This window comes from Odocoileus virginianus, chromosome 3 (assembly GCF_023699985.2).
Source record: "Odocoileus virginianus isolate 20LAN1187 ecotype Illinois chromosome 3, Ovbor_1.2, whole genome shotgun sequence".
NCBI lineage: Eukaryota > Metazoa > Chordata > Mammalia > Artiodactyla > Cervidae > Odocoileus > Odocoileus virginianus.
The window spans coordinates 37,264,489-37,552,846 of record NC_069676.1 but is presented as its reverse complement, the minus strand read 5'-3'; the positions used below and the strand labels follow the sequence as shown (position 1 = coordinate 37,552,846).

The 288,358-nt window shown below is 40.5% G+C and overlaps 7 protein-coding genes, 1 long non-coding RNA gene and 1 pseudogene across 11 annotated transcripts; 5 read left to right on the top strand and 4 right to left on the bottom strand.

Moving 5' to 3' along the window:
- Positions 1–8,250: 8,250 nt before the first annotated feature.
- LOC110143975 (putative olfactory receptor 2W6) lies at positions 8,251–9,204 on the bottom strand. The gene has a single exon (XM_020903751.2). It carries the CDS (start codon positions 9,202–9,204, stop codon positions 8,251–8,253), a length of 954 nt encoding a protein of 317 aa, XP_020759410.2.
- A 15,915-nt stretch (positions 9,205–25,119) lies between these two features.
- LOC110143968 (putative olfactory receptor 2W6) lies at positions 25,120–26,064 on the bottom strand. The gene has a single exon (XM_020903742.2). It carries the CDS (start codon positions 26,062–26,064, stop codon positions 25,120–25,122), a length of 945 nt encoding a protein of 314 aa, XP_020759401.2.
- Positions 26,065–52,262: 26,198 nt separating this feature from the next.
- LOC110143969 (olfactory receptor 2B11) lies at positions 52,263–53,219 on the top strand. The gene has a single exon (XM_020903743.2). The coding sequence runs from the start codon at positions 52,263–52,265 to the stop codon at positions 53,217–53,219; it is 957 nt and encodes a 318-aa protein (XP_020759402.2).
- Positions 53,220–89,679: 36,460 nt separating this feature from the next.
- On the top strand, positions 89,680–90,609 carry LOC110143976 (olfactory receptor 2H2-like). Its single transcript, XM_020903752.2, has one exon. It carries the CDS (start codon positions 89,737–89,739, stop codon positions 90,607–90,609), a length of 873 nt encoding a protein of 290 aa, XP_020759411.2. The 5' UTR covers positions 89,680–89,736.
- Positions 90,610–95,867: 5,258 nt separating this feature from the next.
- On the bottom strand, positions 95,868–143,153 carry NLRP3 (NLR family pyrin domain containing 3). Of its 3 annotated transcripts, none has more exons than XM_070465210.1 (10): positions 143,118–143,153; positions 140,583–141,136; positions 136,335–136,439; positions 134,083–135,838; positions 128,350–128,517; positions 122,178–122,348; positions 120,974–121,144; positions 100,115–100,285; positions 99,473–99,643; positions 95,868–96,553 (listed from the first exon to the last, which is right to left on the bottom strand). In XM_070465210.1, the coding sequence occupies exons 2-10, from the start codon at positions 140,857–140,859 to the stop codon at positions 96,454–96,456; spliced, it is 3,090 nt and encodes a 1,029-aa protein (XP_070321311.1). In that variant the 5' UTR covers positions 140,860–141,136; positions 143,118–143,153; the 3' UTR covers positions 95,868–96,453. The 3 variants fall into 3 exon arrangements, with proteins under 3 accessions (XP_070321311.1, XP_070321312.1, XP_070321313.1); XM_070465211.1 differs by lacking the exon at positions 143,118–143,153 and having other exon boundaries at positions 140,583–140,885; positions 141,075–141,136; XM_070465212.1 differs by lacking the exon at positions 120,974–121,144.
- A 29,194-nt stretch (positions 143,154–172,347) lies between these two features.
- LOC139034370 (uncharacterized) lies at positions 172,348–185,483 on the bottom strand. The gene is made up of 3 exons (XR_011486824.1): positions 183,781–185,483; positions 176,714–176,887; positions 172,348–174,246 (listed from the first exon to the last, which is right to left on the bottom strand). It is a non-coding gene; the product is annotated as an uncharacterized lncRNA (long non-coding RNA).
- LOC139032578 (nuclear transport factor 2 pseudogene) lies at positions 174,510–175,037 on the top strand (annotated as a pseudogene).
- Positions 185,484–186,189: 706 nt separating the features above from the next.
- On the top strand, positions 186,190–231,567 carry ZNF496 (zinc finger protein 496). 2 transcript variants are annotated; one of them, XM_020903750.2, is made up of 9 exons: positions 186,190–186,279; positions 187,911–188,027; positions 188,376–188,802; positions 189,218–189,401; positions 195,729–195,805; positions 220,235–220,346; positions 220,859–220,966; positions 222,047–222,160; positions 228,144–231,567. In XM_020903750.2, exons 3-9 carry the CDS (start codon positions 188,413–188,415, stop codon positions 228,899–228,901), a joined length of 1,743 nt encoding a protein of 580 aa, XP_020759409.2. In that variant the 5' UTR covers positions 186,190–186,279; positions 187,911–188,027; positions 188,376–188,412; the 3' UTR covers positions 228,902–231,567. The 2 variants fall into 2 exon arrangements, with proteins under 2 accessions (XP_020759409.2, XP_020759408.2); XM_020903749.2 differs by having other exon boundaries at positions 220,214–220,346.
- A 29,663-nt stretch (positions 231,568–261,230) lies between these two features.
- LOC139034368 (olfactory receptor 2L2-like) lies at positions 261,231–262,242 on the top strand. The gene has a single exon (XM_070465207.1). It carries the CDS (start codon positions 261,295–261,297, stop codon positions 262,240–262,242), a length of 948 nt encoding a protein of 315 aa, XP_070321308.1. The 5' UTR covers positions 261,231–261,294.
- The last annotated feature ends 26,116 nt before the right edge of the window (positions 262,243–288,358 follow it).

Genomic DNA, 288,358 nt, shown 5'->3' with positions numbered 1-288,358 from the left:
TTGAACCCTGGCTTGGAGAATTTTGAGCATTACTTTGCTAGAGTGTGAGATGCGTGCAATTGTGGGATAGTTTGAACATTCTTTGGCATTGTCTTTCTCTGGGATTGGAATGAAAACTGACCTTTTCCAGTCCTGTGGCCACTGCTGAGATTTCCAAATTTGCTGGCATATTGTGTGCAGCACTTTCATAGCAGCATCTTTCAGGATTCCTGGATTGGAATCATCAATATTTTGAAAATGACTATAGTACTCAAAACCATCTACAGATTCACTGCAATCCCAAGCAACTGCCAATGGCATTTTTCACAGAACTAGAAAAAAATTTCACAATTTGTGTGGAAACACAAAGGACCCTGAATAGCTAAAGCAATCTTGAAAAGAAAAGCAGAGCTGGAGGAATCAGGCTCCCTGACTTCAGATTATACAAAAAAGCTACAGCTTTTTAATCAAAGCTGTTTATTACAAAACAGTAGGGTACTGGTCCAAAAATAGAAACATAGATTTTTTTGAACAGCATAGAAAGCCCTACACACCTATGGGCATCTTATCTTTGACAAATTAGGCAAAAATATACATTGGAGGAAAAACAAACTCTTCAATAAGTGGCACTGGGAAAACTGGACAAATATGTATAAAAGAATGAAATCAGAACACCTCCTAACACAACACGTAAAAATAACCTCAAAATAGATTAAAATACCTAAATGTGAGGCTAGAATCTATAAATCTCTTAGAAAAAAAGCAGGCAGAACACTCTTTGATGTATGACAGCAAGATGCTATTTGATCTGCATCCTAGAGTAAGGGAAATAAAAACAAAAATAAACAAATGGGACCTAACTAAACTTAAAAGTTTTGCACAGCAAAGGAAACCATAAACAAGTTGAAAATACAACCCTCAGAATGGGAGAAAATATTTTCAAATGAAGTAACTGAAAAGAATTAATCTCCAAAATATACAAGTAGCTCATGCAGCTCAAAGTAAAAAAACAAGCAACCCATTAAAAAACTAGGCCAAAGACCTAAAGAGACATCTCTCCAAAGAAGACATACAGATGACTAACAAACACATGGAAAGATTTCAACATTGTTCATTATTAGAGAAATGCAAATCAAAGCTAAAATGAGTTATCAACTCACACCAGTCAGAATGGTAATCATCAAAAAATCTACAAACAGTAAATGCTGGAGAGGATGTAGACAAAAGGAAATCCTCTTGCACTCCTGGTGGAAAGGTAAATGGACACAAACACTATGGAGAATAGTATCAGTCAGTTCAGTCGCTCAGTTGTGCCCGACTCTTTGCGACCCCATGAATCGCAGCATGCCAGGCCTCCCTGTCCATCACCAACTGCCGGAGTTTACTCAAACTCATGTCCATCGAGTCAGCAATGCCATCCACCCATCTCATCCTCGGTCATCCCCTTCTCCTCCTGCCCCCAATCCCTCCCAGCATCAGGGTCTTTTCCAATGAGTCAACTCTTTGCATGAGATGACCAAAGTATTGGAGTTTCAGCTTCAGCATCAGTCCTTCCAATGAACACCCGAGACTGATCTCCTTTAGGATGGACTGGTTGGATCTCCTTGCAGTCCAAGGGACTCTCAAGAGGAGAATAGTATGGAGAGTTCTTAAAAAATTAAAAATAGAATTACCATACAACAGTAATCCCATTACTGGGCATATACCCTGAGAAAACCATAATTCAAAAAGACACATGCTTGTTTAAAGCAATTATCCTTTGCCCCCTTTTGCAGCAAACAGTTGCACACAGGTTTTGATGCTCTCTCACCCAAGCAAACAGACCCTGAGTCAACCTAAGCTCCCTTTGTGAACTCCCCAGTTTTCCCTCAGGGTCTCCTCACATACTTAATTCAAGCACGCGCAGTCTGGAAATGAAGGCACACCTCCCACAGGGATGGAAGCCAGTGGAGATGCTTCCCTTCCATCCATCAGGAAACCAATCGGAGATGAATTTCTGTGCAGGTGTTTTTTTCACATCAACCAGTTCTCTGACACAGGTTGAATATCCTTACAATTTAATTAATTGACACTATTTACCTGGAGATAGTGTCAGATTTCACAGGTTAAAGAATGGGTCCCACAAGATTGCACCCTACTTCAGACAAGTCCGGCTTGTCTAATTATCCCAGCTATAAATAAGACGTTACCATGACTTCCTTCTCAGCTTTGATTAATTTGTTAGAATGGCTCACAGAACTCAGGAGAACACTTTAATCACTGAATTATTCATTCATCACAGAGGATATTAAAGTTATAAATAAATACTCAGATAAAGAGATATACAGGGTGGAGCCAGATGAGTCTCAAACATAGGAACTTCATCCTAATGGAGTTTGGGGTGTTCCACTCTCATAACACATGGATTTATCCTTGTTCACCAACCTGGAAACTCCCCAAAGCCTATACTTCTGAGTTTTTATTGAGGCTTCACAGCATAGGCATTGTTGATTAAATCTATGACCTTTAGTGGTTGATTCAACCTTCAACCCCTCCCTTCTCCCCTGAGTTCAGGGGATTGGGTGGAGGATGGAAGGGGCAGAACTAAATAATCACTTGGTCATTTCCTCTGGGAATGAGCCCCAATCTAGTGGTTATCTAGGGACTTTCCAAAAGCCATCCCATTAACATAAACTCAGGTGTGACTGAAAGGGATTATTTCTTATTATTATTAATAGTAAATGACATCCATTTTATCTTTATTGCTCTAAAATCATTTCCTAAACTGAATTCTTTACCAGCTGAACTACCAGAGAAATCCAGAAATAGCTAAATATTATAACAGAAGATGTTCCTATAGGTCTGATAATTTAGGAAATTATAGGAGTTTTGGAAGTTATGTGCCAGTACCTATGGAATGGGAGTGAAGACTTACACATATATCTCACTTTATATCACAATTTCATACAGCTACCAGTTCCCTGCTAGATGGAACACTAATACCCCTGGTCATGGCCAAACTCACCTCTGCCTTTGCCCTGCTCTCCCATTAATTGATATCATAAGCCAGATATACTGGGCAGCCTCTGTATTGCAGACACAGAGACTAAAGTGATTTCCCCAGCCTCAGAAGACTCCACTTTGTCTTCCACTTGGGTTGGGACAATGGGTAAACTGTTAGGAGCTAGATAGTATCCAAAATATGAAGGTTAAAACCTGTAAATACACTCAGCATGGCAGCTGCTTAGTCCAAGACAGTAATAAAAGATTTGAGAAATCAACCCAGAATAGTGCAGACTCAGAACTTCCTGGCAAGTTCTTTCACTTAGTATTTTATGGACATGTTTTCTTGTCAACATGTACTATGTACATGTATATACTGCAACCTAAATACCACAGGCATTTTCCCATTTTCACTGTTACAAACAAAGCTACAGTAAATCCATATATAATGAAATCATTGCAAACTTTACTGTTAGTTCTAGAGGATGGATCTTAAAATTTTGGAGAAAGTTATGTTTCACATGTTTGTATTTTAAAGACATTTTGAAATTTCCTTAAACTATAAATTTATGCTCTTACAACACATGTAGAAATGCATACGGTCTCACTATTTGATGAATTATACTAACATTGGATTCTGTAGATCATTTCAGTCTTTGCTTGTCAATCTTACCTGTTTATTTTGCAATATTTGATCGTTAGTGAGTTTTAACACTTTTGAAATGTTTTGGGGGCTATTTGTTCTTCTGCACTAAGTTTGCTTCCCTTATTTTCATTGTTGTTCTTGTTGTTGTTTTACTTTGCTTATTGATTTAAATGAACATTTTATATATGAATGCATTCCCTTTGTAATTATAAGTGGTGAATAATTTTTCCAGTTAGATGTTTACTCCTTTGGTATTTTTTTGTTTCCTTTATGGAATGAAAGTTTTAAATTTCATGTATTAAGTTCCATCAATCATGTATTTATGCCTTCTTAAGTTCATTATTTCATTTAACAAAATGAATTATAATTTTAACATGCTTTACATGTGCAATCTGTTTTGGGGGGCTGGGGATGAAAAACAAGGAAATGATGTCATCAATTTCATGAGGTGTTCAAGTTTATCAAATAAGCAAGCCCATAGTGAATATAGGTAAGGACAAGACAGGACTAATAATCAAGCAGGATGTGTCTGGAAGACATGACAGAAGGTCATGGTTGCCATAATAGTAGAGTTTATACCTCTCTTTTTTGCACTTAATTCTTTTATTCCTTTGGAAAATATTTCTTTATCTCACTGTTTACTAGTATTCACAGTAAGATGCATTGTTGTAATAAAAACCATCAATATAGTGACTCAAAGGAAATAAAGTTTATACAGATGTAAGGTGCATCTCTTCTGTAGAAGGTTGGCAACCATCAGTTGAAGAGCAAAGACTACTGACAAACAGTAGATTTATTTGTTAACTGGCAATTAACCCTGTATATGAAATATAATCTTAGATGTAATCACCATCAGTTTGCTCTTAGACTCAGAAAGATCACTTGATGCTTGCTTAAATCATATACCCCTACAGCTCATCTAATCTGGAGCTCATGCTCCCACTGGCCAGAGGCTTTCTAAATGCAGAACCCAAAATATGAGATTTGTGCTGTCAAGAAAGAAAAAGAAAAAAAATGTGTAGTCTGCATAATTAGAAGGACTGTTAATCAGTGTTAAAATATGATCATCATCATCTTACTCTTCTTCAGCATCTTTGTCATACTCATCATTATCACTAAATTAGAATTTATTTAAGTAAGGTTTCTGAATGGGTAGCCGTTCCCTTCTCCAGGGGAAGATCTCCAGGGGATCTTCCCAACCCAGGGATTGAACCTAGGTCTCCCTCATTGCAGGCGGGAAGCCCTTCTGATATTAATAAAAGGGAAACAAAGACAAAAAATGATGGAATTGTATGTAATGAAGTTATTATATGCTTTAGTTAGAATTCTATTTTGAACCACATCTACAAACTGGAATTGTATTTAATGGTGAAACTTGTTGACATGAAAGCCTTCATTATGGCAAAACAGCTTAGAGATATCTTTCTCTTTATAAAGGAAAGGGATGCATTTAGGGAATTCAACTATTCAAATTCTGTGTCATCATAATAAGGAACAATTTCTGTCTACATATAATTACTTAAGAACCTTTAAGTACATTTTGGTAAAATGCAGAAGTTTTAATATTTATCTCCTATAGGTAGACTCTGTTTGCTAGCTTTGCGAAGCTGCATTTGCTAGAATATGTATTAGAGAAAGCTGTGTTCACTAAAACTCAAATTATGGTTTTCATAAATCATTGAAAATGCTTACAACCTTATCCTAATTGACTTTTATCGATCTTGATATACTTAACACTTCAGTTTTATTTTTTAAAAATGGGTACATTAGAAGTGCTTATCAGGCTGTTTTCTTTCAGGGAAAAAATAAACAAATATAATTTTGAATGATTAATTACTATTCTATATGACTTATTTCAATATCACATAAAATCTTGTTCTAAGACTGCTGTTTTTATAGAGTGAAGTGAGTGAGTGAAAGTCACTCAGTGGTGTTCAACTCTTGGCGACCCCATGGACTATACAATGCATGGAATTCTCCAGGCCAGAATACTGGAGTGGGTAGCCTTTCCCTTCTCCAGAGGACCTTCCCAACCCCGGGATCTACCCAGGTCTCCTGCATTGCAGGTGGATTCTTTACCAGCTGAGCCACTAAGGAAGCCCAAGAATACTGGAGTGAGTAACCTATCACTTCTCCAGTGGATCTTCCCAACCCAGAAATTGAACCAGGGTCTCCTGAAATGCAGGTGGATTCTTTACCAATTGAGGTATCAGGGAAGCCCTGTTGTTTATACAGGCCCACACTAAATGCATTTGATGTACCAAAGCTACCAAGATATGGTAGACAAAGCCTGGGAGATACAAGTATAAATGTGTCAAAACTATCAATAGACAAAACAGTGAAAAAAATTAAGAGACTTTGTAAGAGACATGAAGAAAGAAAAATTGAAACAAACTTCTTTTTATTTGGAGAAATCAAAAAATAAAAATAGTACTGTAGACGTAGCCTCACTTGTCCTCTTTATTTTCTGCAATACCCACAATTTTTTAACTTCTGATAATTCAAAGAGAAAATCTGAGCAAAAAAAAAAAAAAGCAAAATTTATCTTGTCTGAGGAAACAGCTATTTGAATATGCGGGAAAAACATGAAATTGAGTATAAACCTGAAGAATTTAGGGTTTAAAAATTAGGTAAAGCTTAAGCAAAGGTTAATTGAGACATACTTAATTTTATATAAGATTTTTGGGAAGGTACTGATAGAGACTGTATTAGTCAGGGTTCTCAGAGAAAGAGAACCAATAGGATATGCAGAGGTAGGGAGACTTGTAGATCTTTAGATAGATATTTAGAGAGGGGATGAGAGAGAAAGAGAGATTATATATCTACATAAGAGAATTTTAGGAATTGGTTCATGTGGTATAGCAGCTGGCAAGTTTGAAATCTACAGAGCTAGCTGAAAACCCAGGAAAGAGGTGATGTTGTAACTAGAGTCCAAAGGCAGTTTGGGAGCAGAATTCCCTCTTCCTCTTCCTCTGGTGACCTTTTTCTAAGACCTTCAACTGATCAGATAAGACCCATTCTATTTTAGGTACTATGACCTAGCCAAGTTGACCCTTAAAGTTAACCATCATAAAGACTAACTAGTTCCTGGAAATAGTTGACATTTTATTATTTTAAGACTTAACGTTTCTTATTTTCACTTTCCACTGTCAAGTCTAAGGAAAAAAATAATGTGAAGCTAACTATGACTTGCCACTAAATCTTGAATCATTTTTACTTCAGAAACGTCAAAAGTGAAAATGCATGAGTTGACGAAACACAGCTCTATTTTCACAATAATTAGTTTCATTGTCAGCATTGTCATTATCATCATCATCATCATTTGTCCTGGAAAACTCATTTATATCAAGCAGTTGTGGTTCCCTTGTTTCCCAGACTCTTCCTGTCCATGTGCTACCACACCACTATTCTCCTTCAATGACCCTCTGTTCTTGAATTATTGAAACTTGTATCCCTAATGCTTTATCCAGTAGAGACATATGGCTTGTTTAGGAGCTTTTTCCGATAGAGACTCTTTAAGGAGGTGACTTTCAAACTTTTGTGTCTGTGGTTCACAGTAAGACACATATTTAACAGACATACACACTGACACAATTGATTCGCCTTACTCTGTATGATCCTCTGAAATTTTCTAATCCATTTTATGTTAACTCACTTTTAAATGCTTATTAAAATTCATTGAATTTTCATGATCAGTAAGGAACATATGACCTAAAATTAAAAAGAAACATTGCTCTAACTGAAGCAGCTAAAAATTGCTTACACAGGACAGAAGAAGGCAAGCAATGGCCTGAAGAATCAACAGTATCATATCCATGGGGGTCTGAAAAATTCAGAACTAAAGGGTATATGAAATAGAACAAGTGTACCCCTAAATAGAACAAGTGTACCCCTAAAAAAAGGAAGAGAAAGCGATGACAGGGAATGAGATGGTTGGATGACATCACCAACTCAATGGACATGAGTTTGAGCAAACTCCAAGAGATGGTGAAGGACAGGGAAGCCTGGTGTGCTATAATCCATGGGGTCTCAAAGACACACATGACTTGGTGACTGAACAACAAACCCAAAATAATGGTCATTCTCTCTCTCTCTCTCTCTCTCTCTCTCTCTCACACACACACACACACACACACACACAAACATACATGTCCACACTCGTATTGTTCTGGCACAATGCCTCCTTTCCTGTGTATCTGACCTGAAATTGACATTACAAATCTCTGGAATCAGAGTCACAAGTTAACTGCAAAGTGCCATTTCCTTCTCCAGGGGATCTTCCCAACCCAGGGGTCGAATCTGGGTCTCCCGCACTGCAGGCAGATGCTATACCACCTGAGCCACCAGGGAAGCCCCCAAAGAACCAATCATCTCCCTGTAAAACTCCACTGAGTAGTACATTATCCTTTGTGATTAGCTGACACATTATCTTTTATAATTATAACCGCTCTGTCATTTTGCAGAAAATAGAGGGTCTGTCCATCTGCAAACAAGGAAACAAGTTATTGAGTAAAGGGCCCCCGAAAGAGAGAAGACCCTGCTTTATAACATGTCAGCATTATACAAGGAATTGTGCCTTGTTATTGTCCTGGAACAGAGCAGTTTTCATGGACGAAAGAACCTCAGGATGAGTACTGCCTACATCAGTGCCCTCCTGCATCCAATAGGCTGCGGTCTTTCCCAAGAACCTTCCGCATGGCGCACTTCACATCTTTGTTTCTCAGCGTGTAGATGAAGGGATTCAGAGTGGGGGTCACTAGGCAGTAGAAGAGGGTGAGAAACTTGCCCTGATCTTGGCTCGCTATATTCCCAGGCTGCATATACATGTAGATGATGCTGCTGTAGAAAAGAGATACCACGACCATGTGAGAGGAGCAGGTGTTAAAGGCCTTTTGCCTCCCGGCTGCAGACTGCATCCGCAGCACCGCGCTTGCGATATAACCATAGGAGACGAGTATCATGGTGAGAGGCACAAGAACGATGGGAATGGCCAGGAAGAAAGCCAGGCCTTCAACCCGACTGGTGTCCACGCAAGAGATTCGAATGATAGCCGGCATCTCGCACACAAAGTGGTTGATGCGGCGGTGACCACACCGCCCCAGGGACATCGTCAGTGGGGACATCAAGACGGAGTTGGCAATCCCACTAAGCCATGCAAAGGCTGCCAGCTGCAGGCACAGTTGCGGGTGCATGATGGTCATGTACTGAAGCGGCTTGCACACAGCCGCAAAGCGGTCATAGGCCATGACAGAGAGTAGAATGCATTCAATGCCCCCCACAGAGAGGAAGGCAAAGAGCTGGATGACACAACCCACATAGGTGATGGTTTTGTATGGGCCCCAGAGGTTGACCAACATCTGGGGAATGCTGCTGGTTGTGTAGCAGAGATCCAGGAGAGACAGGTTGCTGAGGAAGAAGTACATAGGGGTATGCAGCCGAGGGTCCACGAGGGAGAGGAAGATGATCGTGGAGTTGCCAGCAACAGACAGAAAGTAAAAGATCATGTTGACAAAAAACAGGACAATCTCTAGCTTCGGCCGGTCAGAAAACCCAAGCAAAATGAAATCTCCTCCAGAGCTCTCATTGTTTCTCTCCATCACCTTTGGCTCGATAAACCTATTTTAATATGTGTTCTATTATCCATACAGAAAAGGTGCATCTTATTTTATCCCCACAGTAAGAATACTTTTTACCACCCACACTATTTAAATGGACTGTGTTGCCAGCTGATTACTCGGAATTGCAGGGCAAGGCATTAAGTAATGATGCATGCATGCATGCTAAGTCGCTTCAGTCGTGTCTGACTCTCTGTGACCCTATGAACTGTAGCCGGCCACGCTTCCTTGTCCATGGGATTCTCCAGGCAAGAATACTGGAGTGGGTTGCCGTGCCCTCCTCCAGGGAATCTTCCCGACCCAGGGATCGAACCCACATCTCCTGTGGCTCCTGCATTGCTGGCAGATTCTTTACTGCTGAGCTACCAGGGAAGCCCGTAAACAAAGACATTTGGCTGTAAAGGAATGGAAGTTATAACTTTTGCTTCAGTAACCTCTAATATGGTCAAGTGAGTTAAGTGAATATATCTTTTAAATATATATACTGATATAATCAGAAATAAAGTAATTCGAGGGGAGGCGATCATACTTTTGTAAGACTCGGCTAACATTGAGCCCATTTCCTCTTTACTAACAGATAAATTCCTCTTTAAATGTACAGAATGATAGCTTCAATTAATATTATCAGTGCTCATATTTTCATAACTATATTTAAAATCAAATAAAAAAATGTATTTGTGACTGACCATGGGCCAGATGCTGCACTCTAAGCTTCAAGTATAGATGAGAATAAGACACAGTATCTATTTACAAGATACTCACAATACCAATATATTGTTAGGGAAGTAACAACACAGGGCTGGGGTCGATAGAGACTTGAAATAGGAGAGCCCCAAATTTACTTGCTTCTGAATTGTTCATGATTTGGTCCAATCTCTTGAACCAATGATTACAGTGACATCATCCATGAGAACAAAAGCAGCTTTGTTTGTGAAAAGGTAAGGGGTTTTGTTTGTTTTTTTGTTTTTCCCTGCCAGGTGTGTTCACAAAATGGGCAGAAAAATGAGACGTATTCTTGTTTAGAGATGCATGTTAAAGTATGAAACAGAAATGATCTGACGTCTAAGAGTATGTTTCCAAATACTCCAGCAGATGAATAAAAGAAATGGATAAAGAAAAACAAGTGAGAGATGTTCTTCTGTGCATTCTAGCTCAATATAATACTATGCACAGAGATCAATTAAAAGGAAAAATTAAGGATCATTGTACAAGGTTACTTTTTCAGTAGGTTTGTTTTCTGACCTGCATTGGTACAATGAGTTAACTGGATGTTTACATTATCAAATAGACACCAATCAAATGTTTGACCTGGAAATATGGAACTCCCCTAGGATTTAAAAATTAATAGGAAAAAATGTCTCCATGTCAACCATTAATTGTTAGCTGTATGGATATAATTTTCTACATCAGCACATTTGCAGTTGACAAGGACTCAGCTGCTAGAGAAACTAGGATACAGTTTAAATGGAAAGTAAATTCATCACTGTGGTCTTCCACAGCTCTGCTGTCCACATGTGGAGAGTGTTCACTTGTAGTTCAATCAGAAAGGGCTGTAGACTCAGAAAAGAATTATTGTCTGAAATGACTCCACTTGCAAAGAGGAATTAGAGTCAGAGTTTTTTAAAAAATCAACTTGAAAATTGTAGCAAACCAACCTAAGGGACGGTCTACTATAAGGGCATCATATCTACAGATCTCCTAGTGAGTATACATACTGAGAGTGAAACTATGTCAGCACAAATTGCAAGCTTGGAAATTGTAACATGAACACAACAAAATTTTTTTCTAGTAGAAGAATCATTAACTTAACTGCATTTCAAAAAAAAAAAAAAAAACACTTTGGAATGTAGTAGGAGACAAAATTGGAGGAAGGTGGTCTAAACATACAAACTTCCAGTTACAAAATAGATAATAAGTACTAGGGATATAAGTTTCAACGTGAAGACTATAGCTAACGCTGCTGTATGATATATAGGTAAGTTGTTAAGAGAATAAATCCTGAGTGTTCTCATCACAAGGAGATTATTTTTTTCTTCCTTTTTTAATTTTAATTGTACCTATATGAGAAAATAGATGTTTGCTGATCCTATCTTGATAATCAATTCACAACGTATGTAAATCAAACCTGTATGCCTTAAAAATGCTGTATGCCTTAAAGTTACTCTGTGATATATGTCAATTATTTCTCAGCAAAACTGGAAGAAGATGCAAATAAAACAGGGTGGGAGAAGTAAATGTGGGAAAAGCACCATTGTGAACTCAGGAGAAATATGATATCTGGAAGGGAGATAATCTACACATTTCCCAGACGACAGCATGCTTCCTAAGAAGGAGCCCCTAGAATTGTCAGATATTTGTTATGATGCTTTAGGCACTGGAAATGGAACTGAGCATCTAAGGTACCTGGGACAATTTACCATATCTTAGAGATCACGGCTGTTTAAAGAAGGTTCTTTGAGTGAATTTTAATTCTTTGTAGTTACATTTACTTCACCAAGGAACAGAATTAATAATACCAGATTTGCATTTTGTCAGGACTATCTGATTACTATGTTAGTTTGTACTGTTGTTCTAATCATTGAGAAAAGTATGTAGAAAGCTAGAAAGCTTATTCTGAAAAAATATTCTTTTCTAACCATAGACCTCCCACCTCCCTCATTATCCATTATAATGATGACTTACTAGTCAGATCTATGAGACTGCAATAAGGCTTGAAGCCGCTTATCCTAGGATCTGAAATGTACATCCATACACCCCAAGACCTGAGTATAACCATGAGAATTAATTTCATCATACAAGGAAATATTAATGATTATATCACAGTGTTTTTCAGAGCAGTCTCTGAAATACTGCTATTTAAAAACACTCAAATGTTTTCATGAAACTAGATGTCCATCAACAGATGAATAAAGACGTTGTGTTACATATATACAATGATATATTACTCAGCCATAAACAGGAACAAATCTGAGTTAGTTCTACTGAGGTGGATGAACCTAGAGGCTGTTATACAGTATGAAGTCAGTCAGAAAGAGAAAAGCAAATATTGTATATTAATGCATATACATGGAATCTAGAAAAACGGTAGTGATGAATCTATTCAGAGGACAGCTGTAAAGAGTACAGACTTGTGGACAAAGTGGGGAAGGAAAGGGTGGGACGAATTGAGAGAGTAGCAATGGAAGCATTTATATTACCATATGTAAATAGACAGCCAGTGGGAATTTGCTGTATGATGCAGGCACTCAGCCCAGTGCTCTGTGACACTGGGATGTGGGCTAGGATGGGAGGAAGGAGGGGGGTTTAAGGTGGAAGGGATATATGTACACCTATGGCTGATTCATGTTGATGGATAGCAGAAACCAATACAACATTGTAAAGCTGATACTAACAAAAGGGAAACAAAGACAAAAAATAATGGAGTTGTATGAAATAAAGTTATTATATGCTTTAGTTAGAATTCTATTTGGAACCACATCTACAAACTGAAATCATATTTAATGATGAAACTTGTTGACACGAAGGCCTTTGTTATGGAAAAATGGCTTTGAGATCTCTTTCTCTTTATAAAGGAAAGGGGTACATTTAGGGAATTCAACTATTCAGCTATTCTGATTCTATATCCTATCATAATGAACTTCTGTCAAAATTCTGACAAATTTATAATTTCTGACTATTTGTAATTACTGAAAAATCTTTAAGTACTTTTTGGTAAAATACAGAGGTTTTAATATTTATCTCCTAAAGGTAGACTCTGCATGTTAGCTATGGGAAGCATTTGTTAGAATATTTATTAGAGAAAGTTGTATCCACTAAAAATCAAATTATGGTTTTCATAAGTCACTGAAAATAGTAGGAGGGTTATCCTCCAATTAAAAATAAATACAACTTTGTAAATGTTTTGATGAAAATCAGAACATATGTTAGGAAAAATAGCAAAATAATTTTCAAAATTTGTTTAAAAGATTTGAAACTTGCAACAGCATCAGCATTCTGGGACCTTGTTCTGGGACCCTATGATCTCACATGGCATACATCTGTCAGCTAATGTTTTTGGGAAATATTCTGTCATCACTGCAGCAAAATCATACATTTATGCTGACCTGCATTAAGTTCTCAGAAAAAAAAAAATAATACGTAGGTATGGGTTCAGAGATGGTCCCTGGATTGGTGAAGTCTTTTCCCAGAGTCGTCCTCCTGTATTAAGGGGCAGGTGGTAGACCTATGGAGCCAAGGCATTACTTCAAGAATTTTCAAGGTACAGCGCATGCTCAGAGCCCTCAGCTCTTGATTGCTCTTATCCTCACCAAGATCTTGTAAAAGAGTTTCAACTATTAATAAGTTCATGTGTTACAAAAGCCAACTGCTGATTTCTTGCTCATCCTGTTATGTTGGCAGACCAAGAACAGCTTGCTATTTGCTAGCAGACATCAAAACAAAGCAAAAAGCAAAAAAGAGGCATTTTGGTTAAGGTAGATTTTTAAGTCCTCTAACTAGAGATGGTCAAAAGAAACACAAGACATAGGTCTGATGAAGGTAATGCTTTGATCAATCTTTGTCTTAGGAAAAACAAACTGCAAAGTCATTTAAGATAAGATTTTTGTAATACTTTGTACATTGTACAAAGCACAGCTCTTTGAAAAATTGCTACATAAATAAAATTAAAGGATTCAATGTGTTGCTAGTGGTATAAACACATTTATGGGTCATTTTTATAGCAGCATTTAGTGTAACCTGAGAGAATGTACTCAGCAGCTCACGCTGAAGTTAATGAGTTTGGGGAAGCATGGGTGGGTAAATCTGGGAAACGAGGAAATAGGGATAAGAAGGTTTTCTGAAAAAATGATTGCATATTAACAGGGAAGCCTAATTTTAGAGTTAAAATAGCAAATGTCTAGGGAATGAAAATGCAAATGGTCAAACTGTTTGCATGATCAAATTGTGTAAGCAATTCAGTACTGGCATAGGCTTTAATACTACCCTCCAAATACAGCCTAAAAACTAGGAGAGAAAATAAAATTAACTTTCTCTGAAACATTGACCCAGAGGAAGAAGTAAGTATGTAGGTGTTCAACAAGCTCAGTTACAAGGGGATTATGAGCTCATAATACTTACTGAAATGGGGTGATGAAATTCTATCACTCTGGAAAGCATCATCTCTCCACTTGCTCCCTAGACTGGGGATTCATTGACAGTAAGCCCCCACTCCCATCCCAGAGTTCCTTTCACATATTACACTGGAAGGCATTTTAAAACTTCTCGAGTTGTCAGGAAACTATCATTAAACCCCTGTAGATTTATTAGTAAGGACTTAATTTGCTTATGCTCTTAAATTGCCTGAGTTCTTAGGTCTCCTCCTATTCCCTAGAGATGCAAGAAATATCTCTCTAGAGATTCAAGGGAAATAGATCTAGTGAGTTTTTTTGGTGGGTACAGAAAAAGGCAAATAGCATAAGCAATAATTTTATTTCAAATCAATCACTAAAATGATTCAAATTTAAAGATGAGAGAGAAATAATTTCTCCTAAGTGCTGGTTAATTACAAAAGACTGGTTGAACAGTTGTTCACCTAGAGTTACAAAATAATTTGGCTGACATTGTCATTGCATTTGTATTTGAATTCTGTTGTATTTGAATTCTGATGTATTTGAAAATGACACATTGTATTTACAGGGAGAATAAAAAAGTACTGAATCTTTACATTAACAGCCTTAATCCTGACCCAATACTCAACACTTAGGAAAGGAGCAGTGACCTCACAAGAGACTGATCCAGACTTGCCCGTGAGTGTCCAGGAGTCTCTGGCAGAGGTGAGGTTCAGCGCTGGCCTGCAGGGTCAGAGGCACTAAGTGCAGCATCAGACCTTTTGAAGGAGATCATCATTATCTTCATTACCTCCACCATAGTTTGGCCTCAGGTCAAACAACAGGGAGGGAACACAGCCCTGCCCATCAACAGAAAATGAGGTTAAAGATTTACTGAGCACAGCCCCACCCATCAGATCAAGACCCAGTTTCCCCCTCAGTCAGTCTCTCCTATCAGAAAGCTTCATAAACCTCTTATCCTTACCCATCAGAAGGGAGACAGAATGAAAAACACAATCACAGAAAACTAACCAATCTGATCACATGGACCACAGCCTTGTCTAGCTCAATGAAACCATGAGCCATGCACCCAAGACAGGTGGGTCATGGTGGAGGGTTCTGACAAAACGTGGTCCACTGGAGGAAGGAATGCAAACCACTCCAGCATTCTTGCATTGAGAACCCCATGAACAGTATGAAACGGCAAAAAGATAGGACACTGAAAGATGAACTCCCCAGGTCGGTAAGTGCCCAATACGCTACTGTAGATCAGTGGAGAAATAACTCCAGAAAGAATGAAGAGATGGAGCCAAAGCAAAAGCAACACTCAGTTGTGGATGTGACTGGTGATGGAAGTAAAGTCCGATGTAGTAAAGAGCAATATTGCATATGAACCTTGAATGGTAGGTCTATGAATCAAGGCAAATTAGAACTTGTCAAATAGGAGATGGCAAATGTGAACATCGACATTTCAGGAATCAGTGAACTAAAATGGACTGGATGGGTGAATTTAACTCAGATAACCAATATATCTACTACTGTTGGCAAGAATCCCTTAGAAGAAATGGAATAACCATCATAGTCAACAAAAGAGTCTGAAATGCAGTACTTGGATGCAATCTTAAAAACTACAGAATGATCTCTGTTTGTTTCCAAGGCAAACCATTCAATATCACAGTAATCCAAGTCTATGCCCTGACCAAAAATGCTGAAGAAGCTGAAGTTGAACGGTTCTATGAAGACCTACAAGACCTTCTAGAACTAACACCCCCAAAAGATGCCCTTTTCACTATAGGGGACTGGAATGCAAAATAGGAAGTCAAGAGATACCTGGAATAACTGGAAAATTTGGCTTTAGAGTACAAAATGAAGCAGGGCAAAGGCTAACAGAGTTTTGCCAAGAGAACACTGGTCATAGCGAACACCCTCTTCCAACAAAAGAGACGACTCTACACCTGGACATCACCAGATATTCAACACTGAAATCAGATTGATTATACTCTTTGCAGCCAAAGATAGAGAGTCAGCAAAAACAAGACCTGGAGCTGACTGTGGCTCAGATCATGAACTCTTTATCGCCAAACTCAGACTTAAATTGAGAAAGTAGGGAAAACCACTAGACATTCAGGTATGACCTAAATCAAATCCCTTACAATTATACAGTGGAAGTGACAAATAGATTCAAGGGATTAGATCTGATAGAGTGCCTGAAGAACTATGGACGGAGATTAGTGACATTGTAAAGGAGGCAATGATCAAGAGCATCCCCAAGAAAAAGAAATGCAAAAAGGCAAAACCGTTGTCCAAGGAGGCCTTACAATAGCTGAGAAAAGAAGAGAAGCAAAAGGCAAAGGAGAAAAGAAAAGATACACCTATTTGAATGCAGAGTTCCAAAGAATAGCATGGAGAGATAAGAAAGCCTTCCTCAGTAATCAATGCAAAGAAATAGAGGGAAAAAAAATAGACTGGGAAAGTCTAGAGATCTCTTCAAGAAAATTAAAGATGACAAGGGAATATTTCATGCAAAGATGGGCTCAATAAAGGACAGAAATAGTATGGACCTAACAGAAGCAGAAGATATTAAGAAGAAGTGACAAGAATACACAGAAAACCTATACGAAAAAGATCTTAATGATGCAGATAACCATGAGGGTGTGATCATTCACCTTGAGCCAGACATCCTGGAATGCAAAGTCAAATGGGCCTTAAGAAGCATCACTACAAACAAAGCCAGTAGAGGTGATGGAATTGCAGTTGAGCTATTGCTGTGAAAGTGCTGCACTCATTATGCCAGCAAATTTGGAAAACTCAGCAGTGGCCACAGGATTGGAAAAGGTCATTTTTCATCCCAATCCCAAAGAAAGACAATGCCAAAGAATGCTCAAACTACTGCACAATTGCACTCATCTCACACACTAGCAAAGTAATGCTCAAAATTCTCCAAGCCAGACTTCAGCAATATGTGAACCGTGAACTTCCAGATGTTCAAGCTGGATTTTGAAAAGGCAGAGGAATCAGAGATCAAATTACCAATACCCACTGGATCATCAAAAAAGCAAGAGAGTTCCAGAAAAACATCTACTTCTGCTTTATTGACTGTGCCAAAAGCCTTTGACTATGTGGATCACAACAAACTGTGGAAAATTCTGAAAGAAATGGGAATACCAGACCACCTGACATGCCTTCTGAGAAATCTGTATGCAGGTCAAGAAACAACAGTCAGAACTGAACACCGAACAGCAGACTCCTTTCCAAATCGGGAAAGGAGTATGTCAAGGCTGTATATTGTCACCCTGCTTATTCAACTTATACACAGAGTACATCATGCTAAATGCTGGGCTGGATGAAGCACAAGCTGGGATCAAGATAGCTGGGAGAATATTAGTAACTTCAGATATGCAGATGACACCATCCTTATGGCAGAAAGTGAAGAACTAAAGAGTCTCTTGATGAAAGTGAAAGAGGAGAGTGAAAATGTTGGCTTAAAACTCAACATTCAGAAAACTAAGATCATGGCATCCGATCCCATCACTTCATTGCAAATAGATGGGGAAACAATGGAAACAGTGAGTGACTTTATTGTTTTGGACTCCAAAATCACTGCAGCTGGTGACTGTGGCCATGAAATTAAAAATGCTTGCTCCTTGGAAGAAGAGCTATGACCAACCTAGACAGCATAAAAAGCAGAGACATTACTTTGCCAACAGAGGTCCATCTAGTCAAATCCATGGTTTTTCCAGTAGTCATGTATGGGTGCGAGAGTTGGACTATAAAGGAAGCTAAATGCTGAAGAATTGATGTTTTTGAACTGTGGTGTTGGAGGAGACTCTTCAGAATCCCTTGGACAGCAAGGAGATCCAACCAGTCCATCCCAAAGGAAATCAATCCTGAATATTCATTGGAAGGATTGATGCTGAATCTGAAACTCCAGTACTTTGGCTACCTGATGCAAAGAACTGACTCATTTGAAAAGACCCTGATTCTGGGAAAGATTGAAGGCAGGAGGAGAAGGGGACAACGGAGGATGAGATGGTTGGATGGCATCACCAACTCAATGGCCATAGTTTGAATAGCTCAGGTAGTTGGTGATGGACAGGGAAGCCTGGCATGCTGCAGTCCATGGAGTCACAAAGAGTTGGACACGACTGAGTGACTGAATTCAACTGAATCCTGACCCATTACTCAACACTTTGTTCAATATTTGACATACAAAAAAATTCATAAGGCATACAGAGTTGCTATCTTGAACATTTGTACACATAATTACCTAATCTTTCATATCATTTACAATGAAAAATGCCCAAATAAACAAATTATGTTTTATAAACATGATGCATATTATTAAAATAATACAGTATAGTCATAGTCTGAATAGATCAATATTGAGAGGAGATAGATTTTTATTTGGATCTTAAAGAAAATAATAGGAATTGGCAAGAAAGGGTGAAACATGTGCTTGTAGTAAGAAAAAATACTAATAACTAGGAAATATAAACAAACTTTATTTGTTCCTTTCACAAGAAAACACTGCAGTATTTTTTTATATATTTAACTAAGAGTTATGTGGCACTATTTTTTCACTGTTTAATTAGCATAATTCATTATATCCTTATCCAGTGGTACAAACAAAATGAGCCAGACATTAGATCTCTGTAGATTTGGATTCAATTCCACACTCTACAATTCATAAGCTCTTTGACTATGGACAAACTAAATTTCCTCTGATAGTCAGTTCCCACCCTTCAGTCTCTGCTCCCACTTTCTTTTGGGATTCAAACTGTTTTATACCTCACCATCAGGGCCTGTATTTCCAGTCTTTATCATTCACAAATTTTTTTATTTAAACCAAGTCTCAATCCTACTTGATGAAAACAAATTAATAAAATTCTTAAGTTACCAAGTAAGAGGAAATTCCAAAAACTTCAAAAGAAATATTTCTATCAGAGAAACTACAATATGGTAAAAATCACTTCTATGAACTATGTTAACAATAGAAAGGAAAATCTTGATCAGAGTGTTACAGTCACCTTTTAAAAAATTATATGAATAGTCTATGTTCAAAAAGTCAGTATTTTGCAAATGAAAGAAAATTTCAGCGGGTAAAGTTTTTTTTCACCCAGAAGAATGAAACAATGAGACTTGGTTTTAAAAAGCTAGGAGAAAGTCCACACAAAGTACACACTCTCTCAATGGCAGGACTCACATGAGATGTTCTGTCGTTGACCCCGAGTCTAACCCACTGAACCAGCAGCTTCATGGGGCAGAGTCAACAATGTCTTGACTAATGAGAAATGTGGCAAGACCAGGCATCTAGAAGTCTTGTTTCTAATCCTCATTCTAACAAGAAGAAGATGTGTGAATTTGGCATTTCTTTCCTGGTGGCTCAAACGGTGAAGAATCTGCCTGCAATGCAGGAGACCTGGGTTTTATCCCTGGGTTGGGAAGATCCCCTGGAGAAGAAAATGGCAACCTGCTCCAATATTCTTGCCTGGAGAATCCCATGGGCAGAGGAGCCTGGCAGGCTACAGTCCATAGGGTGGCAAAGAGTCAGACACGGCTCAAGTGATATAGCACAGCACAATCCCTGTTCTCTCAGACTTCATTCACTTGCATCTGATTCTGTGTGATTTCACAGGAATTCAGGGCAGGAACCAGAGCACAAACAGTCCTTTTCATGAGAAAAGGAACTTGTAAAAACACAAGATACTTCTCACAAAAGATGTTTTCCTATTAATGTTTCTCCTTCCCTACTGGCTGGTTTCCTTTACTTATTATTCCTCTGGCTCACTTACCCAAGTACCATCCTACCTAACACATATCCCATGTTGCTAATCTCACTCTGATCTCTGATTGACCTTTTTCTGCATCATAGTGTGTCTGCTTCAGCACTTATTCACTGCTATATTAGTTCCTCAAATTCTTAATTCTAAATGTGCATGAAAATAGTAAGACTGTTTAAGCTCAGATCATTTTTCAGGCCACATCATAACTCCAAGAGGCTGCTAGCTAGGAGTTCATCATACCAAACCTGGGTCCATATTCATTCTTTGTTCAGAGCTGTGAGTAAAGCCCTGTGGTGCTAGGATAAAGAACCCAGCTGCCAATGCAGGAGACATAAGATATGTGTATTTGATCCCTAGGCCAGGAAGATCCCCTAGAGAGGGCATGACAACCCAGTATTTACGCCTGGAGAATCCCATGGACGGAGGAGCCTAGCAGGCCACGGTATATAGGGTCGCAAAGAGTCGGACATGACTAAAGCAACTTAGCATGCACACGTGTGAGTAAAGCATGAATGTACCTCAGGGTCAAGAGCATGAACTCTGGAGTTAGATACTCTGGAACATGGCCCTGGCTCCAGATTTTACAAGCTGTGTGACCTATGCTGAGTCACAGTATAGATCTCCTTCTCTTCTCCATCTCTTCTCAAGGTAGTTTTAAGGATTGAAGTGAGCAATAGAAGGCAAAATGTTTGAGTACTGGCACATAGTAAACACTAGTCAGGTGTTAGATATTGTTCTAACAATATTGTCAGAGCTTGATCATTTTAAATCAAATTTCTGTTTTTCGCTTTTCATGTTGACCAAGCCACTCTCTGATAATTTTGCTTCTTCATTTAGCTTCCCCAAAGGAATAAAATCTACATTGGAAAAGACCCTGATGCTGGGAAAGATTGAGGGCAGGAGAACAAGGGGGAGACAGAGGATAAGATGGTTGCAAGTCATTACTGACTCAGTGGACACGAACTTGAGCAAACTCTATGACATAGTGGAAGACAGGGAAGTCTGGCATGCTGCAGTCCATGAGGATGGAAAGAGTCGGATATGACTTAGCAACTGATAACAACAATAAAGTGGCAGGAAAGACTGGTAAAATTGAAAGAGAGGCTTCTGTCATCATTAAGTAGCACACTGCTATTCTGGTATGATATACTAGGGCTTTTATTAAGTTGATTAAAGTGAATCTGCATCTCTGAGCCTGCTCAAGTACAGGTCACTATGGAGGTCCAAAGGGTATTCTGTAAGGTGGAATCTCAGTCATCAAATCACAGCACGCTCCAATGCAAACCCAAACATGTGGTGTATTAGCTGCTCCCAAGAGAGTATTCCTCCAGCAAAAGTTTACCTTACTAATATCTTTTTTTTTTAACCTGAAAACTTTGTATCCATGGTTTAGGACTATTTACAGTCAATCTTACTTTACCTGTACTGCCATAAACAAACTCTCTCTCAGGGGGAAATGTCTATTTCCCATATGCTACTACTTTTTTCCTGCTCTTTTCAAATATTTTTTACAGATTTTCAGAATCCCACAATTTCTAGCTATTCTAATTCAACTCTCTGGTCAAACATTTTATCACTATTTAATTTCTTCCCTTCTTCATTTTATTTTTTGTTATATTTTCTTATATTAGTAGTTTATTCCAATTTATTTCCAAATGATGACATTTTGACTGAACATCTCTGTGACGACCTAGAGGAGTGGAATGGGAGGGTGAGAGGAAGGTTCAGGGGGGAAGGGATATAGGTATACATATGGCTGATTCATGATGTAGTACAGCAGAAATGAATGCAACGTTACAAAGCAATCACATCCCAATTAAAAAAAAAAAAAGGAATCCATTTCCTAAGTCCCTGAAGAGACAGTACAGAAATCACAGGCCAGTTTATGGATGGACTAATTGGTTATTTCCCACTCCATCTCCTGAAACTTCCTTTTACCATTAACTATATACAAGAATGAGGTTTTGTTGAAACAGAATTTTTCCACTGCTGCAGTGTCAATGCCAGGACAAATGTCACATTTCTGAGTGATGGTATACCCAAAGAGGTGTGAATGAATGAGCATCCTACAACTATATCAGTTTCTTTGATTTCCTTAAAATTCCTGGTGTGTATATGTGTGTGTGTATTTATTAAGTACTTGTTGACCCACTGAAATTTATCACAGTAATACTATGACTACAGGAGGCTCTAGGCAAAAGAATAACACCTTTTGGGAAATGATGTTCACAGCTGTTGCAAGAGCCCTAGTTGAGGTGAGCAGGAAATACACTCATTATATCTGTGTGTGTTAGGGGAAGCACACTGACTGGAACCACCCACCCTGACCAGGCACCACAGTCACCATTTACATGAGTTATTTTATGACAGGAAGTCCCGGTAAGGAATATGGAACTAATAAGCCACCACCAACAGGAAGAGGTCAGGACAGGTCAAAAGGAGACACCACATGTCCGACCACCTCCCAGAATCCTTCGCACTGGCATCCATCTTGGCTGAATAAGGCTGCACCACCAGGAAGGACTCTGAGTCAGCATAATTGGCTAAAGACAACCTGGAAACTAATCCCATCACTGTAAAACCCGAGACTGTGAGGCACAGCAGTTCTCCTGGTTTCCCTTACCCTCCTGCTCTCCACCCAGGCTCCAATAAACTCTCTTGCTTTGTCAACACATGTGTCTCCTCAGACAATTCATTTCAGAGTGTTAGACAAGAGCCCAGTTTTGGGCCCTGGAAGGGGTCCCCCTTCCTGCAACATGTGGATAATTGGTCTGTGGTTGTAATATCACAGAGATACAAAAAGGAGAAGAAAAAGAAGGAAAAGGACTGGCATTGGAGGAAATAAACTAAATTTCTTCAATGCTTTATTTCCAAGACGATGCCCTGTGGGTGATTTCTTAATCTTAAAATGAAAACCTAAATAGTCTGTTTTAGCAAATAGGCCACATTTGGCTACTAGATAGTCGAAATTTTAACTGCGTAGAACCTAAATTCACAGGAGGGAAATGATGACGTGGAAAAACTCAATGGGAAGTGGAAAATGCTTTAAAGATATTAAGTACTATTTGGGGTACTCTTTTGCCTTGTAATTCTAAGCAAATCACTTAGCTTCTCTGTATTTTGTCATATAATTTGCTTCCATTTGTCTGTGATCATTTACATAATACAGGAAGATCACAGAAGCAAATAAGTTTTACTTTGTTCCTAATATCTCCTAGATATATATTTGAATGACTTTGAAATAATTTTTCCATTTCCATCTGGATATTTTGTTATCAGAGATTTGACTTCTTTCCTAGTCTATGAATCCACTCTACCCATAATCCCAACAGCCTGAATTTGTATTATCCATTAAAAATATAGAATCATCACACTTATCCTGAGTCTTCACCCTGACACCTCACATTTATACTAGGGTGCTAACTTATACAACAAAGTTCTCTGAGAGTTTATAAAGGACCCTATTTACCTAACATAAAAGAGAGCAAAGGGTGTTTCCTATAATTAAGAGAAAGCATTTTTTACCTTGCAGATATTCACTGGGAAAATACTAAAGTCAATTTTTACTAAAAAAGAAAAAAAATTCTAAATAACAAAATTGAATCTATTCCAAGAGGAATAGATTACCAATGACTGTAAATATTGTTGAGAGGCAATTTACCTCACATTTGTCACCTCTAACCTTAATTAATCTCTATTGTTCTTAGTCATTCAGTCTTGTCCAACTCTTTGTGGCCCCATGGACAGTAGCCCACCAGTCTCCTGCTCCTCTGTCCATAGAATTTTTCAGGCAGGAATACTGTAGTGAGTTGACATTTTCCTCTGCATTAACCTCTGCTACAACCTTGTAAAATTAGGATTGTTTATACTTATATGATACAGATGAAAAACCCTAGATTCCAAGATATAACTGGTAAGAGGATAAACTGGTTCCAAGCACAGATATGGGTGATATCATCTCCTATATCTGCTTTGTAGCATCATTCATACTCAGTGAAGGTGGCCAAACATTTGAAATGCTCTAGGAGGAGTTCTGGTTGATGTAAGAAGTTGGATTTACAGCATTTCTAAATAACAATGATTTCCAAATTTAGCTGTCATCAGTAACATTTAGAGAACTTTTTAATAACAGAAATGCCTAGACCCTGTACTTGGAGTTTCAACACAAAATATCTAATGAGTTCTTGGAAATCTGTATCTTAGAATTCTGATACAAAACCAAGTTGTTGTAATACTGCTCTTAGTAACTTCCAGCCCCAATAACTTTGGCCGCCAAAACAATTTTTTAAGGTGGTAATAATCTGAATATAAAACAGCTTTTTAAAAATTTATTTATTTTAATTGGAGGCTAATTACTTTACAATATTGTAGTGGGTTTTGCCATACAAAAGAGAAATATTTACAACTGTTTAAAGTAGCCTGCTAAAGATACCAAAGTGTTTCATTCTCATGTTTTCCACTTGCTCTATTCTCTACAAAGTCTTGAATGCCTAAATCTACTCAACTATCTTGTAAATGCTTTGACCATGAGATAAGGTCAAGGAAAAGGTACAAATGACAAAAAAACTCTTCCTTCCTTTTCAAAAAGCAAATCAAAAAACACTCCTTAGTCATAGAGAACTAACATATATCTAGGACAGCATACTATGATTTTACTGATGCTGACTCAACCCTCTCTGAAAAAACACTGTCGTCATAAATAAAGGAGCTTCAAAAGAAAGCCATTCATGTTGTCTCATTTTTATTTGGCATCTCATGATGTCGTCTGCAGACTGTGTTATCTGAATTCATTCTACATATCCCCTGCAGTTATAAATAAAAATGGATAAAATGCAAATGCACTAAAGATCTTCTAAAGTAGACACCTTTAAACAGAACAAAGGCACTTCACATCCAGAGAGTAGGGCATGGGGTCAAACTCAAAAGCCCATTGTGCCTATCCATGTTCCCTTCACTCTTTAAATAGTTTTCCACACAGTTAAGATATATGTAAGCAGCAGAACACCAACTGTATTATTCCAACATTTCTCTTAGGTTTCCTTATTCTCTTTCTCCCACCCCAAGAGTTTCCTCATTGCCCCTTTCACATCTTTGTTCCTTAAAGTATAGATGAGGGGGTTGACACTGGGAGTGACAATGGTATAGAAGAGAGTGAGGAACTTGCCCTGATCTTGGGAGTAGCTGTTGGCTGGCTGCAGGTACATGTAAATGATGGTTCCATAGAAGAGAATGACCACTGTTAGGTGAGATGAGCAGGTGTTGAAAGCCTTCTTGCGCCCTGCTGCTGACTTGGTCCTCAGCACAGCAACAGTGATCATGCCATAGGAGATGAGGATCAGAGAAAGGGGCACCAGGAGAAGAGCAACCCCCAGGACAAAGGCAAATGCTTCCACCAGCATTGTGTCTTCACAGGACATGGCAATAAGAGCAGGCATCTCACACAGAAAGTGGTCCACCTTGTGACGCCCACATCGGGACAGGTGCATCGTCTGGGGACACATAACAAAGGAGTTTAGAAAGCCACAGCACCAGGCCACAGTCACCAGTTGCAGGCAGAGATGTGGGTGCATGACCACAGTATAGTGCAGTGGCCGGCAGACAGCCACGTAGCGGTCATAGGACATGACAGCTAGGAGAACACACTCAGTTGAGCCCAGCACCATATAGATATAGAGTTGGGCCACACAGCCATGGTAGGTGATGGTCTTCTCTGGACCCCAAAGGTTCCACAGCAACTGGGGAACAATACTCGTTGTAAAGCAGAGATCCAAGAAAGATAGGTTCCCAAGAAAGAAGTACATGGGTGTGTGGAGCCTGGAGTCCACGATAGACAAGAGAATGATGGCTGTGTTGCCCACTAGTGTCAGGATGTAGAAGATCAAGATAAAAGCAAAGAGAATTATTTCCAGTTGAGGTCGGTCAGAAAAGCCCACCAAGATGAATGCCTGATGGTAGCTGTCATTGTCCCTTTCCATAATCTTCACCAGTTGTTATGGAGACACAGAGAAAAGAATTAGATAAGATAACAGGTGAAGACTACCCAACACTCTCCAATTTCCACTTACGGGTCTGTGAATTTTGGAAGGTCATTTGCCCTTCCATTACGTTTTTAGCATACATTTATGGATATCTTTCTTATGCAAGGCAGTGTGCCTAATACTGCTGAAGATTAAAGGGTGAATTGACTGGGGAGTTGTTCTCCCTGGTGAATAATATATGCAAACAATGACAAAGAAAGGAGAAAAGTGGAAGTTCTCTAAAAGAAAACTTGTTTAAAAGCTGAGTGTTTTGCAAGTTATTTCCAATTGATCAGGAAAGAACTTATAGAAGCGTGTATATTACAAGAAGGGCTTCCCAGGTGGCGCAATGGTAAAGAATTGGCCTGCCAATGCAGGAGATGCAAGAGACACAGGGTTGATCCCTGGGTCAGGAACAACCCTTGGAATAGGAAGTGAAAACCACTCCAGTATTCTTACCTGGAAAATTCCATGTACAGAGGAACCTGGCAGGCTGCTGTCCATAGAGTCACAAAGAGTCAAGCAAGACTGAGCACACATACACATTGCAAGAAACTGTTATACCTGAGAGGTCCTTACTTTTGGCTGTTTTTCAAATAACAAGTAAAAATTTTACATGTGGCAGATTAAGCAATATGGTTCAATGAGAGAAAGTAGCATATAGAAAGGCCCAAAGGGCTAAAGTCATGGATGATGTTCAGGACATCCATGAATGTACATGTCAGGTAACTTCTTAATGATATGGAATTTTATTGAGATTAAACACAATACCTTTGACTCTAAAAGGAGGATTTGAGATAGACTGGATTCTGCCTCTATATAAGGCAAGTCTGCAAATGTGTGGCCTAATATCTGGTTTCTTTCTCTGCATCTTGGCTTTTCTTTGTGCAAGAGGGAGGCTAGATCCTTTCTACACATCCCTCCAGACCTCACATGTGTTCATAATTCATGACATCGGGTATATGCCATAAACATTTTTAACTTCTCATGGTTTCTACAGTCAATACCAAGGGATTTGTTGGGGCTCTGCCTTATAGGAGAGCATCAGTGTTCACCCAAGCTTGTATCAACTGTGGTAATAGAAAATGGCATCATTGCAACACACAAGAAGGAAGCAGTAAGAACTAGAATACAAAACCTTTTTGAAAGGTGAGTGGCTCCATGAGGTCGCTGTCATCACTGTCGAGCCTGATAGTGAAAAAGTTATGAACTCTTTCCAGTTGAAGCTGCAGGTGGAAATTCTGTAAGTTCTCATTGAGTACAGGAATAGGACTGAATGTAAGTTCCCATTCCCATAAAGGCACAAGAACCTCAGCAAAACCCCATGAAGAGATTAAAAGGTGCAGGGAATGATCAGAAATAACCAGCCAAGTACCAAAGACTTTACTAAGTCAACTGAGTATTCGAAAAGGAGACTTTCCTTCACACACTCTGCTGGTATTGGTTGTGAATAACAACTTGCACTGTTTTTCCCACAGGCCTGTCACAGCTCTCACTCAAGTTTAAGAGAGTCAATAAATAGATCCTGTGAGTGGCAATCACAATGTACACAAATTGCTTAGCTATATACATCATTTAGGACATGACTCCTCAGCCAAATTGCAAACATCAAATTTATTTATAATTTACCTATTCTAAAGGACAGTATAATGTGTTTTTCTTTCATTCCAAGATGACTTAATGCTCAGGCCTCTGTCCAGTACCCAGAGACTCACCCTGTTTCACCTAACAAGCATTTCAAGTATAATGTACTTGATTTTTCATGCTTTTTTTTAAACTCATCTTTAGTTCAGAATCATGAAATTGCAAGGAATAAAGCTGTTGCAAGTGGAAATTGAAAAGAATTAAGCTGTTCACACACCAATAATAGTTTAACTAGTATTGTTGTTTAGTAGATCACTTTTGTCCCACTCTTTGCAATACCATGGACTGCAGCATGCCAGGCTCCACTGTCCCTCACTATCTCCCAGAGTTTGCTCAAACTCATGTCCATTGAATTGATGATGCCAACCAACCATCTCATCTTCTGTTGCCCTCTTCTCCTCCTTCCCTCAATCTTTCCTAGCATCAGGGTCTTAAAACTATAAACTTGTTCTAATTTTGAAAACTTTGGCCTAAAAATCTGGACAGATGCACTGGACTTGATTCTCTGACTAAGAGAATACCCAAACCTGTACCACCAACTCACAAAGGAAGACTACCTGAATGGGATTTAACAATACCAAGTAGTGAAGCTATTTTTGTCTGCTTCAGGTGTAAACATATCCTAAACAATCATAACTCTTTTCACAACTACAATACATTACATGTTTTGAAGAGCTTTTATACCTACACTTGCACACCATCCTCACAACAGCCCTGTAATGTGGAAAGGCCAAGCGTTAGGATCTCCATTTCAGAGATGAACAATCTCCATGACAGAAGGGTCAATAGCCAACACTTGCAATTTCGTATCATAGCAGGAACCATAAAGCCGCATGTGTGTGAAGTTGCTTCAGTAGTGCTGACTCTTTGCAGTCCTATGGATTGAAGCCCACCAGGCTCCTCTGTCCATGGGATTCTTCAGGCAAGAATACTGGAGTGGGTTGCCATGCCTTCCTCCAGGATCTTCCTGACCCAGGGATCAAACCCATCTCTTATGTTTCCTGCCTTGGCAAGTCCATTCTTTACCATTAGCTCCACCTGGTAAGTCCATAATCCTACTTATTAGCACAAAGTTTCATTTGCTCTTCTTCCTCCCCTATTCCTATCTAGTTAAACTTGTTTAAAGATGATCTTTTATTACTACTCCCCCATGAATCCGCACATACAGACCTAACTATGACATTCTGAATACTTGCTGGGGTGAAATTTGTGATCATTCTCAACATTACCAGAGAAGGTTTGCAATGCTTGATTTGCCACTGTGACAAAACAGAACAGCAGCAGAGGTTTTCTGCCCAAACTGGCTATTATTTCAAGAGGAGATTAAAAAGGATAATTTGATATGTGTAAATCTAAGGTGACAGGATGCCCTTGGATTGGCCCAGCGATGAATAAGAAAGCAAGTAGAATGTAATTTATCCTAATCTACCTGTCTTAGATCTACTTTGTTAAAATGTGATGCATTCTGTTGTTTTTTAATTGGATGCAGTTGCTGTGTTCCAAGATGAAATTAAAGTGTGAGTTGGCTTTGAGAACTTTCTTACTCTGTCACCCTAACAGATAAAAACCCTACTAGAACCATCACAAAGATAATCGTAAATCTCTCAAATGATCAAAGGTACAGAAATAAGATTCACTGCTACAGCAAAGCACATATCAAAATCTTCACTGTTGTTCTTCCCAGAAAGTAGAAGAACTAATAGTCTATCAGCCCTCCTTACTTTGATTCCAGAGAGTTTTCTCAGGGATAAGGCAGCTAATTCTGGTCCCTTTTAGTTTCTGGATCTTCTGAAGGAAGGAAACTCCAACAAAACCTGATGGGGGATTGAGCACAAAAATAATTTATGCACCATTAATGCCTTAAAATGAAGTATCGCAGCTTGAAAAAAAAAGTTAACTGTGGGCAAAAGTTATCAGAACTGGCCACAGATGGCATCTCTTCTTAGCTAAATGGATGAGGTGGCATAGTGCCACATTTCAAATCTATATGTTTTATCTTACTCCTATATAAACAGGCACCCTAGGATTAAGGAGATGGCAGATGTTACCCAGGGATAAAGGGAAGCACACATCACTAAGAGCTTTAATACATACGATGTTATTTCATTTGTGCATAATAAGGGGATGGGAGGACAACTTCAATATCATGTCACCTTGGGAATTTGAAATAACCTGGGATCCTGAAGATAGATATCAGTTTGTTTATAGAGTTAAGACCTTAGGGACTGATGCTCTCATCTAGAGATCAGCTCAGGTCCCCACATGTGAAGGCAGAACTCACAAGGGAGGTATCAAGGGCAATTCCCAAGTATGGAAGTCAGATTTTCTTGAAGAGAGAATGATTACTGACTTTTACATAAAAATTAAGTCAGATCAATTTATTTTGATCCTGGACTCACAAAATTAAAACCATGTAATTGTGAGGAGCCAAGCAATGCCAAAGAGCTGAATCCACATCTTCTAACATGGGGGAAAATGGGGTAAGGGAGACCAGATAATATAGAGTGCTTTGGTCTCCTGACATATTGAGAAGTCAAGAGAAAAGTCATTTCTTCCACCCAATGTGTCACTTCTCCACCCAATGTGTCTTCACCTTATATGGATAGTGCCAGAATTTGAGGCTGGTGTTCAGCCAGTCTAATCTAATTCAAGTGACTAGATAGTGTCTCTGCCCATCTGCTTTACACATTTACTGTTCATATGACTTTCCAGGGGCCAAGATCGCCCTGTCTTGCCTCTTGCAGACCCACCAAACACAAACATGGGATGGGAATATCAATATTACACATAACTAGTAAAAATAATTTGATTGCAATGCTTTTTTATTTTTTCTTAGGCTTCAGAATCCTTGCAGATGGACTGAAGCTGTGAAATTAAAAGACACTTGATCCTTGGAAGTAAAGCTATGACAAACCTAGACAGCATATTAAAAACAGAGACATTACTTTGCCAACAAAGGTCTATATAGTCAAAGCTATGGCTTTCCATTATTCATGTATGGATGTGAGAGCTGGACCATAAAGAAGGCTGAGCACTAAAAAATTGATGTTTTTGAACTGTGGTGTTGGAGAAGACTCTTGAGGGTCCCTTGGACTGCAAGGAGATCCATCCAGTTCATCCTAAAGGAAATCAGTCCCGAATATTCATTGGAAGGACTGATGCTGAAGCTGAAGCTCCAATACTTTGGCCACCTGTTGTGAAGAGCCGACCAACTATAAAAGACCCTGGTTCTGGGAAAGATTGAAGGCAGGAGGAAAAGGGGACGATAGAGGACAAGATGATGGATGGCAATACCGACTCAATGGACATGAGTTTCAGCAAGCTCCAGGAGATGGTCAAGGACAGGAAAGCCTGGTGTGCTGCAGTCCATGGGGTTGCAAAGAGTAGAACATGACTCGGTGACTGAACAACAGCAACAACAAAACAATGTTTTATTTAGCTCTTTAAATTGGTGTTGGCACTACCTCTTGCAGTAAAATAAGAATTTCTTTGAGAAGTTGTAGAAAACAGAATACATCTGATTTTCTTGGAGCACAGCTGGTCACACTTCATTAATTTAAAGAATACAATACTACATACAGTTTGAAAGTATTCTAACTTTATATATAAAGAAATTAATTTCCAGACACATTGTGAACTCAAAGTCAGATTGCTAATGGCCAGTGGCTGCCAAATAGGACAAGCTTTCAGAACTTCTTAACACAATCTTTCCATGAAATTAGATAAAATGCAAGCAACTCATTGAAGTAAGAGATAATTAATAATCAGATTCAAACTATGCTGTTAAGTCTACAAGTTACAAGTTGAAGCTCTTGTTTTTATAGAATAAAATTATGTGCTCACTGCATAGGATTCTGTCTTTTCTTGGACTTTGAAAATAGGAAAGCTTATGGGAAACTGGAGAGAATTTTTATATTTGGGCCTAAATATAACACCTTTTCTCTTCTATAATATGGCAGCAAGACATTGAGGATCACTTATCACCTAACACCTGTCAGAATAGCTTCGTCAAAAAGACCACAAATAAGGACTTCTCTGGTCATATGGCAGTTAAGAATCCTCCTTGAAATGTAGGGGACACACGCTTGATTCCTAAGTTGGGGAACTCAGGTCCCACATGCCATGGAGCAGCTAAGCCCATGCACCACCACAACCCAGCTCTCATGCTCCAGAGTCTGTGCTGCAACTAGAGAGCCTGCATGCCACAACTAAATAGTTGGTATTCCACAGTGAAAGAGCCTGCATGGCGCAATGGAGACCCAACTCAGTCAAAGAAATAAATAAATAATTCTTTAAAAAGAATGCCTTGGGGAAAAAAAAGACCACAAATGATAAATGTCTGTGAGAATGTGGAGAAAAGTAACCCCTTGTACACCATTGGTGGAAATGTAAATTTGCCCAGTCACTGTGGAAAACAGTGTGGAGGTTTTTCAAAAAACTAAAACTGGTACTGCCATATGACCCAACAATTCCTAGGATTCCTTAAAAAACTGGGACTAGAATGCCATATGACCCAACAGTCCCACTGCTGGGCATATACCCCCAGGAAACCAGAATTAAAAGAGACACATGTACTCCAATGTTCATTGCAGTACTATTTACAATAGCTAGGACATGGAAGCCACCTAGATGTCCACTGGCAGATAAATGGATAAGAAAGTTGTGGTACATATATACAATGAAATATTCCTCAGTTATAAAAAGTAATGCATTTGAGTCAGTTCTAATGAGAGGGATGAACCTGAAACCTATTACAGAGTGAAGTAAGTCAGAAAAAGAAACACAAATACTGTATATTAACACATATATAAGGAATTTAGAAAGACGGTACCAACAATCTTATATGCACGGCAGCAAAGGAGACACAAATGTAAAGAACAGACTTTTGAGCTCAGTGGGAGAAGGCAAGGATGGAATGATTTGAGAGAAAAACATTGAAACATGTACATTACCATATGTAAAATAGATGACCAGTGCAAGTTCAATGCATGAAGCAGGGCACCTAAAGCTGATGTTCCGGAACAACCCAGAGGGATGGGGTGGAGAAGGAGGTGGGAGGGGGCTCAGGGTGGGGGACACGTGTATACATGTGGCAAATTCATGTTGATATATGGCAAAAACCATCACAAAATTGTAAAGTAATCATCCTCCAATTAAAATAAATTAATTATTCTTTTTTAATTCCACTCCTGGATATTTATCCAAAAAATATCAAAACACTAATTCAAAAAGATACAATGCACCCCAATGCTATGTTCATAGAAACATTATTTACAATTGACAAGATATGAAAGCCACCTAAGTGTCCACCAACAGATAAATGGATAAAGAAGAAAATATGTGTTATGGTGGGGGGGGGGAACCTCGAAGATAACAGACATGGCAATTACCTTCCACCCCCACAAATACATCAAAAATACATCTGCATTTGAAACAACTACAGAACATCAACTGAAAACTGACAGAAGACCACAGACTTCCAAAAAGGCCAGTTAATCACCCCATAATGGAGTAGGGCAAAAGAAATAAGGAAAAAGAGAGAGACAGAGAGAGAAAGGAATCACGATGGGACCTGTGCTTCTGGGAAGAAGCTGTGAAGAAGGAAAGTTTTCCACACATTCAGACATCCCCTCCCTGGTGGAGACAGTAGGGAGCTTCGGAGCCTCAGAGAAGACTGCAGCAGCAGGTGTACAGAGGGAAACGTGTAGAGAATTCCACACAGAGATTGGTGCCAACCAGCACCCCGCAACCTGAGATGTTTGCCTACACGCCTGCTGAGGCAGCTGGAGACTGGGTGCTGAGGCTAAGACTTTGGAGGTCTGACCCCAGGGAGAGGACTGGGGTTGACTGCCGTGAAGACAGTCCTGTGGGGGCTAAACTGACATAGCCGAGGGAATCCAGGGAAACGCCTCTGCTTGCCAGAGAGGCAAGAGATCCCTGTCATAAGGTATACAAGGAGAAGGGCAGGCCTGCCAAAAACCCTCTAACTCTGTAAATCACAGATGGCATAGCACCAACTTCATGAGCTCCAGAGGCAGTGCAAGCTGTGGCTGCTATCTCTGACCCCAGATGTGGCCACAACAGCCACCACTGAAGCCACTAAGCTGTGGGCGAGTACAGGTCACTGCCCACACCATCCCAGAAGATTGTGCAGCCTGGCAATGCCAAGGGACCCAGGGCCAGCTCCCCAGGGAGAATGCATGGCCCCCCTCAGGCTGCAGCAACATCCTGAAGGTCTCTACCACCACAGGCACATTCCAACTGTGACTGCTGGATTCCTCACGCTGGCCAGACTGAGCAAGTGAGCCCTAATTAGCCACTTCTTTTGCCCTCCTTCTGTCTGGGCAGGGAACTAGAGAGCAGCATATAAGCAGAGGTGGGACCAGAGATAAAGCTAAGTGCAGGGGCTGTGTGACTAAAGAAGGGGATGACTGCGGACACTGGAAGCAAGTACAAGCTGGTATAAAGCCAGATTAGAATCTGAACTGGCCCCACAGTGCTCATAGCAAGTCCAAACACCTTCCTAGAAATACTGAATGACTTCCTGAATAGGCAGATTGGCTCGAGCTCACTGTGGGGCAAGAACACTGACAGCTGAGGCCACAGGAAAATAGTCTTCTTACTACTACTCTCTCTATATTTAATTTTCTTCTGTTCTTTTTTGCTTTGTTCTATTGTTGTTATTTCTATTGTTCTTTAAATTTTTATTTTTTACTTACTTTTTCTTTTTATGCTTTCATTTTTCAACACATTTATTTTATTTTATTTTATTTCTTATTTCTACTGTACTTTTTTGTTATATTGCATTTTTCTGGACTTAGAAAAGGCAGAAGAACCAGAGATGAAATTGCCAACATTCATTGGATCATAGAAAAAGCAAGAGAATTCCAGAAAAACATCTACTTCTGCTTCATTGACTATGCCAAAGCCTTTGACTATGTGGATCACAACAAACTGGAAAATTCTTCAAGAGATGGGAATACCAGACCACCTTACCTGTCTCCTGAGAAACCTGTATGCAGGTCAAGAAGCAACAGTTAGGACCAGACATGGAACAAAAAACCAATTTAAAATTGGGAAAGAAGTACTTCAAGACAAAGGTGTCCACTCTCATCATTATTATTCAATATAGATTTGGAAGTCCTAGTCACAGCAGTCAGAGAACATAGAGAAATGAAAGGAGTCTAGACTGAAAAAGAAGTAAAACATTCCCTGTTTGCAGAAGGCATGATGCTATACACTGAAAACCCTAAAGATGCCACTAGAAAATTACTAGAGCTTTACTAGCTCTAGTTTACTATGCATTTAGTAAAGTCACAGGATATGAAATTAATACACAGAAATCCCTTCCATTCCTATACACTAACAAGGAAAAATCAGAAATAGAAATTAAGGTTTCTATAATTCTAATAGAATTAAGGTTCCACCATTGCAAAAAAATAAAATAAAATATCTAGGAATAAACTCACCTATAGAGACAAAAGATCTGTATGTACAAAACTATAAGATACTGATAAAAGAACTCAAAGACAATACAAACAGATGGAGAGATATATCATGTTCTTAGATTGGAAGAATCAATAGTGTGAAAACTAGTATACTACCCAAAGTAATCTACAGATTCAATGCAATCCCTATCAAATTACCAATGGAATTTTTCACAGAACTAGAACAAAAGATTTCACATTTTGTACAGAAACATAAAAGAGCTCAAATAGCTAAACAAACTTGACAAAGAAAAACTGAACTGGAGGAATCAACCTGCCTGACTTCAGACTATACTGCAAAGCTACAGTCAACAAGGCAGTATGGTTCTGGCACAAAAACAGAAATATAGACCAATGAAACAAGATAGGAAGCCCAAAAATGAATCTATGCACCTATGAGCACTTTATCTTTCACAAAAGAGGCAAGAATATATGATGGAGATGAGACAGCCTCTTCAACAAGTGGTGCTGAGAAAACTGGACAACTATGTGTAAAAGAATGAAATTAGAACACTCCTTAACACCATACACAAAGATAAACTCAAAATGGACTAAAGACCTAAATGTAAGACCAGAAACTATAACACTCTTAGAGGAAAACATAGGCAGAACACTCAATGGCATAAATCAGAGCAAGGTCTTCTATGATCCACCTCCTAGGGTAACAGAAATAAAAGCGAAAGTAAACAAGTGGGACCTAATCAAACTTGAAAGCTTTCGCACAGCAAAGAAAACTATAAACAAGGTGAAAAGACAACCCTCAGAATTGGAGAAAAATAATAGCAAATGAAACAACTGACAAGGGGTTAAGTCCCAAAATATACAAATAGCTCATACAACTCAATACCAAAAAAACAAACAACCCAATCAAAAAGTGAAAAAAAGACCTAAACAGACATTTTTCCAAAGAAGACATACTTATGGCTACCAAACACATGAAATGATGCTCAACATCACTCATTATTAGAGAAATGCAAATCAAAACTACAATGAGATATCAACTCACACCAGTCAGAATGGCCATCATCAAAAAGTCTAAAACAATAAATGCTGGAGAGGGTGTGGAGCAAAGGGAACCCTCTTGCACTGTTGGTGGGAATGCAAATTGGTACAGCCACTAAGAAGTATGGAGATTCCTTAAAAGATGTAGAAATAAAATCACCATATGACCTAGCAATCATACTCCTAGGCATATACACTGAGGAAACCAAAATTGAAAAAGACACATGTACCCCAATGTTCATTGCAGCACTATTTACTATAGCTAGAACATGGAAGCAACTTAGATGTCCATCAACAAATGCATGGATAAAGAAGTTGTGGTCCATATGCACAGTGGAATATTACTCAGCCATAAAAAGGAACACATTTGAATCAGTTCTGATGAGGTGGATGAACCTAGAACCTATACAGAATGAAGTGAGTCAGAAAGAGAAAGATAAATATCATATACTGACACATATATATATGGAATGTAGAAGGATGGCATTGAAGAATTTACTTGCAGGGCAGCAATGGAGAAGTATGGAGACATAGAGAACAGATTTATGAACACAGGGAGAAAGGAGGAGAGGATGAGATGGATGGAGAGAGAAACAGGGACCTTACATTACCATATATAGAATAAATAACCAACGGGAATTTGCTGTATGTCTCAGGAAACTCAAACAGGGGCTCTGTAACAATCTAGACAGGTGGGATAGGGAGGGACGTGGGAGGGAAGTTCAAGAGGGAGGGCACACATGTATACCTATGGCTGATTCATGTTGAGGTTTGGCAGAAAACAAAATTCTGTAAAGCTATTGACCTTCAAGAACAAAACCAAGAGCATTAAAGGAAGTAACCAAGAAGGAATCTAGCTTCTCTATTCAGCTTTAAGTAAAGACACATTTATGACTTCTTTTAAAAAGTCATACAGGACTCTTTTCTTCATTCAGGAGAAAAGAGAAAAGTAGTCATCATAATTTTGTGTTTGAAAAAATTGAAAGGACATATAAATAAAGATCATTTATTTTAAAAAAAAGAATGAAATTAGAACCCTTATTAATGCCATACACAAAAATTAATTTAAAATGGATTAAAGACCTAAATATAAGGCTAGAAAACGCTAAGGGGAAAACATAGACAGAACACACTTTGACCTAAACTGCAGCAAGATTCTCTTTGACGCGCAAATCCTAGAGTAACGGAAATAAAAACAAAAATAAACAAATGTGACCTAATTAAACTTAAAAGCTTTTGCTCAGCAAAGGAAACTATAAACATGATGAAAAGACAATCCTCAGAAAGGGAAAAAATATTTGCCAATGAAGCAACTGATGAAGAATTAATTTCCAAAATATGGGCAGAATATGGGAGGGGATATGTGTATACCTATGGCTGATTCATGTTGAAGTTTGACAAAAAACAGCAAAATTATGTAAAGCAATTATCCTAAATTAATTCACAAAAAGTGAAATTTTTTTTTTTAATTATAAGCAATAAATGCTGGAGAGGATGTGGAGGAAAGGGAACCCTTTTGCACTGTTGGTGGAAATGTAAATTGATACTGCCACTGTAGAGAACAGCATGGAGGTTCCTTAAAAACTAAAAATAAAACTACCGTATGACTCAGCATTACCACTTCTGAGCATATAACCTGAGAAAACTATATTTTAAAAAGACACATGTACCCCAGTGTTCATTTCAGCAGTATTTACAGTAGGACAATAGTCTATGAAATACTTTTGCTTAAACATTGGGGAAAGCAAGCCCTTGTCCACGTGTTTTTAAGTTGCCTTCAGCCAACTATTTTTCATTAAACAATTGCAAGGGAGTATGCTATGGTGCATTATTTACCACTTATTTGACTTAAAAATGTTAATCACACTTTGAATTTGTAGGTTTAGTTTATTCACTTCTTTGAAAACGTCTCCCATCTAACTTCATGATTCAGTTCTCAATTTCAAATGAACCAGTCTATTAGATTTATTTTTCATCTGAAAAATCTGAAAATAATAAAACTATTTTTATTGAATGTGTCTTTAAAAATACATCCCTGTGACATTGTTGTCAAGTCTGCATTTTAACCTAGAAATAGACATTAACAGAGAGATGAGAAACAGGGAAAAAGTAAATTGGCAGAGATAGATAGGTTTGGTTAGATGAGAGGAAGAAGGCATGGGACTCATCATATTCATCATTGTGGGAAAATAAGGCAATTCTGCCTTCAACATTTCCTACCTAAGCTCTCTTGGGCTCTCTGCTATAAGTGATACTCTTTTAAAAGCGATACTTTAAAAAAAAATCATCCCTTTGTTTAATTAGCCCCTTGTTTGCAATATAGAGTCATATACTCAGAAATATTCAGGATGGGTGAAAGAAATACCTGTTCTGCTATATGTGTGTATGCATGCGTGCTAAGTCACTTCAGTCACAAAGTGTCTGACTCTTTGCAACCCTATGGACTGTAGCCCACCAGGTCCCTCTGTCCAAGGGATTCTCTAGGCAAGAATACTGCAGTGGGTGATCAAACTCTCCTCCAGGCGATCTTCCTGACTCGGGGATCGAACCTACATCTCTTTCCATCTCCTGTATTGGCAGGCAGGCTCTTTATCACTAGCGCCACCTGGGTTATATGTGGGAGGAGATTAACTGTGTAAAGGAAGATGGGGAAGAAAAACTAGCAGTCAGCTTCTGAATTCTCAGAGAAGCATTTTGGGGGAAAGAACATGTGAAAGTTGAAGCATACCTCACATAGTATCTATCAAACATCGTCTTGCAGTTTCTTTGTAATACCTCTCATGAAGCCTTTGTGAATTTCAGAAATTATTTAATTTTATAATGAAAGATTGTACAGGTCAGAAGCTATTTGGCTCCTGATCCTAGAAATTGTGAAAACAATGTTATCTGGGAAATGAATCTGTACTCAGTGAGAAAATCTTCCTGCTGCTGTGTCCTCAATATCTGAAATATTCCCCAAAGCAGAATAAGGAAGAACAAGAAGCTACAGAGGTGGCATCATACAGGGGACCTCGACACTCAGACTCAGAACTGGAATGGTAGTCTAAACAGAGCCTTAACTGAAACCAGATTACAAGAAGTAACTTCATAAAGATTTGCTGGTAGCTCATTTCTGTGCTATACAACAGGTCCTTGTTGGGTATCTATTTTAAATATAGAAGTGTGTATACTTTGTCGTACACCTGAAACCAACACAACATTGTTAATCAACTATACTCCAATATAAAATAGAAAGTTAAAAAATAGAAAGGTAGACAATTATATAGGTATGTTTTATACAATGTACATAATTATGTAATTTATATTATATAGTATCAATAGAAATATAATATAAATTAGCATGTATTTTATATATGTATATGCTGAGAATTCCGTGGATGTGGAGACCTATATTGAAGAACACATCAACACATTCAGGTTGTCAGGGTGATGAAAGACAAAATGTTCTAGAAATAAAAAGAGTGAGCAGGGAGAGTGGAAGATAAGTCTGGAAATCTGGATAGACCCTGATTTTGCTCAGAGTTCTTCCTGCCCCTACTTTTGCCCCTGACAGCATTTCTCATTCATTTCCTGCCTCTCATAGCTTGTCATAGCCAGAGCAAACACATCATAAAAATAATGTTTCTTATTTTTCTCACCCATCTGGACAATTTTTCTTATAATTATCCTATTTAATTTGAGTCTAAGCAAGAAACATGGCAGATGATATGGTCCAGTGTTAATGCATCCTAAAGCTGGTCAGAAAATAATTACCTGTATTTTTCGTCTCCTGGTCTCACATAAAGCATGTAACTATCTCTGCAGAGCCTGTTAGCTCTGGACTCTGCCATATCAGTTGAATAATTACAGCAACTATCTGGAAGCAATTATAAATTAATTATTCCAGAAAAACCTCTTGTAGTCATAAGGCATTAGTAAACATAAAGTTTTAATTCAGGGTCATACTCTCAAATGACCTGGAAATGATATTAATAGTATAGTGTTTCACAAATACAAATTAAAACCTGTCATGTTGTCTGTAACACTGTTTCTCATAAAGGGTGCTATTTAATCATTGTTGTTCCTTCTTTATCAGTCTTTCTATTCTCTTTTTTCCCTTAAAAAAAAGTCTTGGGTCTTTTTAATTTTCTTAATTTTATTTGTTTATTTTTCCCAAATATTATGCCTTTATTTTTTCCCATTTGGCTTTTCCTATTTGGTTAATCTGAAAATACAGTCCTTATAAACCAAATTTAATTTTTGAAACATTTTTCCCACAGAAACAGTCCTTCATTTTTCTTTCATTAATGGTGGTAGCAGTGGTTTATTCGCTAAGTCCTGTATGACTCTTGTGACCCCATGGACTGTAGCCTGCCAGGCTCCTCTGTCCATGGGATTCTCTAGGCAAGAATACTTTAACGGGTTGCCATTTCCTTCTCCAGTGGATCTTCCCAACCCAATGGTCAAACCAGGGTGTCCTGCATTGCAGGCAGATTCTTGACCAGCTGAGCCGTGATTCATACCCACATGACTGAAATAAAGTTGTCTGAAATTGGTTATTAATTTATGTACAACATATGATGACTTTAGTATACTTAACATAGTTTTTATTGTGATGCAAATAAAATTTGATGATCTGAAAGGAAACCTTGATTTTCTTTTTTTTTTCATTTTAATTGGTTGGAATAGATGCCAAAGAGACCAAATCATGAATGTTAATAAATAATGATCTTATCATCTTCTATTTATTTCTGAGCATAGGTCTTGTTCCATATAACTAGTAAAAGTCTTATTATATCAATCAGTGAACCATTTGACATGGATACTATGGGCGTTGCCGTTCAATAGGATAGGTCGAAGGTACTGAAGTGCAATAATTATCCATGACTGCATCACATAGATTGCATGTTCTGTTCAGAGACAGGTCAATTCCAACATCTTTATGGTTTAAAACAGATATAACCCAGAAGTGTGATTATGTGTCATCTCAGTCAGTGTTTGCCAATGAACATCCCTGAAGATCGAAAACCCAGGTCTCCTGCATTGCAGGCAGATTCTTTACAGTCTGAGCCACCAGGGAAACCCAAGAATACTGGAATGGGTAGCCTATTCCTTCTCCAGGGGATCTTCCTGACCCAGGAATTGAGCCAGGGTCTCCTGCATGGCAGGTGGATTCTTTACCAGCTTAGCTACCAGGGAAGCCCAAGTGTAAACTGCTATTTATTAACTTATATACCATGAATACTAAGAAATTTGCATGTATTATTTCAGTTTTTCTCATAACAACCAAGGGCTCGGATATTACTATTTCTATTTTACAGATAAATAGACTGGGCCTCAATAAACTTTTGCAACTCATTCAAGGTCCAATAGTGAATAAATGGGTGCTAGGGTTAGAATTCAGTTCATTTGATTATGAAAGTCTATTTTTCACCACCAATTTTTACTGATTTCATGTTCAATAAATATTGGTCTGGTGATGTTCTTTTGGTTATCAGGTACAAATATTTTTCCCCTTTAATTTTAAGCATACCTGAAATAACATGAAATTCCAGAAATATAGGCACTCTGTATTATACACTCCCCCTCCACAAGAGAACCTTCCAGTTCATTCCAAGGAGAAGAGACATCTCTCTTCTCCACTAACTATAACCACATTAAGTATTTTTATCACATTTGATCATTAAATTGATCATTCATTTGTTCACTGTTAATTCAATTATTAATCTATCTAATCCATATCAAGACAGACTGCTTCAGGTTATATTCTCTCAGAGTTTGGGAGATTGTTGGAAATACTGATATCAATACCTTTTTTATAGCCTATAATATAATAATTTTAAGAAAGAAATTTCAGAAAATCTTGAAATATCTGTCATAATTTGTTTCAGCTTTCTAAAGCATAATATCAAATTGGCGCTAAAAACGAGGTGGAAAACTCTCTCTCATATCACAGATGCTAGAGGTTAATAGCTCATGGCACTTCTATGATCATCAGGGACCCTGGCTTATCTGAATGCTCTATCATTCATAGTGTGCAGCTTTCATCTTCAAGTTTGCCTCAAGGAGAAATATGGCTGCCAGAGTTCCAGCCATCAGGTCTAGACTGGACACCAAAAAAATGGAGAAAAGAGGATTGACAAATATTTCTATGAGATTTCCCAGCATCTCATTCATCTCATTACTGTCTTCTACCAAAGAAAGTGAAAAATATAACTCCTTCACAAGGTTCCTTACAGTCTGGAGTAAAAAGAACTGTCAAAAATAAGAGTGGTACAACAGATACTTGAAATGTGGAAGTTGATCATTAGTATAAAGAGACTCTGCCACAGTCTTGACAGTTTCTATTTATACCAGCATTTTCTTATCACAAAACTCTAAATTTCATCTATTTTTTCCAACTTCACATATATTTAAGCCTCTAAATCTTTTGAAATCATCCCATCTTAACATTAAGACAGTTCCCAAGAATTCCTACATCCCATATCTGGCTCACCATGAAAGAGAACACATGTGAAATAAATTGGAATCAGGGAATTGTCCCTCCTTATCAATGTCAAAGAACACTCAATCTACTATACAGTCATGCTCATTTCACATGCTATCGAGGTTATACTCAAAATCCCTCAAGCTAGGCTTCCACAGTACTTGAACCAAGAGCTTCCAGATGTAAAATCTAGGTTTTGAAGAGGTAGATCATATTGCCAACATTTACTGGATCATGTAGAAAAGCAAGGAAGTTCCAGAAAAATATCTACTTTGGCTTCATTAACTTCACTGAAGCCTTTGACTGTGTGAATCACAGCAAACTGTGGAAAATTGTTAGAGATGAGAGTACCAGACCACCTTACTTGTCTCCTGAGAAACCTGTGTGCAGGTCAAGAAGCAACAGTTAGAAATAGGCATGGAACAATGGACTGGTTCAAACTTGGGAGAGGAGTACAAGGCTATATATTACCACCCTGCTTATTTAACTTATATGCAGAGTACATCATGTGAAATGCCAGGCTGGGTAGAATCACGAATTGGAATCAAGATTGCAGGGGGAATGTAGGAATTCTTGGGAACTGTCTTGTTGTTCAAATGGGATGATTTCCGTTGCCGGGGGAAATGTCAACAACCCCAGATATGCAGATGATATCTCTCTAATGGCAGAAAGTGAAGATGAACTAAAGAGCCTCTTGATGACAGTAAAAGAGGAGAGTGAAAAAGCTGGCTTGAAGCTCAACATTCCAAAAACTAAGATCATGTTATCCACTCTCATAACTTCATAGCAAATAGATAGGGAAGAAGTAAAAACAGTGACAGGTTTACTTTTCTTGGACTCCAAAATCACTGTGGACAGTGACTACAGCCATGAAATTAAAAGATGCTTGCTTCTTGGAAGAAAAGCTATGACAAACCTAGACAGTGAATTAGAAGTGCAGAGACATCACTTTGCTGACAAAGGTCCACTTAGCCAAAGTTATAGTTTTTCCAGTAGTCATGTACAGATGTGAGAGTTCAACCGTAAAAAAGGCTGAGCTCCAAAGAATTGATGCTTTCAAATAGTGGTGTGGGAGAAGACTCTTGAGAGTCCCTTGGATTGCAAGGAGATCCAGCAAGTCAATTTTAAGGGAAACCAGTCTGAATATTCATTGGCAGACTGATGCTGAAGCTGAAGCTCCAATAATTTGACCACTGGATGAAAGAGCTGAATCATTGGAAAAGACCCTGGAGCGGGGAAAGATTGAGGTCAAATGGAGAGGAGGGCAACAGAGGATGAGATGGTTGGATGACATCACTGACTCAAAAAACAGGAAGTTGAGCAAACTCTGGGAGATAGCGGAGATCAGAGGAACCAGGCATGCTGCAGTCCATGAGATCGCAGAGTTGAACATGACTTAGTGACTGAACAACAAAAACCCACCCCATCACCCAGGCACAATTCACCACCTTTTTTGCAGGCAAGCTTTCTCTCCTCATTCTAATCCTAGACAAAACGCTTCCTAAAATCCCAGAGGATAAAAAGAAACCACTACCATAACCTGATATCATGCCAAATCAAGACATCTAGAACTATAGGCAAAAATAATTAAATTGAAACCTACAGAGTAAAAATAACTCTCCAACAATGTCACTATCCATGGTGTTTATGGTACACACTAGCTTTTATTTACATGAATTAAAACTTGTACCACTTCACACTGGCTGCCTACCAAAAAATGTTTTTATCCATCCTTTCCATGTGACAAATAGAACAGGCAGTTGAAACCATGTGTAGTAGTCTGGAAAAAAAAAAAAATGCAAAGCTATTACTCTGTGCCTGTCACTGTTCTGAGTGCTTTATGCTTTATAAAAATCAACTCATTTTGCACTTGTAACAGACTGAATGGTGACATGAGGGTTTCCTGTAGTTTCTGATCATGAAGGCTGTTCAGTGTCCACTTTCAGATTGAATTATGTGCTAGACAGATTAATCTTTCACTTTGATTTTAAAGCAGTCCTGAGCTACCCAAAAAAGTTAAAAATACAGAATTCTTATTCCTCATTATTGGTCCATTTCCTCTGGTCTTCTGGTCTTCTAGGATTTACCATTAATTGCAAGTACTCCAAACTCTCACACTACATCAATTATCAGATAACCCCTCAGATACTAATTAAACAAAACATCAGGGATAACTTACAAGCCAGAGGAGAACAAGGTTTTTCTCTCAGTGTCTGGGGAGAAAGAACAGAGCCCTTTTAGAAATAAATGGAAACAATGAGGTCAAATTTCATCTGAGGGATAATTTTGAAGTGAGCACGGAACATGACATAGGAAGGTTTGTCATCTTAAAGTCTTATCCTCAGAGGTAACCTCCACTACATAAGTGCATAAGCTTGCTCCACCAAATAAAAATGTCTGCAGGGGCTCTGGAGACCAAGACTATAGCAGATCCATGGAGCTCACCCAGAAAGCACTCAGTCTCCGCAGCAATTGTGACGGAAGGCAGTCTTTTCTCCTAGACTAAGAATAACCTCTCCACATCTACTCAGAGGGCAAGCTTCAGGTAAGGGTGAAGTCCTAGCAACTTCATCAGAGAAAGCATGTTGTATCTTTCTAGAACATAATGTTTCCAGTGACTTCATCCCTAAATGTCTCTCCCCAACAAAAAGCACCACATGCGGCTAATAAAGCCTCCATTTCTTAACCAAGTTCTCTGTATAAGCCAGAGAAACATGGGGGTAAGAGGTTAGACCCTAACTCTAGACAAACTAAAACCAGCACTGTGCAGTAGAGGTGGGTCCGTCTGTGGCATCAGGAACACTGGTCTGCAATGGAGACCAAGATGATGTGGGACAGAGGACAGGCAGATCAATGAAGAGTGGCCAAGCATTAAGCAGCATATATAATACTGTGTACCATAGAAGCTAGAAAAGACATCCAGGAACAGAACAGGCTGCCCCTGCCTCTAGGTAGATGAGCTGTTCAATATTCACTGGAAGAGCGGATGTTGCCCAGAGTAAACGAGATTCCAATCTCACTTATGCTGCCTCTGAATATTTTTGACAATGTTGAGTCATAGTCACAAGAACAATATTAAACCCTGCATGGCCATGAAAAAAGAAAAATAGAGCAAGTAAAGCCAAACAGTCCCAAAGACAGCAACTTTCCAGCTGCATTTTAGCAGGAAAATGAAATATAAAGAGAACATCAAAAGGCAATGGAAATGGGTGGGGGACCAGCTTTATGCAGGAGAAGCTATCCTGTCTCCGTGACATGTGTCTGCTTGCAGAAGCTGGTGCCCCCGGCCCCATGAGGGTTTGTGTCCCTTCTTTGTGGTCCCAGAGACCCATCACTACTGAGTTCCAGCTCCTTCTTCTTCCTTCCTCCCCACCCCAAGCCCACCACCACAGGAAAGAATAACCCATGCAGCTCAGCACTCTACATACCATCTGGAATAAGGAGTTATTTGAAGAATGAGAACTTTGGATTTGTAAACATAATCAGTAATCACTTCACAACTTAATCTCATTACTCATGCTAAGTGCTTTGAATGGCACAATGCGTAAGATTCTCATTTTTAGAAAAATTACAATCTATGCCAAAATTAAAAATTAACATATTGGAAACTATTAACAACATAACACTTATAAGATTTTCCTTTATGCAAGGTCTTTAATATTTTCCAGAATATTTAACAAAGTTTTGTGAATATAAAAGGGGATTATTCATACTTTGGAGGCAGTGATGTCCTGGCTCAGCAGTTATGACATCTGGGGGCTTACGAGGAGGTAACTTACCCTCTGGATGAACCAATATCAATGGACTTAAATATCTTACTCCATGGAGTCATACTGCAGCTTCAGCCTGAATGAGGAAGACGTTCTTAAGCTTTGTGAACTTCTCTGTTTTCCGAGTTATTGAAGTAGGACATGAAACAGTCTATATACAGTGTCTGGTACACAAAGTGGTGGCACTCGTTCAGTGCTGATTTACTTCCTATCCTTTCTTATGGTTTGCTAGAAAATGTTTGTTTGTTTTATAATCTCTATAAGTAAAACACTTTGAAAAACCATACCTCAGGCTTCTTGTGAGGATATGGTTACCCATGCGCCTCAAACCTCTCTGTCTATGGGATTTTACTGGGGATGACCCATAGTGAGGATCAGTGAGGATGCTTTATGAAAGAAGTAGAGGTTGAGCTATAATGAAATCAACATATGATGTAAAGTAAAACAGCCCAGATTTGCAGTTGAGGTTTGTGTGTGTGTGTGTGTGTGTGTGTGTGTGTGCATGCACGCGCACACATGCACATGCACACACGCTAATCCAGAAATGCCTGGTACACTGAACTGGAAATTACAAAAAATCTCTTCTCAATTCCCTTACCACTCTCCCTCCTGTGACATTACTCTTCTCTTTCTGGCGTTCTTTTCTGTCTTAGTCATTTGCACAAATGCTGCTGTTCTCCCAGTCACTAACTGCTTTTACAAAAGCAAAGTTCTAGAAGAAAAAACAACGAAAGCAAAACTAGTGGGATTACATCAAACTAAATATCTGCATAGCAAAAGAAACTGCCAACAAAATGAAAAGGCAACTTACTGAATAGGAGAAAATATTTGCAAATTATAGTAACTGATAAGGGATTAATATCCAAAATATGTATATAAATTTATACAACTTAATAATGAAAAAAAATCAATTCAATTAAAATGTGCAGAGGGCCTGAGTAGACATTTTATCCAAAGAAAACATTATAAACAGCCAGCAAGAAAAAGTGTTCAACATCACTAATCATCAGAGAAATGCAAGTCCAAACCACAATGAAGTTTCGCCTCACAACCTGTCAGAATGGCTGTCACCAAAAACACAAATCAGCAATTGTTGGTGAGGATATGGAGAAAAAGCCACCCTCATTCACTGTTGGTGGGAATGCAAATGGGTGCAGCCACTATGGTAAGGGGTATGGAAAAAAATGAAAGTGGAATAATTATATATAATTCAGAAATTCCACTTTTCAGTGTCCATCTGAAGAAAACAAAAACAACCCTGGCATACCTCAGAGATATTGTGGGTTCTGTTTCAGACCACAACAATAAAGCAAATATCACAATAAAACAAATGACACATTTTTTTTTGTTTCCCAGTGCATATAAAAATTACTATATTGTAGTCTATTAAAAGTGTAAGAGAAGTATGCCTAAAAAATGTACATACTTTAATTTTAAAATGCTCTATTGCTGGGGAAAAAAAAGGCTAACCATTATCTGAGCCTTCAGGGAGTTATAATTGTTTTGCAACAGTTATATCAAAGATCACTGATCATAGGGAATTCCCTGGAGGTCCAGCGGTTAAGGCTCTGCTTTTTCACTGCCGAGGGCCTGAGTTCAGTCCCTGGTCAGGGAACGAAGATCCCACAAGCCATGTGGTGCAGCCAAAAACAAAAAGAGGACAAGGATCACTGATCATGAATCACCATAATAAATAACACAATCATGAAAAAGTTTGCAATATTGTGAAAATTACTAAAATGTGACACTGAGATGTGAAGTGAGAAGAGGCTATTGAAAAAAATAATGCCAATAGACTTCTCAGCACAGGGTTCACAAACTTTCAACTTGTAAAAAATGTAATAAATGAAAAGGGCAATAAAGTGAACCTCAATAAAACAAGCTATACCCATAATTCAAAAAGATATATATACACATCCACTGCAGCATTATTTGCAATAGTCAAGATATGGAACCAAGCTAAATGACCCATCACCCATCAATGAATGAGTGGATAAAGAAAATGTGGTATACATACACATGGAATACTACAGGACCATAAAAGAATAAAATCTTGCTATTTGTGACATTGATGGGCCTTGAGGACATTATGCTGAGTGAACTAAGAGAAACAAAAATACCATATGAGTGATTGTACTTATATGTGAACTACTAGAAAAAAAAAGCTCATAGACACAGAAAACAGACTGGTAATTGCCAGAGGTGGGAAGATGGACAAAATGAACTAACAAGGTCAAAAGATATAAACTTTCACTTATAAATTAAATAAGTAATGGAGATGTAACATACATCATGGTAACTATAATTAGTAATACTGTATTGTATATTTGAAAGTTGCTGAGAGAAAAAATTGTAAATGTTCTCATAACAAGAAAAAATTGTAACTATATGGGAACAGAATGTTAACTAGAATTACTATGGTAATAATTTTCCAATATATATGAATATAGAATCATTATATTGCACACCTGAAACTAATATAGAGTTATATGTCAGTTAGACCTTAATTTAAAAAATAAATTAAAAAGCAAAGTGCTAGAGAGAATAATGATTAAGATCATAGCTTTCAGTACTGATTATCACTTGCTGCTACATAAATAATCTAAGGTAGACGAGTTATTTCCCCAAGTCGGTCTGCTTAACAGTAAAACAGGAGTGAAAACATCTGCCTTACTGGATTGTTAAAGCCCTAAATAAAATAATCATGTGAAAGTGAAAGGAAAGTAAAGTGGCTCAGTCGTGTCCGACTCTTTGCAACCCCATGGACAGTAGCCTATCACGCTTCTCCGTCCATGAGATTTTCCAGGCAAGAGTAGTGGAGTGGGTTGCCATTTCCTTCTCCAGCCGATCTTCCCAACCCAGGGATGAAACCTGGGTCTCCCGCATTGTAGGCAGACGCTTTACCATCTGAACCACCAGGGAAGTCAATCATGTAAAGCTGTTATTAAAGAATCTCACTCACACTGAGTGCTTAATCAAATAAGATAAAAAAATAAAGCCAAGCCAAATCTGAAAAAAAAGAATAATTTGTATGTTTTATTACAATAGCCTGTATCTATTTTTCTTTCTTCCTCCATACTTTTAGGATTCCTTGGTGTCTCAGACAGTAAAGAGTCTGCCTGCGATGTGGGAGACCCAGGTTTGTTTGATCCCTGGGTCGGGAAGTTCTCAAGGGGAAGGAAGTGGCAACCCACTCCAGTAATCTTGCCTGAAAAATCACACTGATGGAGGAGCCTGGTGGGTTACAGTCCATAGGGTCGCAAAGAGTCAGACACTACTGAGTGACTTCACTACCCCCATCCTTTTATCTTTTTTCAATATCCCTGCAATGTTTCCCTTTCTTGTATAGTTTAGGTTCTGAGAGGAAATCTTAGAATCAGAAATTAGGAAAGGAAAGTAACATGATCACTTTTCATTTTAAAAAGGGAGCAAACTTGATTTTGCCCACCTTCAACTCATGTGTCAAAATCTGGGTGCTGATTTCCCATTAGAGACGAAATAATGAAATTCAGTAAGAACTATCCGAGAAGTACTTTTGATAGAATGGGGGTGAGAAGTGCAGCAATTGGATGTTCCACAAGAATTTTGGAAACTTTATAGAAAATATTATATAGTTTTGAAAAAGCAGAGGAAGAAAGGTAATTTGCATTTATTTATCCATTTCAATCCCAGAGTTTGAGTTCTTTTCAAATATATTAGAGTTCTTTAGAATGGAAGATTGTGGGGGTGGGAGAAAATGTGTTTATTACCTCATCTAGACTGAAGAGATCTCTATGAATTTTAGAGTTTATGTATAAAGCACCAAACATGCAGATGTAGAGAATGGACATGGGGTCGGGGGGAAGGAAGGTTGGGATAAATTGGAAGAATAGGATTGACACATATAAAATACACTACCATGTGTAAAATAAATAGCTAGAGAGAAGCTGCTGTATACACAGGGAGCTCAACTTGGTGCTCTGTGATGACCTAGAGGGGTGGTGGGGAGTGGGGAGGGAAGCTGAAGAGGGAGGGGATATATGTATACATATAGTTTATCCACTTTGTTGTACAACAGAAATTAAAACAACATTGCAAAGCAATTATACTCCAATTAAAAATACAATATAATTGGCATTAAAAAATACCAATTTTTAATAAAATTGGAGAAGGGGACGGCAGAGCATGAAATGGTTGGATGGCATCACTGACTCAATGGACATGGGTTTCGGTGGACTCCGGGAGCTGGTGATGGACAGGGAGGCCTGGCATGCTGCGGTTCATGGGGTCGCAAAGAGTCGGACATGACTGAGCTGAATTTGGTATGAATAATTTTAAAATGAATACTTCATAGGTTACCTGCACACAGGACTTAACTCCCTTTCAATAGTTTCATGGATTATATCATCTCCACCAAGATCTTGAGGGTGTACAGTCCTATGGGGAGTGCAGAAGTTTGGAGACTGATGCAGCTCAGTAGTAAGGCCCCCTGAATCAGCAAATAGCAACCCAATTGCTTTCTGACAGCAACAGAACCTGGAAATCAAATCAGTTGTGTCTTTCAACTCCAAGAGGAAACAGCCGCTTGGCAAAGACGTTATAGAGGGAATTCAAATGTCATTCAAACTGTTTTCTCCAGAGGCAATCGGATCCTTCAATAGAGAACTTGAGGCGCTATGTTTCTCACACTGACCACTTTTCTCCGTTTGCTCAGAATTCTATGTTCTGGGGTCTCATTAGTTGACATGACTGAGTCAAAGGTGGACGTGACTTAGCTCCTCCACTCAGAAGATGTTGAACTGTGCTTTTTACTCACTGACAAAGTGAATAATAGTGCTGCACATCTGTGAGCCGTCACGGGAGGAGAGACCAGCATGGTACAGAGGGCCAGGTAGGCAATGCAAGCCTTAGGAGGTGAGTAGGATCTGTTCTTATCAATAAACCCCTTATCAGTTTATGAAGCTCTTATTCTTATTTTATACCACCTTTAAGCTCCCTCCCCCTACCACCTCCAAAAGGCAAAGCAAGAATGCCTAAGAAAGTGATCAGTGCCCTGATAATGAGTATGTAGAGAGAATTCAAACCTTCTAATAGTGATGGGAGATATGGCAGACTTCGACCAAACTGGAAGAAAATTGCTTTTACAAACCTAATGTCCCTTTATCATCCTCAAGACTCTGTAGTTGAAGCAGGTACTTTCTCCCCACATTACAGATACAGAAATTAAAGTTCAGAGAAATTAAATAGCATAGTCAAGGTCACGGACTAGGAAGGAGAGCAAGACATATATGTAACTCTTCTAACTTGTGGTTCTGATTTCCCCAATATTTCAGTGTCCCTACAGAGGTAAGGCTTCCCTGGTTGCTCAGCTTGTAAAGAATCCGCCTGCAATGCAGGAGATCCCAGTTTGATTCCTGGGTCAGGAAGATCTGCTGGAGAAGGAATAGGCTACTTATTCCATTGTTTTGGGGGTTCCCTGATAGCTCAGCTGGTAAAGAATCTGCCTGCAATGCAGGAGACCTGGGTTTGATCCCTGGGTTGAGAAGATCCCCTGGAGAAGGGAATGGCTACCCACTCAAGTATTCTGGCCTGGAAAATTTCATAGACTACAGTCCATGGGTCCCAAAGAGTTGGATACGACTGAGTGACTTTCAATTTCACTTTCAAAGAGGTAAGGAAAATCAGATAGGTGGAACCTGTGAAAGCGAGAGCAAGCACAGGAATGAGAAAGGCAATTTTTCATTTATTTATTTATTTATTTTATCCCAACTTTCTTAATTCATCCCAGGTGCTGGAAAATACCTCAGCATGAGAAGTGAGAACCAAAGCATTTGGGGGGATCCCCCTAAGGACTTCATCCTCCTGGGTGTTTCTGACAGGCCGTGGCTGGAACTCCCTCTCTTTGTGGTTCTCCTAGTGTCCTATGTGCTGGCCATGTGGGGGAACGTTTCCATCATCTTGGTGTCCCGCCTGGATCCCCAGCTCCACAGCCCCATGTACATCTTCCTTAGCCACCTCTCCTTCCTGGACCTCTGCTATACCACCACCACTGTTCCCCAGATGCTGGTCAACATGGGCAGCTCCAGCAAGACCATCAGCTACAGCGGATGCACAGTACAGTATGCGATTTTCCACTGGTTGGGATGCACCGAGTGCATCGTTTTGGCGGCCATGGCCCTGGACCGCTACGTGGCCATCTGCGAGCCCCTCCGATATACCATTATCATGCACCGCCCTCTCTGCCAGCAGCTCGTGGCTGTGGCCTGGCTCAGTGGCTTTGGCAATTCCCTCGTTCAAGTGATCCTGACGGTGCAGCTGCCTTTCTGCGGGCGACAGGTGCTGAACAACTTCTTCTGTGAAGTGCCAGCCATGATCAAGCTATCATGTGCTGACACAGCTGTGAATGACACCACGCTGGCGGCGCTGGTGGCCTTCTTTGTGCTGGTCCCCCTGGCTCTCATCCTTCTCTCCTATGGCTTCATTGCCCGTGCAGTGCTCAGAATCCAGTCCTCCAAGGGTCGGCACAAAGCCTTTGGGACCTGTTCTTCCCACCTGGTGGTGGTCTCCCTCTTCTACCTACCTGCCATCTACATGTACCTGCAACCTCCTTCCCACTACTCCCAAGAGCAGGGCAAATTTATCTCCCTCTTCTATTCCATAATCACCCCCACCCTCAATCCCTTCATCTATACCCTGAGGAACAAGGATGTGAAGGGTGCTCTGAGAAGACTTCTGGCAAGGATCTGGAGGTTCTGCATAAGGTAAAGACCTGAGATGTGGTAGTTTCCATTGGTTAGAGAAAATGAGGCAGGTGTATTGTGTGCTCAGAGTACTTTTCATTAAGGACTCAATAACGAAACAGTGTACTTGTTTTTGAGAGAGCCCCAAATTCCCTACCCAAAGTATCTCACTTCCTGTGTTCTCACAGTATCTAAAGTCCCACCTTTCCCAAGGATCTTTAATTCTAAGAGGCCATAATTAGGAATCATTTAAACAGAATTGATGAAAAGACGCTTGCTCCTTAGAAGAAAAGCTATGACCAACTGAGACAGCCTATTAAAAAGCAGAGACATTACTTTGCCAAGGTCCATCTAGTCAAGGCTATGGTTTTTCCAGCAGTCATGTATGGATGTGAGAGTTGGACTATAAAGAAAGCTGAGTGCTGAAGAATTGATGCTTTTGAACTGTGGTGTTGGAGAAGACTTGAGAGTCCCAGGGTCTACAAGGAGACCAGTCCATCCTAAAGAAAATCAGTCCTTAATATTCATTGGAAGGACTGATGAAGCTGAAATTCCAATATTTTGCCCATATGATGAGAAGAACTGACTCATTGGAAAAGACCCTGCTGCTGGGAAAGATTGAAGGCGGGAGGAGAAAGGGGCAATAGAGGATGAGATGGTTGGATGGCATCATTGACTCAATGGACATGAGTTTGAGTAAACTCCGGGAGTTGGTGATGGACAGGGAGGCCTGGCGTGCTGCATCCATGGGGTCACAAAGAGTCGGACATGACTGAGCGATTGAAATGAACTAAACTGATGTCCAGTAAGTATTTGTCAAATTATTTAGCTTCTAATTTCCTGATCTTTTCCCCTTCTCATGTTCCTGTTTTTCTTCTGCTTCTCCCATTTGCCTCTTTCTAAACTTTCTTCCTTTTCCCATTACTTCTAAGCATAAATAAGGTGAAACTAAGCCAATCTTATACTACTTATAAGAAATTTATGCTCTTCTCCATATATTTAAATCTCCATAAATTATATGTGCCTTTGAAAAAATTCAAAAACTGAAGTAGATTGCTTTCTTATTCCTGTCTTAGATGGTGCTTTTTTCAAGTTTAAGTTTTATTCTACAGAAAGTTTTTCCACCATTGACTGAGAATTAGTACAAGCATATGTATTGTGAGTATGTAAGACTCTGTATTGGTTCTATGAGTACAAAAAAAAAAAAAAATGGCATAATCTCTTATCCAAAAAAGGGAATGCACTCTAATTGAGAACACAGGGTATAAATACAATCATAATTAATGACAATAGAAATTTTAAATAACAAGTTCAAGTTTATTGCAATAGCTAATATTTGTAGAAGACTTCCAAGATGTAAATACTAAATTAAGTGCATTTACATAGACCATCTTGTTTAATCTGCAAATAGCTTTATAATATAATCACCTTTATGATTCTTCATTGTCATGAAATAAATTGATTATTAGAGAGGTTGCAATAGCTTGGCCAAGGTCCTTCCAGTAAATGAGATAACTGAGACCAGAACTAAACCAGAACTGTGTGGGCCACTTCTGTTAGTCGTAGAGCAGATAATAATGTTAGAACTTGTCATTAGCAAGTTCTAATGTTAGAACTTTATATTTGTATTTTGTTTTTTCCTGTTCTAGATTTATTTAAATTTAATTCATTCATTTATCCCCCTGCCATGCATATGCCAAATAAATCTTGCATATAAATTTATCCCCCTGCCATGCATATGCCAAATAAGCAAGCATAAGAAGTAATGTGCATGATAGTAGTAATAGAAATAATGTATAAAAATTAGGAAAATGCAAAATTGAAGAAGTCCTTCTACAATAAGGACAAAAAAAAGGAATACGAATCACAAAGCTAAAGCATTTGATTTAAGAGGAGTGAAAAAGTGAAAAAATCATGACTATTCCTGGTATCAAGACGACAAAGGATTTTTCCCCCCCAGGCGACCATATAGCAGCCACTGGGTAATAGTGAACATACATAATGATGCATGAGAGCTTACTCTTCTCATTTTTCCTAATGACACAGATCCAATTCAACAAAGCAATGTGACATGGAAGAAAGTCAATCCACACATATAGCTATGAAATGAACTAACCTAATTCTAGAACACACTGAAGAGTATTAAGCTTCTCAAAAGAGATGCTAGATTAAAGATGATCTCAAGGTCTTTTCTATCTTGCAATGAGAGGTGGAGACTGATTTTCTTTTTAAATGAGGACTGACATTAGTGACTTGTTTGACCATTTGAATGAACTTATGGTTGCTGGGGGAAAGGTAAGGGGGGAAGGATAATTAGGGAGTTTGGGATGGACATGTACACACTGCTATATTTAAAATGGATAACCAACAAAGACATAATGTATACCACAGGGAACTCTGCTCAACGTTATGTGGCAGCCTGGATGGGAGGTGAGTTTGGGGCAGAATGGATACATGTATATGTTTGGCTAAGTCCATTTCTTGTTCAGGCCTGAAACTAGCACAACATTGTTAACTGACTATACACAATACAAAATAAAGCTTTTTTTAAATAACTAAATAAAGATAGGATTATAAGAAAAACCTGGCAGCTTCCAAATAATAATACTCTTTTTGGGTCCCTAAAATCCCTAGGTAAGAAGTCCAGCTACCCTAAGACAGCCGTGCTAGGGAGACTGCAGGTAAATTCTACTATACAAAACAAACGAGGCTTCCAGCCAGCTATGCTACACCTGAGTGGAACCATCCTAGACCTGCCCACTAGTTAAAGACCATCCAGTGACCTTTGGTAGACATAACATGGAGCAGATGAGTCTCCCTCCCAGCTGAGCTCTGCTCAAATTCCTAACCCATAAAATGGTGAGATAAAGAAGCCTGGTGGGCTACAGTCCATAGGATTGCAAAGAGCTGGACAGAACAGAAGTGACTGAGCAATAAAATAGTTGTTATTCTAAGCCACAAAATTTCACTCTGGGTGGACAGCAGAGGGCCGTGGCAGGCAGCCATCGATAACTAGAATACCAGGGACCCCTAGACTATTCAACATTAGTTATATAAAGCCACAGGTAAACATGGTGAATTTTCCAGAAGCAGCAATGTTATGCAACATTTTAGGGGAAAATATTTAAATAACTCAACTAATAAGTAAATTAAAACATGCTTATATTACAATCAACTGACATGATAGATATAAAAATATAGGTAAATTTTTATAATGAAACACAAGACTCAATATTTTATATGCTCTTGGTTCTCTGCTTTGTTTTATAGTAAACTTCTTGAAATTCACTTTCCTCTGCCTTTGTAACTACTTTGTAGAAAAATAAGAAAGATTCATGAAAAGGAAATGATAGAATGTGTGTGCTCTTCATCTACTTTTTCAAAAATATCATTTTCCCAAGAAAGATTTGGAAATATATTGGTTTGTATTGTGAATATAGAGAGACTCTTTAAGAGGTTCTTGGATGTAGTTGTTATAAGTTGCCATTTAAGAGCAAAGCCATGGTCTTCAATGGTCACATCTTGGACACTTTACTCAAAATGACTCAATATCTAACCTGGTGTCTCAAAGTGTCTATCCTGAGTAGACACCCTCATCAAGTGAACAAGAAAGTCGGCAGAATATCAAAATCTTCCTCAAGAAAGTTTGGTAATATATATTCTAAAATTTCACTGCCACCTATAGAGGGTCAGCCTTTGATCGATAAAGGTTTTTCACACACTAAATATGGGATTTGCAAAATATTCAGGTAGTTGTTAGCCATATTGTCTTGTTGCAGAATCATTGATTATTGGGTTTTGTATAGAAAAAAGAATGACTAACTCTAGGGTTTCCATGACACATTTCTTTTTTATTTTTGTTTATTTTTATTGGATTATAATTGATTTACAATACTGTGTTAGTTTCTGCCGCACAGCTCAGTGAATCATTTTTAGACTGTTTCGCATATAGGCCATTACATCATTTTGAGTACTATGTACTGTACTATGAGTACTACAGTACTCTACTATCCAGTAGGTATATCTGTTTTATATATAGTAGTCTGTATATGTCAATCCCAATCTCCCTATTTATTCCTTCCTCCTTGACCCTCTGGCAACCATAAAATTATTTCCTACATCTGTAACTCTCTGTTTTGTAAATAAGTTCATTTGTATCATTTTTTAGATTCCAGATATAAGTGATATCATATGCTATGTGTCCTTCTCTGATTTACTTCACTGGCTATGATGACCTCTAGGTCCATCCATGTTGCTACAAACAGCATTACTTATATTTTCTTGTGGCTGAGTGATATTCCATTGTATTATATATATGTACCACATCCTATTTTATCCATCCCTTGGTCCATGAACTTTTCAGTTACTTTCATGTCCTGGCTATTGTAAATAGTGCTCCAGTGAACACTGGAGTACATGTATCTTTTTTAATTATGGTTTTGCTGTTGTTGTGTTCAGTTGCTATGTTGTGCCTGACTCTGTGACCCTATGGACTGCAGCATGCCAGGCTTCACTGTCCTTCACTGTCTCCTGGACAAACTCATGCCCATTCAGTCTGTGATGCCATTCAATCATCTCATCCTCTGTCACCCCCTCCTCCTCCTGCCCTCGATCTTTCCCAGCATCAGAATTTTTTCCAATGAGTTGGTTCTTCACATCAGTTGGCCAAAATGTTGGAGCTTCAGCTTCAGCATCAGTTTTTCCAATGGATATTCAGGGTTGATTGCCTTTAGGATTGACTAATTTGATCTCCTTGCAGTGTAAGAGGTTCTCAAGTGTCTTCTCCAGCACCACAGTGAGAAGGCATCAATTCTTTGGTACTCAGCCTTCTTTATGATCCGGCTCTCACATCATACTGGACTACTGTAAAAACCATAGCTTTGACTATATGAATCTTTGTTGGCAAAGTGATGTCTCTACTTTTTAATATGCTATCTGTGTTTGTCATAACTTTTCTTCCAAGGAGCAAGTGTATTTTAATTTCATGACTGCAGTTGCCTTCTGCAGTGATCTGGGGGCCCTAGAAAACAAAATCTGTTGCTGTTTCCGTTGTTTCCCCATCTATTTTCCATGAAGTGATGGGACCAGATGCCATGATCTTAGTTTTCTGAATGTTGAGTTTTAAGCCAGCTTATGTGTGTCACTTATCTCTGACATCAATCATTTAGCAGACCCAAAGGTCTAATCAGGTCACTCTTAATCTATGATGATAAAATAAATAAAATTAAATGTTTTAATTCTTTATTCCTCTAAAGAATTACAACAATCTTCCAATGTTTCCCCCATTAGCAATTATCAGATGTTTTAAAAATCTTATAAGTTACTTTTTCAAGTGCTTTCACTTTTTAGATGCCTTTGGAACTCAATATATTCTAGGAAAAATCCAAATTTATAAATAAACATATGCTTATCCTTGTCCTTTCTCTTAGTTTCATCTCCTATGATGCCTCTCCATCCACCAGACACTAGTTCTTCCTCTGCTCATCCTTGTCTCCTGTATCCACATTGCAGTTGTAAAGACTGATTCAAGACGTAAGAATCTAATGCAGCATCATTTTTCCAGTTGATGAGACAACTATATTTTCATTATACATAAATTCCAGCCAAATTCTCCAGCATAAGGATAACCATTTTATGTTATATCACATAAACATGTAAATCTTATTACTCTCATTTTATTCTCAGGGTGGAGGTACAGTTAAGTCATCACAGTGTTTCTCTATGTGCTTATTTTACTGAAAATGACAGGTCTGGCATTTTATAATACAATTATGCAGCATGTTTTATATTAATATTTTCAAGTTCATCACACTTGGCCATCTCGAGAACATAGTAACAACCAATGACATTGAGAGATGTTGAGAATAGACATTACTGTTGGCACATCCTGACAATTTTTTTTTTCATTCCCCTTTACCTCAAGGATATCTGTTCACTATATTGCTGAACTCAGGTTTGGCTGCTCGCTGCTCAAAAGTCATGAAAGAGGTCAGGTTGGTGGAAGTGAAAAATTGCTTTGTTTCAGAGACTGGCAACAGGTTGGAGGTGGAGGAAGTAGATGCCTATCCTAAGGCCAACTCCCCTTGGCAGAAACAGCACAGTCAGCTCTGGCAGTCATCTTGAAATTGGTCATTGGTAGTCCAACCAGCATCATCTTAATTGTTTTTGCTTGTTTATTTGCTTTAACTTTTTATTTTATATCGGGATATAGCTGATTAACAAACAATGCTGTGATAGTTTCAAGTGAACAGTGAAGGGACTCAGCCATACATATGCATGTATCCATTCTTCCACAAACTCCCTTCCCTTCCAGGCTGCCACATAACATGGAGCAGAGTTCCATGTACTATACAGTAGGTCCTTGTTGGTTATCCATTTTAAATATAGCAGTGTGTACATGTCTATCTCAAACTTCCTAGCTGTCCCTTCCCCCCCTTATCTTGATTAAGTACAGTTGATCTTCAGTTCCAGGGTCAGTTTGTTCCCATTTCCTTGAGGCCAGTTATCAGAATTCTGGCAGGTTATATCACCACTACAGTCTGGTCATTATGTAATTAACTTGTCCACAGGGTAGATGTTTCAATATCTATAAGACAACTCACAGGACATGACTCAGAATATTATCTATAGCCTCTGAGAAGGAACTAAAGGTCCTTGACTATGCTTAATGACTAAACTATTATTATTTAGTCTCCTTTGTCATTTTTCCTTTGTTTCTGTATGTCTCATTTCTCTGATTAAGCTTATTATTTGCCTAACATTTTTCCACAGAGAAAGGCAAGCTGAGAACATGGTGGAGGTGGGGGCAAGGACCCTAGGATCTTGCTGTTTCAACTATATAATGTGTGAAACACACACCAAGAAAATTAGAATCATGATCTTACCCCAAGTATACTGAGATTTATCATTTTCTTCCTTTGAACCTCAATATCATCTATTTTAGGAAATCTTCCTTGATGAACTAAAAGAGACACACCAAAAATTCTCCTAGTCCCATTTCCTCATCCCCTCAACTCCTGAAACCTCCCTTGGTCATCTCTTGGCACACATACTCAATTCTCATGTTCACTTATTTTTATTCACACTGCATACTAGATAGTACTGTGCTGGCTATAAAGCTATTGCCTCTCAATGTCAAGTTGACTCCTCTGCATTCCTCTTTGCAGAACTGGGACTCTGAGTAAAAGGCATCTTACTGGTTGGCTGCTTCCTATAAACTCTTCCATTTAGAAGCATGGTAGTCAGGCTAAAGGAGACAGAATGACTACTTCATCCTGCTTTCTTATATGTCTCAAACTCATCTCAGCAACACTGCTTTACCTCAGCTGCAGCAGCTTATTCCAGAGGTGGCAGCTGACTCCAGTATGCAACAGTTGAAGAACCAGACCTTCATATCCCTCTGGAACACCAACATCAACCCAGCAGCTTTCCTTTCTCAGAGGCTGAGATTCAACCCCATGGGACCCTCCTCCAAAGATCCAATAAATCCAAATTACCTGCTGACTGAAGTTGCTTCCCCCATGAAACTTTTGTTTTTTTCTCTCTTGTCAAGTGGACAATCCCTAATCTAACCATTCCTCATGTTCAATTTCCTCTGTTAAAACAACTGGTCTGGTTTCTATCATGACTGTACTCAAAGAGGGCAAAGACAATACAGAGAGTGCATAGGATCAGTGTAGAAAAAAGTGAAACCAATGTTAGTGGAGTGTAGACTTCATAATATGTCAAGGTTGGACATAGAAGCAAGTCAGCAGAGTAACTAAAAATTCATACTTATTAATGCATTTCAGATCATTGCCTGAATATCCATGAATATAATTCATTGTCATCCTCTCCCATACTCAGTGTCAGCCATGCCATGGGGGAATGTCACCCCCCCACTGTGTCCACCAGGAAAGGCGGTAGTTTGAAGCAGTCTCTCCACCTGGAAAAATATTTCAGTCAATAGTTTACTACATAACATCCATTTTTTTAAGGATAAAAATCTAAATTTTAAAAAATCCTCTATGATGAGAGAAAATGTCAAAGGACTAAATCTTCAGGAAAAACATGTAGCAAAATAACCCTCTGAGATATACTTCTTTTATGTTTAAAGCCAACAGTTTTATTGAGGTGTTACTTCATATCACACAATTCATTCATTTATAATGTACAATTCAATATGACACCTAAAGCACAAGCTACAAAATTTTAAAAATAAACAAGTGAAACTGAAAATGTTCTGCACAGCTAAAGAAACCATCAGTGAAATGAAAAGACAACCTAAGGAATAGGAGAAAATATTTGCAAACAATATATCTAACACAGGGTTGATATTCAAAACATATAAAGAACTTGTACAACTCAATAAAAAAAAAAAACCAAATAACCCAATTAAAAATTGGCAAGAACTTGAGTAGAGTATATGAGAGGCCAAAATGTACATGAAAAGATACTCGACATCACTAGTCATTAAGTGAAGTAAAGTCACTCAGTCATGTCTGACTCTTTGCTACCCCATCAACATCATGCTCCTCCATCCATGGGATGTTCTAGGCAAGAGTACTGGAGTGGGTTGCCATTTCCTTCTCCAGGAATCTTCCTGACCCAGGGATCAAACCCAGGTCTCCCACATTGTAGACAGACACTTTACCGTCTGAGCCACGAGGGAAGTCCTCACTAGTCATTAGGAAAATGCAAATCAATGTCACAGTAAGCTATCACTTCACACCTGTTACAATAGCCGTCATCAAAAGACAAGGGCTAAAGGCTGGCATGAATGCGGAGAAAAGGGAAGATTTGTAAACTATCTGTGGGATAGTAAATTTTTCAGCCACTACTGAGGTTCTTCAAAAACATAAAAATAAAACTACCATATGATCCAGAAACTCCACTTCTGGGATAGGAATATATCCAAGAAATGAAAGCACTAACTCAATAACATATTTGCAGTTATGTTTATAGCAGCATTAGTTACAATAGCTATGACTTCAAAACAGTCTAAGGGTCCACCAATGGAAGAATGGATAAAGAAGTTGTCACATAAATATAAGTATAGAAAGAGATAATGAAATTATTCAGCCATAAATAATGAGAAAGTCCTGCCAATTGTGATCTAGATGGACCTTGAAGGCATTATGCTAAGTGAAATATATCAGACCAAAAAAGACAAACGTTATATATAATCTTATTTATATGTAGAATCGAAATAAAAATAAAACTTCATAGGAAAAAGAGGTAAGACTTGTGTCTGGTGAGGAAGAAGGAGGTGAGAGAGGGAACTGGAGAATGGGCGCCAAAAGATACAAAGTTCCAGTTATAAGATAAATAATAAGAATGCAATGTACAGTGGGATGATTTGAGAGAATAGCATTGAAACATGTATATTACTGTATGTGAACTAGATCACCAGTCCAGGTTCAATGCATGAGACAGGGCGCTCAGGGCCGGTGCACTGGGATGACCCTGAGGGGTAGGGTGGGGAGGGGGTTTCAGGATGGGGAACACATGTACACCCGTGGCTGATTCATGTCAATGTATGGCAAAAACCACTACAATATTGTAGAGTAATTAGCCTCTAATTAAAATAAATAAATTTTTAAAAAAAGAATGCAATGTACAACATGATGACTATAGCTAACATGGCTGTATGCTATATAGGAAAGTTGCTAATAAAGTAGACCTAAGAGTTTTCAACACAGTGATTTTTTTTTTCCTTCTTCTTCCTTCTTTTTTATTGTTTCTATATGAGAAGATGGATGTTATTGTGCCAGGAGCCAGCACACGAGATCCCACCCATGACAAGGTCGTGAGAAGACCTGACAAGCAAGGCAGATCAGGACTTCAGGGATTTGGAAAAGCTGCCCCGGCGCTCACCTTAATGATGATCTCTGTCTTTCTGATGCTTGCTATATTAGACTACTCCCTAATTTCTGTGACATGGGTAGAAGGCCTTCCCCGATCTCTTTCCAAACAGAATCAACTTAGAACTTTAATTAATATGTCCGCTGGACGGTGGTATCCTATGAGATTATCCAGGATGAAAGGAGTGTTTCAATTTAGACCCCTTTGCTGGCATTCTAGCCTGCTTGGCAAATGCGTACTAAAGCACATAACTGCCCACAACACCTTAATCATGAACAGCATAAAGAACCTGATCACACAAAAGGCCCTAATAGGCACAGAGCCCTTTGGGAGGTGAGGAAGCCCTATTAAAGAACATAAAAATATTATTCTAAAAGCGGTTATAGCTAAAGATTTAGAAAAATAAGAGTTTAGAATTGTTCATTTTAACCAGGAATGCTAAACAGGGGCTGCCTCACTGGAGCTGCAGAGTCTTTGTGTGGTAAACCTTTTAGATAAATTTAACTGATAACTTCTGCGAAAGGACTGACCTTTGTGTTCATTAAAGAATAGATTACAGAAAACAGCTTTGCATTCACCTAGGTCATAAACTGTCGATAGGCCCCCAAGGCCAGAAGATAATGTACTAGACTCTCACAAAGAAGTATGCAGAAAACACCCTGGTTTCGTGAAGGATGAGCCGATGTAACATTAAACTATCTTCCCCTTAAAAATGTACTAACTTAGAATATAAAAGCTACGGTAAAAAATAAAGATTTGCCAGAAATCCCCAGTCTGGTCTCTCTCTCTCTCTCTCTCTCTCCCTCTCTCTCTCTTTCTCTCACCGACCCCGTTCATCCTGAGGGTACCCCTGGATCCTGCCGAGGCTGGACCCCAGCATTATTGAATCTATTGTGGTAGTCATTTCACACACACATAAATCAAACCATCAAGCTGTACGCCTTGAACATGTATAGTGAAGTATGTCAACTATTTTCAATAAAACTGGAAAAACGAAAAATTCAATGACTTTTAGTATATTCACAGATTTGTAAACTCATCACAATTTTAGATTTCTTTACTTCAGAGCATGCTCACTCCCCTTAGTCATCATGTAAGGTACAGTTCCGGCGAGGCAGAAAAGGAAAGATGACCTCAACAGAAGTAGCTTACCTTTATTCAGGCAAGGAGGGGCGACAGTTGGCCTAACGACCAGGCTGAGCGCCAAAAGGGATCAGGGAGGCTTCATACTTATAGGGAGGTTTGTGGAAGCGATAAGGGAAATGTCAGTCAGGCGGGATATTTTGAGTATTCTTTTGTTGAGATGACACTTGTAGTTGGGCAGGGGGTGATGAGTCTTCTGGGCGGGTGGAGGGGGTGGTAGGTTTCTGGACAGGGGGTGATAAGTCCCAGATAGAAGCAACTGGCCTGGAGCATCAGGATGAAACTAAAGTTATGCTTTGTTTTCTCCGAAGTTAGGTGATTCAACAAGGGGCCTTTGAGACTGTTGTTCTCTTTTCTAGGCCCCAAAGACTCCATTCCAGACCCTGAAATTATTTTTTTAAAAATGGGAAAAAGGGCGCCGTATCTCTCTGGCTACTTCCTGATGATAGGGGCAACGGTATTGGGTCTGGAATGGAGGATCGTCCTAGGGCCCACAGTCTCCTTTTTCTGAGCTTGAGGTGAGGCTCTGGAGAAGAAGAATGGTCTTGACCTGATCTCGAGAGATGGCTTGAATCCGTTCTTGGAGAAACCTTTGAAAGATATTAAAGAGACAGGGTCCAAATAAGAGGACTAGAATGATAAGTACCAATGGTCCCAGAAAAGGGAGCAACCAAGGGAGTATCTGTTGGAACAGGTTTTGGGGAGTGTAAAGGTTTTGTAACTCTTTTCTGTGGCATTCAATTCTGTCTCTAAGTTCTTTGACTCGGCCCTGGACTATGCCTGTTTCATTAACAAAATAGCAGCAGCCCTCTCCTAGGAAAAGGCAGGTCCCTCCCTTTTCTGCGGTGAGAAGGTCCAGGGCTCGCCTATTTTGTAGAGCCACAGAAGCCAATGAGTTAATTTGTTCTTGGATTGAAACGAAGGACTCTACTACCTGCTCCATGTCTTCATTAAGTTCTTGGGACAGCTTGTAATAGAAATGGGCAGAGGTCGAGATGCCTCCAATCCCTGTGCCTAGGGCTGCTGCTATGCCAGTCCCAATCAGGAGGGGGGCTATGACAGCTCGTCTTTTCCTGTGGGAAAGTTTCCCTTGGGGGTAGACTATTTGTTCTATCTCTTCCTCTTTGAGGAATGTTAGGCCTGGGGTCAGGAAGACCAAGATGCAGGGTCCAGGGGGTTCAAGGAGGAGACATGCATATGTATGGGTCCCACAGAGAATGAAGATTTTCGGTTGGTGCAATTATTTGTGCTGTTCCAGAGAACCCAAGTGGAGCAGAAGGAGGGAGCGGAGTTTGTAAGACCAGTGTAGTTGGGACTAGAGTAGTTAATACAGGTTAGGTTTGAAGAGGCTGAGAGTAGGACATTGTCAGAGACTGGCCCATGAGTTGTGTAGTTTTCTGTTGGGAAGGGAAGGTATAGTTTCCCTGTGACAGCCAGGTTGAGGGTCAGGGACTGGCTCTGTGTGGTGAGGGAGACAGTGACATGCATATCCAGCACTGGGATGCGTGCTGTGTGCACTGGAAGAACTGGAAGGGAGAGATGAGAAGGCGGGTTAGATGTCGGTTGCCAGAGGGAGGTTTTAGGAGAGGCCGTAATTGGGAAAGGAGGTCTAGGCGTTTGTAAGGCTCAGGGGTTGCCTGTAACCAGGAAATTATGTTCTTTATAACTTGTTCTTGTTTCTTTTCCCGATTTTGATCTAGTACCCCGCCCCTGTCTGAGTACCCCCAGTGGGTAATAGGATAGAAACATATGTTTCTTCCATTTGGCTTATGGCAGGTACTCACGAAACTCCCTCTCTTTTGTACTTTGACAGTGAGTAGAGATTTGGACTTCCCACTCCCGAGGTTCATGGTGCATGGTTTTGGAGCTGTATTATAACATGAGGAATGTACATAGGAATAAACGTCTGAGCAGGGGCAGGGAGTGGCCAGAAGGCTGGGGAGTGCAGCAAGGATAAAAAACAGGGGAGTCATGGGGCTGTTAGTTAGGCAGTGCAGAGGAAATAGCGCCCTAGGAGCAGAACCCAGCTAGCAACGTAGGCAATACCCACGGAAAGACGAAGGCTAGGTGGCCAGTCTTGAGGGGAGACGGTTACTAGGCCTATAGCAAGGATTAAGATTAGGAGTGCAGTTATAGTTAGAGAGACAGGGAGAGGTCAGTCAGGGTGAGGGGCAGAAGGCCCCAAGTTGGTGGTGGTTTAAATCTGAGGAGAAACAGTGCTCATTAGGATGTAGAATGATGTAGAGAATGAGAGTAAAGAAATCAATTTTGTCTGGAGTCAGGTTGGAGAAGGTTCCCTGGAGCCACAGTTGAGACACCAGTGTAGTCAGGTCTTTGAAGGAGGTTCCTGTTGGGGCGCTGATCCAGAGGTCTTGTAGTAGTTGGGTCAGGAACAGTTGTAGGTTGAGGAGAGTCCAGGTCATTCCGTGTCCTCTCCGATGGTTGACAGGGGTTGTCGCCGGGTGAATTTTAAGGAGGTGGGTCCTGTGAGGGAGACCTGATAGGTGTCATTTAAGGAGGGCAGTGCAGGATTGGAGGTGACCCATTTTTAGACGAGAGAGGTGTGCCCAGGAGGTGACCTTTTCGAGTTTAGCTGCAGTTGGGGTAAGGAGGATGATTTTGAATGGTCCCTGCCACTTTGGGGTCAGGTCACCCTGGGGATTATCAGACAGATAGACCATGTCCCCAATTTGTAAAGGGGGCAGGGAGGCTTGGGGGGCAGGGGCAGGCAGATTGTGGTTGACGTATCTCCAGAGGGCATTGCGGAGTTGCGCCAGCAGAGAGGAGGGTAGGAAGCTTGGTATGGGGGGAGTCCAGGAGGGAGCGTGGGCCTTCCATACACCACCTCAAGGGCCTCAGCCCCAGGGGCTTTCTGGGCAAAGCCCGTATTCTGAGGAGAACAACTGGCAAAAGTTTAGTCCAGTCCAGATGTACCTCGAGGGTTAGCTTGGTAAGGGTTTCTTTGATTGTTGTATTCATCCTTTCTACCTTTCCTGAGGACGGGGGACGGTATGGAATGTGAAATTTCCAGGGTATCTGTAAGAATTGGACAAGTTGTTGGGTGACCTTGAATGTAAATTCTGGGCCATTATCAGACTGTAGGGATGAAGGCAGGCCAAACCTGGGGATAATTTCTGTGAGGAGGATTTGGGCCACTGTGTGGGCTGTTTTGTTTGTAGTGGGAAATGCTTTTACCCATCCCGAAAAGGTGCCCACAAGGACTAATAGGTGTCTGACTCTCCGGACCCGGGGCATATGAGTAAAGTCTATCTGCCAATCCTGTGCTGGGAGGCTGCCTCGCATTTGATGGGTTGGAAAGGATATCGATTTACGGTTGGAATTGGGGTTAGTACGTTGACATGCTTGACAGGAGCGAGTAAGGTTATCTAAATATTGTTGGTCAGCAGTGGATATGGAGAAGTGGTTACGGAGGAACTGTTGGAGTGTCTTGGATGAGGGATGAAAGAGTGAGTGTAGATAAGAGAGGATTTCTCTGGTGGTGGGAGGGTCGGGTGGAGTCAGAGCTAAGATGACGGGGGACTGGAGGGAAGGATGGGACAGGGCTGTCTTCTTTGCCTTCTGGTCTGCAGCATTGTTGTAGGCTGATATGAGACTTCCCTTTCGATGTCCCCTACAGTGGAGGACGATGTCCCCTACAGTGGAGGACGGCGGCTTTGTTTGGTAAGAGTGCTGCCTCTAGAAGTTTGTGGATCAGGTCTGAATTAATAATGGGGGAATCCTTTTGGGTTAGGAAACCTCTTTCTCTCCATATTAGGATGTTTGAGTGAAGTATGTTATAGGCATATTTGGAGTCTGTGTGGATGTTAACCCTTAGATTTTTAGCCAGAGTTAAAGCTCTGGTGAGAGCTATCAGTTCTGCCTGTTGGGAGGTGGTGTGAGGTGGCAGCGGTGAAGCTTCAATTGTCTGGGTTCCATGATTGTGACAAAGGTCCCCCTGGATGATGGCATATCCTGCTGCAAACGGTGGGGATTTTTGAGAGCTGCCATCAACGAACCAGTGTGGGGTGTCTGGGTCTAGGATGGGCTGATCTGTTACATGTTGGAAGGGGTTTTGGGTAAGATTTACTGTTAGGCTGCAGCTATGTAGGAGGGAGTCTGTTGTAGAGGACATGGGTAATAAGCTGGCAAGGTTAAGGGGAGAGCAGGGGGAGAATGAGAGCTGAGGGTAGAGGAGAAAGGCATGTAGGACCTGTACCCTGGAAGGGGGAAGGGAGAGGAAAACCCGATGTGACAGCAAGTCTCAGAAGGTGTGTGGAGAACAAACTGTTAAAGGGGCATGTCTAGAGAGTTTATTTGCTTCGGGTATGAGGGCTGCGATAGCAGCCATGGCCTGTATCCAGGGAGGCCACCCCTTGGTCACCATGTCCAGCTGTTTTGATAGATAGGCTATGGGAGCCCAGGTGTCTCTAGCCCACTGACATAGAAGCCCCAGGGCCTGTCCTTGGTTGGAATGTGAAAGAGAAAGAATGGTCTGGTGTGATCTGGCAGGTGGAGAGTTGGCACTCAGAGGAGGCTCTGGATGAGCTGGCGAAGAGGATTGGCCAGCGAGGAAGGATTAAAGAGGGGCTCATCCAAACATCCTTTAGTTGCCTCATAGAGCAGCTTTGCAATGAGGGAGAAGTTGGGGATCCAGATACAGAAAAAACTTAGGAGGCCAAGGATAGACAGGAGTTCCCTTTTTGTTTTTGGAAGTGGACAGTTAGTTAAGGACTGGATTTTATCTGGGGGGAATAGTTGTTTGTTGATGGGATATGGAAAGCCCCAAGTAGGTGACTTTTGTCTAAACTATTTGGGCCTTAGATTGGGATACCCGATAACCCCAGAATCCCAGGGCGCCAAGGCGTTTGACAGTATGTTGGAGGCAGAGATTTCAGGTTGAGCTACAAAGGAGGTCATCTACATATTGGAGGAGATGACTCAGGGCTAGGTTGAGTGTCTGTAGGTCCTTTTGTAAAGCCTGTCCAAAAAAGTGGGGACTGTCTCTAAACCCCTGGGGGAGAACTGTCCATGTTAGCTGTTGGGAATCGTGAGTCTCAGGGTCTTGCCAGGTGAAGGCGAAAAGAGGTTGGGAGAGGGGGTGGAGGGGGATGGTGAAAAAAGTGTCTTTGAGATCTAATACTGTGAAGTGGGTTGCAGTCAGGGGTATGGTAGACAGAAGGGTGTAAGGGTTAGGGACTACTGGGAATGTCGGCGTAATAGCTTCATTGATTTTTCTCAGGTGCTGGACCAGTCTCCAAGAGTTTGGTCCCTTTCTTACTGCCAGAATAGGGGTGTTGTGTGGTGAATGGGTAGGAATTAGGATAGAGGCTTGAAGAAGACAGTCTATGATAGGCTTAAGTCCCTCATGGGCCTCCGGGGTGAGAGAGTACTGTTGTTGGGTGATTATAGTCGAGGGGTCTTTTAGGATAATGCGGACTTGGGGATGATGTTTGGCTATTGATGGGTGATCAGTGTCCCAGACTTGGGGGTCTAAGGCAGGTAGATCCAAGGGAAGGTCAGGGGTGAGGGATAGGGACTGTCCAGGTGCCATCTGCATGCAGAATATAGAGACTGTATCGAGGTGGGGTATGGTAATAAAGACCCCCAATTTGGATAACAAATCTCTCCCTAGAAGTGCCATCGGGCACTGAAGCATTATGAGGAATGAGTGTATAAGGGTTGATTTTTCCAAATTGACAGAGTTTTTGGCCTTAGGGGAACTCCAGAGACCCCCTTGATTGTGATTTCTGAGTCTTGAGTTGGGCCAGAGTAGGAAGTTAAGAGAGAGAAAGTGGCTCCAGTGTCTACTATAAAAGAGGTCTTTTTTCCGGCCACTACCCCGTCTACCCTAAATTCTGAGCTCGTGTTCAGGACACGGGCCAGGGGGCTGGAACCCGGGCCCCGTCATTGGAACAACTCTTGTAGAGTTGGGCTGGGGTTCCAGGGAGAAGTGGGGATCTCCTCAGATACCCCAGGGCATCCCTGTGGACATTCCACTTTTCAGGTCTGGAAGGTGGGGACCTTCCCAGGGGTGCCAGGGCATCATCATCAATAAAGCCTTAGCGCAAGGCTTGCACCACTCATGAAGGCACTAGGCATCCCCGAGGGGAACTTAAGAGTCCTGGCAGAGAGAAATGAGCTCGGAGGATGTTTGCGCTCCCAGACTCCGGGGAGAAGGGGAAAACAATGAGAGGGAGGGAGAGTGAGAGAGAGTGAGACGAGTGCCTCGCCTCCTCCCGGGTTTCGGCACCAAAAATGTAAGGCATAGTTCTGGCGAGGCAAAAAAGGAAAGACGACCTCAACAGAAGTAGGTTACCTTTATTCAGGCAAGGAGGGGCGACAGTCGGCCTAATGACAAGGCTGAGAGCTGAAAGGGATCAGGGAGGCTTCATACTTATAGGGAGGTTTGTGGAAGCGATAAGGGGAACGTCAATCAGGTGGGATATTTTGAGTATTCTTTTGTTGAGATGACACTTGTAGTTGGGCAGGGGGTGATAAGTCTTCTGGGCGGGTGGAGCGGGTGGAAGGTTTCTGGACAGGGGGTGATAAATCCCTCGATAGATGCAACTGGCCTAGAGCGTCAGGATGGAACTAAAGTTATGCTTTTTCTCCGAAGTTAGATGATTCAGCAAGGGGCCTTTGAGACTGTTGTTCTCTTTTCTAGGCCCCAAGACTCCTTCACATCACACTGCTAAAAGTTCATTCCACCGCACCCCTCGTCCAACCATCTACTTTCTGTCTCTATAGATTTGTCTATTTAGCACATTCCCCTGAAATATTTGAGGTGCATTTTTTCTTCCCAGTGATTCCTGGTACCCTAGAGCTTCCCCACTGAGGTTGAAGCATCTGCTGTTTCAGTGATGTAAAGAAACCATTCTTAACCTTAACATTTATCTTTAAAAACCTAAAGGAAAACAACCCTGCAAATTCGTTGGAAGGACTGATGATGAAGCTGAAGCTCCAATACTTTGGCCTCCTTATTCAAAGAGCTGACTCACTGGAAAAGACCCTGATGCTGGACAAGATCGAAGGCAAAAGGAGAAGAGGGTGGCAGAGGATGAGATAGTTAGATAGCATCACCGACTCAATGGACATGAATTTGAGCAAACTGTGAGAGATAGTGAAGGACAGGGAAGCTTGGAATGCTGCAGGCCATGGGGTCTCGAAGAGTCAGACACGACTTAGTGACTGAACAGCAAAATTCAGTTTCTCAACAAAGTTTCCTGGAAATTGTTCTAGCCTTTCCATATGGAACAGTTTTGGTACTCTTGTGAAAAATAACTTGACCCTATATGTGTGGCTTTATTTCTACATTCAATATTTTATTTCATTGGTTTATATAACATAATTTCTATATATATATATATGGAATAATTACTTGATAACTATGATTAAAACTTTAAGAACCATAGAATCTATGTAAAAGATAAGAAACTAAATGGAAAATGTGGCCATGATTATTTGAGGGTCAGGAATTTAGGCAGCACTCTACTGAATGGTTCTTCACTGACATCTGCATGGTCCCAAAGAATCAGAGTCAGGAGCTCTGGCTTGGTGTGGTGTTCCACAAGAGCAAATAGGAAAAGGATACACATTCAAACTTTTCAAATTTAAGACTACAGAAGCCAGGACTTCCTGATTATCCAGTGGCTAATTCTCCATGCTCCCAATGCAGGGGAGTTACTAAGTTACTAAGATCAAACCTGGGTTTGATCCCTGGTCAAGGAATTAGATACCACGTGCTGCAACTAAGAGTTCGCATGTTGCAACTAAAGATTCTGCATGCCACAATGAAGATTAAAGATCCCCATGCAGTCAAATAAATTAATTAATTAAAGTAATATATACTTTTTTAGAAAGAAACGACTACAGAAGCAGAATACAAAACTCAAGAAGAAATGACCATTTTCCATCTTTTCCCCACATATATAGTCATGCACTCCCTCATTCTCTTCATTACCTGCAAGGTGTTTGTCTTTACCCTCCTTACTTTCTTCTCAGTCTCTCAGTGTAGTTTCCCAGCTAAACAACTTCAACCTGAGAGGAGAACGCAATGTAACCAAGCACTTTGGTGGTTATGTTCTAGAATGTTGGTCTCTCTGTTGGTCAAGGCAAAGTTCACTCCCCAGCCTTCCTGTCTAATCTACCTCCTCACCCACCCTGTGGCCTGACAATTTGGTGCATGAGAAGAGTTTTTCCTAGTACCCCAGACCTACATATTTTTACAGAACCAAATGAAGGTGATGAAAATGGGTAGGCAGCAACCAGAAACAGCTATATTGATAACTTCTCAGTTCTTCCTATAGATATACAAACCCTGGTTTCACAATGGTACCAAAATATGCATTCACTATTCACATATGTTTTATTTCAGGCATTGGCATTTGTATTATGTAAGTCGTTGTTATTAGTAATTACTTGATGTGTAGCCGTAACAAAATCTAAGTCGCAAAGGGAAGGTGCAGGCATCCTCTAGTCCAAGGCCACAATATTAAGGAAGAGAAAATGGAGTGCCTAAAAAGTAAGGTAATATTCACAGGCGTCTAAATGATAACTGAGTGATAACTGACCTGAGATGGAAACTTAAGAAATATGTTTGTGCTTTTTAGAAACACAGCACTTCCCTTCTAGCATTTTGTGGATTTTGGCTTTTGTAAAATTTTCTGTACTTTGTGCTGTGAAGTAAGAGAAAGAGAAAACCTACAGATAGATCTTTCCCCATTGATGTTTTTCAACCTATCATTTTGTCTCTTCCATAGGAAAAAAAAGAAGCTTCTCTTCTGTGTAGCTCAGTTGGTAAAGCATCTACCTGCAATGCAGGAAACCTGGGTTCAATTCCTGGGTCGGGAAGATCCCCTGGAGAAGGAAATGGCAACCCACTCCAGTATTCTTGCCTGGGGAATCTCATGGACAGAGGAGCCTGGCAGGTTACAGTCCATGGGATCACAAGAGTTGGACACAACTTACTGCTATCTTTCTTTCTTTCTTTCTTTCTTAGGAAAAAAATATGTATATAGTTAGCTTTGCGTTTGTCTTATGTACATACTTAAAACTATGATGGCGACTACTGCAGGAAAACAGAATGGAGTTAGAATGAGAAAGTTTAATGCTTCTTTTTACATAAACTCAGTATACATGAGGGGGCTTCCCAGGTGGCGCTAGTGGTAAAGAACCCTCCTGCCAATGCAAAGACATGGGCTCAGTCCCTGGGTCGGGAAGATCCCCTTCTCCCCCCAGGAGAAGGACATGGTAACCCACTCCAGTATTCTTGCCTGGAGAATCCTACAGACAGAGGAGCCTGGCAGGCTATAGTCCATGGGGTCCCAAGAGTCAGACACAGCTGGAGCAACTTAGCACGCAATCATGCAATATACATGAATTTTCTTCTATAAGGACATATATAATTTATTTTGTGCATGTGTTCAACTACTTTTCACATTTTTCAGTTTCCATATCAAAATTTTTAATTTACACTTATAAACAATTTTTGGTTACAAAAAAAAATACTTGGTTGGCCAAAAAGTCATTTGAGTTTTTCCTTAATATCTTACAGAAAACATAAACAAACTTTTTTGCCACAGTAGCACTTTTCAGCTGACAGAATTTTTAAAAATATTTGGGTCAGTACTGTAAACACAAAGATGACCCACCAGTTGAAGGATACATAAAATTTAGAATATACATATATGTGTGTGTGTGTGTGTGTGTGTGTGTGTGTGTGTGTATACAGGATATATATTCAGGATTTCTCCTGAATCCCTAAGTCTTTTCTGAGTATCTTTACATTTTTATCCATGAGGAAGAAATCACTAGATTCTGAATCCAAACACCAGACTAAGGAAAGCATGAGAATGGGACCCAAACTGAGAAGGCTCCAATGTCAATAGGATTTATTGAGTTTCAGCTTACTAAATGGTTGAAAAACAGTAAAATCTAACTTAGATGAATGGAAAGACAGGGGAAAAGTCCCTTAAGGTGGATACCTATAAATTTTCCATCTCGAATAACTAGGAGCAGATATGGTTAGGTCCCAAGGTGATGGAGAGCTCACCAGAGGAGACATTCAGACACAAAGCTGATTTTCTTCTGGGAAGGGAGTCCCAGTTGCCTCATCAGTCTCAGCAAGCTGAGGCTTCCTGAAATAGGCAGGAAATTTCCACAGCACTAGTACTGTCATCTCTTCATGATTCTGTGCCCAGGATGCTAATAAAGACAGGTCTCTAATTCCAACCCTTCTTCAATGACCATGGTGTCCTGGAGGTAAGTCATTTATACCCTTGCTCAGGCTGTGATAAAACTTGGGCTGAAATACTGTAAAATGCACATGAGAAGGGAAAAGGAGCATATGTGATGCCTTTGGGAATGGCTATGATTAGGTACATTGAGGGGAAAAGTAAACCTATTCCATGTACAGAGAACAATATGAGCAAATCACACTGGCAAAAATAAAAATAAGAAAACCAGAACTGTCTTATGAAGTATGAGGATGTGAACACGATAGGATATTATTGAGCTATGATAAAGAAGGAAATCCTACCATTTGCAACAACAAAGATAGAATATGAGGGCATTATGTTAAGTGAAATGTCAAGACAAAAATAGGTAAATACTATATGATATCACACGTGTAGAATCTAGAAAAACTGAACTCACAGAAACAGTATAGTGGTGGTTGCCATGGGCTGATGGGAGATGATGATCAAAAGGTACAAACTTACAGTTAGAAGGTAAATGACATCTTGTAATCTAACTTATAGCACAATTATAGTTAAAAGTATCATATTACATACTTGTAAGTTACTAAGTCTGTAGATCTTAAATGTCCTCACTAAAACAAAAACAAAAAGTAATTATGTGACACCACGCCTGTTATTGATGCTTTGGTGGTAACCATTTTGCAATATATAAGTATATCAAACCAACACATTGTACCCTTTAAACTTATACAATATTATATGTCAATTAAATCTCAAAGAAAAGAAAGAAGCAACTTCATCTGAAAAAAAAAATTATGCCCAGAGTACATGAAGGCAGAACAGTTAGTCAAAGGATAAAAGCAAGATTTTTCTTTCTAAAAGACTAATTCACCTGGATTTAACAGTGGTCATCTCAATGAAACCCAATGAGAATGATTACCATTTCTAGTGGGTGGAAGATATCAGCATGCAAATATTTGGGGGAATGCTATTTTTTAATTAATAAAATTCCTTTTCAGAGAAGTTTTAGGTTCACAGCAAAATTGAGGGCAAAAAAATTGTCATATACTCACTCCCCCTGTACATGAATAATCTCCCCACTATCAACATCCCACACAGCAGTGGTACGTTTGCTACAACTGATGAATCCACTCTGATAAATCATTATCATCCAAATCCATTGTTTACCTTGAGATTCACTCTTGGTGTACATTCTATAGATTTTGATAAATGTATAGTGACACATATCCACCATTATAGTACTGTATTATAATTTCACTGCCCTAAATATCCAATATGCTCTGTCTGAGAATAATGGTCTTTATTAGAAAATTCTGTCAGTGATTTGTCTATCTTTGCCTGGATTTATAAAGTGAAGAAAACATACAAACCAACATTTTCTGTAATCATTTTGGACATTTTTAATACCAATTAGCTTGTGTTATAACCAGAACTTTATCACAATAGATACAGTTTATCTGTGCTTCACAGCATTATGATTTTTATGTAACGCTTTGCATTCATTTTACATTAAATTATTTTCCAAGTAAGTAGTAGAGATAGATGTGAATTCACCAAGGATGAGCCCAGTTCCACTCAAACCAATAGGTTTTAAGGTTGATGCTTTTGCATTGCAGTATTCTGACAATTCTCCCCAGATGATCAGCTCTACTGGTCATGCAGAGAATGTGGTCCAGGATGGGTGAATTTCTCAAAACCAAGAATGGCTAAGGAGAGTTCATGGAGAATGGCAAAAAGTGGGGGGCTCCAGACTGCTAGAACATGGCAACTGAGAACCAGAAAGGTGATAAAGTCAATTGACATTTTCCACCTCCTAGGATCTGTTATTGTCCCTCACTCTCTATAATCTCTGCCCCAATATTTGCCAGCTTTCAGCATCAATGATGTCATTACATAACGGGAATATTTTATGGCAAGTGGATCTACATTTGTTCACTCAAGAGTGCTCTGGAAAAAACATAGGTGCTAGTAAGAACAAAACAAGTAAAAGAAATTTCCACAAATTCTTGGCTCCTCAAGGATTTGTACTAACCATTGTTGGGAAGACTGATGTGAATAGCTGGAGCTTTGCTTAGAAGGGTCACAACAGCAGTGAAGTTTCAGAAGTTTACCAATGATAGACTAAACATTGTCTGACTGAAGATTGGCCATTATAGAATAGGATGCTGCAACACAGATAATGGGTGATGGTTTCTGAGCTTCGAGCACAAGGACCAGGGTTCCTAGAACAATATAATCCTAGACCTGGAAATATTATATTTCATTTTTTGTAAATTATAAAATTAAAGGCTACAGATAAAGTGAATATATTTCAAATCAACACATAGTAAGTAAGTGTTAGTCGTTCAGTCATGTCCGACTCTTTGAGATCCCAGGGACTGTCACCCACCCAGCTCCTCTGTCCGTGGGATTTCCCAGGCCAGAATACTGGAATAGATAGTCATTCCTTTCTCCAGGGGATCTTCCCAACCCAGGGATTGAACCAGGTCTCCGGAATTACAGGCAGATTCTTTACTGTCTGAGCCACTAGGGAATCCCCAAAATAAATAAACCACAAATAAACACATCGTGGTGAACAAAATAAACTCTTCATGCAGCCATTAGGTGATAGCTGAATACTCCCCTAGAAGATAAAGTAGGATTACCACACAAATCTCATGACACCTAACATTAGAGGCTTCCCCTATCACAAGTGAAGAGCATTTATCAATAGCATGTTATATTGGAAAAGAGAAACTTGGAGCTACAAGGGAACAGAGATCATTTAGATGAATATATATATATATATATATACACATATATATATATATATATATAGCTAAGGAGTCAAGGAATATGGAAAATGGAAGGCAGAATTCACTAGAAGTCAACTTAATCTACCTTTGACACATCCTTACTGTAGCATGACCCAGAAACTACCTCTTCCCTTCATACCTTTCCATAGTTCCATGTTAAGCGAGCACATTCCAGATTCATCTTCCAGCTCCAAGTAGGTTTCTCCTACCTGAATTGACCACAGACTGGAGGGTGATGAGAAAATGAATGAAGCACAAATTCCTCCTTGAAGATAAAGATATTGATACAGAAATACATCATAAGGATTGTTTTGTCATTCTAAATTACATCAGTTAGAAAGTAAATAAATGTAGTCACAAATATTGAGCAATAATTAATATTGGCATTATTAATGAAAAGTATTAACATAACAGATAATGTTATGATGTCTGCTTTGAAAACCAATGGTCAGAAATGGCATTGTTCTCCTAAGTGTTAAAAAATGGGCAAAAAGAAAAGAAATGGCACTGTTCTAACTGAAGTTACAAAGTGATAAATATTTAGTGAGTCTTTTATTTTGAGAGTCCCTTAGAGGGATGCTGAAATGAATTAAGTGAAGTTCTTGTCTCAGGGAAGTAAAAATCTCGTAGGCATATATCACAACGTTCTTATTCAAAGGGCTCAAGCTCATTGTATATTTCCCCTAATTGAAAGTTCTATGCATTTTTGGAAGCCTGAGAAAGTAATGTCTGTGAATAATGAGCAGAGCAAGTTGGTATCTACTTGGAGTTTCTGATACGAGAGATTTTGTCATGATATGTCAACATTTAGGACTGCCATTTAGAAGAGAACACAATAGATAATTGTCACATGGGAATGAAAATGGATCCAGTATGAAACTAGATGAATAAAAGTATAAATAGATAGGATGCATTTTTTTAAATTATCAACTATTAATGTAAGAGAACTACAGTAGGAGTGCTTGGGTGATACCAACTGAAATTGTCAGCAATCCAAGTATTTAAGATTTAGACCAGGATAGAAATGTGAATATATTAAAGTCTTTGATAGCAACCAAGGTAACGTTTTCCTAGATTCCAAGTAGCTGATGTAAAACTAATCTTCATTTGGCCTCAGAGGTGGCAGGCACCATGATGATACGATCAGAGGGTATCAGAAATAAGCTGCCTGCACTTGTACAAGGACAGGTTCAGCGTGATGTCAGCTAATGGCAGGGCTGTGGGGAGGTATCAGAAGATGGGAAATAATTGGGAGCAGAGTGAAGAGGAGACCTAGTTATGACTGTTCATCTAATTAATTAAATTTGCGCTATGGGAAAGTGAAGGTCCTAAGCAGATGGAGGAGGAGGATGATAGAAAAGATATTTCCCAGAGGACTGTGTGTGAAGTTCAGGACTTGCTGCAGCATCCTAGCATGAGGGAAGTTGGATCTGCACTGCTAGTAGTGAGTAATGAAGAGGAAAATGCCTGGGAGCACTGCCAGTAACACAAGGGAAAGTTTGGGCATGCACTTAGCTTATGTGTTTAGCAGGGAGTGGAAAAAAGGATGCGCTCAGCTTCATTACTTCTCCTATGCCATGCCTCATATCATTATATTATATCCGACTCAGAAACACTTTATGATTCCCCTAAACATGCACAAAGTCCGGGTGAGACATTGCCCTTCTGTCAATGACCACCTCTTTTGTTGTTACTTTTCTTTTATGTTTTCCCCAGAGTATAAGAGCATATACATGGATTTTCTATTCTTCTCCACCACCTGTAACTATGACTTCCTTTAGGTTAGGCCCTGAATGGGATTTTCATGAATTATCAAGACTAGACAAGTAGAAAGACAGGTGGAGAAAGGCAAGTTAGGGACAAGCATCCTGAGGAGGAACCACAAAGCCGGCACCTCAGGGTTTTGGCAGAGGTTACATCCTAAGTGCAGCCCATTAGACCACTCAGTGCTGGTTACAGAGGAAAGACCTGCAATGAAGAGTAGGATGTCCTTACCCTTTTTCTAACCGACCTCAGTAAAATCAAATTAGCAATAGTAATAATGCCTCATACCTGTAGAAATTCTCACACAGGGTCACAGGACACCAGTGGAATTTCTAAAATCATCAGGGTCATATGGGCAGTTTGAAAATGTCCCTTAGTCAATTTTTATATTTATTGCTTAAGTTTTGAGACACATCAGTTCAGTTCAGTCCAATCGCTCAGTCATGTCTGACTCTTTGTGACCCCATGAATCGCAGCACGCCAGGCCTCCCTGTTCATCACCAACTGCCAGAGTTTACCCAAACTCATGTCCATTGAGTTGGTGATGCCATCCAGCCATCTTATCCTCTGTCATCCCCTTCTCCTCCTGCCCCCAGTCCCTCCCAGCATCAGGGATTTTTCCAATGAGTCAGCTCTTCGCATGAGGTGGCCAAAGTATTGGAGTTTCAGCTTCAGCATCAGTACTTCCAATGAACACCCAGGACTGATCTCCTTCAGGATGGACTGGTTGGATCTCCTTGCAGTCCAAGGGACTCTCAAGAGTCTTCTCCAACACCACAGTTCAAAAGCGTCAATTCTTCGGTGCTCAGCCTTCTTCACAGTCCAACTCTCACATCCATACATAACCACTGGAAAAACCATAGCCTTGACTAGATGTACCTTTGTTGGCAAAGTAATGTCTCTGCTTTTTAATATACTGTCTAGGTTGGTCATAACTTTCCTTCCAAAGAATAAGCGTCTTTTAATTTCATGGCTGCAGTCACCATCTGCAGTGATTTTGGAGCCCAAAAAAGTAAAGTCTGACACTGTTTCCACTGTCTCCCCATCTATTTGCCATGAAGTGATGGGACCAGATGCCATGATCTTAGTTTTCTGAATGTTGAGCCTTAAGCCAACTTTTTCACTCTCCTCTTTCACTTTCATCAAAAGGCTGTTTAGTTCCTGTTCACTTTCTGCCATAAGGGTGGTGTCATCTGCATATCTGAGGTTATTGATATTTCTCCCAGCAATCTTGATTACAGCTTGTTTCTTCCAGCCCAGCGTTTCTCATGATGTACTCTGCATATAAGTTAAATAAGCAGGATGACAATAGACAGCCTTGACGTACTCCTTTTCCTATTTGGAACCAGTCTGTTGTTCCATGTCCAGTTCTAACTGTTGCTTCCTGACCTGCATATAGGTTTCTCAAGAGACAGGTCAGGTGGTCTGGTATTCCCAGCTCTTTCAGAATTTTCCACAGTTTATTGTGATCCACACAGACACATAGACGTGTATTATTAGGAAAAAATCACAGCCAGCTCCATGGAGTTGGGGGTAAAATGGGACAAACATATCTTATAAGCTAAAAGGTTTTGGAAGGAAGATCAACTGGCCAAGGCTTTTCCAGATGTGGGAAGAGAGTATCTAAGAGGCTGCCTGTTGCCAACCTCTGAGCACCTGTGCTCACACTGACAAAAAGTACATATCAGCTCACAAAATCTTGGTGGCTTCATTACTGCTTGATGGAAATGCCATTCGGTGGCACAACATTAGATGTCGAATTCTGCTCACTAGCAAAGAGGTAGGTATGCCTCAGGATGAGTACAGGAATGGATTGCTTTTGGGGGGGGGGGGTACAGAGAGTGAGATGGGGGCAGAGTTCCAGTTAGAGTAAGCAAATTTTAACCAAAATCACTTACATAGAAGCTAAAGGGCAGCCTTGATTCCAAAGAAGAGATTAGAAGGATCACTTAATGCTACTACCGAAGGATGGCAAGGCTTGAGGTGTTTTGTGGAGGCTTTATTGCAGTTTTACTGAGTTATAGTTGACATACATCACTGTGTAAGTTTAAAGTGTACAGCATAATAGTTTGACAGACACACATTATAAAATGATTACATGCTTCATCTCATGTAGATAGTATAAAAAGAAAAGGGGGGGAATAATCCTATCCTTGTGATAAGAACTCCTAGGATCTGTTCTTAGTAACTTTCATGTACATCATAAAGTGAGAGCCTAAGTTGCTCAGTCATGTCCTACTCTTTGCAACGCTATGGACTATAGCCCACCAGGCTCCTCTGTCCACGGAATTCTCCAGGGAGTGGATAGCCATTCCCTTCTCCAGGGGATCTTCTAGACTCAGGGACTGCATTGCAGGCAGATTCTTTACCATCAGAGTCACCAAGGAAGCCCATCATAAAACAATGTTAACTATACTTATCATGCTGTATTATATCCTGTACTATTCATTTATCTTATACTGGAAGTTGGTACATTTTGACAACCTTATTCCAATTCCTATTCCCCCAACTTCTGCCTCTTGTAACAACAAATCTGATCTCTTTTTATAAGAGTTGTGTTTTGTTATTTTTGCATTGCACATTCAAGTGATATAATACTGTATTTGTCTTTCTCTGTCTGACTTATTTCACTTAGTGTAATGTCCTCAAGGTACAATGACATTGCTGCAAATGGTAGGGTTTCCTCACATTTTTTTTTCGGTGAATAATGTTACTATATATATATATATATATATCACAGCTTCTTTATCCGTTCATTCAACAGACAGGTTGTTTCCAGGTCTTGGCTATCGTAAACTGTGCACTATAAACATAGAATTGTAGATATTTTTTTGAGTTATTGCTTTCATTTCCTTTGGCTTTATTTCCAGAAGTGGATTTGCTGGATCATAATGGTAGTTCTAATCTTAATATTTTGAGGATCTTATAAATGTTTTCCATTATGTCTGCACCAGTTAACAATCACACCAACAGTGCACAAATATTCCCTTTTCTCTATATCCTTATCAGCATGTGTTATCACTTGTCTTTTTGTGATGGTCTTTCTAACTGATATAAGGGGATATCTCATTGTAATTTTGATTTACATTTCCCTAACAGCTTATGAAGTTTAGCATTTTCTTGTGTTCCTATTGGCTTTTTGTATATCTTCTTTGAAAATATCTACTCAGGTTCATTACCTATTTTTAATTGGACTATTTAATGTCTTTTTTTGTTTGTTTGATTGCTTGTTTGGGATTTTGGGGGGATTTTTTTTTTTTTTTTTTTTTGCTATTGAGTAGTATGAGTTCCTTATATATTTTGGATATTAACTTCTTATCAGATAAAGGATTTGCAAATATTTTCTCCCATTTTGTTGGTTAACTTTTCATTTTGTTGAATATTTCTTTTTGCTGTGCTGAATATTTTAGTTTTATGTAGTCATGTTTATTTTTTATTTTGCTGTTTATGCTTTAGGTGTCACATTTTTAATATTGCAAAGACCTATGCCAAGGAGTTTTCTTCCCTATGTTTTCCTCCAGGAGTTTTATGTTTCAAGTCTTACGTTTAAGTCTTTAATCTATCTTGGGTTAAGCTTTGTGAGCTGTATAAAAAAGTTTCATTCTTTTTACATGTGAATATTCAATTTTCCTAGCACCATTTATTGAGTTCTCTTATTGTTGGCTCTCTTGGCAAATGTTAGTTAAAAGTATATACTAAGTTTATTTCTGGGCTGTATGTTCTGTTCCAATTATTCATTAGTCTATTTTTCTGCCAGTGTCATACTGTTTAATTTCCCTAACTTTATACTATAAAATAGTATCATTTTATAGTATATATAAAATAGTATATATAAAATTTATAGTTTGAAATGGAAGTGTGACACCTTTCACTTTGTTCTTTTTCCTCAAAATGAAAGTGAAAGTGGTAGTTGCTCAGTTGTGTCTGCACATTAACTTTGTATCCTGAAACTTTAATGAATTTGTTAACTTGATTGAATAGTTTTTAGATGGAGTTTTTAGGATTTTCTATACATAAAATTCCCCTTCATGGATCACTGCCTGTTGTAGCAAAGGAGCTTGCATAACTCAATGAAGCTATGAACCATGCCATCATGCAGGGCCACCCAAGATGGTTGGGTCATAGTGGAGAGTTCTGACAAAATATGATCCATTGGAGGAGCGAATGGCAAACCACTCCAGTATACTTGCCGTGAGAACTCCATGAACTGTATAAAAAGGCAAAAAGATATTGTTGTAGCCAAACTCCCCGGGAAACAAACTCACTCAGAAGGACAGCACAGATAGTGGAGTGCAGTTTATTACACCAGCAGGTCCAAGGCAGAGTTTCCTCTTCAGCCAGGGACCCTGACCATTTTTTGTGTCTACCTTTTATAACTCGTGTGTACGTGTCCAAGTCCACATTCCCAATTTTCTCAAGTCTGCTCTGGAAAATGTCAGAAGGAGATATAATTAAGTTACAGTCATGTTTCACATTCTGAAGGCCAACTAGCCATGCAGTGTAGCCCACATCAATAGGTACCATGAAGATTACAGAAGGTATTCGATAACATAGTGAGCTATCGTATTCTTCTTCTCCTAAGGAGCCTAGGTATGAGGTCAGCCTGATCTGGTGTTCATCCATCTGGGAGGCCTGCTTGGCCATTGGTATGTTATCTCCATGGTTACCAGATATGTAGTCCAGAGTTCATTAAAAGTGCAAGGTGGAGTTGGTTCATTCTGGGCAATCTGCTTCTTCCCTTCTTCAATATGATACCGAAAGATGAGCCCTCCAGGTCAGAAGATGTCTAATACGCTGCTGGAGAAGAACTAAGGACAAATACTGATAGCTCCAGAAAGAAAAGGCTGAGCCAAACTGAAAACGACACTCAGTTGTGGATGTGTCTGGTGATGAAAGTAAAATCCAATACTGTAAAGAGCAACATTGCAAAGTAACTTGGAATGTTAGGTCCATGAATCAAGGTAAACTGGACATGGCCAAGCAGGAGATGGCAAGAGTAAAATGACATCTTAGAAATTAGTGAAATAAAATGGATGGGAATGAGTGAATTTAATTCAGATGACCATTATATCTACTACTGTGGGCACGAATCCCATAGAAGAAATGGAGTAACAAGAGTCTGAAATGAAGTGCTTGGGTGCAACCTCAAAAATGACAGAATGATCTTGGTTTGTTTCCAAGGCAAACCATTCCACATCACAGTAATTCAAGTCTATGCCTGAACCACTGATGCTGAAGAAGGTGATCAGTTCTATGAAGACCTTGGGCTTTCCTGATAACTCAGTTGGTAAAGAATCCACATGCAAGGCAGGAGACCCTGGTTTGACACCTGGGTCGGGACGATCCACTGGAGAGGGGATAGGTACCCAGTCCAGTATTCTTGGGCTTCCCTTGTGGATCAGCTGGTAAAGAATCTGCCTACAATGTGGGAGACCTGGGTTCTGTCCCTGGATTGGGACGATCCCCTGGAGAAGGGAAAGACTTACCCACTCCAGTATTCTGGCCTAGAGAATTCCATGGACTGTACAGTGTGGGGTTGCAAAGAGTCAGACACGACTGAGTGACTTTCGCTTCACTTCATGAAGAAAGACCTAAAAGACCTCCTAGAACTAACAGCAAAAAAAGATGTCTTATTCATCATAGAGGATTGGAATGAAAAAGTAGGAAGTCAAGAGATACCTGGAGTAACAGGTAAGTGTGGCCTTGGAGTACAAAATTAAGCAGGGCAAAGGCTAACAGAATTCTGCCAAGAGAATGCACTGGTCATAGCAAACACCATTTTTCAACAAGGCAAGAGACGACTTTACACATGGACATCACCAAATGGTCAATACCGAAATCAGATCAATTACATTCTTTGTAGCCAAAGATGGAGAAGCTCTATACAGTCAGCAAAAACAAGACCGGGAGCTGACTATGGCTCAGATCATGAACTGCTGCTGCTGATCATGAACTCCTTATTGCCAAATTCAGACTTAAATTTAAGAAAGTAGGGGAAACCACTAGACCATTCAGGTGTGACCTAAATCAAATCCCTTACAATTATACAGTGGAAGTGACAAATAGATTCAAGGTGTTAGATCTGATAAACAGAGTACCTGAAGAACTGTAGACAGAGGTTCCTAATACTGTACAGGAGGCAGTGAACAAAACCACCCTGAAGAAAAAGAAAAGCAAGAAGGCAAAGTGGTTGTCTGAGGAGTCTTTACAAATAGCTGAAGAAAGAAGAGAAATGAAAAGCAAGGGGAAAAGGGAAAATACACCCAACTAAATGCAGAGTTTCAGAGAATAACAAGGAGAGACAAGAAGGCCTTCCTCAATGAGTAATGCAAAGAAATAGAAGAAAAACAACGGAAGGGGAAAGACTAGAGATCTTTTAAGAAAATTGAAAATATCGAAGGAATATTTCATCCAAAGATGGGCACAATAAGGGACAGAAAATGTAAAGTCCTAATAGAAGAAGAAGAGATAAAGAAGAGATGGAAAGAATACACAGAAAAACTGTACCAAAAAAAATCTTAATGACCTGGATAACCACGATGGTCTGGTCACTCACCCAAAACCAAACTTTCTGGAGTGTGAAGTCAAGTGAACCTTAGGACACACTGCTATCAATAAAGTTAGTGGAGGTGATGGAATTCCAGCAGAGCTATTTAAAATCCTAAAAGATGGTGCTATCAAAGTGCTGCACTCAATATGTCAGCAAATTTGGAAAACCTGGCAGTAGTCATGGAACTGGAAAAGATAAATCCTCATCCCAATTCCCAAGAAGGGCAGTATTAAAGAATATTCAAACCACTGGACAATTGCACTCATCTCCCATGCTAGTAAGGTTATATTCAAAATCCTTCATGCTAGGCTTCAGCATTGCATAAACTGAGAATGTCCAGATATTCAAACTGGGTTAATTTTTTTTCACCATATATTTAAGGTTTCTTTATTTAAAAACACATAGGGGAGGCATAAGAAGATATACTTTGAATCTAGGCTTGCAGATTACACCTTTTCTTTAATAGCCTGATTTGCTGAAATAAATATATGATAAACTGTTGAAAAATGATGGCTGTTTTTTCAGTAGTTACTGAGTTTTACGGTTTCCCTGGTAGCTCAGATGGTAAATAATCTGCCTGCAATTCAGGAGACCCAGGTTTTATCCCTGGGTGGGGAAAGATTCCATGGAAAAGGAAATGGCTATGCACTCCAGTATTTTTGTCTGGAGAATTCTATGGACAGAGGAGCCTGGTGGGCTGCAGTCCATGGAGTCACACAGAGTTGGACATGACTGAGCAACCAACACTTTTACTTTTTCACTAAGTTTTAAATTCTAAGACAGATATTAACACCACATATACATACATACACATATGTATATATATGATATTAAAATAACAATTGATTCAGATATATATATTCATTAAAATAGTAATTGATTAAAATAACAGTAGCTTAGACTCATTAAAACAATTTTCTTGTTAAGTAATTATGTTTCTTCCCTCACACAATTCATTTCTCACCTAGATTTTTCCAAAGAAGGCTATGTTATTGTCACAAACCCTTCTGTTATTAGAACTTAGGAGGTCATTTCTTATAGAGCAAAATGTCTGGTACTTACATGGAGATTTCCAAAGATTTAGCACCTTTATTAGTTCTTAAGATCTACTATGATATCATTGCACAGAAAGTCAACTTCTAGTCAAAAATTTTAAAATAATCTGACTTTGGATGTCCAGAACTTTAGTTATCTCTTAATTGCTGTAACTATGGATTTCTTTTACTCCTCTCTTGAAAATACATATCAATAAAACCAGAAAGCAACAATCATTCATTGGCAAGTAAATAGCTGCCACATTGTATATGTTTTATTTAGAAACCAATGTTTTGGTCATTAAATGGAGGCAAAATGATTTGTAAATACTAAGTGCCCTGCAAACAGGCATTAGCATCTATGAATTTTGCATGCCACTTGGACTAGGCTGTTAATCAAGCTGGATTTAGAAAAAGCAAAGGAACCAGAGATCAAATTGCCAACATTCATTGGAACATAAAGAAAGCAAGGGAATTCCAGAAAGACATCTACCTCTCTTTCATTGACTACACTAAAGCCTTTGTCTGTGTGGATCATAACAAACTGTGGAAAACACTTAAAGAGATAGGAATACCAGAACATCTTACCTGTCTCCTGAGAAACCTGTATTTATGGGTCAAGAAGCAACAGTTAGAACCTTGTATGGAGCAACTGACTGGTTCAGAAATAAGAAAGTAGTACGACAGTGCTGTTTATTGTCACCCTGTTTATTTAACTTATATGCAGAGTGCATCTTGCAAAATGCCTGGATGAATGAGACACAAGATGGAATCAAGATTGCTTGGAGAAATACCAACAACCTCAGATATGTGGACGATACCACTTTAATGTCAGAAAATGAAAAGGAACTAAAGAACCTCTTGATGAGGATGAAGGAGAAGAGTGAAAAAGCCAGCTTAAAACTCAATATTAAAAAAAACCAAGATCACGAGTGGAGAAGGAAATGGCAACCCACTCCAGTATTCTTGCCTGGAGAACTCCATGGACAAAGGAGCCTGGTGGGATACAGTCCGTGGGGTCACAAAGAGTTGAATACAACTAAGAGACTAACACTGAAGATCATGGCATATAGTCCCATCACTTCATGGCAAATAGAAGGGGAAAGAGTAGAAGCAGTGCCAGGTATCCTGTTCCTGGGCTCTAAAATCACTGCGGATGATGAGTGTAGCGATGAAATTAAAAGATGATTGATTCTTGGGAGAAAAGCTATGACAAAACTAGACAGTATGTTAAAAGTAAAGACATCACTTTGCCAACAAAGGTCCGTATAATCCAGGCAATAGTCTTTCCAGCAGTCATATATGAATGTAAGAGCTGGACCATAAAGAAAGCAGATCATTGAAGAATTAATGGTATTGAATTGTGTGTTGGAGAAGACTCTTGAGAGTCGCTTGGACAAAAAGGAGAAGAAACCAGTCAATCCTAAAGAAAATCAACCCTGAATACTCATTGGAAAGACTGATGCTGAAGCTGAAACTCCAATACTTTGGCCATGTGATGTGAAAAGCCAACTCTTTGGAAAAGACTTTGATGCTGGGAAAGATTGAAGGTGGGAGAAGAGGATGGCAGAGGATGATATGGTTGGATGGCATCACCAATTCAATGGACATGAATTTGAGCAACCTCCAAGAGATGGTGAGGGACAGGTAAGCTTGGCATGCAGCAGTCCATGCAGTTGTGAAGAGTCAGACATGACTTGGCAAATGAATAGCAACACAGAATTAAATCATCTGCAAATTGGAATACTTTCCAATTCTATTGCCTAGGACTTATAGAACTGTGAGTGGTAAGTGAGTGAACCCTTATATTATTCCTGATCTTAAAGAAAAAGCTTTCAAACTTTCAACATTGAGTATGATGTTAGCTGTGGACTTACCATATATGATCTTTATTATGCTGAAACAGGCTTCCCTGGTAGTTCGCTGGTAACCAATCCACCTGCAATACAGGAAAAGACCCCAACTCAATCCCTGGGTTGGGAAGATCCCCTGGAAAAGGGATAGGCTACCCAGTCCAGTATTCAGTGGCTCAGATGGTAAAGACTCTGCCTGCAATGTGGGAGACCTGGGTTCAATCCCTGGGTTGGGAAGATCCCCTGGAGGAGGACCTGGCAAACTACTCCAGTATTCTTGCCTGGAGAATTCCCATGGACAGAGGGGCCTGACAGGCTACAGTCCATAGGGTTTCAAAGAGTCGGAAATGACTGAGTGACTAAGCACAGCACAGCATGCTGAGATATTTTCCTTCTATACCTAATTTGTTAAAAAGTTTTATCATGGACAGATGTTGAATTCTATCAAATGCTTTTTCTGTATCTATTGAGATTGTCATATGATTTATCATTTCATTTTATTAATGTGATGTGTCACACTGATTGATGTACCTATGTTGAATTATCCCTTGCATCCCAAAGCCAAATTCCATTTCGTCATGGTTTTAATGTGCTGCTGAATTTGATTCACCAGCGTTTTATTGAGAATTTTTTCACCTATAGGTATCAAGGATATTGGTTTTAGTTTTTTCTTCTGGTAGCACATCCAAAATCTGACTTTGGTACCAGGGTAATGCTGGCCTCATAAAATGAGTATGGGAGTTTTCCTTCACCTTTGATTTTTTGGAAGAGTTTGAGAAGGTTTGGCATTATTTGTTCTTCAGGTATTTGATAAGATTCACCAGTGAAGCCATCTGATCTTGGGTGTTTCTTAGCTGGGAGATTTTTGATTACTCATTCAATCTCCTGACTAGTAATTGGTCTATTTTGATTTTCCATTTCTTCCTGATTCAGTCTTGGTTGTTTGTGTATTTCTAATTACTTTTCCATTTCTTGTAGGTTGTCCAGTTTTTAGCATGTAGTTGATGGTAGTGGCAAGGGTTAATTTTGAACATTCACTTACCATACTCTTGGCTTCTAAGAAAATGCTAAAATTATCCAAGTCTGAAGAAATGAACAGATGAAAATATCCAAAAATTAACAGGATGAAAAAAAAGTCAGCAAAACATCAGAAAAAATATTAATATAGGATAATAGAGACAGTTTTCTAAAATTACAAATAACTTTTCTCTGCCACCTCTAGGTGATATTCTGATTGATGTCTTGCTTCTTGCAGTTCCAGATGGGCACTAGATGGACATGTCAATGGCACCATCCCAGATGACTTCATCCTTTTGGGTTTTTCAGATAGCCCCAGCCTTGAAATGACCCTTTTTGTGACTGTGTCTATCTCTTACATGGTCACCCTAGTGGGCAACACCACAATCATACTTCTGTTCCACCTAGACCCCCACCTCCACACCCCCATGTACTTCTTCCTCACCAACCTGTCCATCCTGGACCTCTGTTTCACCACCAGCTGCATTCCCCAGATGCTAGTCCATCTCGGGGGCCCAGACAAGACCATCAGCTACCTGGGGTGTGCAGTCCAGCTCTATATCTTCTTGGGACTGGGAGCTGCAGAGTGTGTGCTGCTGCTGGTCATGGCCTTCGACAGATACGTGGCAGTGTGCCGACCCCTATACTATACAGTCATCATGCAGCCTCACGTGTGTCACAAGCTAGCATTCTTGGTCTGGGCAAGTGGGATATTTGGCACCTTGGTGCAGTCACCCACCACCATGAAGCTCCCCTTCTGCCATCATCACCGGGTGGACGACTTTGTCTGTGAAGTCCCTGCACTGATCCGTCTGGCCTGTGGGGACACACACTCCAATGAGCTCCAGATTTCTGTTATTGGCTCTGTCTTCCTGATGGTGCCACTCCTGCTCATCCTTATCTCCTATGGTCACATTACCCAGACAGTGCTGGCCATCCAGTCCCATGAAGGGAGGAGGAAGGCCTTCCAAACCTGTTCTTCTCACCTGGTTGTTGTTTTTCTCTTCTACTGCACTGTCAGTGCGGTTTACATCCAGCCCCGAAGCCATTTTTCCCAGAAGGGAGGAAAGTTTCTAACTCTTTTCTACACTGTGGTGACCCCCACTCTCAACCCTCTCATCTATACCTTGAGGAACAAGGACATGAAGGGGGCTCTCAAGAGGCTATTTTGGAAAGACAGAACATCCAATGTGCAGTAAGGAAATCAGCTCAGATTCAGGAGCTAATTTGTCAGCCTTTGTCCAGTTGCTCACAGCATTAAACATGTGGTATTTCTTTTGTGGGGACTCTCAATTATCAACACAAATGTGAAAGGTCAAAAGCATGATTTGTCCAGACAGAATATCTGTCAATAGTAAAATTTGATGCATCCTGCAATGTTGTTCTTAAATTTAAATGGAAGTGCAACATTGTTCCCATCATGTTACCAGCACATAATAGACACCATATATTTTATTTTTTTCCATTTTTATTGGAGTATAGTTGCTTTACAATGTTGTGTTAGTTTCTGCCATACAACAAAGTGAATCAGTTATACATAGACATATACCCCTCATTTTTAGTTTTCCTTCCCACTAGTTTGACTAACAATAGTTGATATTTGGAGCCTGATGGAAGTTTGGAGGGAAGGCCTTCTCCCCTAAGCTAAATGAGGGAATGTAAAATCTTATAACATACGTGAATGGGTGCATCAGTCCTTTGATAATCATTGAGGTGGCTATCCAATTCTTTGAAAAAGAAGAAAAAAAAACTGTCCTTATTTTACAAATCCAGTCTTTATAGGACCAAAGGTATGGCTTCAAAAATAATCCAAAGCCCATCAATCCTTTTACAACTCCCCAAATCTTCCCTATTTATCTTAAGAGGGTTCTAAGCATTAAACAAAAGGGAAACAAAGTCAACCAAGAAGAAACTTGCCTGTACTTTTAAGATGTGAATGTCCTACCTGGTCTTCCCAGGAACTTTTATTTCCAACACCTTTTCAAGACAAATTTTGAAAAGCAAGCCAAATAATTTAGGCCTTGACTTTTCAAGGATAAATAGAAATCCTGAGTCTTTTCTGTTGTTGTTTAATTGCTAAGTCGTGTCCAACTCTTGTGACCCTGGGGACTGTAGCCCACCAGGCTCCTCTGTCTATGGGATTTCCCAGGCAAAAATACCGGAGTGGGTTGCTATTTCCTCCTCCAAAGCATCTTCCTGACCCAGAGATCAAACCCACCTCTCCTGCACTGGCAGGTGGATTCTTTACCACTGCACCATCAGGTAAGCCCGTCTTTTCTGTAAATATTAGTAAAAAGATTTAGCCGTCTAGACAAATGAGTTTGATTTGTTCCATCTGCCAGAAGCCTAATTGCAATCCAACAGTTTGTAACTGATGAGTTTTATGATATTGTACCTGACTCAAGGCTGAAATTTTGTAATGGGAACTATGAGACCTCTGTATGTGTGTGATTGTTAAGAATTTGTATATGTTACAGCTGCATGGTATTGCCAAAAATTGATTCAAGAGAGTTCTATTTAATTGGCTTAAAGGAAATTGAATGCTTATACAAATACTCAGAAACAGAAAATAATCCAACCAGAATAAATTTCAGTTTCATGTCATCTGGAAAATATTCAGTACTAAATATGAGTTTAGTACTGAAGGTGGCTTAAGCTTGTTGGATTAATATAGACATGTCTTTAGAGTCATCAATGTTAAGTACAGAACTTCTGTTGTACCTACATTTACTAGAGATCAAATAAAACCTTATTCTGTTACAAATTTGTCAACAGGAAAGGTGAACTTAATGTGGAAAAAACTTTTAAAGAAAGTAGAATGTGTGTTTTCAGTAAAGAAGATATAAGGAATGGAATTGTATTTTATTAAGGGAGAAGAATGTAACTCTGTCTTAAAGCTGACTATCTCTGAATAGAAAAAAATTAAGTGATGTATATAGAAAATGATGGGAAGGTTTTTGGAAAGTAGACCCTGAGAAAAATGTTTTGTGCATTGTTAAGATTGACTGAGTTTAGAATAAATTTAATTGAGTAATGAATTTTAAAAGTAAGCTGATGTAAGACTTGAATGGACTTCTCTGGGGGCTCAGACAGTAAAGAATCTGCCTGCAAATGCAGGAGACCAGGGTTCAATCCCTGGGTCTTGAAGATCCCCTGGAGAAGGAAACAGCAACCCACTCCAATATTCTTGAATGTGGCTTTTCTCTCTGTTAAGAAGACAGGAGGGAGGTGAAAGGGGGGACCGGGATGGGGAATACATGTGAATCCATGGCTGATTCATTTCAGTGTATGACAAAGACCACTGCAATGATGTGAAGTAATTAGCCTCCAACTAATAAAAATAAATGGAAAAAAAAAAAAGAAGAAGACAGGAGACCCAGGTTTGATCCCTAGATCAGGAGGATACCCTGAAAAAGGGAATGACTACCTACTCCAGTATTCTTGCCTGGAGAATTCCATGGACAGAGAAGCCTGGTGGGCTGCAGTCCATGAGGTCACAAAGAGTCAGTTAGCAATTGAGCATGCACACATACATACATTGTGAAACAATCAACTCAATCAAGCTAATTAACATATCCATTATCTCACATAGTTGCACTTTTCCTTTTGTGTATATGTGCCTATTTGTGTGAGATGAGAACATTTAAAACCTACCCCCTTAGCAAACTTCAAGGATATAATTCAGTATTATTAACTATAGTCACATTGTTGTACATTTAGCTTTGCTTTTAAAATGTGTCTTCATTACATTTGAGATTTATTTGTATCATATAAGGCAGAAATACAATGTTTCTATGTACATGGCTGCTTGTCCCATTCAGGTTCATTGACTAGTCTTTCCTTTTCTCAACATTTTTGGTATCGTAAATCATATTTCCATGCATGCCTATGCTTGTGCATGAATTATCTCCTGTCTATACTACCTCAATCAGTTATTAAGCTCTAGTGTGGCAAGTTCTCCTACGTTGTTGAGTTTCTTCCGGATATGCTTTGATTCTTATTTTTCCTATTCATTTAAACACTATCTTGCTCAATTCTGTGGAAATCTCTGTCAGTATGTTAATGACAATTGGATTGAATTTTAGTTTGAGGGGAGGGATAATCAGCAGTGAATGCTGCTGAATCTTCACATCCATAAACATGACATATCTCTCAATCTCTCCATTCATTCAGGTCTTCTTTGGTATGCTTTTTATACAATTTTCAAAAAATTTATTCCAGGTGAATATTGACTGAAAGAAAAATATACAAGTTAAATTTTATTCAAGATCTTACTGAGGACTTTAGTCCAGGAGATAGCCTCTCAGATACCTCTGAGGAACTGCTCCAAAGAAGTAGGGTAAGAAGTCAGTATACATGAGACTTGGTTGGGGGGCAGTATCTGAGCCTCTCAGATACCTCTGAGGAACTGCTCCAAAGAGGTAGCGGTAGAAGCCAGTATACATGAGATAAATCCAAGAAAAATTCTTAAAACTGAAGGCCTTAGGGAATGAGGATAGCTAAGAATACATCTTGGTAAAGATTATTGCTAGTCACGAAGAAAAAATATCTCAAGTTAACGTTTACTGTGCTTTTTTATGTAAGGTAAGATGAAAGAAACTGGGTTTATTAAAATTCTTCCTGAGATACATCTATCTAAGAAACATGTTTGCCCACAACACAAAGCATCTTGTAGTCATCTCTAATTTCCTCTGTCTGAAGCACAGAGTGCACTTTTGGTCAATGACCACAGTGGATGAATCTTTGTAGACTTGGATGGTGACAAAAATTATCTTTGCTCTTCTTTTGCCTGTACACTTAATAACTTTTATTGCTATGATTAATAGGACTCTGTTATATTTTAAGTTGCAGGTGTTTAGAAATACTGTTTTTTTAATTATTTAAACTTTTTATTTGGAAATAACATATGCACATAAAAGATACATGAATAAGGACAATTTAAAGGATAATTTAATAACTCTCCCACCCCAACATCTACCCATTATTAACACTGACATTGACATTCTTGAAGAATATAGTCTCCTTTCCGTTTTCATAGAACTTCCTCATTTGGAGTTTGGGTGGTGTTTGCTAATTAAATTTTGGGTTCTCAACCAGAAACACACAATAGTAATATCAGTTTCTCCTCAAGTCATTTTACCTGAAAGAAGGCATCCATCTGCCCTCCTTGATATTTTTTATTAGATGGTCAGGGTACTGTCTAGTTTCTGCTTTTTATATAGTTAGTATTTTTCTTTTGCAACTGATTAGCCAATGTAAAAAGATAATTTCAGACTACATAAGAATCCTGCAATTTTCTATTAGGTTTTAGCACCCATTGATGCTTCATGCCTGACCCAATTTTTACTATGATGATTGGAAAGAATGATTTCTTTTCAACTGCTTGTTTTGATGTTTGCATATTGATTTTCTATCCATCATCTTTACTTATTGTTTAGTTCTCCTTGTGAGGAAAACTTCATGGATTTTTCCAAATTAATAGTTATACTGTGGAGTCTTTATTCAGATATTTCTCTTGACCTTTGAGAGGTAAACTCTTAATTCAATTTTGAGAGCCTAGTGCACAGAAATTTTTCTATCTTTCCAGCTTAGCTGTGTGTTTCTAATTATATTTTATCCTGAATGTCAAGGTATTTTTAGCAGATAGGCAGTCTGCAATACCTCACTTTACTAAGATGCAAAAATACAAATATTGAGACTAGAGTTACTCAAAAGTGTTGGTCCTACAGAAGACAAAGACAAAGACTTTGCATCAGAATATAAATTACATACTCCTTCCCTATTGAAAGAGTCTTACCATGAAAAAAAGTTAACCCATCTAAAAAAGCAGTTTTGATCCCTGGGTCTGAAAGATCCCCTGGAGAAGGGAATGGCAACCCACTCCAGTAGTGTTGCCTGGAGAATTCCACGGACAGAGGAGCCTGGAAAACTATACTCCATGGGGTTGCAAAGAGTTGGACATGATTGAGTGACTAACTTTCATCTTTTCAGAAATCCATAGGCTACACTTTGACAAGCAAGGTCTAGATGACTCACTTGAAAAAAGAAGTAGTATTTCTATCTTGAACAATTCCCTGTGGTTCAAGAGTTTCTCCATGTGTGGAAAAGTAATTAATCAATACATATTAATGAGTTAATGCTATGTGAAGTGTGATGGATGAAATGTTCTTGTGATGGGATAAATCCAAGACAAATTCTTAAAACTGAAGGCAAAATGCATTTTCTACATAATACTTCTATTTATGAATATAGGCTCCATCTACTTTAAAATTTTCCTTTGCATGATTTTCAACCTCCTGTCTTACCAGAACTGAAATTTCAACCATCAGAGTTAGAAGGATTTTTTCCTTATTCATTAAAATTGAATCATTTGGCAAAGAGATTTTTTTAATACATGAAGCAATTTAATTTATCTTTAGTAGTTTAGATAAATAAGTAAAAGTCTTTCTAGGCATCCTCTCTTAAAACCAAGGAAAGGAAACAATTTAACTCAATAAATACAATAAAGTTTTTTTCTATTTTCAAAATTTCCAACCAGCTACAATACAATAAACATCAATTATCTTATTAGAATATATAACTGTTCAAAAATTAAAAATAAATAAGTTGCTGCTACAAAATTGCAGCATAATATATAGTTAACTCATTCTGTTATGGTCAATTAAGAGAAAGATGGCAGGAAAGATGATATAGTCAAAGAAGAAAAGTGGGGAGAGGTACAAAGGAAAGGAGAGTTAGAGTAAAAAGAGAAAAAGAAGGAAAAAGTGTTTTCCTGAATGAGTTAGATACGTGAGGTCACCAAAAGGAACACATTCTCTGACTAAGGCACTGTGGTAAGAACTGTTTCATTTGATGATTTTATCGCACTGGTGTCTTCAACCTAGGGGTAAAGGAGATTCTCACATTCACCAGGCAGAAGGACCATCAGCAAGTTTTCGCTCTTCCTCACTGGACCAGAAGAATTGCAGAGAGGTGATCTTAATGCTGAAGGAGGAATGCTCACTACAACTTGTCCACACCCGAAAGGCAGAGTGCTTCCACCACTACCGAGAAGGCTCAAAGACAATGGTTAATTCAGGCTTTTCTTCTTGAAGTGTTTCTAGGGCACGTTTTGTATCATAGTTGAAATACATCTCACACAACCTATAAAAGCAAAAAGAGAGCCTTGGATTACACTCTTCAAATGAACACTTTCAGAGTTTTTGGCTTTAAAAATCTCGTCTCCTCTCTTAACCTCACACTTCTCAGCTTTCCAGTGCTGCACATCATGCCTATTGTGGTTTCTGTTACATTTTTAACCTTCAAGTTTAGAAATATTTAAACATGCAAATATAAAGAGAATAGTATAGTTAATCCTGCCATCTAGCTTTGACAGTTTACAACTCATGGCCAGCCTTGTTTCAGCTATTACCCACCCAACTCCTCACATCAGTGGATTATTGTAAGCACAGCAGTTCAAACGTCTATAAATATATCAATATGTGAAATGAAAAAACTTTTAAAAGAGAATTACAATGCAATTATCACACCCAAAAAAAGTTAACAATAACTTTCACATATTAATATATGTCCAATCAGTGTTTCAATTTCCTCAACAATCTGGTAAAATTTTTATACTATGTTCATTTAATCCGGAGCCATATAAAGTCCACACATTGAGAATTCCCTGATGATCCAGTGGTTAATTTGGTGCTTTCACTCCTGTGGTCTAGGTTCAATTCCTTGTCAGGGAAACAAGTTCCCATGAGCCATAGCCCACCCCTCCACTACGCCAAAAAAAAATCCACATATTGTAATTGCTTGGTATGCCTATCAATGATATGAGTTCTTCCTCCATCTCTTTTTTTTTTTTTTAAATCTCCCTTACAACTTAAGTAAGAAATTACGCTATTTGTCCTGTATCATTTCTAATAATCTTGATTTGGGTGTGCTATGGATGGTTTATGTTCCTTCAAAATTCATATGTTAAAGCCCTAACCCTCACTATGATGGTATTTGGAAATGGAGCCTTCAGGATGTAATGAGGGTTAGATGAGTTCATGGGGATGAGTCCTTAAGATGGGCTTAGTGTCCTTATAAGAAAAGATACCATGGCACGTACTCTCTCTCTGTCTCTGTCTGTCTGTCTTTCTCTCTGTGTACCACATGAGGACACAACAAGCCCAGAAGAAAGCTCTCACCAGAAACCAAATCAGCCAGCACCGTGATCGTGGATGTTCCGCCCTCCAGAACTATGAGAAATGAGTGACTATGATTTGTTTAAGGCATATAGACTATTCTATTTTGTTATGGCAGCCTGAGTTCACAAGGCAGATTGACTGCATCCATGGATTCCCCAGTCTGTGTCGAGCTTGTCCCTCATCTCCAGAGTGTCTTAAAGATATAGATAATAAGTAAGCAAGAAAATGATGTAGCTTATATGATGGTGTTCAACACAGTGGAGGAAAATAAGCAGAGAAGAGAAAAGGCATTGCTGGGTTGCTATTTTCAGTAGGATGGTTACAGTCAGACTCACAGAAAAGACCTCTGAGCAAAGAATTTAAGGATGCACAGGAATAAGACATATGGACATCAGAGTGTAAGAAGTCCCAGGTAGAGGGAACAGCAAGTATATAGTTTCAGAGGTGACAGTGTTTTTTGAAACAGCAAAGAGAATAGTGTGAATGGAGAAGGAACTAGGGTTAGAAGATGACTGCAGAAATAGCAGGATTACGTGGGGCCTTAGATGCTGCCATGAGTTTATGGCTCTTGCTTTGTGAAACAAGCATGTTAGTAGGAGTGATATGCTCTGACTCACGTTTTAGCTATACCCTCCATCTGCAGTGGTAGATGCAGAATAGCCTATCAGAATGTCACCAGGACAGTCCAGACAAGAGGTGACAATGGCTTGAACCAGGAAAGGAGCTGTGAAGCTGGCAAAAAGTGGTCAATGAGTGGGCATGCTGTGAAAACAGAGTTAAAAGGACATGCCATTGGACTGGATATGCACATAAAGAAAAAGTATCAAAGACAACACCAGGCTTTCTGCACCTGAACAGTTCAGACTGAGTTACCATTGACTGAGGTAGGTAAGAAACGGATTTTACACAGAGGGTAACAGCACAGGTTTGGGTTTGGACGTGTCAAGTTTGGGTGGCTTATTAGGTATATAAGCAGAAAGGTGAGACAAGCATTTAGACATGGAATTCAGGGAGATATGAACTGCAGGGAGGGGTACAGCGTGTATGTGATAAAACCAGAAGACTAGATGATTTTTTTTTTTTTTTTTAAAGCAGAAAGTGTAGAGAAGAAAAATTAACTCAGAGATTGAGTTCTGGGTATTCAGCATGCAAAGGTCAAGATGATGAAGAGAAACCAGAGGAGACTAAGCAGAAATAGCCAATGTAATAGGAGAAAATTCAGAGTAGAGTATGTTGTCCCTAAAACCAAGTGAAGGAAATCTTTAGTGAAGGATGTGATTACCAATGCTAGCAGAAGTCATGAAACTATCTAGGAAGCTCTTACTAGAGAGGTAATCAATGAGTGGCTTAGCAGTATCATTGATGATAGAAGGGAGCAGACGGTCCCAACACCCTGAATATAGGCCAAATTTTATGAATTTACGATCTTGATGTTTCTGGAGCACTTTTCACCTAGAAATTCTCAGAAACAAGATGCACAACACCCTACTATGCAAGGACTTTTACAATAGACAGGTCTACTTTTACAAAGTATAATACCTTGTAGAGAAATATAATTCTATTTAGCTACTTTCATTGGGAATTGTGTTTTTTTCAAGAATATGGATGGAAAGTATTTTCACACCCAACTGAAACTTCATTATTCTAAACATCTGGACGAAGTTGAATATGTAGTTCACGACTCACATACAGTATATATTAAAAAAAAAAAAAAAAAGCTGCAGTTGGACAAGGCTCAACCTTTAGACTGAGCGACTAAACTGAACTGAACTGAACAACCTTACCCAGAGTGTGAATGAAGCCATCCTGGATTTTGGAAACTGCAAAAATTTTCTTTAGCACTGTGAGCCGTGCCATACAAATCTCTTCAGGGCACACTTACCTCAGGCTTTTCAGGAGGCAGCCCTGCTGTTTGAGCACTTCACAGAGAAGCATGACCCCCAGATCTCCCAAGTCGTTGTTGCCTAGACTCAGCTTTCGCAGGCTCTGGTTAGAAGTTAGAAGTGTGGAAAGATCCCAGCAGCAGTGTGATGTGAGGCTGCAGTTATCTAACCTGCAAGAAAGAAGGTGACTTTTAAAAAATGTCTCCTTAATTATCCTACACAGGTCTCCCAGGTCTCTGTCTGTAATATTTCAAATGTAGGAAAAGCTCAGAATTAACAAGCTTTGAACTGCTTTATGTGCCAAGAGTTATTCTTTCCTCTTCAAATGAGAGTACTTTTTCCAATCTACTGGATTGTGCAGATCAAATTAGTAAGAGCAGTTTGTGAAACAGTTCTTTCCAAATTCTGTGTCTCCCCACAAATTTTCCTAAGACAAAAGTACGTACCAACCCCAAGGAACTCTAGTATTTACCTTTATACTATCTAAAAGTACAACTTCTCCCAGTCTCATAATCCTGTGATAAACCAAACCCTAGGAAGACACTATCACTTCTCAGATACAGATTCATCATTCTCCCAAACTACCTCGTTCCCTGGGGCCACTATGCATTCCCATCACCGTAATAAGCTAAGAGACTTACTCCAACACCTGAAGCTTGCAGTCGTGGTGCAAGAGTCCCTTACAGAGTAGCTTGACCCCCATGTCTCCAAGAGCATTGCCCTGTAGGTAAAGGTGGGTGAGATTCGGATTTGTACTGAGCACTGAGGATAGAGCTGGACAACAACCTGATGTAAGGCCAGAATTCACCAACCTGTGGAAGGAATAAGGAAAAGAAAATTCAATGTGGGGCAGGGAGGATAAATCAGGAACTTAGGATGAACATACACACACTACTATGTATAACATGATAACCAACAAGGAGTACATAGCACAAGGAATTCTACGCAATATTCTGTGAAAACCTATATGAGAAAAGAATCTAAAAAAGAATGAATATATGTACATGTATAACTGAATCACTTTGTTGTACACCTGAAGCTAGCACATTGTAAATCAACTGTACTCCAATAAAACTAAAATAAATTTAAAAAAAAAAAAAGAGAGTCCTCAATGCCCAACCTTTCTTGGACATCACACAGCTGTCTCAACATAGGAACTTCATCTTATCTGAAAAGTTTCATCCCTCAACTTACAGGCCAGAAGCCAGCATCTTGAATATAATCTGTAGACAGTATGACTCCCTATCTCTGGCCTCATAAAAGCTACAGATGATGTCTAAGCAGATGCTTTCCTGGGGTCAGTAGAAGAGACAGCAAAAGCAAACTGATCCACATTACCTCCACATTTCTCCTTCTTCCTACATATATTCCCTCTGGCTCTACATGTTCCTCACAAGAACTTCTTCAAGAAAGACATCCCAGATTATTTCTTACTATTAATACTAATTCTCATTATTTTTATATTAACTGCAGAGACTACCTTATTTGATTTTTCTATCAACTGGGCAAGGGGACAGTGTAGCTCTAACTATTGAATATTTTTTTACAGAGGAGAAAGCTAAAGCTCGTCAAATCATGTTCCCCTTAAGGTCAAAGAGCAAGTATTTGGAAGAGAAGGAACCTATACTAGCACCTTCTAGAGTCATCCCCTGCTCTGTTGCCCCTTCTATCTACCTCATACTATGTTCTGCACTATAAAGCGTTTCTCAGAGCATAAAGCCTCTTTTTACATTATACTCAGTAAAATTAAGACTGTTGATGTACTCTCAGGTTGGGCATACACCATACATTTGTGAAACATATACCATACGTTTGTGAAAAAGCATTTCACAAGCTGCTCAACTTTGTAACTAGATAATACTATAATATAGCATTATCACCCAACAACAGCATGAGAGCTCTGAAAAGAGAGCTGTGTCACTCCTGAAAAGAAGCTCAGAGGGTGGTATACAGTATACAGAAAGTCACAATGTAAGACCTTGAACAAAGCCTTGATTTAAGAGTATCTCATGCAGGCACATTCCTTTCTGCCATAACCCTTAACAATGATATGTTTTTAAATTCTAAGGTGTCTTGGAATCAGGAAAAATAGAAGGAAGTCACTCAGATAGTATAGCGTGAACAGATGACCCAAAGGAAACAGAAGCACTTACCCACCCACTGGTCTCCATCTTCCTAGTCAAGGATGAATCACAACAAAAGACTGAGCAAGCAAGACAAAGAGGGAAATGAAGCCCGAGAGGGACGAGCAAAAGAAACTGAGTGGTTTATAGCAAGCTCTTATCTCCAGCGAAGAAGAATTTTATCAGAGGGTCTTCAGTGAACATGCAGAAGAGTTTTTCAGGACTCTTGGCTGTTAGAATGAATATTTGTAGTCCCCTACCGCCAAATTTCATACGTTGAAATCTTAACTCCCAATGTGATGGTATTAGAATGTGGGGCCTTTGAGATGTGATTAGGTCTTGAGGGTGGAGTCCTCATGATGGGAATAGCACCCTTACAAAAGAGACCCCAGAGATTTGCTTTGCTCCTATTACCATGTGAAAACACAACAAGAATGGCTATATGCAAGGTAGGAACAGAGTTCTTATCAGGAACCAGGTAATCTACAGGCCTAACCCTAACCTTGGATTTCCAACAACCAGAACAGTGAGAAATAAATATTTGTTGTTTGAGACACCCAGTCTGTAGTATTTTTGTTATTACAGTCCAAATGGACTAAGATACTGGCAAAAATGCCAGAAGCCTAGAGATAGTCATCAAAAAGGAAAGTAAGACTGTTTTGACAGTTACAGAATAGTAATCTTCACCACTGTTTCCAAAATAAAAGGGTTGGAAGGTATTATACAACAGATGTCTGAGGAGAAGTACACAATGAAGTGGCAGCAATTACCAACAGATAGGGTGGTTTTTGTCAAGAATAAGTTACATCAGGCTTATCAAAGTATTGTTAACCACTGAGATTGACTGATGGGTACACAGAGCATGTATTGAAATGTTTAGAAAATCAAACCACCATGCCCTATCAAACAATCTATTAGGTTAGAGGAATGTAACCAACATCATATATCTTGGCTTCACCCAATCCATTCAACTCAGATCTACATTTACATTTACTGAACGTAGATATTTCACCATGTATTATATGGTGATTGACTTTTTAAAAATTACTAATGAGTTTGTGATTTATGTCACAAAAATGTCTCACAAAGAAAACTGAGGAAGAAGGTTTAACATCTACTGATTATCTACTAAGCACCTGGCTCCATGATGATAAATTTAAATAGGATTATTTCATTAAAGTATTACAAAACCAAGATGCAGGTGTTATTTTTAGCTTTATTTTTAAATAGAAAAACTAAGAATCAGAGAAATTAACTGAAGAATAAGGTGTGTTCTAGGTGGATGGTGGAAATGGGAGAGTAAGGGTAACCCTTCAGGCAAAAGGAAAATGCTACACAAGGGTGAGGAAGAGTGGAAGAGTGACCAGGTTCTTAGAATTAAAAATTAATTTAGTATGACTCAAAACAGAGTGAAGGGCCTGGTAGGCAAGAGGGAGGAGCAGTGATCTATGGCTGATCAGGTATAGCCTTATGTGCCAAGCTAAGATATATTAAATTTACTCAGACTTCAAAGAAGAACTTCTGAAGGTTTTTTGAGCAAAAGTCCAATATTAAACAATTTACACTTTAGAAGATTCCCTGTAGTGTTACGTAAAAGAAAGATGAAAGACAGCAGGGATTGAAAGTAAAAACAAAATAAAAATGATCCTCTGTTTACTTGTCAGCCCCCTGGAAAGTCCCACTTTTCAACAACATGGAATAGAGAGGGCAAGAAGAGGGCAAAGGAGAAGGATGAGAAGTAAGTTACAAGAAATAAAGATTTACAAATGCTTAGTATGTGATGCTGATGTAACACTGTGGAGGGGGCAGGGGCAATATGCGGTCAGAAAGAAAGGTCTAAAGTTCAAGATAAGGAAATTTGACTGTATCTAACAAAATATAAAATGCCTAAGTTTTGTCTTATTAATTTTACTTATAGGTTTCTGTCTCAAAAGAAAAGAAATATGCTTATATAAAGTATATATAAATATGCTGTTTTCAGAGTTACTTGTAACAGTAAAAAAGAAACTCATTCAATACTACATCATTCAATGAGCAGCTAACTACATTACTGTAATGAATACTACAGAGCATTACCAAAATCTGTAGATTTGTATATAGCAACATGGCAATGTGTCCACAATAAACGAAAAAAGCCAATCATGGAAAAGTATCCACATAATGATTCCTGTTTGGACAGACATAGTGTTATGGGTTGAATCATGTCCCCCAAAATTTCATATGTTGAAGTCTTATCCCCCAGTACTTCAGAATGTGATCTTATTTTAAAATAGGGTTATTGAAGATGTAACTAGTTAAGATGAGGTGATTAAAGTAAGCTCTAGTCCAATAAGACTGATATCATTATAAAAGGGGGATATTCAAACAGAGATAGACACACATCAGCACAGTTAGAATACCATGTGCTGAAAAAACTATGATTGAAATGATGTACCTACAAGTCAAGGAATGTCAAAGATTGCCAGTAAACAATGAGAAACTGGAAGAGAAGTATGGAACAGATCCTTCCTCACAGACATCAGAAGAAACCAACCCTGACAACACCTTGATCTTGGACTTTTAGCTTCTGCTATTGAAATAAAATAAACTTTTGTTGGAACTACTTTAACAGTAGGATACACATTCATCTCAAGAGCACTTGAAACATTTTCTAGGATGGATCATATGTTAGGCCACAAAACAAATCTTAAAAAATTCAAGATTGAAATTATGCCAAGTATCTTCTCTGACCATAATGGTACAAACCTAGAAATCAATAACAGGAGGGTAATTGAGGAAACTCAAACACATGAAAATTTAAACAACACACTTCTGAACAACCAATGGGTCAGAGAAAAATTGTTGCAGGAAACAATAGCTTGAGTTAGACAAAAATTAAAACACAATATACCAAAACTTAGAGGATGCAGCAAAATCATTTCTGATAGGGAAGTTTCTAGGTATAAATGCACACATCAAGAAAATTGAGAGATCTTAATTAAGCAGCTAGACTTCCCTGATGGCTCAGAGGTAAAAAATCTACCTGTCAATACAGGAAAAACAGGTTCAATCCCTGGGTCAGGAAGATCTCCCTGGAGAAGGAAATCTCAACTCACTCCAGTATTCTTGCTTGGGAAATCCCATGGACAGAGGAATTTGGCAGGCTAAGGTCCATGGGATCCAAAAGAGTCAGACACAACTTAGCTACTAAACAGCAGCAACAATTAAACAACTAACCTTACACCTCAAGGAACTAGAAGAAGGGGAATAAAATAAGCCCAAAGTTAACAAAAGGAAGGAAATAAAAAAGATTATAGCAGAAATAAGTAAAATAAAGAACAGGGAAATAACAGGAAAAAAATTAGCAAATTGAGTTGGCCCTTAGAAAATTTACAAACGTTTAGCTAGGAAAATAAATAAATAAAGAGAGAGAAAACCCAAATCAATAAAATTATAAAAAAAGGTGAGACATTAAAACTGATACCACAGAAATATAAAAGATCATAAGAACTGCTACAACTATAACCACCTGGACAACCTATAAAAAACTGAAAAATTCTTAGAAACATACTAAATACCATTGAATCAGAAATAGAAAATCTAAACAGACTAATCACTAATAAAGAGAATGAAGTAGCACTCAAAAAAACTCACAACAAAGAAAAGCCCAGGACCAGATGACTTCACTGGTGAGTTTTAGTAAACATTTAAAGAAAAATTATTGCCAATTCTTCTCAAATTCTTCCAAAAATCAAAGAGAAAGGAACAATCACTAACTCATTTTATGAGGCCAGTTACCTTGATACCAAAAAGGACACTATAAGAAAAGAAAACTAGAGGCCAATCTCTTTGATGAATATAAATTCTCAGCAAAACACTAGTAAACTAAATTCAGCAACACATTATTAGGATCATGCACCACAATCAAGTGGAATTTATCCTCAGATGCAGGGCTGTTCAACATATGCAAGTCAATCAATGTGGTATATCACATTGCTGCTTCTGATGCTAAGCTGCTTTAGTCCTGTCTGACTCTTTGCGACCCTATGGACCATAGCCCTCCAGGTTCCTCTGTCTGTGGGATTCTACAGACAAGAATACTGGAGTGGATTGCCTTGTCCTCCTCCAGGGGATCTTCCCCACCCAGGGACTGAACCCATCTTCCCCACCCAGGGATTGAACCCGCATTGCTTACATTTCCTGCTTTAGCAGGCAGGTTCTTTACCACTAGCACCACCTGGGAAGCCTGATATATCACATTAATGAAATAAAATTTAAAAATTAAAGCAGACTTATGGACATGGTAGAGGGGAGGAAGGAGGGGGTGGGGTGTATAGAGAGAGTAACAAGGAAAACATACATTACACATGTAAAATAGATAGCCAACAGGAATTTGTTAGCCAACAGGAATTTGCTAGCCAATGGGAATTTGCTGTGTGACTCAGGGAACTCAGGCTGGAATTCTGTAACAACCTAGAGGGGTGTGATGGGGAGGGGGGTGGCAGGAAAGTTCAAGAGGAAAGGGTCATAGGTATAACTAATGCTAATTCAAAAAGTTTCATTCTTGTACATGTGAATATTCAATTTTCCTAGCACCATTTATTGAGAGACTGTCTCTTCTTCTTGAGTATTATTGGTTCTCTTGGCAAATGTTAGTTGAAAGTATATACTAACTTATTTCTGGGCTCTATTTTCTGTTCCAATTATTCATTTGTCTGTTGTTGTTGTTTTTTGCCAGTGTTATACTGTTAAATTTCCCTAATTTTATACTATAGTTTGAAATGGAAGTGTAACACCTCTCACTTTGTTCTTTTTTCTCAGAATGAACGTATAAGTGAAAGTTGCTCAGTCATGTCTGACTCTTTGTGACCCCATGGACTATACAATCCATGGAATTCTCCAGGCCAGAATACAGGCCATTCCCTTCTCCAGGGGATCTTCCCAACCCAGGGATCAAATCCAGGTCTCCTGCATTGCAAGTGGATTCTTTACCAGCTGAGCCACAAGGGAAGCCCCCTAATTTCAAAGTATATTATAAAATCATAGTAATCAAAACGGTATGGCACTGGCATAAAAACAGACATAAATATGCAATCATCAGATATTTGATAAAGGAGCCAAGAATATTCAATGGAGAAGACAATCTCTCCAAAAATGGTGCTGGAGAAATAAGATATTCATAGTAAAGGGAATGAAACTAGACCCCTGTCACACACTACTCCCAAAAATCAACTCAAAATGGATTAAATACTTAAATGTAGGGGCATCCCTGGACTCAGTGGTAAAGAATCTGCCTGCCAATGAAGGACACAATGGTTTGATCCCTGATCTAGGAAAATCCCACATAATATGGAGCAACTAAATCTGTGTGTCACAACAATTGAGCTTGTGCTCTAGAGCCCAGGAGCCACAGCTAGGGAAGCCCACATGCCCTAGAACCTGAGCTCCACGACAAGAGAAACTACCACCACGAGAGGCCCATACACCACAACTAGAGAGTAGCCCTCACTCAGCAACAAAGACCCAGCACAGCCATAAATAAACAAAATTAAAAAAAAAAAAAGATTGAAAGGGACACAAGAGGTTTTAAAAAGAAAAAAAAAGACTTAAATGTATGAAAGCATAGAACTCCTGAAAGAAAATATAGGAAACAAAACTCCTTGACATGGGATTAGTGATCATTTTCTTTAATATGACACCTGAAGCATTAGCAACAAAATTTTAAATAAACAAATGGGACTACATAAAACTAAAAGCTTTCACTTAGCAAAAGAGACAATTAACAGTGAAAAGACAACTTACAGAGTACGAGAAAATATTTGCAAATCATGTATCTGATAAGAGATTAATAGTTATTATCCAAAATGTATAAAGAACTCATACAACTGAATAGACAAAACCAAAACAAACAATCCAATTTAAATATGGGGAAACGACCTGAATAGATATTTTCCCAAATATATTCAAATAGCCAATGGGTACATGCCAAGTCATTTGGAGAAGGGAATGGCAACCCACTCCTGTATTCTTGCCTAGAAAATTCTGTGGACAGAGCACCCTGGAGGGCTACAGTCTATGGGGTCCTAAAGAGTTTGACTGGAGAAGGAAATGGCAATCCACTTTAATATTCTTGCCTGGAGAATCCCATGGACAGAGGAACCTGGCAGGCTGCAGTCTACGGAGTCACAAGAGTTGGACACGACTGAGCGACTAAGCACATACACACACACATGCAAAGTCATATTGAGATGTGACTACCCACCAGGGAAATGTAAATTAAACCACAATGAGATATTACCTCATGCCTGTTAAAGTGACCATCATCAAATGTGTGTGTGTGCGTGTGTGTGTTAAGCCACTTCAGTCGTATCTGACTCTTTGTGACCCCATGGACTGTTTGTTGCCACCAGGCTCTTCTGTCCATGGAATTCTCCAAGCAAGAATACTGGAGTGAATTTCCATGCCCTCCTCCAGGCAATCTTCCACATCTCTTATGTTTCCTTCATTGGTAGGCAGGTTCTTTACCACTAGTGCCACCTGGGAAGCCCATCATCAATGATGAGTGATAACAAATGCTAGGACGAATGTGCAGAAAGGGAACTCTTGTACACTGTTGATGGGATTGTAAATTGGTATAGCCACTATGGAAAACAGAATGGAAGATCCTAAAAAACCTAAAAATAGGACTACCATGTGATCCAGCAATTTTACTTCTGGGTATATATCCAAAGGAAATGAAACCACTATCTCTAAGGACTTGAAATTAGTATGTCAAAGAGATATGATATAAGTATAGATATCTACAATGGAATACTCATCAGCCATAAAGAAGAAAAACGGTCACAATTTGCAACAATGTGGATGGATCTTGAGGCATCATGCTAAGTAAAATAAGTCAGACAGAGGAAGACAAATACTGCATGACCTCATTTAAAACAGACTATTTTAGGATTTAAAACAGAAACTAAAACAAAAAACTCAAACTAAATTCATAGAAAAAGAGATCAGATTTGTGAGTACCAGAGGCAGGAGAATGCAGGAGGTGGGGAGGTATAAGATAAATAAGTACTAGGGATATAATGTACACCCTGATGACTAAAGGCAACGTTATCTACATGGCCTATTTGAAAGTTGCTAAGAGAGTAATTCTAAAACATTTTTGTAACTGAGGTGATAGATATTATCTATTGTAATCATTCTATAGTATATGTATGTCAAGTCATTATGCTACACACCTTAAACTTACAGTGCTGTACATCAACTGTATATCAAAAATATTGAAAGAAAAAAAGTAAAAACAGAGACTTCCCCAGCAGTCCAGTGGTTAAAACTCCACACTTCCCCTGCAGGGCCTTGGGTTTGATCCCTGATTGGGGAACTAAAATCCCACATGCCACGCAGCACAGCCAAAAAAAAAAAAAGTTTTTTAATTTTAAAAAGAGAATTAAAAAAATGATGTCTGTTATTTAAGTCACTCCCTTTGTCATACTTTGTTACAGTAGCCCTAGAAATCTAACACACACAGTATATTAAAATGGATGGGTAGATGGACAGATAAATGGATGGATGGCTGCTCATTTATAACAAAATATCTGGAAGTTTGCTCATCAGCCTGTTGCAATGGGTCTCTCAGGAAGTAAACTGGAAATGAGCTTTCACTTCTTACTTCACGTATCTTTATTATTTAATATTTTACACTAAGCATGTATTACTTTTATAATTAAAAACTTCACAAGCAGGACTTCCAGTTTCCAGACCAGCATGTAGAAAGCTTAGAAGTTGCTGTTCCATCCTAACAATAAGTTAAAAGCAGAATAACTTGACAAACCAAGTCTTCTTAAATCCACAAGAGAAATGTGGTCACAGCACAACCCACTGACCCTAAAATGACGCAGAGGCAAATACAAAGAATCACAACTTCTGGATCAGAAACCGATGAACTTAAACCTCCATGGGAATCACTGGCCAAGTAGAAAAACCTGGTGGCTCAGACAGTAAAGAATCCGCTTGCAATGTGGGAAATAGCTACCCACTCCAGTGTTCTTGTCTGGAGAATTCCGCGGACTGAGGAGCCTGGCAGGCTAGTGTCCGTGGACTCACAAAGAGTTGGATACAACTGAGCAACTAACACTTTCACTTTACTTCAAAGGCTAGATGTGGACAAGTCTGAGAGATTAAAAACATTAGGAGGACCCAGTCATAGACGAATCTACATACTTATGTGAGTTTTACTTCCAGCGGGGCTCAACCAGATTCTGACACTAAATATAAGAGAAAAATCTGTCTGTGCTTCCAGCTGGGGAAGGAGTAAAGGAACTATTTTATTTTATTTCACCTTGCTTTGTTTAGAGAATGCCCAGTTTGTTATTGGAAGGGACTAGGGGAGAAGGACATGCACATGAGAATCATTTGTGGCTCAGACCTGGAACTCTGGGGGTGGACAGAGTTGTTCAAGGGTCTCTAGTCCTGAGCATCCTCTTGAGTTTGGTCTTGCAGGCAGGATGCTATGATTCCAAGAATAAAAAGAATGGAGGAGAGAAGCCAGGTGCCCAGCCATAACTGATACGTAGAGCTGAGTGACACGCACTGAAGGGCTTGGAATGGACTAGAAGCAATACCCTTAAGACAAATTCCTCCAACTTATTTTTCCTTTTTGGCCATGCCACATGGCATGTAGGATATTGGTTCCCTAACCAGGGATCACACCTGTACCCCCTGCAGTGGAAGCACACTGTCTTAACTACTGGACAGTCAAAGAAGTCCCAGGAACCATTTAGAAATACAAACATACGTCAGAGATACTGTGAGTTCAGTTCCAGACTACTGTAATAAAGGAAATATCTCAAAAAAGTGAGTCACTTGAATTTTTTGGTTTCAAAGTCAGGAAGATCCCCTGGAGGAGGAAATGACAACCTGCTCCAGTATTATTTCCTAGAAACCCACAGGCAGAGGAACCTGGCAGGCTACAGTCTATGGGGCCGCAAAGAGCGGAACGCGACTGGGCAACTGAGCGCAGCAGTGAGTGCATATAAAAGTTACTTTTACACTATTCTATAATTTATTAAGTATGCAATAGCATTATGTCTAAAAAAACAACGTGAATACTTTAATTAAAAAATACTTTATTACTGAAAAATGCGAACCATCATCTGAGCCTTCAGTGAGTCATAATCTTAGTTGGTAGGAGGCCTTGACTTAGTGTTGATGGTTGCTGACTGATCAGGGTAGTGGTTGCTGAGAGTTAGGGTGGCTGTGGCAATTTCCTGAAATAAGACAACAGTGAACAACAAGGTCCTACTGTATAGCACAGGAAACTACATTCAGTATTCTGTGATAAGCCATAATGGTAAAGAATATGAAAAAGAATGCATATATATGTATAATTGAGTCACTTAGCTGTACAGCAGAAATTAAAACAACATTGTAAATCAATTATACTTCAATAAAATTTTTATAAAGAGACAACAATGAAGTTTGCCACGTCAATTGATTCTTTCTTTCACTTGAACACTTCGAAGAACTGTATGGTTTTTAATTGACCTATTTCAATATTGTGTCTCAGGCCCACTGACAGGGAGAGACATGGAAACAACCAGTCAGTAGGGAAGTCAGAACACATATTTATTGATTAAGTTCACTGACCTATATAGACGTAGTCTGTGGTGCCCCCAAAACATTTATAAGAAACATTGAAAATCACTGATCACAGATATTGTAACAAATATAATAACAATCAAAAAGTCTGAAATACTGAGAGAATTTCCAAAATGTGACACAGAGACTCAAAGTGAGGAGATGCTGTTAAAAAATGGTGTGAATAAGACAGTCAATACAGGGTTGCCGCAAACCTTCAATTTGTAAAAAATGCAATGTCTGTGAAGCATAATAAAGCGGAGATAAAAAAATAAAGGTATGTCTATATACCAGAGTTCTCTATTCCTTTCACCTATACTTGTCCTCAGGAGAAACTAGTTACCCAAAGCCTAACCTGCTGGGATATTATTAGTCTAACTGAGCTTAAGGAAGAGAAATATTCAGCTTCAGCCCTCTCTGGCCATCTTGTTCTGCTGAGAAGGGAGGAAAGAACTGAGATGCAGTTGAAAAACACTGAGAAGTCTCAGTCCAGAGGTACAAATTCACTAAAACTGAGACCTAATGATAGGACTGCTTCCTCTCTCCTCAGACTGCATTACCACATTATTGAAGTTCTATTTACAGTAGTTCCCTCTACCAGTACAACATGTTCAGTCTCCAAGAATAAGTTACAGGACATTTTCAAAGGGGAAAAAATAAAGTTTGAAGAGACCGAGAAAACATCAGAACCGGAGTCTAAGATGGCAGGAATGTGAAATTATCAGACCAGGAATTAAAAATCATTATGATTAACACCCTAAGAGTATTAATGGATTAAGTAGATGATGTGGAAGAACAAACAGGCAAAGTAAGCTGAAAGGTGGAAATTCCAAGAAGGAAACAAAAGGAAATACTAGTGATAAAACAAATAGTAAATTTTAAAAAAAAGAAAAAACAAACCTGTAACAGAAAAGAAGAGTGTCTTTAATGGGATTGTTAGTAGTAGTAGACTGGACATAGCTGAGAAAAAAATCTCTGAGTTTGAAGATATCTCAATAAACACCTCCAAAACTGGAAAGTAAACAGGAAAAAAAAAAAAAAAAAGACTAGAAAAAAAAAAAAACCAGAATATCCAAGAACTGTGAAATAACTATAAAAGATGTCATATGAGTATAAGAAACACATAATGGGGATACTAGAAGAAGACAAGAAAGAAACAGAAGAATTACAGGCAAGGAGTATGACCAAGAAATTCCCCCAAATCACAGATCCAAAAAGTTCAGAGACACCAAGTAAGATAAATACCAAAAAATGGGGGGAAAAAAATCCTACAGATTGGCATATCATTTTCAGAACACAGAAGATCAAAGGTAAAGGAAAAATCTAGAAAGAAGCCAGAGTGGGGGGAAGTATTTTATCTGTTTAGGAGCAAAGATAAGAATTACAACTGACTCATTATCAGAAACCATGTAAACAAGAAAAGAATGGACTGAAATATTTAGTGCTGAGGGGAAAAAAAATCCTAGAATTCTGTACCCTTTGAAATTAGCCTTAAAAAATGAAAGAGAAATAGTTTCTCAGACAAACAAAAATTGAGTGAATTTGTTGCCAATAGAACACCTCACAAGAAATGAAATTTTCCTAAGTTTTTAGAGAGAAGAAAACAGCATACAAAAGATGTGCGGGGGGGGGGGGGGAAAAAAGAGCACCAAAGAAGAAACAAGTGAAAATGAAACAAACATTTACTTTTCTTGTTTTTAATTGCTCAAACAGATATCATCATGTTCAAAATAATAGCAATAATGTATTCAATTATTTATATTTATGTGTATATATATGCTCATAAGTTGACTGTATGACAGTAATTATATAAGGATAGAAGAAAGGAATTAAAATTACTTTGTTATTATAAAATAGTCACATTGTAAATGTTGTATAGGATCATTTGAAAGTAGATTAGTTGTAAATATGTACTGCAAACTCTGGAGCAACCACTAAGAAAAGTTTTTTAAAAGAGGATGGAGGGAATTTCCTGGCCTTCCAATGATTAGGACTTGGTGCTTTCACTGCCGTGGGCCAAGTTCAATCCCTAGTTAGGGAACTAAGATCCCACAAGCTGGACAGCAAGGCCAAAAAAAAAAAAAAAGAGGCAAAATGGAATTCTATTAAAGGTTCAATTAAAGTCACAAAAGGCAGAAAAGGAGATGAAAACAACAATAAGATCAAAGAACAAGAGCAACAAATGGAAAACAGGAACAAATACGAAATATTAGTTCAGTTAAGTCAATAATTAACTTGATTATCAATGATCTAAGTGAATCAATTAAAAAGCATATATTGGGGAGTGAACAAAAAAGTGAGACACAACTGTATATTGTCTATAAGAAATCTACTTTAAAAATAAACACATACAGTTTGAAAGTACAGGAATAGAAAATATAAAAAATAAAATAAGTTTAAAGGGACAGAGAAGGATATACCATGCTAACAGTAACCAAAAGAAAGCAGGGGTGATCAAAGGAAGCAGAGACTATGTGGCGTATATACACATATATATGCAATGTGATATTATTCGGCCTTAAAAAGGAGGAAAATCCTGCCATTTGTGACAACATGAATGAACCCAGAGGACATTATTCTAAGTGATGTAAGCCAAAGATCTTAAAAAAAAAAAGTCAGACTCATAGTAAACAGGGTAGAATGGGGATTACCAGAAAACGGCGGGATGGGGGAAAAAGGGAGATACTGATCAAAGGGTACAGACTTTCAGTCCTAAGATGAGTAAGTGCTGGAGACAATGTGCAGCATGGTGACTGTAGTTAATAAGTTGTGTGTTTGATACTTGCCAAGAATAGATTCAGACTGGGCTTCAGACCCAGGCTGTCCAACTTCAGAGCCCACACTCATAACTACTCTTATTCCAGGGTAAGGGGAGGGTCATCCTTCTTGCCCTCATTCAACAATCCTGAATACCCATTGGAGGGACTGAAGCTGAAGCTGCAATACTTTAGCCACCTGATGCAAAGAGCCAGCTCACTGGAAAAGACCCTGCGAAAGATTGAGAGCCGGAGGAGAAGGGGGCAGCAGAGGATGAGATGGTTAGATAGCATCACCAACTCAATGGACATGACTTTGAGCAAGCTCCGGTAGATAGTGAAGGACAGAAAAGCCTAGTGTGCTGCAGTCTGAGGTCACAAAGAGTTGGACATGACTGAGTGACTGGACTCACTCAATGGACTTCTTCATCCAACAACAGAGGGATACACATTCTCTTCAGGTTCACACATAACATTTACCGAGGCAGGCCACATTCTGGGTTGTAAAATGCATCTTAACAAGCTTAAAAAATAGAAATCATACTGCAATCAAATGAAACTGGAAACAAGTAACAGAAAAATAGCTGGAAAATCCCAAAATATGTGGACACTGAACAACACACTTCTAAATAATGTTTTAAATATTCAGCAGAACAAACAAAACAAAAGGTGAACCTTAATGTAAACTATGAACTTTGGGTGATTATGATGTGTCAAGGTAGGTTCATTAGTTGTAACAAACAGCCTTTCTGGTGGGACATGTCAATAATGGGGGAAATTAAGCACATGTAGTATGCGGGCATGTGGGAAATCTCTGCATCTTCCTCTGAATTTTGCTGTGAATCTAAGTTGACTCTAAAAACAAAGTCTATTTAAAAAGAAAAAAGCACAAGAACAAGTTTGACAAGCCACCTGTATACAGGTTGTTTTCAAAGCTGAGGATCATACGAGAATTCCCAAGGAGTGTGGAAACATTTCATGAAAAAGAAAACCAATGGTGAAATCCCCAGACCACAGGAAGAGAAGTCAATACAGAACCCGGAGAAGCAGAAGCTATAAAATTAGCAGGAAAGACTGCTGCTGCTGCTGCTGCTGCTCAATCAATTTGGTTGTGTCTGACTCTTTGTGACCCCATAGACCAGGGCCCACCAGGCTACCCCACCATGGAGTTTTCCCAGCAAGAATACTGGACTGCAAGTTCACTGCATGAAACAGGGCACTCAACGCCGGTGCACTGGGACAACCCTGAGGGATGGGACGGGGAGGAAGGTGGCAGGGGGGTTCAGGATGGGGGACACATGTACACCCATGGCTGATTCATGTCAATGTGTGGCAAATACAACCACAATATTGTAAAGTAATTAGCTTCCAGTTAAAATAAATTAACTAATTTTTTTTTTAAGAATACTGGACTGGATTGCCAAGCCCCCCACTCCAGGGGATCTTCCCGACCCAGGGATCAAACCCATGTCTCCACAAGGGAAGTTCCAGGAACTTCCTAAAAATAAGAGAAAAGGATTTCAAGGAGGAGATAGACAGAATTAAAGGCAGCAGGTTTCAACTAGGATTAGAATTGAGAAGGATCTAAAAGAGTCAGAAACAGGATCACTGAAGGTCAACTGAGAGTTTATGCTCTGAGCCTCTTCACTTCCATTTGCTTTGTATGGAGTGTTTTCCCCTGGCTTCTTCACGGATCCCATGTCACCTGCCTAAGAGGTATTTACTGAACACCTGGACAAGGATGTAGCTCTCTCTGCCACTCCAGTTTTTATTATACTATATATATATATATATGTATAATATTATTGTTGCTTGTCTATTGTCTAGTGTCTATCATCATTCCATATGAGGATGTTTGTGAAAACAAGGTCTTGGTTTGCTTTAGTCACTGCTGCTGTCAGCACCTATGGCTGAGTCCCCAGAGTACGTAGAAAATAAAGCCACCAAATCACGTCTGTTGGACAAACAAAGAGTTGCAGAAGCCAAATTGTTGTGGCAGAGCAATAATATAAGGGAAGGAAGTGAAAGCATTGAATATAGGCTTTTTTAGTAAATTGATGCGGCAATATCTGAGGAAGGGTGACGGGGAGAGGCTCAGGGAGGTAACAGGGCTTTGTTTTTATAGATTTTAATTATGGACTAACAGATTATTCCTCAGCAAAGACACTTTCTGCTCCACTTAGTAATGATCTAGTTGGTATTTATGTCAGTAATGTGAATGAAGACATTTACAGTTTGTTTGTTTCATGTCTGGGTAATATTGACAGGATCATGATTCAAAAATGCTTAGACAATGAGTCAAAAGAAAGATAAGATGAAAATTAAGAGTTAAATGTGAGATCCCATATAGGTTGAACAGAGCAGGATATAGAAGCCCTTTAGAGAGCCTATTAGCCAACTCTTCATGAGGTTTTGCTGGAGTTAAGGTAGGGGTTGATGGGTCACACTGGACTCTGTCTGCATTGGGTTCCACTGCCTTTTACCTGGGTGTCCTTGGACAAAGGTTTTAAACTCTTTGAGCCCCATTTTATCCTCTTTAAATTAGAGATACTTATATCTACTTGTCAGTTTTTATGAGGCCAATGGAGAATAAACCATGCAAAAAACACAGAAGGGCAATGTTACATGGTCAAGTGCTTGTAACAGAGGGTATTCCTATGGTATAATAAATATGTTTGGTGTTTGTCCCTCATTCCTACCTCAGAGGTCCTAAAAACCTTGGAATTTCCAGGGGGCTTCCCTGATAACTCAGTTGGTAAAGAATCTACCTGCAATGCAGGAGACCCCGGTTCAATTCCTGGGTCAGGAAGATCCACTGGAGAAGGGATAGGCTACCCTCTCCAGTATTCTTGGGCTTCCCTTGTGGCTCAGCTGGTAAAGAATCCGCCTGTAATGCGGGAGACCTGGGTCGATCCCTGGGCCAGGAAGATCCCCTGGAGAAGGGAAAGGCTACCTACTCCAGTATTCTGGCCTGGAGAATTCCACGGACTGTATAGTCCATGGGTCACAAACAGACAGACACAACTGAGCAACTTTCACTTTCAGGAGTGTCTGTTGCTAATCAAAGGAGCCTCTTTTGATCACATTTGAGTTTATGTTAATGTTTATGTTAATGTTAATTTAGTTTACGTTATGTTAATGGGGTGACTTAAAGTGGGGCCCTTAGATTGGCTCAGGATAGGGCTAATCATCAGAAAGGCCAAGTAGTTAGAAAGTTGGAACTTTCAGCCCCACCCACTAACCTCCAGGAAGGAGAGGGAAGGAAGGCTGGAGATAAGGCTCTATAAAATCTCTTGAACAATGAGTTTTGGAGACCTTCTGGGTCAGTGAATCTAACCAACCTGGCATCTACATACCAGGAGGATGGAGCACCCCAACTCCATGGAGAGAGAAGCCCCTGGGCTCCAGATTCTTCTCTACCTCATCCTATGTGTCTCTTCATCTGTTTGTACACTTTATAACATCTTTTATTTAAAACTGTGAACATAAGTATCTCCCTGATTTCTGTGAGTCAATCTAGCAAAGTTTCACACCTGAATAGGGGGTTGTGGGAATCCCCAGTTTGTAGCCAAATCAGATAGAAGTGTGAGTAATCTTGGGACTCACTACTAAAAGTTGATGTCTGACATTGGCAGGGGTAGGGAGGCAATCTTGCAGGACTGAGCCCTTAGCTGTGGGGTTAGTGTCGAAATCTAACTGACTTGTAAGACACCCAATTGGTGTCTGCAGAGAATTGGTTATTGGTATTACAAAACACTCCAGAGTTGTGTATTACTATTTCCTGCAGACTTAAAATAGAACTCATGATCTGATGTGACTGCCAAAAATATAAGGAAATCTCAGTCCTCACCACTGACAACATAGTGCCCTACCATAAGAGGTTAAAGTTCTACCACACATCATTAGGAGTGTCATGTTCAGGTCTGGGTACTGCACTTCAAATAGGGACATTAAAAGACTGACTCTTACCTAGGAGAGCATAACTAAATAGGTGAAAGTATTCAGCCATGTCCTAGTTAAACATTGAGAGACATCCAAGTAAAAGATGAGAAGAACTAGAGTGTGAGTGTTGCCTCTAAGGAATAAAGATCAGCATCTCTTAGCAGACCCTGAGGAGCAGAACAAGGACCAATGCACAAAACCACAGAAGGGACTGTAGAGAAATAAGAACTGTAGGCATTGCAGCAATGACTAGCATGCTTAAAAGTTTTCATACATAAAACATGGTGCACCCACATGAATGTCTTAGGAGCAAGTGTTCATTCAATAATGAACTGGGCTGTACAATTCTTAAGGTTTCTTTCAACTCTGAGAGTCTCCAGACTCTATATGTAATAGGAAAGAACAAATCTGACTCCATATTAGACCTAGTTCTTCCTAGTTAGGAACTAGTTAGGAATTGAAGTGAAGTGAAGTGAAGTCGCTCAGTTGTGTCCGACTCTTTGTGACCCCATGGATTGTAGCCTACCAGGCTCCTCCATCCATGGGATTCTCCAGGCAAGAATACTGGAGTGGGCTGCCATTTCCTTCTCCAGGGGATTTTCCGGACCCAGGGATCGAACCCGGGTCTCCAACATCGGAGGCAGACGCTTTAACCTCTGAGCCACCAGGGAAGCCCATAAGTAAGGAATTAAAACTTCTAATTCCTAGTTAGGAATTAGAACTTGTTCTTCCTAGTTCTTCTCTGTTGACTGTGCTTAGTCATGCTGGCTCTGCATCCTTGAAAAGAATGTTTCCTGGGTTTCCCTGGGTGGCCTAGTGGTTAAGAATCTGCCTGCCAGTGCAGGGGACATGGGTTTGATCCCTGGGCCAGGTAGATCTCACATACCTCAGAGCAACTACTGAAGCCTGAGCACCTAGAGCCCATGCTCTGCAACAAGAGAAGCCACCACAGTGAGAAGTCCATGCACCACAGTGAAGTGTCGCTTCTGCTCACCAAACGTAGAGAAAGCCCTCACAACAACAAAGACCCAACACAACCAAAACAAACACAAATTAATTAGTTTTAGCCATTTGCAACAACACAGATGGACCTAGAGAGTGTCATACTGAGTGAAGTCAGATAGAGAAGGAAAATATCATATGATATCCCTCATATGTGGAATCTAAAAAGAAATGATGCAAATGAACTTACTTACAAAATAGAAAGAGACTCAGACTTAGAAAACAAAATTATGGCTGCCAGGGGGAAGGAGAAGTTAGGGACTCTGGGAAGGTCATGTACACACTGCTGCTGATGCTAAGTTGCTTCAGTCGTGTCCAACTCTGTGAGACCCTATAGACGGCAGCCCACCAGGCTCCCCCGTCCCTGGGACTCTCCAGGCAAGAATACTGGAGTGGGTTGCCATTTCCTTCTCTAATGCATGAAAGTGAAAAGTGAAAGTGAAGTCACTTAGTCATGTCCAACTCTTAGTGACCCCATGGGCTGCAGCCCACCAGACTCCTCCGCCCATGGGATTTTCCAGGCAAGAGTACTGGAGTGGGGTGCCAGTGCCTTCTCCACATGTACACACAACTGTATTTAAAATGGATAACCAGTGAGGACCCATTGTTTGGCACATAGAACTCTGCTCAATGTTATGTGCCAGAATGGATGGAAGGGGGGTTTAGGGGAGGATGGATACATGTATCTGTATGGCTGAGTCCCTTCACTGTTCACCTAAACCTACCACAACATTGTTAATCGATTATACCTTAATACAAAATTAAAAGTTTAAAAAATAATAATAAATTAATTTTTTAAATTATTGTTTAAAAATGTTTCCTATTGCCTGAAATATACAGAATAGCCTATTCTCAAGGCTCTGATCTTTAAGAGTCATTTGGAGATAAAGAGTTGCAGAACAGAGAATAACATTTGTCTTGGAGGTTTACAAGAACAGCTTTACCTGCCCTACATGGACAACTGCAAGAACAAAGGATTCCAACACTAAGGAGTTTGCAACAACCAACTGCATCTTTTTTTTCATTAACTATTAAGCTCTTTATTAACTATTTTTTTTTCTCTGTTTGGTGTAATTGCAAGTTAAAGGCAACTTCAACTTGCCTTCAAAAGTGCTTTGCTGAAACCCTTAATGGAGTGCAGGGTTTTGGAGTGCAAGAGTCACCGATCTCCTTCATGGCCCTGCAATAAATCTTTCTGTGCTCCAAACTCAAAAATTTCAATGAATTTGGCCTCACTGTGCTTTGAGCATAGGAAATTGCATTCAGTAACATGTAGACATAACAATTTTGGGGGACCCAAAATCACTGCAAATGGTGACTGCAGCCATAAAATTAAAAGACACTTGCTCCTTGGAAGAAAAGTTATGACCAGACTAGACAGTATATTAAAAAGCAGAGACATTACTTTGCCAACAAAGGTCTGTCTAGTCAAGGCTATGGTTTTTCCAGTAGTCATGGATGTGAGAGCTGGACTATAAAGAAAGCTGAGCACTGAAGAATTGATGCTTTTGAACTGTGGTGTTAGAGACTCTTGAGAGTCCCTTGGACTGCAAGGAGAGCCAACCAGTCCATCCTAAAGGAAATCAGTCCTGAATGTTCACTGGAAGGGCTGATGCTGAAGCTGAAACTCCAATACTTTGGCCACCTGATGTGAAGAACTGACTCATTTGAAAAGACCCTGATTCTGGGAAAAATTGAAGGCAGGAGGAGAAGGGGATGACAGAGGATGAGATGGTCGGTTGGATAGCATCACTGACTCAATGGACATGAGTTTGAGTATACTCCAGGAGTTGGTGATGGACAGTGAGGCCTGGCGTGCTGCAGTCCATGGGGTCGCAGAGTCAGACATGACTGAGTGACTAAACTGAACTGAACTGAGACATAACAAACTTACTAGCAGTAGGTAGTATCTAGTACTTCAAACTACTTCAGATATTGTCTCTTCCACTCTCTACCCTCAACTCCATCTGATTAATCTTTTTTAAAGTAACCCCATTCATATTTTCCCAATAATGTATCACTGAAAATAAGTTACTTTATTGCTGAGATGTTCATGAAGACTTACCCCAGTTTCTGCAAGTTACAGTGTGGATTCTTTACTTTTTCACACAAAATCCCAACTCCTGAGTCTCCCAGAGCATTTTCCCCCAAGTAGAGTCTGGTCAAGGAATGTTTGGTGCTCAGGACAGATGCAAGGTCCTCACAGCATGCTGATGTGAGACTGCAGCTGACCAACCTTTCAGAGAGATGGCAGATGGTCACAACACCTCCCTCAACCCAGTCACACACTGCTGTGAGTCAAGAAAGCACTTGTCCTGCCCTTGCCTATAGTCCAGTCTACACATAAGAAGAGTATATCCAAGCTCTTATTAACTATTTTTTTTTCTCTGTTTGGTGTAATAGTAAGAAAACACCCTCAAAGCCCATGCAATGTTACATCTTCTTAGATCTCTACATTTATTTTTATTGAGGTAAAATATGTATAGCATAAACTGTATCATTGTAAACATGTGTTCATTTATAAGTGTTACAATTTAGTAGCACTTAAGTATATTCCTATAACTGTGCAACTATCACCACTGTCCATCTCCAGAACTCTTTTCCATATTCCCAAACTGAAATTCTATACTCATTAAACAATAACTCCAAATTCCCTTCCCCCAAAACCCTGCAAACCACCATTCTACCTTTTGTCTCTATGAATTTGACTATTCTAGGTATTACATATAAATGGAATCATGTGATATTTTCCCTTTTGCCTCTGGCTTATTTTACTGAATATATAGCCCTGTTGTGTTTTGCTTTTTTATAATAGCCACCCTAACAAGTATAAATTGGCCCTACCATTTTCAACTGATTTCTTGTCTTCTTCAAAATTCAAGTCTCCTACAAGCATTCAGAGAAGAGCTACATAAACTGTCAAGCAACTGCATTGCTTTGGTCCCATTTTTCCTATTTAACGTGCACCAATGCCTTATCGTCAAATCCCAAAACTCTTCTAAAGCAAAATACATTGGTTTTATTTTCTTAGTTAGGTTGTAAATACCTTAAAGGCAAGCATAATATTTCTGATTTTTTAAGGTCCCCTCCAGCTATGTGACTTTTCTCACAAAAAAATGCTAACTAAACTAATTATTGACAAACATCCAGAGATAAACACAGGGAATCCTCTGAGTAGCCCAAGGCCATTTTCACTTTAAAATTCTAACACATCATGGTTCATTAAAGCCACAGCTATTGCTTCATGAGGGAAATTAGTTCAGCCTCACCAGAGCTTCTTCAGATTGCAGAATAGATGCCTCAGTCCAACACACAGAAGTCTGATCCCGAAGTCTCCCAGGGCGTTGTGGCTCAGGTCCAATTCCACCAGCTTCTGGTTGTTGCTCAGGACTGAGGAGATGTTGAAGCAGCACTGATGGGAAAGGCAGCACTGTCCCAACCTTCATTACAAGCACAGAAACAGAAAGATCTCAGAGCATAGGCTGCTTTCTGTCACTGCCTTCTGGTCTCTGCTGGGATTTAGCACCAGGCAGGGGCACTGTGATCTCATGTTACAAAGAGAATTAAACTGAATTTATAACTAAATTTTCATGAAGGAAAGTATCATCTTGGGACTTCCCTTGTGGTCCAGTGGGTGAGGGTCCGTGCTCCCAAAGCTGGGGGTCTGGGTTTGATCGCTGGTCAGGAACTAGATCCCACATGCCACCTTGAATATCAAAGATCCTAAGTGTTGTAACTAAGACCCGACATAGCCAAACACATAAATAAATATTTTTTTAAAAAGGAAAGTATCATCTTATCAGAAACTCCTGACTACAGCTCAAGACATATTGGGAAAATTCAAGTCAGTTCTAGTGAATTGGATGAACCTAGAGATTGTCATACACAGTGAAGTAAGTCAGAAAGAGAAAAACGAGTATTGTATATTAACACATATATTTGGAATCTAGAAAAATGATGTTGATGAACCTATTTGCAGGGAAGAAATGGAGACACAAAGATAGAGAACGGACTTGTGGACACAGTAGGGGAAAGAGAGGGCGGGATGATTGGAGAAAGTAGCATTGACATATACACACTCTGTTAAAGTAATTAGCTGGTGGGAAGTTGCTATGCAACACAAGGAGCCCAGTCTGGTGCTCTGTGAGGACCTAGAAGGGTGGGTTGAGGGAAGAGAGGGAGGCTCAAAAAGGAAGTGATATATGCAAAATTATGAGTGATTTGCTTTGTACTATGGCAGAAACCAACACATTATAAAGCAATTTTCCTTCAGTTAAAAAATAAGTAAAAAAAAAATAAAAAAAGACATGTTGGGAAGATAGTTCTCAGGCTCTCTGGCTCACAATCTGTGACCACAGCTGCCAGGGAGCACCATCTAAATAATGAGCAATTCTCAAGCATTTAAATGGCATGTTTCTGTTTCATAAATGAAAACAATGGTTAGCCGATGGGCTCCACCTCTTTACCACATGTTTCTAACAGCTGAAACTCCCTCAGATGGATACTGCTCTCTCTAGGGCTGTATGCATCTTCCTTTTCTTTTGGACAATCTTGTCCCTGCTGTTTCATTTGATGTTTTAATCCCAGCCCTCCATCTACACTGAAGGAGTGAGCATCTCTGATTCTTGGTTTGCTTTATACAGACACATGCTATCACCACTATCAGCACCACCACCAAAACAATCATCGCTCTCAGAGAAGCAAGAATATTCTAGCTCATTTCAAATGTCCTAGGAGCTGGTTGGATTACCTTTTCTGCCTCCATTTCCACACCAACTAGAAGCAAATAGATAACTAAATCTTCATCTGCAGAACATCTAATTCTCACACATGTCTCCCTGTTTGTGTCTCACTTTCTAGAATCACAAAGGGGCATCATATCCACAGGGTTGTTGGAGAGAGTGGCATGGTATAAAGGTAGAGAGGAATGTTAAATGTTAAAATCAGCCAGAACCTTGAAGGCAAAAAGAACATTTTATAATTTATCAAAACAGGTAAGAAAAAGCTCTTAAGCAAGGAAATGGCATGATCAAAGCATAATTTTTTTTTTAATATTAAGCAACCCTCTGTCTTCTGTACAGAGAATGAATGGTGGGTGGCAAAAGTAGATGCAGGGACACCAAACAGACAACATTCATCTGATATGTACTTTTGAACACAAACAAATGGTACGAGCTTGTCCAGACATTATAGAGACAACTGCAGGACAAACGTGAATCCTGTCATGAGAAATTAATAGTCTTGGAGGGCAATGCAATATCTAAGCAAATAATTGTGGTTGTTAGGTCTGGGCTGCTGGAGTTGAGACAGGCTGGGACCTGGGACCCTTTACTGAAGTGCTTGCACCTGGATGAATGTCTCCTCGGGCAATAGAATACAAAAGAAACTATAAGAGGATTCCCTGGTGGTCCAGTAGTTAGGACTCCACAAGTCTTATGTAGGGGGCCTGGCCACACAAGGTAGCCCAAAAATAGGGATATTAAAAAAAGAAAGAAACTATAAGGGACTAAAAATGACTGCATGCCTGCATAGTTGAGGCAAATTATGAATAAAAAGATACAAAACGGCCAAAATCCCCAACTGCCATTTCTGAAGAACCAGGAGCAAAAGTAGGGTAACTGTACATGATCCCTGCACACGGTACCACTGAGGGAGTGAGCAGACCACCTAAGCCATCCCTGTGGTCCCACCCACTGATCTGCCCTACCCTCACTGCATTTAAGAAACCAGCTCACCCCACCTCAGAGAGCCAGCAAGGGAACCTTTACTTGTTTTTGTTCCCTCATGCTGCAGCACTACGCTCAGTAAAGCCATGGCTTTACTTTCTTATTTACTTAACTTAAATTTTCTTATCTGGCATTTTACTGATTTCTATTGGTTAAAGAGTCTATGAGGGTACTTCCCTGGCAGTCCAGTGATTAAGACTCTGCACTCTCAATGCAGGGAACATGGGTTCAATTCCTGGTCAGGGAACTAAAATCGCACATGCCCAGTGGTGTAGACAACAAAAGGCAAAAAGAGTCTAAGGGACTTGCCTGGTGATTCAGTGGTTAAGACTCCACTTCTACTACAGAGGACATGGGCTCAATCCCTGGTCAGGGAAATAAGCTCCCATATACTGTGTGGCACAGTCAAAAAAAAAGTCTAAGGACCCTGGATGGTAACAAAATCAGAATGAAGAAAAGTGGAAAACAGCTTGTACGGGGGTGAAATTAAGAAGACTGGTGATAGGGTGGTTATTAAGAGCAGCACAGAAAGGTATGAAAATGTCCTGAGGTGGTGGGCTTTAAAACTGGCTGTGTAGTCCAGATTTGTGATGAAGGAGAATTGGAGGGATGGCCCGTACAACTATGTACTTGATTCAGGGCATGTGAGTCTAATTCATAGTGCGGGCTCATCAATTCAGTCACTCAGTCGTGTCCAACTCTTTGCTTCCCCATGGACTGCAGCACGTCAGGCCTCCCTGTCCATCACCAACTCCTAAAGTTTACTCCAACTCATGTCCGTTGAGTGGTGGTGCCATCCAACCATCTCATCCTGTCGTCCCCTTCTCCTCCCACCTTCAATCTTTCCCAGAATCAGGGTCTTTTCAAATGAGTCAGTTCTTCACATCAGGTGGCCAAAGTATTGGAGTTTCAGCTTCAGCATCAGTCCTTCCAATGAACATTCAGGACTGATTTCCTTTAGGATGGACTGGTTGGATCTCCTTGCAGTTCAAGGGACACTCAAGAGTCTCCTCCAATACCACAGTTCAAAAGCATTAATTCTTTGGTGCTCAGCTTTCTCTATAGTCCAACTCTCACATCCATACATGACTACTGGAAAGATCATAGCTTGGACTAGATGGACCTTTGTCACAAAGTAATGTCTCTGCTTTCTTTTTTTTTTTTTTTGTCTCTGCTTTTTAATATCCTGTACCAGTTGGTCATAGCTTTTCTTCCAAGGAGCAAGCATCTTTGAATTTCATGGCTACACTCATCATCTGCATCGGTCTTGGAGCCCAGGAAAATAAAGTCTGTCATATTTCCATTGTTTCCCCATCTATTTGCCATGAAGTGATGGGACCGGATGCCGTGATCTTCAGTTTTTGAATGTTGAGTTTTAAACCAACTTTTTCACTGTCCTCTTTCACTTTCATCAAGAGGCTCTTTAGTTCTTCTTTGCTTTCTGCCGTAAGGGTGGTGCCATCTGTGTATCTGGGGTCATGATATTTCTCCAAACACTCTTGATTCCAGCTTGTGCTTCATCCAGCCAAGCATTTCACATGATGTACTCTGCATAGAAGTTAAATAAGCAGGGTGACAATATAGAGCCTTGACTTACTCCTTTCTTAATTTGGAATCAGTCTTTTGTTCCATGTCCAGTGCTAACTAATGCTTCTTGACTTACATACAGATTTCTCAGGAGGTTGGTAAGGTGGTCTGGTATTCCCATCTCTTTAAGAATTTTCCATAGTTTGTTGTGATCCACACAGTCAAAGATTTTGGCATAGTCAGTAGAGCAGATGTTTTTCTGGAACTTTCTTGCTTTTTCTATGATCCAACGGATGTTGGCAATTTGATCTCTGGTTCCTCTGTCTTTTCTAAATCTAGCTTGAACATCTGGAAGTTCATGGTTTACATACTGTTGAAGCCTGGCTTGGAGAATTTTGAGCATTACTTTGCTAGTGTGTGAGATGAGTGCAATTGTGCAGTAGTTTGAGCATTCTTTGGCATTGCCTTTCTTTAGGATTGGAATGAAAACTGACCTTTTCCAGTCCTGTGGCCACTGCTGAGTTTTCCTGGCATACCGAGTACAGCACTTTAACAGCATCATCTTTTAGGATTTGAAATAGCTCAACTGCAATTCCATCACCTCCACTGGCTTTGTTTGTAGTGATGTTTCCTAAGGCTCACTGATTTCACATTCCAAGATGTTGGGCTCTAGGTGAGTGATCACAGCATCATGGCTATCTGGATCATTAAGATCTTTTTTGTATAGTTTTTCTGTGTATTCTTGCCACCTCTTCTGAATATCTTCTGCTTCTGTTAGGTCTCTACCATTTCTGTCCTTTATTATGCCCATCTTTCCATGAAATGTTCCCTTGGTATATCTCATTTTCTTGAAGAGATCTCTAGTCTTTCCCATTCTATTGTTTTCCTCTATTTCTTTGCATTGATCACTGGAGAAGGCTTTCTTATCTCTCCTTGTTATTCATTGGAACTCTGCATTCAAATGGGTATATCTTTCCTTTTCTCCTTTGCCCTTAGCTTCTCTTCTTTTCTCAGCTATTTGTAAGGCCTCCTCAGACAACCATTTTGCCTTTTGTGTTTCTTTTTCTTGGGGATGGTCTTGACCACTGCCTCCTGTACAATGTCACAAACCTCTGTCCATAGTTCTTTAGGCACTCTGTCTATCAGACCTAATCCCTTGAATCTATTTCTCACTTTCACTGTATAATCATAACAGATTTTATTTAGGTCATATCTGAATGGTCTAGTAGTTTTCCCTACTTTCTTCAATTTAAGTCTGATTTGGCAATAAGGAGTTCATGATTTGAGCCATAGTCAGCTCCTGATCTTGTTTTTGCTGACTGTATAGAGTTTCTCCATCTGCAGCTACAAAGAATATAATCAATCTGATTTCAGTATGGCCATCTGGTGATGTCCATGTATAGAGTCATTTTTTGTGTTGTTAGAAGAGGGTGTTTATCATAGTGTGGGCTCATAGCAAGCACTTTATTATAGAACCACAAGACATGCCCTGTGACAATTTAATCCATGCAAAATATTTTGATGGGTTCCAGCTCAGGTAGCCATTTCTGTATTTGATGAAACTCTTCTATTCTCATCTATAAGCATGGCTAATGAAGAAATGGAAGACCCTAAAAGTAATGCCCTTTCCTACCACCAACAAATGACTCATTTTCAGTTCCCCTTTATTCTTCCCCATCTGAAACTTCTCAAATAACTGTCCTCCAAAACATTTGGCCTTCCCATTTGTAATAGACTGAGCTGTCTCCCTCCAAAAAAGTTCATGTTGAAGTCTCAACCCTTAGCACCTTAGAATATAACTACATTGGGCTTTAAAAAGGTAATTAAGTTAAAATGACTTCATTAGGGCAGGCCCTAATCCAGCACGACTGGTGTCCTTGTATGAAGAAGAGATCAGACACACGCACAGAGATCATGTGAAGACACAGGGAGAGGACAGCGATCTATAGCCAAGGACAGAAGCAGCAGAAGAAACCAACACTTCTGACAACTTCATCTGGGACTTCCAGCTCCCAGGATTGTGAGAAGGTTAACTTCTCTCATTTAAATCTCCCACTCTGTGGTACTTGGTTATGCTAGCCTTAGAAAACTAATAAACTGCTAACATGGTCCTTCTTCTCCCTTTCTGTCTTTCTCACACACACACATGTACAAACCCGTATACACATACACGCGCGCAGATTCTTACCACAATCTACGAATGTTACAACCCGGTTGTTGGAGTGTTTCACACAGCACCTTCATGCCTGGGTCCCCCAGGGTATTGCCACTGAGGTTCAATTCAGTGAGGTTCCAGTTATTGCTCAGGACTGAGAAGATGCCGCTGCAAATGCTGGTGGTCAGATAGCTCACCAACCTAGAAATTGGAAGGAAGGAAGAAGAGGAAACAAAGTGAATCTCTAAGAATAGCAAACTGAAGTTGGAGCCAGGAGTGGCTGACACTAGTGCAAAGGCATCCTAGGGATCAAGAAATGAGTCACAGAACCAAAGACTGGGCACTGAGGAATGCAAAAGGCCAGAGGAGTCCTGGTAAGGCTGTTCTGCACATTTTATGATTAAAAGAGCCTGTGGTGCGCTGAGGAAACCAGAATTGAAAGAGACACATGTACCCCAATGTTCATCGCAGCACTGTTTACAATAGCCAGGACATGGAAGCAACCTAGCTGCCCATCGACAGATGAATAGATAAGAAAGCTGTGGTACATATACACAATGGAATATTACTCAGCCATTAAAAATAATGCATTTGAATTGGTTCTAATGAGGTGGATGAAACTAGAGCCTATTATACAGAATGAAGTAAGTCAGAAAGAAAAACACCAATACAGTATACTAACGCATATATATGGAATTTAGAAATATGGTAACGATGACCCTATATGCGAGACAGCAAAAGAGACACAGATGTAAAGAACAGTCATTTGGACTCTGTGGGAGAGGGCAGGGGTGGGATGATTTGAGAGGGTAGTGTTGAAACATGTATATTATCATATGTGAAGCAGCTTGCTGGTTCAGGTTTGATGCAAGAGACAGGGTGCTCAGAGCTGGTGCACTGGGATGACCCTGGGGGATGGGGAGGGAGGTGAGAGGGGGCTTCTGGATGGGGAACACATGTGCACCCATGGCTGATTCATGTCGATGTATGGCAAAAACCACTACAATACTGTAAAGTAATAAGCCTCCAATTAAAATAAACAAATTAATTTAAAAAATAAAAAGAGCCTGTGATGAATAGATGAAGAAGGTATGATATATACGTACACAAACACACACACACAACGGAATACTATTCAGCCATGGAGACGCAGACATAGAGAATGGACTCATGGACACAGCAGGAGAAGGAGAGGGTGGGATAAATTGAGAAAGTAGCATTGACATATCAGTTCAGGTCGGTTCAGTTGCTTAGTCAGTCATGTCCAACTCTTTGTGGCCCTATGGACTGCAGCACACCAGGCTTTCCTATCCATCCCCAACTCCCAGAGCTTGCTTTGACATATATACACTACCATATGCAAAATAGATAACCAGTGGAACACTGCTATCTAACACACAGAGTCCAGCCTGGCACTCTGTGACAACCTAGAGGGTGGGATGGGAGTGAGGAGGCTCAAGAGAGAAGGGATGCATATATACAGAGGTATGATTGATTCACGTTGATGTATGGCAGAAACCAACACAACATTGTAAAGTAATTCTTTTCCAATTGAAAAATACAAAAATAATGAAATTTTGTCATCTGCAACAACTTGGATGGACTTAGAGGGTATTATAGTATATGATATCACTCATATGTGGAATCTAAAAAATAATACAAATAAACTTATTTACAAAACAGAAAAAGACTCACAGACATAGAAAACAAAATTACAGTTATCAAAGGTGAAGGGGAAGAAGAGATAAATTAGGAGGTTGGGGTTAATATACACACACTACTATATACAGCTTTCCAGGAGACACAGTGGTAAAGAAAGCCCGTGTCAAGCAGGAGATGTGGGTTCAGTCCCTGGGTCGGGAAGATCTCCTGGAGAAGGAACTGCCAACCCACTCCAGTATTCTTGCCTGGAGAACCCCATGGACAGAGGAGCCTGGCGGGCTAAAGTCCATGCGGTCACAAAGGTTCAGACACGACAGTAACTAAACCACCACCACTACTGTATATAAAATAGATAACCAACAAGGATCTACTGTATAGCACAGGGAACAATAACTTGTAACAACCTATTAGGAAAATAATCTGAAAAAGTATATATATGTGTGCATATATATATAAAACATATATATATATATAATGGAATCTCTGTGCTATAGGTTTAAAACTAATATGACATTGCAAATCAACTATACTTCAATTTAAAAAACTAAAATGGGAAAAGGATGAGGGGAGGGAATAATTTGGGAGTTTGAAATAGACATGTACACACTGTCATATTTAAAATGGATAACCAAGAAGGATCTTCTTGCATGGAACATGAAACCATGAAACTCTGCTCAATGCTATATGAAAGCCTGGATGGGAGGAGAGTTAGGAGAAATGGATACATGTATATATATGGCTGAGTTCCTTCTCTTTTCACCTGACACTATCACAACATTGTTTGTTAATCAGCTATATCTCGATACAAAACAAAAAGTCAAAAAAAAGAAGTACAAATTACTATGTGTAAAATAAATAAAATACAAGAATAAGTTGTACAACACAAGGAATATCACCAATAGCTATAAATGGAATTCAACCTTTAAAAATCGTGAATCACCATATGTAAAATAGGTAGCCAATGTGTATTTGCCGTATTACTCAGGGAACTCACACTGGGGGCTCTGTGACAACCTAGGGGGTGGGATGGGGAGGGAGGTGGGAGGGAGGGTCGAGAGGGAGAGGACACAAGTATACCTATGGCTGATTCATGTTGATGCATGGCAGAAACCAACACAATATTGTAAAGCAATTGTCCTTCAATTTAAATTTTTTTTTAATTAAAAAAAATTTTTTTAAATTATGAATCACTATGTTATACACTGGAAACACTGTATATCAACTGTATCTCAATGAAAAATAATATTTTTAAAACTGCAAACCAGCCTGTGACTTTGGCTAACTGTAAAGAGCCTCTGGTTGCTACCTCAGGAATCCTTCTCCTCCTTCATCAATTGGCTGCCCTGCCCATGGCCCTGGACACTCTGCTAAATGACTCAGAGGCTACTTCTTACATTAGCTGCATAATAGCATCAGTTATGATCACAAAAATCCCTATGCCAGGCCACATCATAGGCATAAAGCCATAATTTCTGAGGTAGGACCAAGCATATTGATATTTTTAAGACTTCCAGGTGATTCCAAAGTGCTACTCCTGTGAAAATGAAGATTATGATTCCATGGGTCTAGGATCAGGCCTGCAATCCTTCACTTCTAGCAGGCACCAGGGAGGTGCTCATGCCGCTAGTCCTTCAAAGGCTCTACAACACACAAAGCAAGCTCCTGTCCTCAGAAGAAGGTAGCTATCATCTAGCATGATGGGCATCAAGCTTTTCTTCAAGGTTTTAATCTGAGTTTCTGACAGCCTTCTTCACAATCCTGTGATCTTAGTCAGGTGTCCTGTTTTCTGAGCCTCATTTTTAGTGCCCTAGTGAGATCTTCTCTCAAGACATGGTAGCAGATGGGGCTGTATAGTTTGAAAAAAAAAAAAATCAATGTGCAAAAAAGCTAGAAGTCTGGGACCTTGAGGAATTCAGGCTGCTCATGTCCAGGTTGTCCTCAGAACTGAGCCCCTGGTGGCACAGTACCAAATCTACCAAGTCTTCTTTTTCTCGACAGGCATCAATTAGTATGCTTCTAAGAATGAGATACTGCCAGAGATCCTTCACTTTCAGTTGCATTAACTGAGAGCACTGAAAGGCCATCTTCTGTAATAAGTGATAAGTGGAACATCTATGGAGATTTTTTTTGTAAGACTGAACAAACTGAGCAAAAATCTTTCTTGCAGTCATAACATACATGCTTCTTTCTAAAGACTGAAAATGAACGTTCACAGGATTTGCAAACTATATTAGGCTCTTCTGTAGATGCTGTAGTTCCCCCGGCTCTTGCTCTCTCCCTCTTCCATCTTCTTTCTAGCTATTCTGAACTATTTGCCATTGTCAAAATGTACCCTGCTTCCCCATCCCACTCTTTGAACACACCGTCCCCTTGGTCTGGGCTGCCCCTTGCGCATCCTTGGCTCTTTTATGCTCCATCCTTCAGGATCCAGCTGGCCCTGTGTGCTGCAGATGCATTCCACCAATATTCTTGCCAAGGCCCACCCCCTCTACCAAGAGCCCTGGTTTCCTGCCTGGCCCCACCCATTGTTGTGAACAGGACCTGGGTCTTAGCCACTACTGAAGCCTCAGCAGGTAGTCCTTGACGACCCAACAATAAATGGAAAAGTCATCGTGGTAGCGGTGCCAAGGAAAACAGAGGGAGCTGAAAGCTTACTGCTGCCAGTGAAAGGGCCAGCTCCTTTTCTCCTTAATTTTGTCCCATGTCAGGTGTCCTCTATAGAGGTCAAACCCAAGCATTCACAGAGCAGACACCTCCCCACAGCCACTGAAGCTGTGGTAGTTTCTGCCCAAGGATTTAGAAGTCAAGTAACTCAACCCTTTCAATGAACACACACAACTGACTTCCAACCCTCTAGCAACTGAGTAAACAGACCTTGAAGCTGGTGCTGTTGACAAATGAAAGTGTTAGTTCCTCAGTCATGTGTAACTCTTTGCGATCCCATGGACTGTAGGCCACCACGCTCCTCTGTCCATGGAACTCTCCTGGTAAGCACAGTGGAGGGGTTGCCATACCCTTCTTCATGGGGTCTTTCTGACCCAGGGAACAAACCAGGGTCTCCTGCTTTGCAGACAGATTTTTTACCATCTGAGCCACCTGGGAAGCCCTAGCTGTTGACAAATGCCTGGCTGCAAGCGCAAGGTGAGGGCCTTGGAGCACTCTCTCCTCTCCAGCCCTATTTCCCCTCACTGGTTGTTCCAGTGAAGCCATGTCCCTCCCCATTTTCTCCTACATAAACACTCTTCCTCAGACCACATTCATGTCTCCTTCATATAAAGACGCCACTGCCAGGACTTTTCTGGCGATCCAGTGGTTAAGAATCTGCCGGCCAATGCAGGTGACATGAGTTCCATCCCTCTTCCTGAGAGATTCCACCTGTACAGGCCAGTTAAGCCCACGTGCCACAACTACTGAAGCCTGCATGCCCAAAGCCGTGCTCTATAACAAGAGAAGCCACCCCAATGAGAAGCCTGTGCACCACAACTGGAGATTGGCCTCTGCTTGCAGCAACTAGAGAAACCCCACACACAGCAAGATCAGCGTAGCCAAAAATAAATTAATTAATTATTTTTCTTAAAAGAGATTGTCTAGGCAATAAAAAATTCCTTTTCCTTCTCTGCCACCCACCTACATTCTCTCAATCTTTCAAGGCAGGCTCAAACTTCACTCCTCCAAGAAATCTCCCCCAAGCATTCCACACTGAGGTCCTCTGTCCTCTGTGTTCCTGGGCAGAGTCATACAGGTTGTTCTGCCTCTTAGGGGACAGGATACTAAGCAATAAAGACCCAAGTAAATTACAAGCAATTTGAGTTTATGAACATTTTCTTCCATTCTTTTTTTCACATAACACATTGTGCTAAATTGGCATCCACCAAACATTTGCTCACTGGTTTTTTTTCTCATGTCATTTGTCCACCTACTCTTCCTCTACTAGTCAATATCTGCCAATGAAGGAGTCTGATAGAAATGAGTGATGATGGCATTGTTTTGTAGCTGTGTAAACTGCATTTGCAAGACTGTTGAAGACAAAGGAGAGTAAGTGCCAAGAATCAGTAGAAAGTAGAAGACATATAGTACCAATTGCCTGAAGCAAGATCTCCTTACCGCTGAGGATATGCAACCTCAGAATCAGAGAGAACAGAATGGTCTATATGAGAGTGTCTAACTTCCTCCTCTTCTTCCTCCTCCTTGGGTGAGTTATGGAGCAACCTCAGGGAAAGGGATTCCACATGGCAACAGTTCTCAATACAAAAAGAAGAAACCACATGGTCCATTCTGGTGGACAGCTTGATCTCAATTTTGGGGAAATGGCCCATGGCCCTTTGCACAAATTCCTCCTCCTGCATCTCATACAAACAATAGAACAGTTCCAGCTGGCTGGGCTCAGTCTGTAGTGTCTTGGCCTTGGCTTTTGCTTCAATCCATTTCAGCAGCTCCAGCCTGATTTTCTGAGAGATCTTGCAGCTCAGTTTTTTCTCTAAGTAGGAGGTTCTCTCCTGGTTTATAAGGCCAAAGAGGAAACGGACAACAAAAATCAGATATCCCTTTTCGAATTTGCCATAGTTTTCGAGAAGGACCTTCACATCTCGGTTGGGAAGCTTTGAACAACACTGAGGCATCTTTCTCATCTCCCCATGATTATCTTCTTCCAGCAAGTAGTACATGGCAGCAAAGAACTCCTGGAAAGTCATGTGGATGAAGCTGTAGAATTTCTCACAGTCCACTTCCTTTTGGAACAGGTTCATCCTCAAGAAAGCAGACACATCTGCCTTCTGCAGGCCATGATTTCTGAGATCGCACTCCTCAAATAGGATTTTCTGATTCCAGATTCCATCTGCAGCCAATGAGCAGAGACCCCAGAGGGTAGCAGAGTTGTGGTTCTCCTGACTCCCTCCCTGAGATTGCAACAAGCTGGAGAGGAAGAAGATATACACTGCAGTAGTGGTCTTGGATGTCCGAGCAAGACTCTTGCCACTATCCATCTGCTGTTTCAGCCCAGTGCACACAATCCAGCAGACCAGAGGAATAAAGCACATGGTGAAGAGGATCTCATTCTCCTGAATCAGCCTGAAGGCTTCCCTTGCTTGCTGCTCATCTGAGAAATACTTTAAGAAATATTCCTTCCTCCTGGCCTCTGAGAAACCCAGGATCTCCACATGACGAGCCTGGCCCAGCAAGTGCTGAAGTTTCTCCAGAGCCACAGGTCTTGTGGTGATGAGGAGTGAGGCCTCAGGAAGCAGTCTTTTTCTGATGAGGCTGCTCAGGAGAATGTCTCCCCGCTCCACCTTCTGCCAGTTCGTGCAGAGTGCTTCCGTGTGCTCATCAAAGGCACCTTGAAGCTCGTCAAAGCCGTCCATGAGGAAGAGGATCCTGGAAGGCTTGCTTACAATCTTGCCTATGGGTGGGTTTGGGCCAGGGCAGCAGCTGGCGATCAGATCCCCCAGGCTCCTCTGCGTCCCAAGGCTCACCTCCCGGCAGTGAATGTAAAACAAATAGTCAAATCTATCCTGGTAAAGTTTCTCTGATGCCCAGTCCAACATGATCTTCCTGGCCAGTATTGTTTTCCCGATGCCCGCTGCTCCCTGGAATACCACCGTGTGCACAGGCTCAGAGTGCTGGTCCTCAGGATCAAACAGCAATTCCAAGTTCACAGAACTCACAGGACTATCCTGTATCTTGGCCCAGGTCCTTCCAATGGTCAGGAGCTCATGCTCCCTCTCCCATTGGCTCCTGTGTTCCTTGATGAGGCGCAGCCTGGTGAAGCGTTTGTTGAGGTTCACGCTCTCACCCAGTCGGGCATTCCTGTCTTCAATACACTGGAATTTGCTTCTCACGTATTTTCTGTACTTCTTACAGTAATCTGTGTCAGAGACAGAAAGTTAGACTTCAGAAGAAGCTTGACCACATCCACCAGAGACAAGCTATCAACAGGGGCTGGTGGTCTCTAAGGAATGGAAACTGATATTGAAAAATGGGAGTTGCAGTTTCTTGCCACTGCCTGGGGTATGGATAGCCCCAGAAAATACAGGGTGTCAAAATCTTCCTAGACACAGTTGAACAGAAGAATAGCAAAATGCCATATGTATTGGCCCTGACCAGAAAGTCCTTTTTCATTCAATCTTACTCCTTTACGTAGTCTGCAGCTCATGCCCTATAAAACCTGAAACATTCAGTTGCCCACCCATGGTTCTGGGACTGCAAGGAGTCTATTTCTTAAGCTAAAGTGGATTTCCTAAGACAGACCTTTTCACCCCAAGGAACATGTTAGGATCACCAAGTTATCCACCTTCTGAGCTTCAAGTACCTATAGAACCAGGTCTCTAAACCCAATCAGAAGTACCACCTATATTGCTTACCTTTTTTTTTCCTACAAATAGAGATTCTGGAAAGGTATCCCAGTAAACCCATCCATTCTTCTTCAAGGCTTTCTTCCTGACTTAGTACAGAAACATTTGCATTCTCTGAGAATTAAAGGAAGAAAATACAAAGCGTCAAAAACCAGGTCTCCTGATTAAGGTGATGTCATTGAAACCCAAAGACAAAGGTCCATCTAGTCAAAGCTATGGTTTCTCCAGTAGTCATGCATGGATGTGAGAGTTGGACCATAAAGAAGGCTGAGCACCAAAGAATTGATGCTCTCGAACTGTGGTGTTGGAGAAGACCCTTAAGAGTCCTGTGGACTGCAAGAAGTTCAAACCAGTCAATTCTAAAGGAAATTAACCCTGAATATTCATTGGAAGGACAGATGCTGAAGCTGAAACTCCAATACTTTGGCCACCTGATGCAAAGAGCCAACTCATTAGAAAAGACTCTGATGCTGGGAAAGATTGAAGGCAGGAGGAGAATGGGATGACAGAGGATGAGATGATTTGATGGTATCATGGACTCAATGGACATGAGTTTGAGCAAGCTCCGGAAGATGGTGAAGGACAGGGAAGCCTGGCGTGCTGCAGTCCGTGGGGTCTCAGAGGCAGACACAACTGAGCAACTGAACAACAAAAACAATTGAAATCCAATAGCCAACATTTGGCACAGGTCAAAGCCACCTGCCCTGAACATCTCCCAAACCAAAATACAGCTCAGTTGAATGTCCAGCTGGAAGCATTCCTGTACTCCTAATTTCAAAGCAATGAATACCAACTAATATTGTGTCCTCATTGTATCCAGTCTTGGAATCTATCTCCCAAGCCTGTAAATCAGAAGGCAAACATATGAGGCATCAAAGTTTCTCATCCTCATTTGGCTTTGGCAGATTCCCTTCCTTGTGCTCTGGTTTTAAGGCCTTTGCCACACTCTCAGGTATCCCCAGGATGGTCAAAGGCCAACAGTATCATCTGCCCTTGAGCCCAAATGCCTGGAATTCATCTGACCCTTATCTGGAGTCTTCAAAAGCAAGAATAACCCATCTGACTTATATCTAATTCAGAATCCTGACTAACTTTAGATTCGCTTAGAAAGTTTTTAGAAAATTTATTCTAGGACTCTACTCCCAATGATCCTTTTTCAGTTCTCTGAGGTGGAGCCCAGACACCATTATATTCATCTATTTTTAAAATAATTTTCATTGGAGTAGGGTTGATTTACAATGCTGTTAGTTTTCTGCTGTACAGAAAAGTGAATCACACTTATATATACATATACATACTCTTTTTTAGATTCTACTCCCATATAGGTCATTACACAGTATCAAGGAGAAGGCACCTTTTTATTTTAAAAGGCCCACATGCATCCACAGCTGAGAATTATAGACCTGAACAATCAATAAATAACATATCCAAAGAGGTATCTTATAAGAGAAATTAGACACAGCAGAACAAGAGATAGGTACCAGGGCAAATGCATGGGACAGATAAATTTAGGTGGGCAGGAACTCCAGAGCTATATAAAAGATTCCTGAGGTATCTACTTGTTCTGAATGCAAATGCTGTTAACCCACACACACCAAACCACAAAATAAAATCTAAACATTAACTCAAACCATTTTTACCTAAAATGTAACACCAGCTAGCACCCTGAAACAAAAAACAAACCCCCCCTAAAAAAAAACTTCTAACCCTACGTGTAATCCTTCCACCCCCAAAACCTATATGTATAAGCCAAATGGCATAATGGTTATTCCACCAAAGAGACACTTGGCATTGAATCCAGGCTTGGCTCTGGTTAGAACAGAGCCATGGACAACTGTAACTTTTTCCAGGCTCATTTCACATGGTTTTGCAACCATTCTCCAGAATTACTTTTCCTCTTGTGAAAATGAAATTCTTTAAATCCATTAAACAACAGTTCTCCATTCCCCATTCCTTGCAGCCCCTGGAAACCACCACTTTGTCTCTATGAATTTGTCTACTCCAGGTACCTGTTACAATGGAATCACAGAATATTTGTCTTTTTGTGATTGACTTATATCACTTAGTATAATGAAATTGAAAACTTATTTGAAAAAGCACAGGCCTCCAGGGGTTCTTGTGAGGAATAAATAAAACCCATAAAATCTGCTTGGGGAACTACTTCTGCAACCACGATTGAAAGTGAAAGTGTCAGCCCCTCAGTCTTGTCTGAGTCTTTGTGACCGCATGAACTGTAGCCCGCCATGCTCCTCTGTCCATGGAATTCTCCAAGCAAGAATACTGGAGTGGGTTGCCATTCCCTTCTCCAAGGGGGCTTCCCAACCCAGGGATCCAACTCAGGTCTCCCGCATTGCAAGAAGATTCTTTACCATCTGAGCCACCAGGGAAGCAACCTTGATTATTACACTTTAACATGGTTATTGAAAATGTCAGTACTGACACAATTATAATTATGCTATTATAAACAATTTGTTTATAACATCACACTGATAAACACACCTGCCTTCATGCCCCTATTTTTTATCTCCCTCATTAGATCCATATTTCTCCCCCACCTCACTCTGCTTGTGATCTACTGATCTATTTTATATTTGCCAGTATAAATACTTTTTAAATTAACTTTTAGATATGCCAATGTGGACAAAACAATGTTAGAAGAAAAAGCAGGTAAATAGAAAATAATTCATTAGAAAACAGAAGTTTACGTCTATAAAACTGACTTCAAATGGCATAGATGTACTACATATACACCACCATTTTTGTCTGTTTCAGAAACACTGATTTATTTTTATTACTCTTTTTCACTAGCTCAACATCATCATCTTGTGATTTTCTAGGTTCCTCTGAGCCCTTTCTTGTACCCTTCCCTTGCTCAGAACACCAAGCCAGAAGGAAGAACCTCACCATATGTCCACAGAGATGAAGAGGATTTCTTTCACCAATTCCAATGCCCAAATTAATGGCCATAGGAAAAGCTTTTCTGCAGAAATTACATACTCCTCTAAGCTGAGAGATTGCCCCTAAGCCATGGGAAGCAGAGATCCAATTTTGTTGACCATGCAGGTAGATACTTAGGTGCTAGATGAAGACTTGGTGGAAGTCCAGGCCTGGGAGAGATGTGAATAAAGTGTGAAGTTTCTTATGGGTATGTGAGCCCTGACAGGTTTTTAAAGGAGTTAGAAAAAAGAAAACTGCTTTCCTCCATCTTCTCATAGCACTATCATGAGAAGAAAAAATAGATGATAAAGCCAAGATAATAAGTGATTAAAAAAATATATATCAGCTTTGATTTGTCAAAGGATACCATCAACAGAGTGAAAAGACAACCCTCAGAATGGGAGAAAATATTTGCAAATCATATATTTGATAACAGGTTAAGATCCAGGATATATATAAAGGACTCCTAAAGGTCAACAGCAAAAGACAAACAACCCATTTAAAACATGGGAAAGGAACTTGAATAGTCAGTTCTCCAAAGATAAGCAAATGACTAACAAGCACATGAGAAGAGGTTCAATATCACTAGTCAATAGGGAAATACAAATGAGATAACATCTCATGCCCATTAGGACTGCTACTATCAAAAAAAAGAAAACATAAATGTTAGTAAGGATGTGAAGAAATCAGAACCCTTGTGCACTGTTAGTGGGAATGTAAAATGGCACATCTACTGTGGAAAACATTATGGCAATTCCTCAAAAAATTAAACTAGAACTATCATATAAGCCAGTAATTCCACTTCTGGAAATAAACCCAAAAGAACTGAAAGCAAGATCTCAAAGAGATTTGTACAATCATGTTCATAGAAGCATTATTCACAATAGTCAAAAGCTAAAAGCAATTAGAAAGTCCAATGATGGATGAATGAATGAACAAACTGTGGTATACACATGCCACAAAATAGTATTCCACCTTAAAAATGAATGAAATCCTGCCATATGAGACAATGTGCACGAAGCTTGAGGAAGTTTATGCTGATACACAAAAAGACAAATATTCTATGATTCCACTTATAAAAGGTACTAGATAGTCAAATTCATAGAAACAGAAAGTGGTTGTCAGGGGCTGAGGGGAGGGTAGAATTGTTTCATGGGTACAGAGTTTTGCAAGATGAAAAAGCGTTCTGGAGATTGATTGAACAACAGTGTGAATGAGCTTACCACCACTGCGTCATACACTAAAAATGGCTGATAGTAAATTTTATCCTATGTGTATTTTATCATGATTTTAAAAAAGTACTGTCTTCATTCCACTCACCCCATTCTGGCTCATCCCTCTTAGCTTTCTCGTAAAGGTCTCTCCTGTTGATGGCAGCAAAAATCCACTTGGCCATGGCCCATGCCTTCTCTTCCCCGTTGAAATCAATCATCAGTGTGGCTAGATCCACATGATCTGCTTTTTCTGTCTGACCCCGAGGAATTGAGGTGCAGCCCTTCTGACTGGGATAGTCTTCTAAATGCATCTTGAATTTCTTAAAGTCTATGTCTTCCAGGTCCTCCAGGTAACGAGCCAGCTTGCAGCGAACACTCACCATGCTTATCGGCAGCCCCAGTCAGAGTCCTTGGGCATAAATCCACACTTGGAAGTTGGGTGGTGCAAACAGCATATGGTTAAGAAGTCTTTTCAGAAATTTACCCTCAGAGAGAACTAAAGTATCAAAAACCCAGAAAATTGAAAGGAAAAAAAAAAAAATCACTGGATTCTAACAAGTTGCCACCTTTAGCTTTTAAAAGTGAGTCAAAGTCTTACCAGAAAGTTTTCCTATTGGCTCGACCCAGGTGTGTGTCCTGAGCCATGGAAGAAAGGTGCCCCTATGGAGAGAAACAAAATCACCAACACAATCATATTAAAGTGCAATGCAGTCTTAAACCGTTTCCTGATGCCACCTTGATGTATCACCAAGAGAACTTTGATCCCACTGATTACTGGCCATGGATGACCCTGGAAGATCTCCCCACTATTTCTCAACTTCAGTTTCCGCATCTATAAAATGGCAGAGTGGAAAAGATTTTTTTACCTTCCTTCCAACTGAAAGACTCTGGTTTCTTATTTCTGTTTTGAACCAAGGAAAGATGAATGAGGGACAAGAGAAGAAAGGATGCCAGGAATGAGTGATGATGGTGATAACAGAACAGTATATGTCTAGAGAGAAGGAAAGAGAACATAGAAACAGGCAGAGGAAGGCATAATCTGCAACAACCCCTTTATCAGCACATTGATTGATTAAAACTGAAATGGGATGGACCTTGGGGTGATAAGGAAGAATGATAAATATATACATTTCTTTAATCTCTCCTTGCGAAATTCATAATTATAATAATTATTAAAACTCACATTTATTGAGAGCTTCTCATGAGTTAGGTGTTGTACTGATGCACAAAACTGAAAAATTATATTCCTAGTTCCATGGTATGGAAGTAGAAACTGAGTCTTAGGCTAAGTGACTTGCCCAGAGTTTCACAGCCAGGAGGGACAAAGGCAAGATTTACACTAGGGTCACTGATTTCTGAGTCATGCCCCTAACATTGCATTTTTCTTGGCATAAAAAAGTGTGAGAACATTTCTTCCACCATTTAAGTAGGTATCTCAGTCAAGTAGGAGGAAAAAATGGTTGAAGATGATAAAAAAAAATATAGATGAAAGTGAAAGTGTTAGTTGCTCAGTTGTGTCGGACTCTTTGTGACCCCATGGACTGTAGCCCACCAGGTTTGTTTAGAGTTCTCCAGGCAAGAATACTGGAGTGGTTTGCAATTTCCTTCTCCAGGGGATCTTCCTGACCCAGGGAGAGAACCCATCCTGCATTGCAGGCAGATTCTTTACCATCTGAGCCACCAGGGAAAACCAAAAATCAGATTGTTAAAAAACAAAAACACTTTCCCAGGTTTTATCACACGGAGTAGTGTTCAATCACATTGTAGTGTTCAATGTCTCGGTTTCCTAACTAGACTTCAAGTTCCACAAAGACTTGAAATCAGCTGCTATATCTCTTGATCATACACAATTTCTAGATTTTGGATGGATGAGCACATTGGCTTTGTTTGGAATTGATCTCTTCATATTATTGAATTTAGAAAAGGATCACAGGAAGGGAGAAGCCCTATGAGCTCAGGTCTCCTGCATCGCAGGCAGATTCTTTGCCATCTGAGCCACCAGGGAAAGCTTATGAAGCTTTCGAACTCTCCAAACTGGAATTCATAAAAACTCAGTTTAATGTTCAAGACACCTCAAACATGTTCAACTCTCCTTCTGTCTCCATTCCTGCCTCTCCACTCCTCACGTCTTGCATCACCCACTCCCCGCCAACCCCTGTCAAGTCCATCCCCTACGCATTTGGCAGGTGGCAGGAGGAGAGGGGGTACTCCAGACAGATCCACCAGCTCTGCCGACCCTCCCAGGTCCCACTGCATCAAACTTTCCATCCACATCTGGACTCTGCCTCTCCTCTGTGCTACCCTATCCCTAACCTTAGTGCTCCCCAACCCTGACCTTTACCTTCTCTGTCCCTTGGTTTCTAAATATGCTCATTTCCTTACATGCATCCCATCTATCCACTTTCTGAGGGAGTGAGCATGAGCCATTTCACTGTTCCTGACCCCCATTCCCCACACACATGCACTGGCACACATAGTGACCAAATATTGATAAACATAAAAGAAACATTCCAGAAACATTGTTGAAGGATAGACTTGAAGGCTGGCAGGAGGAACCTCTAGCCAAATTCTGCCCCTTGAAACAATCTCCCCACTCTTCCCCAGGCTATTTCAGCCACCCGCTCCAAAGAGCTGGACTCACCCAGACGTCAGCCTCGGGAACAGCCGGAGAAGAAACTAGATGAATTTATAGCAGTCACAACCCAGCAGGAAGGATGTGGTCTCAGTTTGGAGCAAACAGAATTGCATCACAGGCAAAAGCAGAGACTAACGGTTACTCACATCACTGGATTTTCCAAACTGAAGCTCTCAAAGCTGAGCCTGCTTACAGCCAGAGATACCTGGCCTCCCCTCAATGGCCACTGGGGTAGAAAAGGAGAGGAAATTCAACTGCAGCTCAGTGAATGTTCCCTCTGACTCTGACAGCAGTCATTTGAGTGTTTTGATGACACTGAGGGGGCTGTGATGGAGAATACCATAGCAGCATAAATAGATAATCGAAAGCATAACCTGGATATCAGACTGCAGATCCCATTCACTTCCAAGCTGTCACATGGAGGAGGTCAGTAGACAATACAGTAACCACTGACTGGTATTTTTCTTCACCACTTAATTGAGGTAAGTATATACCTGTGAAACTATCACCACCATCAAGGCTATAAGCATATTTATCACCTGCCAAAGTTTCTCCCCACCTTATTATGTGGGGAAAATTGACTTTGTGTGTGTGGTGAGAACACAATATAAGATCTACCATAAACAAATATTAAGTACACAATTTAGTATTATTAGCTACAGGCTCTATACTGTATAGCAGATCTCCAGGACTTATCCACCTTGCATAATAGAAACTGCCCACCCTCTGACTAACATTTCCTTCTTTCTGTCTCTCCCCAGGCCCTGGAAACTGTCATTCTACTCTGTTTCAATGAGTTTGACTATTTTAAATCCTACATGAGTGATTTCATTTGGTATTCATCTTTCCTCTCATTTATTTCACTTTGTCATCAACATCCATTCATATTGTTTCAAATGGTAGGATTTCCTAATCTATCATGCCTGAATAACATTCCATTGTGATATTTTTCAAATATGTATATGAAATATTCCATATATATAGAATATATATAGTCCAGCATATATTCCCATAATATATTCCAATATATATGTATATTCCAACATTATATATATATATGTATGTATATATATATATATCACATCTTCTTGATTCATTCATCTACTGATGGATGCTTTTGTTGCCTCTATTCATTCTTCTAATTATGAACACTTATGGTTTCTGTGTCTTGGATATTGTGAATAAAGCCTCAGTGAACATGGCAGCACATATCTCTTCAAGATCCTGATTTCAATTCCTTTGGATAGGCACAAATTCTACTCACTGACTCACTGACTTATTTGTTCAACTAAAACCTATGGAGTACCTAGTGTGTGTCAAGCATGAACACAAAGCTGAATAGCAGCTTGCTTACCCAACAAGAGCTAGAGAAGATAGACACACCCAGACCTGCTTTTCTAACTGTTACCATGTCTGCAGGACCACAGTCCAATAATGGTATGAGTTCCATGGAACATGGTTCATGAGAGGCACTCAGCACCCCAGGGAGTGCAGGAAACTTGGAGCAAGAAGGAAAAGCATTCGAGTCTGACAGAAGGGTATTGGGGCGTTGGTAGATGTCTTTGCCTTTTTGTGTCTTAGTTTCCTCATTTGTAAAATGGGGATGAAAATAGCACCAATCAGAGATGGTTGTCATAAGAATAGAGCAAATGGGTAAATGTGAGGCCTTTGGAACAGAGGCTGAATCACAGAAACTGGTATCAGTGGTTAGCTCCTCCTCCTCCTGCTGTTACAGAATGGTGTGCAAAATGCTCTTGAGAGAGTCAGTTCCTAGGCAGGCTGATAAGAAGTCCAGCGTCCCCTAGTAGGAGAGAGGGGTCTGGGGTTTTCAAAGAGTAGATAGGGATCTGGAGTTCCCAAAGAGAGAAAAGGACATTTTTTCTACATTCCTTAGTCACATAAAACGTTTTTTTTCTTTAAGCCCAGAGCTGATGATTATACAATAAAACAGCTCAGCTTAAACTCTGTACTAAGGATTATATAGCAACAATATATCCAGCTTGAGGACAGTTTCTCCTTCTTGAAAACCTTCTGACTAACCCTGTTATCTTAAAATGTATATTATGGGAGTGGGTCTGGTAAGATCTTTCTATTGTTAGTTCTAATTCTGTCATCTTAAAATGTAAATTGTGAGAGTGGGTCTAGTAAGACCCTTAACACCTTGATACATTCTTCTGATTTACAGTAATAATCAATTTTAAAAGAATATAGCTCCCTTGCTAAGACTAGGGAGGGGGGCACTTTCCATCCCTCTTCTGATGTCTATGTCAGAAGCTTTCTCTGTCCCTTTTTTATACTTTAATAAAACTCTGCTATACAAAAGCTCTTGAGTGATCAAGGCTGGTCCCTGGTCCTGAAGCTAAATCTTCTTTGGAGATCACGAATCTGACATTGTTCACCGTAAGCTATCACTCTGAAAGATGAAAGAGAGGAATCTATTCCCACTGAAGCAAGGGCAGGATACAGATCTGAGTCTCAAGCTCTGCATGTTGTTAAAGGCCAGGGTGCATGCAGGAGCTGTGAGGACTCCAGATGCTGAGTTTACAGAGAGAGATAGCAGATCAATCAACCAATAACTGAGAGGGAAATGCAAAGTAGAAAGCAGAGTTCAAATGTCATTCCAGAATTTTGAAACGATACTCTAAGCATGTATAAAAGCTAATCAAGAAAAAGAAGAAAAAAAAAAAAAAACACCATGCTTTGCCTGTTATTCTGCATTCTGAAAACATTGTTTCAGATATGGAACTATCAAAATCAGTACAAATAATAAGGAAGGCCATAAAAATAGAATATAACAATTCTCTTCCTATCTATTCATGACTCCCTCCTAAAATCTTGGCAAATAACAATGAGTACTGTGTGCCAAAGAAAAACAATTACTCCCATGAAACACCTGCAACTCACTTCTGTAAAGCAGAGTTGACTGCAGTTCTGGGTATTAGGTTTTAAACCCAAACTTGCCACAAACTCTTTCTAATTGAATTGGTTTCTACAGGAAACCAAACCAAAATGAAAGTAAATCCACATGTTTCCCCAACCCACCTCCATATGAGCCATCCCTGATTATACAGGTGGAAGCAAAATGAGGAAATGACATAGGGGTTTTTCTGAACCAAAAAAAAAATCCAGCCATGAGACATGAAAGTATAGGCATGGTGACAAAGATCCAAAACATTTAAAGTCAAGATTCTATTGAAAAGTCCGAAGCAAAACAGCAATAAAAGTGCAAGTTACCCTAAATACTGCATGTATCTCTGGGCCTGAATGCCTCCAAATCCTCACCTATCTTGCCCTTCCCTCGACCTCCACACAGTTAAGGTGATATGCTAATCACCATTCCTGAGCCTGTGGGGAAAGTAGTTTCAGTTCTACACGAGAAGCCAGAAGGCACATTGCTTTCCTAGCAAAGATACTCTTTTAGGTTGTAGGCATTAGTGTCACTTTCCATTCGTCAACCTTGCATTAACCAATAGAGTAGCTACTAGTCTAGTCACACATGGCTACTGAAGTGTAAACTTAAATTAATTAAAATTAATGATTCAGGAGGGCGTCCTTGGTGGTCCCGTGGCTGACTCCACACTTCCAAAGCAGGGGGTTTGCTCCCTGATCAGGGAACTAGATCCCAAATGCCACAACTAAGAGTTTGCATAAGGCTTCCCTGGTGACTCAGTGGTAAAGAATCCATCTGCTGATGCAGGAGACACAGGTTTGATCCTTGATTAGGGAAAATCCCACATGCTGTGGAAATACTAAGCCCATACTCCACAACTATTGAGTCTGTGCTCTAGGGACCAGCAGGTACAACTGCTGATCACACGAGCTGCAACTACTGAAGCCTGTGCTCTACGAGAGAAGCCGCCACAAGGAGAAGCTGGCACACGGCAACTAGAGAAAAGCATGCAGCAATGCCAGATGGTAAAGGGTCTGCCTGCAATGAGGGAGACCCAGGTTCGATCCCTGGGTCAGGAAGACCCCCTGGAGAAGAAAATGGCAACCCATTCCAGGAGTCTTGCCTGGAAAATTCCATGGACGGAGGAGCCTAATATGCTATAGTCCTTGGGTTCACAGAGTAGGACACGACTGAGCAACTTCACTAATGAACACCCAACACGGTCAAAAATCAATCAATAAATCAACATTTTTTAAAAAGAGTTCGATTGCTTGAGTCCTAACGGTGAGGCTAACTAAAAACTGAACATGCAGCAATTAAGACCTGGCACAGACAAATAAATAAATAAATATTTTTAAAAAATCAATTCAGTTCTGGCTGCACTGGTGGCATAATAAGGGCTCAGTAGCCACATGTGGGGATAGTACAAAATAGTAAAAGTATATCACAACTGAGTTTTAGTGGTCAGCCTTGGTCTGACTTGAAGGCTGGAAGGGCATCCTGGAGCTTAACTCCTCATGCTTGGAAATCTTAAATTATTTCCTGCTGAATATTATTCTATCAGACATTACATTGTTGAAGATATGATTACTTATTTTTTAAATATATATATGTACTTGCTTCTGCTAAGTCACTTCAGTCGTGTCCGACTCTGTGTGACCCCATCCCTGGGATTCTCCAGGCAAGAACACTAGAGTGGGTTGCCATTTCCTTCTCCAATGCATAAAAGTGAAAAGTGAAAGGGAAGTCGCTCAGTCGTACCCAACTCTTCGCGACCCCATAGACTGCAGCCTACGAGGCTCCTCCGTCCATGGGATTTTCCAGACAAGACTACTGGAGTGGGGTGCCATTGCCTTCTTATTAATACATGATATAGACAAATTTGGAAGAACTGTATCTGAAACTACAAACATGAAGTTAGAACACATAGAGGATTTTTATTTTCTACTTTAATACAAAGGACTTTCATTGAGTATGTTGTACAATATATATTTCTTCATTGACTGGCTTTTTCCCAATAAGCATATATAACTTTGCAATTAAAACAGGAAAAAAAAAAAAAGAATGCTACCAAGCACAGCTAGCAGGTTGGTGGGTTTTGATGGCCTTGAAATAGGATGACAGCGACAGTTGGGCTTCCCTGCTTTTCCAGCCTCCATCAGTACCCCAATCCTCTAACTAATAACACTCCTTTTATTGCTTCTGCCCCATTAGGTGCTGATTCTTTCTCCTATGCCTTCTAATCCATGTCAAGACATGAACTGCAAAAGGCCAAACACCCTGTGATGAGTGTAGAATTTCAGAGAAGTGGAACAGATTCTACAGATGGTCAGACCACCATCCAGTGGCCACCTTCTTTCTTGCTAAAAGGAACTCAATTTTGTGCAAGAATTCACCTCTTCCTCATAGGACTTGGGAAAATTTAACTCTTTCCTTCAAATTAAGGGGTGTATTACGGTTTATATAACTCAATCACTAGATCCTGTTCTCCTAATAATTGCTGTTTAAGGAGTGGGCTGGTGAGTAAGTTCTGGTTAAAAGACCCAGACTCCACAGAAAAAAATCTGCTCTAAAGAATCTCCATATTTGGCCATTTGCTGCCAGTATATGTGGTCACATTGGGATATGATGCTCCGAACTGCATAAGGAAGCATGAAACACTCTAAGGATGGCAGAGCTGGGGATGGAAGGAACATGTCCACTGAAGCAACCAGCCCAACAGTGAAATGCCCATTTAATAGGACTCTTCTGTTCCTTAGAACCAAAGGCAACTTATACTTACATGCCTTTGTTGAGGTATGATTGACTTCTCTGTGAGTTTTGATTTCCCTGAAGTCAACACTGAGCTAATACTCACTACTTACAGACATAGTATGCCTGAAAACATTTGCCTGGGCTCACAGGTGGGCATCAGTGCCCTAAGGACTGTTAAATTGTTCTAAAAATACCACAGTTGCCAGCCACTACCATTTCCTCACCATTTGCTAATCAGTTGAAAAAAGTAACCAAGTCATTTATATTTTATTATACTGATAAAATACAAACACTTTCACATATAAAAGGGTAAATCCAATCTCTTTTAGAATTTTTTTCTTTTGGCATAATTTTGGTGCCTTTTTCCATTTTATCTCCTTTAAAATAGGTGGTGCTTTTTTTTTTTTTGGCCATGCTATCCAGCTTGCAGAATCTTAGTTCCTCAACCAGGGACCGAACCCATGTCCCTTGCAATGGAAGCACTGGAGTCCTAATCACTGAACCACCAGGGAATTCCCTAAAGTGAATGTTTAATTAATTCTTCCTTAGGAAAAGAAGGCAAATCCTTAGCTATGAGGGTTAGAGGCAAAATTTTTGGCCTCACAGTATACTTACATTTTAAAACTGGTTGCCAACAAACAAAATCTGAGGTTTTCCATAAAAGAGATGTCAGCTTTCTGTCTAAAACTTAGAATTCTAGAACCATTCCAAGCAGCACTCCTTCAATATGGAACCAGGAGCTAGAAAAGGAAGCCACACTGAGCTAACTTCAGTTTTCTGCAGTCTCCATCACTCCCTCCAACCTCTTAGATTCAGCCCATACCTTCTATTTATATTTGCTTGCTTGGAATTTGAATTTGAATTCCTAACTCTTCAGTCATATCTTCCCCATCCCCACCCCCAGATTCATTGAGATATAATTGACTAATAACTCTGTGCAACTTTAAAGTGTACAACATGATTTGGTACACTTTATATATTGAGAAGTGATCACCATAAGATTAGTTAACACATCCATCACTTAACATAGTTACCTTTATGTGTGTGTGTGTGTGTGTGTGTGTGTGTGTTGAGAATTGTGTGTTTTGTGTGTGTGTTAAGAATATTTAAGATTACTCTCAACAATCAAGTATAAATATGTATTATTAACTCTTAGTCATCATGCTATATATGAGGTTCCCACAAGTTAATTCATCTTATAACTGAATGTCTTATTTTTAAACAAAGAAAATAAACATTTCAAGTTTTTTCATCAGAAAGAAGAGATATTTGGTAAGGTTCAGTTATATGTATTTAAAAAGTCATTTTGATACACCTGTGTTTGTAGCCAAAGGTGGAAGCTACCCAAGTGTTATCAACTAGTGAATACATTAACAGAATGTATTATATACATACCATGGAATATTATACAGCCCTTAAAAGTAAGTTCTGACATATATTACAGCATGAAACATGATGACAATACACTAAGTGAAAAAAGATAATTATGTAAAAACACAGGCAGTTCCACTTATATAAGATTCTTAGAATATTCACATTCACAGAAACAGAAAGAATGGTGGCCGGGGAGGGGGAGGAGGAAACAGGGACGTATTTAATGGTGAAAAAGTTTCAGTTTTGCAAGATGAAGAGTTCTTGGGATTCCCTGGTTGTCCAACGGTTAGGACTCTGTGCTTTCACTTCCAAGGGCCTGGGTTCAATCCTTGGTTTGGGAACTGAGATCCCACAAACTGCATGATGAGGCCAGATAAAAAAAAAGATGAAGTGTTCTGGAGATGGGTGATGTTAATGGCTGCACGACAATGTGAATCTATATCACACTGCTGGACTGCACACTTAAAAATAATTAAAATGGAAAATTGTGTGTTATATATATTTTCTACAATAAAAAAGAAGAATACCAATTATGTTATACATTTCCACTCCTCATTTTCTCTCTCTCTCTCATTTAACCCAGAAGAATAAAGAAGAAGTATAAATGCTATTCCTAGCACTCAGTTAAAAATAAGCAATTATATTTCACTAACCAGCTACCTCTATAGGGGGTATATTGCAATTGTGGACCAATTGCAATACTTAAAATGTTTATATAGATACAGAGAAAAGACGAAAACAGACACACACCACATTTTTGCTTCCGAGATCATCCCTCAAGAGGTTACTGTGTGGGAAGAAGATGTTTCTGCTTCATGAAATTCTGTATTGTCTCTATTATAATGAAGCCCCCATGGACCGAGGATCGTGGCAGGCTACGGTCCATGGGGTCACAGAGCTGGACAGGACTGAGCAACTGAGCACATTGTCCATAGAAGGCAAGGACATGATGAACCTCAGCAACCTTTTAAAAGTTATGGAAAAAAGCTAAAACGATTTCCTATTAAAGAAAGGAGGAAGAGGAACCTCTAACTCTTGTGTCTCCTCTGAAATTAATTCAGAACCACAGAGAAACAGAAAAAGAACTTCCACTTCTATGAAGTCACCAACCATGAGAGGGCCCAGGGCTCCTGAAGCCTGGAACTGGGGTGAGAAGAGACATAATGAGAGAGACCATCTGCAAGAAAATAAAGAGAACCCAGAGTTTTCTAGAATAGGGAACACACACTAGTGGGCAACAGCAACCCCAGTCTCACCCTCCTTGCAATTTCAAGGGTGTGAGTGTTTGGGCAAATCGCCAAACATCTTTGAACCCTGTGGACCACAGTAGTGGCAGGATGTTGGGATATAACGGGGACATACATTTTCAAGAGTGAGTGGTTATCTGCTACTAGTGTGGGGAGAAACTGTGAGTGAACCAATAGAAGACTGATTCTTGCTGACACTGGTCAGCTAAGGAGAAATCCAAGCTAAATCACCCAAAATCTGTGATGTGAGGAGTTTTGACACAAGTCAAGGAACTTCCTGTTTTTTGGAAGGGGCCCACACCCAGCTGAGAGGAACAGCGAGAACGGGACAAAAGGCAGGAAGGTTGTACCCATGCTGCAAGCCTGCTGATGTGCATGAGTCCCTTCTCAGAATATATTCAAGTGCATAAAATAAAGCACATAAGATCACAAAGGAAGACGCTGAAATAGAGGTACCAAAATACTTTTTAAGTTTGTGGTATTTATGCCCAATAATTCATAATTTGAAAGAAATGATGAGAGTAACTGATGTTTTGGCCTTTCTGTAAAGTGATATGAAAATAACTCTAATTTCCACTGGTGACAAATGTATAGGATACATGGGCTGTGTTGCCTGCATTCATTAGAGAAAAATCAAAATCAAAATGTTTCCCATCCAAGTTAACAGACTCCCCAGACTACATCCACAGAAGCCTCGGGGATATATGCTACTTCTTCCTCCAATTGAAGTGAAGTGAAGTGAAAGTTGCTCAGTCATATCCAACTCTTTGAGACCCCACGGACTGTAGTCCATGGAATTCTCTCAGCCAAAATAGTGGAGTGGGTAGTCTTTCCTTTCTCCAGGGGATCTTCCCAATCCAGGGATCAAACTCAGGTCTCTTGCATTGCAGGCGAATTCAGTTTTTAAAAAAATGCTGTCCAGGAAAAACTCCATTACTTTAAAGAAAAGTGATAATTTTTTTTAAAGAATGATCATGGAAACCATGTAAAGACAATGCAGGAGGGAAAAACAAAAGAAGTAAAGGCATCTGGCAAATAAAAGATAATGACAAACATTTGAATATAGTAGCATGGTGAAAGTTAGTAGCATTCCAAAGCAAGGGGAAGTCAGTGGGGCAGGCACAATAATGCACTCCCTCCAAGCATATCCATATTCTAATCCCCATAAATCATGAATATATAACCTTGTATGACAAAGGGGAATTAAGGCAGCAGATAAATCAATTTTGCTAATGAGGTGACAAAATTGAGGAGAGTATCCTTGATCATCCAGGTAGGACTAATATCATCACAAGGGTCCTTATAAGTGGAAGAGAAATGTAGAAAAATTCAAAGTGATCTGATGCAAGGACACATGGAAAAAGAGACATCTAGCAGCTGGAAAAGGCAAAGAAACAGATTCTCCCCTAGAGTCTCCAGAAAGGAAGGCAGCCTTGCTGACACCATGATTTTAACACTGCGAGACCCATATTTGAATTCAGACCTGCAGAACCATAAGATAATCACTTTGTATTGCTACAAGCCAATAAGTTTGTGACAAGTTGTTATGGCAGCCATAGAAAACTAATACAATTAAGAACCCCTACTTCTGGAACTTCCCTGGTGGTACAGTGGATAAGACTCCACCTGCCAACGCAGGGGACACAGGTTTGATCCCTGGTTTGGGAAGATTCCACATGACATGGAACAATTAAGCCCCTGCATCACAACTCCTGAGCCCTCAATCTAGAGCCCACGGACCACATCTGTTGAAACCTGTATGCTCGAGGGCCTGTGCTCCCCAATAAGAGAAGCCACCATGATGAGAAGCCCGTGTAACACAGTGAAGAGTAATCCCCACTCATTGCAGCTAGAGAAAGCCCGTGTGCAGCAATGAAGACCCAGCACAGCCAAAAATAAATAAATAAATAGATAACCCCTAGTTCTCCCAGAATAGAGAATCCAGAAATAAACCCACATACCAATTACTCACCTATCACACATAAATAAACCCACATATCAATTAATTTTGGGGGACTTCCCTGGTGGTTCATTGACTAAGACTCTGGGTTCTCAATGCAGGGGGCTTAGGTTCGATCCCTGGCCAGGGAACTAGGTTCTACATGCTGCAACTAAGACCCGGTGCAGTCAAATAAATAAAAATTTTAAGTTAATTAATTAATTAATTTTAAAAATTCATCTTCAACAAAGGAGGTAAGAATATACAGTGGAGAAAAGAGTCCCTTCAGTAAGCAGTGTGGGAAAAATGGACAACTGCATGTAAATCAAAGACGTTAGAACACTTTGTCAAATCATATAAAAAACAAACTAAAAATAGCCTAAACTCTTAAGTACAAGACATGATATCGAGCTCCCCTGGTGGTTCAGTGGCAAAGAATCCATCTGCCAATGCACGAGACGCAAGTTCAATCCCTGGTCTGAGCAGATCCCGCGTGTCACAGAGCAACTAAGCCCATGTGCCACAACTATTGAGCCTGTGCTCTATAGCCTAGGAACAGCAACTGCTGAGCCCACTCACCCTAGACCCATGCTCTGCACCAAGAGAGGCCACCACCATAAGCTCTCCGCTTTGGTTCAGCCTCTCCATTCCTTCTGGAGCTATTTCTCTCTTCTCCTCCAGTAGCATATTGGACACCTACCAACCTGGGGGGTTCATCTTTCAGTGTCCTAACTCTGACTTTCCATACTGTTCATGGGGTTCTCAAGGCAAGAATGCTAAGGTGGTTTGTCAATTCCTTCTCTAGTGGACTATGTTTTGTCAGAACTCTCCACCATGACCTGTCTGACTTGGTTGGCCCCATATGGCATGGCTCATAGTTTCGTTGAGCCATGCAAGGCTCCTGGGTTTCCTTATTACCTCCTACATATCCAGGAAGGGCACTAAAGACTCCTGTGATGAAACTCAGCTCATCCTCCCCAAAATGTAGCACCTTGGTATGTTGAATATTTTGAGCTGAAGGAATTTAAAAATGGGACGTGCAGGAAGGACTTTCCAACCTTTCCTCAAAGCACATCATAAAATCCTCAGGTAAGACGACCTTCCCTATACCTGGTAGAAAGGCACATCCTCATCCTAACGGGATATAAAGAGGAATCAATGAACAAGCCTTGCTAAGTTCCCCCTAGTTTACTGCACTTAGCTCATATCCTTTTTCTGTCTGATCACATCTTTCCATGACTTTCCACTTTTCAACAAATCTATCATAATATTTATGTTTAATTGCCTTTTCAGGTCTTCATTTCCTTATGAAGGCTCTCATGTCATGTAAAATGTTGATCATTCAGTCGTGTCCAACTCTTTGCAGCCCCATGGACTGTAGCCCACCAGGCTTCTCTGTCCAAGGAATTCTCTAGGCAGGAATGCTGGAGTTGGTAGCCATCCCCTTCTCCAGTGGATCTTCCCAACCCAAGGATCATGGCAGGAAGACTGTACCATCTGAGCACCAAGGAAGTAAAATTTACATTAAATAAATCCATACACTTTTCTTGTGTTAACCTATCTTTAGTTACAAGGGTCCCAATTGAGAATTTAAAAAGATGAAGGAAAAAGTGTTTTTACTCCCCAACATCTCCAACCCAGAACCACCAAGAGCACAGATAAAAAATGTTGCAAGAAAATAAAATTGCTAGAGGCAAAAAAGGATGTTCAGTTCAGTTCAGTCGATCAGTCGTGTCTGACTCTTTGCGACCCCATGGACTGCAGCATGCCAGGCCTCCCTGTCCATCACCAACTCCCAGAGTTTACACAAATTCATGTCCATTGGATCAGTGATGCCATCCAACCACCTCATCCTCTGCTGTCCCCTTCTCCTCCCGCCTTCAATCTTTCCCAGCATCAGGGTCTTTTCAAATGAGTCAGCTGTTTGCATCAGGTGGCCAAACTATTGGAGTTTCAGCTTCAACATCAGTCCTCCAATAAATATTCAGGACTGATTTCCTTTAGGATGGACTGGTTGGATCTCCTTGTAGTCCAAGGAACCCTCCAGAGTCTTCTCCAACACCACGGTTCAAAAGCATCAATTCTTCAGTGCTCAGCTTTCTTTATAGTCCAACTCTCACATCCATACATAACTATTGGAAAAACAATAGCTTTAATATCTCCTGGAGAAGAGAATGGCAAACCACTTCAGTATTCTTGCCTGGGAAATCCCAGGAACAGAGGAGCTTGACTGGCTACAGTCAGTGGGGTCACAAAGAGTCGGACATGACTGAGCAACTAACACACACAAGGTGATAAAAGAACTGAACACCAAAATCAACTAATTGGATTCAATTGACATATATAGACCATGCTACCTAAAAACAGTAGAAACCATATATTTTTTTCAAGGGAACACTGGACCATTTATCAAAGTATACCATGCCCTGAACCACTGAGGAAAACAAAAAAAACCTCAATGTAATTCAAAGAATTAAATCATACAGAGCATGTTCTCTTGTAATAATGGATTAAACCTAGACAACAGGAAAGTTGTAAGACAACGGGAAAATCTCCATGCTCTTTTCACTAGCGTGAACCCAAATGACATCTACAAATGTCAGTAGATGGGAAACAACAGGGCCTCATGCAGGCCAGCCCCACATCCCACACACTCCATATGAATAGGCAAAACAGGAATATTGGTAAATATCCATTTAAAAAGAGCAAAATCCCAAGGAAGAGAGTCAAACATGATGTAGTAAACCATATATTAAGAACTAAAGGTACATTTCTTATTAGTAACCTGAGAATAAAGACAGGTAGATACTATATATGCTTTAAATTTTGGTAAAATATTAATAATAAATTAATAATAAATTGTAGACAATTAAGAATCATCTAACATACAAAACTGCAAAAGAGACTGAGGCTCTCCTAAAATACATGAAAGTTAAGTGTCAGTCGTACAGTTTTGGAGCAAATGTAATTAAACATTGGGCAAACCAGTGTTAGATGAACTGACTTTGGGGCAAAACTGATTTGCTCTCAAAAGCAGGGGCATTAGGGAAGAGTCCCAATCTTCTCAGTTCACATGCAGAATTGTCTGTTCACAAAACAGATCATTTTATGTCTTGCAAAAAATGCAGAGACTTAAATTTACTTTACTTAGGTGGCCATCAGCACCACCTCTGAGGACAGATGTTGGTAAAAAGGAGAGCAGGGTTTTGAGTTTGGAAGAAGAACCAAGGTGAATAGAGAGAGTCAGTAAGAAGTGTACACTAAGAGCACCTCCTTGGCCCCTATTGTCATGTCACCCACAATTAGCCTTGATGAGGGGCAGAGACAGGTCTCAGAGATGGAGAGGGATATACATGGAATGATCACATTTTTCAATATATAAATGTATCAAAGCAACACATATATTTTAAATTTCCACAATGTTATATGTCAATTATATCTCAATAAAGCTAGAAAAAATAAAGCATTCAAATATATAATCTGAACTATATTTGATATATATAGAGAGAGATGTCTATGTATATATACCTCACTCATTCTCCAAAGAACTCAACAAGGGAATTCCCTAGCAGTCCTACATAAAGTTTCCCTTACCATTTTAAAACTGCCAGAACAACTATTTAACAACAGCTATTGCTCACGTTCCTAATAGTATAATGTAATCCACTTTGCCTAGAGTCCCAAAGTGAGATCTTGTGCTAAAAAGAGAAAAATTTCAAAATTTTGCATCAGGTCAAATATTTCCTTCATTCTTTTTGTACACAAAATAAACCTGTCATAAGATATTTGCAAATGGCATATCCAGTAAGGGGTTGATATACAAACTATTAATATAAAAACAGTTCATACAACTCAATACCAAATTTTTTTAAAGCATTAAAAAACAGGCAGAGGATCTGAACACTTTTCCAAAGACATACAGGTGGCCAGTAGGCACATGAAAAATACTCAATATCACTAATTGTCAGGGAAATGCAAATCAAAACCACAATGAAATTTCACTGCCAAGGGTGCAGATTTGATCCCTGGTCTGGGAACTAAGATCCCGCCAGTCAAATGGTGTGGCCAAAAAATAAATAAATTTTTAAAAAATTAGCTACAATGAGTTATCACTTCATACTTGGCTATTATCAAAAAGACAAAAACAACAATTGTTGGTGAGAATATGGAGAAAAGGGAACCCTCATGCACCACTGGTAGGAATGAAAACTGATGCAGCCACTGTGGAAAACAGTATAGAGAAATTAAAAACAGAATTACCATACAATCCAACAATTCTACCTCTGGGTACCTATTCAAATAAAACAAAGACACTCATCCAAAAAGATATGTACCCTTATATTCATGGCAAATTTCAAGATATGGAAGCAATCATCAACAGATAAATGGATAAAGAAGATATGGTTCACATATACGATGGAATATTATTAGCCAATAAAAAGGAACAAATTTTAGTCACTTCTAGTGAGGTAACTTAACATAGATCCTGTCATACATTAATGCACATATATGGAATCTAGAAAAATGATACAGATGAACCTAATGCAGGGCAACAATAAAGATGCAGATGTAGAAAATAGACTCTGTGTGACACAGGGAGCTCAACCTGATGCTCTGTGACAACCTTGAGGGATAGGATGGAGTGTGAGATGGGAGGGAGGGGTTCCAGATGGAGGGGACATATGTAAACCTATGGCTGCTTCATGGTTATGTATGGCAGAAACAACCACAACACTGTAAAGCAACTATCCTCCAATTAAAAATAAATTAATTTTAAAAGAGAAGATATGGTATATATACATATTACTCAGTCATAAAAAATAAAATAAAATCTTACCATTTGTGACAATATGGATGGACCCATCAAGAGGTGAAATGTCACACAGAGAAAAATAAACACCATATTTCACTTAGATGTGGAATCTAAAAACAAGAATAGATTCATAGACACAGAGAAAAAACTGGTAGTGGCAAGGGAAAGTGAAATAGGTGCAGGTGATTAGGAAGCACAAGCTTCCAGTTATAAAATAAACAAATCAAAGGGTGTATTATTCAGGATAGAAAATATAGTCAATAATATAACTTTAATGGTAACAAATGGTAACTGAACTTAGTGTGGCAATTATTTCATGATGTAGAAGAATATTAAACCACTATGTTAAATGGAAAAAAAAATAAATAAACCACTATGTTGTACATCTGAAACTAATATAACATTATATGTCAAACATAACTTAGTCCTTTTAATGAAAAAGTGAAAGTGGAAGTCATTCAGTCGTGTCCGACTCTTTGCAACCCCATGAACTATACAGCTCATTAAATTCTCCAGGCCAGAATACTGGAGTGGGTAGCCTTTCCCTTCTCCAGGGGATCTTCCCAACCCAGGGATTGAATCCAGGTCTCCCACATCGCAGGCGGATTCTTTACCAGCTAAGCCACAGTGAAGTCTTTTTAATAAATAACTAATATTTTTAAAAAATTTTAAATAAAAAGAAACTATCATTGCACTGGACCTTCGGTTTTCTGTAAATGGGAGGCTTATTCAAGGTAAACATTTAAAACACACCACAGTTTCGTAACCCTGCCCTGCCACTTCTTCTTTTTTTAATTTACAAAGATTCTCAAAACAAAAAAGGAAAGGAGAAAAAAAAAAAAATGGAAGTGGCCTGGAACTGCTGTCACAATGCTTTTCCTGCCCACATTCTGGGCACTTCTCCTTTCCAGAACCTGGCTCCAGCTGCGTCTTGGATAGGGGTGAGAGGGTCTCAACACTTCTTAGGTTTAGCCTCTCCTCTCCTCTTTAGGGTTCTAAACAAAACGGCCACCTGGCCTGGCCTAGCCTGGCCTACAATGGGAACAGCTGACGTCATTGCTTAACTAGAGCGGGAAAAGCCTAGTAACTTCGCTTCTGCTACTCTCTGCTACCCTCTTCTGGTTATGAGTGTTAGTAGCACTAACCCTTCCACCCTCCTCCTTAGTTACGGAGACTAAGGAATAAAAGCAAGGATCAGAGAGTGCAGAAAACAAGAGAAGGGAGAAAGCTAGTCACTGAAGGAAAGACTGTGCAAGGTATTAGAATTTCCAGGAGAGAGGTGAATGATAAGATACTGGATAAAGATGTTATTTTTCTAGATGAACATAATATAGTTACTTAAAGGGACTTCCCCGGAGGTCCATTGGTTAAGACTCCGTGCTTCTATTGAAGGGGTCAAGGGTTCATTCCCAAGACAGGGAAGTTCCACGTGTTGTGTGGTCGACAAAAAAAAAAAAAAATGTTATTTACAGGAAGTAGGGGAGAAATCCTTGTTGTAACCAAGACGTGCATGAGGTGAAGCACTCACTTTAATGGGGCGTCTCCCCGCTCCCCTCTTGCTTAGGGTGACCAAATGCCCATCTGTTTATCCTTCATCACAACCTTTTCACAAGAAAATCTCTTATGAACAGGCAGGAAAGCCTTTTTTAATTGTTTCAAAATAAAAAGATATTAGAAATCATCCAGTCTAACACTCTTCCTTTATAAAAGGATACACAGAGACTTAGAAAGATCGGCTTGCTCAAGGTTTAAAAGATTCTCAAGCTTACAGCAGCAGTTCTCAAAAGAGAACCACTAAAGACTACACTCTCAAAAATAAGAACCCCAGGGAGCATTCATGGAAGCGTTTGTATTGGTATTTACTGCGCTGAGTGCTGTGTTTAGTCGCTCAGTCGTGTCTGACTCTTTGCGACCCTATGGACTGTAGCCCACCAGGCTCCTCTGTCCATGGGATTTCCCAGGCAAGAATACCGGAGTGGGTTGCCATGCCCTCCTCCAAGGGATCTTCCCAACCCAGGGATCAAACCCAAGTCTCCACCATCGCAGGCAGATTATTTACTATCCGAGCCACCAGGGAAGCCCGGTATTTACGGTACCAGAAATGAAAACAGAGAAAAATATGTTCAATAATCAGTAATTTATTGAAAATAGCAATAATAAACCTATTTTAATAATAAAACTATTTTTCATAAAAATGACTATTTCCTAAAACTAAAAAATGTCTAGTGAGAGAAGTAACATTGTTTTATACTTTGCACATTTCATTGCTGTCTGATTTAGTAGAGAAGAGCTGAATTCTCAAATCCACTTCTGCATTCAGTCAGGTACAATATTATACATCATGTTACCTGCCAAAAATCCCACTGTACCCTTATGAGAGTGAAAATAATAATGTCTCAACATTATTATGAGCATAGTTTTGACCTTGCATATCCTCTGAAAGGATGCCAGGGCTCCACAAGGATTCCCTGACATTTTGAGAACTGTAGGTGAACACCTGTAGTCAATGTCTCTCAAATCTCCATCTGCTACCTTTACATCCTAGGACACTATTATAATTATGTTATCCTTTACCAATTAAAAAAAAGTCAAAATTTCTGTTAGAGCGTTATGGAAAACTCTGAAGACTACATTAGGGATGTCAGACTTGTAAAGAGAAGTTGCATGAGTCACTTCAAAAGGTCAGTTTGCTCTTCAGGGAAACTGAACTAAAATTATGAAAGATATATGCAAATGTTGCTGTTGGTGGTGAAAACAAGCAGTGGTTTCTAGCACTTGGCAATCCAGATAGGAGCTATTCTTTGGCACTGAAATGTTTTTAGCTAGGAAACTATATGCGATACAATATAGGGTGAAAAACAGTACTGCTACTTTTGATTTAATGACAGTTAATGGCTTAAGTCATACAGTTTAGGACAATCTATGAGTTTAGGACTTATGAAGTATTCATCCCATGATTGGGAAGACAACAAAGGTTACTGCATGGAGGAAAGTTTCCATCCTGAGACCTAGAGAATGAAGAAAAGGCTCTGCAAAGCCAGGTATCTGCCTGTCTCCTGCTTCTTCATAGCTCTAAGCTCTGTTTAGCTCTGCTTGGCTCCACACTGTCCTACCTATGCCCTCTGTTTCATGACCCTAAGAAAGGTATCCTTTTTTCCAGGTTTAATCCAGACAGGGCCCCAAGTTCCGAGCACGGAGGGGCGGGGGGAGTCCCAAAGCACTGCACGCACCCCTCAGGGCAACCAGATTCGCTGGACCTGGAAAATGAGCTGAGGAGAAAGAGGAGAGGAAATGTAGGAGCCAGAATTCTGCTGGAGGCAGGCCATGGGGGTGGCTGATCAACCCCAGGGCAGCCACCAGCAGCAAGGCCAGGAAGCCAGACATCCTAGAGTGTGAAATCAAGTGGGCCATAGAAAGCATTCCTAGGAATGAAGCCAGTTGAGGGGATGGAATTCTAGCTGAACTATTCAAAACACTAAAAGATGCTGCTGTGAAAGTGCTGCACCCAATATGCCAGCACATTTGGAAAACTCAGCAGTGGCCATAGGACTGGAAAATGTCAGTTTTCATTCCAATCCCAAAGAAAGCAATGCCAAAGAATGTTCAAACTAATGTACAATTGCACTCATTTTACATGCTAGTAAAATTACATTCAAAATCCTTTAAACAAGGTTTCAGCAGTACATGAACTCAGAACTTGCAGATGTACAAGCTGAATTTAGAAAAGGCAGAGGGACTGAAGATCAAATTGCCAACATATGCTGGATCACAGAAAAAGCAAGGGAATTCAAAAAAAAAAACATGTACTTCTGCTTCACTTACTATGCTAAAGGCTTTGATTGTGTGGATCACAACAAACTGGAAAATTCTTAGAGATGGGAATACCAGACCACCTTACCTGTCAAACCTGTATGCAGGTCAAGAAGCAACAGAACTGGACATGGAACAACAGACTGATTCCAAATTGGGAAAGGAGTACCTCAAGGCTGTATATGTCACCCTGCTTATTTAACTTATATGCAGAATACATCAAGTGAAACGTCGGGCTGAATGACTCACAAACTAGAATCAAGATTGCCAGGAGTAAGCTAGAACACTTCCTAACAGCATACACAAAAATAAACTCAAAATGGATTAAAGACCTAAATGTAAGACCAGAAACTATAAAACTCTTGGAGGAAAACATACACAGCATACTCGCTGACATAAATCACAGCAAGATCTTCTATGATCCATCTCCCGGAGTAATGGAAATAAAAACAATAATAAATAAATGGGACCTAATTAAACTTAAAAGCTTTTGCACAACAAAGAAAGCCATAAGCAAGGTGAAAAGACAACCCTCAAAATGGGAGAAAATTAAGCAACTGAAACAACTGAGAAAGAATTAATCTCCAAAATATACAAGTAGTTCATGCATCTCAATACTAGGAAAACAAACAACCCAATCAAAAAGTGGGCAAAGACCTAAACAGACACTTCTCCAAAGAAGACATGCAAATGGCTAATAAACACATGAAGAGATGCTCAACATCACTCATTGTTAGAGAAATGCAAATCAAAACCACAACAAGGTATTATCTCATACCAGTCAGAATGGCTACCATCAAAAAGTCTATACAATAAATACTAGAGATGGTGTGGAGAAAAAGGAACCCTCTTATACTGTTAGTGGGAATGCAAACTGGTACAGCCACTATGGAGAACAGTGGGGGGATTCCTTAAAAAACCAGAACAGAATTGCCATATAATCCAGAAATCCCACTGCTAGGCATATACCCCAAGGAAACTAAAATTGAGAGAGACACATGTACCCCAGTGTACACTGCAGCACTATTTACAATTGCTAGGACATGGAAGCAACCTAGATGTCCATCAGCAGATGAATGGATAAGGAAATTGTGGCACATATACAAAATGGAATATTACTCAGCTATAAAAAGGAATGTATATTTGAGTCAGTTCTAATGAAGTAAATGAACCTAGAGCCTATTATACAGAATGAAGTAACTCAGAAAGAGAAATACAAATACTGTATATTAGTACATTATATGGTATTTAAAAAGATGGTACCAATGGTTCTATTTGTAGGGCAGCAAAGGAGACACCGACATAAAGAACAGACTTTTGGACTCAATAGGAAAAGGATATGGTGGGACGATCGGAGAGAATAGCACTGAAACATATACATTACCATATGTAAAAAGGTGACCAGTGTAAGTTCTGTGCATAAAGCAGAGCATCCAAAGCCAGTGCTCGGGGATAACTTAGATGGATAGATGGGTGGGGAGGGAGTTGGGAGGCAGGATTAGGGATGGGGGATACATGTGCACCTGTGGCCAATTCATGCTGATGTCCGACAAAAACCATCAAAACATTGTAATTATCCGCTAATTAAAATAATTAATTTTTAAAAATAAAAGAAAAAAAAAAGAAAAAGATTGCTGGGAGAAATATCAACAACCTCAGATACACAGATGGTACCACTTTAATGGCAGAAAGCAAAGAGGAACTAAAGAGCCCTTTAATGAAATTGAAAGAGGGCAGTGAAAAAAGCCGGCTTAAAACTCAACATTCAAAAGACTAAGATCATGGCATCCAGTCCCATTGCTTCATGGCAAAAAGAGGAGAGAAAGTGAAAATAGTGACAGATTTTAATATCTTGGGCTCCAAAATCACTGTGGACAGTGACTGTAGTCATGAAATTAAAAGACATTTGTTCCTTGGAATAAAAGTTATGACAAACCTAAACAGCATATTAAAAAGCAGAGACATTACTTTGCTGACAAAGATCCATATAGTCAAAGCTATGGTTTTTCTGGTAGTCATGTACAGACATAAGAGTTGGACCATAAAGAAGGCTGAATGTTGAAGAATTGATGCTTTTGAATCATGGTGCTAGAGAAGACTCTTGAGTGTCCCTTGGACAGTTAGGAGATCAAACAAGTCAATCCTAAAGGAAACCAACCCTGAATATTCATTGAAAGGACTTATGCTAAAGCTGAAGTTCCAATACTTTGGTCACTTGATGCAAAGAGCAAACTCACTAAAAAAGACCCTGATGCTGAGAAATGTTGAGGGCAAGAGGAGATTGAGGGCAACAGAGGATAAGGCGGTTGAATGGCATCATTGACTCAATGTACGTTAATTTGAGCAAACTCAGGGAGATAGTGAAGGACAAGGAAACCTGTGTGCTGCAGTCCACAGGGTTGCAAAGAGTCAGATACAACTGAATGACTGAACAACAATCCAGACACTGGAATATAGTTTCAAAGCTGCTAAGAAAACACAAATACCCAGATCCAGTAGCATACCAAAAGAGTGCAGTGAACTGTGGTGGGTGAAGTGGCCAGTTAATTTCAGGTTTGTGAATACGTTCCAATGTTAAGAAATTGTGCACTGTTGTTGGGATTGTAAATTGGCACAGCTACTATAGAAAACAGTATGGAGGTTTCTCAAAAAACTAAAAATAGAACTATCATATGACCCAACAATCCCCTCCTGAGAAAACCATAACTCAAAATGATACATGCACCCTGATGTTCCTTGCAATACTATTTACAATAACCAGGACATGGAAGCAACAAAAATGTCTACCAACAGAGGAATGGATAAAGAAGATGTGGTACATATATACAAGGGAACACTACTCAGCCATAAAAAAAAAAAAAATGAAATTGTGTCCTTTGCAGAGATGTGAAAGGACCTAGAGACTGTCATACAAAGTGAAGTGAGTCAGAAAATAAACAAGTACTGTATATTAATGCATATATGTGGAATCTAGAAATATGGTATAGATGATCTTATTTGCAAAGCAGAAATAGAGACAGACATAGGGAACAAATGTATGGCTACTAAAAAGGAACTCGGGGAGGGGTGGGAGGAATTAAGAGATTGGGACTGACAAATATACACTGCTGCTGCTGCTAAGTCGCTTCAGTCGTGTCTGACTCTGTGCGACCCCATAGACGGCAGCCCGCCAGGCTCCGCCGCCCCTGGGATTCTCCAGGCAAGAATACTGGACTGGGTTGCCATTTCCTTCTCCAATGCAGGAAAGTGAAAAGTGAAAGTGAAGTCACTCAGTCGTGTCTGACTCTTTGCAACCCCATGGACTGCAGCCTGCTGGGCTTCCCTGTCCATTACCAATGCCCACAGCTCACTCAAACTCATGTCCATATAGTCGGTGATGCCATCCAACCATCTGATCCTCTGTAATCCCCTTCTCCTCCTGCCTTCAATCTTTCCCAGCATCAGGGTCTTTTCCAAGGAATCAGTTCTTCCCATCAGATAACCAAAGGACTGGAGTTTCAGATTCAGCATCAGTCCTTCCAATGAATATTCAGGACTGATTTCCTGTAGGATGGACTGGTTGGATCTCCTTGCAGTCCAAGGAATCCTCAAAGTCTTCTCCAACACCACAGTTCAAAAACATCAATTCTTCGGTGCTCAGCTTTCTTTATGGTCCAACTCTCACATCCAAAAGTGACTACTGGAAAAACTATAGCTTTGACTCGACAGACCTTTGTCACAAAGAAATGTCTTTGCTTTTTAATATGCTGTCACAGTAATCCAAGTCTATGCCCTGACCAGCAACGCTGTAGAAGCTGAAGTTGAAAAGTTCGATGAAGACCTACAAAAGTTTTTAGAACTAACACCCAAAAAGGATGTCCTTTCCATTATAGGGAACTTGAATGCAAAAGCAAGAAGTCAAGAAACACCTGGAGTAACAGGCAAATTTGGCCTTGGAATACATAATGAAGCAGGGCTAAGGCTAATAGAGTTTTTCCAAGAGAAAGCACTGGACATAGCAAACACCATCTTCCAACAACACAAGAGAAGACTGTACACATGGTCATCACCAGATGATCAATACTGAAATCAGACTGATTATATTCTTTGCAGCCAAAGATCGAGAAGCTCTATACAGTCAGCAAAACACGACTGGGAGCTGACTGTGACTCAGATCATGAATTTCTTATTTATGATTCTGGTTTAAATTGAAAAAAGTGGGGAAAATGACTAGACCATTCAGGTATGACCTAAATCAAATCCCTTACATACAGTAGAAGTGACAAATAGATTCAAGGAATTAGATCTGAAAGACAGAGTGCCTAAAGAACTATGGACATAAGTTTGTGACATTGTACAGGAGGCAGGGATCAAGACCATCCACAAGAAAAAGAAATATAAAAAGGCCAAATGGCTGTCTGAGGAGGCCTTACAAATAGCTGAGAAAAGAGAAGCAAAAGGCAAAGGAGAAAATGAAAAATATATCCATCTGAATGCAAACTTCCAAAGAATAACAAGGAGAGATAAGAAAGCCTTCCTCAGTGATCAATGCAAAGAAATAGAAGAAAGCATTAGAATGGGAAACACTAGAGATCTCTTCAAGAAAATTAGAGATATCAAGGGAACGTTTCATGGAAAGATGGGCACAATAAAGGACAGAAATGGTATGTACATAACTGAAGCAGAGATATTACAAAGAAGTGGCAAGAATACACAGAAGAACTGTACAAAAAAGATCTTCATGACCCAGATAATCACGATGGTGTGATCACTCACCTAGAGCCAGACATCCTGGAATGTGAAATCAAGTGGGCCTTAGGAAGCATCACTATGAACAAAGCTAATGGAGGTGATGGAATTTCAGTTGAGCTAGTTAAAATCCTCAAAGGTAATGCTGTGAAAGTGGTGAACTCAATAGGCCAGCAAATTTGGAAAACTCAGCACTGGTCACAGCTTGAAAAAGGTCAGTTTTCATTTCAATCCCAAAGAAAGTCAATGCCAAAGAATTCTCAAACTACTACAAATGCACTCATCTCCCATACTAGTAAAATAATGCTCAAAATTCACCAAGCCAGGATGCAACAGTATGTGAACTGTGAAGTTCCAGATGTTCAAGCTGGATTTAGAAAAGGCAGAGGAACCAGAGATCAAATTGCCATCAAATTGTCATTGGATCAAAGAAAAAACAAGAGAGTTCCAGAAAAACATCTACTTCTGCTTTATTGACAGTTCCGAAGACTTTGACTGTGTCAGTTCAGTTCAGTCACTCAGTTGTGTCCAACTCTTTCCAACCTCATGAACTTCAGCACACCAGGCCTCCCTATCCATCACCAACTCCTGGAGTTTACCCAAACCCATATCCATTGAGTCAGTGATGCCATCCAACCATCTCATCCTCTGTCGTCCCCTTCTCCTCCTGCCCTCAATCTTTCCCAGCATCAGGGTCTTTTCAAATGAGTCAGCTCTTTACATCAGGTGGCCAAAGCATTGGAGTTTCAGCTTCAACATCAATCCTTCCAATGAACACCCAGGACAAATCTCCTTTAGGATGGACTGGTTGGATCTTCTCACAGTCCAAGGGACTCTCAAGAGTCTTCTCCAACACCACAATTCAAAAGCATCAATTCTTCAGTGCCCAGCTTTCTTCATAGTCCAACTCTCACATCCATACACGACTACTGGAAAAACCATAGCCTTGACTAGACAGACCTTTGTTGACAAAGTAATGTCTCTGCTTTTTAATATGCTGTCTAGGTTGTTCATAACTTTCCTTCCAAGGAATAAGCATCTTTTAATTTCATGGCTGCAATCACCATCTGCAGTGATTTTGACTGTGTGGACAGCAATCAACTGTGGAAAATTCTTCAAGAGGTGAGAATACCAGACCACCTGACCTGTCTCTTGAGAAATCTGTATCAGGAAGCAACAGAACTGGATAAGGAACAACAGACTGGTTCTAAATAGAGAAAGGAGGACATCAAGGCTGTATATTGTCAGCCTGCTTAATTAACTTATATGCAGAGCACATCATGAGAAAGGCTGGGCTGGATGAAGCACAAGCTGTAATCAAGACGGCTCGGAGCAATAACAGTAACCTCAGATACTCAGATGACCCCACCCTTATGGCGGAAAGTGAAGAAGAACTAAAGAGCTTCTTCATGGAAGTGAAAGAGGTGAGCGAAAAAGTTGGCTTAAAGCTCAACATTCAGAAAACTAAGATCATGGCATCTGGTCCCATCACTTCATGGCAAATAGATGGGGAAATAGTGGAAACAGTGACAGACTTTATTTGGTGGGGGTTGGGGGGGGCTCCCAAATCACTGCAGATGGTGACTGCAGCCATGAAATTAAAAGATGCTTGCTCCTTGGAGGAAAAGTTATGACCAACCTAAACAACATATTAAAAAGCAGAGACATTACTTTGCCAGCAAAGGTCCATCTAGTCAAGGCTATGGTGTTTCCAGTAGTCATGTATGGATGTGAGAGTTGGACTATAAAGAAAGCTGAGCACCGAAGAATTGATGCTTTTGAACGTGTGGTGTTGGAGAAGACTCTTGAGAGTCCCTTGGACTGCAAGGAGATCAAACCAGTAGAGTCTAAAGGAAATCAGTCCTGAATATTCATTGGAAGGACTGATGCTGAAGCTGAAACTCCAATACTTTGGCCACCTGACACGAAGAACTGACTCATTGAAAAGACCCTGATGCTAGGAGAGATTGAAGGCGGGAGGAAGGTGACAACAAAGGATGAGATGGTTGGATGGCATCACCGACTCAATCGACATGAGTTTGAGTAAACTCCGGAAGTTGGTGATGGACAGGGAGGCCTGGCGTGCTGCAGTTCAAGGGGTCGCAAAGAGTCAGACATAACTGAGCAACTGAACTGAACTGAGGTTGGTCATAGCTTTCCTTCCAAGGAGCAAGCATCTTTTAATTTCATGGCTGCAGTCACCATCTGCAGTGATCTTGGAGCCCAAGAAAATAAAGTCTGTCACTGTTTCCATTGTTTCCCCATCTCTTGCCATGAAATGTAGGGACCGGATGCCATGATCTTCATTTTTTTGAATGTTGAATTTTAAGTCAAATTTTCCACTCTCTTTCACTTTCATCAAGAGGCTCTTTAGTTCTTCATTTTCTGCCATAAGGGTGGTGTCATCTGCATATTGATATTGATACTTCTCCCTGAAATCTTGATTCCAACTTGTGCTTCATCCAGTCCCACATTTTGCATGATACATTCTGCATATAAGTTAAATAAGCAGGGAGACAATATACAGCCTTGATATACTCTTCTCCCAATCTGGAACCAGTCAGAAGTTCCATGTCCAGTTCTAATTGCTGCTAATTAAAAAAAAAGAAAAAGAGAGAGAGGGAATTCCTTGGTGGTCCACAGGGAACTCCACATTGTCACTGCCAAGGGTGAACCAAACAAAAACAAATGAAAACAACAAAAAAATGAATCTATGGGGTAATGACTAAAAAACTTTTAGAGTGTACCCAAATCATCTAACGCAGTTCAAACTTTACAGTGTTTCAGAAACTCACCTGAACTTAGGAAGAAGGAAGATTTCTTGGTTCCATCTTCCAGCAGTTCTATCACTAAGAAAGTCTTGCTTTCAGAGAAAATTCCAGGTAGTTTTGGTGCGGACAGGATTCCACTGCTCTTTGAGAATAAATGATGGTCAGATGGTGCTAAATGCAGGTTGAAAAGACTCCCACTTAGTGCTTGCCATTTGCAAGGTTTTTGAAGGAGCCAAGAATCAGGGTTTTCATTATACACACAATTGGAATTCAACACAGGTATTCCAAAGACTGCCCTTTAAGAACTCCTGATAAGGACTTCCCTGGTGGTCCAGTGGTTAAGTATCTGCATTCCAGTGCAGGGGATGCGGGATTGATCGCTAGTAAGATCCCATATGCCCCGAGGCAGCTAAGCCGCCGCACCACAATGCCTGATCTCTCCTGCTACAACTAAGACCGAACCACATAAATATTGAAAAAAATAAAGAACTAATGATATAATAATATGGTTACTGTCTCTCACACTTCTAAAATTGCAAGCCAAAGAAATACATTTAACGTTGCATCAAGTACATATTTATGTATGTGTATGTAAATATGCATGTATGTTCAAAATGGGCACAAAATTCTGGGAACAATACTTCCCTGACGTAGCCGAAAAGTTCTAAAAGTTAATGTAACAAAAAATGTCCTTTCATTTTCCTCCCTCTAGGTCCTGTTTCTCTTTGTTGTTCCCCATAAAGGGAAGAGTAGTCCACTTCTCTTTTAAATGTATATTTGGGTCCCTTTCCAAATGCAAATTCCACCTTATCTATGGTTATTTAGGGTAAATTTCAAAGCCTGTGCTTTCAAAGGTAGATTGTGTTTACTTTTGAGGACTTCCCACACTGCAGTGTAGATATTCAAACCAACAGTATTTGGAAGGTGGGGGTGTCTTCTTTTGTTCTCTAAAAGCACCCATAAAATTGTGGAAGTGGGAACTGTAATGAAGTTAACTAATGGTTTCTTGATGATGGATACTCCCCTCATTCTTCCTTCTTGCAGATACTGAGAAAATAAAAGCCCTATTTCAGAAATACCTGAGTCTATGGACTCATTTCCAAACTAGAGCAATGTGCTCTGATATTTCATCTCCACTAGTCTCTTCTATTAAAAAAAAAAAAGTGAGTGTTGGCCCACTACATTGATTAACCCATGTACAACTCCCAGGGTGAAATGCACCAGTCTAAGACCTGTTGGGAGAGGAAGATTTGCTGCAAGGTTAACTTACTTCCCTGGTGGCTCAGATGGTAAAGCGTCTGCCTGCAATGCAGGAGACCTGGGTTCAGTCCCTGGGTTGGGACGATCTTCTGGAGAAGGAAATGGCAACTCACTCCAGTATTCTTTCCTGGAAAATCTCACGGATGAAGGAACCTGGTAGGCTACAGTCCATGGGGTCGCAAAGAGTCTGACACGACTGAGCGACTTCACTTTCACTTTCCAGGTTTAAAGGGCTTCCCAGGTTGTGCTAGTGATAAAGAATCTGCCTGCCAATGTAGGAGGCACAAGAGATGCTGGTTCCATCCTTTGTGTCTGGAAGCTCCCCTGGAGAAGAAAATGGCAACCCACTTCAGTATTCTTACCTCAGAATCCCATGGATGGAGAAGCCTTGCCAGCTACAGTCCATGGGGTAGCAAAAAGTCATACTGGACAGAACAATCCAGGTTAAAAGAGCTCCCTGTTCTCATTTTGAATGGCATTCAATAGGCAACTTGCAGATTTTTTTTTCTTAAGCTCCCTGTAGGAAAGACCCTGATACAGAGAAAGATCAGAGGCAGGGGGAGAAGGGGACGACAGAGGATGAGATGGTTGGATGGCATCACCAACTCAAAGGGCATGAGTTTGAGCAAGCTTGGGAAGATGAAGGACAGGGAAACCTGGTGTGCTGCAGTCCATGGGGTCACAAAGACTCAGAACAACAACAGGAAATGTGCAAAAGGTGCAATCAGAAAGTCACTGAAGTGGAAAAAGAGGGAAGGCAAATTCACAAAACCTGGAGAGTAGCTGTAGTTTGAGAAATGGGAGAGTAGCTGTAGTTTGAGAAATGGAAGCTCAGACTAGGGCGAGATTTTCCCTGCAGCGATGGTTCTCAACTGTGAGACCCGTGTTTTATTTGCAAATGTGAGGAATCCCTGCAGGCAAAGACCAGCAGGGGGCGCAAGAAAGCCCGGGGAGTGCCACACCTTTTGTTCCTGCTCTTTCCTTCAATTTCTGTCATCAAATCTGAACAACAGAGAGGCATGAACCTGCTAGCTTCTCCTTCTTCCTCCTCTTTTTTTCAGAAATTTCCCTAAGAAAATTACTTGTATTTAAAATTTCTTTAAACAACCTTTCACCCTAGAAATGGGAGAACTGAAATTCTGGTTAATTCTGATTTCAAATACCTGCACGGCATTTTTGGAATAGATATTGATCCCCGAGACCTCCCACAATTTCACCCTTACAATGGTATTAGGGCCAACACGAGATTTTCTTACAACAGAGTTGGTGTCACGGAACCAAAGTTGGTAATGGGTCATTACCTACTGTGGCGGGCAGCTCCTGTGTCTGGTCATCTTCAGGAGTCCAGCACCAGGGGGTAGGCTGTTTAAAATATATTGCCCACCCTCAGAAATTCCTGAGCCAGAGCAAAATGTACTTGGCTGGATGTGCGCACATCTGGACCCTCCCCTACCCAGTCTGAAGTGACTGACTAGGAGGCCACAGTTCTAGACTCTCCCTTATGGCCAGCCTATCCCTCCCTCGGCTCGTGGCCTTTGTAAGGATCAACCATCCCTGCGTCAGAGAACTTGGCCCTGGTAGGGCAGGCCCCCAGAAACTCCTGGAGCCTGGTGTGTGTGCGTGTTGTGGCGGGGGGGGGGGGGGGGGGTGCCCCACAGGTTGAAATGGGCTAGGAGAGACATCACTTTAAGGACAAAGGCCCGTATAGTCAAAGCTATGGTTTTTCAGTAGATGGATGTGAGAGTTGGACCATAAAGAAGGTTGAGCATAGAATTGATGTTTTAAAATTGTGGTGTTGGAGAAGACTCTCGAGAGTCCCTTGGACAGCAAGATCAAACCAGTCAATCCTAAAGGACATCAACCTTGAATATCCACTGGAAGGACTGATGCTAAAGCTGAAGCTCCAATACTTTGACCACCTGATTCGAAGAGCTGACTCATTGGTAAAGACTCTGATGCTGGGAAAGATTGAAGGCAGGAAGAAAAGAGGTCAATAGAGGATGAAATGGTTGAATGGCATCACTAACTCAACGGACATGAATTGGAGCAAATTCTGGGAGACAGTGAAGGACAGGGAAGCCTGGTATGCTACAGTCCATGTGTTAGGGGAAGCACACTGACTGAAACTGCCTACCCTGGCCAAGCACCACAGTAACCATTTGCATGAGGTATATTTTAAGACAGGAGGTCCCAGTAAGGAACACAGAAGTAACAAGCCATCAACAATGGATGAATTTGAAAAAGGTCAAAAGGAGAGGCCCCGTGTCCTCAGTTCAGTTCAGTCACTAAGTCGTGTCCCACTCTGTAACCCTTTGGACCGCAGCACACCAGGCTTCCCTGCCCATCACCAACTCCCAGAGCTTGCTCAAACTCATGTCCATTGAGTCGGTGATGCCATCCAATCATCTCATCCTCTGTTGTCACCTTCTCCTTCTGCCTTTTCCAGCATCTGGGTCTTTTCCAAGGAGTCAGTTCCTCCCATCAGGTGGCCAAAGGATTGGAGTTTCAGCTTCACCATCAGTCCTTCCAATGAATATTCAGGATTGATTTCCTTTAGGATTCACTGGTTTGACCTCCTTGCAGTCCAATGGACTCTCAAAAGTCTTCTCCAACACCACAGTTCAAAAGCATCAATTCTTCAGCACTCAGCTTTCTTTATAATCCAACTCGCACATCCATACATGACAACTGGAAAAACCATAGCTTTGAACAGGTGGACCTTTGTCAGCAAAGTAATATCTATGCTTTTTAATATGCTGTCTAGGTTGGTCATAACTTTTCTTCCAAGGAGCAAGCGTCTTTTAATTTCATGGCTGCAGTCACCATCTGCAGTGATTTTGGAGCCCCCCAAAATAAAGCTTGTCATTGTTTCCACTGTTTCCCCATCTATTTGCCATGAAGGGATGGGTTTAGATGCCATGATCTTCATTTTCTGAATGTTGAGTTTTAAGCCAGCTTTTTCACTCTTTCACTTTCATCAAGAGGCTCTTTAGTTCTTCACTTTCTGCCGTAAGGGTGGTGTCATCTGCGTATCTGAGGTTATTGATGTTTCTCCCCATGTCCTACTACCCCCCAGAATCCTCGCTGGCATCCATTTTGGTTGAGCAATGCTTGACCCACCAGGAAGGACCCTGAGTCAGAGTGATTCACCAGAGAAAACTCGGAAACTAATCCTATCACCATATAACCTGAAATTGCAAGCCATGTGGCAGAGCAGTTCTCCTGGGTTCTCTTACCCTACTCTTCTTTGCATGGGCACCTCTTCTTAATAAACATCTTTTGCTTTGTCAGCTTATGTGACAATTCATTTCTCAGACAATTCATTTCTGAGTGTTAGACAAGAGCCCACTCTTGGGCCCTGAAAAAGGAGTTGCCTTCCTTCAACTCATGGGGTCTCAAAGAGTCAGACATGACTTAGCAACTGAACAACAGGGAGGAATTATGAAAGGTGGGAGGGTCCAGTGGAGAGCAGAAGAGAAGGCCAAGAGCTTGGGTTGTCCAGCCTCCAGCAATCAAAAGGCTCCGTTATAACAGACCAGGCAGCAGTCCCTGTAAAGAGTCCCAGAAATCAGAGGTCAGATGAACGTGTTGAGGCCCTGGAAATTCCTTAAATACCCTGTTAACTTTTCCAGGCTTTGTTTTCAACTCAGTTAAGAACTTTGATGCTGGATAACTTCTGAAGATTTATCGGGGTGTTAACTCTGCACTAGTAGACTAAGTAAATTTTAAAACAAAACAGGCAGACCAAGTTGGGTTGCTGCCACCATTGTGCCAGCTTCTTGGGTCTCAGTGAGGCTGGGTGATGCTCCAGAATGGGAGACAAGCCAGTTTGGGAGCAGATTGGCTCCAGCTTCATTCAACATTACTACCAGTTATTTGATAACGAACGATAGAAGCCAACTAGGAGCAGTTTATTTCGACGTCTCATGCTTCACATGGAAAGGATAGCAATTCCAAGGGAAAGCTGCCATTGTGGAGATATTGCCTAGCTTCCATTCCAGAAAACCCAGCACAGCAACATGGCTCAGGACGATCAGCCCATGCCGGATAGTTGCATCATCAGCACAGTCGTGGGCCAGCTCAAGGCCAATGAAGACCCCACCATGCAGTTCCACCAGATGTTCCTATCAAAGAGCATCAAGGTTGCTTGGATTTGTACCAATGACATGTTCAGGCTTGCCCTGCACAACTTGGGCAGAACCCTCCCAGCCAGGCATTCATGCTATTTCCTCCTTCTTCCTCCTCCACTTACTATTCAACTATCCACATTCCTCCAGATGCTCCTAATATCAACAAATAAGCAGGGCCACGGTGGGAATGGGTGCAGGGTGCTGCTCTAGTGAGCTGTTTCGCGTGATGTTTGGATCCTAGACTAGCTGCATCTGGTAGAAGTTTGTGTTGTACCGGTGTATACCTTGGAATGACTTAAGTGATACAAAAGGTTGTCTTTTTTTCTTTTTTTGAAAGTCTACTGACAAGTTGCTTTAGTAACCCATAAGAGTGAAGGAGAAAGCCTCATTACCCAGATACTCATTTGTTCAGATGTTTCAATGCCTCGTGGTACAATAAAACCATAAATATTTTCCTAACAACAACAACAAAAAGAACAAGCAATTGTATCAAGTAAGTGTGAGGCTAAAAGCAGGGTTTTTTTTAAGTGAGGCTAAGGATAACCCTTCAACTAGACTAAAGAATGTAAAGAAAGAAAATAAGAATACAAAATAACATTTAGACTATCTGTTTCTAGCAGGGGAGACCTGGATCATTCAGGCCATAGAAGAAGACAGCTGTGTTCGCATCAAGTTGGTTATAGACAGTACATCTGTCTCATTCGTTAAGTCCCAGTAGCCTCCCTTCTGACACAGCTGGGGAGTCTCCAAGAAGGCTACCAGCATGAGCCAGACCCAGGGCCCGCATTACAATTCAGAATTCTGGCTATTACTATTTGTGATGAGGTTTAGGAGCCAGACCTTTATTCCCAAAACCCACAACAGAGGCTTTAGATGCTATTTCTCAGCAAGTTACTACAAGATGAGAGTTTTTGGTTCCCAGACTTTCCACAGTTCTGGGAGAGAATTTTTACCTGACAATGCCTTTCCACAACCTGATGGTGACTGAGACATACAAGACCCCTCATCAGAGACTGGATTCAATTACAGTTACAGTGCAGCTGACTTTCTGGCCTTCAACGCCCATACTCACTAACAACTCTGTTTTCTTGTCAAGTCAGTAAGCCAGCAGCCCACATATCTCTCCTGGGTTTTCCCAAAATACTTAACTGAACTCTGGTACACATCACAATTTCCTTAGCCTAAGGAGAACCCTTAATTAACACTCTACTGTGTTAAAAGACCCATAAGAGCCTATAATAGTATTAAAGAAAAATTATTCATGACACCATATAAAGCACAATAAGGCAGTCTTTATTCAGGGGACTACTGGGATAGGTGTACAGACCACCGAAGTGGGATTTTGCAATGGAGAGAGTGATTGGGCTCAACTCCAAAGGCAAAAAGGAAAGGTGGAAATTCATAGCCAAGGAGCAAGGTCAGTGGATAGAATATTACCAAGGGAAAACCTTAGGAGTAAAGGGGCATTCAGGATAAAGCAACCTGACCTAAGGGGATTCTTGCTGAAGGCAGGCCAGGGTGATCAGATATCACCTGAGGGATGGTGGGGAGGATGAGCAACCCGATCAGAGATTTCAAGGGTAATCAGAAATCTTGAGGGTGGGGGCTCCTGGTTAAACTGACTGAGCAGGATTCCTCCTAAAGATGGACAATGTAGAGCAAGAATGGAGGCCTGAAAGTCAGGTCTAGTTGGAAAAATGCTCAGGGAAATCTGGGTAGTTTGGCTGAAGAGAGAATCTGCCAACACTCCAGCCTTTTTTCTGCATTATAGAATAGAGCAGAAATTACCAGCATGAATCATAATTTATGTATCTTTGGGCTGCAGGCAAAAAAATCATGAGAAATACTAGCTTACAGAATGAAATCCAAATTCTTTAGCCTCTCACCTCATCTGCAGGTTGGCCACACAATTCCCTCCAAATAACAAGTATTTTGCACAATGGTCATTCACTTGCTTATTTCATCTTCGTGTTGTGCCAATGAGGTTTTCCCATCTTCCAGAAGAAATTCCATTTGCTCACCCTTGAGCCAGGCTGCTCTGAGTTGACACCTAGTAAATGCTAAATTGAATGAACTCAAAGAGGAGAGTGATTAGGATAGCATATGTGCTGGCAATTATCTCAGTATTCCAAGGAGATGACCTCAACAAAAACAACCAGAATGCAAAAAAGAAGATGAATGGGGCACTCTCTCAGTTTTAACCAGTTAGGAAGGCCTGGGGGGTAAAAGGCAGAAAAAAGCTGATAACTTTCAAGTCTCAATGCGGGGTCTCAAATTTTTCTACAAGAGACTATGAGCAAGCCTAGAAATAATCATAAACAAGCAGAAGTAGGACTGTGACAAGTGTTCTTATTGTAGGACAAATTAGTGGGTGTGTGAGGATGGGTGGGTCAAGGCCTGTGGTTTTTCGTTTTGTTTTGTTTTTTAGTATTTATTTATTTGGCTGCACAAGGTCTTAGGTGCGGCATGCAGGGTCTAATTCCCCAACCAGGGCTCAAACCCAGGCCCCTTGCATTGGGAACGTGGACTCTTAGCCACTGGGCCACCAGGGAAATACCCAGGCCTGTGTTAATTTCTTAGGGCTGCCATAACAAATTGCACAGACTGGGTAACCTAAAACGACACGAATTTCTTCTCTCACAGTTCTGGAGGCCAGAGTGTGAAATCAAGGCACGGCAGAACCACGCTCTAGGGAAGAATCCTTCCTTGCTTTCTCTTAGCATCTGGTGATTACCAGCAACCCCTGGCATTCCTGGCCTTGTAGACACACTACTCCCATCTCTGCCTTCACGGTCACATGGTCTTCATCCTGTTGACTATCTTCATATGACCTACTTATAAGGAACCCATTATTGGACTTCAAGCTCACTCTTAATTCAGTATGACCTTGTCATAACTTGTTCACAACTGCAAAGATCCTATTTCCAAATAAGGCTACTTCCACAGTTATAAGAGATTAGGATTTAAGTATATCATTTTGTGGGATACATTTCAACCCATTACAGGACTCTCACTGCCATCCCTATCTGCACGTGAAATGAACTGAGCTTGAGGGAATGGGGCTGAAGGGAGACTGGCAAAATTAGAAGGGTCAGTAGCTAGAGAGTGTCAGGAAATTCCTGAAATAGATCATGCTATGTTTAAAAGATTTAGTGAAAGCACTCAAGAGTGTCTGAGGAATAAGGACCCAGAATTCAGAATTCTCTATGTCTGGAGCAAAAATACATAGTGACTACCATCCGGGTGTTCAGTAGCAGAAACGCAAACTGAGATGCACTATAATTACAGGTGTTGAACACTAAGAAGTTTAAAAGCTCCAGTACAGCTAACTGAGGAGGAAAGGGGGACTATGATGTGTAAATACCTCCTAAGTATCCCCGGCTCTGTGCTGGGGTGCGTGCGTGTGTGCTAAGTCACTCAGTCATGTCTGACTCTTTGCAAACCTATGAACTGTAGCCCGCCAGGCTCCTCTGTCCCTGGGATTCTCCAGGCAAGAGTACTGGAGTGGGTTACCATGCCCTCCTCCCAGGGATCTTCCCTACCCAGGGATCGAACTCACATCTCCTACAAATCCTGCACTGCAGGTGGATTCTTTAGGACTGAGCCACTGGAGAAGCCCCTGTCACTGGAGTACTTATGCAAAACATTTTGTTTGATCCATGTGACCCGGGTACTGTATAATCATATATGAGCGGAGAAACTTATCCACTGCCTCCCAGCATCTAAGCAACCTGCAGAGCAAGGGAACAGAAATAAGATTTCCCTGTTCCTGAGACTGACTGAGAATGTGACTTAAATGACACTTGAATAGGAAGGCTAGATAGAGGTGGAAGGGCTGGCATAGGTTCTGTGCTCTGAGAAGGGAATCAGGACACACTTCAGAGTGTGGGATCCGACATGTAGTGAACACTTCTGTCCTACAGGACAGACTCCAAGCTCTTCATGTGGCCCTACGGGCTCCAGCTTCCTGGGATTCCAGTGTGCATTAAGTGACAAAATGCAGATGGTAAGCCTAGCATATGCCGAACATATTGTGCATGATGTCTGCCTTCCCCACCCCAACCCCCACACATCTGGGATCCTTGACCAGTTTTCTCTCCCTGAGCTTCAGCTTCCTAAAATTCCAGGATCCTGGGATTCACCTCACTTAAGGAACAGACAGAATGAAGGGGAACACTCAATGAACTGCCATGACCAGGGCTGATTCCCTCCAGAAAGAGTCAAAGACTATCCAGGAGCAAAACTGAAAATCAGAGTGGATAGAGAAAATAGGCAGGAGGACTTCCCTCATGATACAGTGGTTCAGAATCCACTTGCCAGTGCAGAAGACACAAGTTCAATCCCCGCTCTGGGAAGATTCCACCTGTCTCAGGACAACCAAGCCCAAGGGTGAGCTCTAGAGCCTGCGAGCCACAACTACTGAAGCTTGCTTGCCCAGAACCTGTGCTCTGCAAGGCACAAAGCCATTGCAATGAGAAGCCTGCACACAGCAACTAAAGAGTAGCCCTCACTCGCTGCAACTAGAGAAAGCCTGTGCACAGCAATGCAGACCAAGCACAGCCAAAATAAATAAATTAAAAAAAAAGAAAAAGAAAACAGGCAGGAAAGACAGACACAGTAAAGCATCTATGTGTTCACAGGAAACATGGTTTTCCTAAGGGTTTGCCGCAACTGTGAAATGCCACAATGCACCCATCTTGGAGTGACTTTTATTTTCTTACCACTCACACCCCAGATCTGCTTGCTACACTCATGTGTGACTATTCCATTATGTCAGCCTCACCTCCTGAAAACTCATGATCCTTAGTTAATCCCACCTGTCCTGAGCCCACCTCTAAAGAGCATCCAAAGTACAAGTGACCCCTACTTCCCTAACACCCTCCTTCTCCTCCATCCTTGGCACATTTTTCCAGTGAACAACTGGGTTATTTTAGGTGCTTTCATTGGAGCCCTTGAATAGTTGATTATGTTGGTCTTTGTGTAGTTCTCAAAGTCTTCTTGACTTTGGCAAAAGGAACAAAACAAAACAAAATATAAAAATAGATGAGCAGCCTTCATGTGACAGCTGGGAGGCCTGTATTGTAAGAAAATTAATCAAGCCAAATTTCTTCATTCAGTGGATTCTCAGAGCCCTTTTTATCAGCCATAACCTCTGATGGATATTGGGGTACCAGGTCAGAACCCTATTGTCCTTGCTTCCTAGAAGTCTATGAATAAGTCATAGTAATATTCAGTACTGTTATTCTTAGGACTGTTATAGTTTGTTGAGCATCTACTCTGCCCAGAACCATGCTGACTCCTTTACAATAGAGCTTCTCAAACTGCAAAGAGCTGGACTTCCCTGGTGGAAGTGGAAGTGAAGCTTCCACTGCAAGGGGCATGGGTTCAATCCCTGGTCAGGGAACTAAGAGCCCACATGCCATTCAACTCAGCCAAAAAACAAAACAAAATAAACTGCAAGTAACTAGAAAGTCTAGTCCTAGTATTCAGTTAACGATTCAGACTGTGTTTGGGACCCGAGGGTTCTATTTCTAATGAGCTTTCAAGTAAGCCAGATGTGGCTGGTCCAGGCATCAGACAACAAGGTGGCAGGCACATTTTATACACCTGTATTTGTCATTCATCCACAAGTATATCCTGTGGAATGATGACCTTCTCCCCAGGGGAAGATGTAATTGCTGCACTTCTGTTTGTAGAAACAGCATTTTTAAGAAAGCCATACATGGTACTTTATGGTGCAAAGTTCACTTTCCATGTTTGGCATAATCTATGGCTTCCTTTGCTACAGTCCATTCACCTTTCCACTCTGCAAGGTGAGTGTGTCATGCCTTCCTCCTGCTCTCACATCTCTACTATCTCTTGCTCCTTCCTGTCAGTCAGGGTTCTCCAGAGAAACAAAACCAATAAGGTGTGTGTGTGTGTGTGTGAGAGTGTGTGTATGAAGAGGGGAGGGAACCGATTGATTTATTTCACAGGACTGGTTCACATAATTGTGGAGGCTTGCAAGCCCAAAATGTGCAGGGCAGGCCAGCAGATTAGAGACCAAGGGAAGAGAAGATGTTGCAGCTCAAGACAGAAGGCAGCTTGCAGGCAGAACTCCTTAAGTGTGGGATAGGGGGAGGACAGTGTGTGTGTGTGTGTGTGTGTGTGTGTGTGTGTGTGTGTGTGTAAACCTCAGTCTTTACTCTTTTTTGTTTTAATCTTTTGGCGGTGCCGCATGGCATGTGTGATCTTGGTTCCTCAACCAGGGATCAAATTCATGCCCTCTACATTGTTAAAACTCTGCACTACTTTAACCACTGGACCACCAGGGAATTCCCTTGGTCTTTTACTTAGAGACTGATTGAAGCCCATTCATTTATGGAGGATAATCTGTTTTTTGCAAAGTCTACTAATTTAAATGTCAATCTCAGCCAAAAAGTATCTTCACAGCAAATTTGAGACTTCTGTGTGATCAAATAACTGGGCACCAAGACCTTGCCAAATTGATGCATAAAATAAACTATCACATTCAGCTGCTTCTTTTGCTGAAGTGTCTGTGTATTCAAAAGTCCACCATGGACTTCCACTCACTTGCTCCCTGTTAGGCTCAGGGTCCAGAGACCACCTTGCCTGCTCTTCTCCCTTCTCTGCTCCTCCTGGCTCTTGCCCAGCCCCTCCTTCCTTAAAGCCACACACTGTAGTTCTCTCATCTTTAATATGGGACCAATTCTCCCTCAGCTACTGCTACTTTTTCTACCCGACTGTCTCCACTCCCTCGCCTTTTTCTCTCCAAACTACGCCATCCCAGCAGCTCTACCACCTCTGTTCTGCTCAGGGGGCCTCTATACCAAATACTATGGGTCAGTGCTCTTCTCAGTGGGTTTTTCCTCATTTCATTTGATCTTGCAGCAGCACTTATCCTCAATGACTATCCCTCTTTCTTGAAAACACCTTTGCCTGCATGGGATTGCAAGGCTCAGCACTGCCCAGACTTCTCTCCACCTCATAGTGGCTGCTCCTTCTCCTTCCCCTACCTCCTTCCCCCTTTCCTCTTTTTCCCCTCTGGATTTCTCTCCTCTCTTTCTAGTCTCCAAAGCTAGTGTGGCCCATTCAACTCCTCCAAGATAGCTCCTCTACCCACGCGAGTCTGTCCTAGGATCTCAACTCCTATTGCCTGCTGTGACAACAGATTTACACCTCTAGCCTTGGCTTTCTCCCAGAACTATCACAGCTATTTGTCTTGAGCATTTCAGACCTAGCAAGTCCAAAACTCATCTTTGTCTCCCAACTCCTTCCCAGAAAATGTTTTGCAGTTTCTTAGGCAGACTCTCCAATCTGGGGCCAAAACTACACACATTTCTCACTCCTTTAACACCCAGTAGCACACCATGGAGGAAACTGCTACTGCTCACCAGCCTCACCTCCACCAGCTGATTCTGGAATGGGCCATATCCTGCTTGCATTTCTGTGGCTGCTTCAAAAATAGCCTCTGCCTCCCTCCATCCAGATCCAATCTGCTCTGCACAGTGATAATGATAAAATTAAAGTCCCATCAAGCCATGCCCTCACTTGAAAACTTCTAAGTGTAAAATACACGGTCACTCCATTCCAGTTACCCCTTTCTCTAGCCAGGGGACAGGCCTCTTGCTTTATGGCCTTTGCATATGCTGTTCCTCTGCTGGAATGATCTTCTTGCGCACTCCTGTTCAATTTGCCCTCCACCTGCTCTCTGCTCAAATGTTACCTTATGAAAGTCCTACCCAACCACCCTCGCAGGCTCCTTCTTACCCTGTTTTATTTTTTCATGCCATCAATCATCTGATTCCTCTTCTAGCTCCTAAAAGCCAGGATCATCTATCCACTATGATCTCGCCAAGGTTGACAAAACTGGTGTCACACAGCAAGCACTTTATAAAAATACATACAATCAGCGACATAATAGAAACCAAATGAAGCATTACTTGTGAGATGGATCAATGGTCCTTGAGTAGCATTTACATTCAGGGTTTTCTTTCTGTTGCTTTCCTCGTGGTATCTGTCATAATCCCACTTGATGTCAAAGAAAGCACCTTCCCACGGTCTCCAGTTGCCTCCCCACCTCCACCCCAAGCTGACACACCATGGCCCTCACTCACTAACTGCCTCCCTGCGCTTCTACACGTCTAGGGCCTTTGCTGTCATGGCGGCCTTCACTTGGGACCCTGTTTTCACCCATGCTGGGCTTGATCAACTCCCTCATCTCAGATGTCACCATCACAGTGGAACCTGCCCTGACCTCTTTCTTAATACTGTGACCATCCCCAGCTCATCCCCAGTATCCATTACCTGATATTGCTAAGCGTTCTTCTTCCTCTGCACTGCGAATCAAACATAGCAGATCACGTTATTGATTTTGCCCTGACCTTCTCACCGATCCCCTCAGCCAACTGTGTTCAAAGATGCACCCTGAGAAGCTGGAATAGAACCTAGCACCATGAATGCCTAGTGAGTACTCAGTATACATTTGTCAAATAACTGAATGGCCCCACACATTCAGTAAAGTAGACAGCATTATCCATTTTTTGGGTGAGGAAACTGAGGCACAGAAAGGTTAAGTATAGCCAAGATCATCTGGTTAGGAATTGACGAGGCAGGTTTTAACCTAGGTGCTCTGACTCATAACCACTGTACTGAGCAAAATGCAGTAAATAAACACAAAGCTTCAAAGAGATAGTTCACAGAGAGGTGTCAGTTCGGGGGAAGGAACTGGACAGGGCAGTGAGGACTGATCTGATGCTGTGAGTTAGGGATTTCTGGGCTTTGAATTTACCTGCTTTAGAACTGCAGTGGACAGAATTATGAGCTCAGATTACCAACACTCAACAGGTAGTTTCCTCACCCACCTGATCACAGGGCTGGGAACTCATGCATATAGGATCTGGACTTCTAGAGCAGGCTGCACTATTTGCCAAAGCACCTTAGTCTGACCTACCTTGGCTAATCCTTGGTTCCTCCCCTGCCTCTTCTCCAAGCCATGATGCCTGACTGGTGCTCCTGAGAAAGGGGTGCATGTGAGTTCTGTTGAGTCCAGTTAAATCTGAAAGGGGGTAGTTCCCACTGGTATCTGCAGGTTCCAGGGAGATGGGAGACCCTGCCTGCACCTGGCTGTCATTTGGGGGACCAATCACAAAAATGGATTTTACTCCTTTGCTTTATCTCCTGCAAAAGTCACAGAATCCAAGCAAACACCAAACGGTGGCTCCCTGTTAACTCCCTTACTCAGGAATGATTATTTGTTATTTAGAGGAAGACACAAAAGGCTCCCAAGTCCTTGAAACGAGGAAAGCAATGCCAAGAAATCCAGTTCCAGACCCCCGTTGGTGGTCCAGTGGTTTAGATTCTGTGCTTCCAATTCAGAGGGTGCAGGTTCCACCCCTGATTGGGGAACTAGGACCCCACATGACATGTGGCACCACCAAAAGATAAATAAACCAATCAATCCAGTTTCATAGTCCATCCCACCTCTTTCACATCTGCTCAACCAGGCCACTTCCTTTCTTTAGGGGAACTGGTATTGTTCTGCTCGAGCTGACAGGACATCAGTTATCTGCAGTAGTGTATCTTCTCTAGACTGTCTGCATGCTCAGTCATGGCAAGAATACTGGAGTGGGTTGCCATTTCCTCCTCCAGGGGATCTTCCAGACCCAGGGATCCAATACGCATATGCAGTGGCTCTTGTATTGGCAGGCGGATTCTTTACCAATTCTTTACCACTGAGCCACCTGGGAAGCCCTTCCTGTTTAGCAGATGGAGACGTTTCTTTGCCGCCTTCTGATGGGAAAGTTCAACTTCAGTGCCCAGCAGATGAAAAACAGAAGTGTTGGTGTCAATCAGCCCAGCTCAGGACCCCCAGACATGCTTTCTCCCAAGCTCCAGAACCTGGAAGATGAAGGATGGCCCCAGGAAGACCTCTGTCTTCGAGCTACATGTTCAGCATAGCGTAGCGGCAAGGAGCCCTGTCTAGACGTCCAGAGGCCCTAATTCTTCCTGGCCCTAGCTGCGACTCGACTTCAAGTCAAAGTCCATTAGCCCGTTCCCCGGACTCAGTGTGAACAGCTAGCCACACCCTACACTTAAGGGAGCAATAAGCACCCCGACCACCCACTGGGGGCCAAAACGGGCCGAAGTCCCTCTGGCCGCTCCCCAGGGTTGTCCTGATGCCCAGAAGGGACGTGTAACGAGTAGCTGTCAAACTCCGCACACCCTCCGAAAGCCAGGGCTGACACCTTGGGCATCAGACAGCGGATAAAAGCGGAAGGTGAGCCTTCCTTTCCCGAGCCTTCCTCGCCTCTCCAGCGGCCGCGGGTCGGGCGTAGAGGAGGGGTTTTGGCTGGAAGGAGGTTGGGCCTGCGGGCGTGGGGTGGGGGTGCCACACGGCGATTCTGAAATGTAACGGCCCGCGGTGCGCCGCAGCCTTCTTCCTCCGCTCCCCCTCCCAACTCCAGCATTCAGCCTCGGCTCCCGGATCGGCCCTTCTGGGAGTAAACAAGCCCCTTGTACGAGTCCGAAGGGGCAGAACAGAGAAGAGAGGAGCCCCAAGACCAACCTTCCCACAACCAGCGGCCGCTCACAGCCAGGCGCACCCGCGCGAGCCTTCCCGCTGGCCCGCTTCTCGGCCCCGCCACCCGCCTCCAGGCGCGGTCCCCGTCGCGCCTTCGAGGCCCCTGCCTCCCGCCCCGCGTCGACGCGCGCCCCCGGCGCAAGCCCGCCGGGAGGCCCGGCAGAGGCGGCGAGGCGGACCCACAAAGCCCCCGGCCAGGCGCCGAGGCCCGGGCGCGCGCGAAGTGGGGCGTGGCAGGGCGGGGCGCGCCGGCCGGGCCGGGCCGGGGGTGTCGAATGTCACCCCTAGCGCACACCTCGGCCGGGGGGCGGAGGAGAGAACCACTGAGATGCGGAGACCTCCCCGGTCCTAGAGCGGAGCAGGAAGTGTCCCAGGGGAGGGAGCCGGAGGGCTTCGGCCTTTCCTTTCCTCAGCGTCCGGCGGGCTCCGGAGGCGGTCAGGCCTGTACGGCCCGCCAACTGGGACTCGGAGAGGAGGTGAGTGCGGCCCGGGCGGCCACGGGCGGCCCCGGCTTCTGGGTCCCGCGCGCGCCACTGCGCGTTCCTCGGTCCCCTGGCTCCCAGCCCCGCGCGCTCCGGCCTCCCCTCCCAGAGCTGAGCGCTGAATCCCTGGGCAGGGGATGAGACGACACAAATGTTTTTCAGGCGCCTGCATTTGATCCCACTTCTTCCCTCTTAAGCGGAGCCGTGGTTTTCTGGATGAGCAGGAGACGGGGTCTCGGCTAGCCAGGGACAGAGTGGCCCTCGCAGAGAACCCGCCTCAGGAAGGACACCCGGGAGACCGGGCTGGAAGGATGAGGAGCTGCCGCCGTAGACTTCCGCCGCAGGAGAGCTTTGAGGTAGACGCTGAGAAGGAGTTCCATGCTGTGAGGTGAGGAGCCGGGAGCTGGCTAGAGTGGAGGTGGGTGTGGGTGTATAGGGAGGGGACAGGGAGAGATCTGGATCAAAGGAAACCTTGCCCCTTTCCCTGGCATACGGTATGCTCATCCCCTTCCCTTTCAGCTCATCCAGCTCCGTTCCTCTTCGTAGAGCTGCTTTTAAGTACGCCCCGCCCCCTGTTGGATTCTCTTGAATTAATCAACGTTAATTCATTCATCACTCATCATTTCTGAGCTTCCTACGTGCCGGTGCCAGGGTGACAGGAACACGGCTCTCTGGTTAGGGATGATGGACTAAGCCCAGAGCCAGATGCCCTAGAGCACTGAGGGTGGGTGCAGACCTGAGGAACCCAGAGGCCCTGGAGGTGTGTGATGGCCGAGTTCAGGGAAGGTGGAGTTGAGTAGGGCTGAGATTGGGTGTCAGATACAGAGCAGACACTGGAGGAAATCCGGTGGTGGGGCAAACTGTAATGTTTGCTGGCATGCTGGGGAGCCTCCTAAACCGGGTGTTAAGGGCAAGGGACCACGTCCAAGGATCTCAGAGGCCTGATGGTGGGGGAGGGGACCGTGTTGGACCGTGTTTGCCATTCGTTTTCCCTGGGTCCCTTACTCTGGTTTAGTGGCTGCTACTCTGATGTCGCCCTGCATTTGTGGGTTTTTTTTTTTTTTTTTTCATTTATTTTTATTATTTGGAGGCTAATTACTTTACAATATTGTAGTGGTTTTTGCCATACACTGACATGAATCAGCCATGGATTTACATGTGTTCCCCATCCCGATCCGCCCTCCCACCTCCCTCTCCATCCCATCCCTCTGGGTCTTCCCAGTGCACCAGCCCTGAGCACTTGTCTCATGCATCCAACCTGGTCGCCCTGCATTTGTTCACTGAGGAGATGCAGGGGCTCCTGAGCCCCTTCTCTGCATATGTGGAGGCTGTGCCATGACAGCCCCACCTCTGTCCTGCCTGGGGAAGGTCTGTGAGGTGTGTGTGGTTTTCTTCATTGTGGTTTAAAGATGACAAGAGAAAAGAAGGCAAGATGGGTGGAGGCCAGGTCGAAGGTCCAGATATCTTTAAATATATACTGAAGTTTACTATTCAGACTTTAGTGAATTGGGTGGAGGCGCCTTTTAAAACACCGGTATTTTTAAATACTTAGTGTTATTTTTCTCTAGTAAACTCAGGATGTGCCTCTTTTGACTCTCCTCATCTCTTGTTTGGGGGCTTCCCTGGTGGTTCAGCAGTAAAGAATCTGCTTGTAATGCAGGAGATGCAGGTTAGATCCCTGGGTCGGGAAGATCCTCTGGAGAAGGGCATGGCAACCCACTCCAGTATTCTTGCCTGGAGAATCCCCATGGACAGAGGAGCCTGGCGGGCTACAGTCCATCGCATCGCAAAGAGTTGGACACAACTGAGCGACTGAGCCTACACACACGCATCTTTTGTGTGGGTGTCTCCGGGGCTGTCTGCTTTCTTCCCTGCTTCCTGGTGCATACTCCACTGAGCAAGACTGACTCGCTCTGTGTTGGTCTAACTCTGATAGCCCTCACTACCAGCAGGGTGAATTTCCTGTCCTGGATCAGCTTTGAAGGCTTTTCCTGTGCATGTTTGTCTTTGTCTTTTCAGCTCATTTTGTAAAGGTCTCAAGGGCAAGGACGGTGACTTTGACTCTGAAGCCTCAAGATAGCGGCCTTCTCAGCTCGTCCATTTCAGGTCCCTTCCAGGAGGACCTGGCCATCGAAGGTACCACAGAGTGTTAATTACCATCTCTCTCCTGCATGCGGCCCCACTGGTCTCCTAGGATGCTTGGAACACCAGTGCCACGTTGAAATGTCACTGCTTTTCTCCTGGACTGCCTGCCTTGTTCATCCAGTCCTCAGTTAGGGAAATCATATAATGATGCTTTTGGGAATGGGGTTGTTCCTTCTCTGCCTTTGTGTAAGGATCATCCGCACTGACACTTGTCACATATCCTGGTGCTTCTCCCAAGGGCTGATCTCTGTGGGCTTTTTCACTTTTCCCATCACCACCCCCAAAAAACTACTACAGGAGACCAGAACATTGAAGCCAGTGATTTCTGTTTGGAAATAGGGTCGTCTTCTGCTGCTGACCCCCATCAAATCCCATCATGCCCACAGCCCTGTGCCCCCGAGTCTTGGCTCCAAAGGAAAGTGAGGAGCCGAGGAAAATGAGGAGCCCACCGGGAGAGAACCCTTCCTCCCAGGGTGAGCTTCCCAGTCCCGAGTCCTCCCGCCGCCTCTTCCGACGCTTCTGCTACCAGGAGGCTGCAGGCCCCCGGGAGGCCCTACACCGCCTCTGGGACCTGTGCCGGGGCTGGCTGCGACCTGAAAGGCACACCAAGGAGCAAATCCTGGAGCTGCTGGTGCTGGAACAGTTCTTGGCCATCCTGCCCCGGGAGGTCCAGGGCTGGGTGCGGGCCCAGGAACCTGAGAGTGGTGATCAGGCTGTGTCCGCTGTGGAGGCCCTGGAACGAGAGCCGGGGAGACCCTGGCAATGGGTGAGCAGAGGGGGCTGGGCTAGGCTGGCTGGGAGAATGGGAAGGGAGAGGGAGAGAGTGGGGCTGGGCAGCAGATGTGGAGAGGGTGGCCACCTTGCGCTTTGATGCTTTGGTGGAGTCACGTATTCCCTGGCCAGGGATGAGGAATTCCGTCTAGAGCCATGTGCTTTTGTTATGTCCATGTTGAAGTTTGATAACCCCAAAGGCAGAATCCATTACCTAAAGACTCTAATTTGTGACACGGTTATGTCATCCCTCTTTATAGCCCTGAACAAGGTGGGTCTGTGCTTCTAGTGGTTGAGTTAATGGTCAGCAGGCCGGGGGGGGAATTTGCCCAGTCCCTGGCACAATTGCTGGTCCTCATCTGGCCAGGGACTTCTCCACCGAGCTCTAAAGAGCCCTCTCTGGGTTGCAGCTCAAGCACTGTGAAGACCCTGTGGTGATTGACGATGGGGACAGCCCTCCAGACCAAGAGCAAGAGCAGCTGCCAGCAGAGCCCCACAGTGACCTTGCAAAGAGCCAGGATGCCCAGCCCGTAGCTCTGGCTCAGAGCCCTGGGCTTCCAAGCAGGCTCTCAGGCCAGCTCAGCGGGGACCCAGGTAGGGCACCCATGGGAGTGGGGGAGGGCGTCTGTACCTGGCCCTGTGCGCTGGGAAGTAGCTCTTGACGTTTTGGTTCTCTCCTGCTCCCTGAGTGGCTCTGAACCTTTTTCAGGGTCTGGTCCTTCCCTAGAGCAATTCAATGCGAATCTCATGAGAGTGTCCTCTTCATGGTGCCAGGGCTGCCCGGAGGGACCTCTACTGTGAGTAGGTGTTTTTTGAGGCTGCATCATGTTGCTGCTTTGAGGGCGCATCTCTGAGTTTGTTTTGTTGGTTTGGAGACAGCTGGGCACCATCACTGTCCAAATAGGGCCTGCGTGGGGAGCTGAGTATAGCCATGTCCTCTTATCTCTCTGAACATCTCTTTTCTCAGCTAAATAACTTCTGCTCTCAAGATTTTATAATGTTGAAAGAAGATATAAAAATGCCTCCTAGGGAACAGAGTGATATCGCCAGGACTTGCGGCTTGAATGGTGGCTAGCCATGTCTGTACAAAGTGCACTAATGGCCACAAGCAGTTGGCTTTGACAGCAGATATACTTGGCTTTTAATCCTCCAGCTGTGACCCAGGTCATGCTTCTAAACTCTGCAAGCCTCAGTGTCCTAGTCTGTCCAGTGGAGATAATCTCAATAAAGCGAATGACTTGAACTTGTGGTTTTCCGGTACATCAGAAATTTTTATTTACGCTGTAGTTTGTTATGTGCACAATAGCATTTATGTCTCAAAAAATTGTACTTATTTTAACTGAAAATATTTTATTGTTAACCATTGTGTGAGCCTTCAGCAAGTTGAGATCTTTTTGCTGATAAAAGGTCTTGCCTCCGTGTTGGTGGCTGCTGACTCATCAAAATGGCAGTTGCTGAAGGTTGCTGAAGGTTGGGGTAACTGGCAGTGTCTTAAAATGGTAATTAACTTTTGCCTCATCGATTGAATCGTTCCTTTCAGGAATGATTTTCCTATAGTATATAATGCTGATTCATAGCATTTTGTCCACAGAACTTCTTTCTTTTTAAAATAGAATCAGTCCTCTCAATCTGTCATTGCTGTATCAATTGAGTTCATGTAATATTCTAAAGCTTTTGTTGCCATTTCACCAGTCTTCACAGCGTATTCACCAGGAGTAGATGTCATTTCAAGAAACTGCGTTCTCTACTCATCCATAAGAAGCAACTCTTCAAGTTTTATCATAAGATTTTTGCAGTTCAGTCACATCTTCAAGCTCCACTTCTAATTCTGATTCTTTGCTGTTTCTACCACATCTGCCATCTCTTCTTCCACTGAAGCCTTGAACCACTCGAAGTCATCCATGAGGATTGGTGTCAACTTCTTTCAAACTCCTGTTGTGTTGATGTTGATATTTTGGTATCTTCCCATGAGTGTTTTTTTTTTTTTTTTCTGGCCATGCTGGCTTGTGGGATCTTTGTTCCCCGACCTGCTGTTGAACCTGAGCCCTGGCAGTGAAAGCGCTGAGTCCTAACCGCTGGTAGAGGTGGTTTAGTCGCTAGGTTGTGTCCAACTCTTAACGACCCCATGGACTGTAGCCTGCCAGACTTCTTTGTCCATGGGATTCTCCAGGCAAGAATATTGGAATGGGTTGCCATTTCCTTCTCCAGGGGATCTTCCCGATCCAAGGATAGAACCCGGGTCTCCTGCATTACAGATTCTCTGCCGACTAAGCTATGTGGGAAGCCCCTAACTGCTAGACCACCAGAAATGTTCTCGTGAATGTTCTTAATGGCATCTAGAACAGTGAATCCCTTCCAGGAGATTTTCAGTTTACTTTGTCCAGATCCATCAGAAGAATCACTGTGTACGGCAGCTATAGCTTTGTGAAATGTATTTCTTACCTTAAATAATAAGACTTGAAACTACTCTTTGATCTATGAGCTTCAGAATGGATGTTGTGTTAGTAGGCATGAAAACAACATTAATCTTGTACATCTCCATCAGAGATCTCTTGGGTGACTATTCAAAAAGCAGTACTATTTTGAAAGGAATCTTTTTTTTCTGAGCAGTAAGTCTCAACAGTGGGGCTTAAAATATTCAGTGAACCATGTTGTAACCAGATGTGCTGTCATCTAGGCTTTGTTCCATTTATAGAGCACAGGCGGAGTGGCTTTAGCATAATTCTTCAGGGTCCTAGGAGTTTAGGAATGGTAAATGAGCATTGGTTTCAACTTACAGTCACCAGCTGCATTAGTGCCTAACAAAGAGAGTCAGCCTGTTCTTTAAAGCTTTGAAGCCAGGCATTGCCTTTTCAGTAGCTATGAAAGTCCTATGTGGCATCTTCTAATATAAGGCTGCTTTATTCACACTGAAAATCTGTTGTACAGTGTAGGCAGCATCGTTAATGATCTTAACTTGACCTTCTGGATAACCTGTTGCTTCACCTTGCACTTTTATATTATGGAGAAGAGATTTCTTCCTTGAACCTTGTGAACCAGCATCTGCTAGTTTCAAACATTTTATTTATGGCTTTTTTTTACCTCTCAGCCTTTGTAGAATAAAAAGAACTACGGCCTTGTTCTGGATTAGGTTTTGGCTTAAGGGAATGTTGTGGCTTATTTGATCTATCCAGACTGCTAAAACTTCCACTGTATCAGCAATAAGGCTATTGCACTTTCTTGTGTGTTCGTTGGAGCAGCACTTTTAATTTCTTGCAATAACTTTTTGTTTGCATTCACAGCTTGGCTGTTTGATGCAAGAGGCCTAGCTTTTAGCCTGCCTCAGCTTTTTTTATTTTTAATATTTATTTATTTGGCTGGTGGCATGCAGAATCTTTAATTGCTGCTTGCAAACTCTTAGTTGCTACATGTGGGATCTAGTTCCCTGACCAGGGATTGAACCCAGGCCCCCTGCACTGGGAGTGCAGTCTTAGCCACTGGGCCACAAAAGGGAAGTCCTTCAGTCTGTTTCAGCTTTTGATATGCCTTCCTCACTGTTTTAAATCTTTTAATGGGAGACATATGTGACTCTTCCTTTCATTTGGACACTTAGAAGCCATTGTAGGATTATTCATTGGCCTTATTTCAGTATTGTTGGGTCTTACAACATAGAGGTCCAAGAAGAGGGAGAGAAATGAGGGAGCCAACACAACACACACGTTTACCTGTTAAATTTGCTGTCTTATGTGGGCCTAGTTTATGGTACCCAAAAACAGTTACAGTAGTAACATCAAAGATCACTGATCACAGGTCACTGTGACAAATATGATAATCATGAAAAAGTTTGAAATATTTGAGAACTCTCAAAATGTGACACAGAAACATGAAGTAAGCAAATGCTGTTGGGAATTGGATTGCTTTGATGCAGAGTTGCCAGAAATCTTCACTTTTTAAAACACATATCTGCAAAGTGCAATAAGATGAGGTATTCCTGGCTACCCATAAAATACTGAATAGGGGGCCTGAGTTGCCCATGAATTTTTTTTTTACTGCACTGTGGAGTTCACACTCTTAGTTGTGGCATGCAAACTCCTAGGTTTTTTGTTTTTTAATTTAATTTTACTTATTTCTTTTTGTCTGTGCCACGTCTTTGTTGCTGTGAGGGTTTCTCTCCAGTTGCAGTGCATGGGCTTTTCATGCAGAGCCCAGACCCCAGTTGCAGCACATGAGTTCAGTAGTTGTAGTTCGCAGACTCTAGAGCACAGGCTCAATAGTTGTGGTGCACAGACTTAGTTGCTCCAAGACTTGTGGAATCTTCCTAGACCAGGGATTGAACCTGTGTCTCCTGCATTGGCAGACGGATTCTTTGCCTCTGAGCCACCAGGAAAGTCCAGGGGGTTTTTTTGTTTAAGATTTTTTTTTTTTTGCTGCACCGTGTAGCATGTGGGATCTAGTTCTCTAATCAGGGATTGAATCTGAGCCCCTAGATTGGGAGCATGGAGTCATAAACACTGGACCACCAGAGAAGTCCCCTGCCCATGATTTTTAGTTGTAATCACCATGGAAAAAATTTGGTCCTCTCGCGTTGAAGGAAGTGACCTGTATGGTGTGAGGGTTAGCTCCGGTGGACTTATCACTTTGTACTATAGTTATAGATGGCAGAAGAAAGTATAAGGAGACCAGAAATCCATTATTGGTGATTCACAGAAGTTGTCCTTACTGTAGTAAACTTCGGAGTGTAGAAAAGTTACATTTCTTTATGTGTGAAACTACACTGATTTTTATACAAATCAAATAAAACGCCAGCCTTTCCTTGCTTAAAAGTCAAGACAGATGTGCTAGTTTGTTTGGGCTTCTATAATACAGTCCCACAGACTGGGCAGCTGAAACAACAGACATTTCTGTGTCCTAACATGGTTTTCGTTATGTATGTCTGTGTCTTAATCTCTTATGAGAGCATCAGGCATATTGGATTAGGGCTCACTCCCATTACCTCATTTTAATTTAATTACTGCTTGAAAAATCCTATGTCCAAATATATTCCCATTCTGAGGTATTGAGAGTTGGGACTTTTAATATGAATTCAGCAGAGATGCAATTCAGCCCACAACCTCAGGCATGAGAAACAACCATTTGCCCAAATAAACAATGCTTCCCAGGTGGCACTAGTGGTAAAGAACCCACCTGCCAATGCAGGAGACCCAAGAGATGCAGGTTCAATCCCTGGGTTGGGAAGATCCCCTGGAGGAGAAAATGGCAACCCACTCCAATATTCTTGCCTGGAGATTCCCATGGACAGAGGAGCTTGGTGGCCTATAGCCCATAAGGTGGCAAAGAGTCAGACATGACTGAAGTTACCTAGTATGCATGCCCGTGCCAACAGCCTGGGTTCTACAGGTTCTGTAAGCTATGAGAGAGTCTTAAAGGAACTGTGTCAGCCTACTCACTTCCGGGTAGAGTTCTGAGATAAGCCAGCTACTGTGTGTCAAAAGGTCAGTGCTGCCATTTCCCTGAGCAGTAATAATAAATGGACGAAGAAAGTATGATGAGAGTTAGCTATGAGCAATACCTTAAATGTTCAGGTGATTGATCACTGGGAAGAATTTCCATTAAAAACCATATAGTTATTAATCTTGAAGATTTTCCCCAAAATATAGTTTTTATTTAGAGGCTGAAAGCTTTTCAAAGTAATCCTCAAAGTACTGGTATGTTCATTTATCATGCTGAAAGGTAGGGTAGGGCTGTGTTTTATCCCTCAGAAGGTGGTAGGTATGAGAGCAGAATTAAAACATCCCTTCTTCAAGGGACTTCCCGGGTCCCTGTGCTCTATGCTCTATACTCTATGATGTGGCTCAAGTTTGATTCCTGGTCAGAGAACTAGATCCCACATGTTGCAACTAAGAGTTTGCATGCCACAACTAAAGATCCAGCATGCTACAACAAAGATAAACGATCCAGAGTGCCACAGCTAAGACCTGGCACAGCCAAATATTATTTTTTAAAAAAATCCCTTCCTCAAATCCATGCACACCAACCCTGAGCTTCTGGCAGCAGGGTGATGAGGCTGCCTCCCATAGGGAACTGCTCCCCAAATGTCACTGCTGGCTGAGCTGGCTCCTGTCTTAGGCTCTTGTTCCAAGTAACCACACCTGCCCCTGTTTGCAGAAAGCTTTGCTTCCCAAGTGTGAAAGGTGAGGAGCAATGGCTTCTATTTGGTACTGATTTTGCATTATGAGCTGGTGTTAATCTCCTGAATTTTCTCTAAACTGAGAGATGATAGTTCATCCTTCCAAGTTTATTCTATGAAAGGAGCACTTTTTGAAACACAGGTCATTTGACATGAATGCACAATAAGCCAGGCATATGACTCACTTCTTGCAGAAGCCCGAGCAGGAGCTTGTCAGGGGAGAGAAATCACATGAGAATATAGCAGAGGCTCTTTGTAGCCCAGGATAAGGGAGAGTGAGATGATCCCAATGCTACACTCTGCATTTTCTGTGTGATTAGTGGTTAGGGCACTGTGCTAAGTACTCTTCCAGGAACATCTAATAGAGATAAGAAAGATAGGCTTCCTTAAGGAGCTTTGCAATTTATAAACTTATAAATGTATAAATTTACATGACACTAGAGTCCCACAAAATCTTTGTTGCCAACAACTCTTAGTGACCTTTTACTCTGTGGAGTTTTAACCTTTATTTCCCTCATATTATGGATGATAGAGCTGAGGTCCCTGGACATGGGAGTCACGTAGCTGGTTGGTGGCAGAGCCAACTGGAACCCAGGCATTCCGTGTTAAAGCCCACATTGACATGTCTGAAAGCAAAGCAATAGAAGTCCTTACGGTTTGCAAGTGCTTTTTACGTACATCATCTGGTGATCCTCTTTCTTCAGGTGAGAAAAGAGATTTGGATTTTTATGGGATTCTTTTCTGATCTCTTTCAGTTCTGCAAGACACTTCCATTCTTCAGGAAGCGAGTTTGAGGGACGCACAGCAGGTGACTACCTTCCAGCTACCCCCGGTGAGTGATTTCTGGAGCAATCACTCATGAGCCTTAGTGCTTGGCACATGTGTTTCAGTATCTATCATGTACTGTGATGGCTGTTGAATGTACATGACCCAAAGGAGATGAAACTCATTTCTTACTAAAAATTGATGTATCTTTGATTAGTGTGACACACAGGGAGATACTGTAAATTTAATATCTAATGAGCTTTGATATGCATCTTGTGAAAGAAAGATGTATACTTTGGTATTCAGTGTTGTTTTATCACTCTGTTGAAGATAGTTGCTGCCTAGTGAACTAGAAATCACCATCATGAAAACCTTTTTTTCTTTTTTGGTTTTAAAAAATGTATGGTAGTCTAGGCATAACATAAAATATACTATCTTAACCATTTTTAATATAGTGTCTTTAAGTGTTCAGTAATATTAAGCATATTGATATTGTTGTGGCTCCAGTCTCTTAGTGTTTTTTCATCTGGTGGTGGTGGTGGCTTAGTCTCTAAGTCATGTCTGACTCTTGCAATCCTGTGGACTGTAGCCTGCCAGGCTCCTCTGTCCATGGGATTCTCCAGGCAAGAATACTGGAGTGGGTTGTCATTTCCTTCTCCATCTGCCCAAGTTGAAATTCCTCACAAATTAAGTAATTCCCTCCATTTTCATACCCCCCAGCCTCTTGAAGCCACCATTCTTATTCTATGACTTGACTACTCTAGATAGCTCCTGTAAGTGGAATCATACAGCATTTTTCTTTTCATGACTGGCTTATTTCATTAAGCATAATGACCTCAAGGTTCATCCTTGAAGTAACATATGCAGATTCTCCTTCCTTTTTAAGGCTGAATAGTATTCCCTGCTATGTATATAATGCATTTTGTCTATCTGTTCATTCATTGATGGACACTTAGGTTGCTTTGACCTTTTGGTTATTGTGAGTAATGTTGTTCTGTGATCATGGGTGCACATGAAATTTATCTATTTTAAATTTTTTTACATAACTGTAAATTCACATATAGTTCAATTTACATGAAGTTGAATCTCTTGTACTCACAAGAGATCCCTTATACTTTTATACTAAGTATAAGATTGCTTATACTTTTATACTAAGTAATATTTGTTATTGTTCAGTCACTAAGTGGTGTCTGACCTTTTGTGACCCTATGGACTGCAACATGCCAGGCTTCCCTGCCTTCACCATTTCCTGGAGTTTGCTCAAACTGTTGTCCATTGAGTCAGTGATGCCATCCAACCATTTCATCCTCTTATCGACCCCCTTCTCCTCCTGCCGTCAGTCTTTCCCAGCATCAGGGTCTTTTCCAGTGAGTCCGCTCTTCGCATTAGGTAACCAGAGTTTTGGAGCTTCAGCTTCAGCATCAGTCCTTCCAGTGAATATTCAGAACTTTAGGATTGACTGGTTTGATCTCCTTACAGTCTAAGAGACTCTCAAGAGTCTTCTCTCTCACCACAGTTTGAAAGCATCAGTTCTTCAGCACTTAGCTTTCTTTATGGTCCAACTCACATCCATCCATACATGACTGCTGGGAAAACCATAGCTTTGACTATACGGAACTTTGTCGCCAAAAGTGATGTCTCTGCTTTTCAATATGCTGTCTGTGTTTGTCATAGCTTTGCTTTCAAGGACCGAGTGTCTTTTCATTTCATGGCTGCAGTCACCATTCACAGTGACCTTGGAGCCCAGGAAAATAAAGTCTGTCATTGTTTCCATTGTCTCCCTATTTGCCATGAAGTGATGGGATTGGATGCCATGATCTTAGTTTTTTGAATGTTGAGTTTTAAGCCAACTTTTTCACTTTCCTCTTTCACCTTCATCAAGAGGCTCTTTAGTTCCTTTATGCTTTCTGCCATTAGGGTGGTGTCATTTGCATATCTGGGTTATTGATATTTCTCCCATATTTCACATGTTAGTAAGGTAATGCTCAAAATCCTTCAAGCTAGGCTTCAACAGTACATGAACCAAGAATTTCCAGATGTACAAGCTGGATTTAGAAAAGGCAGAGGAACTGGAGACAAAATTGCCAGCATCCATTGGATCATAGAACAAGCAAGGGAATTCCCGAAAAACCTCTACCTCTGTTTCATTGACTATGCTAAAGCCTTTGACTGTGTGGATCATAACAAACTGTGGGAAATTCCTAAATGGACATCTTGTGAAAATATACAATGTCACAACTAGCAAATTGACATGGATACATACAAGGTACAGGTCATTTGCTTCATTGGAGAATCCTTCATTTTGCCTTTTATAGCCAAACTCACTTCTCTTTTACACCATGCTCTCATCTTTCTCTGACAACTATTAACTTGTTTTATATCTCTGTAATGTTGTCATTTAAGAAAATTATATGAATGGATTCATACAGTATGTAACATTTGGGAATTTACAGCATGATTTTGTGGAGCTTCAGCCAGGGTTTTGCATGCATCAGTAATCTGTTCCTTTTTTAGTGCTGGGTAGAATGTCTTGGTGTGGCTATACTACAGTTTGTTTAACCAGTTACCCATTGAAGGACATCGTGGTTGTTTCTAGTTGGGGCTGTCTTGCTGAATCTGCTCACAGTGCCAGTTGTCTCGCTTTTCACACTGTCCACACTGTTCGCTGAACTCAGGGTAGGCAAGGCATGAGCTAAGAGGCTAGAGGAAGACTTGAAGAGCCGTAGGGACTACAGACATGTTTATTCTCTCCTGGCTGGCATAGAAGCCACAATACAGCGTCTCTCCTGGCTGACGTGGCAGCCATAGCAGCAGCCACAAGGTAATCATAATGTAGCCATAACAAGCCGTGATATAACCTCACATAGCATAATCATGATGTTCTTCCAACATAGCCCCAATGTAGCAGCAGCCAGAGTTTTTCATGGTGAGCTCATACAGGGATACCCCACAAAGTAGCCCGTGACCAAGGGAGTACCTCATGAGTGCATGTGCAGTGCTAGAAATGATTTCAGCTGTTCATAGTCATTATTTACAAAATGTGGGGTGAGAGAGCCTGAACACAGCCATCCTGGCTAATTTGCTCTCTCCCCACAGGGGCCATTTTGCATAAAGCTGCTGTGAACATTTGCATACAGGTTTTGTGTGAATGTCAGTCTTTATTTCTTTGGGATAAATGCTCGGGCATGCAGTTGTTAAGTTGACTGGGAAGTGCATATTTAGTTTTGTAGGGAAGCTTTTATTTTCCAGAGTAACTTCCTTTTCGAGAGTAACTGTTCCATTTTGCGTTCCTGTGAGCTACGTATGACTAAACTACACTGTCCACATCCTCTCACCCTTTGTTGTTGTTACTTTTTTTTTTAAGCCATTCAAATAAGTGATATCTCACTGTGGTTTAAATTTGCATTTCCCTCATGGCTGATAAAGTTGGACATCTTTTCATATGCTTCTCCACTGTCTGAATATCCTCTCAGGTGAAATGTTTCTTTATGACTTTTGCCCATGGTTCTAATTGGACCATTTACTTTTTTACTATTGTTTTAAGAACTCAATATATATTCCAGATACTTGTCCTTTGTTGGATATGTGTTCTGCAGATTTTTCCTCTTACTCTGAAACTTGTCTTTCCATCCCTTTAACAGAGTTTTTAACAGAACAAAAGTGTTAAATCTGGATTAAGTCCAGGTTGTTAATTTTTCCTTTTAAGTATCAGGCTTTTGGTATAAAGTCTAAGAACTCTTTGCTTAGTATTAGATCCCAAAGATTTTCTCCTATTTTTTCCTAAAAGTGAGATAGTTTCACATTTTACATTTGAGTTCATTTAATCCATGATCTGTGATCCATTTACATTTAAGTCCATGACCTCTAATTTTGTGTAAATGTGAGACTGAGGTCAAGGTTCATATTTTTTGCCAGTGGATGTTTTTTGCCACTTGCTCCAATGCCATCTGTTGAAAAGGCTGTCTCTCCTCTACTGAATTGCTTTTGTTCCCTTGTCAAAAAGCTGTTGAGCATATTTGTGTGAGTCTTTTCCTTGGTTCTCTATTCTGTTCCATTGATCTTTGTCTCTTTCTCTGTTAGTACTATACAAGTTTGATTACTGTAGCTATATGCTAAGTCTTAAAAGTTGGGTAGATTGAGTCTTTTACTTTATTTTATTCTTTTTTTTTCAAAATTATTTTAGCTATTTTAATCCCTTTGATTTTAGCTATTTTAATTCCTTTCTCTGTAAATTTTAGAATAAAATTTAGAATAAAATTACAAAGGATCTTACTGAGATTTTGATAGGATTTTGTTAAACCAACCTGTATATCAATTTGGGGAACACTGGCATTTTTATCATCTGAGTCTTCTAATCTGTGAATGCAATATGGTTCTTCATTTACTTTTTTTAAAATTTATTTCATCACTTATATAAATTCTTAGCATATACATTTTGTACTTGTTTTGTTAGATTTAGAGCTAGGTACTTCACTTTATCAGCAGTTGTAAATTATAATATATTTAAAATTGTGGTGACAACACATTTATTTATAGAATAAGAAACATACTTGATTCTTGTAAGTTTATTTTGTATTCTGAGACCATGCTGGAATGGTTTAAGAAGGGTTTTGGTGTGGTTTTTGTTTTTAATTTTAAGCAGTCCTGGATTTTCTGTGTAGACAATTATGTCATCTGCAAATAAGGGCAGTTTTATTTCTTTCTTTTTAGTTTCTAATAGGGCAAGCTTCTCTTGCCCTATTCCACTGGATAGAACTTCCAGCATAATGTTGAATAGCAGGGGTGGGAGCAAACCTCCGTCCTTGCCCTATTCCCCATCTTAGGGGGAAAGCATTTAGTCTTTCACAGTTAAGCATGTTAGTTGCAAAATTTAAATAAATTCTCTTTATCAAGTTGTGTAAGTTTCTTAATTCCTGTTTTTCTGGAGTTTTTATTGTGTGTGATTGTTGAATTTGTCAAAACCTTTCCTTTATCAGTTGATATGATCATGTGAATTTTCTTTAGACTGTTAATATTGTGGATCATATTGATTGACTTTTGAATTTGAACCAGCCTTTCATCCTTGGAATAAATGCCTTCTTGTGATTCATGCCTTCTTGGTGTGAAATTCTCTTTATATATTGCTGAATTTTATTTGCTATTATGTCATTAAGGATTTTTTATTCTTTATTCATGAGAGATGTCTGTCAGTGGTTTTTGTTTGTTTTCTTTACTGTCTTTGCCTAAATTGGCCAGGGTAATACTAGCTTCTGAAGATTAATTGGAAAGTGTCCCGTCTTCTTGTTTTCTAAAAGAGATTGTGTAGAATTAGTGTTCATTCTTTGAATGTTTGGTAGGATTCTTTAGGGAAACTACACAAACTATAGAGGTTTGAGTGTGGAGTGGGGGGTGTGTGGTATTTTAATTATGGATTCAACTCCCTTAATGGTTATAGGACTGTTCATACTATCTATTTCACAGTGGATGAGTTGTGTAACATGTATGTTTGTTTTTCTTTTAAAAAAATATTTATCTATTTATTTGGCTGCATCGGATTTTAGTTCCACCATGCAACCTACACTGCAGTGCAAAAGCTTTAGTTATGGCACACATGCTCTAATGTATGTGGGCTCAGTTGGCCCCAAGGCATGTGGAATCTTAGTTCCCTAACCTGGTACCAAACCTGTGTCTCCTTCATTGGAAACAAGGTTCTTAACTGGTAAACTACCACGGAAGTTCCCAAATGTAAGCATTTCTTATATAAGCATTTTCATGCTATCCTGCTTTAACAGCATCCCACAGATTGTAGTACAGTGTGGTTTTGTTTTATTATCAATCACTTTAGTATATTTTTAAATCTTCTTGAGCCTTATTCTTCACCATATTTTATAAGTGTGGTGTTCAGTTTCCAAAGATTTGAAAATTTTCCAGTTATCTTTCTACTATTGATTTCTAGTTCAATTTCATTGTTTTCAGAGAACATATTGTATGATTTCAAATTTGTTGGGAGTCTCTCCTCTTCTTCCAGGATTTTGATAAGCCAGTATAGGGTTGTCTTGTTTGTATTCTGTAAGCATTTGAATTAAAAAAATTCTGCAGTTGTTGAGTGAAGTAGTCTATAAATGTTGCTTAGATCTTATTTTTGATGGTGCTATTGAGTTCTTCTGTATTCATGCTTCTTTTCTTTTTTTTTAAAAATTGCTTTTTTGTTTTTTTGACTTTACTGGATCTTTATTGCTCAATTTGATTCAGTAGCTTGGTTCTGTCTGACTCTTTGCAACCCCATGGACTGCAGCTTGCCAGGCTTCCTTGTCCATTACCAACTCTGAGAGCTTGCTCAAACTCATGTCCATCAAGTCAGTGATGCCATGCAACCATCTCATCCTCTGCCATCCCCTTCTCCTCCCGCCTTCTATCTTTCCCAGCATCAGGGTCTTTTCAAATGAGTCAGTTCTTCCCATCACGTAGCGAAAGTATTCGGGCTTCAGCTTCAGCATCAGTCATTCCAGTGAATATTCAGGGTTGAATTTCTTTAGGATTGACTACTTTGATCTCCTTGCAGAACGAGGAACTCTCTCAAGAGTCTTCTCCATCATCACAGTTCAAAAGCATCAATTCTTTGGCACTCAGCTTTCTTTACAGTCCAACTCTCACATCCATACCTGACCACCGGAAAAACCATAGCTTTCACTGGGTGGACTTTTGTTGGCAAATTAATGTCTCTGCTTTTTAACATGCTATCTAGGTTGGACATAGCTTTTCTTCCAAGGAGCAAGTGTCTTTTAATTTCATGGCCACAGTCACCATCTTGCAGTGATTTTGGAGCCCAAAAAAATAAAGTCTCACTATTTCCATTGTTTCCCCATCTATTTGCCATGACATGATGGGACTGGATGCCATGATCTTTGTCTTTTGAATGTTGAGTTTTAAGCCAACTTTTTCACTGTCCTCTTTCACTTTCATCTAGAGGTTCTTTAGTTCTTCACTTTCTGGCATAAGGGTGGTGTCATCTCCATATCTGAGGTTATTGATATTTCTCCCGGCAATCTTGATTCCAGCTTGTGCTTCTTCCAGCCTCGCATTTCACATGATGTACTCTACATAGAAGTTAAATAAGCAGGGTGACATTATACAGCCTTGACTTACTCCTTTCCCAAGACTGATCCCTTTGGAACCAGTCTGTTGTTCCATGTCTAGTTCTAACTGTTGTTTCTTGACCTGCAAACAAATTTCTCATGAAGCAGGTAAGGTGGTCTGGTATTCCCATCTCTTTCAGAATTTTCCACAGTTTATTGTGATCCACACAGTCAAAGGCTTTGGCATAGTCAATAAAGCAGAAGTAGATGTTTTTCTGGAACTGTCTTGCTTTTTCTGTGATCCAGAGGATGTTGGCAATTTGGTTTCTGGTTCCTCTACCTTTTTTAAATCCAGCTTGAACATCTGGAAGTTCGTGGTTCACGTACTATTGAAGCTTGGCTTGGAGAATTTTGAGCATTACTTTGCTAGTGTGTGAGATGACTGCAGTTTTGCGGTGCTTTGAGCATTCTTTGGCATTGCCTTTCTTTGGGATTGGAATGAAAACTAACCTTTTCCAGTCCAATGGCCACTGCTGAGTTTTCCAAATTTGCTGCCATATGGAGTGCAGCACTTGAACAGCATCATCTTTTAGGATTTGAAATAGCTCAGCTGAAATTCCATCACCTCCACTAGCTTTGTTTGTAGTGAAGGCCCGCTTGATTTCGCATTCCAGGATGTCTGGGTCTAGGTGAGTGATCACAGCATCATGGTTATCTGGGTCATTAAGATCTTTTTTGTATAGTTCTGTGTATTCTTGCCACCTCTTCGTAATATCTTCTGCTTCTGTTATGTCCATACCATTTCTGTCCTTTATTGTGCCCATCTTTGCATGAAGTGTTCCCTTGGATCTCTAATATTCTTGAAGAGATCTCTAGTCCATCCCATTCTATGTTTTCCTCTATTTCTTTGCATTGATCACTGAGGAAGGCTTTCTTACCTCTCTTTACTGTTCTTGGAACTCTGCATTCAGATGGATATATCTTTCCTTTTCTCCTTTGCCTTTAGCTTCTCTTTTTTTCTCAGCTGTTTGTAAGTCCTTTGCAGACAGCCATTTTGCTTTTTTGCATTTCTTTTTCTTGGGGATGGTCTTGATCCCTGTCTTCTGTACAATGTCATGAACCTCCGTCCATAGTTCATCAGGCACTCTATCAGATCTAATCCCTTGAAACTATTTCTCACTTCCGCTGTATAATCGTTAAGAGATTTGATTTAGGTCATACCTGAATGGTCTAGTGGTTTTCCCCACTTTCTTCAGTTTAAGTCTGAAGTTGTCAATAAGAGTTCGTGAACTAAGCTCCTGGTCTTGCTTTTGCTGACTGTATAGAGCTTCTCAGTCTTTGGCTGCAAAGAATATAATCAATCTGATTTTGGTATTGACCATCTGGTGATTTCTATATGTAGTCTTCTTATTAGCCTTTGCCCTGCTTCATTTTGTACTCCAAGGCCAAATTTGCCTGTTATTCCAAATGTTTCTTGTCTTCCTGCTTTTGCATTCCAGTCCCCTAAAATGAAAAGGACATCTTTTTTTGGTGTTAGTTCAGAAGATCTTGTAAGTCTTCATAGAACCATTTAACTTCAGCTTCTTCAGCATTACTGGTTGGGCCATAGACTTGGATTACCATGATATTGAATGGTTTGCCTTAGAAACAAACAGAGATCATTTTGTTTTTGAGATTGCATCCAAGTACTGCATTTCAGACTCCTTTGTTGACTATGATGGCTACTCCATTTCTTTAAGGGATTCTTGCCCACAATAGTAGATATAATGGTTATCTGAGTTAAATTCACCTATTCCAGTCCATCTTAGTTCGCTGAGTCCTAAAATGTTGACGTTCACTCTTGCCGTCTCCTGTTTGACCACTTCCAATTTACCTTAATTTGTGAACCTAATGTTCCAGGTTCCTATGCAATATTGCTCTTTACAGCATCGAACTGTGCTTCTGTCACCCATCACATCCACAGCTGGGTATTGTTTTTGCTTTGGCTCCATCTCTTCATTCTTTCTGGAGTTATTTCTCTACTGATCTCCTGTAGCATATTGGGCACCTACCAGCCTGGGGAGTTCATCTTTCAGTGCCCTATCTTTTTGCCTTCTCATACTGTTCATGGGGTTCTCAATGGCAAGATGTGGTTTGCCATTCCCTTCTCCAGTGGACCACATTTTGTCAGAACTCTCCACCATGACCTGTCCATCTTGGCCCTACATGGCATGGCTCATAGTTTCATTGAGTTAGACAAGGCTGTGGTCCATGTGATCAGACTGGCTAGTTTTCTGTGATTGTGGTTTTCAGTCTGTCTGCCCTCTGGTGGAGAAGGATAAGAGGCTTATGAAAGCTTCCTGATGGGAGAGACGGACTTAGGGGGAAACTAGGTCTTGTTCTGATGGGCAGGGCCATGCTCAATAAATCTTTAATCCAATTTTCTATTGATGGGTGGAGCTGTGTTCCCTCCCTGCTGTTTACCTGGGCCCAAACTGTGGTGGAGGTAATGAAGGTAATGATCTCCTTCAAAAGATCCCATGTAAGTGCTGCCATACTAACTGCCTCAAACCCTGCAGCAGGCCAACACCAACCCACACCTCCACTGGAGACTCCTAGACACTCCCGGGCACGTCTGGGTCAGTCTCTTGTGGCGTCACTGATCCTTTCTCCTGGGTCCTGGTGCACACAAGGTTCTGTTTGTGCTCTCCAAGAGTCTCCCAGTCCTATGTAAGTTCTGGCAGCTCTGTGGTGGGGTTAATGGCGACCTCCTCCAAGAGGACTTATGCCATACCCAAGTCTGCTGCTCCCAGAGGCCCTGTCCCTATGGCAGTCCACTGCTGACCTGTACCTCCACAGTCAATCAGTTCAGTTCAGTTCAGTTGCTCAGTCGTGTCCAACTCTGCAACCCCATGAACCGCAGCACGCCAGGCCTCTCTGTCCATCACCAACTGCAGGAGTCTACCCAAACCCATGTCCATTGAGTCAGTGATGCCATCCAACCATCTCATCCTCTCTCGTCCCCTTGTCCTCCTGTTCTCAATCTTTCCCAGCATCAGGATCTTTTCAAATGAGTCAGCTCTTTGCATCAGGTGGCCAAAGTATTGGAGTTTCAGCTTCAACATCAGTCCTTCCAATGAACACCCAGGACTGATCTCCTTTAGGATGGACCGGTTGGATCTCCTTGCAGTCCAAGGGACTCTCAAGAGTCTTCTCCAACACCACAGTTCAAAAGCATCAATTCTTCAGCACTCAGCTTTCTTTATAGTCCAGCTCTCACATCCATACATGACTGCTGGAAAAACCATAGCCTTGACTAGACAGACCTTTGTTGACAAAGTAATGTCTCTGCTTTTTAATATGCTGTCTAGGTTGTTCATAACTTTCCTTCCAAGGAGTAAGCATATTTTAATTTCATGGCTGCAATCACCAGGAGACACTCAAAACAGTTCTGTCTCAGTCTCTGTGGTGTCCTTGGGTCTTGGTGTGCACAAGGTTGGTTTGAGCCCTCTGAGCGTCTCTGGCAGGAGTGGGGTTTGATTCTGAATGCGAATTCACCCCTTCTGCCGTCTGGCTGGGGCATCTCCTTTGCCCTTGGGTTTGGGGTATCTTCTCACAGCTGCTTGAGCACCACGCAGCCGCCGCTCCAGCGCCGTAGCGTCTTGCTGGGGTTTCTCTGACCTTGGACGTGGGGTATCTGCTCAAGGCCGCTGTAGTGAAGCACAGCCGCTGCTTCTGACCTTGGACATGGAGTACCTCCTCAGTTCAGTGTAGGCTTCAAACTCCTATGAGAGTCTAATGTTGCCACTGATCTGATAGGAGACAGAGTTCAGGCAGTAATGTGAGTGAGGGGGAGCATCTGTAAATACTGATGAAGCTTTGCTCTCTTGTCCACCACTCACCCCTTGCTGTGTGGCCTGGTTTATCTAACAAGCCACAGATGGGTCCCAGTACATGACCCAGGGATTGGGGACCCCTGGACCAGGGTGATCAGACATGACCTAGGGTATGATAAGGGATGAGGAACCCAATCAGTTGTTGAAGACAGAAGATTCTGGTTAAACTGCTATGCTATGCTATGCTTAGTCGCTGGTTAAACTGACTTAATGCTGAAATTTGGTTTTATGAGGAAGTGCACAGAGGGCATAGGGGAAGGTTCAGGAGCTTGACTAAAGTTTGATCAAGCAAAGAATTTTTGTCATATAACTTTTTAGTGATAGTGTTGCAGAAAAAATGTGGCACACGTGAGAGGATGGTCATGTCCTAGGTCTTGAATGATTCCCTGGGACAGTCCACCAAGTGAGGGTCATTGGCTTTGTGCAGGAGGGAATTCACTAGCAGACCATAGTAAAGTGGAAGCAAGTTTAGAGAAATACACACTCTGTAGATGGGCTTCCTTGGTAGCTCAGGTGGTAAAGAATCCACCTGCAGTGTGGAAGACCCAGTTTCATCCCTGGATTGAGAACATCCCCTGGAGAAGGGAATGGCTACTCACTCCAGTATTCTTGCCTCAAGAATTCCATGGACAGTGGGGTCACAAAGATTCAGAGACTACTGAGCAACTAACACTTTCACTTTCACACACTGTGGACAGTGTGGGTCATTTCAAAAGTTGAGAGCAGCAGCCCCAGAGCATGAGGTCGGGGTCTTGGGAAGTATGAGGCGCTGGGGGAAAATACTCCACAGTGTGTATGGTCTGGGAAGGCAGGAGTGGCCCTGAGGTGTGGCAGTGGTTATTTTTTATTAGCTGGGTAACTTCATAGGCTAACAAATGGGAAGATTATTCTAATTTGGGGAAGGAGCAGAGATTCCAGGAATTGGGCCACCACTCACTTTTTGGCCTTTTATGGTTGTCCTCTGAGCTGCCGTGGCATCTGTGGATGTGTCATTTAGATACTAATATGTTCCTAGAGTGTATAATGAGGCTCAAGTCCACCAGAAGGGATATCTTCCACGCTCCCAGGCGTAGTTGGTTCTAACCAGTCTATATCCTACTCTGTTGTTAATGGTTGTGTCATTCTTTTAATGGTTGTGCCCTGCCCCCTTCCTTCCTGCCTCACTTTGGGTAATATACGTAAGTTATCCCAATGTTTTACATCCCTTGACCCTTCCCATTTTATAATACAATTGATTTAAATAGTTTTTCTGCATACATTAAGAATCGTGTCTGATATTTAGAACTATGTTAGACAGTGTTACAACCTTTGCTTCAACTGTCAAACATTATTTAGTAAACTTAAAAAGAAGAAGGAAAACCTATTGTCTTTGCTCATATTTTGGCTTAACATTTTCTTCCTTTCTTATGTTCCATAATTCCTTTTATTATTTTCTTGTTTCCTTTCTGTTTAGGGAATTTTCTTTAGCCATTCTTTTAAGATAAATCTGCTGGTGGCAAATGTAGCTATTTTTGATTCCTCTGGGAATGTCTAGATTTTCCCTTCACTCCTGAAGTATATTTTCATCAGTTATAAAATCTGCAGTTGACTGACAGTTCTCTTTCAGCACTTGAAAAGTACGGTTCATGCACAGTTTCTGACCAGAAATCTGCTATCAGATTTGGTTCAGACTTTCTTCCTATAGGAAAGATCCCATTTTTAAAAATTTTGTCTTTAGGTTTCAGAAGTTTCTTATGATGTATCTTCCGGGTCCGTCACTGTCTCCTGGAGTTTGCTCAAATTCATGTCCACTGAGTTGGTGATGCTGTCTAACTATCTCATCCTCTGCTGCCCTCTTCTTTTGCCTTCAGTTTTTCCCAGCATCAGGGTCTTTTCCAGTGAGTTGGCTCTTCACATCAGGTAGCCAAAGTATTGGAGCTTCAGCTTCAGCATCAGTCCTTCCAATGAATATTCAGGACTGATTTCCTCTAGGATCTACTGGTTGGATCTTCTTGCAGTCCAAGTGACTCTCAAGAGTCTTCTCTTAACACCACAGTTCAAAAGCATCAATTCCTTGGCTCTCAGCTTTCTTTATTGGTCCAACTCTCACATCCCTGCATGACTACTGGAAAAACCATAACTTTGATTATAGACCTTTGTTGGCAAAGTGATGTCTCTGCTTTTTAATATGCCATCTATGGGTCTCACAGAGCTGGACACAACTGAAGCAACTTAGCAGCAGCAGCAGCAAGGTTTGTCATAACTTTTCTTCCAGGGAACAAGCGTCTTTTAATTTCATGGCGGCAGTCACTGTCCGCAGTGATTTCAGAGCCCAAGAAAATAAAATCTGCCACTGTTTCTATTTCTTACCCATCTATTTGCCAGAAAGTTATGGGACTGTATGCCAGGATCTTAGTTTTTTGAATGTTGAGTTTTAAGCCAGATTTTTCACTCTCCTCTTTCATCCTCATCAAGAGGCTCATTAGTTCTTTGCCTTCTGCCTTCAGAGTGGTATCATCTGCATATCTGAGCTTATTGATATTTCTCCTGGCAGTCTTGATTACAGCTTGTGATTCCTCCATCCCAGCATTTAGTCTGATGTACTCTGCATGTAAGACATACTCCCTTCCCAATTTTGAACCAGTCTCTTGTTCCATGTCCAGTTCTAACTGTTGCTTCTTGACCTACATACAGATTTGACAGTAAGGTGGTGTGGTATTCCCATCTCTTTAATTGCTTCCATTAAGTACAACTAAAATCCCAGGAAATTATACATTTTTAAAAAACACAACAAACTCTTAAAAGTGGAGAGGGGAAAACAAGCAGGTAGTCTACCATATTACTGACAGGTGAGGGAACAAATCAAGCTCCCCACTTCACTTGTCTCCATTGCTCCAAAGTCAGAGGACTCCTGAGAGGGGCTGGTAGTTCCTGGTGTGGTCTCCACTGATACAGTGGTGGTAGTGGGGGAGGACTGTTAGCAGCAGCAGGGATGGAAGTTCCAGGTCCCTGCTTGGCCTTCTCTGAGACCACCCCAGCGGGGGTGTTTGGACCCTTCATTGCAGCCTAATGAGGGTGGAAGTTTAGACTCTCACTCACTCCTATCATGAGCAAGGTTGGAGGGTTTTTTCTGTGGTGCTTGGCTGGAGTAGGGCAGGTATTGTCTGTCTAGCTACTTTCTCAGTCCTGTGCCTTAGAGAACAAGCTTTTGTTAGGGTTTTATTTTTATCTGTGCCTATTGGGGTTTTGGAGTCTCTGGCTCCTTCAGCTTCAAGTTCTGATTTGATACATGAGGCAGAAAGAAAAATGAGGGTACTCACCACTGTTTTTCCTCCTGTTCCAAGGTTTCTAGCTGGTGTGCCTCCCTCTCTCCACCTTTCATAGTCTGCTGTGTGTTTTTCTTTTTTTAAATGTATGATTTCCTGGGATTTTAGTTTTACTTAGTGGGAGCACTTAAAGAAAGGTATGTCTCCTCCATCTTCAAGAAGGAAACAGGTCTCCTCTGGAAATCTGATTTTAAATGGACCTATATATTCCCCCCACCCATTCTTGTTATAAAAATTGGCAAGATTTAGAAAAGTAAAAGAATATTACATGTTTCCAATTTTCTGAGATTTATGAGTGTTTTCATGAATTTCTTTCTTTTCTCTGCCATTTTGCTTATGCCTTTCTAGGATCATGTTGTATTTGAGTCCTGTTTTTATTAAAGCTTTGTCTCCAAAGTGTGTGTATGTAAGCATTTTTCCACGTGATATAAAAGCTCCCTGAGTATCCTAGTGACTGTCAGTGATTGGAGCATCACTGATCTGTTTATGGGGCCCTGGGACTTGGGTTTGCTTCCATGATGCCATGAACATCTGTGCCCACCATGTTTTGTTCCTATTCCAGTTTGGGGTAGATCCATAGACACCTGTCCAAGGGTCACGGGAAAAACATCCAAGTCTATTTTGATAATACGTACTGCCAATTTTGTCTTTAGAATCTTCAGAATGAGACACCTCCACAGTGCTGTCTTAGAGCACTGATTTCGTTCATATTTCATCAATAGTGTCAGTTACTATCTTTTCCTTATCAATTTCTCGTGTATTGAGAGACTTCCTAGGGAGGGGGAAAATAAAACTTTTTCCTCTACTTTCTAAGGTTTAGTGGCCAGGAAACTGCAAATTGAACCAATAGAAGACAGATTAACAGGTGAAAATTTTTTTATTTTGTATGCCTATGGGATGCCTCACAGGTATGAAAACTAGAAAGCAGTCAGATCCAGAGATTTATATACCATTTTAACCACGTGCATGTATGCTCAGTCATGTTAGACTCTTTGCGATCCCAAGGACTGTAACCCACCAGGCTCCTCTGTCCATTGAATTTTTCAGGCAAGAATACTGGGAGTGGGTGGCCATTTCCTCTTCCTGGGGATCTTCCTCTCACAGGGATCAAACCAGAGTCTCTTGTGTCTACTGCACTAGCAGGCAAATTCTTTACCACTGCACCACCTGGGAAACCCATTTTAACCACAGGCAGTTCATTTATGGAGAAATGACAAGAGGATTTTGAGCTTCAAGGGCTAATAAATTGTGGGAAGGTACATATATATAGAAACTAATGGAAGATAAAGATTATTTAGTTAAGTTTGCTATGTTGTCTCTGGGCTGATAAGAGTTTAGAGTTCTGTCTGGTAATTAAGTCACCTTACCTCCCTGGTAGGAGGGGAGGCACACTTTGACAGAGGAACATTTACTGCCTGCCTTTAGGCAAATGGGGGAGGGTACTTTCTTTTTTGCATTCTTCCTATTTATCCATTCCCTACAACTCAAAAAGATCCTTTGGCCAAAGTTGTGTATTTCAGGGTGGCATATTTCTTACCCACTTTAAGACCAATATCAATTTCTCTCCTGCGGGCCATTGAGAGGAGAGCCTGTGACTTCCTGAGCCTTGTCTTCCATTCTGTGGAACTTATCTTGGAGGACAGATTTCCCCCACACTGGCCTCTGGCTAGCAGTAAAGCCACTTGAGAAATGTAAGCTCTCAGGTTCCACCCTAGACCTGTAGAGGCAGAATGTGCATTTTTACCAAGATGCTTTGAGTGATATGTATCCAAGTTTGAGAAGTCCAGTTCCAAATTGATTCAACCTTAGAAGTTTTTGTTTTGTTTTGTTTTGTTTTGTTTTGTTTTCCTTTTTGGCCACACTGCACAGCATGCAGGATCTTAGTTTGCTGACCAGGGATTGAACCCATGCCCCCTGCAATGAAATCAGGGAGCCTTAACCACTGGACTGGCAGAGACATCCCTGAAATACTGTGTTTTTTTTCTTTGGCATTGATATCAAATTTGGGGAAGATTGCCAGAATAGTAGACTTGCAAATAGCCTTACTTTATTTATTTGTAATTTTATTATATTTTTATTTTTCGGCTCTGCTGAGTCTTCATTGCTGCCAGTTTTTCATCTAGTTGTGGTGAGCAGGGGCTGTAGTTACGGTGCACAGGCTTCCCATTGCTGTGGCTTCTCTTGTTGCGGAGCATGGGCTCCAGCCCAGACTTCATGTGGGCTCCGTAGTTGGCAGCTCCTGGGCTCTGGAGCACAGGTTCAATAGTTGTGACATATTGACTTAGTTGCTCTGCGTCCATGTCTCCTGCATAGGCAGGCGGACTCTACCACTGAGCCATCAGGGGAGCTCTGATCCTTTGCTTTAATTCCCCCATCCTCTGTCACTTTCTCTCACTTGTCCCTCCCTCCATCCCTCCCTCCCACTGTCTTTCTGACTCTGCCTCACCCTTACCCACTGCACCACCTCGTTTTTTTCCCCAGAATTTTTAGGGAGTTATATGCAGACATTCTACCCCTTTTATCTCTTTGTTCATGCCAATGGGGCATATTTCCTAAAAGCCAGGGCAGTTCCTTGCATAACCATAATGCAGTTACTACATTCTGGAAATTCAGCATTGAAATAGTAATATTAGAGCATCATGTTTCCCAATTAGTTGTCTTGTGTCCAACATTTTCTCCTTGGAATTTCAGTGTTTGTCACAGTGTCAATAGTTCTGAAGAGTTAAGACTAGTTGTAATGCAGACTCTGCTTAGATAGGTTTTAACTTGCATTGAGATTCAGGTTACATGTTTTAGTGGAAGTGCCAAGCTGGGTTGTTTCTTTCCCTGTGTGGCATGTTTTATCCATTGAAGGGGTTTTCCCCATATGGGTGATGCCGGCTCTGACCTCGGGGGTAAGGATCTCAGGTGATTTTTAATGTGACCCACATATATAGAAATGTATAATTGTTACATAGATATTTTTTAATATTAATGTTTTTTTAAATCTCTGCTGAAATGATGGCTGAAGATGGTCTCTATATTTTCACTTTTTTTAATCCAGTTTTTGTGCTATAATTTGCATACAACACACCTATTTTTGGACATGAATCTGAGTAAACTTTGAGAGATAGCAGAGAAGAGGAGCCTGGCATGTTACAGTCCTTGAGGTTGCGGAGTCAAGACATGACTTAGCGACTGAACAACAATAACACCTGTTTTAAATGTAAAGTTTAGAGAGTTTTTGACAACTGTCTACACATGTAACCATTAACCAATCAAGATATAAAATATTTCCATCATCCTAGGAGTTCCCTGTATCCTTTTGCATGCTCTCTTTCCCAGACCAGCATTGATTTCCTTTTTGTCACAATAAGGTTTGTTCTTGTTTTAAAATTTCATATAAATGGAATCCTACTGTATGATAGAGGAGTCAGGCTCCTCTTTCTCAGGCCAATGATTTAAGCATCATTCGTCTTGTGTGTATTAGTAGTTTGTCCTCCGTTGTATAGCTGTGTCACAGTTAATTTATCCAGGGTAATTCTTTGGCAGTCCAATGGTTAAAACTCCCCTCTCTCACTGTGGAGGGCCCACACTGGTTGGGTAACTAAAATCCCACAAGCCACATAGTGTGGCCAAAGCAAACACACATAGTTGCTTTATCCACTGACCTGTTGGTGAATATTTGGGTCACTTCAGCTTTTGAATGTTATGAATGAAACTTTTATGAGCATTCACATGCAAGTCTTTTTGTGAATATATGTTTTCCTTTCTCTTGGGCAATTACTTAGGAATGAATATGGTATACACACTTGCCGTAGGGGAAGTGTATATGTATGAATTACAGGAGAACTGGCTGTTTTCTATAGTGATCTAACCACTTATACTCCTACCTGCAATGAATATGAGTTCCAGTTTTTACATATCTTCACCATAACCTGGCACTGTCATTTTTAAAAACATGTATTTTGGTTATTGAAATGGATATCTTAATGTGGTTTTGATTTGTACTTCTCTGTTGAGTAATGAAGTTGGGTATCTTTTCATGTGCTTGTGCATCATTTCTGCATCTTTTGTGAAGTGTCCAAACGTTTTCCCTGCTCATCAGGTTGCTTGTCTTATTGTGTTTTAGGAACTTTTTAAAGCATATATGTTCTAGATTAAGTCCTTTGTCAGATACATGTATTGAAAGTATGTTTTATCAGTCTTCAGCTTGCCTTTACCTTGTTTTAATGATGTCTTTTGAAGATCGTAGCTTCCCTGGGGGCTCAGAGGGTAAAGCATCTGCCTGCAATGCGGGAGACCTGGGTTCTATCCCTGAGTCAGGAAGATCCCCTGGAGAAGGAAATGGCAACCCACTCCAGTACTCTTGCCTGGAAAATTCCATGGACAGAGGAGCCTGGTAGGCTACAGTCCATGGGGTTGCAAAGAGTCAGACTTGACTGAGCAATTTTACTTTCACTTTTGAAGGTCATATATCTTCAATTTTAATGAGATTGAATTTATCAGTTTTTTCTTTTATCATTTAATACTTTTTGTGTCCTATCTAACAAATCTTTGTCTAGCCTACAGCCACAAATATTTTCCTACTGTGTGTTTTATAGTTCTGGATTTTGCATTTAGGTCTTTGCTTTTTTTTTTCCTCTTTTTTCCCCTCTAGCTGCAATGAGCAGCATGTGGGAATCTTAGCTCCCTGACCAGGGATTGAGCCCCCCTGCCATGGAAGCATGGAGTTTTAACCACTGGACAGCAAGGGAAGTCCCTTTGGTTCCTTTTAAAATTATATTTTGTATATGGTATGAGGTGTAGGGTTTGTGTTTTGGTTTGGTTTGGTTTTTTTATGTTGATATTTAGTTATCACAATTTACTGAAAGATTTCCCTTTCTTCCATTGAATTGCCTTGGTACCTTTGTCAAAAATTGATTGTCCACATATATCTGGACATTTGGGCTCTGTATGGTGCACTGATTTATGTTTTGATCCTTTATGTCAAGAACACATTATACTTTGTCTTTGCAGTTGGTAGTGAGTCCTCCAGTTTGACTTTTGTTTTACAGAGTTCTTGGCTATTCTTAAGTTCTTAGTATGTCATAAATTTTCTAGTCAACTCATCAACTTAAATAAATAAAGCCTCCTGGAATTTTTATATGGAATTTCACTGAATTTATAGATCATTGTGGGGCAATTGACATCTTAACAGTATGAAGTCTTCCCATCTAGAAACATTTAAATCCTTCCATTTGCTTAATTCTTCAGTGTTTGGATAGTGTACATATTTAGTAAACATTTTCCTTAAGAATTTCATGATTTTTTATGCTATTGTAAGTGGTATGTTTTTTTAATATTTCATCTTCCACTTGTTCATATATAGAAATAAAATTGATTTTTGAATATCAACTCTCTATCCAACAACCTTGTTAATTTTACTTATTGGTATAGAAGCTCTCATGAAGATTCCAGGGGATTTCTGTGATTGGATTGTAGGACTTTTGACCTCTGGGCTCAGGTGAAATTTATCGCCTTTCTTTTTGAAACTTCATCAGAGTGAACATTGGTACTGGTACTTTATATACATTTTTTTCATGTACTAGTAAAGGTGAATTTTTCTTATATGTTTTAAAGTACTTACTTGGTTCCCTCACCTTTTTTTCTGTATTAGAAGCTTTACCAGTCGTGTTGTAAGGGCTCCGTATATCTTAAGTACTCTTTGCCTTTCAGTAATGGTGTATCTCTGTTCCCAGTTTGTCATTTGTCTTTTAATTTCATTCATGCTGTTTCATCACTATGAATATTTATAATTTATGTGGAGTATCTGCCAATTACTTTTTCATATGGCCTCTCTATTTTTAGTGCTTGAAAGCTTTTTGGTTGGGGGTTGGGCTTCAAGTTGGGTTTTTTTTGTAGTAATTATGATAAAAGATCAGAATCTAGTTTTATTTTTAAGTAGTTAGCCAACTGTATCAGGTACATCAGATGAAAATCATATTTTTTTCCCCCACTGATTAGGGTCCTGTTTTTACTTATAGATTTTTTCCATAAGTAAAATTTATTAATTAATTTTTTACATATTACCAAATTTTGTTTCTGAACTTTTTCTTCTCTTCTCTGTTGGCCTGTTTTTGTTCCACAGCCACATTTCTGATATTGAAGCTCTTTTCTAAAATGATACCCTACTAACTTGTTAAACATTTTCTTGCAATCCTTTCTATGTCACTAATATTACTGATTACTCATACCACCATAAAGTGATTGATGCATACTTAGAATTTTTCTAATTGAAATCATATTATTTTTTGTTTTATCATAGTTAAGTATAGCCACAGTTAATAACAAGCTGATTTTTTTTTTAAGCTGATTTTTTTTAAAAAAAGAAAGAGCAACTCATCATTAGATAAGCAAGCATCTTCTCAACATTGCTAATTATTGTTGTTGTTTAGTCTCTAAGTTGTGTCTGACTCAATCCCACCAGGCTCCTCTGTCCATGGGATTTCCCAGGCAAGAATACTGGAGTGGTTACCATTTCCTTCTCTAGGCATTCTCAACCCAGGGATCGAATTCATGTCTCCTGCATTGGCACATGGACTCATTACCACTGAGCCACCAGGGAAGCCCTAAGCTAATTATTAGGGAAATGCAAATCAAAACTGCAGTGAGGTTCCCACCTCACACTGGTCAGAATGGTCATCATTAAAAAATCTACAAATAATAAATGCTGGAGAGCGTGTGGAGAAAATGGAACCCTCCTACCCTGTTGGTGGGAATGCAAGCTTGTGCAGCCACTGTAAAAAATATAGTGGAAAAAAATGTATGGAAACATATGGAGGGTCCTCAGAAAACTAAAAATAGAACTGCCATATGGCTCAGCAATTCTACTCCTGGAAATATAAACCTAGACAAAGCTATAGTTCGAAAAGATATATGCACCCTGGTGTTCATAGCAGGACTGTTCACAATAGCCAAAACATGGAAACAACCTAAATGTCCTTGGACAGATAAATGGATAAAGAAGATGTGGTACATGTATACAATGAAATACTACTCAGCCATAAGAAAAAAAAATGGAATATTGCCATTTGCAGCAACATGGATGCAACTAGAGATTACCATACTAAGTGAGTCAGAAAGACAAATACCGTATGATATGATATGTAGAATCTAAAAAAATGGCACAAATGAACCTATCTACAAAATACAGACTCACAGACATAGAGTACAGACTTGTGGTTGGGGAGGGATGGAGGGAGAGGGCTGAACTGAGATTTTGGGATTGGTAGATTCAAACTCTTACATTTAGAATGGATAAACAAGGTCCCACTGTATAGCACTGGGAACTACATTCAGTATCCTGTGATAAACCTTTATGGAAAAGTATGTAAAAAAAAGGAATGCATATTTGTGTATAACTGAGCCCGTACAGCAGGAACTGGCACAACATTGTAAATCAACTATACTTCAGTGAAAACTAGCATAAATAAATAAATAAGTGGACCTCTTAAGACAAAACCCAACTGACCAATAAATCCACAAAGAGATGTTCATTGAGGTAAGGGGAGTTACACTGCTATGATTGCCTCATACCCACAGTGTTGCTAGAACCTTAGATTTTTCACAATACCCAGTGTTTTGGCAAAGGTGTATGGAAATAGGCATGCCACTGGGTTGCCAGTGGGAATGTCCTTTAGGTACTCTACCTGAAAACCAATGTGGAAATACTTAATATTAGTCAAAATGTGTGTTCCCATGGCTCCCTCTGCACACATACTCTGGAGACACTCTTATACATGGACGAGGTGACAGATGAGAACTTACAGAACAATGCTGTCATTTCATGATATATTCATATGTACTGGGAGTTCGAAAGACATGCATAGAATATTAAACACCAATTCCGTAGTGAAGCCTCCTTCTAGGAAGGTTTAGTGGTGGGACCTTCATTTTTACATACATCTCCAATGATTTACTAGAAATAGAATTATTAGATCACAGGGTATCCTTCTGCTAGTTCAGGTGTTCATTTTTCCCAATTGTGTATAAAGGCCTACTTTTCTACATCCTGAAGTACCTGGGGGAGAATCACACTTCATTTTTTCTAATCAAATGGATTTGGGCAAAAAAAAAAAAATTATAAATAAGTAATTGTAAGCATACACCTATGGTTATATGAACATAAGACGGTTGAGTTTTATTTATATTTGGATGATTGACATTTTAAGGCAATGCATGTTTAGAAAGACTTCTCGGGGCCTATTAGAAAGCTTTAACCCAGCAAATTCCAATCTTGACTTCTTGTCACAGTTACCTGTATAACTCTTCATGGTTGAAAGGATAATGCTATTTCATAATTCAGAAGATGCTTATTGAACCAGTGTTGTTTCTTGGGTGTTGTAGAACAGTTTCTTGCCCATGGCTCTGTTGACATTTTGGCTGGATAATTCTTTGTCATGTTGGCTGTCTGGGGCACCACCGCCCAGGGACGTGTTAGGCGGCATCCTTGGCCTTCGCCCCCTCAATGCCAGTAATGCCCACCCCTCAGTGGTGACAAAAATGTCTCCACATTGCCAGACATCCTGTGAGCACAGAGTCAGTTCCCCTTGGTTGAGAACCACTGTGCTAAAAAAAAAAAAAAAAATTGTACTGATGTAGGAGAATAGCTTTTTAGTAGGAGATTCACATTGATGCATGTTGGGATGAAACGTACTGTGGACAAAATGTTAATTTATTGACTCTAGCTGCAGAGTTGTATATCTTTCATGTTTATTGTATTACTCTGTTTTCTCTAGGCTTAATTTGAAAAATTAAAAAGTGTGTATGTGGCTGGGAGGAAGGGTCCTAAGATACTGGAGGAGATTCACTGAAAACTCTCCTGGAACTCCCCTGGTGGTCCAGTTTTTAAGATTCCTTGCTTCTAATGCAGGATACATGGGTTCAATCCCTGTTCAGGCAATTAAAATCCCACATACTGCATGGTCAAAAACAGAAAACTAACAAAAATTCTCCTTACCCAGCCTTTCCCATGCCCCTTCTTCCTGGCACCTGGCCCCAAGGCAACCATATGGCTATACTGGTAATATTTTGAAGTCTTTTCCAGTTAAATGTATAAAGGACTTTTTTTAAAAACCCCAAATAGAATTTTATTTTAAATGCTTTGTGATTAAAACCCTTTGCAGAAAATACGTGCACGTTAAGCCAGTGTATAGTGACATGCTTAATAGAAGTGTATTTATGTATTTCTGTTCTGGAATTAGAAGGTGCAAACAGAAATGTCAACTAGACCAGTAATTGTCCATCTTTCACATTTTACATCTCCCAACTATTCTGTGAAATGATCAAGGTTCCAGATTACTACAAACAAAATGAGTAATTTTTCAGTGACATTTACGTTTGCCATTAATCTATTGTCGTATTAGTATTTACAGGAAATTTGAGAACCTAGCATCATGCTCTAACTGGCAAAGAATTGTAATTCCATACTGTAAATGACTTCTTTATTTTTATGGTTTCTTGATATTATGTGGATGTGCCATCATGTCACAAATCAAAGTTAATTTTTGATACATTCCCATGGTTCATGACACAAAGTATAAGAAAAGTTACAATATTACAATATTACACTTATCTGGGAAGTCCTAGCTCACTCTGCAGAAGCAGCCAATGGTCAAGACTTCTAGGTAGAATCTAGACCATCTTTGCCCAGATGCTTTTTGCATGTAACAATACACCTTAGAGGGCTTCCTACTCAGGACAGATAAGCTCTTATTTTTTTCTAATACTGGTGGTTATGCCTTATAGGATATCCTGCAGCATACGTAAACAGTCTTCTGTTGAGCATAAATGTTGTTTTCACCTTTATCATCACCAGTGCTGCAGCAGAGGAGCTCGTATAGATCCCATGCTCCTCATGTGCAGAATAAACTCTAGAACTGGGATCTCTGCATTACGTTAATCATATGGAGACATTCTACACTAGCCTGTTTGGGGTTGTAGATACGCAGCCTCTCCAGCGCTGTGTAGGAAGACCTGTCCTACACATCCTTGGCCACGCTGTGAGGTATCCACTGTTTGGATTCTGCTGAACCATATACATCTGAGGGTGAATCTCAGGCTAGAACTGGGGAGACTGTGAGCTCTGCAGCAGCGTCTCTGCTTTGTCTTTCTCCCAGCTGTATACGTTGCTAGGGGCTCTGCCTCAGACTCATCTTCCTTCCCGCATCCCTCCCCTAGCTTATGCCTGGATTGAGGTGTACTTGTTCTGTGGTTTCAGAACCGGGTTTCTCCTTTCAAGGATATGATCTTCTGCTTCTCAGAAGAGGACTGGTCCCTTCTAGACCCTGCCCAGACTGGCTTCTACGGAGAGTTCATCATTGGAGAAGACTGTGGGGTCTCACTGCCTGCAAGTAAGACTTAACTCAGCTCTCTCCTGAGACCAGAGACGTGGGCTCCACATCTTAGCTCACTGTTCACCCCCACACCCTAACGGGAGGCACCTGTGCACAGTGGTGCCAGGGCCACTCTGCAGATTAACCATTGCCTGGTGCTATCATGTGAAAGTTAGGCTTGTTACCTGACTGTTTTACATACACAACCAAATATTGTATCCCTTGTATCCCTTGCATTTGCTCTTCTATCGTTCTTACTCTGACTCTTTTCATTGCTGGTTTTCTGGTAGGCCTGAAAGAGTTATCCCAAGCCCACAGCTTCCCCCTAGTGTCCGCTCCCCTGCCCTCTCCCGGCCTGCCCTGGCCCTTCCACTTTCCCTGCATGGCCCCTGTTGGTGGTCTTGGTGTGTTGTGCGTCCCTCCAACTTCTCTCTCCTCTACTGTCTCAGAGTCACCACTGTCCTCCCGCTTTGGTTTCCTGCGGGAGCAGAGGCCTGATGAATGCATATCCTTCCCTTTTCTGTGAATAGATGATGCAGCTGCCCAGCTGGCTCTCTCCCAGGGAGAAGAGAATGAGCCACGTGTTCCAGAGTTGCAGGACTTCCAGGGGAAGGACATGTCCCAGGTCTCCTACTTGGGTGAGGAATGATACCAGAACTCAGTGGAATGCAAGGCTGCTACCGGCCAGAGGCAGGCCTTCTCCTTCTCCCACTCTCTGAGCCCTCTATCACCCCTGGACCATGTCTTGGTAGAATGAGTCCTGCCTCATCCCTCATTCCTTACAGAAAAAATGTGGTATTTCAGTTTTCCCAGGTGTGGGGATTGCCCTCTTTCAACCAGGAACTAGGATATGATAGAAGTATCTTTCTCCCTGCTGTAAGTAACACCTGGCTTGTGGTAACAATGCAGTGACCACTTTATAAGTAAGGTCAGATGCTCTCCAAAAGTCAGGTGGGAGAGGAGGAGGGCATGCCACCTCTGGCTGGGCATTGGGCACAGTGCCTCTGGATGCCTCACCTGTCTTCTTCCAGCCACATACTGCAGGTAGTGTAAGGAAACTGAGGCTTGGGGAGGTGCTGGGGTTTGGTTGACGAGCCACAGCTCAGCAGCAGCATTTCCCACCCCCTACCCCCACCCCCAGCTTTCCATGTCACCAGAGCTTGTGTTTGTAACCACTGTGCTTTAATGCCTTAAGACGCCTGCTTCTTCAGGGGAAAAGCTTTGTACCATGCCAGCAGTACCCCCAGGCCTCCTTTCTCTTAGGACTTTGAGCTGGCACAGAGCAGATCAGTATTTCACTTGCCACCCCCACCTGGAAAAAGCAACCAGGCCCTCTGGTGTGCTCAGTTTCCCATCCCATCTCTGCCCCAGCAGACTGTCCAGGCTGTGTTTATGCAGTGTCTGTGTGGAGTACTGGAAATCCCACCACAGAAAGTGAAAATGACTGCATGGATGCCAGTTACTTGTCCACAGTCAAGTGGATGGGGCAGAACCCAGATCCACGTTCATTCCATCTAGCTTCAAAACCCATGTTCATGGTGTTGGCCCATTTTGCCTGCAGGTTTATTTGCTCATCAGACATTAATTTACTGAGTGACTGCCCTGAGAGGGAGCCCAGGCCTGCTCTCGCATCACAGCCTGGCATCTCTTAAGATGCCTCTTCCAGGTAGTGCTGCAGCAGCAGGAAAAATGAATTTTTCATTTTCTTCTCTGGAAAGACTTTCCAAGTCTCCAGCCAATCCAGGTAGAAGAAAGAAGAAAGCGGGATGAGCTGCAGGTGCCAGAGTTCCAGACAAGCCAGCAGACAGTGCTCCCTCAAAGCACCTGCCCAGGTAAAGGAATTCTTAGGAGGCTGTGGGGGTGGGTGCACCTGTGTGTGATGAGTGGCTTGAGTGTGTATATATGTGTGTAGTGTGTGTGTGCATGTAGCATGCGGGTATGATGTGTACATGTGTATGTGTGTGCATGAATGTGGTAGTGGGATATATGGTGTATATGTATGTAGTATGTTTGGTGTGTGAGTGTGTACATGTGTAGGGTATATGGCATGTGTTATATACATGTGAGCATGCCTGCGGGCATTTGTGTATGTGGTACATATATGTTTATATAATGTCTGCTGTGCTGTGTGTGTGAAATTGTGCGTGTGTGGTTATGTGCATGCATATGTGTTGTGTATGTATATACGTCTCTGGGGATGGTGTAGGTTTAGGAATTGAACTTTCTGAAATTTCTGCTGACAGTTCCTGAGAGTTCCTGAGGCTGCTTGCCCTACGTTTGTTTTTCTAGGATCTTTTCCAGCTGACTCCCAGTGTAAGGCCCTCCCCTCCATGCCTTTCTCTTGTGGGTTGGTTGAGGCAGGGTGCTGGCAGAGTGCTTTTGGACACATGGTCTGTGTATTTCTTTTCTGTGCATATAAGACCAGAGTCCCTGGACAGTGTTGCAATTAAAGAACAGGTTAGCAGAATGCTAAAAGGAGGACCACTGGAGAGTGTGCCCAGCACCATTTAGACTCTGAGTCTCTAGTCTTTACTTAAATCCACTGTGTCACAGAGGGTTTTTTGCAAATACAGTGACTCATGCACAATTTGATACCTTTCAGAGGCAAGATTTGCATGATGTTCTGGTATTTCCACCTAGTATCATGCAGAGTTCACAGTCATTTGTATTCACCCCCTATCCTGTGTAGACTAAAGGGATTTTCTGTTTTTGTAAATCTACAGCAGATCTAGGTTGAGAGTACTCCCTCCCCACAAGCTTTGATGCCCTGGTTTTCTGAGGAGCCTGCTTCTGCATGCCGAGGGTGATCGTCCCTGTGTGGCTCATTCCCAGTTCAGCTTGATTCTCAAGACGAATTTTGAATCCTCTCTGCTTCTGCCTGCTCACAGGAGGTCTCAGCCCTGGCAGCATACTTACAGAATGTGGATTTTCATTACCACAGGGGAGTTTTCACTCTCCCATTGCTGAGCTCTGATACTGAATCTATTTTGAAATGACAAGAAGTTAAGGGTTGCTATCTATCTAAAATCAGTGAGAGATGATAAATTGCATAGAATAGGCACCATTTTTATTTTGGTAGTTCTTCCCACACCTTCTCACAGCAGGTGAAGGGTCTGCATAGCCACATCCATGCTCACAAAGGACCCTTCCAACCAGTTCCATTTGTGTCAGTCCAACCAGCACGTTATAATGCTACCACTGAGACTGAATATCTTTTCTTGTTTATTGTGTTTTTGCTGTGAATTGCCTAGTGAATACTTCCCCCTTCACATTTGGTAAGCTCTGAGTCTTTATGTCCCAAGCACTGCAGCAGTATAAGGTCTTTACATGATTATATTCATGTATCTTTATGTACCTTCTGAGGTAGATATCATCTTAGTCAGCACAGGCTGCTAGATCAGAATAGCAAAGAGATATGTTCTGTTAAACAGTATAAATTTATTTCTCAAGTTCTGGAGGTTGAGAAGTGTGAGGTCAGGTCAGCAGCAGATTCAGTGTGTGGTGAGGACTCTTCCTGGCTTGTAGTTGGCTTCCTTTTCCCTAATGCGCTCACATGACCTTTCCTTGGTACACAGAACTCTTGTCTCCTCTTCTTATAAAAGTACTAATCCCATCACAAAAGTCCCACCTTCAAGATCTCATATAAACCTAATTACCTTCCAAAGACCCCACTTCACAAACCATCACATTGGGAATTAGTGCTTCAACATAAAAATTTTGGAAGGACACAAATCCTTGGCCCATAGTATCAGACTGAGGATTTGAACCTATGTGATTAAGAGACACCATGCTCTTTATTCCATATCTGCTTGTCCTTTCCGTGAATTGCCTCCTAAGTGCATGCGTGCGTGCTCAATCACTTCAGTTGTGTCCGAGTCTTTGCGACACCATGGACTATAGCTCGCCAGGCTCCTCTGCCCATGGGATTCTCCAGGCAAGAATACTAGTGTGGGTTGTCATGCCCTTCTTGAGGGGATCATCCCAACCCAGGATCTATCCTGCATGTCCTGTGTCTCCTGCATTGCAGGTGGATTCTTTACTGCAGAGCCATTGGGGAAACCTTGTACTAATTATTTGTACATAATTCTTACTACTTTTTAACTTTCTTTATGTGTCTTTTAGCACATAATTTTTAAAAATTATTTATTTATTTATTTTTGATTGCACTGGATCTTTGTTGCTGCTTGCCAGCTTTCTCTAGTTACAATGAGCAGGGACTACTCATCACTGTGGTGCATGGGCTTCTCATTGCGGTGACCTTTCTTGTTGTGGAGCATGGGCTCTAGGCACTCAGGCTTCAGTAGCTGTGGCGCATGGGATTAGTTACCCTGTGACAACATGTGGGATCTTCCTGGAGAAGGGGTCAAGCCTGTGTCCCCCACATTAGTAGGCGGTTTCTTAACCACTGGACTACCAGGGAAGTCTGCACATAAATGTTCTTTTAAAAAACATTTTAAATATGTCAATACAGTTATTCATCTCTTTTTTGTGTATCTTGCTTAAGAAATCCTCCCGATCCTAACGTTATAAGGATATATTTGTTATGATGTCTTTATTTACTTATTTTTTTTACATATATTTTCATATCCTCTTGCTTCTCTCCTTAGCACCTCCAGCTGACAGGAAATGATTTATTCCCAGGCCACAGCTTGCTCTTCTTGAGGAGTTAGCCATCAACCTGGTTATGAGCTTTTTGCTCTTAAAAATACAAAGCAGCCTTTGTTCCCTGGCCTTGGAAGAGCATGGTCGTAGTCTTAGGTACACACCCCTACCCCCACCCCCAGTTAAGTGCAGTTCCCCTGAACCTTGGGCTATTTTATCTCTGTTTTACATTTTTCTCCTGTAAGATAAGAGATAATAGTCAAGTCTACCTTATGGGGTTATTGTTGAAGATTGATACAATACAGGTAAAAGCACTTACAGCTAATAATTTTCCCTGTTTTCTCTACTGTTATCCTAACAGTTAGTTTAGCTTCTCTCTTGCCCTGCACCTTCCCCACATCACCCATATTTATCTCAGTGCTGAGCTGAGACATCCCTAGTGTTACTCTTTCTCTGCAGTGTTACGGACACACCTCTGTAAGTCTTATCTCATCTACTAGAAATTCTTTACACTGTTGTGTCAGTGGCACACAGCAACATTATTGTTGAATTATTTCCCCCTTTTTAGAAACTGTGCATCCATTTTTAGTCACTTCATCTGATTTCAGGGGCTCTCTTCCCATATGTGGGCTTCCCAGGTGGCACTAGTGATAAGGAAACCATCTGCCAATGCAGGAGACCTAAGGCATGCAGGTTTGATCCCTGGGTTTAGAAGATCCCCTAAAGGAGGACATGGCAACCCACTCCAGTATTCTCGCCTGAAAAATCACGTGGACAGAAGAGCCTGTAGGCTACAGTCCACAGTGTTGCAAAGAGTTGGACATGACTGAAGCGACTTAGCACACATGCATGAATCCCATATGTACTATATTAGTCTCCTAGGAATGATATAATAAAGTACCACAGACTGGGAGGCTCAAACAACAGAAATTGATTTTCTCAACATTGTGGAGGCTTAGAAGATTGAGATCAAGTTTTCAGTAGAGAGGTTTCTCCTGCGGCCTCTCTTCTTGGCTTGCAGACAGCTGTCTTCTCCCTGTGTCTTCTCATGGTCATCTCTCTGTATTTTTATGTCCTAATCTCTTCTTCCAAGAGGTCTCTTGCATATTATCTTTTGAAAGATCTTATCTCCAAATATAGTCACATTCTTGATTACTGGGGGTTAAGACTTCACCTTCTGTTCCCCCATAATCCATACTTCTTGTTCCCCTTTACCCTCTGTTCTCCCATAATTCATACTTCTCATATGCAAAATACATCCATTCTATCCCAATATCCCTTAATCTATTCCAGCATCAACTCTAAGTCCATAATTTAATCTAAATATCATCTAAATCAAAATTGAGTGAGATTCAGGGTATTGTCGCTTCCAACTGTGAATTTGTAAATCCAGACATCAAGTTCAGTGCTTCCAAAGTGAAATGGTGAGACAGGCATAGAGTAGACACTCTCATTCCAAAAAGAAGAAAGACTGATGGTTCCCAAGAAAGTGTGAATCCTAACAGGGCAAATTCCATTAGATTTTAGGGTTTGAGATTCATCTTTGGCTCAGTGCTATGTCCACCCTGTGAACCTGTGGATGCAGTGGCAGTTCTGTCAACCTCTGAACTGCCTTTGGGGCTGTCTTCCTTTTCTTTCAAGGATAATCCATGTTTGCATCCAGATAGCTGTATTAGTTTGTTCTAGAAGTTTGATAGAGGTAATAGTGTTAGTCGCTCAGTCTAATCCAACTCTTTGACCCCATGGACTGTCTGAATGCCTTCCTTTAGTCCATCTTCTTTCCTTTTTATTCCAAGATGGATATTCTCAGAAACACTGTTGGCCTCCTGTGAAATTTACAAGGGTCCAGGCCATCAGACAAGAGGGTCCTCTACAGACCATTCCTGGATTATCTCATCTCCACTCTTGGCTTCTTAGATGATCAATAGGATCCGTGGTTGTCCTGCCACGCCCTTGGTATTCTCTCCAGAACATACTTTCTCATTTTTTGCAGGAAGATAGACTGAAAATTTTCTGAATCTTCATGTCTTCCCTTCCTACTCCCCCATCTCACGTTGTACCCAGTCCCCTCACACTTGTGCTCTGATGTATGAGTAAATACCCGCATAGACTCTGCCACTGCCCAGTGTCTCCTGCTTGCTACGGTATTGGGTCTTCCTGCTATGTTCTGTCCAGTTTCACCTGCCCTCACTTCCCTAAGCAGCCGGAACTCTCCTCCTTCCAGCAATTAAGTCCAGAATAACCATATTATTATTATTGTATCAAAGGACCTGGCACCGCTATCCCCCACCCCTGTTTTAGAGCTGAGCCCCCCATTTCACAAAAATAAGGAAACGGCTGTAAGGAGAGCTGTGTAATGGGCTCTGGGCTGCAGGCAAGGACCTCATATCAGGGTCCCCACTGCCCACCCAACTCCTCCCCACAGTACATCTTTCCAACATCAGAGACTCAAGATCCATTGAGTCAGCTTCAGTTAGTTTATAAAGTCCAGTGCATCTTTATGCATTACCACTAGTGGCTGTTGGTTGGCCTCTGATATGATACTGAGAGGGAGAGATGACCTTGGATAATCTGGGGCCTTTGAACAGCCCTACCATCACAGCAGGGCTCAATATCACTAGCCCTGAGCCCTTAAGCACGTGACCTGAGTTTGCCTATGTTTATAATGGCAAGTAGTACATCATTGGCTTGTGTCCAGGATCAAATGGGCTTGTGCATGTCAGAAGTCTTGTACAGCCCCTGGGGAATTTAAGTGCCTAGCATATAGTAGCTGGCAGCCTCCAGTCACTGTTTCTAGAATACAGGACCCTTCTCTGTCTCAAGGCTTTTAATGCACCCTGACAATTTTTCCCTTGTCTGATTAAGAAAGGCAGAGTTAAGTGATGTGTAAATGGTCAAGGCTTACACGGATAGATACAACGTCTTAGAGCTTGGAGGGGTCTCAGTGGCTAGAAAAGAAATAAATAAAAGGACTGGGTCTGGGGATTTAGGAGAAAAAGATAGAAAGAAAAAGGTATGCAGAATGGGTTAGAAGCGTGGCCTGTGTGCTAAGGGATTCCTTCTCACAAGACATACCACAGAGATACCTGCAGGGGAAGATTCCTTACAAAAATGTGGGTTTCTGGACCCACAAGGAACCTCCTTGGGTAGGATTTGCAGGGGCTCGGGTGTGGCCTGGGCAGCACCACTGACCACCTCGTTGCCTTCTGGTAGTGGGAGGTGATGCGCCATTCCCTGAGAACAGCCTGGATGAGGAGGTGACGATCGAGATTGTGCTGTCCAGCTCCGGAGATGAGGATTCCCAACTCGGCCCCTACTGCACAGACGAGCCGCGGAGCCCCACGGAGAAGCAGCCCAGCCTCCCCACCTCCCACCGGAGCGGCATTGAGGCAGCGGGTGAGGTGCAGACCTCCTCTAAAAAGTCCTACGTGTGCCCTAACTGTGGCAAAATTTTCCGCTGGAGGGTCAACTTCATCCGACACCTGCGGAGCCGCAGGGAGCAGGAGAAGCCACATGAGTGCTCGGTGTGTGGGGAGCTGTTCAGTGATAGCGAGGACCTAGATGGGCACCTGGAGACCCATGAGGTCCAGAAACCGTTTAGGTGCGGTGCTTGTGGGAAGAGCTTCCGCCTCAACTCCCACCTGCTCTCACACAGGCGGATACACTTGCAGCCAGACGGACTCGAGTTAGTGAAGAAGAGAGAACAGGAGGCGTCAGGGACCACGGGTGGGGATTCTGACGACCCGCTGACAAAGGGCAAGGCCAAGCTACGCTGCCAGTGCTGCGATTGCGGGAAGGTGTTCCAGCGGCCTGAGCACCTGGCCCGGCACCGCAGTAACATTCACATGGACAAGTCCCGGCCCTTTCAGTGCAGGTACTGCGTCAAAAGCTTTTCCCAGAACTCTGACCTCCTCCGCCACCAGCGCCTACACATGAAGCGCCGGTCCAAGCAGGCTCTGAACTCTTACTGAGCCGGGGGCTTAGCACATATTTTTTGCGAGCAGCTCCAGCGTGGGTGGAGTGTATCCCACTTGTGCTTGGCACTGCCCAGTTTCAGACTCCTCCCCAGGACAGAGACCACGTCCTCCTGACCTTTAACTCTCAGGTAGAAACGAGATAGTGGCCAGTTAAGTATTTGCTCCAGGAGAGTGTGTCAGCACCAGCTTTGACTTGCCCGGTGTTTCGGGTCTAAGAGAACCCTGTTCAGGGTTTCCCACGTGGTGGAGGGACTAGGGTGCCCCCTACCACAGGGAACCTTTGAGGGGTCTGTTCCTTGCCAACTTGCAGTACACTCCCTTCCTGCCCCATCTGAATTCCTACCCAATCCTGAAGTCTGGAGGTAATTTCTCCCTACCTGATAGCAGGAAGCTGCAGGTGGGGTGATGGGTTAGGAGGAAGGTGGGGCTGGGCCTCTTGGCACAAGGGCAGCAGGGCCAAGCATACCAAGCCATGTCCCGTCATCAGAAGTCTGTGTCCCAGGCACCATCTGGTCCATGAGAACACCTCAGAATTATCAGATGGCCCTTCCAGGCTCAGAAGCCTTTGTGGGAGACTATAGCTTGCCAAAAGGGAACTCTTTCTTTTATGGTGGTGACTGGTTATTGGGAATTGTGAGCTCATTCAAGGCAAAACCCACATTAAGCCCACATTTTAATTTGTTTCTTGGCACACACTACAAAGAAAGTGTCCTTTCTTTGTACCCTGAAGGTCCTTGGTATACTTGGCTGTGGGATAGAAGTGACAGCATCATCATTTGAAAGGCGCTTAACTTTCCCTTCCCCATTGTATCATGTCTAGGAAAGGAGAGCTCAGGTCCCATAAAGGAGAGCTCAGGTCCCATGAATGAGAAGTTGTTTTGTCTGGATGAGCTGAGCAGGAGAAACAGAACCTTTGATGAAGTCATTCTATATATATATATAAACTTCATGTGCCAGTTGTATTAATTCCTTAAGGCTGCTGTAACAAATTACCAAAAGCTGGGTGGCTCAGAACAACAGAAATTCATCATCTCAGTTCTGGAGGCCTGGAATCCAAGATTAAGGTGTCAGCAAGGTTGGATTCTTGTAAAGGAAGGATCTGTTCCTTGCCTCTCCTTTAGCTTCAGTGATTGCTGACAATTGTTGATGTTCTTTGTCTTGTCGAAGCATCACCCCACCTCCTCCTTGTCTTTACATGGTGTTCCTGTGTATGTGTCTGTCTCTAAATTTCCCCTTTTTATAAAGATAGCAGTCATATGGAGTAGGGCCTGCCCTATTGATTCCAGACTGTTCTCATCTTAATTATATCTGCAATGACCTTATTTCCAAATAAGGTCACATTCTGAGGTACTGGGGTTAGGACTTCAATATGAATTGGGGGGATGGGAAGACAGTTTAACCCACAACACTAGATAATCCTGAGGTTCTGCTGATATTTCTCGTTCTTAGATGAATTAGTGCAAAGTTGATTTAGCTTACTCTGAGTTCCATTGGAAGCAGAACTCAGATTCAAGCTTCTGTTCCCAGGGTGGGGGATCCTCTGCAGAATACCCTTTAAAGTTCATCACCTGGGGTTCTAGACTGGGAGTGACACTGGTAGTGAAGCCTCAAGCAATGAAAACCATCGTCTTGATCCTGAAAGACTGGTCAGATTGGCTCCGCTCAGTGATGAAAAAGCATGGAAGCTGTGGTATATTGGTGGCTGAGTCAGAAAGCCAGCCACCAGGCCTGTGTTTTATATTTATATGTCAGGTCCCATTAGCAGACAGTAAGGCCGGGCAAATGAATGCAAGACCCTTTGCTCTTTGTCACTTCATTATCACATCAAGAGGTAACAAACCCAATGAAATAGTTACAGTTTATAGTTATGATTACTGTGCCTGTATAGATGCATCTATATACCCAGGAACAGTAAATACAATAAAATAATTTGGTTATACCCTGAACAAAAAATAAACTATTGGGGCTCTTTGTTTTCTAAATAGTTTGCCTCTTGGGTTGACCTTGCCAGAAAAGAGGAAAACATGTATCTTGAAGGACAAGGGAGGAGAAAATTTCAAATAAAGGCCAGATTCTGTGAACATTTGCCCTACCCACCTATGCACTCTTGCCCAACAATTCCATTAAGGGAGAAAGTTATGAACTCACCCACTTTAGATATTTGTATAAAAGAAGAAAACTGTTCTGTTTAGTATATTTTATCTGTAAAATCAGATCATAAGTAAGACAAAAGGGGATGTAACAGAATTGAAACCTATGGGGAGGCTATGCATCTGATCAGTACCCACCAAATATTGTGAGGGAGTATCAAATTCACTGATGCAAACCTGACCAAGGTGCCTAGCTAATCAGAAGTTCACCTTCCCCCTGGATTCAGAAGCCCCTCTGGGTGGTGCAACTCAAATCCCAGGTTCTTCCCATGCAGAGGAACCATTGGGTTCTGGAAAAAGCTTCTCCAGAAGATAGAACTGACCCACTTCATCCTTCCTACCCTCCCTTCCTGGGTGGCTGGGCAGACAGATGAGCTGTGTGTGTACCTTCCCATGGATGTTCAGAGACCCCACATCCAAAAAGCATCTGTCCTCCCTCTTCCTCTGATTCCTTGGCATTGTTCCCATAAATTCACAGGTGCAAAATAAAAATTTGACTTACTGAATTAATATTCGTGTTTGACTTTTCATTTTAGTTAGAAGAGTATGAGTAGCACAGCTGAGAGAGTCAATCAGTCGGCCTGACAAAGAGAACTGGAGGGCTTCCCTGGTGTCTCAGTGGTAAAGAGTCCGCCTGCCAGTGCAGGAGTCTCGGGTTCAGTCTCTGATCTGGGAAGATCCCACATGCCACAGAGCAACTAAGCCAGTGCGCCGCAACTGCTAAGCCTGTGCTCTGGAGCCCATGCTCCACAGTAGGAGAAGCCACCACAATGAGGACCCTGTGCACCACCACTAGAGAGTAGCTCCTGCTCGCCACAACCAGAGAAAGCCTATATGAAGCAAGGGAAACCCAGCACAGCGAAATGCATTCAATTTTTAGAAACGAACTTGAAGTGGGAAGATGCTGAAAATAGCCCTTCTGGATGTCAGACGTCACCTTATAAAACTTTTAGGCCTCAGGTAGTTGTGGTCACCTGATCTGATCACCTTTCTTTTTAGAAGAGAGAGGAAGTAATGGCCTTTTTTTTTTTTTAATATTTTGTCTATACACACACACACACACAAACACACATATATATATATATATATTTGACTGCACCAGGTCTTAGTTGTGGCATGTGGGATCTTTCTGGCATGCAGGATCTTTAGTTGCAACATGTAAACTCTTAGTTGTGGCATGTGGGATCAAACCTGGGCCATGGAATCTTAGCCACTGGACCACTAGGGAAATCCCAGTAACCAGGGACAGGATTAGGATACGCTCCTGAACACACCGTAGCTGTTAGCTGTTTCACCCAACCTTAGCCATTTTCATACAACCCGAACTCCCCTTTCATTAAAATCTTCTGTATTGCCCTCCCCCACCACCTCTTTGGAGCAGTCTCAGAGCTACCTGAGGTGCTGTCCCCCAGGCTGCAGTCCTCATTTTGCTCCCAAATAAAACTTACCTCGAAACTCTCAAGTTGCGCATCCTTTTTATCGACAAACTCTTGATACAAGTGGAAGAGAAGGCACAAGTCTGTGCCAATCTTAGACTTGGAGATTGGTCCTGGTTGCTTTTCTCCCATGAGATAGTTTCTGTCCTCTACCAAAAGCAGAGTTTTGATCAGGCACAAACACTGCTGCTTGCAGTGTAATGCAGGGAATTTGATGACATTTATGTCACCTCTGCCCCCCACCCCCACCCCCACACACACTCCGTTCCATCAAACAAGCCCAGGTGTTTTTTCTGTTAGCAAAAGTTGATGCTGTTTTATAAGTAATAGTCAGTGCCTACCAGTGCTCCAATGCAAACAAGTCTACAGATTAGGTAGCATGTGTAAGACATCTTGGCCAGGAAATGAGCATCGGGATTAATTTTGAATGACCAGGCTCTCCTGCTGCCTCGCCCCACATCTAAGGCATCCAGCATCTGCTGGCTGGTTATTAAGGGTCATAAGTTCATCAAGTACAAAGCCCTGGGTTCCATCCAAACCTACTTTGACCATTCCATACAGACTGGGAATTTTATCCTGTAAACCATAGTCAACAACCAAGGTACCATGATTAATGTGCATATAATCACCAAGGTACATTGCAGTGTTATCAATTCCCCATAAAAAATGCAGATGAAATGGAGGACCAGATTCATATGTAAGTGGGAAGGGCCAGGCTTCCCTTGTGTATCTAGGCTGTAGCCAAGAATATTGAAATGGGAATCCAAGTTCTTGTTCTCAGAGCTAAAGAAAGAACTTCGCAAACACTCAAGGTAGCAAGCAGACAGAATTTATTTCAGAGAGAAGACAAGTACAAAACTCTCAACATAGACATTGAGAGGGGGTGAAGTGTCCCCTGAAAGCATTATCTGTAGTAGTTTATATTCTTACTAGTATTAATCTATATGTCTCTGGTTGGCTCTTACCCTTAGCATATGTCATTTTTAACCAATCAACTTAAAGGTCACAATTTTTATTGTAGCATTCCTTAGTTATCTTTTGATCCTCAGGTTTTAAGTTGTCTTAAGACATTTAGTTGCCAATGTGGCCCTTTTTTATGACCTCCAGACATTTTACAATGGACCAGATATATAAAGATTAATGATCACCGGTTGTTTTTCCCTCAGGCATGTGGAACAGAAGTTAATTACTCCCCTTTTCTGGATCTGAGTGCTGATAATTTATCAGACCCAGAACACATTCCTCTGAGAGCCAGGAATTTGGGACAAAGGATATAATTTTAGGTTAATGGAGTGGGATGTTTATTGAAATAGGCTAAGATCTCAGAGTTCCTACACTAACTGCCTAACAATTTCTACCTCAATATTACAGGAAGGTTGGTAACCCTCACAAGTCAAAGGACTATACTCTTAGCATGTAAGTAAATGGCAGGGGATTGCCATTTTTCCATCACTCACTAAAAAAAAAAAAAAAAATTTTTTTTGGTACAGTTGTGTCTACACTAGCCTATTATATACAGGTCTTGCTACATCTTGTCAAAATATAAAGCGGCCAGGATACCTGCCCTGAAAATGTCGCAGGTCAGAAAAAGTGCAGATTTAATAGCTGGGGTAAATTGATCCTATCCAAATCAAGCTGCATCCCCTTTGAAGGTGTCTGTGTGCTCAGAAGAGATGGGAGCCTGCTTCCAGTCTATCTAAGGTAAATTCAAAACGAGATTTCTATGTATTTTTAAGTGTTTTCTAAGTATTTTTAAGGAAGAAGATCTGGGTGGAAAAGTGTGTAAACTCATATGGGAATCACACCTACAGTTTGCATCTTCACCACACTAAGTTGTCAAGTTGCAGATAGGGGGAGTAGGGTATGGGGTTGCAGAGTGGCTGGACCAGATTTTATCTTGGACTCCCTTTGTTGCCACTCATATTTTTCTAAAATGGCTTGCCTAATCTCAAGATGATATTCTGGAGTCATGATCTGAAAACTTCACTAGCAATTTCCTTTAATCATCTGCTCGAGAAGCCAAAAGTCTAACCAGATGTGCACTCACCAAATTTATAGAGGCAGAGCCAGATGTTCCAGCAAAAATGGCTACTGAAACAAGAGAGCCAGGGGCCCCAGCATCCTTAAAGCTCTCTCCCATGCCTTTGGAGAGTTTCATGTAGTTACCTTTGGTGACAACACATAACTTTGGCTTGGGCACACTCTCTGTCCTTTGAGAAAGTGCCAAGCAGGTAGGCAGTGTTGGAGTTCAGAGAGGGTGGCATAGATCCACACTGTAGTTTTAAAGAGAGGTGGGCAGATACCTGGTGCATTCTCTCAATGCTTTCTCCATTGCTAATCACCAACAGCAGAAATCTCATTGAGTTTATCTGTCTACTTTGTCAGCTCAGTATCTGATACAGAGTGGGGTACTGATAATGTGCAACATGCACCTTGTCACTTCTGCCCTCCTAAGAGAGACTGGACTCCTGTTGGACTCCTGAAAACCAGCTTGGGTCAAGATGCTGAGAAGAACCTGCTGCTATCCTGACACCACTTCTCTGACACCAACTGGGTGGGTGTCCACTGTGGACAGGGAATATCGCCTATCATTCCAGTAAACAAGGATCAAGCCATCAGTCACGGTAGCCCTACCATCCCCACCCACTACTCTCCTGACTGCGTCCTGAGGGGAATTCATGAGAGAGAAAATCAGGAAGCATTGTGTGCTATGCATACTGGCCCTATATAATCAAGATGCATATCTAAAGAATAATTTCTTCTTTTCTTACAGAAAAGCACTAAAATCATTAAGTTGAGATGTCATTTTGCAATTAGCAGTAATAATGCAGTTACTCTCCCACTAGGATGGACAATCTGAGAACATGGAACACAAGATTTTTGTTTTATTCACTTTTTTGGGTGGAGTAGAGGTTTTTTGTTGGTTTTTTTTTTTTTTTTTTTGAACTGAATTTTAAGAGGCAGGGAGAAGCAAATAATTTTTTTGCAAATTTTCATGGTCACCTGGAAAGAGAGGTCTAAGACTGAGGCTTCTAGGAAGCCAGACAGCTTCCTCCTCCCTGATCAGATCTCCTTCTGCTTTGGCTTCAGGGAAGGGCCCTCCAGGGGATATCAGTGCTGGGATATCAGCTCTGGGACATCAGCCCAAGTGCTGCTCCCTCCCCACCTCCTCCTCTGTGTTTGGATCACAGGATGTGGCTGAAGAAGCCAGAACCACACCCCTGTTTGAGTTTCAGGCTCTAGATAGCAAGGGTGTAGTTGAAATCAAGCAGGACTCTGCGAGGCCCTCCTAGGTACAAAAGCCTTTCCATGTCCTCGATTTCTTTTTTGTAGGAAATAGGCTTCATTCATCCTGGAATGTGAAGTCTAGTGGGCCTTAGGAAAAATCACTATGAACAAAGTTAGTGGAGGTGACAGAATTCCAGTTCAATTCAGTTCAGTTCAGTTGCTCAGTCATGTCTGACTCTCTGCGACCCCATGAACCGCAGCATGCCAGTTCTCCCTGTCCAACACCAACTCCCGGAGTCCATCCAAACCCATGTCCATTGACTCAGTGATGCCATCCAAACATCTTATCCTCTGTCGTTCCCTTCTCCTGCCCTCAATCTTTCCCAGCATCACGGTCTTTTCCAAGGAGTCAGTTCGCATCAGGTGGCCAAAGTATTGGAGTTTCAGCTTCAGCATCAGTCCTTCCAATGAATACTCAGGACTGATTTCCTTTAGGATTCACTGGTTGGATCTCCTTGCAGTTCAAAGGGCTCTCAAGAATCTTCTCCAACACCACAGTTCAAATGCATCAATTCTTTGGGTACTCAGCCTTCTTTTTTTTTTTTTTTTTTTTTTTCTCAGACTTCTTTATGGTCCAACTATCACATCCATACATGACTACTGGAAAAACTATAGCTTTGACTAGATGGACCTTTGTCAGCAAACTAATGTCTCTACTTTTTAATATACTGTCTAGGTTGGTCATAGCTTTTCTTCCAAGGAGCAAGCATCTTTTCATTTCATGGCTGCAATCACCATCTGCAGTGATTTTTGGAGTCCAAAAAAATAAAGTCTGTCACTGTTTCCACTGTTTCCCCATCTATTTGCCATGAAATGATGGGGCCAGATGCCATGATCTTTGTTTTCTGAATGTTGAATTTTAAGCCAACTTTTTGACTCTCCTCTTTCACTTTCATCAGGAGGCTTTTTAGTTCTTCCTCGCTTTATGCCATAATGGTGGTGTCATCTGCATATCTGAGGTTATTGATATTTCTCCCAGCAAACTTGATTCCAGCTGGTGCTTCATCCAGCCCAGCATTTCACATGATGTACTCTGCATAGTAGTTAAATAAGCAGGGTGACAATATACAGTCTTGATGTACTCCTTTCCTGATTTGGAACCAGTCTTTTGTTCCATGTCCAGTTCTAACTGTTGCTTCTTGACCTGCATACAGATTTCTCAGGAGGTAGGTCAGGTGGTCTGGTATTCCCATCTCTTGAAGAATTTTCCACAGTTTGTTGTGATTCACACAGTCAAAGGCTTTGGCATAGTCAATAAAGAAGAAGTAGATGTTTTTCTGGAACTCTCTTGTTTTTTCAATGATCCATCGGATGTTGGCAATTTGATCTCTGGTTCTTCTGCCTTTTCTAAATCCAGCTTGAACATCTGGAAATTCTCAGTTTACACAGTGTTGAAGCCTGGCTTGGAGAATTTTGAGCATTCTTTGCTAGCATGTGAGGTGAGTGCAATTGTGTAGTAGTTTGAACTGTCTTTTTGTTTGAACATAAACTTTGCTTAGTAACAAAGTCATGATAGATCCAGAGAAGAAAAAAAAATTATTTTTAATGAAAAAGCCATGATCTGCTTTGAAATGGGGTAAAGGAGAGCCAGGAAGGAAGGGACAGGGTACAATCATTAAAAGAATAACATAACCATTGAGAAGAATAGCATATGGCAAAAACAGAACTGACGAGGGCCAAGATGGCAAAAGATTTGACTTCCAGTAGATGTTGACCTGCATATGCTCATTGTAATACATTAGCACCTGATGACACACCCACAGGTGCCATGCCACTTCTGAGACCAACCATAAAAGGCCAAAAAATGGTCAATAGTTCAACAGCTGGAAGACCCTGTCCCTTTCACAAAATAGTTGGAATAATCCTCCCACTCAATAGCCCTTGAAATTACCCAGTCCAAATAGCATTGAAACAAGTATACTATCAAGGGTGAAGCAGATCACCAGCCCAGGTTGGATGCATGAGACAAGTGCTCGGGCCTGGTGCACTGGGAAGACCCAGAGGGATGGGATAGAGAGGGAGGTGGGAGGGGGGATTGGGATGTGGAACACATGTAAATCCATGACTGATTCATGTCAGTGTATGGCAAAAACCTCTACAATATTGTTAAGTAATTAGCCTCCAACTAATAGAAATAAATGGAAAAAAATAAAAAATTTAAAAAAAAAGAAATTACCCAGTCCATAAAAACTAAACACCTCCCACAGCTTAGGTCTACTCTAACTTTCTGAGACCCCAACCCCATGCCTGCAGCCACCTCTGTTGCCCCTGAGCTGGCCCATACTCTGTCTATGGAGTGTGTTGTTGTTGTTCAGTCACTAAGTCTTTTTCCGACTCTGTGACCCCATGGACTGTAGCCTGCCAGGCTCCTCTGTCCATGGGATTATCCTGGCAAAAATACTAGAGTGGGTTGCCATTTCCTCTTCCAGGGGATCTTCCTGACCCAGGGATCAAACCCATGTCTCCTGCAGCTCCTGCATTAGCAGGCAGATTTTTAACAATTGAGCCACCTGGGGAGTGCAATAGAGAAACCTAGGGAGACCTGACTGGATTCTGTCTCACTATTCTGCATGGCTCTGAGTGTTTTCTAGGAGTCTTTTAACTGCTCTGAGCCTCAGGAGTCTGCTCAGTGACAGTCTCCCTGGCCTGCATAGGCAGAGTCACAGCTATGCCTGAAAAGCTTGTAACCTGAGCTCGGTCCTGGATCATTTGAGCTAGAAAAGGGAAAGATACACACATTCTATTATGTGAAGATGTGCACGATGTTTTGTGAACTTCAACATGTCCCTCCCATTGGTAGATGATGACCTTTTATGGCAACTGAACGAGCTTGGGAAATCTTTGCACATGTTAACTCATTTAATCTTTACAATTATTTAGCAAAATAGGCACAGTTATTACCCTCATTTTACAGATGAGGCATGGAGTGGTTAAGGAATTTGATTAGGGACACACAGCTGACCCAAGGTTAAAATTAAGGCAGCCTGTGTAGGTAGCTGGGCTTTTCATACTGTGCTGAGTTACTTTTTACTAAGGCGTTAAGTAATAAATTCCACAAATGATCTTTAAATTGCTGTAATGATAAAAGCTACAGATGAGGAAAACATCTTAATTTGTGAGATCAGGAAGGGGCTTCCCTGATGGCTCAGAGGTAAAGAATCTGCCTGCAGTGGAGGAGCCGCAGGAAATGGATGCTCGATCCCTGGGTTGGGACAATCCCCTGGAGGAGGAAATGGCAACCCACTCCAGTATTCTTGCCTGGAGAATCCCATGGACAGAGGAGCCTGGCAGGCTACAGTCCATAGAGTCACAAAGAGTTGGACACGACTGTAGCAACTGAGCATGCACACACGAGGTCAGGAAAGACTTCCGTGAGAAGTAACTTTGAAAGTGAGACGTGGCTGATGAATAAAAGGTAGCAGGATGAAGTGAAAGTGAAGTGAAGTCACTTAGTTGTGTCCGACTCTTTGCAACCCCATGGGCTGTAGCCTACTAGGGTCCTCCATCCATGGGATTTTCCAGGCAAGAGTACTGAAGTGGGTTGCTATTTCCTCCTCCAGGGAATCTTCCCAACCCAGGGATCGACCCCGGGTCTCCCACATTGTAGGCAGATGCTTTTACCGTCTGAGCCTCCAGGGAAGCAGGATGAAGGGAGGGGGCGAGAATTTCCACAGGTAGGAAAGAGGAAAATAAGGCCAGGGTAGCATCAGACCTTGGGCTTTACCTTGAGAGTCCATTTGGACAAGGATGTGACATATCTAAGTTTGGGTTTTCTAAGATAGCTCTGCTACAGTGGGGTGAAGGGGACGGAGTAATGGGGTGCTGGGGAGGGGCAGCAGGTACAGGGGAGATAGTGGGGGTACAGCAGGGGCAGTGCAATTCAGGGTAAGGCATTAGAGTACACTGGAAGGGAAGAGGGATTTAAGGGAGAAACAGTGGGGTGCAGAGGAGGGTCAATGGAGTACATTGTAGGGGCAGTGAGTTTTAGGGTAGGGACAATGTCGCATTAGGGTAAGATAGCAGTTCTGGGAATTTGGGGGAGGTGAGTTTCAGAGCTGTTGACCTAGGACAACTGGGATACCAACCAGGAGCTGCTAGCAGCAATAGAAGTGCGGAGAAGTAGAGAGATATGAGAAACATATGGGAGATAAGCTGGGAAGAGCATCCCAGTTTCTGATTTGAAGAGAAGCATGATATTTTGAGAAGAAAGAAAAATTTTAGGATGAGTTTAGTGTGAGACTTGTTGAGTTTCAGGGTAGCCACAGGGAGGGGCAGCTTGGAAACGTACATCTGGAGATCAGAAAAGCTTTAGGCTACAGGGGAAGCACATCTCTGTAATTAAAGCTGGAAGAGTAAATGAAATGGCCATGGGAGAAAAGCACATAATGGCAATAAAACCTAGATGGAGAGACCTAGGTAACATCTATACTTAAAAGCCCCAGTCCAACCGATATATCATTAGTAAAATGCATAGCTGGTGGAAAGTTGCTATATAACACAGCGAGCCAAGCCTGGCACTTTGTGATGACCTAGAGGAGTAGGACAGGGAAGGGGAAGGCAGCTCAAGAGGGAAGGAATATATGTATAATTATGGCTGATTTGCATTGTTGTACAGCAGAAAACAACAAATATTGTAAAGTATTTCCCTCCAATCAAAAGCTAAATAAATAAACAAACAAAGAAAAACTCAAAAAATAAATAAAATCCCAATCCGAAACCCACTCACCTATGGGCACTTTATCTTTGAGAAGAGGCAAGAATATACAATGGAGGGAAAAGAGCCTCTTCAGTAAGTGGTGCTTGGAAAATTGGACAACTATATGTAAGAGAATGAAATTAGAACACTCCTTAACACCAAAATGAAATAAATTCAAAATTGATTAAAGACCTAAATGTAAGGCCACAGGCTATAAAATTCTTCGAAGAAAACGAGGAGAGAACACTCTTTGACATAAATCACAGCAGGATCCTCTTTGACTCACCTCCTAGCATGATGGAAATAAAAAACAAATAAACAAATGGGACTTAATTAAACTTAAAAGCTTTTTCACAGCCAAAGAAACTGTAAATAAGATGAAAAGAGAATGGGATAAAATAATTGCAAATGAAACAACTGATGATTAGTCTCCAAGACATAGATGCAGTTCAATATCAGAAAAACAAATGGCCCACTCAAAAAATTTGCAGAAGACCTAAACATTTCTCTGAAGAAGACATTCAGATGGCCAATGAACACATGAAAAGATGCACAACATTGGTCATTATTCAGTTCAGTTCAGTCGCTCAGTCGTGTCTAACACTTTGCAACACCATGGACTGCAGCATGCCAGGCTTCCCTGTCCCAGAGCTTACTCAAACTCATGTCCATAGAGTCAGTGATGCCATCCAACCATCTCATACTCTGTCATCCCCTTCTCCTGCTGTCAATCTTTCCCAGCATCGGTCTTTTCAAAAAAGTCAGTTCTTCGCATCAGGTGGCCAAAGTATCAGAGTTTCAGCTTCAACATCAGTGCTTCCAATGAATATTCAGGACTGATTTCCTTTAGGATGGACTGGTTGGATCTCCTTGCAGTCCAAGGAACTCTCAAGAGTCTTCTCCAATACCACAGTTCAAAACCATCAGTTCTTTGGTGCTCAGCTTTCTTTATAGTCCAACTCTCACATCCATACATGACTACTGGAAAAACCATAGCTTTGACTAGATGGACCTTTGTTGTCAAAGCAAAGTCTCTATTTTTTAATATACTGTCTAGGTTGGTCAAGGAGGCTCCAAGGTTCTTCCAAGGAGCAAGCATCTTTTAATTTCATGGCGGCAGTCACCATCTGCAGTGATTCTGGAGTCCAAAAAAATAAAGTCTGTCACTGTTTCCATTGTTTCCCCATTCTATTTGCCATGAAATTATGGGGCCAGATGCCATGATCTTTGTTTTCTGAATGTTGAGCTTTAAGCCAAATTTTTCACTCTCCTCTTTCTCTTTCATCAAGAGGTTCTTTAGTTCTTCCTCAATTTTTGCCGTAAGAGTGGTGTCATCTGCATATTTGAGGTTATTGATATTTCTCCCAGCAAACTTGATTCCAGCTTGTGCTTCTTCCAGCCCAGCATTTCACATGATGTACTCTGCATAGTAGTTAAATAAGCAGGGTGACAATGTACAGTCTTGATGTACTCCTTTCCTGATTTGGAACCAGTCTTTTGTTCCATGTCCAGTTTTAATTGTTGCTTCTTGACCTGCATACAGATTTCTCAGGAGGCAGGTCAGGTGGTCTGGTATTCCCATCTCTTGAAGAATTTTCCACAGTTTGTTGTGATCCACACGTCAAAGGTTTTGGCATAGTCAATAAAGCAGAAATAAATGTTTTTCTGGAACTCTCTTGCTTTTTCAGTGATCCAGTGGATGTTGGCAATTTGATCTCTGGTTCCTCTGCCTTTTCTAAATCCAGCTTGAACATCTGGAAATTCATGGTTCACATAGTGTTGAAGCCTGGCTTGGAGAATTTTGAGCTTTACTTTGCTAGCATGTGAGATGAGTGCAATTGTGCGGTGGTTTGAACATTCTTTGGCATTGTCTTTCTTTGGGATTAAAATGAAAACTGACCTTTTCCAATCCCGTGGCCACTGCTGAGTTTTCCAAATTTGCTGGCATATTGAGTGCAGCAGTTTCACAGCATCATCTTTTAGGACTTGAAATAGCTCAACTGGTCGTTAATAAAGAAATGAAAACCAAAACAACAATCAGATATCATCTCACACCAGTCAGAATGGCCATAATAAAAAAAAAAAATCTACAAACAATAAATGCCAGAGAGAAAGTAGAGAAAAGAGAACCCTCGCACTATTGGTGGAAATGTAAACTGATACAGCCACTATGGAGAACAGTATGGCGATTCCTCAGAAAGCTAGGAATAAAACTACCATATGCTGAATGTCTTTAGTCATGTCTGATTCTTTGTGACCCTAGGGACTATAGCCTGCCAGGCTTCTCTCTCCATGGGATTCTCCAGGCAAAAATACTGGAGTGGGTTACCATGTCCTCCTCCAGGGGATCTTCCCAATCCAGAGATCAAAGCCACATCTCTTACATCTCCTGCATTAGCAGTTTTCTTTGCCACTAGTGCCACCTAGGAAGCTATACCTTGAGAAAGTCACGATTCTAAAAGATGCACATGTGTTCATTGTAGCACTATTTACAACAGTCAGAACATGGAAGCAACCTAGATATCCATTGACAGATGAATGGATAAAGAAGTTGTGGTACATAAACACAATGGAATATTACTCAGCCATAAAAAGGAACAAATTTGAGTCAATTGTAGAGAGGTGGATGAACCTAGAGCCTGTTATACAGAGTGAAGCAAGTCAGAAAGAGAAAAACAACTACAGTATCTTAAAGCATATATATGGAATCTAGGAAAATGGTACTGATAAACCTATTTGCAAGGAAAGAATGGAGACACAAAGATAGAGAATGGATTTGTGGACACAGAGAGGGAAGGAGAGCATGGGATGAATTGAGAAAGTAGCATTGATATACATACACGACCATGTGTAAAATACATAGCTATTGGGAAGCTGCTGTGATAACCTAGAGGGGCAGGATGGGTGAGTGTGTGTGTGTGTGTGTGTGTGTGTGTGTGTGTGTGTGTGTGGCTTCCGTGGTATACATAGTTATGACTGATTTGTGATGGCAGAAACCAGAACAACATTATCCTACAATTAAAAAAGAGAAAAGAATGAATTTTAGTCAATTGAACTGAGATAAATGAAACTAGAGCCCATTATACAGAGTGAACTAAGTCAGAAAAAGAAAAATATCATATATTAACACATATATATGGAATCTAGAAAAATGGAATAGTGAACTTATTTGAAGGGCAGGAATAGAGACACAGACATGGAGAACAGACTCGTGAGCACAGTGAAGAAGGAGAAGATAGGACAAACTGAGCGAGTAACATTGAAACATATACGTTACCATGTGTAAAATAGCTAGTAGGAGGCTGTTATGTAACACAAGGAGCTCAACTTGATGCTCTGTGACAGCTGAGGGGTGGGATGGGGTGGGAGGGAGATTCAAAAGGGAGGGGATATTTGTATACTTACAGCTGATTCATGTCATTGTATGGGAGAGAACAACACAATAATATCCCCTGAAATACATATTTTTTAAAAATCCAGTCCATACCATTAACAAGAAAAATTCAGAAAGCTGATAATTAGAAAAGAGTATATTTGGGATTTTAGAAATTGCAGTTCAGAAGACAGATTCGGGTAAAACCCAAAAGCGTTCTGGAAAGGAGGCAAAAGCCACAAGGAAAGCTGTCTGGCAAGAATTATGACAAACTCTGAAACAAGAAAGAAAATATTTATCTTTCAGGGATAAGGTGCCATAAGTTATTCTAGATAAGCATCCAATAAGTCTTTTGAATTTCTGGCACATGTTCTAGATGCCTACATTAAGACAATAAGTGGACCAGATGTGGGCTTTAGGCAACCATGTCCCAGGTTGGGTCAGGACCATTGGCTTACCAGTCATTTACAGGGGGCAGAATCAAAGTGGAGAACTAGAAGGATGTGGAGTTCACATATTCTCATAAGTACAACAAGAACATATTAGAGCAATTCTCACAGAGCACCTGCTGAGCACCCGTGGGAGACCTCAGACACTTCAGAAGACAGGAGGAGTACTTGTGAAATCAGGCCAGGGATTGAGTCTGAGCCCCTGAATTGGTAGCACTGAGTCCAAGCTGCAGGTCTACCAGAGAAGTTCAGGTCCCAGGGAATATTAATGGATGTGAGCTCCTCTGGAAACCCTCATCTTGGCACCAACATCTGACTCCACCCAACTGCCTGTACACTCCAGACACTTTAAGTCAAACAGCTAACAAGAGAGGAACACAGCCCCACCCATCAAAAAAAAAAAAAATGAGATGATATACGAATATGTTATCTAGGAAAGAGAAAGGTAAAAACCTACAAAACCAAATAAATGAAGAAGAAATAGATGATCAACCTGAAAAAGAAATCAGAGTAGTGATAATAAAGATCCAGTATGTACCTGATGGTCCAGTGGTTAAAAATCCACTTGCCAATGCATGGGACACAGATTCAAACCCTACTCCAGGAAGACTGCACATGCCTCAGTGCCACAATTACTGAGCCAGTGCTTTAGAGCCCAAGAGCTGTAAATTTTGAAGCCCACACATCCTAGAGTCTGTGCTCCACAACAAGAGAAGCCACCACAATGAGAAGCCTGCAAACCGCACCTAGAGAGTAGCCCCTGCTTGCAGCAACTAGAGAAAGACAGCACACAGCAACGAAGACCCAGTGCAGCCAAAAATAAATTAACATACATATAAATAAAATATTAAAAAAAGAAAGACAATCCAAAATCTTGGAAATAACATGGAGGCACAGATCAAGAAAATGCAAGAAATGTTCAGTAAGGACCTAGAAGAACTAAACAACAAATAATGATGAAAAAACACAATAACTGAAATTAAAATATACTTGAAGGAATTAATAACAGAATAACTAAGACAGAAGGATGAATAAAGGAACTGGAAGATAGAATGATGAAAATAACTATCATGGAACAGAATAAAGAAAAAAGAATGAAAAGAAATGAGGACAATCTCTGAGACTTCTGGGACAACATAAAACACAACAAGATTCTGATTATAGGGAACCCAGAAAAAGAAGAAAAACAGAAAGGATCTGCAAAAAATGTTTGAAGAGATTTTAGTCAAAAACATCCCTAACATGGGAAAGGAAATAGCCACACAAGTCCAGGAAGCACATAGAGCCCCTTACAAGATAAACCTAAGGAAAAACATACCAAGACACATACTAATCAAACTAATAAAAAATAAATTGAAATAATCAATGAAAAGGGGTGGTGGAGGATGAGGACATAATAGCAAAAATTAATAAAGCTAAAAGCTAGTTATTTGAAAAGATAAACAAAATTGATAACTTTTAGCCAGGCTCATCAAGAAAAGAAAAAAAAAACACAGAGAGAGAGACAGAGAGAGGACTCAAATCAGTAAAATTAGAGATGAGAAAGGAGAAATTACAACTAACACCACAGAAATACAAGGGATTGTAAGAGACTATTACAAGCAAATATATACCAACAAAATGGACAAGCTGGAAGAAATGAACAAATCTTTAGAAAGGTAGAATCTTCTAAGACTGAACCAGGAACAAATAGAAAACATGAACAGATCATCACAAGTAAAGCAACTGACAAGAAGGGATTAATCTCCAAAATATACAAACAGCTCATGCAGCTCAATATAAAAAAAAATAAGAACCCACTCAAAAGGTTGGCAGATTTAAATAGCCATTTCTCCAATATGCACATGAAAAGATGCTCAACATCACTAATTATTAGAAAAATGCCAATCAAAAAAACAATGAGGAGTCACCTTATGCTGGTTAGAATGGCTATTGTCAAAAAATGTACAAACAGTAAATGTTGGAGAGAGTGTGAAGAAAAGGGGATCCTCCTGCACTGTTGATGGGAATGTAGGTTTTACAGCCACTATGGAGAATGAGATGGAGTTTTCTAAGAAGTAAGTCTTGGGTGGTATTCAAAATAGGAGGAGTTAATGAATCTTTATATAAAGAAATCTTACAGGAATGGTCAATCCTCTCCAGCTATCCAACTATCGTTATTGCTGTGGAGGGTGTCATAGGGTAGCAGAGAAGCATACAAAGCACAAACAGCTTGAAAGCAGCCAATAGAGAACAAATTAAAATAACCAGTGTAACTAGGTGCAATCCAGATCACAATAAGGCATCAAGACAAGAAGGGTGCCAACTGAAGAAGATTTTATGGGTTGAAGCTTTTTTTTTTTTTTTTTTTTTTGCAATTTGAAATGTCTCTGATGATGTCATTGGGTGTCCAGGTAAACTTTCTGAGTAACTCATACAGCAGTCAGGCATGAAGATTGCAGATGAGCTGTTATGGTGATTTCTCTGAAGTTTATGTCATGTTATCCAATGTTAGCTTGAGTGTCTTCAGAAAAGAGGCAGTTTCGGTTCTTAATGATTTCAAGTCAAGAGAATGGGAGGAAAACGGAAACATTTGTTTGAATAGTCATAGTCAGATAGTGAGAAAACTAGAGTAATCCAGGACATTTTCCAGTTTACAAGTAAGTATCATGACAAACTGTGGGAAATTCTTCAAGAGATGGGAATACTAAACCACCTTACCTGTATGCAGTACAAGAAGCAAGAGTTAGAACCGGACATGAGATTATTGGTTCACAATTGGGAAAGGAGTAAGTCAAGGCTGTATATTGTCACCCTCCTTATTTAATTTATATGTAGAGTTCATCATGTGAAATGCCAGGCTGGATGAAGCACAAGCTGGAATCAAGATTGCCGGGAGAAATATCAATAACCTCAGATATGCAGATGACACCACCCTTATGGCAGAAAGTGAAGAGGAATTAAAGAGCCAGTTGATGAAGGTGAAAGAGGAGAGTGAAAAAGCTGGCTTAAAACTCAACATTCAAAAAACAAAAATCATGGCATCTGGTCCCATTGCTGCTGGTAAGTCACTTCTGTCGTGTCCGACTCTGTGCGACCCCATAGACTGCAGCCCACCAGGCTCTGCGGCTCCTGGGACTCTCCAGGCAAGAACACGAGTGGGTTGCCATTTCCTTCTCCAATGCATGAAAGTGAAAAGTGAAAGTGAAGTCGCTCAGCTGTGTCCGACTCTTTGCGACCCCATGGACTGCAGCCCATCAGGCTCCTCCATTCATGGGATTTTCCAAGCAAGAGTACTGGAGTGGGTTGCCATTGCCTTCTCCAATCTGGTCCCATTACTTCAAGGCAAATAGGTGCAGAAACAATGGAAACAGTTACAGACTTAATTTTACTGGGCTCCAAAATCACTGCAGATGGTGACTGCAGCCATGAAATTAAAAGATGCTTGCTCCTTGGAAAAAAAGCTATGATCAAGCGTATTAAAAAGCAGAGACATTACTTTGCCAGACAAAGGTCTGTCTAGTCAAAGCTATGATTTTTTTTTTCCAGTAGTCATGTATGGCTGTGGGAGTTGGACCATAAAGAAGGCTGAGCACTGAAGAATTGATGCTTTGAACTGTGGTGTTGGAGAAGACTTTTGAGAGTCTCTTGGACTGCAAGGAGTTCAAACCAGTCAATTCTAAAGGGAATCAATCCTGAATATTCATCAGAGGGACTGATGCTGAAGCTGAAGCTTCAATACTTTGGCCACCTGAAGCAAAGAACTGACTCACTGGAAAAGACCCTGGGTCTGGGTGCCGGGAAAGATTGAAGGCAGGAGGAGAAGGGAACAACAGAAGATGTAATGATTGGATGGCATCACCAATTCAATGGATATAAGTTTGAGCAAGCTCCAGGAGTTGATGGACAGGGAAGCCTGCTGCAGTCCACGGGATTGCAAAGAGTTGGACATGACTGAATGACTGAACAACTTGACTGTAGTCTGACCTGTGGCACCCCATCTTGTAAATCATTTACAAAAAGTTTTGAGGATCCTCCCTGGACTTATGAAGTTCTTTTTTTTTTTTTAAACATTTGCCCCATAGACTTCTTTTTTTTTTTTTTTTCACTTCACTGGGTTTTTGTTGCTGTGCGCAAGCTTTCTCTAACTGTGGAGTGTGAGATATACTCTCTAGCTGTGGTGTATGGGCATCTCTTTGTGTGACTTCTCTTGTTGCAGAACACAGGATCTAGGGCGTGCATGCTTTAGCAGTTATGGCACATACCATCAGTTGCCACGAGGCATGTGGGATGCTAGTTCTGAGGCAGAGATGGAATCTGTGCCATCTGCATTGGCAGGTGGATTCATTTTTTTTTTATTAATTTTTTAACTGAAGGATAATTGCTTTACAGAATTTTGTTGTTTTCTGTCAAACCTCAATATGAGTCAGACATAGGTATACATATATCCCTTCCCTTTCGAACCTCCCTCCCATCTCCCTCCTCATCCCACCCTTCTAGGTTGATACAGAGCCCCTGTTTGCCCTGAGCCATATAGCAAATTCCTGTTGGCTATCCATTTTACATATAGTAATGTAAGTTTCCATGTTACTCTCACTAGACATCTCCATCCAGGAGCTATTTGGCCTTTGAGGCACCATTTCCCAGTACTATTGTGTAGTCTAATTCAGATATGAGAAATGATCTGAACAAGTTTCTGAAAACAGTGTAGTGGATTGGACCTGTGTTTGTTGGTATGCCCTTCAGTTTAGCCTTGTCCTGAATAGGATCACCTACAGCCTCATGTAGTCCCATTTCTAAAGGCAACATTTTAAAAGTCTTTTCACAGTGGAAAGGCAATTCAAATAGAGGATTGCTAGAGTGAGTACTCAAATAAAGGAGGATAGAGGGGAGCAGTAGTTACATCAGTCTTATAAATTTTTGTTTTAAATACCTTTTATATCATTAGTCTTTGATTAGCCTTCTATAGCAAATCCTTCAATGAGATTATTTTGAAATTTTGGAGCCTTTTGGGGGCTTCTGCATATAAATTAAAATTCATACAATAGTTTAAGATGAGAGAATTCTAAAATTTTAACAATTGTCTTTCCAGTTCAAAGGGTCTAAGGAACTAGTCCTACAAATATTTTCTCCTGATAATGTAATTTTAGAAAAGATAAAATCTCTTACCACTTTTGCTTCCAATACCTGCAGGCCAGGATCAAGGAGACTGACTGACCTAACGGGAAGTCTTGCCTTCCATAGGGTTTCTCTAACTGTACACACAAAAATAAGTTTTGGAATCAGGTCAGGATTCACTTTAATTCCCAAAAGTTCTTGCAAGTATCAGTTCTGTGTTATACATAAACTCAGCTGGTATACACATATCCCCTCCTTCTTGAATCTCCCTCCCACCCACCACCCACCCCAATCCCACCCCAATCCCACCCCTCTAGGTGTCCCAGAGCACCAGGTTGAACTCCCTGTGTCATGTAGCAACTTCCCACTAGCTATCTATCTTACATATGGTAATGAATGTACTTCAATGCTACTCTCTCAATTTGTCCCACTCCCTCCTTTCCCTATTGTGTCCACAAGTCTGTTCTCTATGTCTATATCTCTATTCCTGCCCTGCAAATAGGTTCATCAGTACCATTTTTCTAGGTTTCATATATATGCATTAATTTACAATATTTGTTTTTCTCTTTACTGGGTATCTTTGATATCCTGCTGGTTCTGCCACGAAAATGTAGGCCAAAAATTTAATCAATATAAATAGTCAAACTAAAAAAGAAATAAAAAATATTATATGAGCCAACCTGAGGATTATAACCAGGGAGACAGTCTTTCAGAAAGCTCTGAGGCCTGTTCCACCCATTAGAGGTCAAGAAACAGTTACATACATTTTTGAGACAAAGGGCTATATTTTAAACTATGTATTGACAGTTTATACAATCCAGATTTGCACTACAAAGTGAATAGTGAATCACTGTGAACCCTTACTGAATTAAAAAGGAATATTTTCTCCTATGGAGGTCTAGATAACACAGAAGCACAAAACACATCAAAAGGGAGGAAAGAGGACTAAATGGGCATAGAAAAATTTTATGTTTAAGCTTTTCTTATCTTGTAATAAAATGTAAATTTGATTTTATTAGGATTATCTTAAACTGGTATTTTAAAGAAACTGCAGATATACAAGCTCTGAAAATTGAGTAAATTTATCCTTTTAAAAAAATTTATTTTTAATTGGAGAATAATTACGATATTTTGTTGGTTTCTGCCATACATCAACGTGAATCAGACATAGATATACACATGTCCTCCCCCCGGACCTCCCTCTCACCTCCCTCTGCCTAGGTTGTCACAGAACACTGGGTTTGCATTCCCTCATCATACAGCAAATCCCTCCTGGCTATTCATTTTACCCATGGTATGTACATGTCTCAATGCTATTCTCTCAATTTGTCCTACCCTCTCCTTCCCCCATTTTATCCACAAGTCTATTGTCTATATCTGTGTCTCCAAGGCTTCCTTGCAAAAGGTTCATCAGTACCATCTTTCTAGATTATATATATATGCATTTATATATGATATTTGTCTTTCTTCTTCTGAGCTATTTCACTTTGTAGAGGCTCTAGGTTCATCCATCTCATTAGAATGGACTCAAATGTGTTCCTTTTACAGCTGAGTAACATCCCACTGTATATATATACACCATAACTTCTTTGTCCATCCATCTGTTGATAGATACCCAGGTTGCTTCCATGCCCTAGCTATTGTAAAGAGTTCTGCAATGAACTTTGGAGCACATATGATTTTTTTCAATTATGGTTTTCTCAGAATATATGCCCAGTACAGGGATTGCTGAATCATATGATCATTTTATTCCTAGTTTTTTAAGGAATCCCCATACTGTTCTCCATAGTGACTGTATCAATTTATATTCCTACCAACAATGCAAGAGGGTACCCTTTTCTCCACACCCTCTTCCACACTTACTGTTTGTAAATTTTTTTGATGATGACCATTTTGACTCATGTGAGATGATACTTAATTGTACTTTTGATTTGCATTCTCTAATAATTAGTGATGCTTAGCATCTTTTCACATGTTTATTGGCCATTTTGTATGTCTTCTTTGGAGAAATGTCCGTTTAGGCCTTCTGCCCAGTTTTTGATGGGGCTGTTTGTTTCCCTGATATTGAGCTGTATGAGCTGCTTATATATCCTGGAGAGTAGTCCTTTGTCAGTTATTTCATTTGTAATTATTTTCTATTTTGAGGGTTGTCTTTTAATTATGCTTATTGTTTCCTTTGCTGTGCAAAAGATTTTAAGTTAATTAGGGCCCATTTGTTTATTTTTATTTCCATTACTCTGGGAGGTGGGTCAAAGAGGATCTTGTGGTCATTTAGGTCAAAGAGTGTACTGCCTATGTGTTCCTCTAGGAGCTTTATAGTTTCCCACATTACATTTAAGTCTTTAATCCATTTTGAATTTATTTTTGTGTTTGGTGTTAGGAATGGTTCTAGTTTCATTGTTTTACATGTAGCTATGCAGTTATCCCAGCTTGAAGAGGCTGTTTTTTCCCCATTGTATATTCTTGCCTCCTTTGTCAAAGATAAGGGGTTCATAGGGGTGTGGGTTTATCTCTGGGCTTTCCATTTGTTCCATTGGTCTATATTTCTGTTTTCATGCCAATACCATATTGTCTTTATATATGACTATAGCTTTGTAGTATAGTCTGAGGTCAGAAAGGATAATTCCACCAGTTCCCTGTTTTTTCTCAAGATTTCTTTGGCTATTTAGCATATTTCATGTTTACATATAAACTGTGATTTTTTTTTTCTTGTTCTCTGAAAAATACCCTGGGTAGTTTGGTAGGGATTGCGTTAATTCTGTAGATTGCTTTGGGGCCATATAGTCTTTTTTACAATATTAATTCTTCCAATCCAAGAACATGGAATATCTTTGCATCTGTTTGCATCATCTTTGATTTCTTTTATTAGTGTCTTATAATTTTCTGCAGGTAGGTTTCTTCCTAGATATTTTATTCTTTTATTTGCAATGGTGAATGGGATTGTTTCCTTAACTTCACTTTCTGATTTTTCATTGTTAGCATATAGGAATGTAAGGCATTTCAGTGTATTAACGTTATATCTTGCAACTTTACAATATTCATTGATTAGCTTTAGTAATTTTTTGGTGGCATCTTTAGGGCCTTCTATATGTAGTATCATGTCATCTGCAATCTGGGATAGTTTTACTTCTTTTCTGATCTGGATTACTTTTCTTTTTCTTCTCTGATTGCCATGGTTAGGACTTCCAAAATTATGTTGAATAATAGTGGCAAGAGTGGACACCCTCATCTTGTTCATGATCTTAGAAGAACTGCTTTCATTTTTTTCAGCATTGAGGATAATGTTTGCTGTGGGTTTGTTATATATAGCATCTATTATGTTGAGATATGTTCCTTCTATGCCTACTTTCTGGAGAGTTTTTATCATAAATGAGTGTTGAACTTTGTCAAAAGCTTTTTCTGCATCTATTGAGATGATCATATGGTTTCTATCTTTCAGTTTGTTGACAAGCTGTATCACATTGAATGATTAGCATATATTGAAGAATCCTGGCATCCCTGGGATAAATTCTACTTAATCACAGGTATTATCATTTTAATGTGTTGTTGGATTCTCTTTGCTAGAATTTTGTTGAGGATATATGCATCTACATTCATCAGTGATATTGGCCTCTAATTTTCTTTTTTGATGGTATCTTTGTCTTGTTTTGGTATCAAAGTGATGGAGGCCTCATAGAAGGAGTTTGGGAGATTTCTTTCCTCTGCAATTTTCTGGAAGAGTTTGAGCAGGATAGGTTTTAGCTATTCTGTCAACTTTGGTAGATTTCACCTGGGAAGCCATCTTACCCTGAACTTTTGTTTGTTGAAAAATTTTTGATTGCAGTTTTGATTCTGGTGCTTATGAATGGTCTGATCACTTCTATTTCTTCCTTGTTCAGTATTAGGAGATTGTACTTTTCTAAGAACTTATCCATTTCTTTCAGTTTGTCCATTTTATTGGCACATAGTTGCTCATAGTAGTCTCTTATGATCTTTTGTATTTCTGAGTTGTCTGTTGTAACTTCTCCTTTTTTGTTTCTAATTTTATTGATTTGAGTTTTCTTTTTATTTTTCTTAACAAGTCTGGCTAGTGGTCTGTCAATTTTATCTTGTCAAAGAGCCAGTTTTCAGTTTTACTGATCTTTGCTATTGTTTCCATCATTTCTTTTTCATTTATTTCTGTTCTAATCTTTATGATTTCTTTCCCTCTGCTAACTGTGGCTGGTTTTTTTGTTTGTTTGTTTTTCTTTTTTTTCTGGTTGGTTTAGGTGTAGTCAAGTTGTTTATTTGATGTTTTTTTCTCATTTCTTGAGGTAGGCTTGTATTGCTATAAACCTCTTTCATAGAACTGCTTGTGCTGAATCCCATAGAATTTGGGTCATCGTGTTTTCATTGTCATTTGTTTCTAGGCATTTTTTATTTCCTTTTTGAAGTCTTCAGTGACCTTTTGGTTATTTAGAAGCATATTATTTAGTCTCCATGTGCTTGTGTTTTTTACATTTTTCCCCTGTAATTGATATCTAGTCTCATATTGTTGTGGTTGGAAAAGATTCCTGATACAATTTCAATTTTCTTAAACTTACCAAGGTTTGATTTGTGACCCAAGATGTGACCTCTCCTGCAAAATGCTTCATGTGTACTTGAGAAAAAAGTGTATTCTGCTGTTCTGAAATGAAATGTCCTGAAGATATCAATTAGGCCCATCTGATCTAATGTATGATTTAAGGTTTGTGTTTCCTTATTAATCTTCTGTACGGATGATCTGCTCACTGGTGTGAGTGGGGTGTTAAAATCCCTTACTATTACTGTGTTGCCATTGATTCCCTTTTTAGGTTGTTAGCATTTGCCTTATGTATTGAGGTGCTCCTATGTTGGGTGCATAAATATTTATAATTGTTAAATCTTCTTGGAAGATCGATCCCTTGATCATTATGTAGTGTTCATTATTACCTCTTGTAACAGTTCTTATTTTAAAGTTTATTTTGTCTGACATGAGCATTGCTACTCCCACTTTCTTTTGATTCCCATTTGCATGAAATATCTTTTGCCATCCCATGATTTTCAGTTTGTATGTTTCTTTAGGTCTGAAGTGGGTCTCTTGCAGGTAGCATATACAAAGGTCTTGCTTCTGTATCCATTCAGCCTGTCTGTGTCTTTTGGTTTGGGCATTTAATCCATTTACATTTAAGGTAGTTTTCTATATATATGCCCTTATTGCTATTTTCTTGGTTGTTTAGGGTTTGTTTTTGTTGGGCTTTTTTTTCTCTTACGTTTCCTGCTAGAAAAGTTCCTTTAGTATTTATTGTAAAGCTGATTTGGTGGAGCTGAATTCTCTTAGCTTTTATTTGTCTATAAAGCTTTTGATTTCACCATCAAATCTTAATGAGATCCTTACTGGATAGAGTAATCTCACTGTTCAGTCACCAAGTCAGAATCAACTCCCTGAAACCCTGTGGACTGCAGCATGCTGGGCTTCCCTGTCCTTCACTATCTCCTGGAGTTATTCAAACTCATGCTTATTGAGTTGGCTATGCTATCCAACCATCTTATCCTCTGTCGTCCCCTTTTCCTTCCTGCCCTCTACCTTTTCCAGCATCAGATTCTTTTTGCCATGAATCTATTTGCCATGAAGTGATAGGACTGAATGCCATGGTCTTAGTTTTTTGAAGGTTGAGTTTTAAGCCTACTTTTCCACTCTTTTCTTTCACCCTCATCAAGAGGGTCCTTAGTTCCTCTTTGCTTTCAGTCATTAGAGTGGTATCATCTTCATATCTGAGGTTGTTGATATTTCTCCTGGCAGTCTCCATTCCGGCTTGTGATTCATTCAGCCTGCATTCTGCATGATGTTAAATAAACAGGATGACAATATAGAGCCTTGATGTACTCCTTTCCCAATTTTGAACCAATCCATTGTTCCATGTCTGGTTCTAACTGTTGTTTTTTGCCCTGCATACAGGTTTCTCAGAGACAGGTAAGGTGGTCTGGTGTTTCCGTCTCTTTAAGAACTTTCCAGTTTGTTGTGATCCACACAATCAGAGGCTTTAGTATAGTCAGTGTAACAGAAAGTAGATTTTTTTCTGGAATTCCTTTGCTTTCTCTATGTTTCAATGAGTGTTGTCTTCTCTGATTCCTCTGCCTTTTTAAATCTAGCTTGCACATCTGGAACTTCTCAGTTCATGTACCATTGATGCCTAGCTTGAAGCATTTTGGGCATTACCTTGCTCCCATGTGATATGAGTGCAATTGTATGGTAATTTGAACATTCTTTGCCATTGTCCTTTTTTGGGATTGTTATGAAAACTGACCTTTTAGAGTTCTGTGGCTGGAAGTAATCTTGGCTATAGAGTAATCTTGACTATATATTTATTATATATATATATTATATATATATATGTATGTATTTTACCCCTTTCATACTTTAAATATATCCTGTCTCCCCTTCTTGTCTACAGAATTTCTGCTGAAAAGTCAGCTGTTACCCTCATGGGGATTCTTTGTATGTTATTTTTTGCTTTTCCCTTGTGGCTTTTAATAGTTTTTCTTTGTGTTTAATTTTAATTAGTTTGATTAATATGTGTCTTGGTGTATTTCTCTTTAAATTTATCCTATACAGGACTCTCTGGACTTCCTGGACTTGGATGGTTATTTCCTTTCCCACATTAGGGAAGTTTTTGACTATAATATCCTAAAATATTTTCTCATAACTTTTCTTTTTCTCTACCTCTTCTGGGATCCCTATAATTTGAATATAGGAATTTAATATTTAATTTAATTTAATATTTAATATTAATATTGTCCCAGCAGTCTCGTAGACTGTCTCTTTTCATTCTTTTTTCTTTATTCTGCTCCTCAGCAGTTATTCCATCATTCTATCTTCCAGTTCACTGGAATCATTCTTCTGCTTCAGTTATTCTGCTATCAATTCCTTCTAGAGTATTTTTAATTTCAGTGATTGTGTTGTTCATCACCATTTGCTTTTTCTTTATTTCTTTTATGTTAAATGTGTTAAATATTTCCAGCATTTTCTCTATTCTATTTTCAATATTTTTAAACATCTTTACTATCATTACTCTAATTTCTTTTTCAGATAGGCTGCCTATTCCCCCTTCATTTATTTGGTCTTGTAGTTTTTCACCTTGATTCTTCATCTGTAATGTATTTTTTATCATTTCTTTCTTTCTTTTTTTGATAAGTGGGACTCTGCTCCTGTCTCATTAGTTGTTTGGCCTGAGGTTTCCAGCAGTGGAGTTTGCAGGACTGAAGGGGTCCACAGAGGATAGAACCCTAGAGGGAGGAGGAAACCAGAGAACAGAGGGTGACCCTGGAGGATGGAGGGAGACTCCTGGATAGCAGTGGGATCTGCCTGGAGGGAGGAAGAGGGCCTCAAAGGGAGTAGAGGGCCCTGGAGAGCAGAGGAGAAACTTGGAAGGCAGAGTGCCCAGTCCAGAGGTCAGATGGGTGTCCCTAGAAAGAGGATGAGGGCCCCAGGAAACAGGAGTCCCAGAGGGAGCTGGAAACTAGAAGACAAAGGTCAGCCGAGGGTAGAGGGGGTGCCTGGAGGACTGAGTTGGCTCCAAAGGGTGGAGAAGGTGGCCTGGGGACCTTAGGAGCCTCCCCAAGGCTGAGTGGGTGGGGGAAGACCAGTCAGTTCTCTGTTCCTGGAATCCCACAAGATCCTCCCCTAGCTAGCCCACATTTTCCTATCTCCACAGGAGCCTCCCCACTCCTTCTCATGTCCATGGGACCCACACGGGCAGAGGAGCCCCTGAAAAGTAGAGAGTGCCCCAAAGAAGTGAGGGCTCAACTGGAGGGTAGAGAGGGCCCAGGAGGGCAGATGGGGCTTCAGAAGGCAGAGGCCCAGGGGGCCCCAGAAGGCTCCCTGGGGCAAAAGTGAAATGGGAACCACAAGGGATTCCTCAGTGGATCCTCTGATCCCTTCAAGGGTCTCTCTTGGCCAAGCAATCATGTTGCTCCTAGCACCCAAAGACACCCAAATGACTCCCCCTCCCCCAGCAGCCCCTCAGTCAACCTGGCTGAGTGATGGAGAGCCCCAGAGGCTTCCCTCAGTGGACCCTCCAATCCCAGGAGATTCCTCCCTCTTTTGGCTGTGCAGACGTGTTTCTACTGGCGCCCAGGGAACCAAAACCACTCCTGCACCCAAACTGTTTTTTGAGCCCAAATCTCTCCCCTCCCCCCAGCAGCCCCTCAACCACTGGTCCCCCAACTTCAACCTCCCCCACTTTCCCCTACCCAGTACCAGGTTGCCCCCAAGGCTTCTCCTGCAGCCTGTCTGCCAGAGGGCCCCACCAGCACCTGGTGAGTATCCTGAGCCTGAGGAGACACAGACTCTGTGTCTTCCCTCGTTGACATCTTGACTCTGCCCCTGCGCATTTTTTTATTGGGTTGTTTGTTTGTATGCTGTTAAGCATCATGAGTGGTTTGTAAATTTTGAAGAGTAATTTCTTGTTAGTCGCATCATTTGCACATATTCTCTCCCAATCTGTGGGTTGTCTTTTCATTTTGTTTATTGTTTCCTTTGCTTTCCAAAAACTTTTGAATTTCAATAGGCCCCATTTGCTTATTTTTGTTTTTATTTCCATTATTGTGGAAGACAGACTGAAAAAGATATTGCTGTGATTTGTGAGAGAGTGTTCTGCTGATGTTTTACTCTAGAAGTTTTATAGTGTTTGGCCTTGTATTTAGGCCTTTAATCCATTATGAGCTTATTTTTGTGTATGGTGTTAAAGAATTATCTGATTTCATTTTTTTACATGTAAAACTGTCCCGTTTTCCCAGCACCATTTGTTGAAGGGACTATGTTTCCAACATTGTGTAGTCTTGTCTTGTGTAGTTTTTGTCATAGATTAACTGATCGTAGGTTCATGGGTTTATTTATGGGTTTCCTGTTATGTTCCACTGATCTATATTTCTGTTTTTGTGCCAGCACCATACTGTTTTGATGACTGTAGCTTTGTAGTCTTGTTGGAAGTCAGTGAGCCTGATTCCTCCGGCTGTTTTTCTCTCTCAAGATTGCTTTGGCCACTCGGGGTCTTTTGTGTCTGCATACAAATTTTGAGATTTTTGTTGTTGTTGTTCTATATAACTGTGTATTTTCAAAAATTTTATTTATTTATTTATTTATTTGGTTGGATTGGGTCTTAGTTGCAGCATGCAGGATCTTTGATCTTTAGTTGCAGCATGTGAACTCTTTGTTGTGACATGTGGGATCTAGTTCCCTGAAAAAGAATTGAACCTGAGCCCCCTGCATTGGGAGCATAGAGTCTTAGCCACTGGGTCACCAGGGAATTCCCTGGTCTTGCAAGTGAATATTTTTTTTAAAAAAAACAACTTTATTTCTTTTAATATACTTAAATTTCACTCGTGGAAAGCCATTAGGAAAGAAATTATTTGAAAACCAAGATGGCCAGTTTTCATGATGATGAATAGCTATGTTTGTCCTGAGGGACAATGCCTTTTGAATCTGCAAGAGAGAAATATCCCTTCTATATGTGGCTGCTACTGGAAAAAGTAAAATTTACTATGTTCAGGTCAATTCAATAAAGATTTAACAGAATATAATTCCTTGTTGATGAGTCATAAAATCACCCAAATAAATGAGGCTCCATAAGAAACCAAAATGTGGGACATATTTAAGCAAACCAGGATAATAAAATACCAGATACACAAAGTAATTTATCCATGCCCACCCTCCCACATAGAGTCTTGTTTTAAGCAAAATGCAAGGCAATAGAGAAAAACAAATCATTTAATGGGTATCTAGGGACTCACTTCCTCTGTGGTTTCCTATTTGTCTCAAGGATCCTCTAGAGTACTTACTTTTATCAGATGTATGTGTAATTGTCTATATGGTCTCAGAAATGTTGCTTGTACATGAAAAACAAATGCTCCAGTCTCCTACAACAAGCCTTCTTCAGGAAGTAACCAGGAATATCACTTCTTTGGGGGAAGCATATGTTGAGGAAAATCCAGTGTGTGTAGGTACACAAGTGCAGGTAAAATGAAGAGACTGGCCTGGCTTCCAATAATTCTACCTACTGTTTTGCCTCTCTTCAGTTTAGTATTTCCACTTAATAGAGTCCTTTGTAGCATCTTGAACAACCAGAGGGGAATATTTTGTTCAATTAACTGGGTGTAACTTTAAGGATATGGAACAAACATTTATTAAATTAAATCACCTCTTGCATCTGGTTCTTTCTTCAGCTTTCACCTTCTTGTCTCACTGTTCCTAAGAGTTTTCCATAACTTCTGTCTAGAAATTTAGTAGTTAGCTGATGGGAAAATGCAATTATTGGGCCCCAGAAGTAAGTAAATCTAGTAAACATCAATGAAGCAACATTAAGAGTAAATTGTCAGTGTTACCTTCATTTTCAGCAGTAAAATGAAAATGAAATTTACACATAATCACTGTTGCCACCAGGAGGTACCACTTGGTGGTATTGGTTGGGAAAGTGGGAAATCTTAGAGCTTTTCATATCCCAATCAGAGCTTTCCCTTTGAAATTTGTCCCTTGTAGATTGAAGTTTTCTTACTGCCTACATACAACCTGAGTAGTAATATGGACATAAAAGTTAAAGTTCATGCTTATTTGCTTCTAGCCTGTTTCAAGCTACTTAGAAAAAACAAATTCTCCATTTCTATTTCCACAAACTAGTAGGGAGGAACATCCTCCCTTTTGAATGTAGGCACAATCTTATTTCTCATTTAGAGTTTATGAAATCTAATTTCATTATTATTTCTGAATTTATCTAGATGTGGTTTATGTAAGTTTCTATGAAAAAAATCTAAATGAGAACACAGCTTTGACTATATTGGTTGATTCCTTGGCTAATGAATATTGTTTTAGAAAATGACCCCCTAGATTCAAGTGCAAGACAACAGTTTCATTTTGCCGTACTCTATTTCTCATTTATCTATAGTTTCTTCCATAAATATATGTAACTAGATCCACAGATAGAGGAGAACTAAGAAAAAAATTATGTATTTACCTGTTGCTTGTCTAGTCATGAATATAAGAAGTTGCTACATATGACCTCAAGGCATTCTTTATGGTGAAAATACTTTGTGATCATAGGAAACCCATAGATCTTTATCACTGAGTCTTAGTAGAACACATTAAACAGGATACTAAGAAATAATGAAATATCTGAATACCCAGCATTAAGATCATAAAATTGAGAATGGTAGAGGTAGGAACTCTGAGAAATGTAATAGATCATATTAATTGCTTCTAATTCTCTCTTCATGTCTCAACAGTTTAGAGTTTGCTGTGGGTGGAGCTTACTTCCCCATCATATTGATGTTGGGTTTCTACTTGTGACTTACTTTAGTCAGTGGAATGTGGTAGAAAGTAATAGAGTCAGCTTTAAGTTCAGCCCTTAGGGGAAATCTCTGGTGGCTTAGAGGGTAAAGCATCTGCCTGCAACGCGGGAGACCCGAGTCGCCAGGTTTGATCTCTGGGTCAAGAGGATCCCCTGGAGAAGGAAATGGCAACCCAGTACTCTTGCCCGAAAAATCCCATGGACGGAGGAGCCTGGTAGTTGCGGAGAGTCGGACACGACTGAGTGACTTCACTTCACTCACTTAGGGGAAATCAGGTAATTTTGCTTGTCCGTTTTTGGTTCCTGCCATCTTCTTTGAGAAGAGCAAGCCCCATAGTGAGAGACTTATGGTGGAGTATATCTGTACTTGGCAGGCATCCTAAAGCAAAATGCCTCCACCTGACACAAACGTGGGAGCAAGAAAGTATATGTTTACTGTCATAAGCCACTGAAATTTGTGGAGTTACTTTTTACCTCACATTATTACAGCAATACCTGACAAATAAAAATATTTTCAAAAGCTTTTATTTTACTTTTGTTCCCTTTCCTTCTTCTTATAGCTCAACCAGACCAGTCAACCATGGAAGAAGAAAATGAGACATTAACAACAGATTTTATTCTCTCAGGACTCTTCCCCAATATGAACTATGTTAGTATTCTTATCTACATTATCATCTTAATTTATCTTGCTGCAGTAACCGGAAACTTCTTCCTGCTCCTCCTGATATGGATGGACTTGAGTCTCCACACTCCGATGTACTTTCTGCTTAGCCAGCTTTCTCTCATAGACCTGGCCCTCATTAGCAGCACTGTTCCAAAGATGATGGTAAACTTTTTCTCTGGAAGGAAAGACATCACTCGGGCAGCCTGTGGAACCCAGGTATTTTTCTTTTTCACTCTTGGGGGTGCTGAATGTATCCTCTTGACTCTCATGGCCTATGACCGATATGTAGCTGTCTGTAACCCCTTGAGATATGCAGTCATTATAAACCATGGGGTCTGTCTGCAAATGGTCATAGTGTCTTGGACTGGGGGAATTTTAGCTTCCACAGCCCACACATTCTATACTATGAGCCTGCCTATCTGTGGCTCCAGAGAAATCCAACATTTCTTCTGTGAGATGCCAGCAATCATGAAGATCTCATGCAAAGACACTTCTATCTATGAAGTGGTGGTCTTTGTGATGGGCATTTGTTTCATCATCATCCCTTTTGGATTTATTGTGGCTTCCTACATGCTCATCTTCCACACAGTCCTTCGTATGAAATCCCCCCAAGGCAGGAGCAAAGCCTTGGGCATCTGCTTCTCCCATCTTACAGTGGTAAGCTTTTATCTAGGACCATGTGTTTATATGTACATGACACCTGGTTCTTCTCATACCCCTGATCAGGAGCAGGCTGTGTCTGTATTTTGCACTGTGCTCACACCCATGCTCAATCCATTCATCTATAGCTTGAGAAACAAAGATGTTTTGGGGGCTTTTCAGAAGGTCCTGAGGAAGCATCCAGTCTTTAAATGGACCACATAAATATCAAGGTGGAAAACGGTTATCTAGAGGGTCAAGAACAAAGACTTCAAGAGCATCTCAGTGGCATTTTCAAGCATGAGGAACTTTGCTGTAGCCCCATACACAAACCATACTGTTGAATTCAATTGACAATATTAATTCAATAATAAATAATACATAAGGAGCTTTTTCTCAATCAGTTTCTAATAACTTGTTATCAAAATAGATCAATCCAATTGCTATTAATCAAATCAGTTCATAAGCACAGACAAATTTCCAATCTTCTCTTCTTAAACATGAAATATTTAGACATTTTTAAGTGTCCTTGAGGCTCAGCTTTATCTGGTATTATTGGTAATTCAAGTCTTGTTAATTTCCATTGTTAGAAGTACAAAATTCCTGTGAAAGACATATGTGACTGATAATGTAAAAAAAGAATTGATTTTATCATGGACAATAAAAAGATAATTTTTTTTTCTCTTAAATACCTGACTCTTTGTGACCCTATAGACTGTAGCCTCTGTCCATGGAACTCTCCAGGCAAGAATACTGGAGTGGCTAGATATTCCCTTCTCCAGGGGATCTTCCTGACCCAGGGATTGAACCTGGGTCTCCCACGTTGCAAGCAGATTCTTCACCATCTGAGTCACCAAGGAAGCCCTAGATACCCTATAAAACTCAATATGTTTTCTCTGTTATCTCTGCCTATCCTGGATAGAAGCTTTTCTTGGACAAGCTTTGGATTCTTCATTCAGTGAGTGTGTTTGTAACTCAAGATAAAAAGTAGAAATAAGAGTCTCAGAAGGCTACACCTACCTATCAGCTATTTAGGGGAGGTACCCTCTGCCTATGCCAAATATTCTCTGGAATCAGTCCATATTCATACCTGTTTTTTTCCTTATGGGATACTTTTATGCTCTTATAAGGCATTGTCATTTATCCATAAAAAATGTGTAAATAAGTCAACTTTGATGAACAGAGTTAAAAAATAATTGGAGTATTTTTGAAGAAACTTATGTAAAGCAACTGTAAGTTTCATCAAAAAAATGAAACACATTGAAAAAAAAAGAAACACATTGAACTAAGAATGAGGCTGAAGTAACCAATAAAAGTTAGTAACATTTCAGAGTTGATTATATACATATTAGCAAGATGTTGCATTGAACTCCCAAGAGGATATCCATGACTGCATGTGGAAACACATGCAAACCCAGATTGCTAACTAAAATAAGAGTGGATGATGCCTCTATTGCTTAGAACATAGACTACAAGCAGGAAAGCTGTCCAGCTGCTACTGAGAACATGGGCTGTAAAGAGCATGCAGGCAAAGCTCTCTCTAACATTGTGCCATTTGAGGCAATTCCACATTTCACTTGACAAAAGAGGATAAAGTCTGGTTAGAATTGTGAGTCCCAGTAATAAGGCCCAAGACAAGATTTTCTAGATGCAGAAACGATTTTATTTAGTTTTCTATGTCTATGAAAATGGTCCTTGATATCAGGCCATATGAATCATAATAAAACTTTGTGATTGAAATACATTACCAAAATCTAAGCTTGCTTTCTATCTTCATGAGTCTGTTTCTGTTCTGCATATAGATTCATTTGTATTATTTTTTAGATTTCACACTTAAGTGATATCATAGAGTATTTGTCTTTCTCTGTCTGATATACTTCACTAAGTATAATATTCTCTAGGTCCATCCATGTTTCTGCAATTGGCAATATTTTATTATGTTTTTGATAGCTCAGCAATATTTCATTGCATATGTATAACACAACTTCTTAAGCCAATCATCTGTTGATGGGCATTTTGGTTATTTTCATATCTTGGCATTTGTAAGTAGTGCTGCTATGAATATTGGAGTGCCTGTGTCTTTTCAAATTAGAATTGTCATTTTTACCAGATATATACTCAGATCATATGATAGCTCTATTTTTAGTTGTGAATGAAAAATCCAGACTGCTTTACATAGTAGATGCAGCCATTTATAGTCCCACCAGTTCAAGCTAGATTTAGAAAGGGCAGAGGAACCAGAGATCAAATTGCCAACATCCATCGGATCATAGAAAAAATAAGACAGTTCCAGAAAAACATCTATTTCAGCTTTATTAACTACACCAAAGCCTTTGACTGTGTGCATCACAACAAACTGTGGAAAATTCTTCAAGAGATGGAATACCAGACACCTTACTGCCTCCTGAGAAATGCGGGTCAAGAAGCAACAGTTAGAACCAGACATGAAACAATGGACTGGTTCCAAATTGGGAAAGGAGTAAGTCAAGGCTGTATATTGTCTCTCTATTTAACTTCTATAAAGAGTACATCATGCAAAATGCTGGGCTGGATGAAGCACAGTTGGAATCAAGATTGCCAGGAGAAATATCCATAACCTCAGATATGCAGATGACACCACCCTTATGGCAGAAAGCAAAGAGGAACTGAAGAGCCTCTTAATGAAAGTGAAAGAGGAGAGTGAAAAGGCTGGCTTAAAACTCAACATTCAGAAACAAAGATCATGGCATCCGGCCCCATCACTTCATGGCAAATAGATAGAGAAACAATGAAACCAGTGACAGACTTTATTTTCTTGGGCTCCAAAAAATCACTACAGATGGTGGCTGCAGCCATGAAATTAAAAGACACTTGCTCCTTGGAAGAAAAGCTATGACAAACCTAGACAGCATATTATAAAGCAGAGACATTACTTTGCCAACAAAGGTCCATCTAGAATCAAAGCTATGGTTTTTGCAGTAGTCATGTATGGATGTGAGAGCTGGACCATAAAGAAAGCTGAGCACTGAAGATTTGATGCTTTTGAATTGTGGTGCTAGAGAAGACCCTTGAGAGTCCCTTGGACTGCAAGGAGATCAAACCAGTAGATCCTAAAGGAAATCAATCCTGACTATTCATTGGAAGGACTGCTGTTGAAGCTGAAACTCCAATACTTTGGCCACCTGATGCAAAGAAATGACTCATTGGAAAATACCCTGTTGCTGGAAAAGATTGAAGGCAGGAGAAGGGGATAACAGAGGATGAGATGGTTGGATGGCATCACCCACTCAATGGACATGTGTTTGAGCAAGTTCCAGGAATTGGTGATGGACAGAGAAGCTTGGCATGTTGCAGTCCATGGGGTCGCAAAGAGTCAGACATGACTGAGCGACTGAAAGGAACTACCATCTCTCTGCAGCTTCTTCTTTGTCTTTGGATGTGGAATATCTTTTTTTTGGTGGGTTCCAACATCCTTCTGTTGATGGCTATTCAACTTCTAGTTGCAGTTTTGGTGTTCTTGCAGAAGGAGATGAGCGCACATCCTTCTACTCCACCATCTTGAGCCAAAAGCCTGAAGTATCGTATGTCTTTAGACTAAAGAGAGTTTTTTAGTATTTCTTTTAGATAGGTCTTCTAGTTTTAAATTATCTCAATGTTTATTGATCTAGAATGTCTTCTTTGTATATTTTGAAATTTTTATACATTTTTAAAGGTTATACTCCATTTACAGTTATTACAAAATATAACTGTATTCTTTGTGTCATACAATACATACTTGTAGCCTATCTTGTACCATTATTTGTACCACTCACTCTCACATCCTTTTATTGTCCCTCCCCACTCACCACTGAAACCACTAATATGTTCTCTGCTCCTTTTGTTTGTTTGTTTTTATATTCACTAGTTTCCAGTATACTTTTGATTTTACGTATAAGTGATATCATATAATATTTGTGTTTATCTAACATTCCACTCAACATAATGCACTCCAAGTCCACCCATGTTTCTGGAAATGGCAAAATTTTATTCTTTTATGGCTGAGTAGTATTCATTGTATATATCTATATGTACCACTACTTTATCTATTCATCTGTTGATGGACACAGGTTGCTTCCTTATCTTGGCAACTGCAAATAATGCTGTTATGAACATTGGCGTACATGCATTTTCTTGAATTAGTATTTATATATATATATATATATATATATATATATATATATATATATATATACACACACACTCATGAATGGAATTTCAGGGTCATTGGGAATTTTATTTTTAATTTTTTTGGAAAAACTCTGTTTCCCACAGTGGCTGAACAAAAATTATGTTCCCAGCAACAGCATAGGAGGGTTTCATTTCCTCCACATCCTTACCAATATTTATTACTTGTGTTCTTTTTTATGATAACCATTCTAATTGGTTTGAGGTGATATCTTGTGGTTTTTATTTGCATTCTCTTGATGATTAGCAATGTTAAGCTACTTATCACTGACAAAACAAAAAGGCAGCCTACTGGATAGAAGACAATGGTTGCAAATGATATGTCTGATAAGAGATTAATATCCAACATGTATAAACAGATCATACAAGTCAACATCAAAAAATAAAACAACTCTAAAATAGGCAGAACTGAATAGACATTTTTCAAAGTGGAAATGCAAATCATCAATAGTCAAATGATACCTTTATTGTATTTTTTACATAAACGGTTGTGCTGGGTACAATATTCTTGCATCATAGTTTTTTTCATTGAGCACGTGGCAGAACTATTTTGACATAAAATTTAAAATACTTCTTTGTGGTACTTATATACAATGGAATATTACTCAGCCTTAAAAAGGAATGCATTTGAGTCAGTTCTAGTGAGGTGGATGAACCTAGAGCCTGTTATACAGAGTTAAGTAAGTCAAAATAGAAAAACAAATACTGTATATTATTGTGTATACATGGAATCTAGAAAGATGGTACTGATGAAGCTCTTTGCAGGGCAGCAGTAGAGATGCAGACATTGGGAACAGATTTGTGGATCCAGTGGCAGAAGGAGAGTGTGGGACAAATTGAGAAAGTAGAATTGAAACATGTACATTACCATATATAAAATAGATAACCAGTGGCAATTTTCTGTATGAAGCAGGGAGCTCAACTTGGTGCTCTGTGACAAGAGGGATGGGATGAGGTGGGATGTGGGAGGGAGGTTCAAGAGTAAGGGGACATATGTATACCTATGGCTGATTCATGTTGATAAATGGCAGAAGCCAACACAACATTGTAAAGCAATTATCTCTAATTAAAAATAAATTTAAAAAATTTAAGATACTTCCAAGAAAGAAAAGAGACTAAAGAAAGTCATGTGGAATGCACAATGTTGTTATTACAACGGTGGCTAATGACACATTGAAAACAGCAGGGAGAAGTGTGTTCCAGACTGCTTCAGTTTGTGAGATATATGTTCCTGAGTCCAAATAAATGGTTTGAAGAGGATCAAAATGAAACGTGAGCGGTACATCATATTAAGCCCAAACAGTCTGAGAGTTTATGACCTGTGCTAATATTCCTAGTGCTAGAGGATTACGTTTACCACTTTAAAATCAAATGGTGCTTAACAAAGAGGAACACAAATGTTGCAGTCATAATTAAAATTAAGTTTAGGGTTAGTTGGACTTCCCTTGTGGCTCAGCTGGTAAAGAATTCTCCTACAATGCTGGAGACCTGGGTTTGAACCCTGGGTTGGGAAGATCCCCTTGAGAAGGGAAAGGATACCAACTCCAGTATTCTGGCCTGGAAAATTCCATGGACTATATAGTCCATGGGATCACAAAGAGTCAGACATAACTGAGTGACTTTCACTTTTACTTAGGGTTAGTTATAAAAACAATGTGGTTGATAGATGTCAAAGTAGCAAAGAAAAATTGACATTTACTGAAGAATGGGTGCCCTAAAGTTGGCAGTTGAAGTCACTGCCAAACTCTCCCGTGAAAAGAAACAGAATACCGAAGAATGATAGTGACAAAATATGCTGCCACAGTAGTCTAATATTTCAAGTAAAATATCTCTGGAAGGACAGTGCACACCCCAAATTTCAGTACTGCTTGAAATGGAATTGACCTTCCTGTTGTCAATAAATAGATTGATAAAATATAAAAAGCATCTTGCATTCTGCTTTTTGTGTTTGGTGCCCTGGCTCAGAGCTGTGGTTGAAGGGTCACTTTCCTAAATCATTCAAAGCTGCTTATAGTCTAGGGGTGACCCTGAAAACTAGATAATACTGGGGCCCATGTGTGCAGGACACCAGGAGTTCCTGGAACTAGCAAGGATACATGGAAAATCTGATATTGAACTTGACTCATTCTGAATTGAGGGTTATTGTTTGACTTTTGTTTTTGCCATCAGGCCAAAAGACCTAGGGAAATGAGCTCTCACATGGAACAATTTGGGACCAGCTCTTCCTACTCTGTTTTTTTCAGGAATGAGATAAGCCCCCTTTGGGGGATCCCTATGCTAATAATCTCAAGACCAGAGATGTCAACTTTCTACATATGTCATGAAAATTATGGCCTTGGAGGGAAATGGGCTGATGGCATCCTTTCCTTATAATTATATCTAGAGAGCCTCATCACATACATGGGCTCACTTCATTGACTCAGCCTGGTGAGTTTCTGTTTTGCAACTTCATTAATGTGAGTGCTCAAGACTCAGGTGTCTTGTGGGGTGAGGCAAAATTTTCTCAGTGAAGTGATAGGAGGATTATCTTCTCATAATTTCAGACTTATATGTTAGAAGATCAGAACAAAACACAGTAGATATTTACAGATGAAAACATCAATTTTGTGAATTCTACTGAGCAATGTTTTGCGATTACGAATATTCATATCAGGACCAGCCTCCAGCTTCCAGCTGTATTCTTCATTAAGTTTAATTACTGAAGGAGAGTGGATATATTGCATTCTTTGCTTATTTTACTTTTCCCTGAGAATTTGCATATTTCACAAAGGTCCATGAAAGTGACAAATATGGGGAGGGGAATCTTCCTTTCCTAAAACTGTATGAGATTTTTCTCATGTTTCCCACTATTGCCACTGAAGCAGTGTTGTGTAGGTAGTGTGATAATGTAAATGGCAAAAATAAAATAATTAAATAATAATAAATAATAATTTAACTGATTAATATAATAATAAAGCAAACTTTAAGATACTATTTTGTGATGTAGTATAAATTTTATCTAAACTGGGAAGAGTACTAAATTCTTTGCAGAAATGGTGCCATTCATGAAATGAAACAAACCTAAAACTAGATATTACTCTAAGGATGAAGAACTAGATTTGCCAAACTTTATTCTCTCAGAACAACTTACTTGTTATCTCCCCAGATAGCAGCTGGATTCTAGACGTGACCTACTCTTTTCATTATTTCTTCTCTTTTCCTTTGAATCTAACCACTTGAAGTTTAGATAACTTTCTTGTTCTTGGTTTATCTAGCCTTATTTTCCCATCAGTATTTATAATATATGCATACTTTGAGTCTTAGAATATTGAGAATAGACTAAAATATTGCCAATTTAATGAGGATGAATTTGATCCATATTCTCTGTCTCCTGAGTCAGCTCGGAGGCTTCACTTATAGACTCTGAAGTACCTGTTTTTATCTCTTCTAGTGAGTCCTGAGACATTAATTCATTAATGTACTAGAATACAGTTATGCTCTACAGTCTGACCAAATCTATGTGACTTCAATGGATGTTTCTAATTCTATTTCTCCTTTGGTCTGGACCATGTTACTAAAATCCTATGACTCTTCTAAGGCAGGGTGTCAGATTCAGAAAATAAAAATCAATGGCACCCACTTAAGTTTGAATTTTAGTTGAGTAACAGATAGCTTTTAAAAACAAAATCATACCTGTAACTTTTTCAAGGTTTGTATTAGCATATGTTCTATCAAATTGCTGCCTTCTATGCTATATGGCAATGGTTCCTACAGGTAAAAGTGCCTTGGAAACAAGTAATTTTGACTAGACTACCCACAACCATCAATACTGACCCTACAAATTGCTTTCATTTAGAAAAATAAAAAAGGCTCAACAATGAAAAGGGCTTTCCAATTTCAGGAAATGGAATCTTTCTCCTTTGGATGGTTTGTATTGTGGACACATTTTAAAGAGAAATAAAGACATATAGAATCTAAAATAACAAAAACAAACACTTTCCTGCAAAAGACTTTTCAGTTTGAGCATGCAATATTTGCCTGCAGTTCTGAGAAATCTTTATACAAAAAATATTTTTAATTGAAATTAAAATTTAATTGAGTACCCTGTGTGCTGTTTGGTAATCCCATTCCATGAGGTCCATTGTCATCTCCAGTTCAGCCTCAGTAACAATGAACTCAAAAGCTTCATTGGAGAAAGGGGCACTGACCATCTAGGAGATCAATTCTTAGTGCCCACGTAAGTGCTAAGTCACTTCAGTCCTTTCTGGCTTTTTGTGACCCTATGGACCATAGCCTGACAAGCTCCTCTGTCCATGGGATTTTCCAAGCAAGAATACTGGAGCAGGTTGCCATGCCCTCCTCTAGGGGATCATCTTGACCCATGGATCAAACCCATGTCGGTTACATCTCCTGTATTGGCAGAGGATTTCTTTACCACTTGTACCACCTGGGAAGCCCTCTTAGACAGTATGTGATACTAAAAATCTCCCTATACTAATTAAGATTTTATAGAGAAAAAAGACATATTTAATCAGCTGTGCAAATTCTCATTTATAAACATAAATATTTGGTGGTTTTAGTGTAATATTCTACTCAGTCATGAATTTCTGAATATGGATCAAGAATACCATCTGGCTACATTTATGCATTGCTTTCATATTTTATTTATGGAAACGTATTTCTGTAAGAAACCTTAAAAACATAAACAAACACTCATAGACACTAAAAGAAGAATATGAAGTTATATGAGGTTTTGTTTTCTTATACAGCTGAAATTTTCAACATTCTGGATTGATTTAATTAGACAAAATAATAATGCTTATATTCATGGTAAATACATGAAAATGTAACTTTTAAAATTCTTCAGTAAAATTTTTTATGGGTTCTGATATTTAATGGATCTTGATAAAGTACAAAAGAGAATAACTTGCTACTACTTTTACTATAGTAGTATTTTAATATTGCTTTTTTATTTTTAATTACTTTTATATTGGAAATATACATATCTTTTCTCTCTTGGTTTACTTTAGTTCTAAATAATTTATTAATTTTAATTGGAGGCTAACTACTTTATAATATTTTGGTGGTTTTTGCCATACATTGACATGAATCAGCCATGGGTGTATGTATGTCCCCCACCTCCTGAACCCCCCTCCCAACTCTCCACCCATCCCATCTCTCTGGGTTGTCCTACACTGGCTTTGAGTGTGCTGTTTCATGCATCGAACTTGGACTGGTCATCTGTTTCACATATGGTAATATACATGTTTCAATGCTATTCTCTCAAATCATCCCACCCTTGCCCTCTCCCAAAAGTCTGTTATTTATATCTGTGTCTCTTTTGCTGTCTCACATATAGCATCTTCGTTACCATCTTTTTAAATTCCACCTAGGAATCAGCGAACTAAAATGGACTGGAATGGGTGAATTTAACTCAGATGACCATTATATCTATTACTGTGGGCAGGAATCCGTTAGAAGAAATGGAGTGGCCATCATGGTCAACAAAAGAGTCCGAAATGCAGTACTTGGATGCAATTTCAAAAATGACAGAATGATCTCTGTTCGTTTCCAAGGCAAACCATTCAATATCATGGTAATCCAAGCCTATGCCCCAACCAGTAATGCTGAAGAAGCTGAAGTTGAATGGTTCTATGAAGACCTACAAGTTCTTTTAGAACAAACACCCAAAAAAGATGTCCTTTTCATTATAGGGGACTGGAATGCAAAAGTAGGAAGTCAAGAAACCCCTGGAGTAACAGGCAAATTTGGCCTTAGAGTACAAAATGAAGCAGGGCAAAGGCTAATAGAGTTTTGCCACGAGAACTCACTGGTCATAGCAAACACCCTCTTCCAACAACACAAGAGAAGACTCTACACATGGACATCACCAGATGGTCAACACTAAAATCAGATTGATTATATTCTTTGTAGCCAAAGATGGAGAAGCTCTATACAGTCAGCAAAAAACAAGACCAGGAGCTGACTGTGGCTCAGATCATGAACTCCTTATTGCCAAATTCAGACTGAAATTGAAGAAAGTAGGGAAAACCACTAGACCATTCAGGTATGACCTAAATCAAATCCCTTATGACTATACAGTGGAAGTGAGAAATAGATTTAAGGGACTAGATCTGATAGACAGAGAGCCTGATGAACTATGGATGGAGGTTCGTGACATTCTAGGGGAGACAGGGATCAAGACCATCCCCATGGAAAAGAAATGTGAAAGGGCAAAATGGTTGTCTGAGGAGGCTTTACAAATAGCTGTGAAAAGAACAGAAGCTAAAGGCAAAGGAGAAAAGGAAAGATATTCCCATTTGAATGCAGAGTTCCAAAGAATAGCCAGGAGAGATAAGAAAGCCTTCCTCAGCGATCAATACAAAGAAATAGAGGAAAACAACAGAATGGGAAAGCCTAGGGATCTCTTCAAGAAAATTAGAGGTATTAAGGGAACATTTCATACAAAGATGGGTTCGATAAAGGACAGAAATGGTAGGGACCTAACAGAAACAGAAGAGATTAAAAAGAAGTGGGGAGAATACACAGAAGAACTGTACAAAAAAGATCTTCACAACCCAGATAACCATGATGGTGTGATCACTCACCTAGAGCCAGACATCCTGGAATGTGAAGTCAAGTGGGCCTTAGGAAGCATCACTATGAACAAAGCTAGTGGATGTGATGGAATTCCAGTTGAGCTATTTCAAATCCTAAAAGATGGTGCTGTGAAAGTGCTGCAATCAATAAGCCAGTAAATTTGGAAAACTCAGCAGTGGCTACAGGACTGGAAAAGGTCAGTTTTCATTCCAATCCCTAAGGAAAGCAATCCCAAAGAATGCTCAAACTACCGCACAATTGCACTCATCTCACAGACTAGTAAAGTAATGCTCAAGATTCTCCAAAACAGGCTTCCGCAATACATGAACCATGAATTTCCAGATGTTCATGCTGGTTTTAGAAAAGGCAGAGGAACCAGAGATCAAATTGCCAGCATCCGCCGGATCATCGAAAAAGCAAGAGAGCTCCAGAAAAACATCTATTTTTGCTTTATTTACTATGCCAAAGCCTTCGACTGTGTGGATCACAATAAATTGTGGAAAATTCTGAAACAGATGGGAATACCCAACCACCTGACCTGCCTCTTGAGAAACCTATATGCAGGTCAGGAAGCAGCAGTTAGAACTGGACATGGAAAAACAGACTGGTTCCAAATAGGAAAAGGAGTACGTCAAGGCTGTATATTGTCACCCTGCTAATTTAACTTATATGCAGAGTACATCATGAGAAACGCTGGTCTGGAAAAAGCACAAGCTGGAATCAAGATTGCCAGGAGAAATATCAATAACCTCAGATATGCAGATGACACCACGCTTATGGCAGAAAGTGAAAAAGAACTAAAGAGCCTCTTGATGAAAGTGAAAGAGGAGAGTGAAAAATTTGGCTTAAAGCTCAACATTCAGAAAACTAAGATCATGGCATCTGGTCCCATCACTTCATGGCAAATAGACGGGGAAAGAGTGGAAACAGTAGCTGACTTTATTTTTCTGGGCTCCAAAATCAGTGCAGATGGTGACTGCAGCCGTGAAATTAAAAGACGCTTACTCCTTGGGAGGAAACTTATGACCAACCTAGACAGCATATTAAAAAGCAGAGACATTACTTTGCCAACAAAGGTCCATCTAGTCAAGGCTATGGTTTTTCCAGTGGTCATGCATGGATGTGAAAGTTGGACTGTGAAGAAGGCTGAGCACCGGAGAATTGATGCTTTTGAACTGTGGTGTTGGAGAAGACTCTTGAGAGTCCCTTGTACCACAAGGTGATCCAACCAGACCATCCTAAAGAAGATCAGTCCCGGGTATTCATTGGTAGGAGTGATGTTGAAGCAGAAGCTCCAATACTTTGGCCACCTGATGGGAAGAGCTGACTCATTTGAAAAGACCCTGATGCTGGATAAGATTGAGGGCAGGAGGAGAAGGGGATGACAGAGGATGAGATGGTTGGATGGCATCACCGACTCAATGGACATGGGTTTGGGTGAACTCCGGGAGTTGGTGATCAACAGGGAGGCCTGGCGTGCTGCGATTCATGGGGTCGCAAAGAGTTGGATTCGACTCAGCGACTGAACTGAACTGACTGACTGACCTCTCCATATAAACTCTAGAATCAATTTGTCAATAATCATAAAATAACATTTGGGGATTTTAATTGGGATTGCATAGAATCCATAAATCAAGTTGAGAAAAACTGATGTCTTAACAATATTGTGTCTTTCTCTCCAGAAACATAGGATAGCTCTTTATTTAGTTTTTCTTTTATTTTATTCGTTAGTGTTTGTGGTTTTTTTGTATGCATCTTGTGCATTTTTTTTTTTTGACTTACACCTAAGTATTTCATTTTTTGCAGTGCTAATGTAAATAGATTGTGTTGCTAAATTCAAGTCCCTGTTCACTGTAGTTATGTAGGAAGATTATTCTCTTTTGTGTGTTAACCTTGAATTCTACAATCTTTCTATAATCAAAACCCTAGTTTTGTCCTTAGGGTAATGCTGGCCTCAGAAAATGAGCTAGAATGTACTCCCTCTGCTTCTAACCTCTGAAAGAGATTTTAGAAAACTAGTATAATTTCTTTCTTACATGTTCATTACAATTCACCAGTGAACCAAAAGGGTTTGGTATATACTGTTTTAAATTGTTAATAATCTTTGATACAATTTCTTTAATACATAGGGACTATTCAGTTTTGCTAATTTCTACTTGTGAGAGATTTAGCAAACTGCATCTTTTAAAGATAAAACATATCATCTAGGCTATCAAATTTTAAACTATACAGTTATCCATAGTATTCCTTTATTATCCTTCCAGTTTCCTTGTGATATATAGTGATGTCTCCTCTTTAACTTCTAATATTAACAATTTCAATTCCTGTTTTTTTCTTAGATGTCCTGACTACAGGTTTATTAATTTAATGGATATTTTCATAAAACCAAGTTTTGTTACTGTCCCCTATTTTCTGTTTCCAATTTCACTGAACTCTGCTCTAATTCCAGTTCTTTTCCTTTCCCAGTTTTGAACCAGTCTGTTGTTCCATGTCCAGTTCTAACTGTTGCTTCTTGACCTGCATACAGAGTTCTCAGGAGGCAGGTCAGGTGGTCTGGTATTCCCATCTCTTGAAAAATTTTTCACTGTTTGTTGTGATCCACACAAAGGCTTTGGCATAGTCAATAAAGCAGAAGTAAATGTTTCTAGAACTCTCTTGTTTTTCAGTGATCCAGTGGATGTTGGCAATTTGATCTCTGATTCCTCTGCCTTTTCTAAATCCATCTTGAACATTTGGAAGTTCTCAGTTCATGTACTGTTGGAGTCTTGCTTGGAAAATTTTGAGCATAACTTTGCTAGTGTGTGAGATGAGTGCAATTGTGTAGTACTTTGAACATTCTTTGGCATTGCTCTTCTTTGGGATTAGAATGAAAACTGACCTTTCCAGTCCTGTGGCCACTGCTGAGTTTTCCAAATTTGCTGGCATATTGAGTGCAGCACTTTAATAGCATCATCTTTTAGAATTTGAAATCATTCAGCAGGAATTCCATCACCTCCACTAGCTTCGCTTAAAATACTGCTTCCTAAGGCCCACTTGACTTCGCACTGGAAGCCAGACTTCCAGGATGTCTGGCTGAAGGTGAGTGATCACACCATCATGGTTATCTTGTTCATTAAGATCTTTTTTGTACAGTTCTGTATATTCTCAACACCTCTTCTTAATCTCTTCTGCTTCTGTTAGGTTCATACCATTTCTGTCCTTTATTGTGCCCATCTTTGCATGAAATGTTCCCTTAGTATCTCTAATTTTCTTGAGATTTCTAGTCTTTCCCATTCTGTTCTTTTCCTCTAATGCTTTGCACTGATCACTGAGGAAGGCTTTCTTATCTCTCCTTGCTATTCTTTGAAACTCTGCATTCAGATGGGTGTATCTTTCCTTTTCTCCCTTGCCTTTAGCTTCTGTTCTTTTCTCAGCTATTTGTAAGGCCTCCTCAGACAACCATTTTACCTTTTTTCATTTATTTTTCTTGGGGATTGTCTTGATCACTGCCTCCTGTACAGCGTCACAAACATCTCTCCATAGTTCTTCAGGCAGTCTATCTATCAGATCTAATACCTTGAATCTATTTGTCACTTCCACTGTATTATCATAAGGGATTTGACTTAGGTCATACCTGAATGGTCTAGAGGTCTTCCCTACTTTCTTCAATTTAAGTCTGAGTTTTGCAATAAGGAGATCATGATCTGAGCCACAGTCAGCTCCCAGTCTTGTTTTTGCTGACTGTATAGAGCTTCTCCTTCTGTGGCTGCAAAGAATATAATCAATCTGATTTTGGTATTGATCACCTAGTGATATCCATGTGTAGCGTCTTTTGTGTTGTTGGAAAGAGTGTTTGCTCTGACCAACCCATTCTCTTGGCAAAATTCTGTTAGCCTTTGCCCTGCTTCATTCTGTACTCCAAGGCCAAACTTGCCTGTTACTCCAGGTATCTCTTGACTTCCTATCTTCCTATCATCCATTCCAGTCCACTATGATGAAAAGAACATCATTTTTTGGTGTTAGTTCTAGAAGGTCTTGTATGTATTCTATATGACAAAATAACATTATGTGCAGTGTTTTACTGTTATATCAATGTAAAAGTTATTTTCCTCATCAGATTTACTGTATACTGTGAATATCTTTATAAGATCTATGAGTGGACATCAGTAGCATAAAATGATAATGGAAATTGAAGGAGACAAAGTGAGAAAGATTCAAGTGATAATAGATTAGTAACAAGAAAAATAAAGCTGGCAATATTATTAAAGGAAAATGTTTCCTGCTATGATTCATTTATAAATAGACCTTTATGAAATGCAAACAAAGAAAGTAATATATGAGATCAGCATCAGAAACCATGAATAAGTAAAATGAATTTCTCATTGCATGGCAATTGAGTTTAATGTATGGCTCAGGTGGAGGCACAATGTTTGCTGAAAAGAATATATATAACTTGAAGATATTAATTCTCAGCCCCATACCCCAGCGAAAGGTCATAAGAAAAGAATGTGTAACTGCATAAGCAGAACAACAACACCAACAAAACACTGGAGTGTTTTCATCATAAATCTTACACTGCAAATTCTAATAAACTAAAAATCCTGTCAGGCAATGTATTTTTCTCACTACTATGTCTCATATTTTATAACATCATAATTTTGTTGTTGTTCAGTTGCTAAGTCATGTCCAACTATTTGAGACCCCATGGACAGCATGCAGCATGCCAGGCTCCTCTGTCCTCCACCATCCCCTGGAGTTTGCTCAAATTTATGTCTATTGAGTCAGTAATGCTGTCTAACCATCTTACCCCTCTTCCCCCTACTCCTTTTACCTTTAATCTTTCTCAGCATCAGGGTGTTTTCCAATGAGTCAGCTCTTCCCACCAAATGGCCAAAGTACAGGAGCTTCAGTTTCAGCAGCACTCCTTCCAATGAATATTTAGGGTTGATTTCCTTCAAGACTGATTGGCTTGATCTTCTTACAGTCCAAGAGACTCTTAAGAGTTTTCCAGCACAATTCAAAAGCACCAATGTTTTGGTGTCTAGCCTTCCTTAAGGTCTAACTGTCACATCCACACATGACTACTGGAAGAACCATAGCTTTGACTCTACAGACATTTGTTGGCAAAGTGATATCTCTGCTTTTTAATATGCTGTCTAGGGTTGTCATAGCTTTCCTTCCAGGAGCAAGCATCTTTTAATTTCATGGCTGCCGTCACCATCTGCCATGAATTTGGAGCTCAAGAAAATAAAATCTGTCACTGTTTCCACTTTTTCCACATCTATTTGCCATGAAGTGATGGAATCTATGCCATGATCTTAGGTTTTTGAATGTTGAATTTCAAGCCAGTTTTTTCACTCTGCTCTTTCACCCTCATCAAGAGGGTCTTAGTTTCTTTTCACTTTCTGACATTAGAATTCAGAAGAAAATAGGAATTCACTCCATGTATTCTTGCCTAGAGAACCCCTATAGACATTATGAAAAGACTTTGTACTAGGATTTGACATATGTTCCATAGATTTCATAATTGCTCTATTCATGTTTCATTTCATTCAGTCTTGTAAGATATGTTTCCAAAAATTACCCTTTATTTCCACTTTGTGTAATCTGTTGCCATATAGTTGATTGTAATAGAGTTTTATGATAGTTCATATTTCAACAGGAAGTTTGTAACTTTCCCCTCTTTTCTATTTGAAGTTATTTACTTTGTCCCTCTCTTTTCCTTGATGAGTCTGGATAAAACTCTATTAATTTTCCTTATCTTTTCCAAGAACTATAGTTTTTTTAGTTCCACTGATCTCATTTTTGGGTCTCTGTTTCTTTTCTTTCTACTCTGATCTTCATTATTTTCTTCCTTCTACTAAGTTTGGGCTTTGTTGGTTTTTATTTTTCTTGTTTATTTAAGTGGAAAGATTGATGGGTTTTTTTGTGACTTTTCTTGATTTTTTCAGGTAGTCTTAGTTGCTCAGTCATGTCCGACTCTTTGCGACCCCACAGACTGAAGCCCACCAGGCTCCTCTGTCCATGGGATTCTCCAGGCAAGAATACTGGAGTGGGTTGCCATTCCTTTCTCCAGAATATTACTATGAACTTCTCTCCTAGAACTTCTTTTGCTACATGCCACATATTTTAGAATATTATGTTTCATTGTCATTTGTCTCAAGGCATTTTTGGATATCCTCTTTGATTTCTTCATTGAGAAAAGAAGAAATTGGTTGTTTAATAACATGTTCTTTATGATGCATGTGTTTATGTTTTTCCTAGCTTTCTTTTTTCAATTAATTTCTAAATTTATATTGTTATGGTCAGAAAAAGAGTGCTTCATATGATTTCAACTTTTAAAAATTTATTGAGAAAAAAATAAAAAAATAAAAAATAAAAAATAAAAATTTATTGAGACTTGCTTTATGACCTAAAACATGATCTTTCCTGAGGAATAATTTTTTTGTACTTGTAAACAATGAGTGTTCTACAATAATTTTCTAAAGTTCTCAGATGGAATATTTTATACACTTATTTTATATTTGTATCTTTAAAATCAATCTGGTCTGTTTTGGCCTGTGTTTCATTATTGATATTCTATCTGGATGATCTGTGGTATAAATAGGGTGTTAAAGTTCCCGTCTATCATTGTATTACTGTCAGTTTCTCCCTTTTTGCCTGTTAATATTTTATTTCTATATTTAAGTACTCTTAGGTTTGGTGCACACATTATTACAAATTGTATATCCACTTCATGGAGTAACCTTTATGGTTATTTAATGTCCTCATTTTCCTTCTATTTCATTCTTAGTTTTAATGTTTATTTTGTCTTATATGATATTGCTACTCTAGCTTTATTTTCACTTCCATTTTTATGGACTATCTGTCTGCATCTTTCACTTTGTGTGTGTTTAAGATCTGATGTGAGCCTCATAGCAACATGTAGATGGATTTTGCTTCTTTATTCATTCAGCCACCAATACATCTTCTGTTTGGAACATTTCCTCAATTTAATTTAAGGTGATCATTGATAAATATGAACTTACTGCCATCAAAAATTGTTTTGTGAGACACATTAGCCCATTGTTCACTGTAGCACTATTTACAATAGCTAGAATATGGAAACAACCTAGATGTCCGTCAACAGATGAATGGGTAAAGAATTTTGGTACATATACACAGTGGAATATTACTCAGCCATAAAAAGAAATGCATTTGAGTCAGTTCTAATGAGGTGGATGAACCTAGAGCCTATTATACAGAGTGAAATCAGTCAGAAAGAGAAAGATAAATATCATATTCTAACACATATATATGGAATCTAGAAAAATGATACTGAAGAATTTATTTATAGGACAACAATGAAGAAACAGACATAGAGAACAGACTTATCAACCTGGGGAGAGGGGAGGAAAGGGTGAGATGTATGGAAAGAGTCACATGGAAACTTAACATTACCATGTGTAAAACAGATAACCAACAGGAATTTGCTGTATGGCTCAGGAAACTCAAACAGGAGCTCTGTATTAATCTAGAGGGATGGGATGGAGAGGCGGATGGGAGGGAGGTTCAAAAGAAAGGGGATATATGTAGACCTATGGCTGATTCATGTTGAGGTTTGATAGAAAACAACAAAATTCTGTAGAGCAATTACCCTTCAATTAGAAAATAAATAAATTTTTAAAAATGTTTTATGATGGTTTTTGTAGTTTTTCTTTGTTTCTTTCTTCTTGTTTTAGTCATTTCTCTTGTTGTTTGGTGATTTTCTTTAGTGTTATGTTTTGATTGCTCTTTTTAAAAAAAATTTTTTGTGTCTTTATTGTACATTTTTGGTTTGTGGTTACGATTTATAAACTATGAGGTTTATATCTGTCTATCTTTTTCTCTTTGTTCCTCTGTCTCTGTCTCTCTCTCCTTGTCTCTCTCTCGCTCTCACTCTCTCTCTATGTATATATATAGTTTTATATATAATTATAATTATAGTTGCTTATACAGTTTATTTTAGCTGATAATTGCTTATGTTCAAATAAATTCTAAATAGAGTACATTTTTACTCCCTTACCCCACATTTTATGTTATAGATGTTATATTTTACATCCTTTTACTTAGGATGAAGCTATATATATAGCTATAAATATAGTTATATATAGTTACAGACATAGTCGCTTTTACTCTTTGATCTTTGAACTTTTGCACTAGCATTTTAAGGGCCCAGTCCACTGCCTTTACTATATATTTGTCTAAACCAATGAAATTTTTCTTTAATCTATTTTTATATATCTATTTATTGTCTTTTCTTTTCCACTTAAAGAAGACCCTTTAACATTTCTGGTAAGGCCTGCTTAGTGGTAATAGACTCCTTTAGTTTTGCTTTTATGGGAAACACTTTTTCTCTCCTGCAGGTCTGAAAGATAACCTTGCTGAATAATCTGTGTGGTAAGTGTTTATTTTCTCTTTTTCAGAACTTTAAACACATCATACAGTCCCCTTCTGACCTGATTCTTGCTGAAATACTGGCTTATAGCCTCATCAGTTTTTACTTAAATGGGACTAGTTGTGTTTCTCTGGTTACCTTTAAAATTCTTTCCTTTATCTTTAACATTTGTCATTTTAATTATGATGTCTTGGTGTGGAATTTTTTTGTGTTCATCATATTTGGTACCTTCTGTGTTTTTTGGGCCTAGGTATCTGTTCCCTAATTTTAGCTATTATTTCTTCAAATAAATTTTCTGCCACTTTCTCTCTTCTCTTTCTAGATTTCCTATAATGCAAGTGCTGATATTTTTGATGTTCTCCCAGAGGTCTCTTAAATTATCCTTAATGTTTTAGCTTTTATTTCTTTTTCTTTGGTGGTTGTTGTGATGGGAGATTTTCCACTATTCTGTCCGTCAGATATCTTATGCATTCTTCCATATTATCCAATCTGTTGTTTTTCTGCAATGTATTTTTCACTTCAATTATTGTACTCTTCAGCTCTGATTGGCTCTAATTCTGTTGAAGTTTTCACTGTGTTCCTGTATTTTCTCCTGAGTTCAGTGAGCATCTTTATGATCATTACTTAATCCCTTTATTAGGTAAGTCACTCATCCCCATTTCACTGTCTCACTCTTTTGTTGGAACATATTTCTCTGTCTCCTTATTTTGTTTGACTTTCTGTGTTTGTTTCTTTGAATTTGGAAAAATATTTACTTCTTCCAGTCTTGAAGGCATGGCCTTGTGTAAGCACATCCCATATGTAGGTGATATGTGCTTTTTCCCCATCAGGCTGGATCCAGCTAGAGCAGGCACAAGACAATTTTTTCCTGGAATGTGCTACAACGGAGCTAGTTTCTTAGAACAGCTGTTCTTGAAGTGAGGAAAATGGGGGGTTGGTCTCAAGGTGCACTATGCCAAGACCACATTTATAGGATGGCTGTAGTTTGAACCCAGTGCAGACCAGATTTTTCAGAGTGCACTGGGCTGACCTGAGGTTGCCTTGGTCATATGAATAGGGCTAGAGTGAGTATAAGTGGCAGAGGTCCCTGGGCATCCCAGCCAGCTGGAGTTGTCTTGTTAGGGTATCTGTTGCTGCAATAGGCACGGGCTCAGATACATGCTGGGGTAGCCTTGTCAATGTAGCTGGAATAAGCTTTCTGGAACTTAATGTGAGTTCGCTTGTGCATAAGCATTCTAATAGCTGAATCCTGGATTCCAAGAGTTCTCTGGCTCTCATGGATCTAAGTCCTACTGGCTTAAAAACAGACATTATGGAGACTTATCCTCTGGATCATGCCCCCAGGACTGGGATGCCTGGTGTGGGGCTTAAACCCCTCACTCCTTAGGGAAGAGTTTTAAATCTGTGATAGCCTCTCCTGCTTTGGGCTTCCCTGGTGGCTCAGAGGTTAAAGCGTCTGCCTCTAGTGTGGGAAGACCCAGGTTCAATCCCTGGGTTGGGAAGATCCCCTAGAGAAGGAAATGGCAACCCACTCCAGTATTCTTGCCTGGAGAATCCCATGGACAGAGGAGCCTGGTAGGCTACACCCCAAGGGGTCGCAAAGAGTCGGACACAACTGAGCGACTTCACTTCATTTTCACTCCTGCTTTGGACACTTTCCAAGTGGCTCAGATGGTAAAGAATCTGCCTAAAATGTCTGAGACCTGGGTTCGATCCCTGGGTAGGGAAGATCCCCTGGAGAAGGAAATGGCAACCCACTCCAGTATTCTTGCCTGGAGAACCTGATGGACAGAAGAGCCTGGTGGGCTATGGTTCATGTGATCACAAAGAATTGGACACAGCTGAGTGACTAACACGTTCAAGATAACTGACAGCCCCTGTGCAAACACTGGTCACTAAGATCAGATCAGTGAGAAACCAACACACACACACTCCTGCTTGTGGGTCACTGCACCAAGGGTGGGGTCCTGACTAAATTGTGCCTTTGTCTTTCCTACCTATCTCAGTGTGTTTTTCCTTATATTCTTCATTCTAGATCAATGTTCTACAAATCTTCAAGTCATTCTCAGAATTTTTATATATGGATTTGTAGTTTTGATGTATTCATGGGATAAGAACAGTTCGGGATATTTCCCCTTTTCCACTCTGATCTCACCCATGTATGGTGACTTTTCATTTTGTTAATTATTTCTTTGCTGAGCAGATTTTTAGTTTGATTTAATTCTAGTTATTGATTTTTTATATCATTGGTTTTACTTTAGGTGTCATTCTAAAAATCACCGTGTAAGAGGTTTCCTCCATGTTTTTTTTAGGTGTTTTATGGTATCAGATAATATTCAAATCTCTGATCTATGTTGATTTAAATTTTTGTGAGTGGCACAAGAGTACAATTTTATTTTTTGGCATGTGGTTATCCAGTTTTCCACTTATCATTTGTTGAAGACACCATCCTCCTTGGGAGTTCTTTATTCTGCCTGTATCAGGGTTTAATTCTGAGGACCCTACTCAGTTCCAATGAACTATGGAGTCAGTATCTTGCTGTTTTCATTACTACAGCATTGAATCCAGGAAGTATGATGCCTCTTGTTTCTTTCTTCTTTTTCCTAATTGGTTTGGCTATTTGGGCTGCTCTGTGGTTCCACATATATTTAGCATTTTTAATTTATATTTAATTAAATTAATTAAATTAATTTAATTTAATTTATATTTAATTGAATGATAGTTGCTTTAAATATTGCATTGGTCTCTGTCATACATCACCATTGCTCAGCCATGGGTATACATCTGTGCCCTCCCTCTCGAACCTCCCTCCTGCCTTCCCACCTAGCCCACTCCTCACAGAGCCCTGGTTTGGGCTCCCTGACTCATACAGCAAATTCCCACTGGCTGTCTATTTTACATATGGTAATGTATATCAGTTCAGTTCAGTTCAGTCACTCAGTCGTGTCCGACTCTTTGAAACCCCATAGACTGCAGCACACCAGGCTTCCCTGTCCATCACCAACTCCTGGGGCTTACTCAAACTCATGTCCATAGCATCAGTGATGCCATCCAATCATCTCATCTTCTATTGTCCCTGTCTCCTCCCGCCTTCAACCTTTCTTAGCATCAACGTCTTTTCCAGAGTCAGTTCTTCCCATCAGGTGGTCAAAGTATTGGAGTTTCAACTTTAGCATCAGTCCTTCCAATGAATATTCAGGACTGATTTCCTTTAGGACTGACTGGTTGGATGTCCTTGCAGTCCAAGGGACTCTCAAGAAATGTTTCCATGCTATTCTTTCCATTCATCCCACCCTCTCCCCACCTGTGACCGCAAGTCTGTCCTCTATGTCATCATCTCCATTGCTGTCCTATAAAAATGTTCATCAGTACCATCTTTCTATAATTCATATATATGTGTTAATATATGATATTTTTCTTTCTATTTCTGACTTACTACACTCTGTATAATAGACTGTAGAGTCTTCTACCTCATAAGAATTGACTCAAATGCATTTCTTTTTTATGGCTTAGTAATATTCCATTGTATATATGTACCACCCTTTCTTTATGCACTCATCTTTGATGGACATCTAGGTTCTTTCCATAACCTAGCTATTGTAAATAGTGCTGCAATGAACATTGGTGTTCAAGAGTCTTTTTAAGTTTTGGTTTCCATAGGGTATATGCTCAGTAGCGGGACTGTTGAGTCACACCCAGGTGGTGCTAGTGGTAAAGAACCTGCCTGCTAATACAGGAAACATAGGAGATGTGAGTTTAATCCCTGAGTTTGGAAGATCCCCTGGAGAAGGGCATGGCAACCCACTCCAGTATTTTTGCCTGGAGAATCTCATGAACAGAGGAGCCTGGCAGGCTATAGTCCATGGGTCGCACAGAGTTGGACATGACTGATGCAACTTAGCATTCACCCACACACGGTAGTTTTGCTTCTAGTTTTTAAAGAAATCTTTATACTGTTTTTCATAGTGGCTGTATCAATTTGGGGAATTTTTACATTCCCACCAACAATGTAAGATGATCCCCTTTTCTTCACATCCTCTCCAGCATTTATTCTTTGTAGACTTTGGTGATGGCCATTCTGACCAGTGTGAAGTGATATCTCATGGACACAAAGAGTCGGACACGACTGAGAGACAGAACTGAAGTGAACTGAACTGAACTAGCTCTTACAATATACCAGGCTGGTTACTGGAAACTGCTCTTTTGTTTTCCACAAGGTGGCATTGTAGTCTTTCTTGCCAACCATCATGCTCTATCTTCAGACACCACTCCAAGTTTACCAGAACTTGTTCTCCCAGACACACTGGGGAGTGCACACAAGGGGCCTGTAGCAGAGATGGGAGTTATGGGCTTAGAGTTCACGCCCATCTGGGTTACCAGTGCACCTGTTAGGGAAATCCCTGGGGATGGTACTCTGAGAGGCTTATGGGATGCTTTCCTGCTGAGCACAATCCTTTTAATAACCTTTAAATTCTTTTCTGCCTCTTTCCCAATATCCTCCCTGCCATCAGCTGTAGAACTCCCACCTTACTACTTGAGAGGCTGGTGGAAAGAATTGAATCTTTCCAGCCATGACTGTCACTCACTCAACACTTTTCTTCTCCCACAAGGAGTGGTCACTCCATCTGATAAATCAGTCTTACTCAATATTTTCATGGGGAAGGGCAGCACAGGGAAAGTTTCTCTTACCGCCCCTGCTGCAGTCAGACTGGCATTTTTCTTTTCATTCCAAAGATGAGCTTGCCTTCTGCAAGTTTTCCCATGGGTGAGTGCCTGCCCAGTCCAGCATTTCCCTCGTTTATTGTCTGGTATCAGACTAAGGAGTCTAGGCAGTTTCTCTGGCTTTGCTAGTTCTGCAGCCATATAAAATTTTAACTGTTGCTACCAGTTTTGCTCATGGGGAAAACTGCTCCCAAGTCCTTGAGAGTAAGATGCTAGGTAACAAGGTCCTGATTCCCAGGAGCCTGGAGCCCAGGATGGAGCAGAGAAAGCAGTACTCTTATTTATATAAGACCCCTTGTTTCCCCCGGGCCTCCCTGTCACATCTTCCAGATGGTGTAAGTGAGGCAAAAGCAGGAAAAGCAGCACCCTCCTTGCTTGTGTTGTTAACAGTCTGCTTCTAGCTGGTTTCTGCTTTGAACTCTGGGTGCGACAGGGGTAGCAGCTGCTGTAGGGAAAGTGGCAGGGGTGTAAGGAAGTGCTTTCTAAATGTAAGAGCAGGCAGATAGCTAGATATGAGCAGAGAATAGCTGTTCATTGATCAGGTGGCAGGAAATCATGCATCTTGTGAATGACAGGGAATCTTGGGCAGACAAAGCAATAACCTCCAGACTGACAGAAAACCATACATCTTGGGTGACAAGGATCCTGGAGGCAGACAAAGAAAAGTGAAGAAAGGTGGGAATCTCTGGTGTTTTCCCTCATTATGCTCTCATTACAATATAATTAAGCTTACTGATAAGAAGTTCCCATCATGTATCGGTACCTTGACACATCTAATCAAGACTGGATAAATATTATAAAGCAATCATCAATCAATTGAAAGTAAATAAATATTTTAAAATGAAGACAAACTGGAAAAAAAAACAGAAACAAACAAGAACAAAAATCCCTCCTCCCCTTGGGAAAGTGGAACTGGGATAAAAATCAGAAAATACCCCTCCATCTTCAATGGATATTCTGCCCAAACATTTTTAACCAGTTTGCCAAAGGAACTCAGGGCAGTCACTCACATGATCCTGCCCACTCTTCCTTTCTGAAAGGGTATTGTCACTTTAACTCCTCAGTTTGCTTTCTTGGACTCCATGTCTTGTCTCTGAATTCTTTCTGCAATGAGACAAAAACCTACTCTCTAGTAAATTAAATGGAACAATGTTGCCTACACAAACACAAGGTTGGATTTACCACCCTCTAGTTCAGAACTCATTCTTTATTAATATGAAGGAATGCTGTGGAATGTAAATGACTACAGTAATAACTATAAGAGCAACTGCCTAAGATGACAGTTGTGACTGCAAGGACTATTTACAGCATTATTTTATTGCATATGGAAATTGCTTTAGCTAATGAAGAAAGAGACCAAGACTAAAATCCTTCCCGGAGAGCTGGGCAGATCACATGCAGATTTGATCTCACTGTACCAAAAATTACTGCCCCACAGGTTCCTTATCTTAATGGACAAGATACTGGGTCATCTGAGAGGAAACTGGGTTACCGTCACTTCCCAGCCATGTGCCAGGTCTGAGGCCTGGGTACAGGGACCCTGGGGACTGTGGGGCAAATGCAAGACTGGCAGGGGAGGGGATGAAGAGGAAACTTCCTGAAGAAGATTAACTGTATTTTTAGAGCAGCTATAAGCAGTTGAGGCAGAAGAATAGCAACCTATTTCAACTTGAAATGAAAATCACTTGCGCAATTGCCCTAGGCCTACTTTACTAAAGGAAAAAAAAAAAAAAAGCCTGTTAAAAGCTTTTTAGAAACATTTCAGAAACATTTCAAACAGGCACTGAAGTAGAAAGAATATAATGACCTCTCCTTATACTCACCAACCAGGTTACATAACTGTTAATACCACGTTTCCTTCATCTCTGTCCATTTCTTTGCAGAATACAATCCCAAATCAAATCCTAGACAATTTGTCATTCTGCGCCAACATAATTCAGGAAGGAATTTCTAAAAACCATGGGCGTTTTCTTATAGAATTTCATGGCCTTTGCACATCAGACAAAATCAGCAGCAATCCTTGGTATTGGTTAATGCCTGGTGCATAATTAAATTTTCATAATGGACATAAACATATTTTGAGAACTAGTTTTTGGATTCAGCACCTAAATAAGGCCAACTCAGTCTCCCTTCTGTCTGTAACCGCCCACCCCCCGCCCCCAACATGCCAGAGGTTAATTCTCGTGTTATGCATTCTTGTAGAATGACCTCTGGAGTCCACTTTTGCTTTCTATTTTCTAATAATCTTTGTAGTTGAAGGACACTGTATTTCCTTGTTATTTACTCATATGCTATTTATAGCTTACACAGGACAACATTCTTGCCCCTAGAAATTCCAAGGGTAGAATTTGGGATATTTGCCTTACTGACTAAAATACATTGCACAAACTGAAATTTGAGAATTATGTTTTATTCAGTGACCTCAGTGAGGATTAATAGCCA

Excerpts from the sequence above, each read along its gene's own strand:
- LOC110143975 (XM_020903751.2), bottom strand. The coding sequence starts at position 9,204 with ATGGAGAGAAACAATGAGAGCTCTGGAGGAGATTTCATTTTGCTTGGG.
- LOC110143968 (XM_020903742.2), bottom strand. The coding sequence starts at position 26,064 with ATGGAAAGGGACAATGACAGCTACCATCAGGCATTCATCTTGGTGGGC.
- LOC110143969 (XM_020903743.2), top strand. The coding sequence starts at position 52,263 with ATGAGAAGTGAGAACCAAAGCATTTGGGGGGATCCCCCTAAGGACTTC.
- LOC110143976 (XM_020903752.2), top strand. The coding sequence starts at position 89,737 with ATGACCCTTTTTGTGACTGTGTCTATCTCTTACATGGTCACCCTAGTG.
- NLRP3 (XM_070465210.1), bottom strand. The coding sequence starts at position 140,859 with ATGGTGAGTGTTCGCTGCAAGCTGGCTCGTTACCTGGAGGACCTGGAA. Across the intron at positions 122,349-128,349 it reads TGTAACATTCGTAGATTGTG|GTTGGGACAGTGCTGCCTTT; the intron begins GTAAGAATCTGC and ends CTTGTAATGAAG. Across the intron at positions 96,554-99,472 it reads TGCCTCCTGAAAAGCCTGAG|GTTGTGTGAGATGTATTTCA; the intron begins GTAAGTGTGCCC and ends TTGCTTTTATAG.
- ZNF496 (XM_020903749.2), top strand. The coding sequence starts at position 188,413 with ATGCCCACAGCCCTGTGCCCCCGAGTCTTGGCTCCAAAGGAAAGTGAG. Across the intron at positions 188,803-189,217 it reads CGGGGAGACCCTGGCAATGG|CTCAAGCACTGTGAAGACCC; the intron begins GTGAGCAGAGGG and ends TCTGGGTTGCAG. Across the intron at positions 220,967-222,046 it reads GTCCCAGGTCTCCTACTTGG|ACTTTCCAAGTCTCCAGCCA; the intron begins GTGAGGAATGAT and ends TTCTCTGGAAAG.
- LOC139034368 (XM_070465207.1), top strand. The coding sequence starts at position 261,295 with ATGGAAGAAGAAAATGAGACATTAACAACAGATTTTATTCTCTCAGGA.